Below are 224907 nucleotides of genomic sequence, written 5' to 3' on the forward strand. Positions count from 1 at the left end.
ATGCAGCGTCAAGGACTTTTCTGCTCCTCACACCACCCCGTCAGCGGGGGGGCCGGGGGGGCACAAGGAGCTGGGAGGGACACGACTGGGGCCCCGCTGCCTGCAGGATAACCCCCCCATAGGATGTCCTGCCAGCAATACAACCAGGGGACAAAGAAGGATAGGGGGGGGACACTCGGGGTGACGGCTTTGCCTTCCCGAGCCCCCGCTACACCCGGCTGTCCCGCGGGCGACGCGGAAGAAATGTTGGATTTGGCTCTGGTCCCGCACGCAGCTTTTGCTTTCCTTATCAAACCGTCTTTATCTCAACCTCCAGTTCTCCCCCTTTTACCCTCCCCATTCTCTCCCCATCCCACTGGGGTGAGGGGGGGGGGGGTGAGTGAGCAGCTGGGGGGGGGTGATGCTGACCTGCCTGCTGGGGTTAAACCACGGCAGCACCTCAAACGTGCCCCCGCCGCGGGCACCCAGCCATGCCAGCGCTGTCCCTGCGGCCCCGGGGGCACGGGGACACCCTTGTCCCCTCCGCAGCCCCACGGTTGGGGCAAGGACGGGGCCAGGAGCAGGGCAGGGTGTAGGGCTGCAGCCCCCCAGAGGGACAGGCAGAGGCAGGCAGGTAGGGCAGACAGGCCACCGGAGAAGGCAGCCGCAGGTTTTGCGGGGTTTTGCGGAGTTTTGCAGGGTTTTGCGGAGTTTTGCAGGGTTTCGCAGGGTTTTGCGGGGTTTTGTGGAGTTTTGCAGGGTTTTGCGGGGTTTTGCAGGGTTTTGCAGGGTTTTGTGGAGTTTTGCAGGGTTTTGCGGGGTTTTGCAGGGTTTTGCGGGGTTTTGCGGAGTTTTGCGGGGTTTTGCAGGGTTTTGCAGGGTTTTGCAGGGTTTTGCAGGGTTTTGCGGGGTTTTGCGGGGTTTTGCAGGGTTTTGCGGGGTTTTGCAGGGTTTTGCAGGGTTTTGCGGGGTTTTGCGGGGTTTTGCAGGGTTTTGCGGGGTTTTGCGGGGTTTTGCGGGGTTTTGCAGGGTTTTGCGGGGTTTTGCGGGTTTTTGCGGGGTTTTGCGGGGTTTTGCGGGGGTTTGCAGGGCTGCAGCCCGCTCTCCCAGCGACACCCGGTGGGTGCTGGGGGAAGAGCCGGTGTGAGGCATCCTGGGGCGGTGGGTGCTGCGATGGGGTGGGATGCAGGGGGGGGGTTGTTCTGCTGGGAGTGACCTGGCCTCTGTCTCCTCAGCCGTGTCACCTCCCGGATCACCAAGCTCACAGCTTGGCTCATCGCCTCGTCCCATCTCGCTGGACGTGGGGTCAGAGCTGCCCGGTCCCGCAGCGCACCCGAGGTGGGACAGCCACCACACCCGGGGTCCCTGAGGGTCCCATCCCTGCCCGTGACCCTGCAGAGATCCCCGGTGGGGACAGACACCATCACCGGGTGACATTTTTCACCTGCAGGAAGCAGCCTGAAATAGGTGGGGGACAGTACAGCCGGGGACAAGTGCAAAGTTCAGGACACCACCAAGAATAATCACCGGCATCCAGCCAAGCTGGGGTGCGTCGGCCCAGCGGCAGCGCTGCGGGAACACCGTGTGCCATGGCCGGGCGGGCGGCGGGCATGGGGCTGTCCCCGCAGGTACGTGGGGACAGAGAGCAGCAGCGGCCCCCCAGGCTGGCAGGGAGAGGGCAGGAGGGGACTGGGAGCTAGTGGTGGCACAGTTGGACTTTGGCCACCGGGTCGGAGCTTGGAGCTGAAAAGTCCCGGCTGGCCCCCGGGGTCGGGCTGAGCGGGATGGGGGGGGGTCAGTGGTGGGGAGAGGGGAGCGGGACCCCGGGGGTGGGGGCTGCGCTGGAGAAAACTGGGGACCCACCGCGAGGGGAAGGGGGAGTGGGGGGGGGGGGGGGTCCGAGCCCCTGCCCCCTCCAGCTACCCCCCTGTGCCCTGCCCTGGCCGACGGGCACTCGTCCCTGAGGCCACGAGGGTCCCCTCAGGAGCGGGGCCCCCCCTTATCCCTCCAGGCTCTACAGGGCTTTTCCTAACGCTTTCCTACCGCTTTTATCCCATCACCTGCTGTGCTGGCGCCCGACCAACCCCGCAGCGCCTCTGTCCCCCCAGGACCCGCTGGGACCCCCCCATCCAGGACAAGACCCCTGAAACGCTGCTTTGGACCCCACCGCCGAGCACGTGGCAGGAGGGCGCAGGGTCCCCCCCGGCCACCCCCCGACCCTGGGACTCTGCCAGCGGGGACCAGGACGAGGAACAGAGCGGGGCCAGGCCGTCACCCGTCTGCATCCGGAGGTGGTGACGCGTTTGCCTCACGTCACTGCCCTGGCAGCTCGGACTCGCTCCCGCCCGCGTGTTTGCTGCCCGTTCCCCAAAGCGCAGTGAGTTCCCCCTTGGGAGATTGCCGAGGGACCGGTCAAACCGGGAGCCCGTTTCCGTCCTGGCTCCTGCTCCGTCCCGGTGTCCCCCGCTGTCTCCCCGCGGGGCCGGAGCTGTGGGTGGGTTGTTACACCCCCGCCACGCTCAGCCCCGGCAGATGTGAGTTTCCTCCGGCGGGCTCAGCGTCGCGGCGGAGAGCTGGAGTCGGCTCGGCACGGGGACACGGGGGCCGTGGGCCGCGGGGGTCCCTCTTCCCGGGAGTGGGATGGGAAATGTGCCCAGCGCGGGCAGGGGATGCGGCCGGATCCTGCCTGACTCAGCTCGTTGTTACAAGCCGAGGCTGGTTTGCAGGTGCGGCTGCCAGGGCCCGTCTCCCGCGGCCGCCCCAGCCTGTCGGCCCCGCGGGGGACCTGGCCGGGGGGAGACGGGCGCTGCTTTGCCCAGCCCTGCAGACGCGGTGGGAGGTACGAGGCCTCCATTCCCAGCTGAGCCGCTGCCCAGGCCCCTCGGCACCCAGGTGAGAGCCGTCTTCACCCCGTGCCAGGCTGTGCCGTGCGGCACCCCGAGCAGGGGCAGGTTTGATGCCCCGTCGGGTGCCGTCTCGGCTCCGCGCCCGGTGCTGCCAAGCCCCAGACTTCCCGGATGGGGCCCGGGTGGAGCTGAGCAGGTCCCGCACCTGGTACAGGAGGGCGAAGTATCATCACCCTGCGGGGAGTGGGGGGGTCCCCAGGGCTGGCAGGAGGGCAAAGTGTCATCGCCCCGTGGGGAGCGGGGGATTTCCCAGGGCTGACAGGAGGCAAAGTGTCATCACCCCACGGGGAGCGGGGGGGTCCCCAGGTCTGGCAGGGGGCAAAGTGTCATCACCCCACGGGGAGCGGGAGGTCCCCAGGGCTGACAGGAGGGCAAAGTGTCATTGCCCTGTAGGAAGCGGGGGATTTCCCAGGGCTGGCAGGGGGCAAAGGGGACCCAGGTGGGGCGGTGGGGCAGCCGTGCTGCTCTGGGAGTCCCACACTCCTGGAGCTGTGGGAGAGGAGCTGCTCTGCCCGTCTGCCTGCCTGCAGGAGGGGGAACACAGGCAGCGGTTGTGAGAGAAGAGGGTCAGGGTCCAGGGGGGGTTCGGATCTCACCCCCGCCACTGACTAAAGCCTCTCCCCACAGCCCAGCAGCGTCGCCCCCGGGGTGGGCGCCCAGCCCTGAGCCATGGCACTGCTCACCCACCTCCTCGCCTGCGTCTTCGGCATGGGCTCCTGGGTGGCCGTCAACGGGCTGTGGGTCGAGCTGCCGCTGCTGGTGACAGTGCTGCCCGAGCAGTGGGACCTGCCCTCCTACATCACCATCGTCATCCAGATGGCCAACGTGGGGCCGCTCTTCGTCACCCTCATGCACCGCTTTCGGCCCGGCTTGCTGAAGGAGGTGACTGTTATCTACGTGGTGGTGTCCGTGGGTGTCGTGGCCTGCTTGCTCCTGGCCTTCCTCTGGAGCTACACGTCCCCCATCGCCGGGAGACCGCACAGCACCGCCTTCCTCCTCCTCACCTTCTTCCTGGCTCTGGTGGACTGCACCTCCTCCGTCACCTTCCTGCCCTTCATGATGCAGCTGCAGCCCCAGTACCTGACCAGCTTCTTCATTGGCGAAGGGCTCAGCGGGCTGATCCCCGCTCTCATCGCCCTGGGCCAGGGCGCTGGCATCTCCACCTGTGCCAACGTCACCCATGTGGTCAACGTCACCACCGGCAACGAGACCGTGGAGAGCACCATCTTCCAGCTGGAGACCCGCTACCTCCCGGCCAACTTCTCCACTTTCTTCTTCTTCCTCCTCATGACTGTAATGATGCTGGCCTGCTTGCTGGCCTTCTTCTTCCTCGCCAGGCAGCCCAAGGTGTGGGAGCTCTCCCAGCAGCAGCTGTTCCCCAGCAACATCATGCTGAGCTCATTTGACCAGATCTCCGATGAGGAAGCTGGCTCGCAGATGAGCGGAGGCTGCCCGTGCCCGAAGGATGCCAAGCAGGCCGGGGACAACCTGCCAGAGAAGGTCTCCTACCCCCTGGGCAAGCTCACCCTCATCTACCTCCTCATCGGTTGGGTGAGCGCTCTGACGAACGGGGTGCTGCCGTCCGTGCAGTCCTACTCCTGCCTGCCCTACGGCAACACCGCCTACCACCTCGCCACCACGCTCAGCTCCATGGCCAACCCCCTCGCCTGCGTCGTGGCCATGGTCCTGCTCGGAAGGTGGGTAGTGGGGTGTGCCCCGGGTCGGGGGGGGCTTCTGGCCCAAGAACGGCCCCTGCTTGGCAATGGGGAGGGGGGGAAAAGGCACCGGGTGGGAGAAACACCCCGGGAAATGAGGATGGAGCCGGCATGGAGCTGGTCAGCCTGTGCCGTGGGTCTGTGCCCCTCACCAGGGACAGGCTGGCAGTGTTCCCAGGGTCACCCACATGTCCCCTGCAGGTCCCTCACCCTGATGGGCACCCTCACCGTGGTGGGGACGGGCTTTGGCGCCTACAACATGGCCATCGCGGTGATGAGTCCCTGCCCACTCCTCCAGCAGTCCCAGTGGGGCGATGCCGCCATCGTAAGTCACAGGGTCCCTCTCACCTGGGGAGGTTTCTGGGGGCACCCCTGGCTCCGGCCTCGCTATGATGACCCCTGTCCCCACAGCGGGGACTGCATCCCCCCTCACCGGCCCTTCTGACTGCTCTCCCCCCGCCTCCCCTGCGCTGCCAGGTCCTCTCCTGGGTGCTCTTCACCGGGACGCTCTCCTACGTGAAGGTGATGGCCGGGGTGATCCTGCGGAGCCGCAGCCACAGCGCGCTGGTGTGGTACGGGGCGCTGGAGCAGCTGGGCTCCCTCCTCGGGGCCCTGCTCATGTTCCCCCTCGTCAACGTCTACGGCTTCTTCCAATCCGCCGACTACTGCAGCCTGCAGTGCCCAGCATGAGCGGGGCGGGCACCCCCGCACAGCCCCCCCTTGCCAGCGTGCACCCCCAAAACCAGCGAGGGCCGGGAAGCAGCGCTGGGACCTGGGGGGCTGCGGACACATCTCCCCAGCAGGAGCAGCTCCATGGTTTTGTCCCCAGCCCGGGGTTTTGTCCCCACCCCTGTCACGTTGGAAGCAATAGAAGGTGTTTGCTCAGCCCTCGGCCTCCCTGCTGCCTGCGCCCCCCCCACCATGCCGGCAGGCAGGGCTGCCTGTACCAGTGCCCCCCACACACCTCCTGGGTACCCCTCAGCTAGGGTCACAGCCCGTCCCTTCCCCTGGGGGGTCTGGAGCTCTTTGGCATCGTGCCCCAAAGCCCCCCCAGGGACCCCGCGGGTGGGCACGGCCCCAGCTGCGCCCGGCGGCGCTGCTGACGTTGTCGGCCCCGCGCGGTGGTGGCAGAGGCCCCCCCCGGGATGGGGGGTTTGCAGCCAGCTGCGGGGAGCAGGGACAAAGGAGCTCAGGCAGGGCTGTGCCGGAGAGACCATGGGGGGGGCACGGGGTTGGGAGGCTTTCACAATAGCAGCTGGGGAAACTGAGGCACGGTGGGACTGGGGGGACACGCCTGGCGTTTGCCATCCTCTGCTGTGGCTCTGTCCACGCTTTCTGCTCCCTCCCCGCAGCCCGCTGCCCCCCTGCACCCCAGCTCAGCCCCGCTGCCCCCCCGAGACGGGCAGCACTGGGGCTGCAGAGCTGGAGGGGGGGCCGCAGCACAGCCCCATACCCGTTTTGGGGGGGGTGGAGGGTGGCATGGGACCGGTGCCAGGGCTGTGCCACCTGGTACCCAGCCGCACCCCGGCCGTGCCAGCCAGGATGGGGGCCTGGCAGGGACCGGGGGGTTGGGGGGCAGCGGCAGCCCCCACACCCCGCACGCGCCTGCGCCCCTTCTGCGGGGCACGAGGCAGCCGGGCCTTTGTCCCCGGCCCTTTGTCTGGCAATCTGCTCCCCGAGCCGGCGGCAGCGCCAGACCCGCGCCTGTCGTGCCTCAAAGCCACGGATTGGAGCCACGGTGGGGCCCGGCTGCGGCCCGGCCGCCTCGGGGAGGGACGCGGCTGGAATAACTAATGGCCAGTAGCCCCCCGAGCTGGCCACACGGGTGGGGGTCCCGCGGCCCAGGCAGCAGAGAAGGCAGGAGCGAGGGCAGCGGGCTCTGCCCCCCCCCCCCAGCACCACCAGGCATCGCCCCACCCCCACCCCCAGCTGACCCCACACCAGCACATGGCCAGGATCGGGCCCTGTGGGGGACGAGGGGCAGGAGGGGGGCAGCCGGGGAGATGTGGGGGGGCGCCGTGGGGTGGTTTGTCTCATCCCAGGAGCAGGATGAGTCCCGTGGCCCTCAGCGGGGAGCTGAAGCGGGGACCCCGCGAGGATGCTCCTGCCCTTGGGAGCCTCCAAAGACCCTCGCCCACCGGACCCCCGCGGCCCCCTCCCTCTCGCCGGGGAAACAATCGCCTCCGATGGGAATTATTTCCATACAGCTGCTCAGGAAGGCACAAACCCGGGCGCAGCGGCGGAGGAGAAAGGCTGAGCCTTTCTTCTGGCGCTCCCCTCCCTCCCCAGCGCGGCGGGGGCAGGTTTGGGGGGGCCCAGCCGCTGCAGTCAGCAATATTAGCACAGCGCGGCAGGACTGATTGCAGGTTATTAACATACATTATCTCAGTCCCCTGCCTCTGAAAGGAGCCGGGTTCCTATCCCCCTCTCCCAGCCCTCCCTCCCCCTGTCTTTTACACTTAATTACCTCCCTTATTACACCACAGCCTGGAGAGAGACAAAATCCCAGGGCAGCGGGCAGGCGGGCAGGCAGGAGGGCAGGAGGGCAGGCAGGCAGGAGGACAGGCAGGCAGGCAGGAGGACAGGCAGGAGGGCAGGCAGGCAGGCAGGAGGGCAGGCAGGAGGACAGGCAGGCAGGCAGGAGGACAGGCAGGCAGGCAGGAGGGCAGGCAGGAGGACAGGCAGGCAGGCAGGAGGACAGGCAGGAGGACAGGCAGGCAGGCAGGAGGGCAGGCAGGAGGACAGGCAGGCAGGCAGGAGGGCAGGCAGGAGGACAGGCAGGCAGGCAGGAGGGCAGGCAGGAGGACAGGCAGGCAGGCAGGAGGGCAGGCAGGAGGACAGGCAGGCAGGCAGGCCCAACTAGGGCGTAAGTAATCGCCCGTTCTGCAAACGTGCCTTCAAGGAGAGAAATGGCACACGCGCGGATAAATAAATCAGGGAGCAGAGGCCGGGAGCCCGGGGCGCGGGGGGAGGATGCCAGGAGCAGCCCAGCAGATAACGTTCCCCCCAGGGCCGCAGCCCTGTGGGAGAGGTGACCTTGAACTTGGCAGAGCCCTGACGTCAGGGCGGCGCTGCGGGGCCAGATGGGCCTCGTGTCGCTGCCTGTGAGCCCCGGCCGAGCGCTGAGGGGGGGGGATGAGAGGGAAGACCCCCAACCCGTGTCAGGGAGCAGCCCCGGGGACCCCCACGACCCCAGGAGGAGGCCTGGGGGGGGAGATGTGGGGTGCCCTGGGCCGGGGGGTGCTGGGGGATGTGGGATACTATGGGATGGGGATGCTATGGGATGGGGATGCTGTGGGATGTGGGATGCTGTGGGTTCCTGTGGCATGCTGTGGGATGTGGGAACCTGTAGGATGCGGGATGCTGTGAGCTGCGGGGTACCCAGGGCTGTGGGATGCGGGATGCTGTGAGCTGCGGGGTACCCAGGGCTGTGGGCTGCTGTGGGCTGCCCTGGGCTATGTGGGGCCACACAAAGCAGTGAGCGGGGGGCACGCTGGCCCGATGCGCTGCCGGGTGGCCCCAGCCCTGGCTCCGGGCACAACTGAAGGAGCAGCCGCGGCTCTGAGCAGCCCAGACCTGGGGTGCTGGCCACAGTGGTGCCACTTTTGGCCCTCAAGCCTGATGCCGCGTGCCTGGCCAAAGGGGCTGGCGGCCAGGGGTGCCCAGGGCCACCCTGCACCAGCCATGCCAGCGCTCTGCCTGCCGTGACAGATGAGGGACTGTCCTTAGTTAAGTGCTGCGAGGCTGCCGGCACAGCACAGGGCTCGGGGAGAGCAGGGCCCGCTGCCAGCCGGGTCTCGGTGTCACCCGCCGGCCCCTGGCCAGCACGGCCGCAGGGAGAGGCAGCCCCGGGGCCACCGACTGCCCGCAGGACCGGGGCCTCATCCTGCTCCGGGGCGGGCGGCGGCGGAGCACGGGCGAGGGGAGGCGGGGGGTGGGGGCTCTGGCAGGGAACAATGCACCGCCACGAGCCCGGCTATTGTTGTGGGCTGGGAAGGTCACGGCGCTTCCCCGGGGACAGGGATGAGGATGGGGACACGGGAAAGGGAGAGAAGGTGGGAAAAGGGACAGGGAAGAGGAATGGGGTGGGGGAAAGGGCCAGCGGGCAGGGGTGGGGACAGAACAGAGGTGGGACAGGGATGAGGGCATGGAAAAGGGAGCAGGGATGGGGACAGAGAACAAGGGCCAGGGGAGGGGATGAGGGAAAGGGGTCGGTGGAAAGGGACAGGGGACAGGGATGGGGACGGGGATGGGGACAGGGAACAGGGAGCGAGGACAGGGACAGCAGAAAGGGGCAAGAAAAGGGGACAGGGCACAAGGATGGAGACAAGGGACGGGGACAGAAGCAGGGACAGGGATGGGGACCCCCGCCCTGCAGCCCCGTCCCTCGCAGGCCCTGGGGGCTGGCGGCTGGGAGACAAAGGCGGTGGGAGGCAGCGGTGTGTCCCACCCCCCACCCCCCCGTCCCCGCGTGTCCCCATTGTCCGTGGCCGGGGGGTGTGGTGGGGGGGGGGGGGGCAGAACCCGGGGGAGGGACGGGGGGACCCCACACAGCCGGGATGCCCGGGGGTGCCCCACGCTGCCGGCGCCTCGGGGGGGGGGGCTCCGGGGGTGGGGGGGCTCCGGGCGCGGCCGGGTGGAGCGGCCCCCTCCCCCCCGTTGGCCGCCTGCCTTCCTCCCCTCCTCCTCCTCCTCCTCCTCCTCCTCCTCCTCTTCCCCTCCTCCTCCACCTCCTCCTCCTCCTCCTCCTCCTCCTCGCCGCCCTGCTGCCTGCCCGCTGCCTGCCGCTGTCTCCCTGCCCGCCCGCTCCTCGCCGCCCGCACAGCCGGGGCCGGAGCGCCGGGCGCAGCCGGGGCCGGGCCGGGGGGGCCGGGCCGGGGGCGGGGGCCGGGGCCGGGGCCGGTACCGGAGCTGTCCAGCGCTGAGGGCGCCGGCCCGGCCCCGCCATGCCCCGCTCCTTCCTGGTGAAGAAGCTGAAGGCGGAGGTTTTCCCGGCCACCGGGGCCCCCGCGCCCCCCTACGCCCCCCTGGAGCCCCCCTACGCGCTGCCCGGCCCCGCCGCTGGCGATGGTGAGTGCGGGGATGGGGTCTCCGGGGGGTGTCCCCCCCCCCCGCTATTGTGTGTGAGGCCGCCGGGGCACCGGGGGAGCCCGGGCACGGGGCGGGGGGGGACGCGGGGAAGGACGGGGTGGGGGTCCCCGGCGTTGTGTCCCGCAGCCGGGCGTCGTGCGGGGGGGGTGCGGAGGGGCGGGGGGTGGATGGGGGTGGGTGTCATCCCTCCTCGCCTTGTCCCCCTCTGCGGGGCGACCGGCTCCTCCTGAAGTTGGTCCTTGGGGAAACATCCCCTGGGTGACAGCGGCAGCCCCCCCGCGGGCAGCCCCCGCTGTCCCGGCCGGCCCCGCTCCCCCCCACGCCCGTGGCCGGTTCCTTCCCAAGACAAGTTTTTTTTCTGGAGGGGACGGGGTCACAAAGCAGCCCGCTGCGGGCGGGGGGGGGCGGCGGGGGGGGGAGCGGGAGCCTCGCCGTGCCTGCGGGTTTCATTGTTCGCAGCGGTGCCCCCAGCCCCCCCCTCCACACCATTCCCGGGAGCGCGGGGGGGGTTTGTCGCCTCCCCGGGACACTGGGAGCAGGCGGGGGAGATGCGGGGGCAGCCCCCTCCCCACAGTGCTGGGGGGGGGTGCGAAGAGCTGGGCTGGGGGGCTGGGGGAGCCCCATCCTTCCAGGGGACACTGGGATGGACTCTGGGAGTCACCCCGGCTGGGCAGAGACCCCCGACGGGGCGGCCCAGGGACCTGCCCTGGAAAAGGGGGGTCGGGGGTTTGGGGGTTCCGTCCCGAGCCGTGGGCTACTCGGGGACCGGGAGGCTGAGCCGGGTGCGGGAATGGGACCGATCCAGCCACGCACAAACCAACGTTCCCTGACCGCTGCGTCGCTTGCTCCCCCCCCCCCCTCGCTGCTCCCCAGCCTTTGGTGGGTTTTCTCCGCTGCGGGCAGGGGTGCGAGGCCTGTCTGGCCCCGGGGGGGTTCTCTTCTCCCCCCCCCCTCCCCTCTCCATCATCGGGAGCCAAGAGCTGGTGGGGGAGGGATGTGCTGCAGCTGGGCAGAAGCTGCCGACGCTGCTCTCCTGGAAATAACCTTGCTGCATGCTCGGAGGCAGCGTGAGAAATTGCTGAGCAGAGCGCTTTCTGCACAGCCCGCGCGACCGCGCTGTCAGCACGGCGCGGGGGGACGGGGGGGCCCAGCTCTGTCCCCACCACGCAGCCCCCCTCCCCGCCTCACCGCAGGCACCCCCAGCCTCCGCAGGACACCGGCAGCAGCTGCTCGCCCTGGGCAGGGGGTCCCGTGGGTGGGGTGGGGTAGGGGGGGGCCTGGGTTTAGGGGATGCTCGGCCGCAGGTGGGGTGGGGTGTCCACGCACAGGTGAGCCTGGCCATGGCCCGGGCCCCCGGCAGCCCCCGCTGTCACTGACAGCAGCTGGCAAGGGCCAGCGTGCGCGGGGCAGGAGACCACTGGGACCAGTTTGGGGGCTCTGGGGTGGCGGCGTGTCCCCCGGGGTCGCTGGCCCATCAGGGAGGGCTGCGCTGTCCCTCCCGCGGTGACCTTGGTGTGCCACCACGGAGGGACGGGGGTGCCCACGCAGCACCCACACTGCCACGGGTCAGGAGTCCCCGACCCAGAGCCAGGCCGTGAGCCCCCCTGCACCAATGTCACACGGGGGTGACACTACTGGAGTGGGACCCGAACCCCTCTCCACGCATGGGGGGGCTCGGGGGTCCCTCTCCTCGGTGGGACCCCAGGGCCCTGGTGCTGCTGGGCCTCTGGGTGCTGCCCCATCCCCGGGGAATAGCCCCTGTGGGGGGCCGAGCGAGAGGGGGGGGCATTTCCCAGCTTCTTTGCTGGTGAAGGGAAATCTGGGGCAGCCTCTTCCTCCTCCCCCCGGCTGCCCCCCGGTTTCCAGAGGCGAGGAGGTGGACGGAGCAGAGCTCATTACCGGTGAACAATGAGGCTCTCGGCACCGACAGCTGCCTGGCGGCTAATGGCCCCCGGGGGGGCGGGGGGGGGCTGCAGCCGGGGCAGCGGGGCGGCACCCGGGCAGGCGCAGCTGGACGTCCCGCAGCCCCCAGCCCCGGCTCCCACCCAGGGCAGCCCCACGGGATGGGACCCGGCCTGGGCACACCCGGCCCCTGCGCCCGTGAGGCAGCCCCAGTGCTCACGGGGACAGGGACCCCAGTTCTGCCCCTCCGTGGGCATTTTTACCTCTCCCCCGTCCCCGGTGGGGCTGGCCCGGAGGTGACCGCGCTGTGTCGTCCCCGCAGGGTACCTCCAGCACTGCCTGGCACCCGCCGGCTACGACACCGACAAGAAGCAGGGTCTGCCGCCGCCGCCGCCGGACCCGGCCTATGCCCCCGGCCACGAGGAGTACAGCGACCCCGAGAGCCCCCAGTCCAGCTTCTCCGCCCGCTACTTCAACGGGGAGGCGGCGGTGACGGACAGCTACTCCATGGACGCCTTCTTCATCACGGACGGGCGGTCGCGCCGGCGCAGCGAGAGCCAGCGCCGCGGCAGCCACCGCCACTCCTGCCCCGAGTGTGGCAAGACCTACGCCACCTCCTCCAACCTCAGCCGGCACAAGCAGACCCACCGCAGCCTGGACAGCAAGATGGCGAGGAAATGCCCGACCTGCGGCAAGGCTTACGTCTCCATGCCCGCCCTGGCCATGCATGTCCTCACCCACAACCTCAAGCACAAGTGCGACGTGTGCGGCAAAGCCTTCAGCCGGCCGTGGCTGCTGCAGGGCCACATGCGCTCGCACACCGGGGAGAAGCCCTTCGGCTGCTCCCACTGCGGCAAAGCCTTCGCCGACCGCTCCAACCTGCGCGCCCACATGCAGACCCACTCCGCCTTCAAGCACTACAAGTGCAAGCAGTGCGAGAAGACCTTCGCCCTCAAGTCGTACCTCAACAAGCACTACGAGTCCGCCTGCTTCAAGGGCTCCGAACACAGCTGTGCAATAGGGAACTAGCCCCCCCCCAGCCCCCTGTGGCGCATCCTCAGCCCCACTCCCAGCCCCAGCCCCGTTCCCAGCCCCGCTCCCACCCCCAGCCCCGTCCCAGTCCCTCTCCCCGCGCCAGCGCTCCTGCAGCTGCAGCCGCCCGGTTTTGGGGCTGCGCCGTGGCTGGAGGACGATTCCCCGCACACTCGCTCCCCACCGGGGACGAGGGTCCCCAGAGCTCCCTGGGAAGGGCCAGATCTGGCCGGGCCCACCGCGGGACCCGGCTCCTCGCCCGTGGGTCCCCGAGCCCCCCCCGCAGCCAGGCAGGTCTCTCTGCGGGGGACTCGCCTGGGGACCTCTTCCAGACCCAGGAGAGACTTTCCTCCCCCAGCTTGTGACTTTCACCTCTATTTATTTATTTATTACTATTATTTATTTAGAGCTGCTGCTTCTCCTCCTGGGGGATCCCAGGGGAGAAAAGACACTTTTCTGCTCCCCCCAGGAGCAAAACCTCACCTTGACCCTCACACTGATGGGACCACGGGCTGGTGCTACTGACGGCTCGGCGGGACTGACGGACGGTGCGGCTGACGGGAGGGCAGGGGTGTCAGTCCCCCGTGGAGGCTGGGGTCCCTGCAGCCCATCGCCCGGGCCCTGGGGGCACCCTGATGCCCCCCCCGCCTGGCACAGTCCCATGGGACACGACCCCATGGCACGGTGCTCACCGCGGCTCCGCAGCCCCGGAGTCAGGGGAAGAGCGAGGGGCTCCCGGCAGAGACCCGCGGGACGTGGCCCCTGCCAGCTCCCCGCCTGACCAGGCACGACTGGCCCCCGCCACGGTGATGGGCTGGGGAACAGCCCCCCCCGGGCAGGTGCAGCCCCCCTCACCGTGCAAACGGCCAGGTTGGCAACTGGGCTGGAGCCCTGGGGCAGCACCTGAACCCCCAACCGCCCCCCACATACCCCTAGTCTCTGCCCGGAGCCCTCCCCGGCTGGCCGCCAGCCCCCTCACCATCGCCCCCCGCTCAGGAGGAGGGGATCAGTGTAGCCGTAAAGTTTGGGTGAGTCTATTTAAATGTTCTTATTTATATTATTTATAACTTATGCTTTTCACTATTTATTTGCCAAGACTGGCAGGGCCGTGCCAGCGCTGGCTTGCAGGAGGTGGCAGAGCCGCAGCAGAGCCGCCGTGCCCAGGACGCAGCCGCGGTGACACGGACGGGGACAGGACCCCGCGAGCGGACCGTGCGGCTGGCACAGGGGCAGGAGGGCACGAGCTGGCCCAGCAGCCCGGGCTCCGTGCCCTGCAAGCCTCCCCCAAAGGCAAAGCCCTTCTCCTTCGTCTTCCTCGCTGCCGCTGGCTCCTGCTCTGCTCCCTGCCCCGCGCCAGCTCGGCGGGGACAAACCAGCCATTCTATGCAACCTCCCGGCGGAGCATCCCCGAGCCAGCGCCGCGCCACGCGTGCAGCGTCCCGGAGCGGGGCCCGACCCGCGCCTCCGCTTCCTACCTCGGGCCGCGAGCTGCCACGGCCCCATCACCCCGTGCCGGCCCCCCGACACCTTCAGGGTTCAGCCCGGCACCCCGTGGGGCATCGCTCGCGTACCCCCACACCGTCTTCCTGTGCCGTCTTCCTCCCTGCACCGTCTTCCTCCCACCGCGTCGCCGCGGCTCGCGGGCTCGACGCCTCTCGGGGACGTCCCTGTCACGGTCCTCGCTGCCGTGGCGCGGTGGCACCCGCACCCCCACGCAGGGGAAGAGCATCGCCCCGGCCACGCGGGCGCCCCACCAGCCAGCACACGCGGCAGTTCAGGCTTCCCCGGCGATGCCGGCGCCTTTCCGCGGCACACCGCGTCCCTCGGCACGGAACGCCGCGCCCCTGCCCCTGTCTATACTGTAAATAGCAGATACTACAGCAATAATTTTCCGTGCATGATATAGATTTTTTTCTGCCAGGTTTTGTACTCGCCAGCCCCCAGTAAGACAAGTCTACTGAGAACCGGCCGCCCGCAGTATTACTTGTAACGCGATTCAGGGATATAAAAGGGATTTCTGCCACTAACCGTGTGTGTCTCGGGGGATTTGTACGGGGGGGGGCAGGTGAGCTGCCTGCCTGCCTGTCTCGTGGCCCCTCGAACCCACGGGCAGCGCCAGGGCAGGAGCATCACGGGGGGGGGGGAAACATCTGCCCTGAAGCCAAGGGGTGGAGATGCCCCGGCTGATGCACCCGGAGCCTCCGGCGCTGCCCAGCAGCACCCAGACACCCCCTGGCGCGGGTCTGTGGCCCCCTGCTTGCCAAAGCGCTGGGGGGGCTGAGAGCAGCGGCAGCGTTGACCTGGAAGGAATGCGGCGTGTGAAATCCCAGTGGCTGGGGGGGGGGGGGGGGAGAGGCTGGTCGGCAGCCCGGGGGGGGACCCAGAGATGCTCAGCACACCCAGGCTCGCCCCCCCAGGGCTCAGCCGCCCAGACGGGAAGGACCCGGTGAGCAGATTTTATTTTGTTCATCTTCCCGCGCAGGCAGAGGTCGGGGGCGGTGGGAACAAGCCGGCAGGGCCCCCGCTCCTGCACCCGCCCCTCGCTGCCCGCCGTCCCCACAGACGGGTCCCAAAGCAGGAGGGAAAATCATGGGCAGCCTCCAGCTCCTCAGCGAAGGCCCCGCTGAGCCCCGTGCTCCCGGTGACACCGGTGCTGCCCCGCGGGCAGTAATTCACCGGCAAAGCCAGCACCGGATTCATCCTGCAGAATCCCATCCTGCAGCCTCACGGACCTGTCCCCAAGCGTCACCCGGCGCGGGGCAGCGGGTCACCCGGCGTGCCGGCATCATTCCGAGTCAGCGCTGGGGCTGGGGACCCCCCCGTGCCCCCCGGGAGCCAGGGTGAGGGCCGGGGAGCAGCTGTTTGCCGGCACCACGGCCCCGTTACGGGGCCAGGCTGCCCCGGTTGCGCAGGCAGTGGAATGGGAGACCCAGTTCTTACTGGGAGCTGCTCCCCCATTTGGGACACTGGTCTGGAGAAATGACCTAGAAAAATTCGGGGTTGGAGTGACGCGGTGTCTGCCCGGCCACCGCCTCGCCGCTCAGCTCCGGGGTTGTTTCACGCCTCTTCATGCCCGCGGGTGTTGGCACAGCAGGGATGGGGGGTCTGGGGTGGGGACAGGGTCCTGGCAGGAGGGGACACATCCAGCTCCCCGCTCAGATGCCGCGGGACGATCCTTAGTGCCCCGGCACGGCCAGGCGGGAGCAGAGACCCCAGGGTGGGGGGCGGCACAGGGACCCCCAGCACACCGAGCAGCCCCCCGGGGGGGGGTCTCAGCTGCCACATGCCAAGGGGTGTCCCGCGCAGCTGGGGAGCAGGGGGGTGTCCCCAGCCACAGCCTCCCCGGGGCGGGGAGGAGCGGGCAGCGGGCCAGGCGGGCTGGCCCCCGTCCCGGCAGCCTGTCCTGCCCTTTCACTGTGACTCTGCAAAACAGCGGGGCGGTGGCGGTGGCGGCGGCGGCGGCGGGGGCCATGGCCGGGCCGGGAGGAAGCGGAGGGGCCCGGCTGGGTGCTGTGCTGCTCGGGGCGGAGCAGCGGGCCGGGAGGAAGGACGAGGCCCGGGGCCCAGCGGGTGCCATGGCCGAGGCCGGTGACCGGAGCATCCACACGCAGCACATCTCGGCCGTGCACAACGTGCCCATGCGCGTCCTCATCCGGCCCATCCCCGCCGAGCTGGAGCCCGAAAAGGTGCTGAGCCTGGTCCAGACCCTGCAGGTGGGTGCGGGGACTCCGGGGGGGTTGGGGACGGTCACCTCTGCACCCACCTGGGCCACCCTGGGGAAGGTGGCAGCACCCAGACCCCCGGCACAGGTGGGTCGGGGGGTGCTGGGGGGTGCGCTGCTGACGGCGGGGGGGTCTCTCCCTTCCCCAGGAGGATCCCGAGCGGGTCCCCCCCATCGACGTGCTCTGGATCAAGGGCACCCAGGGCGGGGATTATTTCTACTCCTTCGGGGGCTGCCACCGTTTCGCCGCCCACCGGGCCCTCAACCGGGAGACCATCCCCGCCAGGATCCTCCCGTCCACCCTCAGCGACCTCCGCACCTACCTGGGCTCCTCCACCCCCCACCTGCGCTAACGCGGCACCCCGGAGGCTGCCCGGGCCCCCCCCCGCAGCCCCCCTCCACCGCCGGTCCCCGTAGGGCCCGATCCGGGGCTCCCCGTGACCCTGCGGTGGGGCGGGGGGGGTCAGGGTCGCCCCGGCCCCGGGTTGGACGGGGGGGGGTGTCCCCCCGTGGTCCCTGCGGGTCGGGGTCTCCCCGCGCCCCTCCGGCCGCGATGGGGTCGGGGGGTCGGTGACACCGGGGGCGCGGCGGGGACAGCAGGGGGCGCTGTTGTGTCGCGCGGCACCGCCCCGAGCGGCCGCGGGAACCGGGACGGGATGAACCGGGATGAACTGGGATGAACTGGGATGGGATGGGATGGGATGGGATGGAGTAGGATGAGACAGACCAGGATAAACCGGAACGAACTGGGATGGCATGAGATAAACTGGGACAGCATGAACCAGAATGAACTGGGACGGGATGGGATGAACTGGGATGGGATGGGATGGGATGGGATAGGATGAACTGGGATAGGATGGGATAGGGTGGGATGGGATGGGATGGGATGGGATGAACTGGGATGGGATGGGATGGGATGAACTGGGACAAGACAAAGTGGGATGTTACAGGCTGAACCGGGACTGGATGAACTGAGATGGGAAGGGATGGGACAAGCTAAACCGGGGCACAGCTCAACTGGGAATGGCTGAACCGGGATGGGCTGAACCGGGGCACACTGGAACTGGGCCAGGTCACAGCCCACGCGGGGCACAGCCGAAGCGGGAAGGGACACAGACAAACCGGGACACGGGCGAATCGGGACACAGCTGTACTGAGAGGAGGCACGGCCGAACCGGGCACGGCCCGTCCCCAGGCCTCCCCCAGCAATTCTGGGCGCACCCTGTGCCCAGACCGGGGGGAACCCTGAGCTGTCCGTGCCCCAAAACCGCCAGCCCCCACCCCTGAACTCATCCCGTGGTCGCCTCCTCTGCGGGGGGTGTCTCTGGAATGGGGTGCTGGGGACACCCAGTGCTGCACCTGGAATAAAGGCGATGAAACCCCCACGGCTCTGGGGCCTGGTGCTGGGGGATGCTGGGGCCGGGACCGGGTCTGCGGTTACATGGCACGGCACGGCACGGCACGGCACGGCAGGGGATGGTGTGGAGGCCTGGTGCCTTGAGAGCGGTGGCTGCGGGCACACGGGACAGGGACAGATGCTGCGTCAGGGGACGGTGCTCTGCGCGGGGACAGCTGCTGTGTTCGGTTTGGACGCTGTGTGGGGACGGATGCTCTGCCAGCCCACACCGGCACGCAGCTGAAGCCCGAGTCCGCTCCTGCCCAGCCGCGGGAGCACATTTCTGCAAACGCCACGTCTTTCACCCCGGGTGCAAGGTAGAAAAAACGCTCCTGAGCATCCCCCAGGCATCTCGGCATCCCTCTGAGCCAGGAACCTCGGTCCAGGGAGGGGAAAGGCCACTGACTCACCCCGCCACGCTGTGACTCAGCAGCAGGACCCAGACAGGAACAGCGGCCGGACACTTCTGCCCTCGCTCTGCCCCCTCAGCCACGCTCCTCCCCGGATGGATCCTGCCCTCCCAGGGCAAAATCCGGCTAGGCAGAGGGTCTGGGGGGAGGGCACAGCCCCCCTGGGCAGCAGCTCTGCCGGGCAGCGCGCAGGGCGGGAGCTGGCAGTGCCAGCGCGGCGTTTCCGCAGGAGCAGGCGAGGAGGAAGGGCCGGGTGGGCTGGGGGCTGGGGGCGCCGTGCCCCTTCCCTCGCCTCCGGAGGCTCCGGCCCAGCGGAGCTGCATGTGCCGCATCAAAGCCGCTCTCCGCCAGGAGGAAACCCTGCAAGCGTTCACGGAGAGAGCAGCCCTGGCCCGCAGCTCCCTGATGGGCCATAAATTTCTCCGAAGAATTGTGGCGTGCTAAAAAGTTTCCTCTTGTTAAAGAGCGGGGAGGGGGCAGGGAGGGGGAGAAGGGAGGAGGTGGCAGCTCCTGTGGCAGTGTGGGATGTCACCAGGGTGCCCCTAAAAGTCACCGTTATAGGGACTGGGTTTTGGCCGGGCCCTGGGCTGTGCCCCCAGCGCTGGGCATCTCTCGTGGGGTCCGCTCGCCCCCCCTCTCCCTGGTGGCCCTTACAAAGGGAGCTGGGTGCGAGGCAGCTCCGCAGAGCTGGGACCAGTGAGGGTGAACTGAGGCTGCCCAGACCCTGCAGCCCCCCCCTGCCTGCACCCCACGGGGGCGTCTTCCAGCTGGGAGACCCGCTGCAGGATTCGCATTTCCAGCTTCCCGTCCCCCCCAGACAGTGCCGGGATGTCCCCGCCAGCCCCGTGAGGGGCCCGTGATGCCCCCCCAGGGCTTGGTGGCCACAACTGGGAGCCCGCACTGGGCACTGTGCCCGAGGGGCTGTGCGAGCGGGGCTGGCACGGTGCTGGCAGGTGCCCAGGCGGTGATGCCGGTGCCACGACCCCCCGGTTGGCTCAGGAGCGGCTCCCGCCAGAGCCGGCAACGGCTGCATCGGCTTCGTCCGTCCGTCCCTCCACCTGTCCGCCTTCCCTCTGCCTGACCCGCGGGGTCTCCGGTGTCGCCGGCTGACAGCCGATCCCGGCTGCCTCCAATCCATTCGTTCCACGGCAGGAACAAAGGCGCTTTGTGGGCTCCCCCCAGCCCGGGCTGGGTGGGGGGGTCCCGGCTCCGGAACTGGGACAGACTTCCCCGCGCGACAGGCGTGTAATGCCTTCCAGACCAGCGGCCCCGGCCCGCAGGTACAGCCCGGCGCGTGGAGGGGGCCTGGGGGTCCCCGCGCTGCCCCAGGGACCCACGGGGACACCCTGTCACAGCCCTGACCGCAGGGAGGAAGGGGTCAAGCAGGGGCCACTCCCAGCGCAGGGGCAGCTCTGACGGGAAATGCTCCTGACCCCCAAAGGGTTTCACAACCCCGTCCCTTTGGGCCCGTCACGCTGCTCCTCCCCGCCCAGGGGGTCCCAGGGCTCCCAGTGTTGGCCAGTGGCCCCTTGGATGAGAACCCGTCCTGGCGGACGCTGCACACACCCAGCCAGGACAGCTCCCCGAGCCCGCCTGCAACAGGGTGAAGCGCCCCCAAACCAGGGAGCCACGGGCAGAGGGGCCAGTGCAGGACATCCCCCAGTGCCGGGGGGGTGTGGGGGGGGCTGTGGGCGAGGGGGGCCAGGCAGTGCCCTCCGGGGTCTGGGTGGAACGGGATGGGATGGGATGGGGTGGGATGGGGTGGGATGGGATGGGATGGGGTGGGATGGGATGGGGTGGGATGGGATGGGATGGGATGGGGTGGGATGGGATGGGATGGGGTGGGATGGGATGGGGTGGGATGGGATGGGATGGGGTGGGATGGGGTGGGATGGGATGGGATGGGATGGGATGGGATGGGGCGGGATGGGATGGGATGGGGTGGGATGGGGTGGGATGGGATGGGATGGGATGGGATGGGGTGGGATGGGATGGGATGGGATGGGATGGGATGGGATGGGATGGGATGGGGTGGGATGGGACAGGTCGGGCCAGCCCGGCGCTGCTCCTTGGGGCTCGGCAGGGTCAGGCCTGGTGTCCCGGCAGCCACATGTGCCGGCGTTGCCGCAGGTCTGGAATCCATTTGCCTCGCCGGCAGCGGTGTTTTCCCAGCAGGGCCGAGCAGCCCCGTGGGGCTGGGGGCAGCCCTGGCCCCCTGGCCCATCTGCTGCCTGTTTATTTTCTTACACTTAAGTATCACCTCACAGATAAACACTCCCCAGAGGGGGGGGCAGGGGGCATTTCCCCACCAGCCGAGGCAGAGTCCAGCCCTCGGGGTGCCCAGCACCCCCACCCCAGGGGTGCTCCCCCTGGCCCAGCCTGCAGCTGGGGGTGCCCGGCGGGTTGGGCTGTGACCCCATGCTCAGGCCATGTCCCCTCCCTGCCACGAGTCCCACGCACGGGTCCCGTCCCCCGCAGGGACGGCAGCTGTCTGCCCGGCAGTTGGTTGGTTTGGGCGGCTCAGCCGGGAGGGCCACGATGCCAAACACCAACCCCGTCCCCCGTCCCCCCGTCCTGGCACCCGCTCAGGTCCGGCGGGAGCTCTGAGGTGCCGCTCCCCCGCCTGCGCCGCGTGTCGCCCAGCTGAGTCAGACCCCAGGTGCCCGGTGTCGGGGGGGGGGGACCAGAAGGAGAGTCCGGCCACGAGGACGCACGTCCTGTCCCACGCGCCTGCCGGGCAGCACAGGAAAACCCGGTTGGTGCCGCGCGTCCTCCCGGCGCGGCGGCAGCAGCATCCGCAGGCAGCTGGCGGCTGGACAGGCAGGAGCCGGCCGCGCTCGCCGCGTCCCGGCAGTCTCTGTCCGTCTGTCCTCCCGTGTGCAGGGCCAGGCAGCCGTCATGCACGCACACGCGTGTGCCAGCCCGGGGAGGGGTCTGCCCCAAGGAGGTGGTGGCAAGTTGGGGGGTGTAGGCGGCACCCGGCACACGCAGACCAGCACACACGTGTGTGCGTACTCACACACGGGTATGCGCGTGCACACGCGTGTGCTGCCCCCGGCCCCGCATCCAGCCGTCTCCAACACCTCCTGCCTTCTCCCTGCCTGTCCCCCCCGCACACGTCCCGTCCTCCACCGCAGCAGCACAAGCCACCAACACCCCACGCGTGCCCCCCAGAAACGCCCCAGCCCAGGCTCTCCCCCTCCTCTAGCCCATCCCCGTCAGCTGGTGGCCATGTGTGGGGCGGCCACAGCTGAGTACACAGCCCTTGCCATCCGTCTTGCCGCCTGTCAGGGCTGGGGGCTGCTGTGGCCCCCCAGCCAAGGCCCAGCGGGACGCCGGGGTGAGAGCAGGGGCTCCCCTCTCCACGCAGGCACCTGCCTGCTCCCTGCCTGCCCATCCCAGCTCTGCCCCGGCCACCTCTGCAGGGGTCGAAACAGCCCCTGGTCTCCCCCCCCCCGCCCTCGGGGCTTTTGCAGGGCCAGGAGGAGGTGGGGGCCCCTTGAAGGGATTGATGCACAGTGAGGGGTGGCAGGGGACAGAGCCAGCAAGGGACACAGCCGGCGCAGCCCTGCCTGCCCCCAGCCCCAGCGGGACCCCCGGCGTGGCCCATTCCCCACCGCTGCGTGATTTACAGGCTCTGCGCAGGCAACAAATGGCAAAGGAAAACAGGGCAGGGGGGGTCCCGGTGCGAGGGGCTGCCTGCGCCCCGCGGGGGGGAGTGGGGCCGTTTGCTCACAGCCAGAGGAACGGGTGGGCAGCGAAGCAGAGCCGGGGCCAGACACCCCCGCCACGGTCCCAGCAGTGACGAGCCCTGGCACGCACCGGGAAGGCCCCAGGTGTGGGGGGGGACCCACAGACCCAGAGGCCACACCCGGAGTTTCAGTCCCGCAGCCACGGGGGTATGGCTGTGTGGCGGAGTGGGACGTGATGCCACCTCGTCCTGTGGCCCCCAGGTCCCCTCCATGGATCACCGTGCTCTGGGGTTTGGCACGTGTCTGCTGCATCCCATGGCCACCATCCCAGCCCCCAGCAAGCCCCCGAGTTGGCGCTTTTATCCTCATTAATGGGAGGTTTCCCCCAGTATCCTCCCTCCAGTTGTGGGCTGCTGGCAGGATGGGGACCGCAGCTGGCACACGTTGGCACCTCGGCCACTGCCAGGGCCCGGCTCCTGCCCTCCATTTGCCGCTTGTCCCGCTGCGCCCGGAGCATCGCCGAGCTGCCAACCTCTGCCCGGCCGCAGGCCAGGGAGGAAGGCAGGCAGGAAGCCTCCTGCCTGCACCGCTCGGCGGGCTGCCCCCCTGCCTGCTCTCGGGGGTGCTGGGCTTGGGGCTCGGGGGGTGAAGGCAGAGCAAGACCTGTGCGACCTCCCCGGTGAGGAGGAGCAGGGGTGGCCATCGCCTGTGGTATCGGGGGCTCAGGGAGGACCAGGAGCAGACCACGGGCTGGGGGGGCACACGCAGCCCTCCCCGGGACGCCACCGGCTCCTGCTGCTGCCAGCTCAGCTCTCCCCTGGCAGGAAGAGACTCGGTGTTTCCACTGCCGGCGCGCACCTTCCTCCCCGGCAGGAGGAAACGCTCCTGGCTGCCTGGCAGTGCTGCCCGTGCCCCTGCCCATGTCCCCCTGTCCCCCTCCCGCGGTGGGCAGGCGGGTGCCAGGCCCTGGGGACAGAGGGGTGAGGGGCTGCCTGCCCTTGCCACTCCCTGCCCACCCTGGGCATCCTCCCGGGCACAGACCCAGTCCCAGTGGGGCGTCGGGAGCAGCGTGTCCCCCACTGCCATCCCCTCCTACAAACACCCCGGGGACCACACCGGTGCCACTCGCTCCCGGGGACCTGCCCGTGCCCTGCGTTCGCCCCACGCCGCCCTGCACAGAACCCGGGCCTGGCAGGGGACAAGGCGGGCAAGGGCTGGGCACACACTGCCCACGGGCGGCCACTGCGTGTGGCATCGCTGCGCAGGCGCTGGAGGCCGAGGGCTGCGGCACAGGGAGCACTTGCCACGCCAGGTCACCCTGGCACGGTGTGCAGCACCGCCGGACTCCGGTACCACCGCCTGGAGCCCGGCCCCGGGTGCAAGGTGCCCGTGGCCAGGCCGGCGTGCCGGAGCAGGGCCAGGCCCGTGGCCGGAGCCAGCGCTGGCTCCCGCGGGCTGGGGCGAGGACGCTGGCTGCTGGCCGGCGGCTCGGGGGGCCGGCTGGGGGTGGGCTCCGGCGCCAGCCCCTCCCCGGCCGTATAAATCCCGATTCCCCCGCAGACAGTCATCCCAGCCCCGCTCGGCCGCCGGAGCGGAGCAGCAGCGGGAAGGCGTCCGTCCGCAGCCGGCCACCGCAGCCGTGCCGGCGGGGGAAGGCTCCCCGCAGCCTGGGGGGTCCCCCCAGCAGGGCCGGGGGCGCGGGCGGGGACCCCGCCATGGCCTTCACCATGCTGCGCCCCGTGGCCGCCCGCGTGCTCTACCCTGACCTCAGCATCCTCTCGGAGGACGAGGAAAACCGGAGCGAGAGCGACACGTCGGACCAGTCGTTCGGCTGCTGCGAGGGCGCCGAGGCTCGCCGCAAGCTGCCGCGGAAACCGGGGCCCATGGTGATGGTGAAGCAGAGGCAAGCGGCCAACGCGCGGGAACGGGACCGGACCCAGAGCGTCAACACGGCCTTCACCGCCCTGCGGACCCTCATCCCCACCGAGCCGGTGGATCGGAAGCTGTCCAAGATCGAGACCCTCCGCCTGGCCTCCAGCTACATCTCACACCTGGCCAACGTGCTGCTGCTGGGCGAGGGCTGCGAGGACGGGCAGCCCTGCTTCAGTGCCATCTACGGCGCCAAGGGCGACCTGGACAGCAAGCAGCCCCGCAGCATCTGCACCTTCTGCCTCAGCAACCAGCGGAAAGGGGTGAGCGGGGCGCTGGGACGGGGCCGAGCGGGGCGGGAGGCTCGGTATGTCCCCACGGGATGGGGGACAGCGGTCCCTGCCCCGGCTGAGCGGGGCAGGAGGCTCAGCACGTCTTGGCGAGAACCACAAGCGCTTGGTTCCAGCCCCCGCCGGAGGTTTTGGCTGCTCCCGGCCAAATCCTGCTCGTAGCCGCACGCCCACAGCTCCCGCTCGCGTCAGAGGGCCGGGCTGCTCCCCCACGTCCGTCCGGGCCGGGAGGTCTCGGGGGGGTTAAACAGTCACCCCAGTGCTGGGGGCACTTGGCCGTTCCAGAGCTCACAACCTGACCCCGTCCCTGTCCCCAGGCTTGTCCCCGACCCCACCAGCCCCGCCAGGCGCTGCGGCAGCGCTGCCCCAGGCAGCACCGTGACGTGATGCAGGGCAGAGCAGACGCCCCATATGGGGGGGCCAGGCAGGGCTCCCCCTCCCGTGGCCTCACTCAGGGTCTGCTGGCGGTGCCGGCACAGCTCCCACCTAGGTTGGGGGGCCAAGCTGAGCACCCCTGCCCTGCCCTGCCTGCCCGGCTGACCCCCCCTGGCCTCCTGCAACTCGGGGGGGGGCACCTTTCCCGTGATGATCCCACCCTGCTGCCCACGCTGGGGTCCTGGGTACCTGTGCCCCAGGGATGGGCCATGCAGGGTGCAGGCTGAGGGGCTGGCGGGCACCCCCAGGCAGGGCCATGGGCAGGGGCTGCCAGACCCCCACCATCCCCACGGGACCCCCAAGCTGTCCCATGGGTGACCCCGAGCGGTGTGGCCACAGGGGACACTCCAGCCCTCGGGGCTCTTTCGGTTTCTGCTGCTCCAGTTTTTATCACTCCTCCTGCTCCCCCTGTCCCCCACCCCATCTCTGGCCGGACTCTGCAGCCTCCCCGGCCCCCCCCGGGAGACCCCCAGCCCCAGTCTTTGTCCCCTGGCTGGGACCCTCCAGCCAGGCCTCAGCCATGTCCCTGGGCTGCTCCCCGAGGCAGGAGCTGGGGGGCTGACATGGCACTGGACCCCCCTGGGGACCCCGCGGAGGGGCTGGGAGCTCCTGCGGCACCTAGGACTCTGCGAGGAACAGCAGGAGATGGGCTGGAGGTGGGATGTACTGGGCCATACTGGGCTGGGCTGAGCTGGAAATGGGCTGGGCTGGAAATGGCCTGTACTGGGCTGGGCTGGGCTGGAAATGGGCTGGGCTGGGCTGTACTGGGCTGGAAATGGGCTGTACTGGGCTGGGCTGGGCTGGAAATGGGCTGTACTGGGCCATGCTGGGCTGTGCTAGGCTGGAAATGGGTTGGGCTGGGCTGGAAATGGGCTGGAACTGGGCTGTGCTGGGACTGAGCTGGGTGGGAGCTGGGCTCTGCTGAGCCATGCTGGGTTATACTGAGCTGTTCTGGGCTAGACCTGAGCCATGCTGGGCTGTGCTGGTTTATACTGGGCAGTACTGGATTGAAGTTGTGCTGGGAGATGGGGCTGAGCCTCCTCATCCCCATGGAGGCCGTGGGTCTGTCCTGGCGCCGTGGGTCTGTCCTGGGGTGACACCAGCCCTGCCCGGGGTCTGAGCATGGTGGCACTGAGCAGCCATGGGGGCCGTGTCCCTGTGGGGTGACGGGGCTGCAGGTGGCCCCCCCCCCCCCAGCAGCCACCCAGCTGCTCGCCAGGCACAGCCCTGTCCGTCTGTCCGTCCGGGCAGCGCTGAGCCCTCGGGACTGCGGCACCGGCCGTTTCAGAGTGAGGCACGAGGTGATGGTGGGCAGGAGCGGGGACCCCCCCGAGCCTGGAAACCCCCCCAGCGCCTGCAGCTCTCCCCTTCTCTCTCTGCAGGGTGGCCGGAGGGACCTTGGGGGCAACTGCCTGAAGGTGCGGGGGGTGACGCCCCTGCGAGTGTCGCGGAGATGAGCCGGGGTCCGGCAGCACCCGCCTGAGACAGCGGCCGAGCCGGCCGGAGCCCGCGCACGCCAGCCCCAGAGACCCGAGCGGGGAGGGAGGGAGCTGCCCGCGGCGGCGGCGGCCGAGCCCGAGGCTGCGGGTTGGGACCGCACCGACACCGGCCCCGGAGCCGGCGGCGGGGCGGGAGGATGCTCCCGCGGCCGAGGCTGCCCGCGCGGGGCAGGGCCGGGGAGGGGGGTCCCCGCGCCCTGGGGCTGGACTGGAAAGGGCCCGTGTGCGGCCGGCGTCGAGGCGCTCCGGGGGGGGACGGTGTCGCAGCCCCGCGGGCGCTGGTTGTGCACGTGCAGCCGCTTGGAAAATAAACCTTATTTTTCTGACGGGCCGGTGCCTGCCTGCAGCCCCGGCGTGGGGGGCACATGGTGTCCCCCAAACAGCCCCGGCCCTGCGCCCGCTGCCGGAGCCAGTGCGACCCTTCCGGCTCTCCCCATGGGTGCACTCGTGGGCCCCAGTGGGATCCACGTGGGTGAGAGCCCCGGGCACACGTTGTCCCCACGTCCCCAGGCCCTGCCGACAGCTTTGGCGCCGCGGCCTGCACCGTGCCGTGCCGCGGGATGGGGACGGCACTGCCAGCCCCACGCCGCAGCCGCGAGCGCCCGGGCGGTAGGTCGGGGTTGGTGTCGCTGCTTTTGTGCCGTCCCCTCCGCCTGGTACGTCACGGCTGCCACAACTGCCACCGCGACTGCCGCCAGCACCGCGACCGCCACCACAACGGCCACCCAGGGCCGCGCACGGGGCTGCAGGCAGCAGCACTTGCGCAGGGTCAGGCGGGGACACGGGGGGTTCCCAGCCTGGGTCCTCCCCTCCCACCCAGGACCCTGCTGGGGTGGGGGGGCCGGGTGGGCTGGCTGTCGGGGAGCGCTGGGCCTGGGAACGGGGCCCTGCCGGGGCCGGTGGCTCCCAGGGGCCGGCGTGTCGCACCGAGCAGAGGCAGCTGCAGATGGGGGCGACCAGGGGTTCCTGGGGTGACCCCCCCTGAGTGCTGCAGGGCCTGCCCTGCCCTGTCTCCCCGGGATGCTGGAGCCAACAAGGAGCAGGGGGACCACCCTGGGGGTCCCACAGGAGCTTCTCTCAGGGACGGGGTGAAGGCGGGAGCCCCCCGGCACCTTTCAGCCCCCCGCTCGGCCGCGGCGAGCCTGCCCCGGGCTCCCTCCCCCCGGGTTTGATTTATGGAGCTGACAGCGCGGCGCAGCTGTGAGAGCTGGTCCCAGGCAGGGACCGGGGTGGGTGGGAGAGGTTTGTTCTCAGCGTGGCTAATGTGTCCCAGACCCCAATAAACAGCCGTGAGATTCTCCAAACAGCCCAGGACACAGAATCCCTGCCCCCGGGTTTATCGGGGGGCAGGGGTGGCGGGGAGGGGGGGGGCTCTGCTCTGCAAACAGCCCGATCTGCACATGAAAAGGGACCGAGCCCTTGAAACGGCGGCTCTGGAGCCCCCCGAGGGGGCAGCGAGGGCTGGTGGGCCCAGTGCTGGGGGCCCATCAGGTCCCAGCACTGAGCGTCTGGGTCCCAGTGTGTTCCAGCCGCCGGGTCGTGAGGGCCAGTGTGTCCCAGGGCTGAGCACACGTGTCCCAGCATGTCCCAGTGCCAGCGACTAGAGCCCCAGCAAGCTCCAGTATAAAGGCCATGAGTCCCAGTAAGTCCCAGTGCAGGAGTTGTGCCCCCAGTATGTCCCAGTGCCAGGGAGTAGGGCCCCATCAAGCCCCAAAGTAAAGGCCATGGATTCCAGTATGTCCCAGTGATGGGGCTGTGGAATCCAGCATGTCGCGGTGCTGGGGCCATGGGTTCCAGCATGTCCCAGTGCCAGGGACTAGGGCCCCAGCAAGCTCCAACGTAACAGCCATGGCTCCCAGTACATCCTAGCACGGGAGCTACACACCCAGTAAGTCCCAGTGCTGGGGCTGTGCACCCAGTATGCCCCAGTGCTGGGGTTATGGATTCCAGCACGTCCCAGTCCTGCGGCTGCAGAGCCCAGCATGTCCCAGCACTGGGACCATAGGTCCCAGCACGTCCCAGTGCCAAGCCCACGGGTCCCAGCATGTGCCGGTGCCAATCCCGCGGGTCCCAGTACATTCCAGCCCCTCCCAGCACCATGAGAGGAAAACGGTGACTCAGAGGCACCGGAGGCTGCCGGGCTGGTGGGAGCTGAGCGGCCCCTTGCCCCACGCGGGGCGAGCGCCGTGGCCACCGCAGCCAATGGCCCGTGGTTGCCGCCGGCTCCCCGGCCCCGCGCCGAGCCCGGCCACGCCGCCTCTCTCGCGCTCCCCTCCCATCCTCTCCCCTTCCTGCGCACGGACACCCTTGGAAAGGCTCTTGGCCGCTTTCTCTGAGACAGGAAGGTGTCCCCGAGTCTCAGGAAGGAAAAACACTCAGTGCTGAACCCACAAAGACCGTCTCCGAGGGGCCGGGGCTGGAGAGGCTCCAGGCCTGACATCACCTGGGAACTGGAACCAGAACCGCAGCTGCACTCCGCGCCTGGTATTTTTTTCTTTAACTTGTGTTTTTAAACTTTCTTTTTATAGATTTTTTTTTTCCCCTTTCCCTTCTCCATTCCCCTCCCAAATATTTCAGCCTCTCCGCAGTTTAACCTTGCTGGGCCAGCGAGGCTGGAATGCAGCAGGGCTGCACCCGCGGCCGGAGCCCGGCGGTGCCGGGAGCTGCTGGGCCGGGGCCGGGCGGGCAGGAGCTGCCGGAGCTGTGGGCAGGGTCCCCGGGCAGGGATCGCTCCCTGGTGACGGGGGCGCTGGGACCCCCCAGCCCCCAGCACTGCTCTGCACCAGGGCCGGTGGAAAGGGACTCGTGGCCTCGCGGGGACCCGGGAGGGTCCGGCCAGGCACGGGGCAGTGGGAGGATGGAGCCGCCACGGTGAAGGGTCTGGCAGAGCCTCCAGCACCGCTCCCCCGACCCACGGCCCCCGGCACGAGGCAGCGGGGTCAAGCTGTGTCTGAGCCTGAGCCTGAGCCTGGGCCTGGGCCTAAGCCTGAGCTTGAGCCTGAGCCAGTCGAGCAAGCAGAGCCAGCCGGGGATGTGGGACACGGAGGCAGGTTTCAGCCCCGGGACCCAGCCCTCCCCATGCCTTGTCCTTTGGCAACACCCCCGGGTGCTGCCTGGCCCTCCCCGGGCGCCTCCCGGGGTAGAAGCTTGGGACAAAGACCCCACCGTGTCCTGTACCAGCACCAGAGCAAAGCTCAGCCCCTCGCTGCCCCGGGAATCCTCCCTGCTGCAGCGACAGCAGTGACTGACCGAGCGTCACAGGTCACCCCCGGCCCTGTCGGACCTGGGAGCAAAGGGCTGTGAAGTGACCCCCAAGGTCTAGATGGCAGCAGGTGGGGCCGGGGGACGTGGGCCAAAGGGACAGGGCAGGGTGGGGGGAAGGCCCAGGGAGGGATGGGCAGCCAGGGGTGGCGATGGGAGGGACACACCATGAACCGTGTGATGGGCACACTGGGATGGGGTGGGATGGGATGGGATGGGATGGAGTGGGATGGGGTGGGATGGGATGGACAGAGCAGGGGTCAGTGAGATGGCCCCCACACTGGGGGATGCTGGGCAGTCCCTGCCTCCCTGTGCCGGCAGACACAGACCGCAGTGACCCCACCAGCACCCTGCTGGGTCTCTGGGGAAGGAAGGGGACAAAGGATCCACCTGAATCCCCCAGGACACCTGCCAGCTCCTCACCACCCCACCAGGGCCGGCACTGGCCCTGCAGCCACACACCATCCTTGAGGGACACTCAACCCAAGTGTCCTGAGGTCCCCCATGTCCCAGCGGCGCAGAGGGGACCAGTGCAGGGCTGCCAGCCCCCCCAGCACCCCCACTGCCACCATCTCAGGGTGGCCTCCTGTGAAGCGGACCCACCAGGACCCCGTGCCGGCCGCGGTCCCCAGGGACACAGGCCCCGCTGGCAGGGACAGGGTGTGAAGCGCAGCGCGGGGTGAACACCAGGTTAATCTCCCGCTGGAGCTTCCCTCTGCAAACAATAAGACAATGCCCGGCCGGGGGCCGCCTGCGTAACCAGCAGCATGGAGGGGAAGTTGTAATATTTGGATTTAGCACTCAGTAAATTAAGGCAGAAAAAGGAAAAAGCGCTGGGGGTAATCAGAGCAGGGCTGGCCCTGCGCCCTGCCCCATGGCCAGTGGCCCCGGGGGGCTCAGCCCGGCCTGGGGATGGCTGCTGAGGGGGGCCAGTGTCCCTGAGAGCCAGCGTGGCCGGGCACGGCTGGGAGAGGGAGATGTCCCCAGGGTAGGCAAGGGGACAGGCATGTCCCCGCCGCGGGGACGTGCAGCCGGGAGGGTCGAGGCTGGGGCGCTCAGCGGGGCTGTGGGCAGCGCTGGCGGCAAACGCGGCATCTCCTGCGACACCAGAAAAGGGATCTGGGCCAGGAGTTTATTTTAATCCAGACCTGCTCACGCTCATGGGAAATCAAATCCTGTTTCTGCAGCTGGGGTGGCTGAGCAGGAGCAGGCCCCGGGGGGACGGTCACCTCCAGCTGACAGCAGTCGGGGTGGCAGGGGGTGACAAGTGAGGGGGGGTCTCCCCCGGGTGTATCCCCTGCGTGGGGCTGTGCTGGGGCCCCTCTGAGCGGGTGTGGGGGGGCCCTGGGCACTGCAGTTTCCAGGAACCATTTGGGATCAGCACTGGGGAAGGGATGTCTTGGGGGGGGGGTGGCGCTGGGCCCTGTCCTGCCACAGCACAGCTTTGCAGCGCTGGGCTTAGGTCCCCCCAAAACACAGTGGGGGTCCACGCTGCCATCCCACCCACCGGCAACCCCACTGGCCCCACCAGAGAGAGCCAGCAGGGAGCACACTGGGTGCCATTTCAGGGGTGCAGGGTCTGAACTGGGGGTTTGGAAGGGTTCCATCCCCCCATGTGCCCTGGGCAGAGGCCTCCCCCCATTTGAGGACCTCAGGGTGTGGGTCCAGAGGGCTGGGACAGGTAGGGGAAAGGTGACCAACAGGCAGCGGCGGGCAGCGGCACGGGAAGGCCTTCGGCACGCAGCCGTGCGCCAGGAGCCCATTTCCCCAAAACAGGGGCCGTTATCAGCAGCAAATACTCGGAGCGGTCCCAGGGGGCACCTCCAGCCCTTCCCCTCCACCTACCCCACCGCTCTCCCGCTCCGGCCCACGTCAATGCCGCCACGAAGGTGTCGGAACAATCGCCTGACAAAGAGCTATTTTTAGGGGCCGGGGCTCGGAGCGAGGATACTGCCCGGCCGCTGACAATGGGGGGAAGGGGGCCGGGCTTCCCCCGTGACCACTCGGCAGCAGAAGGACCCGTAAGATTTCCTCGATGACCCAGGCCCGTACAATACAAGGAAAGCGCGAGAGGGAGATACCCCCGCCAAGACGAGCTGCTCCTTTACCTAATGGGAGTGACCCGGGGTGAGGGGGCTGTGAGATTCAGGCCAGCGGCCTCCCATGGGGGAGACTCCCACACCAGGAGGGAAGTGGAGTGAAGCCTGGCCGTGCTTGGCTTTCCATGAGGCTGTGGCTGGAGGGAGCCTTGGGGGGCTGGGGGGCGGGGCAGGCTGGCTCCTCTCTGCTTGTGCCACACACCCAGGTGCTAAAGGGCACAGGGGACTCCAGGGAGCATGGTGGGGGAAAAAACGGCTCAGCACAAACCCCTCTCCCCTGCGGCCTGGTTCACAGCTCCGGGTGAGCTGCAGCACTTGGCCAAAGCCAGGCTGATGCAGCAGGGCAGCAACTAGCCCATGGCTGTGTGGCCCCAGCCAGCCCTGCTTGGAGGGTGCCATGAAGCCGGGCACAATCCTGCCCTGCCCAGGGGTCGGCGTGGGTCCAGAGGAAGCAGCGGAGGGATCAGGCTGTGCCCTCACGTGTTTTCTCCTCCCTGGGGTCTTCCCCAGTTCAGCCTGGGAGAGAGGGGTTGGTGGATGATCTACTTTGGGGGGAAAAGCTCATCTCCCGGGCTGCACGACTGGAAATGGGGGCTACAAATGTGAAAAGCAGCGAGGGAAGGTCACCAGGCCCTGGAAGAGGTCAAGGCTCTGCCCAGCTTCGGGCCCAGCGCTGCCGCAGGCCCTGCTGGCTCCGCAGAGTGGGGGGGAAGCCCCTTCCACCACCCCGCCACAGCCCCTGCACCCGCACGGTTCAGGGATCGCCCGGTGCGGAGCATCCCGGGGCCCTACCGCTCTGCAGCGTCCGCAGGGCTTCGGCCGCGGGGCCTGGAGGGCTGCTGTGCCGGGGGAAGGGCCGCCCCCGCCGCAGGGCACGGCCGAGCCGGGGAGGGGGGGTGCGGGCCCGGCTCGGCTCCGCAGGCCGCAGTTGCCACCTGGCGGCGGGCTCCACGTACAGCCCCGCTGCGGGGCGACCGCCGGCGGCTCCTCGGCAGCCCCCGCGGAGGGGCCCGGCCTCGAGCGGCCGCCGCGCACGACCAGGCCTCCCTCCCGCCGGGGGCCGCGGGGGCTGCGGGAAGCCGACACGGGAGGGCCGCGCTGGGCTACGGGTCCCGCCGCCTCGTCTCACTTCGCCTCACCCCGCCTCACGGGGCGACCCGACCTGCCCGTACCGGGACGGGACCCGGGGGGGAGGGAGCGGGAACAAGGCCCGAGGCCCCCGCCGGGGCCTCCCCGCGTCGGTGAGACCGTCACGGCCGCGGACTACAGCTCCCAGAATCCCTTGCGGCGCGCGCCCCGCCCGCACCGCGCATGCGCGTCCCGCCCCTCGCGGTACGTCGCGGGCTGCGGGGTTTCCGCTTCCGGCGCGCCTCGCTCTGGTCCCTGCGGCTGGCGGCCGAGCCTTGTGCCTCCGCCATATTGTCTGTGTGCGGCCGGCGGGCGGGCGGCGAGCGGGCGGCCGCGGCAGGTACCGGCGAGCCCCGGCGGCTCTGACGGCCCTCCTGGGGCTGCGTGGTGGGGGTGGGCGGAGGGGGTGACGGGAGAGAGGCGCTACCGTGTCTCCTGCGCGCCGCTCACCCCCACCACCACCTCAGCTCCGCTGCGGGCACGGTGTGGGTTGGGGGGCCGGGGCCGCCCCTCAGGAGAGCTGGGCCGCGGCGGGGGGTCCGGCCTGGCGGCGCTGAGGGGGAACGGGAGGCGGCGGGGTGGGAACGGGCGGGCCCTGCGCGGTGGGGAGGGCAGGGCCCGCCGCCTCCTGTCCGCGGAGGGGGCCTCCGTGCCTCCGAGGGGGGAATGGGGCAGAGCGTTGCCGGGGGGCCGCCTCGGCTGCTCTCAGGCTGGCTTGGGATCAGCTGTGGGGCCGCCTGCTGCCCCCCCGGCCACGCAGGAAGGGCAGGGCCCCACGGAAGGGCAGCCTTTCCCTCCCCCCAGTTCTCCCGGTTCGCACGGTCGGGCAGTGTAGGTGTTATTTACTTAAAAGGCTCCGTCTTGTCTTTTCCTCGCCTTGCCCAAAAAAGCAGCGGGATGTAAGGTGTGTGGAGGGGCAAGGAGAGGCCTGTTTCTTCTTGCTGCCACCCCCAGCCGCACACGGGCTCTGTTCTGGGCTTTTCTGGGGGGAAGGGAAGGTGGTTTTCACAGATTTCCACACCAGACGTTCTCCTCTTCTGAGAGCAGTGGTGGTCAGTCTTGCCCCTGCTGTAATTTAGTTAATTGTGCCCTGGGGCAACAGGCTGTGTGGCTGTTGGTAAAACATGCTTTGTAAACGAAAGGGCAGATAAGATTATGAAACCCCATGCGTGTTGTTTGTCAGATTACTTTATTCTTTCTTACTAAAGGCTCTGGGTACAACCAATAAAGTTTGGATTCTGAACACAGTTATCGGTATATTTTCTGCTGACAGCAGTGGTTGATCTATGCAGAGACTCACGAGGGCATGTGCCTCACTTCTGCAAGCTAAATTTATGGATCCTGAGCCCGGGCTGAGCCCCGGTACCTGTGAGAGAGGTCTGCGATGGGGCAGGGGTTGTGCTGTTCAACCCTCCCACCGGACTGGGGGCTCGGAGAGCTGCTCTTGCACTGACTGTTGGTGCCAGGCTGTGAAACTGGGTGCTGTGCTGTGTGCTCACGAGGCTCGTGGAAGCTCTGTCCGCAGCGTGCTCCATACACGGCTCGGGAAGAGGAGCTTGCTCTGCGCCTGTGGGTGGGCACCCGCCCGAGGTGCCTGGGGGTAACATCGTCTTTTTAGAGGGAAGCCGTGGATTCAGCAACATTTCTGCTTGGGTACAGGTAGCAATTTAGTTTGCTCTTTGAACTCTCGTTTCAAAAACATAATAGTTGCTCAAAATATTCAGACTCAGAGTTGGTGTTCACGCCATATTGCCGGTCAGGCTGTGTGTTGGATGCAATGCCAGTGTGGATTCTGGGTATAGCACAGGTAGGTACAGATAAGCTGCTTGTTCTGTGCGTCGTTCATGTCGGCGTGATGTAGAAAAGGGCAAAACTTGTGCTAGGAGAGGGGAGACTGTGCTTGGAAAGACTTTAAGCAGGATTTGTGGAAAGTGTGAAGCTTGATCAGCTCATTAATTAGTCCTAAAACTCAGACTAGGGTAATGCTCCAGTTCTCACAGCGCAATGCCGTGCCTGGGTACGACATACCCGGGGTGGTACGGCCTCTGTGGAGACACGCGCTGTGGCTCTAACTGGAAATAGAAAACTGGGATGGGTTGGGGCTCCCACCAGCAGAACAGCGTCCGATCCTGTGTGCAGGGCAGTCTGCTCTCCGCCCTCAGGGGAGGATCCTCCCGTGTCTTGGGGCTAGAAATCCGGCTCTTGGGATACCTCCTAGCAGAGAAGGGTTTATTGTAAAGGTCCAGATCTTTGCCTGAGTATGAAGTATATAGATCTTTGGTGGTAGGCAGTGATCCTTCCCTTTCATCTTGGCAATGGAGAGAAATTTCCTTTTTTTTTTTTTGTTTTTCACTTTTCTCTGTACCTGGTAATGCGATTTCTATTATTTTTGCATTATTGGTGAAACCTCACTATCTTCTAGTTCCCAGTGTGGGCGGTAGCAGAGATTTCAGTGTACGCGTCCTGCAGCTCAGCCCAGTGAGCTTGCCCAGTCGGCTGCTGCCCACGAGGAGTTGACACGGGGTTGAGGAAGGTAACGTCAACCCTGCAGCGAGGAAGGCGACATCGTCTCGGCCTTGGATGCCACCAAGGAGGGGAAGCTTACGTAGCAGAGTAGCAGGGTAATGTGCTGTGGTGGGGATAAGGCACAGAGGATGGGAAAATGTGGTGAGAGTGAGGAGCTGGAGGAGAAAGCAGAGGCTTCCAAGTGGGAGACTTGGAACAGGTTCTTGGGGCGTGTGGGTTCGTGGATTGAGGAGATGGGGTTCTGTTGGGAATATGGCTTTTCGAAGGAGGGACAGTAAAATTGGCAGTAGGCTCTACGGAATGCAGAGGGAGTTGTATCATGGAACGTTTCATGACATTAAGCAGAGTTTAGTTTTGTGCAGGGGTAGTTAATGGTACCTATTTACTTGAAAAAAGCTGATTAAATGTGAGAATGAAGATGCAAACCTGTGGTGGGGATTACTGGGGAAAGACTTGGTAAAATACTGTTTCCTGAAGGTGAGACACAGAAAGACTTTGAGATTTGGGGCATTTTCAAGTAGTGCGGGTTAGGTACATGGATGTGAAAGGGGTTCCAAGTTAGAATCTTGGGAGTTTAGGGTGCGGAAAGGTGGTTATACATTTGTGGAGTTGTAGAGAAAGAAACTGTTGCTGCTGTGATGAAAGGGACAGAGATGTAACTTTTTGCATTTTTCTTAAATGGTGGGTGTCCTTATACCTTCCACTTGAATTCTTTTTCTGCGTTTTTCTCCTTAGAACTAATTTTCTCTTTTTGTCTTTCCTCTGGTCCTCTGAGGAATAAGGGAAAGGAAGACAGGAGAAGCAAATGGGTGACATTGTGGTGGTGTGATTAATTTCATGTCACATTTCTGAAGAGGCAAGGATTTATTTCTGGGTTACCAGACCTGTCACCTCCACTGTTCCTCCATTATTGAATTGCTTACATTAAGCTATCAGTTTTATAAATTATCTGGGTGAGGTTGATGCCATTTTGGATTTTATTTTGTTATAAGGGTCTTGAGAGAATAAACCCCACCGATTTTATGATCAGGAAGGATTGCTGCGACTCAGTCTCGCTACGAACATTATCTGGTTTTGATTGCAAGACAACTCTTGGATCATTTTTCTCGGCTTGGATATCTTCTTCCAGGGGTTTCCAAGAGCTGACTTTCCTGGTATTTACAGAACCTAATTGGAGAAAGGGAGTTCTCCTTTGGACCTAGAAAAACTGCTTTGAAGAGGAGACTGCAGCTTTCTGAACTGGCGTTAGCGCTGTTGCAGAAAGCGAGTGTTTTTACAAGCTGGTTTTTGGACTCCATTTGCCATCAAGGTGCCAAACCTATCTCGGTAGGAAAGGTTGATAAGAAGTGGGATTGTCAATGTCATAGGATCAGTGTTTCATGGATATCTTCTGTTGCTCGGGTGTCAGCAGTGGAGGAGCAGCGAAGTGAGCCTGACATGAGTCTTACCTGCTCCTTTGTTCAGGCTGCTCTGGACAGTTTTATTCAGACAAATGATTGTATTATCCATTTCATGCTGCTGCTTTGGAAGCTGAAGAGCAGAAGGGAGACCTTGGAGTTCTTTGTGGACTCAGGACAGTACCACCACAGACTCATATTTGGAAGGTTACAATATCAGTAATGTTAATTTTCCACAGTGTTTATTTCTGAGAGTTAGATGATGTCCTTCTCATGACTGATTTCTAATTTTTAAAGAATATTACATTTGCAGGGAGATGCTTTCCAAAGGAGGCCATCCAGCTGCTTAATCTAGTGGCTGGATTATATTATGGCAATTTACTTGAAGTGAATGGTGAATAAAATGTATATTAGATGGAAACGGAAAATATTTTGGGGCCAAGGTGGAATTTGGCTGCAGGTTGCCAGTTGGATAGATGTGTCTTCAAGTGTTAACAGCAGGTCTAGAAAAATGAAGTTAGTCTGTTTTTGCAGAGAAGTAGGCCTCTGCCCTTGTACCTTCTGGAACAACCAAAAGGTAAAGTAGCCTTTTTTAATCGAGCTAAGTGTAGAGAGAGTCCAGCATGTTCTGTGATGTTAACACCACAGAATTACGTGCCAGAACTTGCCTTCGCTGGGTGGGAGAGGTCTCGCCATGTTGTGTAGAAGTGCCCCTCAAGTCCTGCGTGTCCAGGGAGGTGAAATGGCGCCTCTCTGTGTTCTTGCCAAAGCCCTCAGCCAGGGCAGTTTCGCAGTGCGTCTTTTTAGTGTTCTGAAAACGGGTGAGCGTGGATGCGCACAACAAATTTCCAGTGTAGGAAAACAAGGGTTCCTGCAATGTTCCTTCTCTTAAAAGTTTTGTCACGGATTTCTCTGTTACCTGTGTGCAGTTAAATTCCAGCCTTGCCTTCTGCAGATTAAGCAGCGCTTTGTACTCCAGAAGGAAAAGGAGGGCTTTTTGCTCACTGAGCAAGTTGTGCAGCATCCAGATTCATTTCAACTGAGTTTACAAATTAAGAGCTACAGGTTTTGATATTTATAATGTATGGCATTCAGGCATACGTCCAACGTTATGAATCTTATCAAGCCTATAAATATATACTTGTCCTAAGCCATGACTTAATGCTGGGCAGTGGCTTTGCTGGGTGATTGCAAGCGTGAAGAAAGATGCTGTGGAGACAAACTTGTCCCTATATGTGGCTGACAGTGGTGTGGGTTGGTTTGGCATGGCAAGGGTGGGTTCAGCTTCCGTGTCCCTGCTGGGTTACCCTGAGTGATGGGTGCTGTGGTCACCAGGCTTCAGTTAATCTCCAAAGCACAGGTGTGAAATATTAAAATCCTAGTCAGAACATTGACATCACCTGCAGTGTCTGGGAGAGCTGGCTGTAGCTGTATAGACCCAGCACTCCCTGGGTGTCAGGGTACCCAGTGCAGAATAGATACGGATTTCTGAAGTTTAATAGCTGGGGATTTTCCACTTGAGTTTTGGAACCGTTGCAGTTAGGTTCATCTTGTGTTAATAATAATGAATTTTTAGAGAATTACGTTAGAACTTGTGATTTCTAGCAGGGGTTTGCAGCGGCAGGTCTCTTGCTGAGCCTTCTGGATGCCAGCTGAGCGGTGAAGATGGTTTGCAGTGCATGGCCTGCTCGATGGGAACAGCTGATCACAGGGATTTCCTGAAGAAATAGTTACGTGCAACGTATGCTGGTTTATCCTTTGGCTCTGATAACTGTTCCTGCCTCTAGGAATTGCATCAGATCAATTAAAACCAGATAACTTTTACAGATGGTGGGTACAGTTCAGCTGTCTGAGTTCTAGCTAAATCACTCGCCGTACGTGAACCGTAGGAGTCAAATCAGCAGAATGATTGGCTTGTCAGGACTCTGTGTGTACTAATTAATGAGGAAAACAACGATGTCACTAAGCAGTAATTAGGAAGGTAGAACTTTCCAGAGGATGCTGCCAGTTGACCTGATGTCAGCTGTGAAGAGCCTGTCATGGTGCTGAAACATTCCCCTTTGTGAGCCTTCAGGAAGAGTTACCTGGTGTTGCCAGGATCTCAGAAACGGTACTTTTGGTAATTAATTTCTTGGATAATACTGTCCAAAGCCCCAGTGGTAGGAGCTTTAGTTTTGTTAATGCTCTTAGAAGGAAAATAATGTCTTTCTGCTGAAGTCCTTTGCAAGTGCTCTTGCTTTGGCTTTGGGTCAGACCTAAAGAGGTGCACCTCCAAAAAAAACCCAGCGCCCTTTCTGCACTCCCCGCTTGGCCTGAATTGTCGGGGCCGGGGAGGAGATGCCAGCACAAGAGTGTTGTCACTGGTTTCTGTTTTGCTCTGTGTGTGTACTGAGAGGTTGGTTTGGCAGTGCCTGGTTCCGCTCGTAGCCATTTCTGTTTGATTGTGTCAGGAGTCTTCAGCGCGGCAGCGAGGATATCCGCGGTGATTTGTGGGAGGAAGGGAACGGTGGCAGGAGAAGCTGCAGGCGTGGGAAAGCAGCAGAGCCTGCACTTGGCTGCTGGGGCCTGGGGGTCTCCCCGGTGTCGCTGCCCAGCGCGGCTGCACGGCCTCATCCAAGCTGCGTCTTCAAGTTTTTGTGTTAGGAAAAGCTTTCCCTTTCCCTTTGTGTGCTGTGGGCTGGCTTAGCTCTGAAAATATGAGTGAGTCCGTGATTTTGGAGGGACAAAGGGGAAGAGTAGAAGTTGACTGTTCTGTATAAAATCTTAGGCGGGGTGAGGAGCGATCCTGTCACTGGCAGCTTCCTGCTGCTGGAGAAGATCCCGGCTCTTCTGCTCAGGTACACGTGCTGTTCCAACTCTGAAGTTTTGCAGAGCAGAGTTGTCCTACTAAGCTGAGCTGCTGGAGACCTGTAGTGGCTCTGTGTAAGCTCTGCTAAGATTTAGCTGTTATAGGTCTGAACAAAAACAAAGACTACGGGTGAGGGAACTTCTGCTAGGAGAGCCTGTGGGCACCAGTGGTGCTGCCAGGGCAGCCTGGGCTGCCTCAGACGTGGTGGACGCTGCTTTCTACATGGGTGAAGTGGGAAAGTTTTCCCCAGGACTGTGGAGGTTATCCTAAAATACGGAGTTACAGTAAAACTGTTTCGTGGTCGGTCCTGTGACTTCTGCATAGATGGTGATGCTCATTACCAGGGATGACATCTTCATTGGCAGGAACTGCCAGGAATTCAGGGCAGGAATCGGTGACGCCGATGAAGGAAGAACTGGTCTCGATTTTAGGACGTTGCTAGTGCAGAATTACTCCAAGATGTTTCTTGCAGTTTAAACCTGTCAATTGTTTTCCCTAGTGACTGGTTATGTCTTGTTTTGAATTAATCACAACTGTTCCTGTTTCTTCTTTAAGGGAATGTTGAGGTCGTTATGTATCGTGATTTGTTATTTCTCCAGAGCCAGACACAACCAGCTATTTGAAAGAAATCTGGATAATAATTTTGGTGGAAGAATGTAGTTAGAGCTGACTGTGCTGTGCCAAAAAATTACCAAGAGAAAAGTTTGATTTCAAACCAAGCTTTTTAAATTTTTTTTTCACTCAATTAGATTTTAAAATCAGCTTTTCTATTGATATTGTCCCTTTAGTAAGTAAATGATCTTTGGGAAAGGATGTAAGATGTCAATTTTGTTAATCCAGGCTTGTTTCTATTTCAGCTATAAAATCACAGAAAAATGTAGGTTGCAAGGGACTTCTGGAGGTCATCTGTTCCATATTCATATTGCTGTAGTTCCAGCATCATGAAAATACACAAATCACATTTATTTTGTGAGACAGAGCACATTTTTTATGAAGTTGGTTACTATTATTTCTTGTTTTAAAGGTAAGCTCTTGGTTTAAAGGTAAGGTTTATGATTCATGTTGACTGCCAGCAGGCTGTACCGTAGTATTTAAGCATGTCTTGATATTTTAATTTTAGTGGTATCTTTCCAAACCCTGAAGAGGCAAGTGCTCCTTCCCTGGGAGGCTTATGAGCGAGGGGTAAATGGGCTCTGTGAAGGGAATCATAATCAATTTTATCTGATAATTGTAATGCATTCTCTCACTAATAAAGCACATTATACACTCGTGATTTCAGAGGCTGGGTTTGAGCCATTCGCTGTGAAAGGTAATGTCTCACTTGCAGGTATGGATAAAAGAAAGGAATAACCTTTTGATTCCAGGCTACTTACTGTAATTCTGCTCTACTCAGCTGACAGAGAGCTTTGCTTTTTTCAGAATGAACTGGCTGCTGTGTGTCTTGACCTGTTCACAGTCTGTCACAGTCGCCGCTGGTAATGAGCTTACATGGGGAAAGTAGAAGTGAGAGGAAAGTCTCTAGACCTGTTTGGCCAATCTGTGCATCTCGCTTTCTCCTTGCAAGGAAGCTGAGGTTGTCTGGGACACTCTGTCTAGAGCTCATAAAGTGACAGCAATATTTTCTTGGCACTCTGCGTTTGGCTTGGTGCAGTTTGGGGCTTATCTTACCCCTTTGGGATTGCTCTCTGCTAACTGAGTTCAGGTGGGTCAGCGGTAATAACCGTGTTTATGTGGCGTTGAACATAGTTCACTGTTTGCTCTTGATGAACTTGGAACTACCCAGCAGTATACAGCTCACGTCGAGAGCGACTTGTGCTGTCAGCAGCAATCCACAGGCCGGCCGGTGTCCAGCCGTGCTCATATTTTTGGGTGCAGTATTTATACTCCAGACCTAACCCACAAAGGTCATCGCTCGGATAGCCCTTGCAGGTTCCTCGGGACACTCTTGGCTTCCAGCTCACTGGGAGTCTGTCTGTGTGCTGTGTCATACTGGTGCAACTTAGGTTTAAGGTTCTGAGTAACTGTGCTTGAGAGAAGTCCGAGCCAAAAACATTTCCATTTAAAAGGGAGGAAAAAAAAAAAAAAAAAGATTCCGATGTTGCAGTTATTCTTGACTGAAAGGTGAATTTTACTAGAGGCTGAGTAGGTGTGTTTCTCAAACTAATTTGCACAGGTTTCTTAGCTGTTTTGTTGCTACTTGTTGTACGTGGATACACCTGGAAGGACAGAGGGTGAAGGAAATTCCCGTTATTCGTTGGGTGTGTGCTGTGCGTACTGATAGTTCACAAGAAGTCAGGTCCTCCGTGGGGGCGGGGGTTGCCATTGGGATTAGAGTGTATTGTAAGGATGATAAAATCCCTTTTTAAAAAGGAGGGGGTTTGTAACAGTGGTTTAAATTAAAATGTTTTTAAAATCAAATTCCAAGTGAACACCAAAAAGCTCTCTACTGGTTTAGTGTACTTTAGGCACAGAAAGTCTGGCATGCCGTGCTGCTCAGACAATAATGTTAGGATAATTCAAACTTTTTTAAGAGCTGATCTCTTTTAATTAATAGACCTTGCTATTTAAAAATTCCTGTACGGTGGTAGCACAATTGTGTTTGACGGGGGCTCTGGGGCACTCCTGTGGTGTAGTGATCAGTAACACACGCAGTGCTGTGTTTGGCTGTGTTCTTGTGATTTTCTTTCCTACGCAGGATGAACAGGGTCCTGCAGGGTGCTCTCGCTAATTAGTTCATCTCGTACACAGCATCCTTACCAGTTTGCTAATTCGTAAATGGCGTTTTTATGGGCAGGCCTATGCAAGCACTGAAACTTTTGTGTGGTGCTGCCGTAGCTCCCACGTGAGCGCTGTTGGGTGATGTCTGCCTGAGGGCTGGCACCGCGAGTGCTGAAACAGAAGAGCTGTTTTCTGTCCTTGCCCAGGCAGGCGAGCCTTAGCACTGGACAGCGTGTGTCAGACGGTGACTGGAAGCTTTGTCTTCCTCTCTCTGTGACCTCCGATATGTTGCCCAAAAGCTCATGGTTACTAGTTACACACTTTTCTACCAGAGAAATCAAAATTTTCAGGGGTGCGTTGTGTTTGTGGAGATGCTCAGCACTATGCTGGATGCGGCAGCCTAATTAGATCTACTTTGACTCGATTACTTTTAGCAGTCTCTCCTGGTATAAATTATTCTATGATACCATCATTAATGCAGGAATTAATAAATGACATATTCTGTTTGGATTCTGCAGAAATAGAACTCATCCTTTATAACAGGCTCAGGACACTGCTCTTGTCTGAGCACAATCCCTGCTCATATCGTAGATTTTTCTGCCTTAAAACTGCCACTAAACTGACTTCTGCATGACCACACCTGTCCCCATTATTTGTCCCTATCTGTGTTGGTCCCTTCTGTCAACGAGCTTGGATCCACTGCAGAATTATCCCTCTCTAGGGGCAGTGAAAGCAAAATATATTCAAATTCCGTGGCAGTTTTGAGCAGAGAGATTGAGAAGCTTTCAGGCAAGGTAAGTTTGTGTAACTTTGCTTTAAAACCAAATTATCTGTGCAGACTCTCTCCTCTTCCTGTATAAAGAACAGTAGACAATAATATCTACCTTCGTAAATAGGAATTGTGTGCTGTTCTTAGATGCTGCAGTCGATGATTTCCTGAAAAAGCCCTTCTCTGAGCAGTCTGTTAGAGCATACAGCTCATGCTAGGCTAGAGCTATGTGACAAAAAATATCCACTGTGAAATCTGATCTATCTTTAGATAATGCAATTGATTTTTCTTTTTCATTATTTTTCTCTGTGCTGACACTGATGTTGCTAAGCTGGATGAGGTGGAAGCCGTCACGTGTTCTTTATTGATACTGAGTTGTGCTTAAAAATTAGATTTGCTAAGTCATCTTATATACAGGTTCAGCTAATTCCTACACAAGGAGTATTGGGCAGAGGAAATTAGCCAGTGCATCTGCCAGAACTACATGGAGTGAGGAGAAACGAAACCACAGTGATTAAGCTTTGAAACCGAATAAATTTCAGTGTCCTAAAAGTGTTCTAGTAAACTTGCATGCTCTGTTAATGCCTGGATACATTTTTGGAATATACATCTAATTTCTGAGTGTCTGAGTCATGCAACATAAATGGTCTGAGGTGTTAGATGATTGCTGCCTAATCTTCTGAAAGTGTATTTTGTTAGAGGAGTAATATTTTGTCCAGGAATAGATTTGTTTTATTTTTAGTAATATTTCATATTCTTCCCTTAGCTGAACACCTGGCTGAAGCTCCTTGTCCTTCCTTTACTGGGCCGAGGCCTCAGTCACACCTCTTGTGGACTTTGGAACGGTGCCGTGTCCCTTTTTTACTTTGGGGCTGGATTACTCCAACCTTTTCTACCTGGAGCTGCCTTCAGCACCCTCTGTGTGTCAGTAGGTCAAAAAACAACCCACACTGCCGTGGCCGGTACCACCTGAGGAGGCTTAGTCCTCCGAAAGAGACCTCGCATACGTTTCTGCCTCCCAGTGCCAAAGCAGCGGCTGGCTGAGCCGTGGGACGTGGTGGAGGGCATCAGACCTGTGTCCCCCAGGTCTCCTCCACCATCTCCATAGCCAGGGCCTCTTGCTGGGGTCCTTGCAGTAGGCTGCAGACCTCGAAGAAACGACAGGACGCTGCCCGTAGAGCAGGATTTCACTTCGAGAATTTTCTTCTGGTGTGACGTATCCTGATAGCCAAAGCTGACTGCTCTGAGCAGATTTCTAGGTCTTTTTGACTAATTTCTGATTAATGGGGCTATTACTTCCTCCTGCAGTTTGGCAGTTGCCCGTATTCTGTGAAGGGATAAGATCGGCATAGCAAATAAATCTTACTAATTTAGATTCCAGCACTGCCCACTGATTGAGCACCTTTTGGTAAACAGGGCTGTGGAGTCTCTGCCGTGTGCTACACACCAAACAATGCTCCCTCATGCTCCAATACAGCTTCCTTCCTTTCTCAAGTTATTTTGAAAGCTGGCAAAGAGATTTTTCTATTGAAATATTTAGAAGTGTGTCAGCTTTCACTCGTGGTGAAAGATTTAAGAGGTGCAAAGGCACTATTTTTACTTTAGGCAGGACAATACGTTGGTATGAAATTGTAGTAAGTTACTGTTGTCTTAAATATTCAGGAATTAGTCTTTGACCCATAGTAACTTTTGTTTGAGTTGCTTTGACTTCTCTCAATAGTGATAAAACTTAAAGATTTGTTAAAATCACTTCGCTTACCAAATCCTTCCAAGAATGCAAAGAAACATCTTTAGACATTGCAGCAGAATTTTTCTTTTGTGTTTGGGTAAAGCGTCGTAATCTACCACCACCGGAAAGATGTGACCAAACGGGTGCCCCATCCCAGCAGAACTCTTCTGGCTGCCTTGGTTTGTCGTGAAGTCTTTGAGCATCCTCAAGCCATTTAATCCCTGAGTGGTTCATAATGACTGGCCTCTCTGAGATCTTCCCAACATCCTTTCTAGTCTCGCTGCTAGTTGGGGATGTACTTTTCCTCATAGTAGTTTAATTAGCATGGTTGTAGCTTATCACTATAAATGTCCTACATCTTCTGGACAATACTATTGCCTGTGCTAGGAGGCAATAATTAATTAATTGCATCGTACAGGGTGGTGCTGCTTTTTTTCTGTAAGTGAGCCCAGAGGTGAGACGCAGTGGCTGCCCGCTCTCAGGCGGGCACTGGGTTGTATGTAGAAGGTGTCTGTTGTGAGGCGGTGGGGTGAGATGTCCGTGCAGGAGGGTGTGAACAGAGAGCAAAAGCCTTCTTCAGAATATGTGGAAATGGGAAAAATATTGTACTATGAAAATCCCCAGAGTGACATTGAGACTTCAGCAGTCTTACCTTTGGATAACATTTTGGTCCTGATGCTTTCGGGTGAATACATTCACATTTTTGTTTTATGAGGAAAGCAGCCTGGATGATTGTGTTGAAATGTCATTAAGCTGTTTTATACAAGCCTGTACAGTACTATATGGGTGGGAGGGTGCTTAAAACCAAGAAGATCCATGCTCTGACACAGCCTCTGGATTTCCCTGCTCTCCTCCAGCAACCCGCTGCTGAGGTGACCAGCCTTGCTGTGTACCTCGGTTAGCGCCTGCACGTTCCAGCGGACGGAAGGGCAGGGTGGTGGAGGGTCAGCTCATTGGCTTGCTTTCCACAGAATGAGTCAACGTAGCCACACAAACCCTTGTGCATGTCACGTGAAAGGCGCCAGTCCTTTTAAGAATTGCAAGTAAATCCTGAAGTTCTGATTTCCAATGACAATTGGCGTTTCTAGAAGTTGGGACTTGGGGAAGTGCTTGGTTCAGGTTGCACGGGTGACCTTGTTCATTAGTGCATCGTTTATTAGTGCGTTGCAAGTTGTGCAGCCTCGAGTGAACGAAGCATTTTGGTTACACGGGATGGCACAAGACTCCCTCTGGATGGCGGGAGAGTTTGCAGCCAGTGGCTGGTGCTTTCATTCTGGAGCTGAAAGGAGTCTGTCCGCAGATACAGAGCACTTTGCATTTCCTCCCTTTTGGAAAGTTATCTTTGCAACCGTAAGTTGGAAACTACATGCTGGAAGTGGCAAGGTGGTGGCGGGGGGGTGTGTGGTGTGTAACTTTTGCTAGCAGGGCCAAGTGATCCCATCCTGTCTGAGGGAGAGCAGACAAATTGTTTTCAAGCTCTGACAAATCATCCCAGGCCTGCAGCTGGACTCCAGCCTTTCCTCCTCAGCAGCTTTTGATGACTAACTTCAGTGTTTTTATAGTATCTTGAGATTTTAACTTCTGGTTTATTTTCTGTCTGCAGGTGGAAGAATCTGAGGCCTTTATCCTCTGTCCAGCTTTGCAGGTCGGGTAGCCTCTGATTTCAGACATCTCCTCATTTCCACCTGCCAACCTGTCTGATATGTCGGGACCCGTGCCGAGCAGGGCCAGAGTTTACACGGATGTGAACACACACAGACCCCGGGAGTACTGGGACTATGAGTCGCATGTTGTCGAGTGGGGGTAAGTCTGGGCAGGTTGTGGGTGTCCCAGGACCGGGGTCAGTCCCTGTAGGATCCTGCGTAGTGGTGCATGGGGCGTTCAGGCACCTGTGCTGCGTTAGGCTTTTTCATGCCTCTTGGCAGATGTCTGGTGTGCATGGCAAGTGTTAGGATCACAACTTTTCTTCAGAATAGCGTTTCTTGTCAAAATTCTAAATCCCTGGCAGCGCAGGCACATTTTTAGCAGTTTCCTTAAGAGTTTGGTTTGAAGATTTTTTTGCCAGGTAATCAGAAAACGTCCCCTTTCAGAGGGAAGAAAATCTTTTTCTGAAGCAATCTAAACGGTCCCGGGCGAGGGCTGAAAAGAAGCAAAAAGACATCTGAAGTTGCTTCTGACTTGCATGAGTGAAGAGACTCAGCAGACTTAAATAGGTACATGCTATTTTGTGATTTGTTGCTCAGCTCTCTGCGAGTGACTGGAAAAGACATGTCTGCTGCTTTTTGAAGAAAGGAGGTGTCTAAATTGAGCTCATGACTAAACTGTCCAAGAATCGGACAGCAGTGGTGCCAGCTTCATAGCTCCTGCGTTCCTGCTTTTGTATAGCAGGGCCAGGACTAAGTTCTGCCCTCAGCTTTGCGGCAGTTCCTGGTCTTTGAAATGTATACAGTCTTTGTGCATGAGTGGTGTTTCATGCCCAGTCTGCTTTTAAACAGGCTAGCACTTAAATTTTTGGTCTCACTGGCTTTGATTTTTAACAACATTATACAAGGAAAAAAAAAATGCAGCTTCCAAATATAGAGAAGGTGGAAGGGATAGCTTGAGTTTGCTGATGCTGAAATGCGTAGTTGGGTTTATGTTGCCTAGTGCACAAGAAATAGGTTTTGGATTGAATCTAACTTGAGTGAGCAGAAGCTCCCAGTTTCTCTCCTAATTCTTAATCATCACATCCAGGAGATGTAAGATGTTAATCCACCTTGTCTGGAAGGTGAGGCAGTGATTTAGTGTTAAGGAGTGATTTGTAAATTGTGATGGAAATGGCTGAGCTCTTTGGAACTCTAACTTTTTATCTCCACAGAAATCAAGATGACTACCAGCTAGTTCGAAAATTAGGCCGAGGCAAATACAGTGAAGTATTTGAAGCCATCAACATTACAAATAACGAAAAAGTAGTTGTTAAAATTCTCAAGGTGAGTTGGGGATTGGGCAAAAGATAAAAATCTGTCTTGAGGCGATCAGGAGGCCAGAAAGTGCTGCCTTTCATCTAAAACGTTTGATGTTTTAAAACTGCAATCCTTAAAGCCTGGCTTTGGAGTGTCATTCAGTGAAATGGGCCACCCTTCTGAGCCTCCTCATAGAAGCCCACTATTTGGTTATTAAGTCACATCTCTGCCTGTCAGGAATTAGAATCCATCTTAAAGAAATCCTGATGTGCAACACATTTTTACTTGGAGCCGAGCAACACTTCAGCAGCTGACTAGAAAATTCTCACCTTCTCTAACTACCAGTGTGCTGGCTGTCATGTGCATAGAGGCCTGTGAGCTAATGGGATCATTGTCCTTTAAAGCCACTGATTAGATTTAGGGACTGCTAACTTGAAAATTTTCATTTCTGCTCTGCATGTTCCATTACACATGTAATACCCTTCCGGCTTGAGAAAGGATCTCCTGGATGCTGGTTATTCCACAGCCTTGATCGATGAAATACCTTCAGTTAGTGGCCCTCAGATCGCTCGTGGGCGTCTTGCAGTTAGACATTTACCATGTGCCTGTTAAGACGTTTTGGTCTATCAGATCATATTCGGGCAGCTTTGGGGGGGAAAAATAAAAAAGCCACCTTCCTAACCCTTATTAACATGAAACTAGTATTTGTAGCTGTCGGGGTTGTATGGTTAGAAAGCAGACTGCAGACGTTTGAGCCATTACTGGAAGGATGCGTAGTCAGGTAACAAGATCTGGCTGTTTGAGCTTCACTTGCAAAGGCCTTGAGGTGTTTTGCTGACTTGCAGTCACCTGCCTGTGTCATCTGCATGTTGAGCCATTAGCCTCGATTTACTGCAGTGTTTTTTGTCTTACACTTTGGGTTTTTATTCTTCAGCCTGTTAAAAAGAAGAAAATCAAGCGTGAAATCAAGATCTTAGAGAACTTGCGAGGCGGTCCCAATATAATCACTCTTGCAGATATAGTAAAAGATCCTGTGGTGAGTATGGAAGGAACTTAAAGGCTCCACCGGGGTTACGGGTGAAGTTGCTGTGTTTGACTTGAGCTCTGATCTGGCTTTTTGTTTTCCCTCGCTCTTAAATCCTGCTTCTGAATTGCTTAATCAGATCAGCTCTTAATCTGATTAACTTCTCTTTGAGGGCCCTTCCCTCACAGGTCCCTTCAGCCCCTCACCCTGTAAGGACGAGCTACCACTGAGCTGAGACAAGTTAATTCATTCCACAAACAGCGCTGCCAGGCGCTGCAGGCTTGGGCTCTGCTTTCTCTGTCTGGGGGGAATCATAAGTCTTGTCTGAGGCAGAGGGGCTTCTAGCAGTTTGAGGAGTAAAAGCTGTTTAGCTCATTATCCTAAGAGAAAACATATTATCTCACCTTAACATGGCTGAACACTTTTCTCTCTGTTTTAGTCTCGGACACCCGCTTTGGTTTTTGAACATGTAAACAACACAGACTTTAAGGTATGGTGTGGGATGTGACCTTCTAATGTTTTCCATTTGAAAGCCATTTGTAATGTTTTTCTGGGGAAAGGCAAGTAGGTAGGGAGCAGGCAGGTCATATAGTCACTTCCTTCTGACATAGTAACTGTTTTTAAAGGTAAATATGCTTGGGACAGAAGTTTGGAATGAGTCCTTTAGTACCACTTTGCCACAGAAGTTGCAAGATGAGAGTCCAGATTCCAAGTGATGTTCTAACCTTGGGAGCAAATTAATCTGTTACCGTGTGGACCATCAGTACTTGTCTTTTTGAAACATTTTGCTTTTACGGGCAGTGCATAACTCTTTCTTGGAACCACTTTAAATGTGGACAGCTGTTTCTGTGGCTTTCCATACTTCTGAGAAAAGAGATGTAAATGTTTCTTTGTGCCCTTCCCGGCTGACCTGCCTCAGGAGAAGAGTGGCTGTGCAGTGCCATCTGGAACAGCTGCTTAATGTTGCAGAGCACCCTCGGTCTTTTTGAGACCCGGTCTGCAGGCTGGGTGCGAGCACGTCGTGCTGGTGGTGGGTGAGGGCAACACGAGGGGGTTAGTGACAGAACCACAACGTACAGTCTGAGCAGAGCTGGGAGTAAACTCTGTGCTTCCTGAGGGGAGAGGAATGTGCTGATGGGAGTGGGATCCGAGTACCTTGGGAAACTTCTGCTGTTCCTTCAGATGGGTTTGGAGACTCGTGGCAGCGGAGAACGGGCTGGGTTGTTCTGGATTGGCAGGGATGTGATATATTTCTTGAGTGTTGAACACTGATACGATGTGTTTCTGTCCCACAGCAATTATACCAGACATTAACAGATTATGATATTCGATTCTACATGTATGAGATTTTGAAGGTAAGTTGGTGGTTTGCTGTTTTGTTGGTTTATTTCTAGGATTTGTACTCAGCTAATCCTATAGAGATGGTTATCATGTCACTAATGGGGGGGAAGGGGAGAGGAAGCCTACGGAAGAATTGGGCAGAAAAATAGATGTCAAGTCAGTATCAATTGTTCAGCCTTGTTTCTGCAAAAAACTGCTAGTCTTTTTTTTTTTTTTTTTTTGAGACTAGCGGAGTCTTTGGACGGACTGAGATGAGTTAAGATCCTAAATCAGAAGTACATGTAGCCTCTGAAAACAGAAAATTCTAAGCTGTTGTTGGCTAGTTTTGTGCTGCAGTGTAATGTCAGTCAAATGTATTTGTGCATTCTTCTGAAACAAATATTTTCTCCTCGAGAGTCTGGAGAAGGGGAGCCTTGTTTGATCAATAGTGCCTAGTAACTGTGCTCTGAGGGACTCAGAAATTCCATTTTTGATGAGGAAGCACATGACGTCAAAATGCTTCTGTTGCTGGGACCTCCCTTTGAGAGGGCTCTCTAGAGGTGTTCTCTGGTCCACAAGTCTAGTCCAGGATATAACACCGGACAGTAAAGTTTTGCCACCTAGTTAGGCTTGGTTTATGTGGAGATACTTCTGAATACGATTGAACTTGAGAGGTTCTTGTGACTCAAGCATCTCTTTCTTTGTATCACCACAGGCTCTAGATTACTGCCATAGCATGGGAATCATGCACAGAGATGTCAAACCTCACAACGTCATGATTGACCACGAGCACAGAAAGGTAACGTGGGGTGGCTGGAGGGTGGGGAGAGGGTCCTGCTTTTCTCTTGGCAAGCTAGGATCCCTTCTGGGTGTTCCTGTGTAGTGGTACTAGCAGACATCTTCAGTGGGGACTGCGCTTGTCATGTGGAGAAATGTAAAATGAAATTCTATCCACTGCTTTTAAGGTTTTTACGGGTTACGTGTGACCCATAAACGAGCTTGGTAAGGAGAGGTATTTTATTTAGACTGGTTGGTGATACGGGTTTGGGGAGAATATCTAAACAGATACTCTGATCACCTTCAAATTAATTGAAAATAGAAGACTTCATTCCGAGCTTCAGACTAAGCTCACCTGTAGGGTGATTCAGCCACTGCAGAGCTGGAGCATCCGTTGAGCCTCTTCTTGTTTTGTTTTCTACCATTTCTAGCTTAGACTAATAGACTGGGGTTTGGCTGAATTCTATCACCCTGGCCAAGAGTACAATGTCAGAGTGGCTTCCAGATATTTCAAAGGACCCGAACTCCTTGTAGATTATCAGGTAAGAATTACCAGAATTTATCCTGACTTTTGTATGGAAAGTCTGTGCCACTTCAAGGTAGCAAATCAGAAATTCAGATATCTAGAGACCTGAAGCTAAAGACAGTCCATTCTAAAACGTATCATGGAAAGCAGTGACTATAAAGCCACTGATTTAAAGAAACTAATGAGTAGTCTCAGGACCTGAGGAAGAGCCACAGAACCATCATCGTGGATCTTGGAAGACAAATGTTGAGTATTTTTTTAGCAAGGCTGCGTTTGCAGTAAGGAACAGGAATGAAACAAAGCCCTTGTGGGAATAGCTAGTACTGCATGAACTTCTAAACTGAGCTATAAAAACATCCCCCGTATCTGATGGCAGTTTGCATTATGGAAATAGCAGCGTTACTGGTGACTTTCAGATCGTGCTGGTTCTGAATGAAAGTGCTTCCTCGCTGCCCGTGTACCCTGTGGAGGCCGCTCCTCGCGTTGCTCGTTGCGATGCTTCCCTTCTCAACACGCGTCTCAATGATTCCTAAAATTGAAGGCTGCGGTGAAAGCAGAAAAAAGGCAACTGGTCTTCAATGGCTTTATGGACAGGGATGGGAATAGGATACCTGCTAATTGCTGTATCCCAGTTTGAGTAACTGGAACACCGAGCTGAACGGGGATCTAGTGATGAAGATATTTCAGTCTGTTCCCAGCGTAACGTGGCCGCGTTTGTATCACTGGAGGGAGGGGGGACCCTGTTAGTATTGGGAGTCTGTTCTGCTTAATTCATTAGAAATTGAATTGTCCTTCTGGTTTTGTACAGATGTATGATTACAGTCTGGATATGTGGAGCTTGGGTTGCATGTTGGCTAGTATGATATTCCGAAAGGAGCCATTTTTCCATGGCCATGACAACTATGATCAGGTGAGAGCTGGTCATGTACAATCTCTGTTCTCTTAGCATCACAAAGGTTTCCTGCTTATACTTCTGTCGAGGGATCTGAAGAATTCAAGCATTCCTCTAACGGCTTCTTTGCTCAGTTTGAAGCCATGTTCTTTTCTCAAGTGTGCCAGATTATCTAACCAATTAAATAGAAATAGATTTATAGTGCTTTGTACTTACGAGTTCCTCAGTAGTTATCTGGAAAAAGTTCTAACAATAGTTATATTAAGGCTGGTGCATTCTGGTATGTAGATTGACTATTCCTGAGGTTACGTTATGTGGAAAGCCCCCACCACTCTCCACCCTCCCTCCCCTCTGCATAGAAACTGTGAATTTGGTACAGTTTTATATAGATTCTGAAATCTTTGATGTGTTGCCTTTAGGCCAACATTTTTATGCTTTTAATACATGCTCTGCGTCTGAACTAACGTGCAGACATTCAAGAACAGCGATTTTCTGTTCTCAGACCTTCATTCCAGAGCCCTCCGGGGTGATGCTTCACCCTTCACGTGCAAGTTACAGTTTCTGCTTTTTTAACCAGTTATTCTTGCCTTCCCCGCTTGCTGGTCTTGATTATTTCCTTGCCACAAAGGGGAGTTAGTGTTGTAAGGTCTCAAGTTCTAGTGCTGTTAAGGTATGCAGCTCCCTCCTGGCTGCCGTGGGTGACTCCGTTCCGCCTGCGAGCAGAGGCGTGTTCGTGCTGCCTGTGACTGTCTGTGGCCAGGGTAGGCAGAGCCGTGGGATCACCCTGTGGCTGCTGGTTCAGACCACTGAACCACGTTGAAGCTCCCGTGGGAATGTGCTGCTGTATCTTCATGCTGGCTTTGGCATTATCATACCCTCACAGCAGTGACTTATTTTTCTGTTTGTTCCCAGCTGGTGAGGATAGCCAAGGTGCTGGGAACAGAAGATCTCTATGACTACATTGACAAATACAACATTGAACTGGATCCACGTTTCAATGACATCTTGGGCAGGTGAGCCAAGGTCCAGAGGAGCTCATAAGCTCTTGGTTGACCCGGACAGCTACTGCTTTGTCAGCAGACCTTGAAGTAAACAAAAACTTCTGCTTATGAGAGAAGTCAGAGCCAAGATTCTTGAGAACTGTCACTTTTTGCCTTTGAGCCCTTTTACCAGGGCTTCCCGTGGTCCTGTATCTGCAAATGGACTTGGGGAAAGGTTTTGAATGTCATCTCGGCAATAAATGAACTTCTGGAGCATAAAGCATGAAGGGCAAATGCTCTTGCCAGTATTCTGAGGGGAAAAAAAAACAAAACAAAACGAACCAGAACGCTGTTTCTCAGAATTACAGTGCAGAAAATGCAGAAGATCGCATTTGTATATATTTTTCCCTCATAGAGTTATTTTGTGAGACGCATACCAAAGCTACAAGGAACTAATGTCGGGGACGTAAGAGCAGGAGCTGGGGTTTTAGGCCTGTAAATCCCTTCTGAACTTGCGTCCTCATGCTGGCGGGGCTGCGGTGGCTGTGCCGCCGCGTGGACACCCGGTGTACTGCGCTTCGTGCTCTGGTGCGGCCCAGCCCCGGGGGTGCCACACGGAGCAGCGGCCCCTCCCGGGGCCGGGCATCTGTCACAGTCCTTGCTCCTTTCAAAAAGTGAATTTGGGCCCTGACATCCTTTGCCTAGCCTGATTAGGGTATCTCTCTCTGCAGACACTCCCGTAAGCGATGGGAGCGCTTTGTTCACAGTGAGAACCAACATCTGGTGAGTCCAGAAGCTCTGGATTTCTTAGACAAGCTGTTGCGATATGATCACCAGTCACGACTCACAGCGAGAGAAGCCATGGAACACCCTTACTTCTGTAAGTATCAGCTGCTGTCCAAAGAGGAGTTACTGTGCCTCTGGGAAATCTCCGTTCCTGTAGGTTGTGCAGACGGGAGCTAAGAACGGCAACGTAATAAGCCTGGTCTTTGCAAATCACCACGCTGGAGCTGAGGCTGTGTGTCGCTGTGGTGGGTAAAGTAGGCCACTGCCACCTACACCAGCCGAGGAAACAAAATGCCCATGTCGGGCCCGTGAATCAGCAGCACTGTGTTAAAGAAGCGCTGGTGGTAAACCTGTGCTCGTTTCAGCAGGTGTCTGGGTACACAGATTCCTGTGGTTTTGATAAAACGAACTGCTTTGTGGAGAAACAAGCCCTTTTAACTCCTTTTGTTGCTAAATGTGTACCTTAGGTCTTGGTTTTGTAAGTAAAAATGTAACTTTCACGAGTAAATGTTTTCAAATGCTTGGATGTTTTTCCCAAGTCTTGATATTTAGGTTTTTGAAATAGCTGTAATAATGCAAAACATGAGTATTTGCTCAGTTCTTTTGTTCTCGCTGCTGAACGGCCCAGTGTAATTAACAAATTACAGATCTGTGTTATGCCTGTGGGAAATGTTCAAGTGAAACGTTCTGCGAGTATGAGCACTGGTAAAGCTGAAAGCTTGGAATCTGAGAGTTGGACAAAGAGCTAAATTAACCCCTGTCCATGTAGAGGTACAGGTTGTACTGAACTCAGCGTGAGGAAGGGCAAAATCTGAAATTCCCTTGTCTGGGGCGGCAGGAAGGGGCTGTCTCTGTTCAGTAGCGTTCTCTACAGCTGGAAACAAAGAGTTAGTGAGTTGTGGACACTGTAGAGAAGACAACAAGCTGCAGTGACACTCACTACAACTCTCAGGCAGCTGTGGGATGTGTGTAGACATGGCCTGTGATTGTAATTAGTGATAATCTTTGTGTTTGCTACACCCATTTTCTGGGTTTGGCTTTATGCAATTACGCAGTTGCTTAGCATAGAAAGGAGATCAACTTCACCTTCATTTCCTTCAGCTTTTCCTGCCAAGCAGTTGTGCTGAGCTCCAAAACGCATCATTTAGGCGACTTTTCGCTGATACACATTAACGTGGCGCCTCCTTGGGTGCTTCCCACTGGAATGGGTGAAAACTCCTGTGTTTCTTTAGATGATGGTTGATGTTCCTTGACGCAGGCGCCTTGTCGGGCCTGGCTGAGCGCAGAGGTCGCGGGCAGCCGCTGTGCTTCAGCTGCTGCGCAGCACCACGGCGCCTAAGGGTAGTGTGTGCTCTTCCTAGATCCCATCGTGAAAGATCAGGCTCGGATGGGCTCGTCCAACATGCCGGGTGGCAGCACTCCTGTCAGCAGTGCGAGTATGATGTCAGGTCAGTTCTGCTGTCGGTTATTCTCCGTGCGTGGCGTTGTAAAGCATTTATTTATACGTGATGTGAGGATCCAGGAGGGTGAGTTCTGCAGGTGGGGCATTAAGTCATCTCCTGGGATGAGGGCTGCGAAGAAGTGGGTGGGAGAGCACGATAAATAAGACCTCGCTGCAGCCTGACCTGCTTTTCTGGTCTCGTTTTAAAAAGTGCTTTTGTAGTTGGATTTTTTTGGCAGCGGTCTGAAGGACAGCGATCCTGCCGTACGTCTGCCTGTCAGCGACGCCTGGACGTGTACAAATCTGCTCTGTTTTCAGAGAACAGGGACAGAGCTTTCATCTCGGCTTGTTTTGGCAGCTCTGAAAACACAATAAAGCGGCAGCAAACTGACCTGCAAAGTTACCACTATATTTAAGCACCTGAAGCTGTCCCGGGTAGCGATGCGCTGGGTTTCGCTCTAACTCCTGCTTACCTCTTTTCCAGGGATTTCTTCAGTGCCAACACCTTCCCCCCTTGGACCTCTAGCCGGCTCACCCGTCATTTCTGCCACCACCACCCTGGGGATGCCCGTTCCAGCTGCTGCCGGCGCCCAGCAGTAGTGATGGGCTCTGTCTCCTGCTGCCTGAGCTGAGTCAGGTGGGGAAGAGGTTTCCCCCTCCACCTCTCCTCAGGACGCAGCTCGTGCCTGGCAGGGGAAGGGAGGGGATGAACGCTTTGGAGGCACCGTGTCTGAACTGTTGCTTGTGGATTTATAGTAGTTCAGTCATTATATACAAAAATTATTATAGGCTGATTTTTCTTTTTTTACTTGAACTTTTCGTAACTCAGGGGATTCCCTGAAAATACCTACAGATGGAATATTTCTCGGACAGTTTCCCCCCACCCCCCCTGCCCACCCCCCTTAAAAAAAGTACTCTTCATTTAAGAACAAAGATGAATCAACAGCATTTCCAAGCTATTGCATCCTGCTGGAAATCTCTTCTCTTCATGCTCCCACCATTACTCCTCTGCGAGCCTACACCTTGGGGGATTGTGCTGTTCTCCAGAGACTACCAAACCAAGTCTTCGTGAGGCAGGGGAGGGGGATTCCTAAAGTACCACTCACTTTAACCCCGTGTCCTGCGTATGACTCAGCCGGGGTACGCTGAGGAGACAATTCCAGTATGGAGAGATGGTATAAGCTTAAAAGGAGTAAGTGCAGATAAGGTCTGACACCCTAATTGGATTGAATCATGTCTCCTTAGGAGCCAACCAGAATGCCAACTCACCCCTTTGCATGTAATTTTAGTCTTAAAAGATGAAGTTACTGATCGGATTGGAGTCCTTGCCACCTCCTGAGAAAGGTGCTCTTGTAGAGTAAGCCCTACTCTAATGAGCCCCTTTCTCCTGGAGGCTTCTTCCTGCCATTGCTTGGCTTGGATCTCTGGAATTAGTTTGTTATTGGGTATATTGTTTTTTAAATTGTTTATATAGGTTTCAAGCTGGTGGCTACTTAAAGCTGGAAAAATCAGACTGCGCCAAGTCCGATAACACATCTTCACCCACCATCCCCTCCCTCACGTGCCATGTGGTGAGAATACCAGTTACCTCACAGTCTTGTAAATATGCACTGAGAGGAAGGAGCGAGCAGACGTTAACTTAAACTGAAATGGTAGATCAGTAATTGTGGACAAATATTATCATTGACAACAGAAAAGCACCCTTGTTACAGCCCTGCTACCCCTTGCTGTGTATATATACTTTGTCCTTCATATGTGAAAGATCCAGTGTTGGAATTCTTTGGTGTAAATAAACATTTGGTTTTATTTATCGAGGTTAGATTTAAGTTCCCTGTGTAGAGGCCTCCCTGGGGTGGTGGTATGCTTTGACACCAGGGGGGCCGACAGCCCTGCACGTCCCGGGGAGGCCCCGTGCCCCCGCACACACCCCTTGCACTCTGAGCAGTGCAGAGAACACAAACATACCTCCTGGGAGAAGGATTTTTTTTTTTTTGCCATAAAACCAAAAAACCTGCCTCTTCTCTCTCAGCCTGATGGACGAGGAGTAGAAATTCTTAGGTTCTTGTGTGTGTTGCTATTTCAGTGACTGGTTTAGAGTCTTGTGACGCTGTAAGCACAAGGGCACCCGTCCCTCTCGGTGAGCTCCCATCCTAAAGCCACGGCAGCTGTTGCTTCTCCTGGGCACCGACTGCTCTTCCCTTGGCTTTCAGTTCCTGCTCCTCTGAGCACCAGCCCTCATTTGTTCTTTTGGGGGGTGAGGGACACGTGCTGCTGTGCTACTTCAGTTGATTTTGCAGGGTCGGGTGGAGCATCTGGGTTAAACCAGCTGAGGAGAAACGGGAGAATGTGAAACACGGCCCCTTTTCTGTGAGGGTCTCTGCTGGGGGAGACGAGGTTTTTGATGACACGCACCGGGGTGGTTTTCTCCTCTGTGATTTCAGCAAGTGGAAAACCATTGCGCTTCATCTTTTGTATCCAAGAATGATGTGAAAGTTGGATCGTGTTGACTGTTAAGTTTGACGTGCTGTAACGTAAAAGCACCCAGTATAACAAAAGTACAGCTTGTGGTTGTTTGCACCGAGCTGGGAGCTACACAGGATGTTTTAACCCCGTTGTTATTTCGAGTGAGGGAGGTTTTGCAAACCCGAGGGCTTGCTGCTCCCTCCGAGCTTAAAGACGTGGATGAGCTGTACACGCGGGGACCACGGTCCCGAGGCCCGTGCGCGGGGCAGCACCAAGCCCTGCCCACGGAGGGACGTTTCTGGACGCGCCAAGCCTACGGGTGCCGGTTCTGGGCGCTGCCGTGGGCTCGCTGCTCCTGCGGAGGGACCGGGGGGGGGTTAAGGGCGGGTTTATGGGGGCGGCGGCGGCACCGGTGGATGTTCCCCGCCCCTGGCCGCGCTGGGAAGCGGCTGTGCCGTGGAAGTCCTGGGTTTGGGTTTTGGTTTTTTTTTTCCTTTTAAGAAAAACCTTGGTCCGAGCGCCCCGGCGCCGCTGGGAGACGGCGAGCACGTGCTGCGCGCTCCCCTCCGCGCATGCGCGGCCGCGCCTCGCCGGTCTGTCCACGTGACTCGCCCCCCCCCCCGTGGCGCTGCGCATGCGCGTGGAGGCCCTGTGACGTGTCGCCCGCGCGCCGGCCGCGGAGGGGCGGGGGGGGGTTCGGGGGCGGGACGGGACCGGACGGCGCGGGGAGCGCGGAGCCCCAGCCCGGCCCGGTCTCCGGCCCGGTATGCGCCGCAGCGCCCGGGAACATGGCCCGGCGGAGCCCGCCGCGCAGCGGGGTCGGCGGTCACGGTACGGGCCGGGCCGGGCCTGGCGGGTGGGGGGCGCCGGTTCCTCTCAGGCGGGCGGGGGCCGGAGCGCCCCCCTGCAGGCGCGGCGGCGCCCCCTGGCGGCGGGGCGGGCGCGGCTCGGCGCTGCCGCTGGAACCGCCCCGGCGGGCGGCGGGTGGGGGCCGGCCCGGGGGTCCCGGGGGCGTTCCGGGGGCTAAAACCCCTCGCTCGGGCCCGTTCCCCGCGGCTGTGGAACCGTCTGTCGGCGGGAGAGCGGGGTCCCTCGTCAGGCCGCGGCGGGGGGGCGGTTTGGCCGTTGCCTGACTCGAGGCCGGGCCCTGAGCTCTCCGGGTTCGCTTTTCCAGGCCGCCCATCACGGCAGGAACCGGGGGGGGGGGGCGGCTCTGCAGCAGCGCCGGGACTGGCCCGGCCTTGCGAAGGGTTGTGTAAGTGCCGTGGCCGGCGTGTTCTGCCAGCCCCTGGGACCGCAGGGCCGCTTCCCCCTCCGGAACCGCGCTCCGGTGCGGGCGGTCGCCGCTCCTGGGCCCGCGGAGATGGTCCCTGCCCTCCACACACAGGCGGGTGCCGTGCTGGGGGGCTCGTCAGCGGGAACTCTTCCAGGTGCTGGTTTTAGCCGCAAAAGTCAATAAAATCCACTTGTGGGTCAGGTGGACCTTACGTGACGGTCCGGTTTGAGTTACGGTGCGATAAGCCCCCGCGCGCTGAGCCTGTGTTTCTGTCTCCTTCAAAGTGTGACGCTGCGAGTTAAGGTTTTGTGGGTGCACAAAAAAGCTTCTGAAATACAATTTTTTAGTAACGCTTGCAGCTGTTGCCCGCTGTACATTTGAACAGTGTAATATCGAGGTATTTGCCAGTAGATCTCAGAAGAGGAGCCCATGATATGTGCTCCTTCCTTCCTACTTCTCCCTAAGTTCTTTGTGTGTTGAACAGGAGTTTCTTCTCCCACAGGCTTTGTCTCCTCCTTCCCGAGGCTTCGGTATGTGGCAGCCCCGTGTTTGCGTGTCGCACGGGGGTAGGGAACGGCCAGCTGATTTCTGCTCGTGTGCAAATAACTTTGCTTGCACAAGGGGCTGGAAGGGAAGTAAAAACAAATTATGGTCACTGGGTGAGCGTTAAAAGCTTTAATATTATCAGGAAATTGGTGTTTGGAGAAGACTTGGAGATCTCTTGTAGGCCGTTACAGCTTGTTTTCATCCAAAAAGTGTTAAAAAAGTGTAGCTTGAGACGGGAAGGCATTCCCTGCTTGACCTACTTAGCAGCCGGGTGTCTGAGCAGCCTGCCCTCCGCCGTCTCCCGTTCTGATGCCGCAGAAAGCGGCGCCTCCAGCCAGGCACCCGGGAGCGGGGAGAGGGCTGAGGCAGCACCGAGACACCGGAGGTGCCACGTGGGCTGAGGAACGAGCTCCCGCCGGGAGGCTGGGGCCTTGAGAAACAGCTGTTTCACCATCAGGATCCTTTTAGTTCCTCCCACCCCAAATCCTATCCGGACACGTCCCTTATCGAATGAATCCCAAGCTGGTTCTGTTGGAACAGCCTTTAGATAAAGGCAGCGTTTGTGGCCTCATCTTGTGCTCCAGCCCCACGTCTGCTCAGCAAAGTCTCCTGAGTGGAAGTTCCTCTGGGGTGTGGGAAATCTGATGGTCCCGGTCTCCTCTCTCCCTCCTCGGTGAGGCAGCGGTGACAAATACCACGATACGATGTGAAATAGTGTCCCTGCTCAGTCCCTGCTCAGCTCCTCCCGTGTCTTTTAAGTGTGTTTAACCCATCTGAAACCAGAGCACTGGGTGCTTTGTGTGTTCTCCCCCTCCCTCCCTGCCCCCATGTTGATGTGCCCCACAAAACAGTGGTATTTGTTCCATACGGGCTGAGCTGTGCGTTGCTAATAGCTGACAAGTTTGTGTTTCTCGAGGGAGAAGGCAGTATGCTGGTGATTTGTTAACTGGTGTCGTTATCTCCTTTCTTACAACTGTTGCTGTCAGTGGAAGTGCTCAGGCTCCTCCCGAGGACGGCTCCATCCCGGAGCCGCTGCCTGGCTGGGAGTCAGTCGGAACACGAAGGCCTGGCCTGAGGAAGCACTTGACACCCGCCACGGCGGCTGCGTCAGAGCGGGGGGATGGCTCTGCCTGGCTGTCACCGTCCCCGTCCTGCACGGAGCCGCGGTGTGCCGGGGAGCGCGGGATCTGCCCCGGCGGCGGTGGCAGCTCCGTGGCAGCAGCCGCAGTGGTCCCGCCCGGGGTGGGGTTGATCGGGGTGCAGTGGGGGTGCCCCCGATGCTGAGCTGGTGGCGATGGGGACAGTCAGCTGCCGGGTCCCCATCCTTAGCCTGGCTAAGCCTTGCTGACTGTCCCTCTTGTGTGTGTGACATTGTGTGAGTGGGTTTTGTGTGCCCCCCCAGCCCTGATCTGCGTCGCTGCTCCCCGCGTGCTGGCGTTGCCCATCAACGTGCCTCTTTGTGGTCTTCTTACAGATTTTGATTCAAAGAAGAAAAGAAAAGTGGCAGAAATTAATCAGGCTCTGAACAGCGACCCCATCGACGTGGCTACGCTCCGGCGGATGGCGATCAGCGAGGGGGGGCTCCTGACGGATGAGATTCGTTGCAAAGTGTGGCCGAAGCTGCTGAGTGTTAATACAGACGACCTGCCCCCTCTCCCAGGTACGGGACGGCCGGGGCTCGGGTGCTTTGCAGAGCAGCCCGGCGGGCTCTGCGTGCGCTGGAGGGGGACGGCGGAGGATGAGGCACGGGCTCTCCGACCCGCCTCTTCCCGCCCTACGCCGGGGGCTTCCCACCGAGCTCGTGTGCGAAGGGGCCTCGTCGCTTTGCGCTCTGCATTGTATGGAAGTGGCAGATTTGGAAACAAGGCGGCTTCCTGAAAACAACATTTCCATTGTGCTGTGAGGGTGTTGTTACCTTCGGTGTCAGCGATGGGAATCGCGTTGGGTGCAGTTGGTGTGGCCCCGAGCAGTTGTGTGTAAGTCCCTCTGCAGCAGAGAGCATCAGATTTAATTTTTGTTGCTGCCGTGGAGCGGTGGCTGTGCCGAGCCCTGGCCTGGCCGGAACACGTCTGAGGTGCCTCTTCCAGGCACAGGTGAAGCAGTTTGTTGCACGAGGGGTGTGTGGTGTTTGGTCAGAGCAGAAGCGGGGAAAACAACCTTCCTGATGAGGTACCTGCATGGTTTTTAAACCTTAGCCGTGCGAAGCTCCAAGTCCTGCAGCTGTTACAGTCCCTGTCCCCAGGACAGATTTTGTTGTCCCTGAATCTGTGGCTGTTCAAAGCGTGCCTCCCCCCACCTCGATCAAGAGCTGGATTGCTTCAGGTGACCAGAGCTGCTGGAAGACAACGTTTAACTTCATGTGGTCGCACAGATAGTTTAGCATGCCAGCAAATTCTTTTCTGTTTTAACTATCTTAGCTAAGCATGAGTGGGGTTTTCTTCTGAATTATTTCTATTTAATAAACTATTCTTTGTGGTCTCCACAGCGTATCACGCCTTGCTGCTGCTGAGTACGCTTTGAATTGCACAGCAAAATTGTGGAGCAAAGGTGTTTCCAGGAATGCTGGGAATGGTGTCAGTTCAAACATTTTAACGTATGTTGGTTAAAGAAATTCGAGTCTCGTGTCCTCCAGGGCCGTTAGTGTTGGAAGGAGCAGCAGTGCAAGAGAGGGGACAGGGCTGGTGTGCGACGTATGAAAAAGAGGACACATGGGGTGGGGTGTCTGTGTGCAGCCTCATCCTCCTGCCTCCAGCAGGGTTTCTCCCGGCTCCCTCGCCCAGCTCTTTTCCCGGTACCTTTGCACTCCTGTCCTGGTTTTGCCTGGGGCAGAGTTAATTTTCTCCCCAGTAGCCGGTCCAGTGCTGCGCTTTGGATTTAGCGGGACAATAACAGGAACACGCCGATGTTTTAGTTGTTGCTAAGCAGTGTCGTTCTAAGTGAAGGATTTTTCAGTTTCCCCTGCTCTGCCAGCGAGGAGACACACCAGAAGCTGGGAGGGAGCATGGCCAGGAGAGCTGACCCCAGCTAGCCAAAGGGCTATTCCACTCCGTAGGGCGTCATGCCCAGTATGGAAACTGGGGGGAGCTGGCTGGGGGCGATCGCTGCTCGGGCGGGTGGTGAGCAATGGCATTGTGCATCACTTGGCTTTGCTTGGGGTTTATTTCTCTCTCGTTTTTTTATTTTATGCCTCTTCATTACAATTATTATTTTTTATTCTTGTTATTATTATATTTTAGTTATTAAACCGTTCTTAACCCTCAAATTTTACCTTTTTTTGCTTCTCCTCCCCATCCCACTGGGCGAGGGGAGCAGTGAGCCAGCAGCTGCCAGGTGTTTAGTTGCTGGCCGGGGTTAAACCCCCACGACTGCTCAGCGTTAATCATATCCCTCTTCTTCTCAGCAGGAAAGGAGCTGCGAGAGGACAATAAAGATTACCAGCAAGTGCTACTGGACGTGCGGCGATCCCTGCGCCGTTTCCCACCAGGTGAGGGGGGATCCTCCTCTTCCCACCCCGCGGGAGGAAGGTCTGTGCCGTGAGGCTCCTCCTGGCTCACACCTGACTCGGGGCGGGGGGTTGCAGCGGGTGACGCTCCGTTTCTCCGAGCGCCTGACTTCTGGGAAGCCTTTTCCTTCTGAGCTTACAGCAGCTTCTTCACGCAGTGGAGCCGTTCTGCAGCTATCGGTTTCCTTCAGCTGCCTGTGCTGGTTTTTGAGGTGTTTTCCCCAAGGTTATGCTTCCCCCCGCCCCGCTGAGCTGCCAGCAGGCCGGCACCGGGGCAGGGCTGCGGCGCAGAGCGGCCCGGATCCCGCGGCCCTCCTCTGTTGAGAAGAGGCTGGGATCAGCGCAGACAGTGCTTCAGAAACGTGCCGTCGGCTTCCGTTTATTCCCGACGGTGGTCTAGCTCAGGGGCAGGGCAGGCAGGTTTGTCAGTGGTTAGAACAGTTTCTGCTGTAAATCAGGGTCATGCACCAAATTGAAGAGAACTCTGAACCTCTAGGAGCAGAATGGTTTTGCAGTAGTTGGGTGGGTGGTGCCTTGTGGTGCTATTTATAAAACATTTAATCCAGCAGCTATCTTAACTCTGCAGAGCAGTCGTTATTTCTGGCCAGAATCTCCTTCCCACTTCTGCTGCTTTTATTTTGCATAAGCAGTTGTTTTGCTCTGATTCGAGCGCAGATCCTGTGTGCAAGCCTGATTCCTGAAGGGTCTGCTAGTACAGATTTTTTTTTTTTTTTTTTTTTTGCCCTTGAATGGCAGCCTCCTGCCTATTTTTAGACGCATTAGTGAAGCAGGGGAAAAGGAGAACTTTGTCATTGCGGGATCTCCGCTGGGACTTTCTGCTTGGCCTTTGGGCGTTTTTATCTGTTGACAAGGACTGCCAGAAACTGGTTGCAGCTATGCAGGGCAGGGACAATGTTTTTCCTGCGACATCCTGTCCCTAAACACATGTTGTTAGCGGGGGACCGATAGAAAGTTGTGGCGGCAGAGGCCTCACAACGTGATGCGGTTGGCACAGTTTCTGTGAAAGTGGGTCCTGTTTAATTTTTTCCTGGAACCTCTGGGAAATTAAAAATGATTACAGTGGCCTCAGCAGTGCTGGCTGTGAGGTGCAGTTGGCTCTCTGCAGCGCTGTACACGTGTCAGCAAACCCTGCTGCCGTCCTCCACCGCGCCCCCCTCGCGGGCAGGGGCGCTGCAGCTCCGGAGACTGAACAACCTAACGACTGGGCGGCTTCTCCTGGGCCATCGGGGTTTGGGGAGCGGGGAGCAAGATTAGGACTTGAGATTTTTTTTTTTTTTTTCCTGCTCGTTTTACCTCCCCTCCCTTTGCACCACATCCCTTGGGAGCAGGCGGGTTGGTGGAGGCACAGGTCCTCTCCCTGTGTACTGCAGGCACCGGGAGGGGACACAGGGAGGTGACACAGCCCATCCCACCGCTGCCTGGTGCTGTCCCCACAGGGATGCCAGATGACCAGAGGGAAGGGTTGCAGGAGGAACTCATCGATATTATCCTCCACGTCCTCAAGCGCAACCCCCAGCTCCACTACTACCAGGGCTACCATGACATCGTGGTCACCTTCCTCCTCGTGGTGGGGGACAGACTGGCCACAGCTCTGGTGGAGAAGCTCTCGACCCATCATCTCAGGTACCCAGCGGCGGAGAGGAGCCACCTGCATGTCCTCGAGCCGTGGGGACACGTGTGCAGGCGGGGCTGGCTGGGAAGGCAGAGCCTGGGGTTAAGGCTGTACCCAGAGGGGTGCTGTGAGGGAGCAGCGTGACCACACGATAGCACATGGCTTGGAGTTGTGCTCTGGGGAGGGGTAACTGAAGGCTGTCAGTTAATCTCTAGCGTCTCTCAAAGTCCAACAAGCCAACACAAGTGCATTATTCATAGTTCTCGGGCCCGCCCTGCTGTTGGGGCCCCTCCTGGGGCTCAGCACCGTGCCTCCCGCTTGCCTTGGGCAGTGTGGTCTGCACCGCCGCTGTCCTGAGCCCCCACGGCAAGGGTTTGTGATTGGAATGAGAACAAGCCTTCAGCTGGGAGTGATTTGCAGAGATTCTCCCTCCCCTCCCAGGCAGGGAGATAGGCTTTGGGTGCTGGAAAGTCTTTACGGTTCACACATGTGCTTCAACCAAATGAGAAGTGTCAGCTGACACCAGCGTGATCGTCTGGGTCTGGATTTTCTGTGCAGATCAGCCCTGCGTGTCCCACATAGGTAGGAAGGAGGGGGGCGGCCCAAACAGACAGAATTCCTTGGGGCTGGGGGCCACCCTGCCAGCAAAGCTGCTTGTTGCCAGGACGTTTATATCCCTTCTGGCTGCCTCTCCGGAGGGAGAGCTCACTGACGCGGTTGCTTGACAGAGCTTCTTTTAAATCTTTCCTCAGGGATTTTATGGACCCAACGATGGATAATACCAAGCACATTTTAAATTACCTGATGCCCATCATAAACCAGATGAACCCTGACGTGCATGACTTCATGCAGAGGTACGCAGACGTTCCCTCAGGGCCTCGGAGCTCTCCCCCGCCAGTCTCTTGGCTCCAGCACCACAGTGGCTTCCACAGAGTTAACGGTGCCAGCCCAAAGCCCTGTGGCACTCTGCTGCCCAGCGGACCCAGACCTGTGCTGCCTGCCTTGGGGGGTTTGGCGGGGTGCAGAGGTCTGCAGTCCGTCTTGGAAAGGCTGGGGGGTTGCAGACGGCGTCGTACAAAGCTGCCACAACTGTTTCACCTGCCCGGTTTTGTGGCTGCTGTCGTTTTGCTCTAGTTTGTTGCTGGTTCTGGGGATAATTCCCAGCTTGTGCAACAGGGACACGCAGGTGTAGTCCGGGCAGGATGAAGCGGGAAGGAAAGTGGGAAGGTTCAGTGCAGAGTCCTTTTCTGGGCAAGTGTCTCTGTTACGTTTCATGGCCAGGAGGTCTTTGGGTACCAAGCTGGATTAGAAGCTCCCAGAAGTTAGTAAACCTTTAGGATGGAGAGGAATCTGAAGAGCTGACTGTGCTGCAGGACTTCAGGTGTCCTCAGCTCAGCGTGCCAGACAGTGGCGTGGCACCTCACACGTTCAGCTTCTCCTGGAAGCAGATCTCGGAGCTTCACTGCCGACCCCGCTGGATGGGAGACAAGTAGTGCTTTGCCTCAGGGTTGTATCAGAGGTGCAGAACGTGGATGTGGGCTGAGCTCTGGCCAACAGCCGGGACAATCTCCGCTTCCCAGCACGGAGGTGCAGCACAGGGCTCGCCCAGGAGCCTCTCAGTGCTGTTTCCGAGCTGCTGGGCTGATCTAACAGCACCTTCTCTCTCTGCAGCGCGGAGGTGGGGACCATCTTTGCTCTCAGCTGGCTGATCACCTGGTTCGGGCACGTTTTGTCCGACTTCAGACACGTCGTGCGATTATATGACTTCTTCCTGGCTTGCCATCCACTGATGCCCATTTATTTTGCTGCTGTGGTAGGTACTGGCTGGAGTGGGAGGGGCATTAACCAAACCATTGCAAAGTGCTGGTAGTTTGGGGCTGCAAACCCAGTGCTGTCCCCAGCTGCACCCTGCTCTGCAGGGCACCCCGCAACAGCCTTGGCGAAGGCACAGGGTGGGTGGGATCTGGGGGTGCTGTAGGCAGCCTGGGGGTGTCCAGATCTTCACGCCGCTGCAGTTCAGCACCGTGGAAGCAGCGTGACCTGGTGTTTCCCTCTGTTTTGCCGTGCTGGCCCCACTGCTGGGCACTTGCCTGGGAGCCTGCCTGGCTGGGGCAGCCCTGTGCTCTGTGTCCAGCTGCCGTTTCTCCTCTGGGAGGCCCAAACAAACCTCTGTTTGAGGGCAAGGCACAGAGTCAAGCCCGGCTGAGGTTCTGCCCGTGTCTCTGACCTGTCAGTAGCTCAGAAGACAGATGTAACTACCCAGGAAGGGGTTTTCCACAGCCTCGGAGTCTTGGGAAGGGTTTGGCGTTTCTTTTCCCAGATGGAGGGTGTTTCACTGTGGTGCATCCCCTCGAGGAAGGGCAGGGCTTTCAGCTGGAAGCAAAATGTTTGTCTCTTCTGGCTCTGAAGTGAGTGCCAGTGAGCAGCAAGGAGTCGTACCCGCTTTCCTGGCCGTCCTCAGTGCTCTCGCTCCTCTCCGCAGATTGTGCTGTACCGGGGGCAGGAAGTTCTGGATTGCGAGTGCGACATGGCCTCTGTCCACCACCTCCTGTCCCAGATCCCACAGGACCTTCCTTACGAAACTCTGATCAGCAAAGCTGGGGACCTTTTTGTCCAGTTTCCACCATCCGAACTCGCCAAGGAGGCGGCTCAGCAGCAGGCTGAACGGTGAGTCCCGGGCGGCCCGTGTGTTCTCCGCATCCCCTTGCCAGGTCTTCCTCCCTCGTGGAGGTCTTCCTCCCTCGTGGAGGTCTTCCTCCCTCGTGGAGGTCTTCCTCCCTCGTGGAGGTCCTCTCCCCTGGCAGGAGGCTGATCCCGAAGGTGATCTGAGGACAATCCTTGACCCGTTTCTTTTCTTGCAGAACTGCGGCTTCCACTTTTAAGGACTTTGAGTTGGCGTCAGTGCAGCAAAGACCAGACACTGTGTTGAGGCAGCGCTTCAGGGAGCGGCTCCGAGGGGAGGAGCGGACAAAATCCATCTTGACAAAGCCCAGGACCAACCGCTTTGTCAAGCTGGCGGTGATGGGGCTGACGGTCGCGCTGGGAGCAGCTGCCCTGGCCGTGGTGAAGAGCGCGCTGGAGTGGGCACCCAAGTTTGAACTGCAGATCTTCCCCTGAAGCCGGAGGGACCTTCCCTGCCACCGTTGCCGTTCCCTGGCAGGAAGGGGTGACATTTGATGAAAGGACGTGTCCGGAAACAACCTGTCTGAAGATTATTTTTTATTCTTGCTGCGTCCTGTGACGCTTTTGGCCTTTGCGACAGAGACCGATGGGGACCAGCCCAGCAGGATTGTTCCCCACACCAATGCTCCCCTTGTTCTCTCCTCCCCGGGCAGGGGTGAGCAGACGGGCACTGCCATCATCCCGTGAGGAACCAGAGGTTTGGACCGGGCAGGCTCTCCAGGCTGCACACAGGTGACTGTAAGAGCAGAAAACCCTGTGTGGGCTCTACCAGAACGAGCCCACGTTCTCTGGTGGGGGTAATTAGTGTGAGCAAGGGCAGATCCTCACCTGGAGGAGGGTGTCACGGCAGGGTTTGGCCTGGGGGTGTGCGAGTGTGGGGGCGAGGGGCCGTGACACTCCTGAGGAACGGGGCAGCCCTCTGGCTCTGCGTGGCTGCCAGCTCACCCCGCTGCCTGCGCCCAGCGTCGCCGGTGAGGCGACCCTTCCCTTTAGGCACCCTCTGAGGAGAGTCAAACTTTTCACAAAACCCGCCGTCGGCGCCCTGCTGCGAGCTTCTCTCCAGCATGTAACACTCCCTGGCTCTTTTTTTTTGCTTCCTCATTTTTGCAGCCTGATCTCTTTCCAGGGGAGAGGGGCAGGGGAGGGGAGCAGACCCGCAGCACTGCCCCGCGGGAGGTGAGCTCTCGCTCACGGGGGCTCCCTCGTTGCTCCTATCTCAGGTCAGCGAGGCGGGAGACGAGCATCGCTCTCCCTGCCCGAGGCATGTGCTGTCGTGTGCCACGAGATTGCATCGCCACGAGTCTTAGCGGCACCGTAAACACCCGTTGCAGATGGTTTTTACAGCCCTGGCAGCAGGCTCTAATGCAGAGAAAAGTCTTTTTCCACCTTGTGAAGCACTTTGCACGGGGCAGAAGTCATTGTGGTAGGAAGTCTGTCTTAAATCTCCCCCACGAGCTGGTCAGACTTCAGCCTCACCTCGCGGAATAACGCAAGGGAGGGAGTTTCCCAAAAGGCCACCCCGCACCCCTGCACCGCTCCTGCCTCCCCACCCGCCCCCCTTCGCAGTCCCAGCGCTCCCCGCCCTCCGAGCTAAGCAGCAAATCCCTCTGGACAGCTCGGTGTCCCACTGAGACAAAGCCAGTAGACACTATCTGCCTCTACCTCTCCCCTGAGCTGCTAAACCTCCCGCAAGTGCCCTTACCTGTCCCTCCCTGCTCCCGCCAGCTCCCCCGCCACCCCTGCGTCGTGCCAAAAGCCACCTGGGCCGTGCCCAGAGGCCGCGCACCTGAAAATCGGGCACCGGTTGAAGAGTTCTGGATTTTGGGATGGAGAAGAAAACCCGTGCCCTGCAAGACTCCGCACCCTCCTGGCCCGACCCCCTGCCTTGTCGCTTCCTCGCCGCCTCCGGGGGAGTTCTGGGTTGCCCCGTGAGCCCTCGTGCCCGGGGGGGCCGTGCCTTTCTGCCCGTCGGGCTGGCCGGAGGGCGAGCGGGCAGCGTCGCGCCTCAGCCAGGTTTCTGGAAAGCTCTGAGCAGTGGAGTTGCCTTTGCTGTCTGCAGGCGGAAAGCTGGAGCGTCTGAATCTGCTCTTGCACAGGCACGGGGGCAGAAACCTGGTCCCTTGGCCTCGGCTCGTGCCGGGGGTGGGAGCGGGGGGCTGCCCCGGTCTCCTCTCCCCGCGGGGCTGAAGCAGAGCCCGTTCCTGGCCCCGTGGCAGCAGCGGGGGGCAGAGGCCCGAGTGACTTTGCACTTTAGAAACTCGTGGTGCAGGAGAGGCTGGGGGGACCCGGGGTGCTGCTGGAGGTCCCAGCACCCCTCTGTACGCTCCCCCACTGCCCCGAAGGAGGGGATGGCTGGAGCCCCCCCCCCCCAGCTCTCTGGCCATGATGCACTTTAGTTCTTGCGTTGTCCCCAGGGGCAGGAAGGGCCTGGGAGGAGACGGTCACTTCGGGTGCTTGGGTTACTCTGTACAAAGACTTATACATACCCGTGTAAATGCAGATTTGTACAAACCCTTACAACTGTAAAATAAACAGTTACTAAACGCCTTTCCCTCCCCCTGTGCCGGCTGGGGGTGCCAGATCTGCCCTCGTAGCATCCCAAGGCCCAGAGCTGGCACCTCGCAGCCAGTGGCCCCGCGGGGAGGGAAGCGGGAGCCGAAGGGGCACACGTGTGCCCCCCTTCCCCTGCTCTCCTCCCCCCCGCCTCCCTTTGCTTAAGCACCAGCACCAGCCTGTGCCAGCAGCTCACAGGGGTGTCCCCCCACCCCGTCCCCAGCAGCGTGGCAAGCAGAGCAGGGCTGTAAATAGCCTGAGCTTCCTGGCCCCTTTGACACCCTTGGGCCAGGCTGCTGGAGGGGATCCTGGGTGCCCCGCGGCAGAGGCCCGGCCGTGGGTCACTGAGCTGGGGGGGACGCAGCCCCTGGGTGGGGATCGGGCTTTGCTGGGTCGGCCCCACTCACCACATCGCACCGGGGTTATTTTTAGTTTCCTTGTGGGATCCTCTCCGGGAGTGATTTTTTTTTTTTTGTCTCAGTAGCACTCGAAGCCCTTTTGAGAGGGACACACAGAGGCTGGTGGAGGGGCTGCCGGGGGCTCAGCGGGGTTTTTGGGGGGGCGGGCAGGGCTGAGGTTTGACAGCGAGGGGAAGCTCGGGGGGCTGGCAGGGCTGGCACAGCGCCGTCCCTTGCGCCACGTGCCTTCCTCGCTGCGGTAGGTGCTGCCCAGCTCTGGGGCGCTGCGGGGACGGGTGCCCGGCCTGGAGCCTGGGGGGAGCCCAGCACCTGCCGAGGGGGGGAAACCGCCCCCCCGGGTCCTTCACCTGCGGGCACGGTGCCGCTGCGGCGCTTCCCGGCACAGCCAGGCCCAGCCCCGGGCCCCCACGGCCTGTTTGGGGCGCAGCGGAGAGAACAGCCCGCAGGGAAGTGTTGAAGGACTTTTATTTACCCAAGGAAGAGCACAGAGGGGACGGCGGTGGCTGTGCGGTACCTGGGTGTAGGGACAGGACGAGGGGGAACAGTTTCAAACAAGAAGAGGGGAGATTCAGATCAGATCCAAGGCAGAAATTCTCCCTGTGAGGGGGGTGAGGCCCTGGCACAGGCTGCCCAGAGCAGCTGTGGCTGCCCCCTCCCTGGAAGGGCTCAAGGCCGGGTTGGACGGGGCTTTGGGCAACCTGGGCTGGGGGAAGGTGGCCCTGCCCGGGGCAGGGGGTGGGGGGGGTGGAACTGGATTTTTAAGGTTTTTGTGCCGCACTGAAGGGGCTCGTGGGGTTTCTGACACAGCAGCTGCCGCGCTGCCAGCGAAGGGGTTTCTCAGCACCGTCCCTGCGCAGCCCCGGGGGGGGACAGCGGGGTGGGATCCAACACCCCCAGCGCCTCCCGCCCCGTCCCCTCCAGCTCAGGGGCACCGGCGAGCCAGTGGCCAGTGGCCCCCACGAGAAGGAGCAGGGTCCCCGTGGAGGGGCTCACCCGGGGACGGGGCCACCCAAAGGCCGTGGTGGGATGCACCCCACAAGCGGGGGGGGGGTTTATCTCCGAGGGGAGGGGGGACAGAGGGATTTGGGGGTCTCTTACCTTCCAGATGAGGGGGGCTCCCCGGGGGGCTGGCCCGGGTGCAGTCCTCGTGGAAGAGGGGGAGGCCCCCGTGCCCCACTGGGCCCACAGCTGCCATCCAGCTCACAGCGGGGGGGTCATCGGGCCAGTGCGGGGAGGGCACAGCCTGTTTTGGGGAGCACCAAGAGGGACCCCAAGAGCTGCCCCCCCCCCCCCCCCCCCCCCAAGGCTCTGTCTTGGCCACCAGGACCCGCCCGGCGCAGCGAGGCCACGTCCCGAGGGCATCGCTGCCGTTATCCTGGCGGAGCTTCCGCACGGAGGGAGGGAGGGGACCCCCGCGGACCCCCCCCAGACCCCCCCAAAACCCCTCCCTGCCGGTCCCCGACCCGGCACAGCCCCGGTACAGCCCCTCCCGCCGCGTTGGCAGGATCAGGCCCCGCGTCGGGCCACCCGCAGCCACCCAATGGCCGGCGCTGGGGAGGGAGGGGCGGCGGCGCGGAGGGACAGCGGCCACCTTCGGGGTGACCCAAGTGGCCGCGGCCTTGCGGGGACACAAGCGTGAGGACATGGCCACCGTGTGTGTGTGTGTGTATGTGTTTGTGTGCCCGGTGCTGCCACATGCGTGTGAAAATGTCAGCGAGGAGGAGGAGGAGGAGGGCGGGGGCGAGGAGGGGGGCAACGGGGACCCTTTCGGTGCCGCCGCGGCGCGGAACAAAGCCCTGAGCCGCAGAGGCCTCGCGGGGGGGCGGGGGGGTCACGCTGCTCGCGGGGTTGGCTGCCCACCAGCACAGCCCCAGCCGGGGGGTCCCCAAAGCTGGGGACACGCTTGTCCCTCCATCCTTTCCCACCGCGTCGCGGGGTTGGGGGGGGGCAGCCTGGTGCTGCCAGGGTTGGGGGGGCAGGACCCGCCCTGGGGACCACCCCAGTGCACCCCTGGTGCCCATCACTTTGCCCCGCCCCCCCCGAGGGCTGCTTCATCCCCACGAGGCTCAGCCCTGCCCCCCCCGGGGACAGCCGGGTCCCCAGCATCACCCGGGGCGTGGCGGGAGGGGCCGGTGGTACCCAGGGATGCTCCAGGTTCCCCTTGTTGCCGTGGCAACAGCTGCAGGCAAGGGAGTTGGGGGGGGTGACGCAAGCGGCTCAGGGCCCCCCCGTGACGCCCCCCCGTGCCCTCCTGTGGGGCTGGATTAGCACCCCCGCCCCCAACGGTGCCGTGGGGCCGCGTGTGCGCGGAGGAGGTGCAGCACACGCGCACAGCACATACGTGTGCACACGGACAGCACATACGTGTGCACACACAGCACATGTGTACACGCTGTGTCCCCCCCACGCCACACACACAGGCTGCACACGCATGTACAGGCACCACGCACATGCCCTGCACACGCATGCAGGGGGACGCACTCACATGCACATACGTGTGCGCGCGCACACACACACACACCCCCAGCAGCTGCTGCTGCTCCCCCGGGGGCCTCCAGCCCACTCTGGGTGCCGAGCGTGGGCCCCCCCCCCGGGGGACAGTCAGTGTGGGAGCCCACAGACCACCCCGGGGACCCCACATCTCTCTGAGGAGCTGACATTCCTCCAGTGAACCCCACGTCCCCCCGAGGATCCTGCAACACCCCCGAGGAATCCTGCGTGCCTTTCTGAACCCCACATTCCCCTGGGACCCCACATCTCCTTGGGAACCCCGTGTCTCCCCTGGGGACCCCACATCCATCTAGGGACCCCACATCCCCCTGGGGACCCCGCATCTCCCCTGGGGACCCCACATCCCCCTGGGGACCCCACATCCATCTAGGGACCCCACATCTCCCTGGGGACCCCGCATCCCCCTGGGGACCCCACATCCATCTAGGGACCCCACATCCCCCCTGGGGACCCCGCATCCCCTGGGAGGAGCGAGGCGGCGCAGGAGCAGCCGGAGCCGGGGGCAGCAGACCAACACACTTTTTTATTCCATAGTCACGACAGTCGGGATAACCGTTAGCCGAGGTTCCGCGGAGCCGCGGCGCCCGCCCCCCCCCGTCACCCCGAGCTGGGCCGGGGGTGCCCCTCAGCCAAGGGCTTTATTTCTCCAAGACAACAGATACAGGGACCCTTCACTAACACGACACTACAAAGGTGACCCCGAGCGCTGGCACCGTCCGCAGGCTGCGCCGGGGCCCCACCGGCCCCGGGGGCCCCCGGCCCGCTTGGCCGCCGCCGGGGCGGCTTCTTCCTGAGAGAGGTTTGGTTTATTTTTATTATTCATTTATTATTATTATTATTATTAATTATTAGTCGCTTTGTCTCTAGTGATGACGGGATGTCGCACGCGCACGCACACACGCTCGCACACGCACGCCAGCCAGCCACCGGGCAGCGGGGAGGCGGGGGGGGCGCAGCGGGAGGGGGCCGCACGCTGCGGGGGGGGGGTGTGGGGTGTTGGGCGGGGAGGGGGGGGGGTGTCTAAGCACTACAACCACACGGCACAGAAAATCCACCACTGTCCACGACGGTTCTCCCCTGACAAACACACCCAGCGAGTCTCGAGGAGGGGGCAGGAGGGGGATGGAGACGGGGCGGGGGGGGACGACGGGGGCGAAGCGGATGGTGTTGTGCTTGTGGCCGGGGGCTGGAGGGGGGTCCCCGGCCCTGGCTCCGGTTCTGGCGCTGACCCAGAACCTGCTCCTGAGGAAACGTTTTGCCTGACAGTCCGCAGAGGGAGCGGCCCGGCCCACGGGTGACCCACGGCACGGAGGGGTCCGCCAGGCCCCCCCGTGTCCCCACCGGGACCGGGAGATGCAGCCCAAGCTGCAGGGCTGGCAGAGCACATGTAGGATGTGAGACCCTCACCGTGGCCTCAGGCCCTGACGGTATTTTGGGGGGACAGGGGGGTGGGGGGCGCTTTGGCTTCCCCCCTGGCTGGGGATGGAGGGTGGGCAGCCGGCAGCTTCAGCACCTTTCCCAAGCGCCCCCCCCACGAGAAGGCACCGAGGTGCTGGGCGAGATCTGTGCGCGTCGGAGAGCCCCGGGGCCGCAGGACCCCGCAGGGACCCCAAACCCAGCTCACACCTGGGAGGGGGGACTTGGGGTGCTCCTGGCGAGGGGGTGGGAAGGCAGAGCCCCCCTCCCCGAGCGGCGGTGAGGCGGGAGCAGGCGGCCGGTGTCACGTCTGGCCCGGCGCTTATTTGGCTTTTCCAGCTTGGGTGGGGCTGGGGAACGGCCTCGGGGAGGGGGGGGGGGAGGTCGGGAAGTGGGGGGTCGGGGATGGGGACGCGCTCTATACGGGGAACACGTGTCTGATGCGTGACACCCGCCTGGCTCTGCAGGCTGGTGCCCGCACCGGGGCTACCAAAACACCGTGGCTAACGCAACGCGACACACACACGCACAGCTACCGCTACACACCGACACATCTACACCGCGAGGGCTGACGCGCCTCGACGGGACCCCCGGGCCGGGGGCCACCCAGCATCCCTGCGAAGGGCCCAGGGACTGTCCTCACGGCGACTGTCCTCAGCCAGGGCCACCTGGCAGTGGGGCCAGGCAGGTCCCCCCCCCTGCTCTGAGCCACCCGGGGGGGACACCAGACCCCCAGAGGCAGGAGGAGGGGGGGCTGCCCTTCCCCTGGTCACAGCTCCATCCGGCCCCACACACGGGGCAGCCTGTGACCGGAGGAACCAGCAGCCCCAAAACGGGGAGGCAGAGCCCCAGGGAGCGGGTGCCCCGGAGCCCCCAGCACCCCACTGCCCACCGAGGGTCAGAGGGGCTCCCGCACACCCGGAGCCCCTGGGGAATCGGGGGCCAGGAGGGACCTCGGTGGGTGCTTTGAGCAGCGATCCCTGCCCGGCCCAGTTACAGCTTCTCCAGGCGCTGCCAGCCCCTGCCACGGCCGCGTCCCCAGGGCTGGCAGCTCGGGGGGAGCCGGGGTCCCCGCGGCCCCCCGCCCCGGCACAGCCGTACCCGAGCGCAGCCCCTGCCCCACAGCCGCAGCGGCCACCGAGCCACCGCTGCAGCCACGTGCTCCCCGGCAGCGGGAGGAGGCGGCTCCTCGCAGGAAGGAGCCATTAGGAAAAGCAAAGAAAAAACGCAGCTGGAGGAGCCGCTGCGGCACGACCTTCCCCGCCGGGAAGCTCCTTGGCAGCGCTCTGCCGGGATGCCCCCGCTCTTGGCGCAGCCACGGCACGGCCCGGAGGAGCGTCACGCCGGGGCATCGCCCGCACCCCATGCGCCCACCGGTACCGGCTGCCGCCGCTCCCGGGCCCGCTGGGGCGGCTGCTTAAGGCAGATTTCCCGCAGCGGCCCTGCCCTGCCCGCTCCCCGCCAGCCCCCACGGCCGGGCACGGCACGACCCGGCTCCGCCGGCCAAGGCGAGCCAGTCCGGAGCGGGTCCAGCACCAGGTTCAAGGCTAAAATGGGGGGCTGGCTGCTTTGGGAAGGGGTTTGGGGTGACCCCAGGCACGGGCTCCCCCCGCGGCACGGCCACCCCCGCACAAGCGCCTGGCGAGAGGAACAACACAGCTCCCCGCGTCCACGTGCGGATCACGTGCGCGCAACTTCGCTCTTCCCAAAGCGAGCGGCGGGGAGCGCAGGCCGCGGGGAAGGAGCCAGTCCTGGGGGACACCGAAGCCCCAAATCCAGGGACGGCCATGAAACGGGGTGTCAGGGACCCCCATGAAACCGGGCGTTGGGCAGGGAGGGCTCCGCATGGCTCCGCGACCCTCCCCAAGGGCTGCTACAGGGGGAAGGAGAAAATTGAAGCCGTGCTTTGAATGCAGTCAAAAAGCAAAAGGAATCGGCCGTTCCCCGAGGAAAGGGGAGGGCGGGACACGCACCGAGAGCCGAGGCCGGTGTGGGCGCTCCCGCTGCCCCGAGAGCAGGAGGGAACCCGGCGCGGCGGGTGGCGGGGACGGGAGCGGCCATGGCCGGCAGCACCGCGGCAGCCGCGGGGGGAAGCGGCCGAGCACCGACAATAAAAACCCCGATGAGATGTTCCCATTTCACGGGTCAATAACCGCGACGGTCAGCCAGGCGTCCCGCGGGCGCAAGGCGAGAGCCGGACAGACGGACGGACGAGGAGTGGGTGTGTGCCGGGGGGGTGGGGTGAGCGGGGAGCTCTGCCTTCCAGCGGCTTCAAGGCAAAATACCTGATTCCTGCATGTAAACAGCTGGTTTCGGTTCTTTTTTTTTTTTTTCCTGTTTTTTTGTTTTGTTTTGTTTTTTCTTTGATACGACCTGATTGTGGAAAAAGAGAAGAGCGTTACCTGCAGAGCGTGGGACTCAGTAGGTAAAGACCAAGTCCGAGATGCTGGACATGAGCCAGTCCCCCGCTATCATCTCCGTCACCTCGGGTGTGCAATAGTCCGGGAACTCGAAGTGCGAGGAGCCGCCTCCCCGCGGGAAGAGCTCGTGGTCCTTGTCGAAGACGGACCAGTCCAGGGCACCGCAGGCGGCACCGGCGGGGGCCCGCGCGGGCAGGACCCCCAGCAGCTCTTCCTCCAGCTCCTCGTCGGAGGAGCTGGAGGAGCTGGAGGAGGAGGAGGGAGGGGACCCAGCCGACATGGGAGAGGGGGACCCGCTCTCCGGTGACCTCCCCGCCTCGGGGCAGGCGGCGGCGGGGCTCGGGGGCGCGGGGGGCTCCTGGGTGGGCGCGGCGGGGGACTCCTCGACGGGCACCTCCGGCGCGGGGTCCTGCGGGGTGTCGGGGCCGGCGGGCGGCTTGGCGGGCTGCCTGCGGCCGGCGGAGACGCGGCCCAACACGGAGGGTTTGATCTTCACCGGGAGCCGCGGGCGGGACGCGCCGGCGCCCACTTTGCCCTTTTTCCGAGGCCGGTACTTGTAGTCGGGGTAGTCGGCCATGTGCTTGAGGCGCAGGCGCTCGGCCTCCTTGACAAAGGGGATCTTCTCGGAGTCGTGCAGGAGCTGCCAACGCCGGCCCAGGCGCTTGGAGATCTCGGCGTTGTGCATGTCGGGCCACTGGTCCATGATCTTGCGGCGCTCGTGCTGTGACCACACCATGAAGGCGTTCATGGGCCGCTTGATGTGGCCGCTCGGCGTCTTGCACCAGGCGGGCTCCGCGTCGCGGGCGGGCAGCGGGGCGCAGGGCTCCCGCCGAGCCTCCGCGCCCCGGCCCCGTGTGCCGCGCTGCACCATGCCGGGGCCCGGGATCCCCCCGCCGCCGCCGCCGCCTCCTCCTCCTCCTCTTCTTCCTCCTCCTCCCCGCCTGCCGCCGCCTCCCCGCCCGCCGCTACGCGCCGCGCCGCGCCGCCCCCATTGTGCGGAGCGGGCGGCGGCGGCGGGGCGGGGCGCAGGGGGCCGCGCCGGGGCCCGGGGGCGCACGGCGGGAGCGGCTCCGCCCGGGGCGGCGGCCGCTGTGATGCTCCGGAGGAGCCCCCGGGCCGGCCCGGTGGTCTCCGGCTCGGGGATGCTCCGCAGCGATCTGGTCCGGGGATGTTCGGTACCGGCCCCCGGGATGCTCCGGGATCGTCGGTACCGCCCCCCGGGGATGCTCCGCGCCGATCCGGGGATGTTCCGGGATCCTATGTGCCGGCCCCGGGATGCTCCGGGATCGTCGGTACCGCCCCCCGGGGATGCTCCGCGCCGGTCCGGGGATGCGCCGCGATCCTCTGTACCGGCCCCGAGTTGCTCGGTACTGGCCCCCGGGATTCTCCGCGCTGGTCCGGGGATGCTCCGCGACCCTCTTTTACCGTTCCCGGGATGCTCGGTACCGGCCCCGGGGATGCTCCACGCCGGCCCGGGGATGTTCCGCCCCGCCCCGCTCTGGGATGTTCCGCGCCGGCCCGGGGAAGCTCGGTACCGGCCCCAGGGATGCTTCCCCGGTTGAGTCGGCGGATGCTCCGGGTCGGGTGCGGTGCGAAGACGCTGCGACGGGTCCGGGTCGGGGGGTGCGCGGGGGCGGTGCAGGCAGCCCGGGAGCCGCACGCCCCCCGGTACCGCTCTTATAGCCGCCGCCGCGCCGCCCCCGCACCGCCCCCGGTAAACACCGCCGCGCCGGTTCTGTCAATGGGCGGCACCGCCCCCCCCGGCCCATTGGCCGCGGGGCGGGGGGGAATATCCGGCTCCGCCAATGGGCGCCCTCCGGTGAGGGGTTGCTGGAGAGAATGGCAGGGCGGCACGCCCCGGTACCCCCCCGGTACCGCCGCCACGGCACCCCGGTAGCTCCCGGTGCCTCCGGCTGAGCAGCGCAGCCCCCCCGGTACCTTCACCCGAGCGCCCCTGTACCCCGACCTGGGCACCCCGGTACCCCCCCCGTGCACTCCGGTACCCGCACGGGGATGCTCCAGCTGCTGCCAGTACCCGCTGCTCCCCCGGTCTGGGCACCCCAGTGTCCCCGGTGACCCCTACACCCTCAGGAGCCCCCACACCCCTCCCGGCCCCCCCCGGGAGCGGGACCCGTCCCGGGCACGGCTCTACCCGGTCGGGACGCTGAGCATCGCCCCGGGACACTGCTCAGGGACCCCGCCCCTGCCGGTCCACCGGGTCCCGGGGGCGCCCACTCTCTGCCCGCCCCCACCCCCGGGGCTCGGTTCCCTGCGGCTCAGAGCGGGGGCTGCCGGGCGGGGGAATTCGTTGCCCACGGGGCGACCGCGCGGTTCTCCCGGTGCCACGAGTGGGGCCTCGGCCCCCGCGGCGCGGCCCGGCCCCGCCAGGCCCCGCCCCTCCCGGCCCGGCCCCGCCCCCTCGGCGGGGCTGCGGCGGCACCAATGGGGCGGCGGCGGCGGCCCTGTTGCCCCGGAGACCGCGGGGCTGCCCCGCCAGGGGCCGCGCCCATTGGCTGCCGCCGCGCCGCGGGCGGGCCCGCCGCAGGGCGAGCTCCCATTGGCTGCCGCCGCCGCCGCCAGTTGCTGTGGTAACAGGGGCCCGAGCGGGGCCCGGGGCTGCGCCGCCGGTCAGGGCCTGTCCCGGGAACTGCGGCCTGACCCGGGAACTGCGGCCTGACCCGGGAACTGCGGCCTGTCCCGGGTCCTGGGGCCTGACCCGGGTCCTGGGGCCTGACCCGGGAACTGCGGCCTGTCCCGGGCCCTGCGGCCTGTCCCGGGAACTGCGGCCTGACCCGGGCCCTGCGGCCTGTCCCGGGAACTGCGGCCTGACCCGGGAACTGCGGCCTGTCCCGGGAACTGCGGCCTGACCCGGGAACTGCGGCCTGTCCCGGGTCCTGGGGCCTGACCCGGGTCCTGGGGCCTGACCCGGGAACTGCGGCCTGTCCCGGGTCCTGGGGCCTGACCCGGGAACTGCGGCCTGTCCCGGGAACTGCGGCCTGACCCGGGAACTGCAGCCTGACCCGGGTCCTGGGGCCTGACCCGGGCCCTGGGGCCTGACCCGGGGTCTGCCCTGGGACCTGCCCTCCCTTGGGCCCGGTCTGCGCCCCTGTGCCCTGCCCACGCCCTCCCGGAGCCCCGCTGGCTCGGGGAACATCACCCAACCCTCCACCGCAGCTTCCCCGTCGCGTTGGGCTCTTGCACGGGGCCTGGCAGTCCCGGGGCCTGCCGGCAGCGCCCGCCCGAGCCGTTCCCGCCCCGTGTGGCCAGAGGCCATGCGCAGCACCGGGCACTCTCTGTCAGCTCCCATAGGACCCGGCACCGGGCACCCGCCCGGCCGTTCCCCCACGAGGCTTCGCGCCGGGCCCCGCGGGTGGGACCGGGGTGAGTTGTGCATTAGCACGGCAACGCCCGGAGCACGGAACAGCAGTGCGGGGCCCTGCGGCGGCTGCTCCGGGGCCTCTGACGCCGTGCTCCGGGGCCACCTTCCTCCGGGCTCCCCGGGGCGGCCGGTCCTCGCCCCGCTCCCCCCAGCCCCGGTGGATCCCGGCCCGGTGGATCCCGGGCTCGTGCCGTGCGGCGCCGGGGCGGAGCCGGCAGGGGGCGCCCCTTCCCGTGAGCGCGGGCCCCGCCCGGTCTCCGTACCCGCCTGTTGTTGCCATGGAAACCGGCCCGGGGCCGGGAGATGGGGCTGCGGGGTACGAGGGGGGCCATAGGGTACGGGAGGGATCCCCGGGGGGGGCAGGAGGATGACAGAAGGCCATGGGACATGGGGGATCCCCGGGGGGCCACGGGGTACGGGGGGATCCCCAGTGGGGCAGGAGGATGGCGGCGGCCACGGCAAAGGGCAGGAACCCCGGGGTGCAGGGGGTGTCCCAGTGGGACAAAGGAGTGGGCCAGGGGGTCTCCCCATAGGAGACAGGCAAGAGGAGTCCCCGTGGGGCATGGGGTGGGCAGGGGGGGTCCCCATGGGGCAGAGAGGGTACATGAAGATGGGGTTCACTCAGGGTGCCACAGGGGCCTCTCTGCTCAGCCTTTGGACCCAGGGGGTTGCTGTGGGGACCAGCAGAGCTGGGGGGCTCGGCCTCCTTTGGGGGGTTACACTTTTTCCTTCCAGAGCCTGCGCGGAGATGGACGCACAGGGCCCGTGTCACCAAGAGACCAGTAAGTGTCCTGTTCCCGGGGGGGTTCTGACACTTACAGTGCTGTAAACGCAGCATCTGGACAACAGGCCTGGGGGGTTGCCACTCCAGGCTGGTAAAGGGACACCTGGAAGCCCCAGAGGAGTTGTGGAGGGGTCAGAACTGTGCCCCACGTCAGAGAGGTCTCTGCTTCCAAACCTCCTCTGACTCCCCATCTACCTCTTCTGACTCCCCATCTACCTCTGACTCCCCATCTTTTCTGTCATGCTGAGTTTAAGATTACAGCAAATGGCAGAAGACAAAAGCAGAGGAGGGGAAATCTCCAGCCTGCAGGTTGACTTTGCCACCGCTCACTGAGGAGGACAAGAAGAAGAAAAGGGAGAACAAGAAGCCGGGTTGGGAGAGATTCCTTTACCCACCACCCTGCTGCCCCTGCCCATTGGTGCTGCTTTTGCATTAACCCAGTGCTTCCTGCTGGGAGACCTTCAGCAAAAGCCACAGAAAGAAAAATACCCAAGGGAAAATGCTGAGAATAAAGGGAGAGAACTAGAAAAGACCAGGGAGTGCTTTGTAGGCTCGGCTCCTGGGCTGTAACTGCTGGTGGCTTTGGCTGGAGCTGCAGAAGATTTTAATTCAGTCTCTCAGTTCTTCTTTAGATTTTCCTCAGCCACATACACCAGGAGAGAGGGGAGATGTAAAGCGTTGAAACTGGACTGTGAAATAAGCACAAGCCTCTTTTTTGTTTCACCAGTGGCATTTATGCTGAGTAAAAAAAACACCCTTGCCTTCGGAGACATCATCATCCTCCCAGGAGACATACAGGAGTTTCACTCAGAGGAAATGAGCACTCAGGAAGGCTGAATTAGTTAAAACCTTGGGAGAGATCAAAGTTGCCACAGTACGTGCGACAAATACCCAGTGCTGGGCTGGAGGTAACGAATCCATACAGTTACCCTGGCTGCCTTTATGGGGGAAATTCTAGCAGCCTGACTCACTCTTGCAAAACGGCATGTGTTTATTTATTAATACACTGGAGGTAATTATGCTGCTCTGCTTAATGCTGGTGAAATCTAACCTTGATGCTGTCTATCAAGGAAAATTAAGAGCAACCAAGAGACTGTAGCAGTAAGAGGGGTGAGATTTAGGAAATGTGACCTGTTAGAAGCCTCTTGGAATCAGATTTTCTCAGCCTAGCAAAGAGGAGGTTGAGGTGGAGGGCATGAGCACAGCTTTTCAGTAGGTGCAGGATGGTTATGGAGGAGGCGGGGATCCTGCAGCTCATCGTGAGGAATGTGGGAGCAGGGCTGGGCTGCGTGGGGGGCGCCAGGGCCTCGGCTGCTGCCACCACGGCAGGGATGGTGAGAAAACTCGGGGCAGGTGGGACTGGTGGAATCCGCAACACTTTAATCCACAAATTCCCGTAGAATCTGACCCATCTGAAGAAAAATGCCATGGAGGAGCTGAAGCAGCGCAGCGCCCGCCTGGCAGAGCCCAGCTGCCGGCTGAGGAAGGACACCCAGCGCCGACGGCAGCGCTGCCAGGACCCTGCTGCAGCACTATGAAGTCCTTCAGGTGAGGCTTTAGGGTTGACCAACAGACCCAGCTCAGCAGAATGCAGAACTTCCCGTTGCTCATTAGTACTGGAAAAGGGTCAGGCCCCTTCCACGGCCCTGCTGTGGCTGGGGTGTCCCCCGGCCTGGGCAGAGCTCTCTGATGCCCAGAGACCCTGTGAGATGCTCTTGTTTTGTGCCCGTGTTTTAAAACGGTGAGAGCACCCTGACTGGAGCTGTCCCCAGCAACAGTAGTCACCCCTGTAAGAGCCCAAAGCCATCCTCCCCTGGCTCCAGCTGGCTCCCGAAGCTCCGCTCTGCTCCCCAGAGCCGGTCCCGTGCACGAGCTGGCACCAGGCACAGCGATGGATTCCTCTGTGCTGCTATTGCAAGCAACAGCACGTGAGAGGAAGGTCAGGGATGGTGCAGGGGGACAGTTCAGAGCTCTGTGGAACGAGCAGGGGCTGGATTTCTCCCTGGGCAGAGGGTGCAGGCCATGGTGCAGACCTGTCAGAACCAGCTGGATACAGCAAGGGCTGAAGAGCTCCAGGAAATGGAAAAACCAATGGAAAAGAGTCTGGGAAGTGAGACGCTCCCATTACTGTGAAACACTGTCTATACGATCGTGCTACCTTCACTTGCCGTCTTATGAGGTTAGAGACACTGTGTTGATCTTATAAATGTCAAACAATTCCGTTTCTGAAAGTGAATCCCGTTTGCTCTATGGGGCTGATCCTCCCACCGGCCCGTCGGGAGGGGGAGAGCCCTGTGACACCCTGTGCTCAGGGGAGGAGGAATCGCCCCCTTGGCAGCTGTCTGCACCGTCCTGCTGGGGCAGGATCTGGTCGTGGGGGTCTGACTCCCGTTCCCACTTCCCTCAGGGTGTGTCACCTCTGGAGAGAGAAGGGCTCAGGCAAATGCAGGACAGACGCCTGCGCTCAGTGAAGAAGCGAAGCCCTGGAACCCCTGGGTTGAGATTTTCTGGTTTGATTTTCAACCAGAGCTCCAGCAGCAGCTGGATGAAGTCACATCGAAGGTGGAGGTTCTCTGGGACAAGCTTGGTGTCCTGCAGACCTACATCGACGGGCAGCACCCAGAACCAACTGCCCAGATACCCCTCCTGCAGCGCAGCACCCAGAACCTGAAAGAGCAACAGCGGGTGCTGAGATCTCTCGTCTTCCCCACAGCATTGCCAGGGAGGAGGCAGAGGGCTGGGGAGGAAGGAACACGGCGGTTTATCTTGCCTGACGCTCTGGCTGTTTCTGTGCTGCTCTCAGGAGGAGATAGAGAAGACAGAAGAGGTGGGGAAGGCCGTCATGGAGGCACTGGAGAAGAAGGCACGGGCGGAACAAGAGGCACTATTACAGAAAGTCATGGAGGTTTGTGGAGTTCATGTGACATCCCAGCAAAAGGGGAGCAGTTTCTGGGAGCTGGGAGACAAGGCAGGTGCTGCCACACATTGCCCATTAGCAATTAGCACCCAAAGAGTGACAGGGCATCGCTGCTCCCCTCCCGTTCCAGAGCTGTTTGCCTGGGAGGGTGCAGGAGAAGCACTTCTGAGTTGCTGCTGGTGTCTGATGTGTTGAAATAGCCCCAGACTCACTCCTGGGAGTTTGCTGCGTGGAGGTGAGTGTGCGGTGACCCAACATTCACCCTGCTTTTATGGTCCCTGTTTTATTACATTATTTAGTTAGTTGCTTCGCTAATTGGCTGTGACACCGCTGTGGCAACGCACATATGTTTGTAATAAATTCATGAGGAAATTAAACTATATGCAGCACTACAGAGCAGGGACTGCTGTCGTTCTTCCCAAAATAGGAGGAACTCCTGTTGCAGTTCCTGCTCCCAGGGTGTGCTTAGCACTTCTCCTGGGTTAGCAGCTTGAAAGCACTAAGAAAATATTAATTACTGGCTCCATTTACAGCCTTCTCTGAGGCAGAACTGCTGTGCCCTTTTACAGGTGAATTTGTAAGCACAGGTGATACAAGTTACCCAGCAATATTAAAAAGCTTTCCCTGGGAAACTGAACCCAATCTTTTGAGTTTCTCAGTCTTGTTCTGTGATCAGGACGATGCGATCTCAATGCCTGTCTCTTGCTTGAGCTGGAACCATTTTTGTGAAGAGTGGCACATCTGGGCAGGGCCAGCGTTGGCACCCGGCAGTGACAGGGCTTCATGCTGGTGGAGTTTCTTCAGCTGGTTTTCTTCTCTTCACCCACACAGGAGATGTTGCTGCACCAGGATGGCTTGAAGCAGATGGTGATAAACAATCACGTTCTGTGATGTGAAATACTGAGGCAGAGGGAGGTGAGCGAGCTGGGGGAGAAGCAGCGCCTTAGAGCAGCCAGCCGCCCTCAGCCCTTGCCCTTTGTCAGGATTTTGTCTGCCTCGGTGGGTGCGTTGCTGCATCCAGTGGGCTGTAGGGCACCCTGAGGAGAGCCCAGCAGGTATTTCAGGAAGCCTGTTATGGGTTTACTTGCACAAGGGATTGTTTTCTAGCTCTTCTGTTCGCAAAATCTCTAAAACTTTAATTCCTGCTTCTCTTGCAATGTCAAGAACTCTTAGGAACGTCATTTGTTCAGATTATGAAGGACCTGGAGGGAGAGATTGGTGAGCTGAAGATAAGCATCCAGACTCTCTGCCAGAGTGCGAGAGACCTGGGAGAGCTGATCTTCTCCACAGACTGAAGGAAGGCTGGTGGGGGGCGCACACAGCCCCTTTTCTGTGGCTTTGGTGCCGAGTGCTGATAACCCTACCCCATCGCTGTTACATCTGCACCCGGCCCGGGGTATAAACCTGCAGTTACATTGGGTTCTGCTTGGGAAGATGGCTGTGGGGTCTCGTGGGCTTGCCTAAGAGCAGCTGGGGACTGGCCACGGCTCTAATGCTGGTCCTTGGTCACATCACAGCTCTCTTGCTGGCCCTGCAAGTGGAGATGAGCAGTGGCTGCTGCCGGAGCCAGCTGAGCTTCTCAAGGCCCTTGTGCCCACCCTGACTCTTCTTTTATTGGTTTCACTTTGCGGTTGGGAAACAAAACTGAGTGGAAGGGGCAGGCTCACGAGGAGCATCCCTCTGGAGGCAGGTCTGGCCCGTCTAGAGCCGCCTGGCTGGTGTGTGAATTACAACACGTGGGGTGAATGCTCACCTAGTGTTGATGGGGTGAAGGCCCTGCCAGCTCCATCCCAGGAACATCGGCCTCCCCTCTCTGGGGACAGACCCCAAAGGGCTGTCTGGGGGCTGAAGCATCCCAACCGCCAGCTGTGACAAACTGTCTTCCACCTCACCCACAGCGGGATCCTGCCTGGGACAGGACAAATTGCAAAAATATCAAATGATTTAGAGCCACCGAGGTGCCTTGGCTTTCTGTGCTGTCCAGGGGTACAAACCTGAGGAAAAAAAGGGTCCAGTGTGTTTAAATCTTGAGTATGCTGTAGCCCAAAACCTGTAGTTATGCACAGAACAGTGTGCATGTGCACTTTTATTTACAGCAACTGCCTATACGGATTGTTCTTGGCACAGAGACATCTGTTAATGGAGTCGTTCCCCCGCCCCGACACGTCCTGTTACCGCAGGTGCCGGCCGGGCCCTCGGCCCCCCCTGCGTGCTCACAAGGGTCATTTTGCATGAAAAGATCATCCCTTGGGCTGAGCAAACACTCACCCAGCAAACCAGTGGTGGAATGGGTGACAAAAGGGGCTGGGTGTCCCGCCCCGGGGCCCGGCTGGAAGGCAGGTACGGCCGCGGCGCTGCGGAGGCACGAGCCGGGGCAGGAGCAAGAGCCTGGAACGTGTCAGGAGACAGCGCGGGGGGCGGGAGGCGAGCGGCCGCATGATGGATTAGAGCAACTTAATTTTTTTTCCGATTAAAAAAATGATAAAAAAAGGGAATTAATTAGCCTCGACAGCTGGTGGGGCTGGGGTTACTGAGGGTGGCTGGGAGAAGAGTTAAAAATAGCAGGAAGGCCCAAGTGGAAAGTTTCTGTAACATCACAAGTCAGGCATTTGGTGCTTACCCGCCCTGACAAGGCGGGAGCCCGTGCCAGAGCCCTCTCCGCCATCCCTCAGCCCTTTCCCACTGACCTCCCTGCAACTTTTCACACGACTTCACCAGCCCTTCGTTTTTTCTCTTTAACCCTTCGGTTCCAGACCCTGATTTCGCTTCTGGAAAGAGCCAAATGGCCCACGAGCTGCGCTCAGCCTGGGAGCGCGAGGGTGCGGGGCAGCGCGGCTCCTGCTGCCCTCCTTGCGTCCCTGCCTGCTGCTGGCAGCGCTGGAGCCCGGAGGAGCTGTAACCCCCTTGCCTATCCATTCCCATCTTCATTTCAGTTTCCTCTCGTTAAAAATCCTCTTGCTCCAAGGGGCCCCGGGTGGATTTCAGCAGCAGCTTCTGGGGGCACTCTGGACACACGCTCTGGGCTGAGACGGAGACGGATGAGAACAGCTCTGAGCGAGCCCAGCTGACTGCGCTTGGCCCCTCTCTGCGAGAAAGCAGATGTACCTTGGCTGCTCTGACAGGCTTTCTCCGCTTCTGTTTGTCTTTCGGGATTAACAGCCAGGGGCAGCTAATTTCCATCCCTCCGAGCCCCAGGGGTGACGCCTGGCCCTGCCTCCGGGAAGGCCAGCGAGCACCCACCCCGCCTGGCAGAGGGCTCAGACAGGGCTGTGGAGCTTGGAACTGGTTTCTTTTGTAGGCAGAGGGGTTAGTGGCCGGGGTAGACCATGAAGGGAGAGCCAAAAAGTAAAATAGTGCTGGGGTGAGCTGGAGGTCGGGCTGGGCCCTGGCTCACGCTCAACAGGGGCTGCGCACAACCCCCGTCTGGTTTTAATGGGTTTTCCCCCTGCCCTCCCCATCTGCTTGCTTTGCGCTGGTCAAAAACCAGTCCCAGACCCTGGGGACACAGAGAAGGTGGCACGGCCAGCCTGAGGCAGTGCTCGGCCGTGCAGGGGGTGGGACATGCCGAACACAGATTGTCACCCCCACCTCCCGCCCTGGCTAAGCAGGAGCTTCTCCTCCTCCTCCTCACAGCGGAGCTCGCGGCAGATTTATTCCCACCCTTTGCTTTGCCCCTCCTGACTCTCTCTCTTTCCCAGGTGCTCGCCGGATGCCAGAGAGACCCTCAGCCTCCCCGCCGAGGGGACGCCGCTCGCACCCGGCGCTTCATCCCAGCCCCTCCGAGCCGCCCAGGGGACTCACGCCGTGGTTGTACGGAGCCGTAAAGGTCTCACGGTAACACCGGAGGGGTTGAAGCCCACAGGGACCTCCCTGTCACTGTCAGGGGTGGCCCTGGTGCCGCGAGGCCCCACCAGTGCATCCCAGTATGGGCCAGACTCATGTTCCAGCGCAGCAGCGGGCGGTTTGGTGCGGTGCCAGCGGTGCCGCAGCGCCCGCGCTGGTCTGGGTCAACTGATGGCTTCAAATAAAACCAGCTCGTTGTCCCGTCGGTGCCACACGAGCCTCTGGCCACGTTTTCCATCGCCGGCTCTTGGCGACGCTGCTGCGGCCTTGGTTGAGCAGGAGCTGAGGTCCTGGGAAAGCACAGCCCCACCGGCACCCGGCAGGATGGGGCTCAGCTCGCTCCTTCCGTGACGGAGCTGTTGCCTTCTCCGCGCCAACGCGAGACGGAGCCGGGCTGGGGCCGCGGGGACCGGGGGGACCCTGCCCCGCGCAGGACGGGAGCGTGGTGGAGCCCCCACTCGCGGCAGCGCATCCCGCAGCGGCGGGGCTGGGGCGTCTCGCTGTGTGTGTCCCCCCCCCCCCCCCGCACCCCGCGACTGCTCCCCGGGACTGAGGGGACGTGCCCCGGCACCGGGAGCCCCGCGGGGACCTCGGGGACCGGGCAGGGGGACCGGGACCGGGGCCGGTGCGGGCGGGGGTGTGTCCGGTGGGGGAGGGACCCGGGCGCGGCGAGGGGCTCCACCTCCCGGGGTTTAAAGCCGGGGCCGGGCGGTGGCGAGTCTGTCCCGGGAAAAGTTGTGCCTGAGCTACCGCCGGCTCGGACGGGCACCGGGAACGACACCGGCACCGGGAGAAGCGCGGCCGGGGGCTGCCGGGGCCCCTCGGGGCGGCCTCTCCCAGCCCCGGTGCCGCAGATGACCCTGAACACGCAGCGCGGGAGCAAGAGCCCGCTGCGGAGGAGGGCCAGCACCCCTCTCCCGCGGCCGGGGGTAACGGGTGCCACGTCGCGGGGTGAGCCCTGTCACCCCCAGCTCGGTCAATCCGCATCCGAGCCGGGCGGCAGGGCCGCGGCCCCCCGGGACAGCTGGTCCTCCGAGTCCTCGGGCTCCTCCGGCTCCGGGGACCCCCTGTACCGCGTGGTGCTGCTGGGTGACCCCGGCGTGGGCAAGACCAGCTTGGTCAACCTCTTCGCCGGCCTCCAGGAACGGGACCTGCTGGAGCAGCACGGAGGTGGGTGCTGGTTGGGGTCACCCCACCGCGGGGCCCGGAGGAGGTGGCGGGGGGGGGCAGCGCGTGTCCAGGCTGCGGAAAACCCGTGTGCGAGGCGCTGAGGAACCCGGTGCCGAGGCTCAGCTGCCGGGGCAGTGCCGCGCCAACCGGGATCGGTCTCTCGGGGTCTTGCAGAAGCCGCCTACAAGCGCACGCTCTCCGTGGATGGCGAGGAGACCACGCTGCTGGTGATGGACACCTGGGAGCCCGAGCAGCCGGTACGGCGGGGCCGCCGGGACGTGCCTGGGGGGGACATTGGATGGGCATAGCCACTGCTTTGGGGCCTCTGAGCTCTGTGGAGCTCCCCGGGGCTTTCCTGCCTGTGTCCGGGGCCAAGACAGGGGCTGGGGTCACGTCTCTGACCGGCTCTTTGCCCACCTTCCCTCACTGGGGGAGGCTGCCCGCCGTGTTCTTGCCCGTGGGGGCTCTCGTGGCCAGGCACTGCAAAGCGCTGGAGCACGAGGAGGGGTGGGAGGAGTGGGGTGCCAGCCCTCTTTGAAATGCGTGGGAATGGTTTGGGAACGGGGCTGAAGGAGCCAACTGGGCAAATCCGCAGGAAAACGGTGTTGCCAGACAGGACACTCGCTTTAGCAGGCAGAGTGGTGGCCCCGAGGGCCTGGTGTGGGGCGTTCTGGGCAGAAATGCCAGTGCTGCTGTCACTGTCTCCCTGGAAAACCCCCTTTGCCCCCCTCCACGCTGGGCCTGGTGTTCCTGCGGGTGCCACCAGGCAGCCACCGGTCCCCAAGAGCCGGGGACAGAGCCGGTGAAGGCGGGTGCAGCACCCACACAGGCTGGGGCCGCATTCTGTGTGTCCAGCGGCACCGTCCCAAGGTGCCCCAGCACCGTAACACCCCAACAACGGCCCTTTATTTCCGCTGTCGCTTCATCCCACCGGTGCCTGGTTCACGCAGGGCGCTGCAAGCACGAGGCCGGCGTTGCGCGACCAAGGGCAGCTCTGGGAGGTGCAGCTTGAGCCCCCACCGAGCCAAGCTGAGCCTGCAACCTCAATTTGTTGCGGGTAGAGGAGAAAACTCTCAAACACCCCCCAAAATTAGGAGCTTTTAATCTGCTTTTTATTAAGGGGCCATGTGTCTGCTCGCCATGATGCAGGGGCTGGCGGGGTGCACTGGCAGGTCCCATCGGTACCGGGGTGCTCTGCCACCCCCCGGCAGCGGTTGGAGGTGCCAGCAGCCCCTGCGGAGCAGTGACATCTCGTTCCCTGTGCGGTGACAGGGTGAGGAGAGCCGGCGCCGCAGCCAGTGCCTGCAGGTGGGGAACGCCTACGTCATCGTCTACTCCATCACCGACCGCGGGAGCTTTGAGAGCGCCTCGGAGCTGCGCATCCAGCTGCGCCGCGCGCGGCAGGCCGAGGACATCCCCATCATCCTGGTGGGGAACAAAACCGACCTGGTGCGGTGCCGCGAGGTCTCCGTCGAAGGTGAGAGGTGGTGGAGGGGGGGATCTGACTGGTGGGATCTTGCACCCGGGTTCCCGCCCAGCTGTTTCCCCCTTGTCCCTGGACCCGCCTGCGGCAGCGCCCGGGGTGCCAGCGGGGCCGTGTCCCCTCCCTGCCTTTCCTTTGCAGAGGGCCGTGCCTGCGCCGTGGTGTTCGACTGCAAATTCATCGAGACGTCGGCGGCTCTGCAGCACAACGTGGCCGAGCTCTTCGAGGGGGTGGTGCGGCAGCTCCGCCTGCGCTGCGGGGCCAAGGAGTCCCGCGCGCGCCCCGCGCCCGGGCAGAAGCGCAAGGAGAGCCTCACCAAGAGAGCCCGGCGCTTCCTCGACAGGCTGGTGGCCAGGAACAGCAGCAAAGTGGCTCTCAAAGTCCGCTCCAAGTCCTGCCACGACCTGTCCGTGCTCTGAGAGCCGCCGCCTTCCCGTCCCTCCGCACACGTGGCTGGGACTCTCCTCTCCGCCAGCAGCGCGGCCGGTGGCGCCGCCGGGAGCCCAGACAGGGCCCGGGCGATGCTGAGGACGTGGAGCTGTTCTAACCGGTGCTGAGGGATGCCCCGGGGTGCTCTGGATCCGGCCGCTTCCCCTCCAGGATGGGGGACAACGTGGCACCCCGGGGCTGCAGAAAGTGGGCACCTGTGCCTGGGGTGGTGGGGTGCTGGGTTACCGGGTGCTCCTGGGGAGCCGGAGGTGAGGGGCTGCCCGCGGGGCTGGAGGCTGCCGGCAGCGTGGCGGGTCCCACCGCGGTGCCCGTCCTCCGCAGGGCAGCAGGGACCGGCGAGGGCACCGTAGTGGTGTCCACCTCGAGGACATCCTGGAGCCTGGCCGGAGGTGCCGAGCGATGCTGTTGGTCCGCCCCAGGGCTTTGTGCCGCATCTCCCTGGCACCAGCGTTTCCCAGACTGAGGTTTTTCTGCTGCCTCTGTACCGATGCGATGGGAAAACCCTCCAGCTGCAGAATAAACTACATCAGGGAGGTGCTGGTCTCTGCTGAGTCCCTGCCGTGGGGAGCCACGTCCCGGAGCTGCGTGGACGGATCCAAGCCCGGTTCCTTGCCTGTGGCCAGGGCACAGGACCTGCCTCCTGCTCCAGCCAGGCCTCGGTGGGCTCCATCTTCACCAGCCAAAACATTTCAGGGCAGGGAGAGCCTCCACCTGGGGCTTTATTTGGCCTCGCTGGAAGTCCCAATTCCTCGCCCCCCTGCGATGACAGAAGCTCCCAGCCCCCCTGCGCCCCCTGGCCAGCTCTGGGAAGGGCTGAGGGGCAGGTTTCAAACCCCGGGTGCTCGGCAGCTCCTGGTGCCCCGGGGAAGGAGCAGGGAGGCAGGAACCGAGCAGCGTGGCACAGCCAAAAGGGACGTGCTTGGCTGCAGCGAGCAGCGAGTGACCCCGGGCGCCCGGGGAGGCGATGCTGGAGCCGCGTGGGCTCTGCCGGTTGTTTTTAGGCTGCGCAGCCGGCGAGCAGCCGGGACGCCACGGGGTAACCGGCTCAGCAGCCCCGGGCCCGGCGCCAGGGAGGATCAGCGGTGGACTCTCCCCCGGGTCAGGTCAGGAGTTTCCGCTCGCTCTGTGGCTCGAACAGGGGAGCCACTGGCTGTGGCCAGCACGGTGCAGCCAGAGAGGGGGTCACTTGCGCAAAAAGGGGACACTGGGATTGGGGCAACACCCCGTCCCCGTGCGAAAAGTGTCTCTTTGCAGGTGCCAACCCCGGCGAGGTTTTGGTTGCTGACCAATGCTCCCCGGTTCCTGGTGCTGCCGGACGCGATGCCACGGTTCCCACCGCATCAGGCATGCCCGGGCTGGGGGGCTGCGTGCCAGGGCCGGGGGCTCCTCGCTGCTGCCGGTCCCTCCCGCAGCTGCAGCCGCCGTTTCCCTGCAGCGGGAGGCGGCGGAGGGGGGCCACGGGATGGAAAGTTGGCAGCCGGCAGAGAGGGGAGTGGAAAGAATGAGCTCAAACCCAGAAAAATGCGGTCGCGCTGGAGGGTGGGAGGAGAGGCCAAGGGGGGCCACGGCGAGGCGCTGGGAAAGGAAGGGAGGAAGGAAGGGGGAGGTGCTGGCGGGGGGCCGGGGGCGGCCTGCGGCCCCCAGCTGGGCCCACACCTGGGGCAGGTAGTGCTGGTGCTGTCTCTGTGCCCTCCTCCATCCCAGTACCCTCCGTCCCTGGGTGGCCGTGGGCCCCAGTGCCATCTCCCGCAGTCCCACCTGCTCGCCGGTGCCATTTTCCCCTCTGCCACCCCCAACCCAGTGCCATCAGCCCCGGTGCCACCGGTCCCAGCTCTGCTCACCCTCTCCCTGGAACAAGGGACCCTGCAGGCTCCCGGCTGGCATGTGGCCATGCTGGGCCAACGGGCTGCCCCGGCCCTCCCCGCACACCCGCCCTGCTCAAACGGGCTGTGGAGACGTAACTATTTTTTTCTCCTCGATTCCCTCAGGTCCCCCCACCATCTGCCCCCGGCCCTGAGGGGACGGCGCTGAGCAGCGGGGACGAGTCAGGGAGGGGAAGTGTCACCCCTCAGCGGGGTTTAGGGGGTGGGTGGGCACCCCAAGGGGTCCGTAAGGTGAGGGGGCTGATGAGGGGGTCAGTAGCTGTGCCGTGCCGTGCCAGGCAGCAGGGTGGGAAGCAGCGGGGTGGGTACGCTGCCTGCGGGGCTGCCTGCGGGGCTGCCTGCTGCCGCCCGCGGTGCCCGTCCTTCTTTGTGGGAGAATCAGCGGCGGGGAGAGGACAGTGTCCGGGCAGGGGGCCAACCCCGCAGAGGGGCTCCCGGGAGGCCTTTCCATCTGCCCTCCGCCTGAAACATGAAACTATGAATCACCCCCAGTCCTGAAATAGATTCCTTTTTTTGTTCTGTTTTCAAAAAAAAAAAAAAACCAAACAAGAAAACATTTTAAAAAAAAATAATAAAAGCTTGCTTTTTAATCCCTGCTGTGCTCCCTTCCCCTGCCTGTGGCCCAGATCTAAACCCGGGGCAGCATCAGTTTAACTTTACCCAATCTTTATCTTCGCTGGTGTCTTTGCTTCTCTGCAGACTCGCCCCGGCCAGAGCGATGGGGACCTGGCACCGGCACCGGGGAGCTGGGGAGGAGGAGGAGGAGGCTCGGTGGCACAGCCGGGTTGCCAGCGGCTTGGGAGGGGAGGGAATATTTGTGAGGAAAACACACATTTCAGCCAATTTTCCAGCAGGGCTCTGGCCCCAGTTCAGCACCAGGGGGAATTTGCTGCCATTTATGAGGCTTTTTTACAGAGGGGCTGTTCGCTGAGTGTGGCCATGGGTGGGCTGGGAGCGGTCACGGGGGAGGCCCCGCGGCACAGGGGGGGTCCTCGGGAACCAGCAAAGGGCAGGAAAACCCAGGGCAGGATGGGGGAGAAGCCTGGGAGCCCCCGACCCGACAGTGGCTGAAGCCGCCACTTTCCTGCTCGTGGCCCTGATGGCCGAGGGCTGCGGGGAGCTGGGCCCCCCCCAACCCGCAGGGAGCCCCCCGGCACCCCCACTGTGGCAGGGAGGGCCTCCGAAACCCGGCAGCCCCCCCCCCCCCCCAGGCCTCTCGGAGACAGGATAAACCGGGAAAAACCCGGGCTGAGGCGGCGCAGCGGCTCCGTCCCGCTCCCCCCGGCTCCCCCAGGCACGGGAGGGGAGCGGGGGGGGCACGGCCGGCCCGCACCGGGGCCTTCTGCCCGCACCGGGAGCCCGGCCCCGAGCCGAGGGGGTGGCGGGGCTGTGAGGGGGGGCGGGCCCGGGCGGGCTCTGGGGGCTGCGGGACGCCCAGGGCCGAGATCGGCCCCCCCGCCCCAGCCAGGGTCAGGATCGGGCCCCGCCGCGCTCCGGGCCGCTGCCGGTTTCCTAGCAACGCGCTCCGGGGGTGATTGGTTACCGAGGGGCGAGGGGGCGTGGTTTAACGCCGCCGTGCGTCGACGCGTGACGCACTTCCGGCCGGTAAGGGGACGTGTCCCTGGCGCGCGCGGGCAGGAAGCGGACCGCGGTGGGAGCAGCCGCCATGGAGGAGGCCGCGGCGCACAACGGCAGCGCCGGCGCCGGGTCCCCCGCGGCCGCCCGCCCCCCCGCCACCCCCGAGGGCATGGCGCTGGCTTACGGCAGCCTCGTCCTCATGGCGCTGCTGCCCATCTTCTTCGGGGCGCTGCGCTCCGTCAGCTGCGCCAAGAGCAAGGTACCCCCCGCCGCTCCGCCGCCCCCCCGCCTCCGCCGCCGGGACGGCCGCCCCCTCCGCACCCCCGGGGGCGTCAGGGCTCCCCCGGCCTCCCAGGAGACCCCTCCGCGGCCTCTAGGCCTCACCCCGCCCCGGGGTGCCTCATCCCACAGCCGGCCCTGGGAAGGGGAAGAGACCCCGCGCGCCCCGGTGGAGGCAGCGGCCCCCGGGGGGGCTTTCTGCAGCCCCGTCCTCGCTGTCCCGATCAGTTCAAGTGCTGCGAAACTCGGGGCCGCCCCTCGTACCCCTACAGGAGATGCTGTGTTGAGGGGGGAGCTCGTCTGTGCCATTGCTCCCCCGCCCCGCGGCACTGCGGCTCGTCCCCGGGCTCCTGCCTGCACACCCTGTGCTGGCCCCGCAGCCCGTCGTGCAGCTCCGCATCTCCTGCGCGGCCTCGGGTAGCAGCTGGCACTTAAATCCCAGCGCTCGGGATCCCGAAGCTCAGCAGAAGGGGCTGTTTTCCACGCTCTGATTTATTACTGGGTTTTAAAGCCCCTTCCCCACCCTTCTGCCTTGCTTCAGCTGGTTCTGGTGGGGTTCCTGGCAGCCCAAGGCAGCCGACGCTCTGGGAGAGAGGGGGGTGGATTCTCTTCCCTCACGCCGCAGGGAGCTGGTGGCTCTTTGGGCACTTACTTCTGCGCTGCTGTGCCCGGGATAAGCTGCTGTCCCTTCACAGGGTTGCTTTGTATGAGGGGCTGCTGCCAGCGTGCGGTCTGTCTGTCTGCAGGTGTTTGTCTGTGCGAGGTTGGAGCTCGGGGGAGCAGGCAGCCCTCTGCCTCTCCTCTGAAAGCTGAAGGTCTCTCGGGGGAAATGGCTTGAAGGGGGGCTGGGTCAGCTGGTGCAAAGATGTCTCAGAAGGTGAAAGGGGTTTATAAATCTGCAACTTTTGAGCACGAGTGTCCCAAGAGCGAGGTGAGGGATAAAAACGTCATTCAGAGGGTGATCGCCATATGGTGTGTGCAGATGGGGACGGCTGGGGGTGAGCGGCGAGGGAGCCCAGCTCCCCTCTGCGCACGGGGAGGAAGGAAAAGCACCGGCGCAGGGGGGATTTTCCCTTCTCCAAGAGGAAAAAAGCAATAAATTGTGGCAGGCCTTGGAGGGATGAGTGTGAGGTTTGCTTTTTCCGTCTCAGGCTCTGCCTGTGATGCAGCGCCAACTCTGGGAATGACCGGGGGGGGGGGGGGCCCTGCTCGTTCTGTCTGTTTGCCTCCTGCTCAAGTAGGAAACCAGAGCAGGGACTGATCCACTCCTGTCCTCTCCTTCCCTCCCCAGAACTCCTCGGAGATGCCGGAGACCATCACCAGCCGAGATGCTGCTCGATTTCCCATTGTTGCCAGTTGCACCCTTCTGGGGCTCTACCTCTTCTTTAAAGTAAGTGAGCGGCGCTGGCGGGTGAGGAGCTGGTGTCTGCCCTCCTCCTGCCCGCTCAGGAGCCCCCAAAGTGGGGCTGACTCCATTTTTGGCTTACCCTAGTTGGGGGCCCTTAGTGTTGGGACCGTGTAAGGCTGCACGGCTCGAGCTCTTCTGCGTCACCACGCCAGGGGACATCAGTTCTCGCCTGAATTGTCACAGCTTGGGGGAAATCGGAGCCTGTTTGTGCACAAGTCGGTTCTGGAGAGCTGCCGAGGGGCGAGTTCACCCCTGAGCTCTGCCTGCGGCCGTGGGCTGATCTCGGGGCGCTCAGACTGGAAGCGGAGGGTGCTGGGACTGCTGAGACACAAACGCTGCCGTCGCTGCGTTGCGCTGCGCTTCCGCAGGCACCTCGGCTGCGGGCCTGGGCGATCCATAGCTCGTGGGTGAGCCCCTGTGTGTTCAGGTGACGTTTTCTAGGTGTGCAGAGCCAAGAAGCAGAGTTAAGTGACCATTGCTAAATAGGAGATTCCAGCAGCAGGTGCTTTCGGCTGCGTAGAGAAGGTTCTTGGCTTAAAGCACCTTTGGCGGCGTGCGGCAGAGCTCAGAGGGGCCTGAGGAGCCCTGGGGCTGCCCACACAGGGTGGTTCTCTCTGTACAGCAGCTTCCAGCCCCGCTGTCCTGGGCTGCTCACGGGGCAGAAAGCTGCAAAATTCAAGATATTGCAGCTTAGAGGTCCTGACCCCGGCGTGGGTGCGTGTGTTGCAGCCGCGGGGTCAGCTCTGCAGCAGCGGGCAGGAACGGGCCTCTCTAGCAAAGTGCCCGCTGTAGCCTGGGCGCTCACCGGGGCTGCAGCTCCTCTTGGAGGTCCCCAGCAGTAAAGCCGAGCGTCTGCGGAGCCTCTCGGGGTTGGGGGGTATGGAGCAGCCACCAGACCCTGCTGCCAGGCCCCTCCAGTTGCTGAAAGGATTCCCTGCAGCCCACCCCTTCCCTGGTGCCCAGGTCTCGGGGTGCTCCTCCACCTCCTCAGGTGCCTTTTCTACCTCTTGCTCCTGGCTGGGATGGAGACGCCAGGAAAAGAAGTACAGAACGTGCAGTGTGGCCCTGCTGAAGTCGCTGTGTGATCAGCAGCTCTTCCTTTTCATATCTGCAGCCTGCCCTGAGCTCTCATATTCCAGCATCCCCCTTCCAGGAGAGCATGGAGTCCCCGGGGTCCCCCCACGCTGGGCTGTGGGGGGTGATTCGGCAGTAAGGCAGTGTGTGTGTTAGAGGGCAGGATTTCTGGTAACACCCCATTTTATCAGGGCAGGACGCGCTGGGGCAGCGAGGTGAGGGGTGCTGCTGCTCCCCTCTGCTGGGGCAGCCCCCGGGAGCAGCGCGGTGCCTCGCTCCCTGCTCCGGCTCGCTCTGCGGGGGAAGCTCTGTCCTCCTTTCTGCAGCACAGGAGTTATTTTTTGACCCGAGCAGCTCATAAATGCACGACAACTCGCAGGCCCATTGTGCTGCTTCTGCGAGCACGCGGCTATTTCCAACAGATTTCCCATCAGTGGTGCGAGAATTTGGGTTATTCCAGATATTTTTCTCCTCTCCCTGGAGCACTGACACCGCAGCTGCTGACAGACACGTGAAGTGCTGTGGATGGGGAGGACGCTGCGGTAACTAACCCCTCTCCGGATTTGTCTTGCAGATATTCTCTCAAGAGTACATCAATCTTCTGCTTTCCATGTATTTCTTCGTGCTGGGGATCCTCGCCCTGTCCCACACCATCAGGTGCAGCGCAGGGAAGGGTGCGGCTGGGGCAGGGGTGTCCGAGGCTGCCCGCTCTGCGAGGCAGCGGGGCGTTGGGTTTACTGGGGGGGAAGTTGTTTCCAGAGCACCGTTGCCTTGCAGCAGAGCCAAGTCCAGCTCTTAGCGTGGCGTGAAAGGCCCAGAGCAGACTGTGAACCCTTTGTTGTGTCTCGGAGGTGGGGTCCCAGCGATCTGGTAGCCCGTACGGCATCGCTGGGAGAGCTCGCGGAGCTGTGGGTGGCCACACCATCGTGGGACTGGGTCACCTCGCCCTGAGTTGCTGCTGCAGGCTGGCACAGTCCTCGCTGCCCTGCGGAGGGGAGAGCTCCTCAGCACCCGTGTTCCCCTTACTGGGGCGGCTGAAACAGGCAGCTGGAGCTCACGATAACGTCCCCGGCCTCTTGTGCTAACGCTTGGTGCGAGGTGTTGAAAGCTCGGGCTGTTTCAGGAACTGAAAAAGTAAAACTGGTTTCCTGTTTCCTCAGCTCTGGGATGTTGGGGACCAGATGCTTTCCCTAGACTGATGCTGGGCAGGGGCTTTGTCCCTACTGCCATTTCTGCAGAGGAGCTGTCTAGTGGTGGTCCAGCCAGTTCTGGGGGCCCAGGGCACATGCTGGGGTCTGGGGTGTGTCCCCCTTTCTTGGGGGCGATGCTCTGTGCCCGTTGCCTTAGAGCATTTTGGGGGACTGTCACACACGGGCAGATCAGACCCCCGGGGAGGCCGAGGTCCCGTGTCTGGGGCTCGGGGACTGAAGTTGGGGCTCCTGCCAGTCCCTCAGGTGGCAAAAGCTGGCGTTTCCCCGTCTGAGGAGGGGCTGTGGGCTGCGACGCCGTCCCGCAGAGGTGCTGGGCGGGATGTCCTGCGGGGCGTCTGTCAAACTGCCTTTCACACCTCTCATTTCAGCCCCATGATGAACAGATTCTTCCCTGCAAATTTCCCCAACAAACAGTACCAGCTCCTCTTCACCCAGGGCTCCGGGGAGAGCAAGGAAGGTATGTTGGCTCGCCGGCCTCCCCGGGGGCCTGAGTGCTTTCTGCCTTTACCGTTCTGTTTTCTGCTCACTTGGTATTTCAACTTTCAGCCCGTTGAAACCACCTTCTCCAAGACTTGCCTCTTGCTCCCCGCTGCCCCACGTGTCCCTGCAGAGCTGGGGCTGCCGTGTGCCTCTTGCACCGGCTGGTTCTCTGCCTCTGGCTGGCAGCGAAACTGCAGAAACAGATCCCAGAGTATCCCAGGAGTGGAGCTGGGGGTGCTGTTGAGTGCGCTGCCTTTCTGGAAGCTCCTTGTGTGACACAGCACTGATCTTTGGTGCTGCCTTAACTGATCTGATTCGAATCTTGGTGCTGGTAGGAGATGCTTTGATAAGTATCCTGCCCAGTAGCATTACCGGTAAGGGAATAGTTCTAGTGATACCACCAGGAGTTAACTGGTGCAGGAAGAGGGAGATGATTTACCTCTCCCTGCCTTAGACAGAGCCTGAATCCAATTTCCTTATTGACAGAAGGATCGCAGATGCTGTCCATGTGGCAGAGTCTGGCTGGAGGAGAAGGTCTGGGCTTGCCAGGGCCAGCTGCTCGCTCGCATGCAGTTTGCACGTGTTTACCGTGGGCCCGGCCATTTCTGTGGGTACAGTCCCCTCGTTTGGGACGTCAGCTGTGGTCTGCCTTGCTCCCCAGCTGCAGAATCCCTCATCTCTGCCCTGCGCAGGAAGGGGAGCCGCCCGGGCTGCCCAAGAGTTCACTTCTCGGTTTTATTGCAGAAATAGTGAATTACGAGTTTGACACCAAGGACCTGGTATGCCTGGCCCTGAGCAGCGTTGTGGGGGTCTGGTACCTGCTGAGAAAGGTGAGCGAGCTGCAGCCCCGCTGTGGGGGGGCAGGGGCCGTGCTGGATCAGACCCAGGCCCCACACAAGGCCTCTGTGGGCTGAGGCCGTGGCTCGGCACGTGCAGCGGGACCCAAATCTCCTTTTCCTGTTGTTCCCAGCACTGGATCGCTAACAATCTCTTCGGGCTGGCGTTCTCCCTCAACGGGGTGGAGCTGCTGCACTTGAACAACGTCAGCACTGGCTGCATCTTGCTTGGGGGCCTCTTCATCTACGACGTCTTCTGGGTAAACGGGAGCGTTCCCCGGGGCGGCCGCGGGTTGCAGCCGCTGGCGGCCGGCGTGTGCGTGGCGTTACCGTCTCTTCAGAGGCAGCACTCTGGCTGGACACGCGTTTGCAGTCAGGATTTCCACTTGCTCAGCCCAGAGGGGTGTGGTGGGGGTGAGGACAGAATCAAACAGGGGGAGAACGTGCCTCAGCAAATGCATTTTCCTTTAATCTCTGGCTTTGAGAGCCCAGGGCGGGCAGGGATCTCACCAGGGCTGCTGTGGGCACCGGGCGGGTGGTGTATCCAGTTCCTGTGTTCCCCACTGAGCTCTTCCCTGTGCGTGACGGAGCTGCTGGGTGGGCCGGAGGACGAGGCTGCTCTGGGTTACGCCAATCCTGCCGAGCTGTGCCTCGGCTCTGTCATCTGCCCGCTTCGTGAGCGTCCTTCTGCTCCCTGGCGTGGAGCAGCAGGCACTGGACCGCCTCCGGTCTCTCCCGCAGGCAGCGCAGCGCCCGGACAGCTTCATGTTGGAGTTTTCCTTGTCTCCCTGCGGTGGGCCTGGGTGCATGCTTCTCCCTGTAGCATCCGTATTCCCCAGTCCTTCCTGCCGCCTCCGCCTTCTGAATTTCTGTTTTCCCAAATGTCTGAGAGCCTTGTATACCTTGAGGTCTGTCCAGCAGCTCTGCAGCTGCCTGAGTAATCCTTCCCTACTTAAGCCTGACTACTGTGTGTTATTCTGTACTTGGCCGGCACTGGCCCTGTTTCATAGGCTCGTTAACAGACTCAGCTCTGTGGTTCGTTAGCCTGTGTGCCACTTCCTCCGCTGCTCTCAGCTGGAGAGGATTCAGCCTTCTGGCTTAGCACACCCTGCGCCTCACGTCCTGCTCGGGGTGTGAGTGTCTTCCCAGGGCTTTGGAGACAGGCGTGAGCGTAACCCTCGCTCTCTCCGCTTGCGGGCTGTCTCCTGCCTCGGCTTCTCCGTGTATTGCCGGAGCCTCACGGAAGGGCTGTTGTGGAGACCATCTTACTGTGCCCCTCTGCTTGGATTTTAGCGTGGATTTAATCGCAGTGACATCCAAGGAGAAGTTCAAGGAGGAAGGAGAATGCTCGATGGATCGATGATGTTGTCCCCTGCGTAGTCGTGGGGTGAATTTACGTCTGATGCTTTTCCCTGGTCCCAGGGTGGAGTCCTGTCACTCCCTGGCAATGCTCAGGACTTGCTGCACCTTATGGGAGTTAATTATTTAATCTGATGCCCAGTGCTTGCTTTAAGGTTTCTCTTTAATCCCTGTCTTGAGGATCTTTCTCACCTGGTGCTGAGCAGCACCTGGTTTATGTGCCGGCTGCTGGTATGGCCAAGACGGGAGGCCTGGAGCTAAACAGAAATAAGGGTGGTTGACCTGTGTGTTTGCAGTCCGTCCCCAAAACCATGCCAGTGTTTAAAGCTGATAGTACAGTACAAATAAATGACCTCGGAGCAAAATGCAGCTGATCTGACAATCGCTCTGGTCCCCGTTGGAAGCTCACGGGCAGCAGCCTGGCGCTGGCTGGGACTCTGCTGGGAGATAACGTGCCCTCAGATAAGGTCCTGCGTGAGGTCAGGCCTTTTCCCCAAGTTGGCTAATTAGAGCTGAGCTGGGGTAGGTGCTGGGGAGGGCCGGGCGGTGGGCAGCACCGTGGCTCTGCGATGTGACCCGTCTGCCAGCGCTGCTCTGAAAGCAGGACGGCCGTGACGCGCTCGCTGCCTCGAGTGCTGGCTTGTGCGTTCTGCCCTGGGCTCGCTGCCGGACTGTCTGCCTGCAGCTCGGGGGCTCTTTGGTTATTTTCTGCCTGTGATGCTGCTCCGGGCCCTGTGGCGATGCTGTAGCTGAGCACATGCCTGTCCCTGCACAGCCCTGGTCACCCCGGACTCCTCTGTTTGCCTCTAGGTCTTTGGCACCAATGTGATGGTGACAGTTGCCAAATCGTTTGAGGCCCCAATAAAACGTGAGTAGATTTTCCCTGCGGGCTTTTCATTCTGCTGGGGCTGCTGCCCCCTGCACTCTCCTGTCTTCTGGAGATGGCTCAGAAGGTGGGGGGTGTGTGTGGGGGGGAGCTCCTGCTTGTGACCCCCGAGCCTGCAGCGTGGTGCCACCGACCTGCGGGGAGCTGAGCCGGGCCTCTGGGGAAGGATGGTCTGCAGGGTGCTGAGCTGGCTGGGTCAGCCTCTGCCCCCAGCATGGGCAATTTCACCTGCTCATAAAAACAAAACAAAACCCACAAACCAAAAAAAAACCCAAACCCACAGACTCCCCCCCCCCAGAACAGCAGGAGGGATGAATTCGTGCTGTTGTGGAACACGCAGTAGTTTGGGTCCTGGGAGCTGGGGTTGAAACCTGTGCGTGGGGCTGGCTGTGAACCCCTCGGTTATCTGGAGTTGTCCCAGGACGGAGAACAAGGGGAGCTGCCGGGGAGGAGGGGGCCGAGGGCAGGGACAGGGGTCTTGCCCTGCCCCAGTCCCTTTTTGCCAGGCACAGTGGTGCTGGGCTCTGCCCCGCACAGCCACTCTCCCCTCACTCTGCCTCTCTCTGCTGCTCGTAGTGGTTTTCCCTCAGGACCTGCTGGAGAAGGGGCTGGAAGCCGACAACTTTGCCATGCTGGGTCTGGGAGACATTGTCATTCCAGGTGAGGACAGAAGAGGGGGCGATGTGACCAGGATCACCCCTCCGAAGGGGCTGCGGGGAGCTGAGCGGGTGCCTCGCTCTGCCTTTGGCCGTGCTGGAGCCCTGTGGCCCCCCCCCCCCCCGGGTCTGGGGGCTGCGGGGACTCGGGAGGGGGGTGTCTGCCGCCAGGTCCGGGTGCTGTCCCGGTGCCTTGTGCCGCGAGAGGGCACTGTCAGCCCAGGCACGGCACCCCGAGAGCGGCTGCGGGTCCTGCCCTGCCTCCCTCAGCCGCGCCTGCAGCCCCGTCCCCTCACTGTCCCCTTCTCCCCGCAGGGATCTTCATTGCCTTGCTGCTGCGGTTTGACATCAGGTGAGTGGGCGGCAGGGAAGGGTCTCTGGCAGGTCGGATCTTGCAGCATATTTGAACTGCTTTTGTAGAGGGGGAAAAACAAAAGGGGGGGGGGGGGGGAGAGGAAAGCCAGGAGCGCAGTCGCGTGCTCCCCTCCGGGGCTTGGCGTGGGGACCCGGGAGAGCGGCTGGGACGGGGTGGGGTGCAAGGGGAAGCTCCTGGAAGAGTAAATGTGAGCAGGGCTGGCTTTGCGGGCCCGTCCTGAGCGCCGGGGTGAGTTGCTGGAGCTCCCGGGCGTCGCTGTGTGCGTGGCGAGGCAGGCGGCACGGCCCCGCGGAGCCTCCCCGGCTCCGGAGGAGAGGGCAGCGTGGGAAAGAGCCGGGGGTGCTGGCACCTGGGAGGTGCTCGCGTGGAGGCCAATGGGTGCCCGGCAGTGCTGGCTGCCTCTGGGTCACCGCTGACGTTGAGGGAAGCAGCTCCCACGCAGCGAAGCTGCACCCACCGCCGGGGTGTAGCTTTTGGCAGTTGCCCCACACCACAAGTCTCCGGCTGGGAACGGGCGGCTTCGTGCGACGGCCGTGGGGTGGCCCCGCTCCTGCTGCTGTTGCACAGACCCTCCGGTCTGTGCCAGCTCTTCCAGGTGTTTCCACCCACATCCTGCTTGCACCTGCTGGGAATCCCAGTTCCTGCTGCCTGCGATAAAGCAGCACGTGCTGAGAGTGGGGTGCCAGGGACCGGCTGTGCCTACCCTGAGAAGGTGGGACCCCCTCCCCGGGTCCCAGCACCGATTCCTCCCCCCCAGTAGCCATCTAGCAGCAGGATTGTGCTCGTCCTTCCCCTCCCCAGCCCCTCACCTCAGTGTCACCCTGTCCAGCACCGCACTGCTCCCACAGGACAGGGGCCTGCACCGGTGGCCACCTCGAGAGTCCCGGTAGAGATGGTGGGAGGTGGCTGTAAACACTCAATTTTGGCTACTGGCATCCCAGACCTGAGGTCACTGGGCTCTGCTCCCTTTCCCTACAGCTTGAAGAAGAACACGCACACGTACTTCTACACCAGCTTTGTGGCCTATATCTTCGGGCTGGGCCTGACCATATTCATCATGCACATCTTCAAGCACGCCCAGGTGAGCTCTGCCCTGCTGCTCCCGTGGATGCACGTCCCTGGCTGGCCACGCCAGCTTGGCCACGGGGCTCCTGCGTCGTGCCAGGAAATAGGAGATGAGTCCCTTCCCTTGGCTTTGCTTTTCCAGTGCCTGCCTGTACCTTTCGCTGCCCAAAGCTTGTGTGCCTGGCTGGAGCAGAGTCCTGGCTGGTTCAGGCAGCTGCATTTCCAACGGCAGCACCTCAGCCAGGCTGCCCTGTGGCTTTGTGGCTCTTTGTGACCAAGCTGCCCCTGAAGACCCCACCCTCTGTGTCACAGAGGGGCCCTGCGAGCCCATATGCCGCAGGTGCTGTCCCTCCGTGGGGGCTCTCGTGGCCCTCTGGGGCCTCATGATGCGGGTTTTGTTCTACTGCAGCTGTAACTCCGCTTCCAAAGCCGCTTTCTAAAGCGTTAACCCTCTGTGCGTGCTGTGACAGACACCCCGGGCGCAGAGGGGACAGGGCGCTCCTCCCGAGGGCTGTTTTGTGGTTTAACAGTTGTTCTCCTTCCCGGCAGCCTGCTCTTCTGTACCTGGTCCCCGCATGCATTGGATTCCCGCTTCTCGTGGCCTTGGCAAAGGGAGAAGTAACTGAAATGTTCAGGTGAGCGTCAGCTGGGGACGGAGCTGTTTCGCCCGCGGCGCTGGAGTGCATGAAGCGTGCAGATGTTCCCACGCCTGGGCACAGCTGGAGGGACGGGTTCATCTGGGCATGCTCTGGGTGTGCGTGCGCGCGTCTGCGGGTGGAGGCAGCGGGTCTGTGTTCGTACACGCCGGCCCTGGCTCCAGCCACCTCCTCGGAGCCGGGTGGGAGCTTTGGTGCCGTACCAACAGGCAGGCAGCATCTGGTATTGCTTTACGCCCCGGTGACAAACTCTTCCCGTGCGCTGGCGGGCAGGGGAGGGTGGGACCGCGCACCTGGTGCCGAGATACTTGGTCATTGTGTCCCAGGGCCCGTGGGTGGGGGAGAACTGAGCCGGATCTGGCTGCGAGAGCAGCTGGGGCTGGTTCGAGCACATCCCAGCCTCCCCGCTCGCCTGAGGTGTCCTGGTTTGCAGCAGTCTCCCTGCCCCGGGGACTGTAGGTGCAGAGAAAGGGGGTCTGTGCTGAGCTCTGGCCCCTCTCTCAGCCTGCCACACTCCAGACATTTGCCTGTTCGCTGTCAGCGGGGGTCTCCTGCCTGCTTGGAGCCGTGTGGAGCACGGCCTGGCCCACCCAGGACCTGTTTCCCCACTTGGCTTGGCTGGTTGTGCTCAAGGCTCGGTGCTGGCCCGGTGCGGGTGCTTGTTTGAGGATGGCAGGGAATTCCAGAATCCTCTGGGTTGGAAAAGCCCTTGCAGCTCCTCCAGCCCAACCATGACCCTCCCCCTGACCCTTCCCAACTCCCCCAGATCCCTCAGCGCTGGCTCAGCCCGACTCTTCAACCCCTCCAGGGATCCCGGGGACTCCCCCCTGCCCTGGGCAGCCCATTCCAACGCCCAACAGCCCCTTCTGCACAGAAATCCTTCCTCAGAGCCAGCCTGACCCTGCCCTGGGCAGCTTGAGGCCATTCCCTCGGGGCCTGGCGCTGGGGCCTTGGCTCCAGAGACTCATCCCCCCTCTCTGCCCCCTCCTGGCAGGGAGTTGCAGAGGGCCAGGAGGTCTCCCCTCAGCCTCCTCTTCCCCAGACTGAACCCCCCCAGTTCCCCCAGCCGCTCCCCAGCAGACCTGTGCTCCAGACCCTGCCCCAGCTCCGTTGCCCTTCTCTGGCCACGCTCGAGTCATTCAATGGCCTTTTTGGGGTGAGGGGCCCAGAACTGAACCCACTCACCGAGGGGCGGCCTCCCCAGTGCCGAGCCCAGGGCTCAGATCCCTTCCCTGTCCCTGCTGGCCACGCCAGTGCTGACACAAGCCAGGATGCCGTTGCCCTCCTTGGCCCCCTGGGCACACTGCTGGTTCCTGTTTGGCTAGCAGTCAACGCCCGCAGGTCCCTCTCTGACTGGAACACCCATCCCAAAGCTGGGCTGTGCCCCCTGCGACCTCCCCGCTCTGGAGGTGCCCCTGCCCAAGCCCCCAGCCCGCTCCGAGGGAAACCAGCACCTGAATGAGGAGCTGGCTGCCCTCGCCTGCTCCCCCTCCCCTGGGAGGCGCAGGTATGCGTGTTCCCAGGGGCTGTCAGCTGGGCCGGCTCCCCAGCCCTGCCGCACCTGCCCGCGCTTTGATGTTTGCTTCTGAGGATCGCTGCTGCAGGCGCTGAGTGTCCCGGGATCGTCCTTCCTGTGCACCTGGGATCCTGCAGCCGCTCTCCCGCTGCCTGACTCACCACCCCGCAGCCGCACCGCCGCCTCCCCGGCCTGGAAACTGGGGAAGGGGCGAGCGGCGAGGCCGGTGGGCCTGGCAGAAAGGCAGCCGGGCTGGGGGAGGGCTACTGCCTCCCCGCCCCCCCCCCCCGAACATCAGCACAGTCTGCTTGGGCAGCAAAGCGCTGCCTGTTGTGTGCTGCCTGCTGCCAGGGCAAGGGCAGGAGGCTGGAGGGTTGAAACCTTGTGAAACCTTGCAACCCTGGGGTTCAGCCCCCCTGAAGTCGCTCCAGTTGCAGGCAGGGGAAGCAGGATGCGACAAGACTCGTGCCTGGAGGGCAGCAACTCCCACATGCGCTGCCGCCAGCCCCGGCCTGGCACTTCCCCTGCGGTCTCTGCCAGCAGGCAGCTGCCTGCACAGTGCCTGGTGGCGCCGCTGGCTGCCCTGGGAGAGGGCAGTGAGGGTCCGAGGCAGGGCGAGTCCAGGCAGCGCTGCCGGGAGGGATCTGTGCTGCAGGACCAGGGAAGGGGGTGCTGATGGAGCAGAGGTGGGCGACATCGGGATCAGTTTTGCGGCGCTCAGCCTTGCCGAGCCTCCCCAGGCGGGCAGTGACCATCGCTCAGCCTCTGCCAACCCGCCTGCGCTGTCCTCAAGCGGCAGGAAAGGCTCTGCCTGCAGCGCTCTGCTGCCTGCACAGCCCCTGGGCCGCTCGGCCGCTGCCTTCCCAGTGCCCAGGCTTGCTCCCCCGTGGCTCTACCCCTACCAGTGGGAGCTGCCCTCTCCCCGGGTCTCAGCCCTCGCTCTGCCGGGGGGCAGGCAGGATCCTGCCAGCACACCCGGGTGCCAGCGGCCGGAGGGGACAGCAGGCTGCCCATGCAGGGTGGTGGGTTTGCAGCAGTCTCACTCCAAAACTCTTCTGCTTTTTCTCTCTTCTCTCTCTCCCCGCCTCTCCTTTCTGTCATCTTCCCCCTTTCCCATCCTGCTTCCTCTCTCTTTCCTGCAGCTACGAATCCTCTGCTGAAATCTTGCCACACACACCAAGACTTACCCACTTCCCCACCGTGTCGGGCTCGCCGGCCAGCCTTGCTGATTCCATGCAGCAGAAACTGTCCTGCCCCCGCCGACGCCGGCAGCAAAGCCCCAGTGCCATGTAGCGATGGCAGGCGGTGCCCGTTCTCCGTCTGTCGCTCGGGCCAGGTAGGGGCTGGGCCCAGCTCTCCCCTTCCCCGGGCAGAGGCAGTAGCTGTCGCCTCGCTGCCATGGGCTGGTGTCTCTCCCCGTCTCTGAGGGGATTTGCCATCTCTGCCCTCCTCGTGCTTCCCGCTGGAAGGCAGCGCTCCCCCCTTCCCTTCACCAGGGCCCCGGGGCCGGTGCTGGCGGGGGGGAGTTTGCAGCCAGACAAGCGAATCCCTGGGGGTGGGTGGCTGCTGGTGGTCTCGCTGCAGCCCCCACCCCGTTAACCGGCCCCACTCGGCGTGGGGGGAAGCTTGGCGCTCTGGGAGCGAGGACAGACCCCTGGGCACAGAGCTGGTGTGATGGCTCTGCCGGGGCGAGCTCCAGCCCCTGGCTGGGTGTCCCCCCCACCACTTCCCCGATCCGTGGAGGTGTCCAGGGGGTGTCACACCGCTGTCTCCCTGCCTGGCCTCTCCCCCATTGGGCTTCCCGCGCTGAGGGGGGGGCTGGTGGCTTGAGCCCACCCCCTCCTATGTGAACTCTGTCCCCGTGGACGGTCTGGCCCCACTCACTCCTCCCTCTTGTCCTTCTCGTCCTCAGCTACGAGGAGAGCTCTACCCCCAAGGAGGTGCCGGGGGCCTCCAAAGAAGAGACGACAGAAACCTCCAAGAAGGAGAAGTGACCTTGCCCACGGGCCGTGCCCGGTGCCGCTGGGCTGGGGCCCTTCCAGACCCTCTGCCAGTGACAGACGACGAAACAATTGTGCAAGAGCATCGTGTTGTGTGTGTCGGAGCAGCCACCCAGGTGGGGTATCGATGTACGCCGCATAGCCACCCCCCCGCCGGCCCCCCGGGGCCGCCCCGCCACCCCCCTGCCTGGTTAATCTCCTACGGGGGTTACAAGGCGGGTGGGGGGGCAAACCACAGGCCGGTTTTTAAATTTTGTATTGTGCATTTGCTTTCTCTCATATTAAACCATGTCGAAGGAAGGAGCGTGGGTCTGGCAGCACCGGGGTCGGCGTCCCGGCTCCGCAGCGGCCTTGTTCTCCCTGTGGGGCCCGTGGCCGTTGTCCGGCTGTTTCCAAGTGACCGTCCCCTTCCCCCTCCCGCTCCTCCTGCGCTTGGCCATCCCCCAGCCGGCCTCAGCCTGGCCCCCCCTCTCTGCAACACCCAGATTTAGGCCCGTGCTCGCTGACCCCCGGGTTGTTTGAGCCCTGGAGCGGGGTTCGGGGCGCAGGAAGGTGACAGGATGGGGACATGCTCTGCCTCGGCTGCTGGGGGGGGGCTCAGCGAGCCCCCACGGCCGGGGGGAGCCGTTGTGGGAGGGAGAGCGCAGGGTGACCCCAAACCCAGCCCCGGAGTGGGGCGAGGAGAGCACGGGGCTGTCCCTTGCCTCCTTTCAGGGAGCCTGGCGCCAGCCTGCAGCCCCCGGGGCTGGGACAGGCCGGGGGGGAGCACGGGCAGGGGGGGCTGCAGTGGCTGCAGGCAGGAGCAGCTCCAGCAGCAGCCTCAGCTCCCACCGGGGCCAGCGGCCGCATGTCCCGCAGCAGCGTGGTGTCCTCGGGGCGTGTGGAGGATCCGGCATCCCTCCGCCCCTGCCCGCTGCCAGAATAAATAGAAAGTGTTGCCGGGCCGGCAGCCCCTCCACAAAAGCCGCATTGAACCATTATTCCCCGCGCTGGCTGCGAGCACTAAAAGTGGCGCCTCGCGTTCTGCCATCTAATGACCCTGCGCAGCCTCCTGCAGATGTTTTCGATGACTTGCAGCTCCTTTTCCAACAGCCCCGTCCGCAAAAACAAGAGGGGCCACTTTAATTCCAATTAAATACCTCCAGCTAAGCAAACAGCGTGCAGCAGGGCTTGGGCACGGCGGCCGCCAGGCCCGGCCCATGGAGTCGCTGAGTCTAGACTCCAGATGTGATTTCACCGGCCCCCGATGTCCCCTGGACGCGGGGCGCAGGGTCGTGCCTCCGGCCGGGGTCCTGCTCGCCGCCACCGCCGTGCCCGTGCCCCTCGCTGTGGCTCCCCGCGCCCTCCCCGGCACCAGGTGGCATCCCCCGGTGTCCCCGTGGCCTCGCACCCGTCCTCGCGGAGCCCCCGAGCATGCGGGAGCGGGCTGGGAGAAGCGGGGAGCTGGCGTATGGTACCCCCCGGCCTCCCTCGAGCTCGGGGCGGCCCGTGCCCAGCTCTGCGTGCGGTGGGAGCGCGGCAGCGGGCCAGGAGCCTTCCTGGGGAGGGGGGGGTGTGGGGTCACCCCTCACCCTGCCCGCCCGGGAGGAAGGAAACGCTCCGGGGCCCTGCAAGGAGCCGGCGCCTCGGTGGCCCCGGTTTCACGCGCCCCTTGCACCTGGGCCCCGTGGCACCGGCACCGCGGCAGCCGCGCGGCTCCGCGGTGTCTGGGCAGCCGCTGGGCAGCCGCTGGGCCACCGCTGGGCCACCTTCCCCTCGCCGCGGGGTCCCTCCGGTTTCGGCTGCGGAAACGCGAACGCGGAGGCTCCGGCAGGAAACCTCCATCCGCGGAGCTGCGCCCAGCCCGGGCGGGGGGACGGAGCCAGCCTGCCCCCCTGCCGCCAGCCGGGGCCTTTGGGGGGATCCCCCCCTGCTCTCCCACCCCTCAGGGTGGGGGAGCCCCCGGGCACCCTCCTCTCGTGCCGAACTCCCGCCAGGGATTGCGGCTGGGTGCACAGGGGGCACCCCTGGGTGCAAACACCAGGCAGTGGGGTGCTGGTCCCTCGGGGGGGGGGGGTGTTGGACTCCACCATCGCTCGTCCCCAGAGCCCTGCAGACCCTCCCCACTGCGACGGGTGCTGGGTGCTGTGTTCCCCACAGGGATGCCTGGGGCGGGGCGGGGTGCCCGCAGTGGGAACTGGGGTCCCACTGGGTGCTGGCGCCCGGCCGGCGGCTGGGAGCGGGGAGAGGAAGCAGCCGAGAGCAGCCCCGGCCCCGGCCGGCGCAGGAGGGGCAGGAAGCTGGAATAAATCCCAGGAAGGGCCGCCTGGCTCCAGCTGGTCTGGGCTGCAGCGGATGGAGCCGGGAAGGGGAAGGGAGAAGGCGGGAGGGGAGCGGGCAGGGGCTCGCTCAGGCCTCGGCCCCGCTCCAGCTGCGCCGGCGGCCCCGGCTCAGCACCATCCTGCGGGCACCGCGGGGCCAGAGGCTCTGCCCAGCCCCAGGGCCCATCTGTGGGTGGGGTGGGGCGAGGGGACCCCCATGGAGCCCAATCTCAGCCAGGGCAGGAGCAGCCCCGGTTTGGGGGTCCCGTTCACTGCGGGGGGGTGTCTCGGTGCTGCCTTCCCTCCTCCTCCTCATTGCCTGGGTGCTGCCGGGGCCAGGGTGCTGGCCGACCCCCATCCCTCGGCCATGCCCTGTGTGGTCCCGGCGGGGCGGGGGGTGGCCAGGGGAGTTGGGGGGGGCTTTGATGTGTTCGGCTGCCCGGCAACCCCCGCTCGGCACAAAGCAGCCACCCCCCCGCCCCGAGCCGGGCTGAGCCCAGCCAGCACCATATGGCCGAGGCCGCTGTTCCCGCGCCGAGCGCCGCGTTCCCAGAATTGAGATGGAAATGAAGCGATCCGTCTTGCCGGACAACGCCAGGCCGTGGCCTCGTGCCCGGCTGTGCTCAGGGCAGCGTCCCGGGGCCACGCTGGTAGCCCTGACCCCAGCGCCCCGTCCCCAGCACCCCAACGTGTCCCGCAGCTGGTGGCATCACACAAACCGGGGCCACCGGGCACCGCAGTGGCCGTTGCCACGTGTGTCGTGGTGGCGAGGCCCGTCCCGGTCCCCTCACCACCCGGGGTGGCCGGTGCTGGGGGACAACGGGCCGGGTGCCCGGTGGGGCGCGGGGGGCCGGCTCGTCCCCGGCCACGGCGCATTGTTGGCGGCGCAGCTGGCGGCCCCGGCCGGCCGGCGGCACTGAAAGGCATTCCTGCGCACAATGTCCCCCGGCCTCCCCGCCGCGGCCCGGCCGCCGCCGCCAGATGGGGGCTAATTAGCAGCTTTGAGAGCCGCGGTGGGAACCGGGCAGCGCCGGGCCCTCCGCCGAGCCCTGAATGGAGGGGGTGACCCCAGCGCCGTGCCCACCCTGGGAACCGCTGCCGCACCGGGAGGAGGGATGGAGGGACAGTGGGACGCAGCTCCCCCCATCCAAGCTCTCCAAGGTTGCTGCCCCCCCGCCAGAAGGAAGAAGAGGAGGGGAGGCCTTCAGCTCCCGCCTGCCTGGGGAGGCTGCAACCTCTCGGGACCCCCAGCGCACCCCTCAAAGGGCAGGACACCCGCAGCACCCGCACCAGGGCCTGCCCACGCCACGCTCGGCAGCCAGGAAGGACACACGGTGTCCCCGTGGCCGCGCCACCATGAATGTGCCACCATGAATGTGCCACCACAGAGGTGCCGCAGCAGCGGGGGGGCGGGGTACGCTGGGGCCGCACTGTCGGGGTGCCCCAGCGCCCGGCGTGGCCTCGGGGGGGGCAGCGGGAGCGGCTGCAGCACCCGGGCACACACGTGGGTGTGGGAGATGGGGTGTACGTGTGTGTGACAGCACGTGGGTGTGCATGGCTGCGTGTTCATCCACGCGTGTGTGTGCACACGTGTGTGCGCGTGTGCTCACAGTCACGTCTGTGCGTGTGTGTGCGTCCACGGGTTTGTGGATGTCCGTGCATCCGTGTGTGCGTGGACGCGGACGCACGTGGCTCCGTGTGGGCACACGCACCCTCACACCCGTGTGTCCGCCCACGTCTGTGTGTCTGTACACGTGTGCGCGCGTCGTGTGTGTCCGTACGTGCGCACACATCTGTGTGGACTCACACACCCCCCGGTGGGTCTGTACACACGCACACGCGTGGGCTCTGCCCGCTCACCCCCCCCCACTCGCTGCAGGGCCGGGGGGGTCCCTGTCAGCGCTGCCCCGCGGCCGGGGTCCTGCTTTTGGGGTTCCCCCCGCCCCGGGGCCCCCGCAGGGCGCTGGCTGCGCCTCCCTGCAGGTGCGGGACTAATGAGCAATCACGCTAATTACCGCCCAGCTCCGAGCCCCCCCCCAGGGCAGGGACCGGTTTTCACTTCGGGGCGCTGCCGCCGCACCGGCGGGACCTTCCCCCCCTCCCCGTGCGTGTGTGTGTGTCCCCGCGGCGGGGCGAGGAGCGCGGGGGTACGGGCTGCCCGCGGCGGGATCCCCCCCCGGCGGGGGGCAGGTCCCGGTGCCCCCCGGCCGGGATGCAGGTGCCCCCCCCCCCCGTCGCCATGGGCACCGCCCGCGAGGCGCCGCGCCGGCAGCGCGCGGGGTTTTATGAATGGATGACGTCACGGCCCTGGCGTCTAACGGTCTGAGCCGCCGGGGGGCGGCGGGGGGCCCGGGGGGCGGCGGGGAAGCCGAGGCTGCAGGGAGCCCGGCACCGGGGCAGGTAGCGGCGGGGGAGGGGACGGGGCGGTCCCCGCCGCCGCTCCGCACCCCCCGGTACCCCCCGGTACCCCCTTCCCTCTCCCCGCCGTTGCCCCTTTAAGGCGCTGCCCTCCTGGGCGGGCTCACGATGGAGTGGGCGTGGCCATCCCCGCCCCCGCGGCGTCGCCATTGGCCGCGGTTCCCCCGTAGGCCCCGCCCCCCCCGCCGGCCGCGCTCTATAATTGGCGCGGCGGGGCCCGCGCTGGGCTGTCCGCCCGCAGGGTCCCGCCGCCGCCGGCCGCCTCCCGCTGCCCCCTCCCCGCTCCCCCCCTCGCCCATGAAGGTCGCCCCCGCCGCTTCCTCGCCGCTGCCCGCGGGCGCCGGCGGCGCGATGAGGGCGGTGAGGCCCGGGGAGGCCGCTCGCTGCGGGCCGGGCCCGGGGGTGTCCGCGGGGGTGTCCCCGGGGGCGGCGGAGCAGGCGGCCGCCGCGCTGCTGTACGACATGAAGGGCTGCTACTCGCGGCTGCGGGCGCTGGTCCCGACGCTGCCGCGGCACCGGCGGGTCTCCAAGGTGGAGCTGCTGCAGCACGTCATCGACTACATCTGGGACCTGCAGCTGGCGCTGCAGCGCGGCCCCCCCTGCCCCGCCGCCGCCGGGGACCCCCCCGAGGTGAGTGCGGAGCCCCCGGCACCGCCCCGGTCCCAGCCGGGCTTCCCGCACCCTCCCCTCCCCGGGGGTGTCCCACGCCCGGACCCCCCCATCCCGACCCGCACTGACCGGCCGCTTCGCGTCCCCCCCTCCCCGTCCCGTTTCCCGCAGGCTCCGTGCATGCCCGCTGCCGACCGCATCCTGTGCCGCTGAGACCGCACCGGACCCGCCGCCGACAGCCCCGGGATCCCGGCCCCGAGCGCCGCGGCTCGTCTGCACCCCGGGACACGGCCGGGGGCCGGGAACCGCCACCCCCGGCCCTGGGGGGGTGCGGGCTGCCCCGGGGCCCCCCCGCAGCCCGGGACGCGGGCCGTATCCTTCTCAGATTGCTGAGAGCATTCCCCGTATTGTATATTACAATGATGCTGAGAGTATTGTTCTACAATAGCCGGAGTTTTGTTATTAAACAAGCCCTGATGACCACGCACGCCTCTGCTTCCTGCCCCCCCCCTTCCCGGGGGGGCTTTTTGGGGGGGTCTGACCCCGAGGACACGGCCCCATGGAGCATGCAACTTGGGGGAGCCCTTCTGGACCAGTGTGTGCTGGGGGGGGGGGGGGGGGCGTGTCTCGCATGAGTTTGTCCCAGTTCCTCCCAGTCTGCTGCTGGGGGGGGCTGCAGGTGGCCTGTCCTTGTCCCAGCGCTGTGTCCCCACAGAACCTCTCCTGGGGCTCCCGTGGGGTTCACGTCCTACCCCGCCGGGCTCAGACATGGGGTGTCGGTGCACACGGAGGGGGGATCCCCCCCCCGGGTTCTGTGCCGGGAAGATGCAGCAGCGCTGGGACGGGGCTCCCGTGGGCAGGACGGTGTCACCGAGGGGACAGCGCTGGGCGCCAGCTGAGGGCCTCTGCACCCAGCCGGGGGTCCCGGGGCCCCCCCGGGGCAGTGGGGGTCTGCCCTTGCCCCCTTTCCCAGCGGGGCCGCCCGCACTGTTCCCGCGGCGGGTGCAAGGCTGCTGGAGGTGACACTGAGGGACAGTCCCGTCGCCCCGAGGGAGGGGGGGGTGCGAGCCCTGGGGTGCTGCTCGCTCCTGTCCATCCCCCCCCCCATCCTGCCCCTGCGGTTCCCGCTCCCCCTGATGCAACCCCCCGCCAGCGGGGCCGGGGCCCAACAAACTATTTTGGGAGAAGGAAGTTGCATCAGGGGTTGTGCAACCCCCCCGCCCCAGACTGGGGGTACCCCCGGCAGCGGCGCTGACCGGAGCTGTCCCGTGAGTGACGGACACCTCGGGGGACACGACACGCTCCCGTGTGCATGGACCTTCCGACGGGCCTGGCAGTGGTGAATTGGGGTGCCTGCGGGGGGGCTCCTGCAGCCCCAGCCCCCCCCGGCGCAGGAGGCCGGCTCGGGGCTGCCCTGGCAGGGCCCTTCCTGCCCCCCCAGGGTCCAACAGCCCGCGGGGGTTTTGGGGTGGGAGGGGTGTGACTGCACGTCCGTGTCCCCGTGTCAGCGTTTGTGCGGGCACGGTCAGAGCCCCCTGCGTGTGTCACAGCCCCCACGGGCCCGCTCGTGGCTCCCCAGGTGCCCTGGCAGGGGGGTGAGCAGGGGCACGTGACTTGGGGAACCAGGACACCTTGGCCTGGCTGTGACACAGCGGTGGGGACACGTGGCAGGGCTGTGGGCTCCAAGGCCCTGGGGATGAACCCGTCCATCAGCCCCGGGGTCCCCTCCGTCATGGGGTGAGTCACCTCTATCATCGGATGGGCCCCCTCTGACATCCCCACTGGTGTCCCCTCTGTCGCCCCTCAGGTCCCCTCTCTCCCCTCTGGTGTCCCCTCCGTCACCCCCAGGTCCCCTCTCTCGTCTCCACCGGTGTCCCCTCCATCGCGGCGCCGGTCCGGGAGCGCGGCGGGTCGGTGCCGGGGCGGTGGGTCCCTCTCCCGGTGTCCGCTGGCACTGCACGGCCCGGCCCCGGCCGCCCTCCCGGGGGAGCCCGGGACTGGGAGAACGGGGGCCCTGGGGGGGCTGCTCGGGCCGGGGGCGGTGCGGGGGGTGCTGAGGCTCTTCCCCACCCCACGGCGCAGCGGCTGCGTCCCTGCCGGCTCCCCGGTGCCGTCCTTGCCCCTTCGTTACCGGCGGGGATGGAAACTCCAGCTGGAGCTGTGGGCACGGGGACTCTGCGTGACCTGACGTGTCCCCACGGCTCTGCCCTGACCCCCTGGCCAAGCCCCGTGTGCCCGCGGCCATGCCCTCACCGTGCAGCCCTGGGGCGCGGGGACACGGTGTGGCACTGCCACACGGCTGGCGTGACCGGGGCCTGGCGCCACCGGGACCCCCCGAGAGCGGGGAAGGGGCTGCACGGAGCCGGCCGGGGCTCGGAGCGGGGCTGGCAGGGCTGAGCCACCGGCCACGTGCCGGGATGCCGGATGCGGCCGCACCAGGATGCGCTGGGGAACCCCAGGGAGGGCCCAGCCCCGCGGGCACCTGCGCCCCAACCCGTCCTTCATTGTTTTCATGGGACCTGATTCATCCCGGAAGGGATTAGGGACCAGGGAACCCGGTGACGTTCTGGTCCGACCAGCCCGGCCGCCCCGGGATGGACATCGGCCCCAGAGCCCGTCCCTGCCGCTCGCTGCCACGCACGGCCCGGGGGACATGGCGGAGCTGGGACCCACGGCGTGGGACACCGCGACCGCCAGCCATGGTGAGGCTCAGTGCAGGGCGGGGGCACCGGGGGATGGAGGGGCTGCGGTGGGCACGTGGCCGGGGGCAGCGGTGGCCTTTGGGATGCTCCTGGGGACCGTGGCCATCGCTGGGGCCGTGGTTGGTGGCACTGGGGGGGCCCAGGCAAGCGGGCAGCTGCTGTGAAGGTCCGTGAGGTGCGTTACACAGGGCGGTGGTCCCGCTGGTGAGGTCGGCCGTGGGGTCTACATCACCCCATGGTGCTGGGATGGGGCCCTGGCCCCCCCCGAGAGGGATCCCGGGGTCCCCGGTGCTGGCCCTCTGCCGAGTCCTGGCGGGAAACTGGACCCGTGGAGCCGTAGGCCGTGGCAGCGTCCAGCGCGAGGGGCTCACCCCGCCTCGGGGACAGTCCCGACGGCGACGGTTTGGGAACACGGGCGGCTCCTCCCCGGCAGCCGGGGTTTTTCGGAGGGGATTGCACAGTTCTGTTCTCGCTCTGACTGTCCTGCCCTTCCCGTCACGCCGCGGCCCCGGGGGCAGCCACCGCACCCCGGCCACGATGACCCTCCGCCAAGTTCGGGGGCTCCTACACAGAGTCCCCAGAGCCCTTCCCGAAGTGGGAACAGTCGCTGCTCCCCAGTGCAGGCGGGTCCAGGCCTGCCCCCCCCAGTACAACCCCCCTGCCCTGGGACCGACTCGCCGCGTTCCCCCACTCCTCCATCGCCCTGCGCTGGCCACAGGCAAAGTCCTGGCCGGGTCCCTGCACGTCCCCACACGCCGGCCACGTGTCCCTGCCACGGGGAGCCCTGACCGGTGGCCCCGGCTCCCGCGCACCCCCGGGACAGAGGGGGTCCAGCAGTGACGTGGCGTGGGACCCTGCTTTGCTCTGCTTCCACAACGGGCACGAGCGGGGAACAAGTGGGGAACCGGCTTCCCCTTTGAGTCACTCGTTGGGCAAGGCCGGGCTTTTGGCGGCCAGAGCGCTGCGGTGGCCCCCGCGTGTGCGCAGAGGCTGATGTCACAGTGGGCTCCCTGTCCCCGATATAATCCTGGTTGTCCTGGGGCGCGGGGACGGGGTCCCTGCAACAGTCAGGCGTCCCGCAGCCATGTCCTCTGCTCCAGCCACCAGGTCCCGGCACCGTCCCCAGGGCACAGGGGGCCCGGGGGGGCTCTGCCTCCTGCTCCTGCTGTTCGCCTGCGTGCCCGCCGCCGCCACCAACCCCGGCATCAAGGCCCGGCTGACCCGGAGGGCGCTGGAATTCGGTGGGTTTCACACTCCTGAGCACCCATGGGGGAACTGGGCAGGTGGTGGAGGGGGATGGTGCCTGGGCAGGGGGCTGCAGGGGTGCCCTGGTCCCGGCCGCTCGCCCCCTCGGCACCCAGCCCCTTCCCTGGCGCCTGCCCCCAAAGCCCCGCTCTGCCGCAGGCCGGCGCTTCGGGCTGGAGCTGCTCCAGCCGCTGCTGCAGAAGGAGCACGAGCTGAACCTGAAGGGCTCCTACGACAGCCCAGTCCTGGGGACACTCACCTACACCGTGCCCCGGTAAGAGCCACCCTGGGGTCCCCATCCCGGCCGTGCCCCGGGGCGCAGCCGCGAGCCCAGGCTGTCCGTGTCGCGCAGGATCCGCGTCCCCGAGCTGCAGATCAACAACTTCACTGTGGACTTTGCCGAGGACGTGGGGGTGAAGCTGACGGTGCAGCGCGCCCGCATCCGCCTCAGCGCCGACTGGGGAGCCCGGCTGGGCCCCATGTGAGTCCTCACCCCCAGGGGCACAGGGACGGGGACCTGGGTGGCTCTGAGGGCTTCAGGGCCACCACTGTCCTTGTTCTCACCCCCGCTCTGTCCCCAGCCAGGACAAGGGCTCCGTCGAGCTCCACATGCGTGACCTGGCCGTGGTGGCGGTGCTGGGGGTGAGCGTGGCCGGTGGTGGCCGCCCCACGGTGTGGAGCGCCGGCTGCGACGCCCGCAGCACTGACCTGCACGTGGAGTTCCACCGTGGACACAGGTGATGCCAGGACACCCCCCCCCCCCTTATTCCCCTCCTGTCCCCAGCATGCAAGGGGAGACTCCCCGGTGCCCCCAGCCAGGTTGGTGGGCTGGGGGAGGTTGGGGTGCTGTGGGGTGAGCTGAGGACCCCGCTTTGCCCTGCAGCTGGTTCTACAACCTGCTGGCCCCGCTGCTCCAGAGGGTCCTGCGGCAGCAGCTGAACAAGCAGGTGGGTGCTGGGCCCCTGTGCTGGGGGGTGTTGGTGTCCCCCCCCCTTGACGGGCTCAGCGAGTGGCTTGGGGACCCCCCCGGGCTTGGGAACTCCCATCTGTGTGCTCGCTGATGCCCTGCTCTGCTTCCAGCTCTGCCTCGAGATCCACAGAGGCGTTGGAAGGCTGGAGGCTGCTCTGGAGAAGGTGAAAGGTGGGTGAGGGGACCCCGGGAGCTGGGGATGGGGCAGGAGGGGTGGGCAGGGTGGTTCCAGGGCGCTGGGGCCTGGCGGGGTCTGCGGGACCCCTCGGTGGGGCCGGATCCCGTCAGCCCTCACGTCGGCAGAGCTGTGGCTGCACAAGGGGGCCGGGGGTCTGACTCCCCCCGGCCACCGCCGTGTCCCTGCAGTGTCCCCCCAGCTGGACGCCTTCGCCGCCATCGACCTCTCGCTGCTGGGGCCACCGGCCATCACGGCGCAGCACGGCGACGTCGCCCTCAAGGTAACGCCATCCCGGGCGTCCCCATCGCCGGGAACGGGGCTTGGGCAGAGCTGGGCTGAGCCTCACGTCTGTCTGTCTGTCCGTCTGCGCAGGGAGAGTTCTTCAGGGTGGGCAAGTGGCAGCAGAGACCCTCCTCGGTGCTGCCCATGGCGCTGCCCGTGGAGCTGCCCGCGGCACACGAGCCCATGCTGCTGCTGGCCGTCACCGAGTTCGTCGCCAACTCGGCCGCCTTCACCTACTTCACGGCCGGGGCCCTGCGCAGGAACCTCTCCAGTGACATGGTAGGGACAGGGCTGTCCCCGCCGGGGTCCCCTCGGGGTGTCCCGTGCCCGGCCCCAGCACCCCGACCCCTGCGCTGCCTTCCAGGTCCCGCGGCGGTTCCCGCTCCAGCTGAGGACCAAGAGCCTGGGGCTGTTCTCCCCGCAGGTGGGTGCGGGTGGGATGGGACGCGGGGAAACGGGACACGGGTGGGATGTGGGGTGGGACACGGCGCGGAAGGGGGCAGGTGGGACGTGCGGGGGAACGTGGGATGGGACAGAGGTGGAAGGGGATGCAGGAGGGACGGGGTGGGATGCGGGAGAGCTGGGACATGGGGTGCAGGAGGGATGGGATGGCGGGGGATGGAACATGGGATGGGGTGCAGGCAGGGTGGGATGTGGGCGAGATGGGACACTGGGTGGGAGGCAGGCAGGGTGGGCAGGATGAGATGCAGGATGGGATGCAGGGGAGATGGGACGCAGGGTCACACACGGGCAGGACGGGATGGAGGCGGGGGGATGGAGGCGGGGGGGATGGAGGCGGGGGGGATGGAGGCGGGGGGGATGCTGTCAGGACGGGACACAGGCAGGGCAGGACGTGGGCAGGTGGACCATGGGCAGGACAGGTTGCGTTGCCCACCCTGCCTGCACCCAGCCCAGGGCAGGGCAGCGATGGGCACACGAGCCCCGGGCGGTGGTGGGGACCATCTCGGAGCGTGGGCTGGTGGCCGCGGTGCTGGCGGTGCCAGCGTGGCTCCGTGCCAGCCCAGCCCTGGTGCCCCCCAGCTCCAGGAGCTCTTCCCGGACCAGCCCATGGAGCTGCACCTCGCGGCCCGCCGGCAGCCCCGGCTCTCCTGCCGCCCCAACGCTCTGCACGGGACCATTTTCGGCTCCGCTGAGGCCTTCGTGGTGCTGCCCAACGCCACCCGCGTCCCCGCGTTCCTGCTGAACATCGTGAGTGGCTGCTGCTGCCAGGCTCGGGCCCTGCTGGGCGATGCTGGGCGACACTGGGCAGCACTGGGTGATGCTGGGATGACACTGGGTGATTCTGGGTGACACGGGGGTGGCACTGGGCAATGCTGGGGTGACACAGGGCAATGCTGGGTAATGCTGGAACAAAGCTTGGCACTGGGCAATGCTGGGCTACACTGGGGTGACGCCGGGTGATGCTGGGTGACACTGGGCAATGCTGGGCGACACTGGGGTGATGCTGGGTGACACTGGGCAATGCAGGGTTGCAGCCACCGCCCTGCTCTTTCCAACACCTCTTCTTGCTGCAGGACGCCAATGTGACGGGGAAGCCGACCATCACCGGGAACAGGCTCAGGGGCACCGTGAGGCTGACGGGGTGAGTCCCCCGCCCCGGGCTGGCTCTGGCCTCCACTGGGGGGTACCCGGGGAGCTCCCCCCATTCTCCGCCTCTGGCCATTTGCCTCCCTGGGTCCCACATGGCCCGCTCAGACCCCATCCCAGCCCCAGCTCTCACCCAGACCTGCTGCCCTGGCACCCCGGGTCCTCCGCTGGAGCCGCTCTGCCGGGGTCCCAGCCCTGCCGGGGAGCTCAGCCTGTCCCTGCCCGGGGAGGGGACAGTCCCCGTCCCTGTGCCTGGCTCTCACCCCGCTCTTGTCCTCAGGCTCAGCGTGGAGCAGGTGACGTCGCACGTGGGCCCAGTGGAGGTGAGCAGCCGCGCTGGGGCAGCCGAGGGGAGCTTTGGGCTCTGGATGTCCCTGGGAGCAGGGTCGGGGGGTCTGGGGGTGCTGCGGGGACCCCGTGCACGGGCAGCGCTGCCGAGTGCCCGCACAGGGCTGGCAGGAGCTGAGCTGGGCGCGGGGGGGTTCCCTGTCCCGCAGGTGGAGAGGCTGGAGACCGCACTGAGGTTCGGGCTGTGGCTTTTCGGGGTGCCCTGGGCAAACAGTGAGTGCTGTCCCCATCCTGTCCCCGTCCCCTCCCGCCCCAGTTGCTCCCCACTCACAGCTCTGCTCTCCCCCCCCGCAGAGCGGCTCCAGGCCGGCGTCCCCCTGCCCGTCCCGCGCGGCCTCGTCCTGCTCAACCCCCGGCTCTCGCTGCAGGAGGTGGGTGTCACCACTGTCCCCTCACCCCGATGCCCTCGCCATGTCCCCCCCCGCCCCGGCTCACCCCGACTCCCCGCAGGGCTTCGTGCTCATCGCCACGGACCTGCACTACGAGCCAGGAGACCAGTCGCTGCGTGGGAACCTGCCGGCCCCCGGCGAGCCGTGGCCCACTGGCAACCAACTGGCAACCGCGATGCCATCGTGGCCTCGTGGCCGGCAAAGCCGCCCCCAGCCTGTTGGGGGGGTCCTGGGCCGGGATTAAAGCTGGGAGCGTGGCTCAGCCCGGTGTGGTGATTTGGGGACCCCCCGCAGCCGCCTCCCCCAGCCTGGGTCCCGTTTCCCGGCTCCGTGCCGGGGCATCGCCGTGTCCCCGGCTGCGTGGCAGGGTGAGGGGTCCCGTGGGGGGGTTCAGCGGGGCTGGGGGGCGAGTGTCGGGGACGGGGGGGGCACCCCCAACCCTTGGGCGGGTGCTCTCTGCCCCCTCCGCCCCAGCAGCCCGGTTGCCGAGCCGCTGCTTCCCCCGTCGCCCACGGGATGGAGCTCGTGTCCGCGGCCTCCCACCGCGTCCCGCCGGCCCACGGTCCGCCAGGCCCGGCTCTGCCCCCCCGCACACCCCGGAGGGGACGGGCGGTGCTGGGGACGGGAGGGGGGTGTCCCCTTTCCCCAGCGCAGCGGTGACAGACCTGGGGGTGCTGCAGGACCCAGTGAGGCACCCACGGGACGGGCGGGGGGGGCTGCCTCACCCCAACAGGACTGTGGATCTCCCCCCCCCCCCCGGCCCGGCTGCCCACTGGTGCTGAGCCCACAGCCCCAAAATCGGCACCCTCAGCCCAGCCGAGCCTGGCTTGGGGCTCCCCCCCACATCCAAGCCCCACAGGATGGAGATCTGGGCCTGGCCCAGGGCAGAAGGGATGAGTTGGGGGGGGGGGGGGGGGGGCAGTGACAGAGCCCACCCTGGGACAGCAGCAATTCCCCCCGCCCTTCACACCTTGGAGCACCCCAACCCTTCCCGGGCAGGGCGAGGCCCTGTCCTCCTCCACCCATCCTGCCCAAAGCCCCCCGAATCCCCCCCAAACCCCCCCGCAAAGACAACAGCACCAGCAGCAGCTCCAATGCCAAGAGTTTATTAGTGGACTCACCTCCACCTGCAAACCGAAGCGGCCACGGGGCTAATGCTGGTCCTCGCGCTGCCCGTGCGGGCTCCGCGTGGGCTCCTACGCGGGGAGCGCGAGTCCGTGCTCGGGGGCCAGGCGGGACCCCCCGGAGCCTCCCACCGCACCCCCCCTCGCCCCGTCCCCATCCCACCTTGGCCTCTGCAGGGAGCACGGCCCCACACATAAATACGGACAGACAAGATAACAAAAATAGCATTAAGAGTATTCACAAATGAATTAAAAACTACTCGGATATGTACAGCAGAGCGCGGGCGCGGGGGGGTGTGCAGGGCCGAGCCCTCCTGCGCAGCCGGGGCTGCCGGCGGGCGCGCAAGGACGAGGGGGGGTTATTTGTCAAAGCTCATTTCAGCTCCAAGCCCAGAGGTCCCCTGCCCCGGTGACAGCGGGGGGAGGGAGGGCGGCGGGGGGGGCGGGGGGGGAAGCCAGGCACCTCTGCCACTGCACGCACCCGTCACAGCCACGCCAGGGGACAGGATCTGCCTGCGCTACGGGACCGGCACCGAGCCGGGGGCCCCCGCTGTCCCCACCCAGGCTGCCTGGTGGCGGGGACGGCTTGTGGGCTCGCTCCCACCCCCCCCGGGCTTGCTCCTCTGCTGGCCCCAAGGCTCGGCCACCCCCGGGAAGGGCTGGGGCATCGCTCCCCCCCTGCCCCTGCCACCCCCCCGGCTCTATTCCTGCGCTCGCTGGACCCCAGAGCCCCTCGGGCTGGCACTGGCCCCCCTCCCTCCTTTGCCAGCCTGGAGGGGCAGGCGTGAGGGGAGGGGGGGACGTGCACTGCCCCACACACAGCAAGCTACATTCAGAGGGGGGGAGGAAGAGGAGGAAGAGGAGGAAGATCCTTTCAAAGCAGGCACAGCCCTGGGCCGGACACACCGAGCCCGGCCTCAGCTCCCAGCAGTGCCCGGGGGCTCGGGGCTGAGGGCAGAGCTGCCTCGTCCTCCCCGCTCCCCCCCTGCCACCACCCCCACGGGGACAAGCTCTGCCCGGAGGAAGCGGGGACGGGATCCGGGATGTGGCAGGGAAGTTCCATCCCCTTGGGCAGCCTGGCTCTTCCCAGGGCCTGAGCGAGCTGGGGACGGGGGCACGGAGCCTCGACCCTTGCTCTGGCTGGGGAACCTTATATTAGTGACACATCTACACACACGCACGCACTCACACATGCAAAAATAAGTCTGTTTATTCTCTTCAAAGTGATCTAGAGGACCCTGCAGTGCTGGGACACCTTCTAGCCATTACTCCCCCCCCCAGCTGCCTGGACCTCCCCAGCGCTGGGAGCTGTTGGCTGAAGTGCTGCATCGGTCTCAGCGCTTTTAAAACACAACGGAACGGTAAATAAGACGGGCTACGATAAAAGGAGCTGGCGGCACGAGGGAGAAAGCTCCGTGGAGCGGGACGCTCGGCCGGGAGGCAGAGGGGCTGCTGCCCCCCCCTTCCCTGCCCGGTGACGGTGCTCGGGAGCGGAGTGTAGTGGATGTGGTGGCGAAGGCGCAGCCGTCCCGGCGGCGGGGGGGGAGGCGGCGGCGGGTCACTTGCGGCTCAGCAGGGATCCCAGCAGAAGCACTCCTGCCACCGTCGCCCCGGTCAGGAGCCATTTGTTGAAGGTCTCCTGGCCCTTTCTCACCTCGGCAGCAGCATCGTTCCCGTAGAGGTCCACAAAGCGCTCCTGTGGGGAGAGAGGAGGGTGAGGAGGGTGGGGGGAGCGGAGCGCAGGGACCTCCTGGGCGGGGAGGGGTGGGAAGGCTGCCGGGCTCTCGCCGGGGACTGGGAGGGTGACAGATGCCTTGTGCCTCCTTGCTCTGAATCACGCACGGCGGGCGATGGGGGAAGCACAGGACCAGTCATGAGAGAAGTGGATGCCAGAAAGGATTTGCAAGGAGAACACCACGCGGGCAGGGCAGGAGATGCATCACGTGCGCCAGGCGCTCTAAAATTAGCATCGAAGTGTGATAAAAATCACTGCAGCAGGAAAACGCTGGGCTCGCCTCCATGGCCGAGGCCTGGGGGAGCAGCAGCAGTGGTGGTGGTGCCCACGACTGCGGCAGGAGCCCACACCAAGCAGCCCCCCGCCGCTCTGGGGTCCAAAGCAGAGCCCCCCGCCTCCCCCTGCCCACTGCCGTGCCCCGGCGAGCACCCCCCGGCCCAGTGCAGGTTTCTCCGCAGCATGAGCTGGATTTTGCGAATCCCCATGGCGAAGGCAGATGCTCTGGGTGGTGAAACTCCTGCCTTACCCCCGCCGGGCTTCGGGCAAGCGGGTCAAGCAGGAGGCCTGGCCAGGAATGCAGTCACTCCGGCCTGGCCCGTCCCAGCCGGCCACCTCCAGTCCTTCGTCTCCAGCGACACCAAGAGCTGGGCGGATTTCGCCACGAAGCGAAGGGCCACAGCCCCTCTCCCTCCGGGGCAGGCGTGGGACGGGGCTGGGGACAGACAGCTGTGGCCTGGACTGGGGTGGGGGGACGGAGGACAGAGAGAACGACCACCAGAGCTGAACTGCTCCCGAAAACAGGCTGTGAGAGAGCGCGCCTGGCCCCTGCACCCGAGCAGCACCCCCAGGGCACGATGCCACCCCTCCTGCTCCCCCGGGCACCCCGGACCAGCTCACGGAGAGCTGCTGGGGTCCCTGCGCAGGCTCCGTGAGCAGGGAACTTCACGCCCCAGCAGCTCCCAGGTTTATCAGGGCCGAACAGGAGCACCGGGGCGAGAGGGAGCTGGAGCTGCGAGCTCCAGGCTCAGGGATAGCAGCCGCTCGGCGTCAGCAGGGGCTTGATGCTGTCGCACCTCCAGCCCATCTTCCCAGCAAGGTCCCCTGTTCCCTGATAAGTAAATGCAGTTCCAGTAACCCGGCTGCTCTGGGAAAGCAGAGATAAGCCCGGCTGACGCTGTGCTTGTGTCACGCCTTAACACGGCCTCCCTGGAGGCAGGGGCAGCATCCCTGCCCGCACGCTGCCTCCCCACAGCCTGTGACGAGCTGAATCACTACTGCAGGATCTGGGGGGGAGTTCGGTGACTGGGATCGAGAGGCTCTTTGGGCAGGTGCCTCTCCATCACTCAGGGAAATCTGGTGCCAGTCCCCTGGCTCCCCCAAAACAGCCCCAGCATGGTCACAGCTTGCAGGGTGTCTCCTCACCATGCCACAGGCTCACGATCGAGCTCACACACAGCGTTTCACAGCGAGACGTGCAACACGCACGCTGGCTCCCAGGGAGCCGGGCTCCGTCCCTCTCCTCAGTCACAGGCCTTGGGTGAGCTGAGCCCCTCAGCACCCGCCTCTGCCCCACCAAAGCTCTTCCCTGCCTTCCACCAAACACCGTCTCCAGCATCCACAGGAACGGGCACGGCGGCGGCTCACGCCCAGGTGCCGTCCAGGGAGAAATGTGAGGGCTGCTGCCCGCTGCCAGCCCCTCCGCCCGGCTGCTCACCCGGGGCAACGGCTGCACAAACAGCCACTGATGTGCTGCGGGAGAGGGCAGGGAGGAAAACCCAAACCCAAGGAGGGGATATTTTTAATTACGGCACAGGAAATCCCTCTGCTGATAGGTGGTGATGAGCAACGGAGCAGTGACAGAGCACGGCAAGGGGCAGTGAACCGCGAGCAGGCTGGTGGGGATGGAGGGCACAGGGGAAGCGGAGCAGAAGACACAGGCTTGTCCAAAACTGCCAGCTGTGGAGAGCCTCCACCACCCCTAAAACGTCCCTCTGTACCCCTCGCCCCCCGGGAAGGTCCTTCCCTCGGACACACGGCCCAGCCACGCACTCACAGCACCCGGTGCTGCGGGAGCACTCGGCGGGAGGAAGGAGGCTGCGCCCTTGTGATGTATCCCCCAGAAAAAGCTGCTTTGCTGGGGGATTCAGGATGCCCTGCCCCTCCGCGAGCCCCACGCGTCTCTGCAGGCTCCTCCCGACCCACGGGAGGGGATGTCCCCACCGTCCCCGGGAAGGCTGCGGAGGTGGAAGGGGCCTGACGGTCACCCGAGCCTCCGCGCTGCTCCTCCATGGCATGTGCTGCCGAGCTTAGGGAAAGGCAGTTCCAAGAAGTATGTTCCGAAGCCCTTACTTCTAAGAAAAGGAAGTGTTTGTTGAACAAGAGATAAATGGCATACTGCGAAGAGAAAGCTATCGGGTGCTACAGGCGGAGAAGAGCATGACAAGAGCCCTGCAGAGGCAGGGAGGGGACGCAAGCCCCTTTCTTTCCCCCCGGGAACGGAGCAGCAGCTGCTGGAGACGCAGCCGGGGGCTGCAGGAGACTCGCGGGGGGGAGCGAGCGCCTCGGCCTTCCTCGGGGAAAGCGTCCCCAGGAGCGGCGATAGCGCAGCCCCTGCACAACTGCGAGCCCAGATGTGTCCCCTGGGAATGGCGATCCCAGAGCAGGGGGAGTGGGAAAACAGGCGGGAGTGTCCTCCCCGCCGGCGCTGGGGGCGAGTTGAAGGTTAGGGAAAGGCAGCTTGCTCCGTTCCCACACCGCCCCGCGCCTCGGCCGCTCTGCACCTGAAGCCCAGCACTCCCAGTACCGATTCTGACCTCTCTGGCCTGGTGGCTGGGATCTCAGGCTTGCCCAGACAAGTCCAGATATTTCTGGCCTCCCCCAGTCACCTTTATCTGAGAGGAAATATTTGGAATTCCTCAGTCACTCACAAGGACTGCGGTAGCAACAGCACGTCAGTGTCTCAACCACCCTCTCCACGTGCCCGCGGGCCTCTTCCACCCCAGAGAGGACAAGCTGTTCCACTGCCGAAAACCCGTCACATCCCCTTCCCCACCCCGGGTGACAGACACGTCCGACAGGAGGATGCTCTGGGGCGGGCGATGAGGAAGCAGCGCGAGGTTATGCCTCTGCAGAAGGCAATCCCTCCTCTTTGCCGCTCTTGCCCCAGTGCTGGCGAACGACCCGATGTTTTCTTGCTGGAGCTTAAAGCAGCACTTGCTGGGGTGGGGTGGGGGGTTCCCTCCAGCTGCATGTGCTGCTTGCAGGAGGCAGAGGAGCTGGAGATCCAGACTCCACCAGCCCACAGAGCTGGGACTGGGAGGTTCTGCAGTGCCAAAGGCTCTGGAGACACCTGCAGTGCCTCAGCCCGCACCAACCATTTCAACATCGCCCAGCGACAACACAGGACACTGCAGGAGAGAGAAGAGAGGAGGAGGTCTGACCCAGGGTGCTCTGGCTCGAGTGGGAGAGCAGATTAATCAAGCACGAGGTCTGGCTGAGAGACAGTTCACATCCTGGCCTGGAAGCGGGAAGGGGAAGAGCCAACGTTGCGGCCTGTCACTGGTCCCCACCGCAGAGCTTGGGCTGGTTTCATTCACCAGCGCCGCCCAAGCAGCTCCCCAGGCCGAGCGGGAGCAGAGCAGGGCCTGGATCCCATTCAGGGCCAGCGGGGCAGAGCAGGTTCCTCTTTCAAGCCTCAACACTTGGGGAAAGAGGATTCAGTAAGAGACACCGGACCGCGAGGGCAGGCGAAGGAAACATGTGGGCAACGAAGCCCCAGCTGGTCTCTTGCGAGCCAGAGGTTGAGTGGAAAGGGGAGGGGAGAGTTTGGGTGCTCACAGCTTCCCTTGCACGGGGAGGTGAAGGATAAGGAGGTCACCGAGACACCAGCATGAAGCTCTGAGGCCAGCAGAGAAGAGCTGGGCTCTGCCAGGGCTATTCACAGTGAACCAGCAGCGTTTTGCGAGACCCTGACCCCAGCAGGAGCTACAGAGCCTCCCCGCGCCGCCGACACCAGGCCAGCCTGTCTGAGACAGACACCCACCGCAACCAGCTCAGCACATGCAAAAGCCTTTCCCACCTAAGGATCTTCATGTGTTTGATAAAAAATTAGCTGGTTCTCCAAAACCTCCTGCGGGATAAGTCAGCATTGTTCCCAGACAGATCAACAAGAGGTGCGGAGAGGTTACGTGCTTTGCCTGGAGTTGTGTACGAGCCAGCGGCGTGAGCCACAGCATCTGACTCCCAATCCAGGCATTCTCGTCATGAGGCAGTGTTTCACTTGAAAACAAGGCTGTTTCTGTTATACCTTCGCCTTAACTACAGCTGTGTTACTGCTAAGAGGCCTAACACCAATCGCCGACCACGACCGGAGTCATCTGGACGGACAGACATTTGTTAATGAGATGCTGGGAAGAGTTTTGTGCCGAGCAGCAAGACGAGCCCCGAAAAAGAAAAGCAGCAGCTCAGCGCAGACCACAACAAAGCCCTGCATCGACAGCAACCTGCTCCCAGAGCCCCTTCGGGCTGCCAGCTCACCACGTGGGACTGGCATATGTGAACCTGGAGGTGAAGCACAGCAGGGAAAAGGCAGCTGAGATCTTTGCAAAAAAAAAAAACCAAACAAAAAACAAAACACAAATATTCCCAAAGGCTGCCACTAGGATCCTGTAAACACAGCTCGGTGGGTCTCTCTGTGCTGGGAAAGTGGAAGAGACATCGTGGAGGTCCTCCCTCCGTTCTGCTCCCCCAGACTTGTGTGGCCCCAGCCCTGGCTGAAGCCCAGACCCTGCAGGAGGGCGGCAGGGACACGGGGCGCGCCTGCCCACCCGGGCACAGCACCCCGAGGAAACCTGCCTGCCAAGGCAGAGGACTCCGAGCTCCTCCAGCTCGCCAGCTGCACCCCCCTGGTCCCCGTCAGCACCCTGGGCAGGCTGGGGATGGGGTGGGGAAGGGGCTCTGGGGACGTGGGGAGGGGAAGGGGCTCTGGGGACAGCACACTCGCAGGTGCAAAGGCTCCAGAGCCCCAGCTCTAACTGTTATGCAAATGGTGACCTCCAGGGAAGCAGCTGGTGATCTCCATGACAATGGCAGGGAATGCCACCCACCCCACTGCCCCTCCTGCCCCGGGAGTGGGTGCTGCCCCTGGCCGAGCTCCAGGGCTCTGCATCCAGAGAACCCCGAGACTCTGAGGTTTGGCGCAGTAAACTCAAAAGGGTTAATTAAATAAGCACATCCCAGCCTCGCTCCCCGTGGGGACGTTGTCCCTGGGGCCTCAGCCCCAAGCCCAGCAAACCTGCGGGGCTTCAGCCTAGTGAGGGCAGAGCCAGCTCTTTTCTAACCAGAAACAAACCCTCACTAGCACATTCCAGCCCTAATCCTCGCCGCAGCAGCCTCCTGTCAAACTGGTTTCATCACCAGCTCCAGGGAACCTGCAATAACCCCACACCATTCAGCACAATTTCAGCATTTTCCAAATACATGAAAGGGGCCACGGTGACAGCTTGTAACCCCCCGTCCCTGCCCCGGGAGACCGCTGTGCGCAGCATGAGATGGAGAGCAGGGAACCGCGCTCTGTTCCAGAAATCTGCCCAAACATTCGCGTGTATTAAAGCAGGAGACGGAGCAAATGACTAATCTACTCGCATCCATCTTTCATCAGTGTTTCTCCCAGAATTAAGCGGGCCGAGGGCTCCCGGAGGTGGCGAGGCCCCGGCGCGCTCGGCAGCGGGACGGCTGGCAGGCGACGAGCCCGCGGTACAAAGGCACAGCGAAAGAAGAACATGTTGGCTGAGCCGGATCCACTCAAGAGATTAGCACCTGCTGGGAATGGGATTGTTTTCCAAAGGGCATTAAGTGGAATAGTCCGAGGCAAGACGGTCTCTCTGATGCTTCTCCCCACCGGACAGATGGTGTCTGAGCCCCGGCAGGCAGAGCAGCCCTCCCGCCTTTGTGCGAGGGGCGCGCTCGGGGGGCAGGGGAACACTCCTGCTTTAATTTCACGGTTATCTGCCGCCGGCGGGGCCGGGCAGCCCGAGCGCCACGGCCAGCTCGCTGCATGGGACAGCACCTCGGCACAGTCCCCCACAACCGAGGGACAAAGCTCAATTTTCACCTTGTCATTGCTTTTCCCAGACGTCACAGCTCCTCTGCAATTGCGGCCCTTGTGTAACTGTGGGGAAACCTGCGCCGAGGAGCCGTGCCGTGCTCCCGTGTGCGCCGGCCCAGCCGCGTTACCCCTACCCGGGGGCTGAGGCGTGCGATGCCGACAGCTCCGCCGCGCCGCCGGCCTCACCCCAAACCCACCCTGCAGGGAGCAGCAGCACCACCAGAGCCCGGGGGGGGCCAGACTGGGTGCAGGGACGGTCCCCAGGGGAGTCACAGCCCGGGGAAGGGTCACCTGGTTGTGCCACCTCAAGCCACTTGCCCTCCAGCATCCCAGAGGAGCGGCCACGCCGCGCCGCTTCCCGCTTCAGCCCCTGCACCTCACCAGGCTGTAATTCTTACACGCCACTTGAATGAAAAAGGGGAAAGGGTGGGGGTGCAGGAAGAGGAGGAAGATGTGCTCATTCTGTTTTCACTTCCTGTTAGTCCACATGAAATCTCAAATGATTCAGGCCATGAAGTCCCTTTTAGCAAAATCCTTGCTGACTTGAGGGCAGGAAGCAGAGTCGGCAGCTGATGCAGCAAACGCGGGAGCGTGTGGTGCAGCACGAGAAGGAGATTTTGTGCTCTGCCCTGGGCTCCTCCATACGTGTTGTTGCATGAAATAATCACTGGCTGGTGCACTGGAAGCTTCTAAATGAGGTCAGTTGCTCTAATAAAAGATATTAGCTCTCCGGCAAGTCGAATACACTGGTGAGCCACACCATTACAGGATGGGAGCTTGCAACACTGCCGTGATGGCTCATGACAGGTAGCAACACCTCATTTTCTCCATACATAAGTCAAACGTCACCCAGACACTACCCCGGGCCACGTACACGCCCAGCTCCCGCATCCCAGCCCAAACCCTGAGCCAGCTCGCCACGAGTTACAGAGTAATGTCACATACTGCCGCCAGCCGTGCTGCCTGCGTGACACTCGCAGTGTCCCCAGCCTGCCTCAGCCTCAGCCACGGCAAAAAACAGTGTCTGCTTTGAGCCCAGAGGGCAACTGAGCGCCAGGCAGCTGCTCACTTGCCCCTTCTCCCTCTGGAATGGGAAGGAGAAAATAAAGTAGAAGGCTCAGGAATTGATAGAAGGATAGGGAGGGGTGGCTCACCCATTATGGTCACGGGCAAAAGACAGACTTGTCAGGGGAAGGAAAAAAGAACATCAATTTAATTTAAACGCTAACAATAAGAGTGGGACAGTGAGAAGCGTTATCACATCCTAAAAACGCCTCCCCTCACCCCTCCCTTCCTCCCAGGCTCAGTTTTGTTCCCAATCTCTCTACCTCCAGTGGCACAGGGGGCAAGGAAATGGGGGTGCAGCCAGTCCGCCGCTCCTTCCTCCTCAGGGGTGGGGGACACCCCTCGCACTCTTGCCCTGCTCCACGTGGCTCCCCTCCCACAGGAGACAGTCTTTCCACCAACTTTCTCCGGTGTGAGTCCTTCCCACAGGCCACAGCCATTCCCAGGCTGCTCCAGCATGGGTCACCCCCCCGTGCTGCAGCCCTCCCAGCACCAAACTACAACAGCGGGGGCTTCTCCTCCCCTCAGAGTCCGGCTCTGCGGGGTCCCGCCCAGGCCCAGGTCGGCCTCTGCTCCTCCAGTGACCCCCATGGGGGGTGGGTGGGGGGGGCCCTGCTGTCTCACCATGGAATACAGGGGGGCTCTGCACCAGTGCACGTCCCCCCTTTCCTCCTCCTTCCTTCCACTGCCCTCAGCATTCGCAGAGGCGTCCTTCTCCTAACTTGTCCTCACAACTCCCAGGTTCCCCTTCTCAAATGCATTATCGCAGAGGAGCGGCCACCGTCGCTAATTGGCTCGGCCTTGGCCAGAAACGGGTCCAACCTGGAGCTGGGGGAGCTTTGAGAAGCTTCTCACTGGAGGCCACTGCTGTAGCCCCCTCCCCTGCTACCAAAAACCCCTCCCCACACACCCAGAACCACCCAGGAGATGTGCAAATGGGACCAGTATGGTTTGGAGAACTAATGAAGCGATGCAAACAGCTGTCCCGCTCCACCTGAGCGTGGCCATCGCTGCACCCAAGCCCAACCAGCTCTGTGCCAGCTTAGGCCTCTTCTCTGAGCTTCCCAACGCCCTTCACCCTCCCGCAGAGGAGAAGACCCTTCGGTGCTCCTTCGGGAAGCAGCCGGCTCCAGCAGCTCCCTCCCCTTGGGCGCCCAGTCCTACCCCCACCCGACAGGTCCCTGCACGGCTCTGCCAGTCGGCCCCTCGCACACCTCCCAGCGCCAGCAGCTCCTGCTCCCGCCCGAAGCCCTGCCTGCTGCCAAGTTGTCACGTTTTGAAGTATTTGATTTCAGTCTTAAGAGCACCTGCCTGGCAGCGGTACAGGCAGGGAGAACCTGCCTGCTCTTTGTTCTTGGCCAGGCGGAGCACGGAGCTGAGAACACCTGCCTTGGTTTCCCCCTGAGCTCAGGACTAGGGCTCGAGAGGGGAGCTCTGGGCTCGTCCTAAATCAGGAGCAGGGGCAGAAAGGCTGAGCCCAGCCCTGCTCCCGCCGGAGGCTCCTCATCTCCAGGGCTCATCTCCCCGAGCAGGTTACTGATGCCAGAAGCTAGCTACTAATTGGATCTACTTAAATCAGAAGCTACGTCTGCAGACACAGCTGAAACACAGGCTTGAGCAGGAAGGAGGCTAATGCAATAAATTCAAACAGCTCTCCCCAGGGGAATCACACAGACCCCTGAAACTTCCCTCTTCGCAGATACAGCCTATCACCCTTCCTCGGGCACGCTTCATAAACACAGGGGCAAGAGGCGGTCGAGAGAACAACCAGCGCAAAGCCCCCCCGAAACGCTCACCCACATCCCTGCTCCCAGCAGCAGAGGGAAGGCAAACCAGTTACAGCAACAACGTTCAAACAGACCCCGTGGCCACGGGAGCCTCTCTGCTCAACGCTCCGAATCTTGTTCCTCCCTCCCTCGCTACCCCGGAGGCAGGCAGCAGCACCGAGCGCGCTGGGTTTCCCAGGAAAGAGATCCTGGGAGACAGCACCGGGCTGGTACACGTGAGCACGTGTCCGAGAGAAGACACGGGCGGCTGGAGAGACGCTGCCTGCACGGAGGAGCTGAGCGGGCGCTCCCGCCGGCAGGCAGCCCTTCGCAGCACTGCTCAGCGCTCAGATTTTTCTTCCTTTTTTTTTTTTTTTTCCCCCTAACTAAATTAAACATGAGGGTAAAATAAGCAAAATACCTAAAAATAAAAAAATAAACCGAGCATTTCTACAGCACAACTAGGTCACAGCTCCCCAGCACGCAAGTCGTGGCAGCTACGGCTCAGCCCCTTGAGCCTCTTGGGTTCAAAACTGACATCTCTGTTAAAAGGCTGCCTCCCGAAACCCACACCTGCGCCCCGGTAAGCCCAGCTGGAGCCATCTGCTAACGGCTCGGCCTCCCGGCAGCCCTCTGTCCCCTCGCTCCGCCGGGCTGTTCTGCTTCTGTGGCAAAGAGGAACCCTTCTCCCCATCTGAACACCCCCGAAGCTGCCCTGGTGCCCCCAGCAAAGGCCTCGTGTCCCCCGCCACGGGCATGCGGCAGGGAAAGCTCTGGAGAAAGCACATCCTCTAACTCAAGCCCTCGGCATCCCAAGGGTGATGAGGAGCGGGACTGCAGAGCTATCTTGCACCCAACACTCCTCTCACATCCTTCCAGGCGGGGAGCAGGGAGGAGGAACAGTTTCCCTGTCCAAGGCCAGGGCAGCAAACTAAGGAGTGCCTTGGCACGGAGGGACAGCGCTTCCCTTTCATGCCTTCGTTACGTGCGTTAATCTTTAGTTGCTCAGAACAATAGTGTTTAAGGGTAACATCCCTCTCGGGAGGGTGGAGGAGGAGAGCCTTGCTGCTCTCCTGCCACGCAACAGCGGAGCCACCCCGCAGAGCATACCTTGGCACTGAATCAGCCATCCCGACTGCCAGCGGGGTCACAGAGGGGAGAGAGCAGCCGCCCCCAGCCCCCTTCTGCTCCCCCAGCAGAAGCCACCATTAATCCCTCGCCTCTCGGTTCAGCAGGTCTGCAACACTTCCACAACTGATACCCATCCCTGCCCTTCCCCCAGCTCCTCCTGGGAATACTCCAGCTTTACAGCTGGTGGGGAAAGAGCTGCTGGAGAAATACTCCTTGTAACGTCAAGGTGGGACTGTGCTTACAGCCGTCAGCAGTTTGGTAAAAATCAAAGGAGAGAAGCTTAAGCAAAGGCCTCGAAGCATCGTGCCACCATTCAGCCTGTAGCTGGTGTGGGCCACAGGCGTATCGCCGCTCCCAGGGGGAAACCACCAACACCAACCGTACAGGAGCTCCGGGAAACCAGGTGCAGCCACGTACAGCAGGCTGCAGCTTCCACTGGGGAAAAGAGAGCACCCTGCTCCCCCTCACACCCCCTTCTGCTGCAGTGGGACACCCTGTTGCTGCTGAGATGGGGAGAGATCCCGGGCAGTGCTCAGGGGGAGCAGGATGATCAGGAAGACTGACATTACTGAGAGCGGCTGTGAACACAGAGCAGCAAGAAACAGTTTGTTCATTATTCCACCGGGTTGGTTTTTGGTGGTTTTTTTTTTTTTTTTAAAGGACGTTCTATTCTTCGGATTAAAGAACCTCAGAGTGCTTTACAAAGCTGAGTTCCCAGTGGCTCCCCAGGGAGGGAAGGAAACGCTATCCCTTTAGCTGAAAGACCACGGGGTTAAGTGGGCTGCTCTGAGCCACAGGCAGTGATGGGCAGGAGCTTTGCCTTCCAGGCGCCTGCTCTAATCACAGATCTAAGGAACGTAATCAAACGGCACCCAACACCGACAAGGAAAACAGGCAGGGCCCCAGAGAAGGAGAACCCAGTAAACGGGGCGAAAAGCAAAACTCTGAAAACTCGCCTCTGCATCGTTCTGGGTCTAGCGGCAGGAATGCTGCTGCGGGCCAGGCAGGAAGCTGCAGTGGAAGTCATTCCAATGGCATTTCCTGGAGAGCACTGCAGAAAAGCCTCCCAGGTCGCAGGCAGGGAGCTGCGAGAAGCTGCCAGAGATCTGCAGGCTGAGCCCAGCTCCCCAGCCGGGATACGGCTACCTGGGACGGCTGCGCCAGGCAGGACATCCCGGGCCAAGAGCCTGCGGCAGCGAGGGCCGGGCAGATCCCTCGGCCTGGGGGGAACACCCGGCACACGAGGGGACACGAGGGGACTCAGCTGTGATGGCAGCGAGGGCACCGCCTCAGCTGCAAGGAATCCAGAGTGTAAAATAATTAGAGGACGAAGTGGGAAGGGATAACCCAGCTAAGCTTCGCAGATCACCGCTTGGGATTCAGCTGTGAAATATCCATGGTCACCTCCTCCCGCCCGCTCTGCCGCGTGTTGGCCACCAAGTGAAACCGATGGCTGCGATCTCACACGGGATCAGCAGCGCCAGGGCACCCCCGAAACCCGACATACTGACCCCTAAACTGGCAGAGCTCTGGCAAACAACGCTCAGCCCAGAGGGGGCTGCCTTCCCCACCAGGCGCCACGCGCAGCCGTGCCTCCACACCAAGTGTCAGGGCACAGCAGCACAACTCAAACCTGCGCCTATGTCACACTGCCCCAAAAAACCGGGAAGGCGCGGGGACCCTGGGCAGGCAGGATCAGCCAGCTAACGTGGCGGTTGCAGGGAGGGCTTGTGTGGGATACCTGGGCAGTGCCACAAAGCCAAAAAGCACTTCTGAAGAGCTGAGAACCAAAGCCTAGCTCTCAACCTGAAAGCATTGAGAAGGTTGGAGCAAGAGCACAGGACGAAATCCCAGCTGCGTTCTGTCACATGACACGGGCTGAGTCATTTCCTATCATTCAAGCAAAAAAATTAAAAAGATAGAAAATGAGTTGGCTATATTGACATCTTCTAAGGGTTTTCCCCCGACAGAACCACAAGCTTCCAGTCCACCACAGAACGACACAACGTGTACATCCTGGCACACCGAGTCCTGTGCGGTCAGGGCCGGCCAAGAGCCCGGGGCGCGTGGAGCCATCGCGGGAAGCACTTTGTCCTCCATCAGCCTAGCCCAATTCGTTGGGATTCAGACGTCGCAGACTGGTGACAAAGATGCTTTCAGTCCTGGCCTGACAAAGCCCCTTCATGCTGGTCCCCACCATATACCCTGCAAACAGGAAACCTCTTGCTTGCATGTCCGTAGCCCCCAGAGAACACCCTCTTCAAATCCCACCCTGAACGTGGACTTAGCCTCGAAGGAAAAGCTGCCATCCACAGGAGGATCTACTGCTCCCTTTCCTTTCTCAAACAGATTACACACAGTCAGTAGATCTCTGCCTGCCAGGCTCTCTCCTGCTCACCCGGAGCTTCCCCCTCACCAGATTTCTCCCCCCCAGCCCCGATTCCCGATCCCCACTGGGATCACTGAACTTCACAGCTAGTGGGATCTGGTCCTGGCCAAAGCAACTGCCCCAGGAAAGCTTCCTCTGGTTCTGACGGCTCTCCAAGGCAGCAGATCTCTTCTAGCTGGTTATTAAATGCCCCCCTCGGGTTGTTCTTGTTTGTTTTCTCAGTGCCAGATTGCAGAGAGGAGGGCAAGCCAAGGCAGAGCCGGTAAATGTGACAAAATACACCCCTGTTAACGCTACGTAGCAGGATGTATCATTTCCCCCTTGCCTCAGAGAACGGTTTCTCAAGAAAACTGCTCCAGCTCAGCACACAGCAGCCCTAACAGGCCCCTCCAAAGGCAACCTGCACCCTGCAGCCATCCTACGCTTGCCTTTGTTCCACTGGTGGGAATGAAACAGAGCTTCCTACACAGCCAGGCTGCGCGACACTTGCGATGGAGCCGCGCTCCTTCCCTCTTCCGGAGGGGCTTTCCAGGAAGAGAAGTGCTGCAGCGCTCCAAAACGCAAACCACCTGGGCCCTGCCAAGCAGGCCTGCCAGAACTTGCATCCCTCTCCCCGAGACCTGCCTGCTGCACCTCTCGGGAGAGCTTTGTTTGCGTGGGACAGGCTCTAACAGCTCAGACGCACCAAAGAGGCTCCCGGAGCAAAGAGGGCGGCGGGAGAGGGGCCGCTCGGTGGCGGCGAGCGCAGGGTGGCACTCTCTGCTTCAGGGAGAGCTGGCGCCAGGCCAGCAGCGTTCTCCCCGCAGCTGGAGTCGCGCGAGAGCGAAGCGGAGCATCCCCACGCACGCCCCACGCGTGAGGGGCTCTTACGGCCCCCGTGCTGCCAGCTGCTCCCCTCCCCACCCCGAGAAGGGACACGGTGAAACCTGGGCATGGAGCAAAGCTGCAGCTGAGATGTCAAACAAGCACCGGGTTGGGGTTTGCAAGAGGCTGGCAGCAGCCACACTGCCCAGCCCTTTTTTTTTTTTTTTTTGGGGGGGGGGGCTGATGGGGTGGATCCCCTCGCCTCCACGGCCTTTACCACCCTGCCGGCTCCTCTCCAGCTGCCGGCACAGCCCGGGCAGCAGCACAGCCTGAGCAGTGAAGTTAGAAACCCCGTTCAAGGTTAGAAGAAGAGAGCAAGGCTGTTCCCCAGGGTGGGAAACATGGCTAACGGCGATCTTCAAAGCGAGAGCTGGTGGGCGGGTCAGATAGAGAGGAGTCCTGACCCTTCTGCAATCTGTTGAACAAATATTTGCTCCAAACAATGAATTTAGAGACAGACACAAAAAAATTGAAGAGTCTTAACCATGGTGGTTGGGGGTGGGGAAGAGAGGGAGGAGATATTTCATTCCCCGCAAGCAGGGACCAGTGATTTTCCACCAGTGATTTAATCTAAATCCCCCAGAGAGTTCATTTACAAAAAATCAGATTGCATTATCGCCTAGGTCTCCAGGATACAGCCCAATCCGTCACTAACAGCAACAGCCACACTAGCTTGGAAACCTCAATTTGATCACTCAATTCCAAGACTAATCTGTGGCTTTAAAAGCCAAAGCCAGAGGGAGGGGGAAGGAACTCAGCATTTGGCCAGGGTTATCTGCAGGATGAGAGAGCTAATGGGCCAGATACAGCCTGATGAAATGGCCAGCAGATCCCGGGTTATTAATCGAAACCAAGCTCCTCTGTCTGAGCAGCCCCACCCAGGCAGTGCCCCAGGGCGGCCACATTCCTGGGATTCCTGCACCCTGGGTGAACCCCTCCCTCTCCCTGGGTGCACTGGCTCCCCGTCTTTTCCGGGGTCCCCAGCATCGCTGGCCAGGCGCGAGGAGCTGGGGAGCTCTGCGGGGCTGCTGGGCCTCTCCTGTTGTGTCAGGAGGGTGCAGAGCACAGCGCTGGGCTCAAAGGTCCCTGCCCTCTCCTTGAGATCGACTAGGAGGTGAACGGGACTGAAAGGCCTTGTCTCACCAGTAAGGCAATTCCCCACCGTTTAGATGCTAACGACTGACAGCGTGAACTCTTCCCAGTGGGCACCAGTAAAGGTTACACCAGCAGGGAATCACTAAAGATGCAGAAGCAAAAAAGAAAACTCAAGACATCTGCAGGTCGTATACCTCCCGCTGGCAGTCCCAGGCAGCAGGGCCCAGCCGGACCCGGCATTTCAAGAATGCTTCCTGAAGAAATGCTTATTCATGTTAATACCTCACCACTGAAAGCTTACCGGGTTTGCTGCTGGGGCAGCTGGGAGCGTCGCTCCCTGCCAAGCAAGAAGCAGCTGCAGGTCGAGCAGAGGTTGCCCCCACCTCAGTCCTGGCTCCCACTGCACCACCTCAGGGCAGGCCCAGCACCCACCCACCCTCCCTGGATCTGCTGTGGGATTTGCTTCACCATCAGCACAGCAGAAGGCAAAGCCCTGTCTCCAGAATGAAGAAGTAGCTGTTACCCGGGCAGACCGCAGGCCGGCCTGCCGGAGCTCTGCGCGCTGGGAGAGGAGGAAGCTCCACTCCCTGCTGTTAAATGACACCAGGAACGTGCTTGGGAGCAAGGGCTCCCGCCCGAAGAACAAGCTTGGATGACATTAGATTTCCAAAGGCTCTTGGAAAACAGGTCTTTTACGTAACATCCAGGGAGAAGGACATGGCTGAGTATAGACTGTGTCACTGCGATGGACTGACCCTCTTGGGGCAGAACATTAAGAGCACAGAGGGAAAGGCCACACACCCCTTTATCTCCCTGCAAGGTCTAGGACAGGTACTAGAATAAACCCTGAGGGGAGCTGTGCTCCGGTTTGACCGGCACCACTGCCGGCCTGGAGCGAGGGAGGACCCCGGCAGCCATCCCCACCGGGGAGAGGAGCTCTTACCCATCCGCCATTCTCCTGGATCCAGGGATCTAGGTGGTCGGTCAAGTACATGGTCATCCAAGATACAATGCGTCCCACCAATACCCGCATCTCCTTGTCAACGCTCTCCACGCACAAGGCTCCTCCGAAGGAGAAGAAAGCCACGATGCGACCCCAGTTCACTCCATCGCGGAAGAGTTCGTTCACTACCTGCTCAAAGCTCTGATACGCCGTGCCGGGGGTGATGTGGAGCTGGGAAGTGAGGTCGCTGAAAGCCCGCCGGTACCTCAGCTCAAACTCATCCCCCGCCTCTCTCAGCGCCTGCCTCACATCGGCCGCTTGAACGATTTCATGGACTTCGAGGCTGCTCCGGTGCACGGCGGCTCCGTTCACTACGTGGCTGGCGGGCGGGTGCCAGGAGGGGCTCCCGTTGAGGACGCCATCCATCTCGGCGTCCTCTGCTGCAAAGTCAGTCCTGTTCTCATCCTCCTCCTCCAGCTGGCTCCAGCTGTATCCCTTCTGCGAGAGCTTGTAGGAAACAAAGTCAATCACTAACTCCCGGTTACTGCTGGACATTTTCACACCTGGGACACCCTCAATGAGTCCATGGTCCGGAGCACAAGCAGATCAGCACTTAGCAGGTCCCGACTCCACTCTTCTTTTCCACGACCGATGGAAACATCTGACCTTTGCACAGACAAACACCAGAGGAGGAGAGAGACAAAGAAACAGTTAACGCTACAGCTTCTAGAGGCACCCGAGCCATCACCGCCCATAGCTTATCGTTAAGACTGAGATCACCCGCAGCTTTACGCCGAGACTCAGGGCCACCGGATTGAAACGGCGCAGAGAACCGACTGCAACACCCCCCTCCCGGGAAACCAACCTCGAACCCCAGGGGACCCCCAGGCTGGCTCTGAGCAGCCCCCGGTCCCCAGCCCCGGGGTCTCACCGGGTGCAGGCACTGCCTGGCAGGCCGGCTGCGGGCCGGGCCGGGGCGGAGGCGGCTCTCGTTCTGCTGGAGCTGCGGGCCGGCCCGGCCGCGCTCCGCCAGTCCCGGAGCGCCGCGGAGGCGGAGGCAGCACCGCCCCCGCCCCGCCCGTTAAAGGGCCCAGCTCCCCCCGCCCCCTCCGCCGGCGTTGCCCAACGGCGACCGGCGGAAGCGGGCAGGCAGCGTTGCCCAAGGGTTAAGGAGCCCCGTACGGGGCTCGGTTTGACGGTAACCGCGGCGCAACCCTCCACCCGCCTTGTCGGGGGTTAAGCTCGGCCGGGCGCAGCCCCCGCCCTCCGGCTGAAAACCGGCGAGTCCTCGCCACCAGGGCCGGGCTCACAGGGCACAGCCTGCCCGGGGCTGCCGCCGCCCCGCTCCTTACGGGAGCGATTCCGGTCACTCGCTGCGCTTAGCCACGCGCTGCCACCGGGGCCGCACCGGTGACACACCGGGCCGCGGGAGGGCCGCAGGGGGCGGCCCGGCCTGCCCCCCCCGGCCACCGTACCGCCCCTCCCGGCCACCGTACCCGCGCGGGGCGGGGCGGCGAGCACGGGGCCCGCGCACGAGGGCCGAGACGGCGCCCACGCCGCCCCCCGCCCCTCCCCTCCCTCGCCAGCCAATCACCCACCGGGAGAGCCCCGCGGGGCGGGGCCCGGAAGCGGGCTCTCCCATTGGTTAAGCCGCGCGTCGCTCACGGCCTGCCCCACTCCGCCCCTCACCTCAGCGGCCGGCGGAGGGTCCGCGTCCTTCCCGCCCCTGCCCCGCGGGCCCGGCTGGCAGCGACGCCGGGGGTGGCCGGGAGCCCCGCCGGGCCTCGGCCCGCTCAGCAGTCCCCGAGCTCCTTCCGCATCATCCGCCCAGCGGCCGCCGCGCTCCTGGGCCGCGCCGGGGGGGTGCGGTAGGGTGGGAGGGGGCAGGAGGAGGCGGGGCGCATGCGCACGGCGGGGTGAAGCGGGGCGGAGAGCGCCGCGCATGCGCGGGGCCGGGAGCGTCGGTTAAACGGCGAGGGAGGGCGAGCGCGCCTGCGCGGGGCGGGTGGGGCCGGTGCGCAGGCGCGGGGGCGCCGGGCGGAGAGCGAGGCGCTGGCGCCCCCTGTGGGCAGCGCAGGCTGCGGCGGCCTCCGCCCCTCACGGGTACGGCGGAGCGCGCTGCCACGGCCGCCTCTCCCCGCACGGCAGCTCGGGCTTTAACGTGCGATTTAAAAAAAAAAAAAAATTTTGTTGGTGTTTCCACAGAGCACAGTGATGCCGCCGAGCTGCCAGGGGAAAGCTAACGTGGGCGGTGTCGGGGCGGCGGAAGGCGGCTGGGGCACCTCGGGCCGGCCCTCTCCTCGGCAGCGCCCTGCCCCGTTAGCAGAGCCTTCTGCCCGGCTGCCTCGCTGTCGCGGGGGGTTTTACGCCGTATCTGGGGTAGGTAGCGCGGCCTAAAGGGCTCTTTCCTCCAGCAGCAGGGAGCCTGGCCGTGCTCGCCGCAAGGCGGGGGGCGGGAAGGCGCCGCCCCTGGGTCTGACAGTCGGAGGAGCCGATCCGGTGAGAACAGCCGGCAGCGGGAGGAAGTCAGGCAGGGCTCCGGGAGCGCGGGCAGGCTGCCTGTGCTGCATCGAGGACACCCGTGGGGCGGGAGACAGACGGAAGCTGCTACTTTACTCGCAGCCGCCAGCTCGACGCTCCATCGACCCCCGGTACCGGGGCCGGTGCGCTCCTGTCCCGGCGGCGCGGCCTTCCCTGCCGCTGCCGAAACAGCCCGCACCCGGCCCCGGTCGGGGGACCCGCCTACCGGCAGCTGATAGGCCGTCACCGAATAACACTCAAAGCGGCGCCTCATCTGATTGGCCGGGCTCGCCCCGTGTGGTGCATTGTGGGAGTTGTGGTTTCCCTCTCCCTTCCGGGGGGCGGTGCCGTGCGCTCGGGCATCACGTTTCCCGTCAGCCTTTGCGGGCAGCGTTCGGCGGGGCGGGATTTCGCTCATCCGGGTCCTTTTGGCCGCTTGGCGGCGCTTCCAATCGGTACGCGCCGGGGGCGTGCCCGAGGCCTTGATTGGTCCGTTTAGATCGACTGGTCCTGTTTGAAATCCGTTAACGGCGGCGGGTGGAGGCGCCGCGTAGGGCGGCCGCGGCGTTGAGGTGAGTGGTACCGGGTGGCCGTTACCGGGCACCGCGCGATCCCCCAGCCGCGGGGGGGGAACGGGGGGGGCCTCTCGGCTTCCTCTCGCTCGCCCATTTTCCTTGGTAGACGCTGTCCGGTAATGGCGGCCTGGGCTTCCGTTCTCCGGGGTTCGGTCGGGTCTCTCTGGCTGTGGGGTACGTGACTGGGCCCACTCCAACCCCGGGTATCGGTAACGCGGCCCCTCGCAGCACCGTGAGGGCACGGCTGGGAAACGGAGGCAGAAAGTCAATCGTGGTGCTCGTCTCGCGTCCGGGGCCCTTCTGCCGTGTCCTGACGCGGTGACCGGAGGGCTGGATCCTAGCCGGAGCCCCGGGGTGTGGGCCTGGAGCCCCGCCGGCTGATTGCAAACCTCTTGTGTCCGTGGGGTTGAAGGAGCCGGAGCCTGGGGCCAGCCCGCGGTTCCCGGTACTGGAACAAGCCTACGGTACCTGTGTCGGAGTAAAATAAAGTTGTGTGTTGAGTTGCGAGTCTTCAAACAACCACGAAATTTGACGTGATGAAACGGTGTATTCACGATGAAATTCAACCCAGAGCCTGGAGCAGGCTGCCCGCTGCGCTGTGCCATTAACTGTTCGCTCACACCCACTGCTCAAAACCTGAAGTGTGCGTCTCAAGTGTAGAGCTATGTTACTTCTTAAACCAAATCCCCCTTTCTAGGAAAAGGAGGGAGGAAAACCAGGCAGAGCCTGGCTTAAGGATTAAGTTAGCTCCTTTTATACAGGAGCTTTTTTTAAGCTAGAGGAGCTTCAGTTGTACCTAACAATAAACTGAAGTTATACTGGCTAAAAATAATCTGCTTTTCCTTGAACAGCTCTTCTTAGAATGTCCCATCTTCGTGTCTTCTAAACCTCGTGGGATCTCTTAGGGAGTGTGGGATATCAGGGCTGTTTATTCTGGGCTGTTGGGAGTCGTGTCCGGGCCGTTAGCAGCGAAAAGCTGCTGCTCCAGCACCTCGCTCCCTTTTTTCTGTAGGCTGCAGTTGGGGGTGGTCTGCAAAGCTCTCGCCTGCGTGGAATTAAAGGGTTTTGTCTCCCAGTTTGAGTATTTTATGATGGAACAGCAGCGTTGCCTCCGTTCCATACCCGGAATGATGAATTTGGTGTTGATTCTGTGTTGTGGAAAAGCACGCCTGAGCATCAGGTGAGGAGCACCAGAGAGGAAGGCGAAGCTGTAAATCTGGAATTTGTAAAAGTGTTTGTTTAACCTTTGCTCAGGAAAAAGTGAGGATGACTTCTGTTAGCGGCTGCTGGCATCGTGCTGAAGGAGTTCAGGTGGAGGCTTTGTGGTGTGGTAGTTCCCTACGTGGCTGCAGTGACAGGACCATACCTAGAGCCAGGCAGTTTCCAGCCCTTTGTCATGGTCCAATTTACGGCATTTTTAAGTGAAATTTACATTTTGCTGAAAAGCATCTGGGAATTTTATTGGGATTATAACACCTATAAAAGGGATGGAAAGCTTTGGCTTGTAGAATGATAAAGAAGCTGCCAGGCTGAGTTAAACAAGTTGCCTGGTTAGTGCAGCGTCCTGTGTTTAAGCAGCAGTCGGTGGTGAATGCCCAGCAGAAGGCACTGGAATTACTGAGCGCTTTGTGCAGCTCCCTCGGCCTTGCAGGAGCTTCTCTGGCTTATTCCTGATTGCCCGTCTTGGGTTTTGAGGCATGTGGGTCGACTGCCTTCAGATTTATCTGCTGTTATAACCCAGAATAGCCTTTTTGTGTATCTGGTACTTCTTTTCCCCGCTTTCTGATCCTGTTAGCGTCTGGAGTAAGTAACATCTGTGGAGCTCTGGTGGTGTATTGTGTGATAAGGTGTCGTCTCAAGTTGACCAGGGGTTTATCTAATTACACTGCAAGCTGGCAAGAAAGAGCAGATCTTCTCTGCAGCCTCCTTCTGTCTGTTCCTTGCTGCTCTGCCAAACTCCTCCATTCTCTACCCTTCCGACCTCTAATTTCTCACCTTGGGATGCCGCCTCCTGTCTCCGACACAAAGGCTGGGAGGGTCCTCTGTGCCAGGCAGTGGATGCTGTTGTTGTGTGGCTCGATAACCATCAGTCCCTGCTGGGCTGCTGCTCTAAAAATAAGAGGCCCTTTTGATTAGATCATAATTGCAAAGTGCTCCCTTACAACACGCCCGGTGCTGAGTTTCACATACTGTAGCTAGGCCAGTACTGTGTAGGTCTTGTTGGGAGTTACTCCTCTCTGGCCTTCTCTGGGCTAAATGTTTTTGGCAAGAAATTAACAGCTACATTGAGAAAAAGACACTGAGCACATCTGTGATGGAATCGTGTCAGAATTTTAAAGCTAATTTGGATTAGAGTGAGGTGTGAAGTTATTCCGAAATACCTACTGCACTTGCTGTTGGATCAGTCTTATTCTGGGATAGGAATGCTTGTTCCAATTTAGCTTAATCCTTTTTCAAAGCTAACTAATCTAAACCAGGCCAAGGCACTCTTCTGGAACGTGCCAAAGTGTAGTTACTCAAAAGAAACCCGGTGTGCAGAGAAACCCGCCGTCCGTTCCTCTCTGGGTACGGCTGTGCCGGTCAGTACCGAAACCGTATGGGGCCGTGGCTGTGTGAGGCACGTCTGGTCAGCGAGGGGAGTGGACCTAGAAAGAGGATAAATATTTTAGCTAGGCAGTCATTTTTAGCAAAGGAATTTGGACTATTTTTGAAAGCGAGAGGACTGGATTCTCCTTTCTTGCACCAGCGGTGGTGTGAGCAGCTCCCTGCGAACCAGGTGAAAGCTGATCCTGCAGGACGGGGTGAGGGTTCCCCAGCTGGCTCGCGGCGAAGCTCTGTGAGCACCAGTGTCGACACGGAAGGTGATGGATGTGGGGGAGAGCAGGGTTACCCTTTAAACCCACACTGGAGTCACGTAGGATTACAGCGTGTCTGCAACCACGGTCTGGTAAATGCACATAGGGCCTGCTAATTAGGTAACATCCCTATTAATGAGAAGAAATTTTTGCGCCTTACTTCTGATGGAAGAGTGCCACAGTGGAAAGAATTTTGCCCCTCCCCGACTTTAAAGAAAAGATTGAGATAATAGTGGTTCTGCCATCAAAATCACGATTGGGCGTTTTGGAACGCCTCGCGGGAGCGGGCAGCAGGCTGGGGCTGGCCTTGGCTGAGCCTGGCTGGACTGCAGCAGCGTTGCAGGGGGCATATCGGAGCCGTAAATCACCCCAGTGTTCCGAGCCGAGGGGCGGAGGAGCGAGATGCCTTTCAGTGAACTGCCGCTTCCCAGTAAATCCTGCTCTGCGCGGGACTTGGAGGATATGGAGGGGTTTGAAAGGCGGATGCCGTGAGTTCATCTGACTGAAACAGACCCTCTGGAACTCAGTCACGATAACTTTTACCTCCCCGCTGGCTCTTTCAAGGAATTTGGAGTGTGAAATTGTAGCATTGATGTACTCCCTTTCTTTTCCTGAGTGTTTGCTGTTGTCTGGGGTGGAGAGAGAAGGGCTCGGCAGTGACGAGGGTGCTGACACCGTGAAAGAATATGGACTTTACACAGTAAAAAGCTGGAAACTGCAGCAGTACAGCAGTGGACACAAGTAGCTGTGAAACACGATGCCCAATGCTCCAACTCTCTGGACCGACTGGGGAGGGTGAGGGGAGAATGCAGATGACGCATTTGATTTTTAAAAAAGTGGGTAGTGTTGACAGAAACTCTATCTTGATTAAGGGCGGTAGGAAAGCATTCGATTCCCACTGTGTCTTGAGCTTGGTTACAGTTGGTTTTGGCTCTGATTCTTCTGTTTGCCTTCTTTGGGTCCTACCCTGACTTCTTCCCAGTCGTGTTGCCGATGCTTTTACTGACATTCTTCCCCTGAACTATTGCAATTCTGTGCCGGGGAGCTGAGAGCTTCTCGTTGCAGCCGTCTTCGGGAGGGCGGGAGGACTGCTGATTTGCTCTTGAACATTTTCTTATTTACGAAGTGTACTCCTGGGTTGAACGATGTGTGGTCTGCCCAGACAGATGGTTTAGATCTGAGACTTTGTAGATTAAGAATATGCTGCTTTAGAGTTGATTGGACTCATAAAAGCAAAGTTCAGGTGATTTCCTTCGGGAGTGTTTCGTAACACATCCTCGTGGGCTTTGCCTTGCAGCTGTGCAAGGCAGCATGAAAGCATGAAGACACCTTTGCAAAAAGGTTTTGTTATGATTTAAGGGTTTATAACTTTGTTGCTGGCTTTATTCCTTTTGGGTTGAGTTTAATATCACCTGTTGACACAGGGACTCCTCCTGCTGTCAGTGCTCCACTAATTAACTGCAGGGACTGTTCTTGACATGGTCACACTCCTTGGTTTGTTTATAGCCTGGCCAGCCTCGGGGTAGTGCCGTGGAATGCAGCAAGGGCCCTACGCTGCCCTTCTTGCTTTTGGCCAGTAACAACACTCTATGGAACTCTTCTCCTGCTTTGAAAATCAATTTACTCTATAGAAGAGCATGTTTGAGTCATTTGCTCTTGTTTGTAGCCCTTCAGAGGGAGGAAGAGTGCTCTGGAGTCAACCTCATCAGGCTCTTGCTTCATAAACCTGTGCCCTGGTGAGGGTAAGAACTCTGCCTTGCTGTGCGTGGTGAGGGAGGGAAGGGCAAATCCATTTTTCTCTGGAAAAGCTTTGTACTTCCTTTTAAAAAAATATAATACTAGCACCTACAAATATAAAACAAACCTTCAAAACTCAATCTTTTTGGTAGTTTTGAACCTGCAAATGTCAACAGGGGTAAAATCTCCTTAGTTTTATGACAGGAAAACATACCAAAGGCTGTCCCAGCGCCTGTCTCTAGAAACCGTGTGGGGAAAGAGAGGTGGAGAATGATTTAGCTGGGGTTTGGTACAAGAGGTGACCAACGCTTGTTGTCTAAAGGACTGTAGCGGCGCGAGCGGAGGGCTCGTGGGGACAGCGTGGCGGTGAAGATGTCTCACCCAGAATCTCGCTATTCCTTCGACGTCCCAAACCCTTGCATCGACTTTGCGACTCTGAGCGATGACGACGGGCACAGTGCAGACTCCTGGTTTGGTAAGCTGCGGCCGACTCCCTGGTTTGTTTTCTCTTTGGGTGAGGGCTTGGTGTCATGCTGGTTTTGGGCCTGGTCGTGTTGTGTCATTCATCGTGAGTGGGGGTTTTTTAGGTTTGTATTTAAACTTTGATTGTCATCTGTGAATTGACGGGTTAATTTGTTAGCATCGTAAAGGGATTCTGAGGGACTGTTAAAAAATTCCTAACGTGGTGTGTCTAGTGAAAGCCTTTCTTTCCTCACAGACCAAAAAGCCAATCTGGAGAATGTCCCTCCTGTAGAAAATCTGGCAAAGGTCTCGCAGAACAGCCCCGCTTTTTCAAAGCCTGATATTATTCTGTCTTCTGTCACATCAAAAGAAATAACAAGTAAGTTGCCATGGTATGTGGGGAGAGAATAAATTTTACCCGTTTTTCACTGGCAAAACGAAAAGGCCTCTGTCTGGCCTTTGCGGGGCCATCTTCACGTGTTGTTGTCCGGCGAGGTCTCGCGTGGTTTCACTTCAGCATTCTTCTGTGCCTGTGTATATTTGTATGTATGTGACTTGACCTTTGTCACTGTTCTCAGGTGAAAGCCATGGTGAAAAGGACGGTGGAGCAGAACTGCAAGCCGGTGCGGTTCCTCAGAATATTGTTGGGTCCCTGACGACCTGGAGAGCAGCTGCTCCTGCAGAGGCCTCTCAGAGGTGAAATACTTGTGTTCCTTTTGTATGGAGATTGAGGACGGTGTGACTAAGCAGGTCCTTGCTCTCAGGATCTGCAGTTCTGGCTGTTCTTGGGCCATCCTGTGGGTGTGAAGTTCTCCAGCAGGGTGTGTGGGGACAGCTGATCTGCTTGCGAAGCCGGAGGGATGACCTCTAGGGGTGGAAATGTAGTGCAGGGTCTCACATACTTGTCAAATGAGACTTCGGTAGCACTAGGAGCTTCTGGAATGTGAGGCTATCTGAAGCTGAAGTGCCTTATAAAGTTTCTTTGTTTATATCTGCCTGAGTTGGGCAGAACTCATTCCTGATGTGAATGCGAGGGGCACTGTATGCTCACACATACCAAAGAAGATTCAGTTTCCAGATGGTTAAACTTAAATAATTCATGCTGTATTTGGATCGTTGTGTTAAACACCCAATTCACATAGGGGGCATGCTGGAGTGAGGCGATGCCCTGACCTAAAAAGTGTTACCTGGATCGTGTGTCTTCTCAGCCACGGGAAAGCTAACCTGCCCTTTCTGTTCTGCTCTAGGATGGGTAGAAGACAGGCTACAATGCAGAGAAAAACCCAGCAACGCAAACAGCCAGCTAGAATCAAGGCAGAGAGAAATTCTAATGCCTTGGTTAACAAGGAAGAGGTTCCACCCCTGAAAAAAATGAGAATGTACGTCATCAAAATCCTTCTGTTTGGGGCTGGGAAGGGGGATGCAATTGTTTCTTTGGCAAGAATTTCCACCTGGCTGAGAGGGTTACCACAGGAAGGTTAGGGGGAGGTGACCTGATTCCTGATGCTGGTTTCACGAACGAGAAGTGGCTGTAGGTCCTGGAGGAAATGCTCTATTTGGAGGTGGGATGTGAGTGAAATCAGCTTGGGTTTCTTAAGCTTCTTACCCCGTACTCCGTGTCTGTCACCTAGCTTTAAATTTGGCTTAACTCCTCCACCAGGAAGTCATCAGGCAGTCACAAGCTATGAAAGAGTTGCAGCTAAAATATTTCTCAAATTAGCTTAACCACTAAGATATCATATGGTGATAAGTTTGAGGGCAGGAAATTGAACACTGCTGTACCTCGATGAACTACAGCACACCTACCTCCTCAGGAAAAGCCTGAGTTCCAAAAACTCAGTAATTCATCTTCCCTTCTGCAGCTGTAGGGTACCGGGGAAAGCTAGACGCTCTGTGCCTGGGCCCGTGGTGAGGTAAGGCTGGTCTGGCATAGCTTAAACTCACCGGGTGTTGGGGTTACGCACAGTGGTGAGAGCTGCAGGTGATCTGTCATTTAGAGCACGGTTCATTGGAGTGGTTTGCTGTAACAACTCCTTACCTTAGTTCTGGCAACAGAGAGAAGCCGACAGAAGTAGCCACGAAGAGTGAGCCCCTCCAGAATCCCAACTTCTCCCCAGCGAGAGGGAGAAGCAAGCTGACCACGCCCTCCACGCCAACAATGTTAAAGTAGGTAGCTTGCTTGTGACTTGTCTTTGCTAATCACAGTTGATTTAGGTGGCAGCCCTGGCTAGAGTGTTCTCAAATTCTACTTAACATGTGGTGGCATCATGTTTAGCAAACACCGGATCAGGACAACAATATTAGAACATTAGGAACTTGTGCTTTTAATTTGAGGAAAAAGGTGGTTTTTCTAATGGGTGAAGAATGTATGCAGCAAATGGGTATGCAGGATAGCAGTTACCTGCAAGCTTTCTTGAGCAAATAAAATCCCAACAGATCTTTTCTAAAGAGGACACTTTTGTAGTGAAAGATGCTTCTGCAGTGAAGTCGGAGATAAGCGAGTTCCTTTGCACTAACGTCACGCTGTGAGCCGCCGAAGCAGGAAGGCGTATCTCAGTCTTTAACATCCTTCTGCAGGAGGACCAATCTTTCTGGCAAGCTGAAGAGTACAGAGGAGCAAGAGCTGGAAAAGATGCAGCAGTTGCAGCGGGAGGTCATGGAGCTGCGGAGGAAGAACGAGGAGTCTCTGAAAGCAGCTATTGCTGGTGCAGGTGGGCTCAGCTGGAGAGTGCTGCACAGAGCTGTACAAGTACCTTTAAAACAAACATTCCAGATTTTGTGATAAGTATTAGGATTAGGTGGGTTTTAATGTTGATCAACCCCTAAACTGCCTGGAAATGGGTTTGTTTTTTGTCATGTGTTGAAAGGTTATAGATGAGTGCTCCAAAAACTGTTCAAGTTGTTAGAAAGTAAATGCCTCCTCTGCCATCTCCCCCACCCCAAAAGGCTTCTGGACCTTACATGCTCTTTTTCTGTAGGACAACCCACGAAGAGAACTGCTGGTCAAGTAACAAAGCCAGTTGACTTCCACTTCTGCACAGAGGATAGAATTAAACAGCATGCAGAAAGCCAGTCTGGGAATGAGTACAAGGAACTGGATTTTGCAGCAGTACTGAGGAAGCATCCTCCTTCTCCGGTGAGAACCTGAATATTGCCAGCACTCAGCTGACTGAGTTAGGACTTGGGTCTAATGTTCAGCGTTAGCATCTTTTCAGTAAGGGGAAGAGACAGACGCTGTGAATCAGTGGGGGAAGGAAATGTCATCGCAGCGTCCTGTGTTAAGTGGCCACACTAACGGGAGTGTTTTGTCTCCAGGTGCGCCTGCCGAAGGGACCCACTGTCCCCAAACCCTTCAATCTGTCCCAGGGAAACAAAAGAAAACTCGAAGAAACCACATCAGATTATGTATCCCTTGCTGAGCAGGTGGAAGCATTCCAAAAACGCACACCCTCTCGTTACCATTTGAGGAGCAGGAAATCTGATGAAGGTGAGCAGTGCTGGCTCTGTCCGGCCAGGAGACTGTCCAGGAGATGGTGGGAGAGCAAGAACGACGTTGTGACTGCTCTAGTGAGCAAAGAGTCTGTGTCTGCGGGCCTTGCCCTTAACTGCTGGTCTCTGTGACTTTTATAGGCCCAGTTCCAGGAAAGTTGGTGAAGGCTCGGCTTACAAACCCTAAAACACCAGTGCTGCTAACAAAGCAGCGCTTCAGACCTACCACCTGCAAAACTACAGCTGAGTTAGAAGCAGAGGAAATTGAGAAAATTCAACAGTAAGTAAAGGTTTACTCTAGTCCTCCCAGAGGGAGTTGTACCACACTGGAAATACCCGTCAGATACCAAACTATCACTTGTCAGGAATACCCTTTTTGTGTAAAAGCCTGAGTAGCATAAAAACATTGAGATTCTTTTAGCTTGTGCGTAATCTTCCGGCTCTGATCACAAGGATGTGCAGAGCAGTCAGTTAATTTTGAAGAAAGCGTGCTTAGGAGAGCTGATCTTGGGTTGAGTACAGCTTAGGATCAGTAAAGCAAACCCAGCAGAGCAGTACAGCCTGCCGACACTTCACAACTCGCCTGTAGACAAAGCTTTGGATTTCCAAGAAGCCATCCGTAAGGTTTTCTCTAACGTCTTGCTGTTTCAAAAGCAGAGGGGGAATTGCTAACTAGAGCTGCACACGATGTGACGTGTGCGTGTGCGGCACAACTGCCTCTGTACCTGACTTCTGCTGAGAGAGAAACCATTTGCCAGAAGCTGCATCTTGTCAGGTACGATATATCGGTGGCTGTTTCTGTCCTTCCTGTGTAGGTACAAGTTCAAAGCACGAGAACTTGATCGCAAAATCTTTGAGGGTGGACCCCTCCTGCCCAAGAAAATCCCTGTGAAGGAACTCACGCAACCCATTGGCTTTGAGTTGGAAGTAGAAAAAAGGATTCAGGAGCGCGAGAGTAAGAAGCAGCAGGAGGAAGAGCACTTTGAATTCCATTCCAGGCCGTGCCCGACGAAAATCCTGGAGGATGTTGTGGTAAGAAGTTTAGAAATACCCAGACCTGGGGATTAGGACTGAGGTGGCAGTTAGCTTCGAAATGTCTGTAGCTGTGTTGTATTGTGTATTTAATCATCAGTAAACACCGTCTGTCACCAGGGAAGCACTGCAGTGGGTACGCACCGTGCTAGGTCGGGCTGTTTCTCTGTAGCCCTCTCTTGGCATTAGCCTTGGGTAACTCCTTTCTGGCTCTTCTGAACAGGGCGTTCCGGAGAAGAAAGTGCTTCCTGTTACAGTCCCCAAATCTCCAGTCTTCACCTTAAAAAGCAGAACCCGAACGTCTGGCAGAGATGAGGAAAAGGTAACTGCTGCGAGGGGCTGTGTTCGAGCCGGCTGGGCCAGGCTGCTGCGCCTCTGCCACCAGGGTGTGACGGTCTGGTTCGGTCTGTCCCTTCCTCCAGTGCTCCTCTTCCTCTGTGCCGTCCCTTCTAGCGATCCATCCACTTGCTGCTGCTTATTTTACATAAATGAATTCTCGTACAAAATGAAATAACTGCGTTTGAACACGGGGGCACTGACTGAGGTTTCTGAGGTGTCTCTGCCATGAGCGAGGACAGTAAACTGTGAAGATTTCTACAGGACATTGCCCTTCCCCATTCTGTTCTTGGGAAGGGTAAATATTGCAACCGACCTTTCACCTCCCTGCAGTCGCTAGATCCCTGGAGGTGGGGAGCAGGATTTTAGAATTCATCATGTCCTTCCTCCTTTCCCTCTTGTGAAGGGGATTTAAAAAAATTACAGTCTCATTTGAATGAGTACAAGAACTGAGAGCGCTTTGGGAGGATGAAGGACTTCCCTGGGGTTCGGGATGCCTGTAAATTGGTTCTTTTTGGATTAACTAATTTCTGCAGTGTCCAGAGTGTTTGCTTGATGCTGTTGTGAGCCTTATTAAAGGAACTCTAGTATTTATTAAAGGAACTCTAGTGTTCATTGGCTTTGCTTGGCAGGAGTTGGAGTCTTTCTACAAAAATCTGGTGCTGTGTCATATCCTAACACTAATATCCCTTTAGGAAAAAGAGGTGGTTCCTGTGATCAAAGCGAACCCTATGCCACATTACGGAGTGCCCTTCAAACCTAAAATGCCAGAGCAGAGGCATGTGGAAGTTTGCCCTTTCTCTTTTGATGCCCGTGACAAAGAGCGGCAAATGCAAAAAGAGAAAAAAATAGAGGAATTGCAGAAGGAAGAGGTAAGAACAAAAGCCGCCTTGGATTCCACTCATTAAGCAAAAAAAGGGTGTGGCAGGACTTGCCTCTCGCTGTTGGCTATTAGTCCCAAAGCTTCATGCCTTTGAGGAAAGGGCAATAAATATTTCAAATTGTTTCCTTCAGGTGCCGAAGTTCAAAGCACTACCTCTGCCTTACTTTGACTGCGTTAAGCTGCCAGAAAAGAAGGTGAAAAACCCAACTCAGCCTGAGCCATTCAATCTGCAGGTTGATGAACGGGGAGCTGCCAAGCTCCAGAGCTGGAAACAGCAGGTAGGATGAGGAGGATAACGGCTGTGACCAGACTGAGAGCAGCTGGTGGCGTTGTGAGTGACTCTGTCAGAAAGTGTCCTGCTTGAGTTGAATCAGGATCTGAGTTTGAGCGATGAATTAGCCCATCCTTGGCATGAGAGCTGTGCCATGGGTTCAGGGTTGGTGGATTGGTTGGGGTTTTTTTCCCCCTTTTTGGTAAGTGATGGGATTTACCACAACTGCATGACCAGCTGTGGGGTATTTTCGAAGTAGCAGCTCTGTGCAGTTGGATCCCTTTGACCCTCTCTGCTTGGGGATTCATTGACATATCAATTCTAAACTGCTTTTCTCATGTGAAGTCTGCAGGGGACACCTGAAACTTTCTCAGGCTATTTTTGGCAAAAGTAACTGGCAGGCAACAAGTGACACAACTCTTTGGCCTTCATATGGTTGTCTGTGCAAATGGTTTGATCCAAGACAACCTGGCTCTTCCAGTGCTGGGAGTGCTGAGGTCTGGGGGGAAGGAGGTGGTCTTTGTTATGCCTGGCACTCGATGGGCTCCCTTCTCCTGCAGCTTCAAGAAGACTTGAAAAGACAGAAAGAGGCGGCGTGTTTTAAAGCTCGTCCCAACACAGTCGTGTACCAGGAGCCTTTTGTGCCTAAAAAGGAAAATAAGCTGTTATCAGGTAGAGTACAAGTACTTGCTAATAACTCTGAACCGATGCGATTAAATGATGTTTAGACTGGCTGTTGCCTCTCCTTTATCAGCACAGCCAATAGTGCCTTGCACTTAATCAACTAATTCCCTAACAGCTTGTGTCCCCGGGGAGCGGGGGAGTTTCCTCTCGGCTGCCCCCCAGCCCCGAGCTGCCAGGGCAGCTGTATTTAACAGCCGTGCCACAATTGGGGGATGATTGATGTGTGCCAGCGCGGGATAAGGTGAACAGCACACAGGGAGCTCCCTGGGGGGGCAGCTGGCATTTCTGCAGCAGCTGTCAGGCTCTTCCTCCCGTTTCTAATGAGTTGAAGGCATCTACAGCTTCGGGTGGACTAAGCTGCGGAGGGTACAGAACCAGCCAAAAACCTGCTTGTACTAACAATTGTGTGCTTGCTCCCTCCTGTGAGAACGCCAGTGTCGGGGTAACGTCTGTTAAACGCTTGTGTTTGGGCGTGAGGTTTTCTCTTTTCCTGAAGCCTGGAGGTATCTGCTCACCACCCTCGCAAGGTGAAGCGCTCCTGAGGGAGGCTTCCCTTTGACACTAGTACTGCTCTTTACCTGGCTGTCTTTGCACCAACGTTCTCTCCTCTATTTCTAAACTTAGAGAGCCTTTCTGGTTCTGTAGTTCCTGAAAGCTTTGAGCTGGCGACAGAAAAAAGAGCTAAAGAGCGGCAAGAGTTTGAAAGACGATTGGCAAATATGGAAGCTCTAAAGGAGAGGTGTCAGGAGCAGCTCAGACAGCGACAAGAGGAGTGTGAAAAGCAAAAAATTGCGAAGCTCAGACAAGAAATGGTAAGTGAGCTATTTCTGAACAGGGGCTGTAAGGTAACCCAAGGAGATGTGTGCATATCCTGAGTGAGCTAATGTCAATGTTGAGCTGCATTAAGACTGTCTTTCCAAGTTTCCCTGTTGCAAACTGTCTCTTCATTAACTGTACAACTGGTCTTAAAAAAAAACCACAAAACCAACCAAAAAAACCAAACCAAAACCCAAGAGTCAGCTGCTTCTGGGAGCTGCACAATGGTCTTTGGGACAGCCACAGCCCCAAGGTGTGCCATGCGTGTTCCTGGTGGCTTGCTCAGTGGTGTGTCACGGACACCTGCCTTCATCCCACCAACAGCTCGCCTGCAATTTTCAGCTTGATTATAACTGCGAATATTTTGCTTCATTTTGTCCTCGATTATTTTTTTTTTTAACAGGTTCACAAGGCAAACCCAATACGCAAATACCGCAACGTAGAAGTGAAGCCCAGCGATCAGCCGCTGACCATGCCCAAGTCTCCCAACTTCTCGGATAGATTCCGGTGCTGAAACGCATCCACGTGATAGTAGGAGGGAGATCCCATCCCTCTCTGCTCTCCTCGTAGGCAGAGAGGAAACAGGTTTGTGTTTTTAAGTGACTGCTCAGCCTCAACTCCTACACTTGGTCCCATTATTGTTACGTTGAGTAGTTTAACTCCACCAGAGGCGGGCGGCTGGGGCACCGTGTCCAGGCGGTGCTGTACAGCCTCCATGGTCTTGCTTCCCATCTAGATATCTTCTTCTCTAAAGACTTAAACCAGGCTGTGATATTGTTTACAAACATTGTATACCTGAACTCAATAAAAATTCCTAACCTGATTGCTGTCTCTTGCTGGTGGGCTGAGTTCTTTTGCAGAAGAGTTGTTGGTGAAGGGCCCTCTGTGAACATACAGGGGTGAGTGTTGGGAAGAGCTGCCTTTGTACTCTGAGAGCTGGTTTTCAGGGGCTGTTTTTTAGGCTTTTAGTCTAGATCAAGCTTGAGTTGTCTTAAGTAATGTGAGGCTTCTGCAAGCCAGCATATTGCAGGTCTGACATTTCTTGTTGATGTTTAGAGGAGCGCTAATACGAACCTTGCCTGCACTTTTTAAAGTGGCTCCCTGTGTATATTAGAGCGTTAAACCTTCTGCTGGTTTATAGCTGAAGTCATTCTATTTGAGGAACCACTTAACTGGCAAACGACTTGCTGCGAGCTGCCTCCCCAGCTCCTGCCAGCGCCGTTCTCTTGGCTGGAGACACCTCGTCTCCGAGCCAGCCTAGTGCCGCCAGCAGAACTAAATATAGAGCACGAGCTCGAATGTGCTGGAGGACAGAACTTCCAGCATTGTCAAGAGGTGATCGGATTTAGATTAAAATTTACTGAGTCATTTGATTTCTTACCGTAGCACTGTGATACAATTTCTTACTTTGTCAGACTGTGCTTTAGGTTTTTCCTTGGACTTGTCTTAACCAGAAAGAGAACTCCAAAAGGCCGTGTGAGGGCCGGAAGGGTTCAGGGATACAGCTACACCCAAATGATGGCTGAGGCACTGCTGCTGCCCGCTGCCCTGTCGCTGTCCCCTTCTGCTAACCCAGGTGATCCTGCGGTGCCGTTTCCCGAGCCACAAAGGGACTTGCACAAAGAGGCTGGTGTGAGGCCCTTGGCAGAAAGAATGAGAAACAAGTGCTCTAGTTCAAGCTTAGAAATGAAAAAAGCTCTTGGGGCTGGCTTGGCTTCTCCTGGCTACAATGACATGGAGGCTTCACCTCTCCTGTGTTTATGGGTTTCTTACCTTTATCGCTGGGGGAACTGGGCTCAACTGGGCTGCTCTCAGCTGCTGGGCTGCTCTCAACAGAGGAAAACGGAAAACTTGGAATTAATGCGTTCAGGTGGGACAAACTGTTGCTTGTTTTGGGGGTTATGGCAAGCGTTTGCTTTAATTTCCTCAATTTGGATACCATTGGAGAAGTATTCCTAGAGCGTTGGGGCTTTTTATTCAGATTTACGTTTGGGTGAAGAAGGGGAGTTGAACCTTGTGTTGAACTCCAGGCGAGGGGTATGGTGAGAGGGACTGTCTCACCCTGGCCAAAGTGTATCAAGCAATTGCTTGTGTTTTACTCCTAATCTGAGAAAGGTGATGGAGGCAGAAAGTCCTCAGAGAGCTAAGTTCAAAGACAAATGTTTATTGTACCTGAGGGTGGTGTTTCTGCAGGAATTCTCCTGAAATTGCAGTGCTCGAGGGCTACCGTAGCGGGACAGCAGCTGGAGGCAGCAGTGAGGAAGCGTTTTGTAAGGCTGTGCTGAACCACAGCGCCTGGAAGAACACCAGCATCAAACTGCTCCTCTGCTTGGACTGAGACAGGAAGAGTCACCCCCACTGAAACGTGAGGATTGTCTAGAAAAATAATTTTAAAAAAGGTATTGTGCAGTTCATAACTGAGGAACTGGAGAACAAGGGCTCCTTTTTGCTGAAGTTTTTCAGCTTTTCCTTCCTTTTGAGGACCTTTGCGTGGCCGTGGCAGAACTGGGCCCGAAAGGGTGACCCAGTCCTTGGGGCCAGCCCCAGCGTCTGCCACTGTGCCCGTAGCCCCGTGTCCCCCCCGAAGGACCCTCGGCAGCACCAGCCCGGCCAGAGGAACCCTTGTTGCAGGTTGGCAGCTCTGCTGAGGTGCAATTCCCAGGAATGCCTGGAGCAAGAGGAACTTGGAAGCGTCTGGAGCGCGGCCCCTCTAGGGCGGGCAGCAGGAGCAGCAGATATTCACGGTGAGTCAGGGGAAAGCCTGAGCGGTGCTGAGCTGCAGGGGAGTGGAGGCCAGAGAGAGCGCGAGGCTGCTGAGCTGCAGCAGATCCCGGTCCCTGAAGGATGGAGCAGCTGGATTCCCCTGACAGCCCTACATGGGCTCTGCTTCAGGCCCCAGGAAGGGTTTGTGTGCCTGACAGCTTGTCAGGTTTTTTTCCCAGCGGTATTATGGGCTCTAATAAAAGATATTACCTCTTCCCACAAACACGGCCCCTTCTCTTCCTCAGTGAAAGGGAGCCCAGGCTGCCATGCCCTGGGGGGGGGTTAGTGTTGGGCAGAGCTCTGGAGTTGTGCAGTGCATTCTCGGGTCGGGGGGTGGTTGGTGTAACCTGCCCTCTTTGTTAGGAAAGTGGTGACATGCTTTAGGGTAGAAAATGCGTGAGATGGGTGTCCCGGAGGAACTGAATGGGGCTTCACCAGTGAAATGGGCAGGTGATTTCCACCCCCCCCAGTCCCAGTAGAGTGGAAATGGAAGAATAAAGTTACAGGTCTGGAGCAAAAGGCAGGGATTTAACCAAGTCCTGTGTCAGCACGTGCCTTTACAGTCGGGGCAGGCTGACAAACTGATGTAAAAATCTGTTCTTGCCGTGTGGATTTTGCAGGAACATTCTTGTGTTCAAGATCTCAAAACTCATCACCTTTCTGAGCATGCCTTGAGAGCAGGCGGGGCTGGAGGGAGGGAGTGATCAGGGAGAGCTGGAGCTGGGTCCCAGAGCTTCCTCTGAGGCGTTTCTAGATGAGTTGTCACCAAAGTAATTTGCTGAACTCAGACTAGAGCTGGAACTAAAAGGCAGCCAATGTTTTCCTGGACTTTTGGAGGGTGGCTGAGAATTGCAAGATCTTACTAGTTGGTGAATGAGATTCTTATGAAAATGCTTGAAGATGCTCAAAGCCGGGGTTTTGGTTCTCCCTTCCTCTCTGCTGGGATACCTTGTTGCCTGGCACCAAGCTGGTGAAGGCAACCTGCACATGGGCAGTCCCGGCCCTCCCCATCCTGCTCCCTGGTGTCACCTCGCTGTCCTCCAGCTGCTGTGTAGCTCTGGAAGCTCTTTTGATGATGTTGAGCTTTTTTTTCCTTGTCTTTCCCCATCACCTCGCTGGGACCAGTCGCGGCACGATGGCAGCTCGTCCAGGGCAGTCCTGGGTGCTGATGGAAGCAGTTAAGCTGCCGCCGCGTGCCTGGGTTGGTCCTGGCTGGGCCGGGCAGGCTGGCTGGCTCGTGGTGCAGCGGCAGGGCCAGGATTCAGGCGGGGAGGTTGTTCTCGCCTGCCCTGCCACTCGATTTAGACGGGGTGTTGGGTTTCCTGGAGAGCGGGCAGGGCTGGGCCGCGCAGAGCCTGCCTTACCCGTGAAACGCGTAAAGGTTAAAGTGTGCTGCCGAAGTTGTGACAACCGCGTAGCTAGGGAACGGCCGTGCTTGAGCCTGTGCCAGATATCCCCAGGACAGGCTGTTTTCCAGCTGCAGCCAACGTGGACTCTGGCTTAAGTTCCTGAATGGGGAGGGAAAAAAAAACCAAACCAACCTCTCAGCCTGAGAAAGCTTGGTGGTGGCTGGTTTGCTTCCGTGCTCTGCAGAGACCTGGAGCACCCCACTGCTCCCTGGGGTGAGGGGTTTTGGATCAAGGCAGCCAAATCCTGGTGTGCAGCAGCTATTGCCCTTCAGTATTACAAATCTTTCTTGCAAGAGGCCTGTTTTCAGCGTATTTCCCTTTGCTCACAAATGAATTTTGTCTCGTAACGGTGTCAAACCTTGGATGCTGATTCTTCCCCCGTCCCTTTGGAGAGCCCTTTCGCTGGCTGCCCAGCCCCGCCGTGCCCGCTCTGAGCTTTGCTTCCTCCCCTTGTCCCAAGGTTTCGCGCCGAGGCTCCAGCCCTGGCTCCCAGGGAGCGTGTGAGGTTGCCAGTGCCCTGGGAAGGCTGGCTGCCTTCCAGCCAGGTCCTCCTGCTCTGCTTGGGGAATTTTATCCCAGCTTCTGCTGCCCCAACCCCTCCGAGGAGGCTGCGGGGCACCCCTGGGCTGTGTGGGCTCCTGCTCCCCTGCCTGGTGAGCTGATGGGCTCCTTCCAGCCAGGGCTGGCGGAGCGGTGGCAGCGTGTGCCTGAAGTGACATTTGGTGGCCTTCAGCTGCCTGGCAGCCCTTGGCCAGTGGAGGGGAGAGGCAATTCCAAACTGTACGTTGGTGATGACAGTCGGTGGGCAAAGTCCCTGCTGCCCGAGGCACGACATCTCGCCAGTTATTCCGGCCAGCATGCCCCGGGAAGGCCGAGTCGGGGGGACTCCTGCTTGCCACAGAGCGGTGGCCGTGCCAGGAGTGGGTGGCGCGGCTGCCCCCATCCCCGTGGGCTGGTGATGCCTCAACCTCTGCACGTGCGACTGCATCGGTGCTGCCCGGTGGAGCCGTGTGCCCCCTCCTGCCTGACCCCTCTTGGTTCTCAGCCCAGCCCAGGTCCGGCCTCGGGGGACGGAGACTCTCCAGGTCGGAGCTGGGCTGGCTCTGAGGGCTGGGGCGGGAGAGCCCCGTGTCTGCCCAGGAGCCCCTGGCCCAACAAAACCCCTTCCCTGAGGTGGGGCTGGGTGCCCAGAATGCTTCTGCCATTGCGCTGCTGCTGAGGAGCTGCCGGTTTTGCTGTCAGGACTAACCAGGCTCTGGAGGAGGCGGCCCCAGCTGTGTCGTTTCCTTTCTCCTTAGGTTAAACCCCGCGTGGGGGCTGCGAGCCGTGGCAGCCCCAGCCCCCTCCCCTGCTCCCAGCCGCCACCCGAGGCCGGAGCAGCATCTCTCCCAGGGGTGAGGCCTGTACTGGCCTCTCTCGGCTGCTGCCCACAGCAGGGGAAGGGCTCTGGGGGGATGTTTTGTTCTCCCCTTGCACCACTCGCTCGCAGTCTCTAGCTGCCCGCTCGCTCCTGCGTGATGCCCCGGGCCTTTGTGTTCTCCCAGGAGCTGCCCAACGCTGGAGCAGGCAGGACAGCAGCACCTCTGGGCTGGGGGGTGGCCATGTCCCCATCCTGGCTCGCTCTCGAGGCCTCCTGTGAGCCACACAGCTCCTCCGGCAGAGCCTGACCCCAGCCCACAGTGCACAGAGGCCGGTGGCTCGCTGGGAGCCGGGATTTGGCAACACGGCGCAGCACCATCCCCTCCCCTGCCTGGCCAGTGTTGCATCCTCTTGGGCCACTGGTGGCCTTGGCTCGGCCACGTGTTGAGCCCCAGGTGGGAGCAGCCAGGCTCAGGGTGTGCTGGCAGAGCCCTGGGGGGGGGGAGCAGAGTGTTCCTGCCCCCACCCTGCGGGGGTAGTGGGGAGCAAAGGGGAGCAGGGCCAGGAGGATGCCTGGGGCATAGGGCAACTCCCTGACCCCAGCAGCCTCTGCCATCTCTTTTTTTTTTCTTGCTGCTTTATCACCTGTCATGGAGCTGCACCCTCCGCTGTCCCCCCCACCCCGAGCAGCACCAGCTGCAGGCAAGGGGCCGAGCCCTTCCTCCACGCTGCGCTGGTGTTTCTGCTGCCCTGACATGATAAATGGATGTTCTGGGTTTTTAATAGTTGGTATTATTGGAGTGCCTTTGCCTGGCAGTGCTGGCGGGGAGGGCTGGGTCCAGTTACCGGGGGTTCCTCCTGCAACCCCCCCGCCCCCAGCAGCAACCCGAGCTGTCTGCACGCCCTTGGTGAGCAAGGCTTTCCTCACCTTAAGGTTCAAAGATTTAAAGTAAATGAGGCTCTGCTGGGTGGGGGCACCAGGCGGAAGCGTGGCGTAGCCCTGGGGCAGCCGCTGGGCCAGGCCCTCGCCCAGCTCCGCACGTGGCCTCTGCAGCCCCGGGCACGGGGCAGCCCGTGGTCCCCCTTTTCCCAGGGGGGTTTCCCTGCCCGGGTTCAGCCCCGTACTGTCCCTCAGGCCCTGCCTTGGGGCGCAGCACCCTAGTAGCACATTTGTGCAGCACCCACGCACAGCCTGGCCCTTCTGGGAGCCCCCCGGTGCCTTCGTTTTCCTTCCTGATCCCCAAAACACTTCATTTTGCAGGAAATGAACCTTTCAGCTGGTTTCTGGAGGAGGCTGCAGCTGCTGGCGGGTCCTGGGTCCCCAGCGGCCGGCAGTTCTGCTTTGGGGACCGGCGGCAGTGCCCTCAGGTGCCATGCTGTGCTCGTGGAGCACAGGGTCCTTAGGAGCTGCTGGCACCGAGCCGGCACTGTCACTGGCTGCTCCTGGCCACCATCCCCATGGGGTGGCTAGTGGCTGCCTTGGGTCACCTGTGGGTGCCTTGGAAGCCCTTGGCCATTTGGACTGTGCCTGGCTCGGCCAGGTCTCCGCTGTGGGATGTTTTTGGGGCGCTGCTGTGGCCGGTGCCATCCCTCCCTGCGGTGCTGTCCCCTTCCCCTGTGCCATGTCTGCGCGTCCCCGACCCGCGGGGGACAGGGAAGAGTGTTGTGTCCTTTGAAAGGGCTCCAGCAGCGACAGGTGCTGGGAAAGGCGAAGCGGGACGGCTCCCGCTGCTGTAAGGGATCCTCCTCTGCCCGCACTAATCCGGCTCCGTTACACCCGGGATAGAAGAGGCTGCTCCCTCCGGGCGCTGCCACAGTGCGGATGCTGCCCTCCTGACCGCCCTCTGCACCCCCACCCAGGTAAAGGGGCCGGGGGGTTCCCGTGGCCACCCGCTCGGCGATGTCCTGGGGAGCGCGGAGCCCCCAGCCCCGGGACAAATGTCCCTGTCCCCCACGGGCTCCCCGTGCTGGGCTGCGGGATGTGGGACTGCTTGGCTGGGAACTAACTGCTTATAGCTCCTGTCCAGTGGGACCAGCAAGTGACTCCCATGTTACTGGGATGGTCGCTGGTGGGTTTTTATTCCAGGACTGGGATGTCCCGGCCTCTGGATGGCTGCGCAGGCTGTGCCGGGGGGGTGCGTGTGTGTGTTTTGGGACAGGATGAGCGGAGGTGGTGGCACCAGAGTCCAGGGCACAGCAGAGATTTGGGGGACAGGCGCTGGACTGGAGGGGACAGGGTGGCAGCTCGTGCTGGCCACCCCCTAGGTACGCAGCCACCAACAGGTCCCCTCGGTGGGGACGGCTCGGCCTGGGGGGCCATGTGGTCCCCGAGCAGACGGGGCTCTGCCCGCGAGCAGCGGGGCCGTGCGGGGGATGCTCACCTCACCTGATCCCACCCCGCCGGCCCGGGGCCGGAGCTGCCGTCTCCTGCCCCGCCATGGGGGGACGTGGCCTTAAATTGGCACCTCGGCCGCGGCGGCTGTTTGCTGCTGGAGGCCCCGTGGCAGCGACAGGTGCCGGCGTCGGGCCATCGATCCGTCACCGCCGAGCAGATACCGGGGCACAATGGGATGGCGCAAGGGACCGGTGGCCACGTGGGGCCCCCGGCTGGGTGCCACCGGCTGGGTGGTGGGGACACGGCTCCTGGCTGGGTGGCCGCAGCTCGTCCCTCTTCTGCGGGAGCAGGAGCTGCCGCCCCCGTCCCGCCGTGCCCCTCCGCGGGGTGGCGGCTCTGGGGACCCCTCAGCTTCTGCCTTCTCTCCCGCAGGAGCCTCGCCGACCCCGGAGCGCCGCAGGCAGCTGCCTCCTGCCCGGAGAGTCCCCATGGAGCGGGGCGGCGGGGCGGGCAGCGTGCCGGGCGCTGGGGGGGCTGGAGGCACGGCCCCCCCGGATGCAGAGGGCAGCGCAGCCCCTGCGGCCCCCCAGCCCCGAGGCGGGACGGTGCCGGCTGCCGCCGGGGCGCAGGGCGGAGGGCAGGCAGGGCCTGGCGGGGAGAAGCCGACGGGAGAGCCCGGAGGAGGGAAGGCAGAGGCGGCCGGGGGGATGACCCCGACCGCTCCGGAGCCCCGGGATGGAGCGAAGGCGGCTTCGGCTGCGCGACACGACGGAGGACAGGCGGCGTCCACGGAGAAGGTGCCGGCTGCTGCCAAGCCCCAGGGTGGAGGGAAGGATGATCCTGGGAAGGAGAAAACTCCAGTTGCAGGAGAGCCCAAAGGAGGGAAAGCAGCACCCGTGGAGGGGAAGGCGCCTGCTGCTGCCAAGGCCCAGGGTGGAGGGAAGGATGAGCCTGGGAAGGAGCAAGCCCTGGGGTTAGAGGCTGAGCATGGTGGGAAAGCAAAGCCCACGGAGAAGGCAGCCTTGGCTGCAGCACGGGCTCAGGATGGAGGCAAAGCTCCTGCAAAGGAGAGAACCACGAGTGCTGCAAAGGCTCAGGATGGAGGGAAGAACGCTGCGACGGCAGAGAAAACCCCAACGGATAAAAAGCCTGCAAAGGAGAAGGAGGCTCTAGCAGCTGCAAATGCTCAAGATGGAGAGAATAAAGTGGCAAAGGCAGAAAAAGCCTCAGCTGCAAAAAAGGCTCAAGATGGAGGCAAAGAGGAGCCAGCAAAGGAGAAGGATGCAGCTCCTGTAAAGGAGAAGGCCCCAGATACTGCCAAGGCTCGGGATGGAGACAAAGCAAAAGCAGCAAAGGCAGAGAAACCCCCAGCTGATAAAAAGCCTGTGAAGGAGAAGGCTCCAGCTGCTGCAAAGGCTGAGGATGGAGAGAATAAAGTGGCAAAGGCAGAAAAAGCCCCAGCTGCAAAAAAGGCTCAAGATGGAAGCAAAGAGGAGCCTGTGAAGGAGAAATCTGCAGCTCCCGCAAAGGAAAAGGTCCCAGATGGTGCCAAGGCTGAGGATGGAGAGAAAGCAAAAGCAGCAAAGGCAGAGAAAACCCCGGCTGCAAAGAAGCCTCAAGATAGAAGTAAAGAGGAGCCTGTGAAGGAGAAAGCCCCAGCTGCTGCAAAGGTGCAGGATGGAGGGAAGAAAGCTGCAAAGGTGGAAAAAAACACAGTTACATCAAAGGCTGAGGGTGGAGGCAAAGAGGAGCCCACGAAGGAGAAGGTCCTGGGGGCTGTAAAGGCTCAGGATGGGGGGAAGAAAGCCGCAAATGTGGAAGCCCCCCCAGCTGCAGCAGAGGCTGGGGCTGGGGGCGAGGAGCCCACGGAGGCAGCGGCCACGGCGGCTGCGAGGCCTCGGGGTGAAGGGGAGACGGCGGCAGAGGCGGAGGAGAGGGACGAGCACCAGCAGCCGAGGGGCCCCGAGCCCCCGCGCCCGCCTCTGCTGCAGAGCCTGAGCTGCCCGGCCACCTGCCAGAGGTACCCGTGCCCCCCTGGGATGGGGTCCCCTCCCCTCGCCGCTCCCCGCAGAGCTCGGGGTCCCTCCGGGCAGAGGTGGGCGCGGGGGGCTGCTGCCGTGGCTTGGCTCACCTCCTGCTCCTGCTTCCAGGGGGGAGCAGCCCTGGGGGGAGGCGGCGATGGAGGCGATACCGGAGGAGCCCGCGGCGGCGGAGCCCAGAGAGGGGCTGACAGAGCCTGGCCCTGCCCCGCCAGCCCTGGGGGTCCCGCAGCCCCCAGAGCCCCCCAACCCCGCGGGGAGCCCTGGCACCCCGCAGGAGAGGACGTTGCCCAGCGCCGTGGGGCAGCCTGGCCCTGGGGGGCAACACCCCTCGATGGAGGCAGAGCCACCCCCCAGCCCCTACCTCACCCCTGATTTTGGGAAGGAAGACCCTTTCGAGATACTGGGTAAGGCTGGGAGGTGCCTGCCTTGTCCCCGCACCCCGGGACCCTCTGCGGGGCGGCAGCCCGGGGTCCCCCGCGGCCCTGCCTGCGGCTGGTTCGTCCTCTTGGCTCGTGGCCTGGCCGGTGGCCTTCGAGCTCCTGTTTCACTGTAAACAGGGCTAAATGTGTCGCGTCCCCTCCCCGGGCTGCTCCGGCCACAGCCTGGCATGATCCCTGCGGCCAGGGCGGCCCGGGAGGAAGAGGAGGCCGGGGAGTGACAGCCACCGCCTGGCTGGTGGCAGGGGACAGCGTGTCCCCGTGTCCTGCACTGCTGTCCTTGCAGGGGTGGCAGGGCTGGGGCTGCACCGAGCTGGGGGGGTGGCCCAGGACTGGGTGCGTTGGGGGTGCGTCAGGTATAGGGTCCGTCCTGGGAGGGTGAGTAGGACGTGGTGGTGGCCCAGAGAGGGGGACACGCGGCAGCGTGGCCTGGAGAGGGCAAGTGTGACACGCAGGATGGATGCCACACAGCAGGGCAATGCTGCGGGCAGTGGCGAGGGACCCAGCGGGGGACGTGGCATCCCCCAGTGCAGCAGGCAGCCAGGGAACCCTGATTTGCAGCCGGGCGCTCGGTACCTGGCCGCATCCTGCACTCACAGGCTGGGCTGGGCTGCGCCGCTGGGCACCTGCCTTCACCCTGCACTGGGGTGCGCTCCCAGCCGGGGTGCCCAGCGGTGGGGTGTCCCAGCCGGGCAGCTCCCTTTCTCACCCCAGCCCTCCTCTCCGGGCAGACGATGTCCCCCCACCGCCAGCACCCTTCGCTCATCGTGTCGTCACCCTGCGCTCTGACAGCGTCAGCTCCCAGTTCAACCTCAGCTCCAAGGAGATCCTGGGGGGGTAAGGAGGGGGCCCTGGGGTGCCTGGCTTCCCCCTGGCACTGCCCTGAGCTGCCACCCAGCCCTGGGACAATGGAGCTTCTCTGGCCATGGCGGGTTGGTGCCCCGGGCAGGATGGGTGCGGTAGGCAGCACCCCAGAGCAACGTGGGGGTCCCCAGCAGCCCGGACAGCCGATGGCATTGGCATCTCTCCCCCTCTCCCTCCCCAGGGGCAAGTTTGGCGAAGTCCACACATGCACGGAGAAGCAGACGGGGCTCAAGCTGGCGGCCAAAGTGATCCGGAAGCAGGGTGCCAAGGAGAAGGTCTGACCGGTGCCGGGGCTGGCGCGGGGGGGGGATCCTCCTGGCCATGGTGCCACCAACAAGGTGACAGTGTCATGGCCAGTGTGTCCCTGGTGCTGTGACACAGCCCGTCCCCGCGCCGGTGGCTCGGCCGGGGCTGACACCCTGCGCTGCCGTGGGGCTCGTTCCGCAGGAGATGGTGCTGCTGGAGATCGACGTGATGAACCAGCTGAACCACCGCAACCTCATCCAGCTCTACGACGCCATCGAGACGCCCCGGGAGATCATCCTCTTCATGGAGTTGTGAGTGCCGGGGTGAGGGGCGCCTCCAGCCCCTCACCAGGCAGAAGGGTTGGCCTCAGGGAACGTCCCCCACCTCGCCCGTCCCTCTTGGGCACCCCACGGTCTCACGCCAGGCACGGAGGCAGCTTCGGGCTCTGCCTGGCCGGGGCAGCGTCTCCTCCCGCCGCGGCTGCCTCGAGGGTGGAGATGACCCAGGTCCTTCCCACGCAGCAACTTTTCCCCCTTCCTGCTTGCTCCAGGGAGGCCGGGGCTGCTCGGGGGCTGTCAAAGGGGAGCTGGGGTGTCTTGGGGTAACCCCTCCCCGTGTGTCCCTTGGGGGGGATGTTGAACCCCAGGGTGTGCCCGGGGGGGTTCTGCCGGAGGGTGGCACGGGGCAGGGAGCCCTGGGTGACGCCACGGCCGGTTCTCACGCAGCGTGGAGGGGGGTGAGCTCTTCGAGAGGATCATCGACGATGACTATCACCTGACGGAGGTGGACTGCATGGTGTTCGTCCGGCAGATCTGCGAGGGCATCCGCTTCATGCACCACATGCACGTCCTCCACCTCGACCTCAAGGTGCAGGGCCGGGGGGCGATGGCAGGGGCCACCTGACACCGGTCAGTGCGGGAAGGGGGCGACTGGCAAGTCAGGATGGCTCCGGCATGGGTCAGCCACAGGACCCGCGGGGGGGTCCCTTCTGGGTGGTGGGCAACCGTGTCCCTGTCCCCACAGCCTGAGAACATCCTCTGCGTCGCTGCCACCGGGCATATGGTGAAGATCATTGACTTTGGGCTGGCTCGAAGGTGCTGTCATCACCCCTCAGCCCCATCCCTCCTCCCGGTCCCCCTCCCACCCTTCGGCCCCATGTGCCCTTGGGGTTCTGGGAGCCCCAGGACTCGCTCTGGGCTGTGGCTTTGGCCACGGCTGCTGGTCCCAGCTGGGGGGGCAAAGCGTCTGCTGGGAGGGGGGCAGTGGTGTGGGGGAGCGGCCTGTCCCCCTCTTGCTGGCTCACCCCCCACCTTGCCCGCAGGTACAACCCCCAGGAGAAGCTGAAGGTGAACTTCGGCACCCCTGAATTCCTCTCCCCCGAGGTGGTCAACTACGAGCAGGTCTCCTACTCCACGGACATGTGGAGTATGGGCGTCATCACTTACATGCTGTACGTCAGGGCTGCCGGGGCAGAGCTCCCCTGGGCACGGAGCCATCCCCAAGCTGTAAACGTGCCCCAGGCCCCCGGGAGCTTGGTGGGCTGGTGGAGGGTGCTGGGCAGCGGGGCTGGGGGGCAGTGAGTGGGGCTGGGGGGTGTCTGTGCCCACATCTGCGGGCAGGAGCATGGCACGGTGCCAGTGGCCACCCTGCCTCGCTCCCTGGAGCAGCCCTGGCCAGATCGGCTCTGTTCCGGGGGATCTGGGAGGTGCTGCAGCCCGAGGACACCCATCTCCTCACCCCCCTGCACCCCCAGGCTCAGCGGCCTCTCCCCCTTCTTGGGTGACAACGACACCGAGACCCTCAACAACGTCCTGGCTGCCAACTGGTACTTCGATGAGGAGACCTTCGAGAGCGTCTCCGACGAGGCCAAGGACTTTGTCTCAAACCTCATCATCAAGGAAAAGAGGTGTGAGGCCGGCAGTGGCCATGGGGGCCCTGGGGGGGCACCCCCAGAGCTGCGTGCCCTGAATTCCCGTACTGGAGGGGCCTGGCTGTCCCCAGCAGAGCCCCGTGTCCCTCCGGGGTCACCTGCCCCAAGCAGGACGTGCTGGATGACGCGGGGTCCTGCCCAGCCCGCCCAGTCCCTGGGCACATCCCCCCTGGCTGGTTCCTCCCCTGCAGCTTTCTGGGGTTTTGGGGCTCTGGGATGGCTGGAGAAGGGGGGTGGCTGGGGGAGAGGGGCTCGAGCAGGGGTGACGGGGACTCCTCTCGCCCCCAGCGCCCGGATGAGCGCCGGCCAGTGCCTGCAGCATCCCTGGCTCAACAATCTGGCAGAGAAGGCCAAGCGCTGCAACCGCCGGCTCAAGTCCCAGGTGCTGCTCAAGAAATACGTCATGCGGCGCCGCTGGAAGGTGCGGGCGGGGACAAGGCCGTCTGGGGGGGCGCAGCCTCTGCCTGTCCTGGGACACGGAGGGTGGTTCTGTCTCACTGTGCTGCTGCTGGCAGCCGGGACACAAGGACCCCTGAGCCTGGAGGAAGGGCTCCCCCACACCGGGGTCCTTGTGTGGGTGCCCCCATGGTGGTGGTGTCCCCTGAGCCGATCCCAGGAGCACTTTTGAGGGGCAGGAGTAGTGTCAGGACAGATGATCCCCAGCATCAGCCCTGCGCTGCCCTCCCGCAGCCTGGCTGAACGGGTGCCCCGGGGGGCTGCCCCCTCCCCAGCCTGGCTCCCCCCCAGCCCCAGGAGCAGGGTCTGGCTCAGCCTTCGGAGCCGCAGCCCTCACGGAGGGATGAGCATCTCTCCTCTTCGCCCCCTTTGCAGAAAAACTTCATCGGGGTGTGTGCTGCCAACCGCTTCAAGAAGATCACCAGCTCGGGGTCGCTGACGGCGCTGGGCGTCTGAGCGGCGGCTCCCGGGGGGAGCCTGAGCCACGTGTGAGTCGAGGCCCGAGAGGAACCGCTGGGGAGGGTCCCACCTCGCTCTTGCTTTGGGACGGCAGCAGGACCTCGCTGGGGTTCTCACTTCCCACCGCGGGGGCCAGGGGCTGGAGCCGTGCAGCCCCCTCCCTGCCCGTGCTGCTGCCCCCCTGCCCTGTGCCGCTGCGGGTCCTGCTCTGCTGCGTCCCCCGGGGCTGCCCCGGCACCCAGCGCCTGCTGAGCTGCTCTGCCCAGCGCGGCGGCATCCTCGGGGGCTTCGGCCCCCCCACACCCCCTTCCTGCTGAGCCAACGCTCCCGTCTGGATTTCCTCGGAGCACGAGGCCGCTCCTGAGTGCTGGTTTCCAATCACACCCCGGCCCGGCTGCGCGATGCCCGACCCGCAGCACCTCTGCTCCGCTCACGCTTCCTTCCCGTGGCCTCGGAGGAGAAAGGCCGGCCCGGTGTGAGCCCGGGGTGAGCCCGGGGTGAGCCAGGGGTGAGCCCGGCTGCCTGGGCCGCCCCGCGCGCTTGCTGCTACCTCGGCCCCACGACCCGCGCGCTCTGCCTGTAAATGCTGCAGCCCTGCCCTGCCTCGGCGGGCGCTGGCCCCCGAGCCCCCCACCCTCCCTTCCCCGCGCCGTGGCTTGGCGTGGGGCTGCCGGAGGGCAGGCACAGCCGCTCGCCCTGGTGCTTTGGCACCGGGGCCGAACGCCTCCTCCCTGGCCGCCCGGGCGGGAGCGGAGCTGGCCCCGAGCTGCCGCTCGCACAGGAAGGGAGGAAGCGGCCAACACGCTTCCAGCAGCGTCCTCAGCTGGGAGCCAGCGAGGGAAGAAGGAGGCTTTGTGTTCCTCCTGCCCTCCCTGCCCTTCGGCTCTGCCAGCGGGGGGAAAAAAACACAACCTCTGCTTCACCCGTCCCCGCCAGATCAAGATGAGCGAGGCGGCCTAATGCAGAGCAGCTGGGCCGCGCTCCCCCGCTCCCGCCAGCATCCTTCCCGCCCCGACCACCAACACACAGGAACTGCCGGGCGGCGGCTGCGGCCGCCAGCTGCCCCCTCCCCGTGTTGGGGGGGCTCCCCGGGACTGGCCGGGCTGGGGGAGGCGAGTGTTGCCCCCACTCCTCTGCCTCGCCCCGACCCCCCATCCCCTCTGCCTGCACCCCTTGGTGCTGCCCGTGGATGGGTGTCCCCCGGGATTTGCAGCTTCCAGCCTTGCCCTCTGCGGGAGGGGATGGGGGGGCTGGCGGGGGGCTCCCCCTGCCCTCCAGCTTTGGCTTTCACCGTGGCTGAGTGCCCCCCCCCCTCAAAAAAGCCAGGACTGTGTGTTTGCTCTAAGGCCACCTGTGCCCTCTGTGCCCGCAGGATAATCCCTGGGGACAGCCAGGGGGAGGCACCGGCCCCCCAACCCCCCGGCTGCAGCCGGTGAGGGGGTTTTGGGCTCATCCCCCCCACCCTGGGACACAGCTTGCGGGACCCTCCTCAGCGCCCGAGTCCCGCCCGGCTCTCGACGCCTTGTAAATAAATGTACAGGTCTGCCCGCAGCCCACGCCTGCCCTGCTTCCCCGGGGCGGGCTGGGGGGCTGCTCCCGGCCCCCTCCCCGGGCCGCTGCTCCCACCAGTGTGAGATGCGCGGCCGCAGATAAACGAGGGGGGGGGACGGGGACAGGAAATGGCGTCTCGTCCCCAGCGTGGAGGGGACAGAGAGGGAACCCGGCTGTGCTGGGGATGGGGACAGCGGGGGGTGTCCCAAGGGGGTCTGGTCTCTGCACCCCTGGGTCTGAGCACCCCAGGGTGCTGGGGGAAAGGGGGAAGGATGGATGGACGGATGGATGGATGGACGAACAGATGGATGACCGCTCAGAGCTGTCCTCACGGCCTCAGCATCTGCCCAAGCAGGGTGGGATGCCCAGACAAGGGCTGGGGGGGGGTCGTGCCCCTCCAGCCAGCCCCGAAGCGGTTAATGCTGCCCGGCCCAGCCGCCGGCTCCCGCCGCGGGCGTCCCCCCCCAGCCGCTTCCTGCCGGCAGCCTTTGACCGGTTCCTGTCGGTGACCACCCTGCGGGCCTGGAAGCCAGCGCAGCCCCATCTGGTTTGAGTTACGCTCCGCGGCGGTGACGTCTCCTTCCTGTCTGGCCCCAAGAGCCGCGCGTTGCCGCAGGGGCTGCAGGGCCCCGTCGCGGGGTGACCCACGGGGTACCTGGCCGGGATGTCACCCCTGGGCACTCCCGGCACCCCGAGGTGCTCCGGGGGATCGGGATCGGGTCCTGCGCGTGCGCCCGGCTGCGGCACGGGGATGCCCGGGCATCGGCACATCCCGGCACCCCGAGGCCAGGGTGGGGCACCCGCATCCCACGGCCCAGTTTGGCTTCTCCAGCCCCCTCCTCTCGCACCCTGTGACCCCCACAGGGGCACCTGTGGTGTCTCCATCGGCACCGCGGGGCTGGCACCGGTGAGAGCAGCCGTGGCCTCATCCCGCGCTCCTGGCCAAGGGTCAGGGTGGGGCTCAGGAGGCCCCAAAACCCCGGGGAGGGGACCGGACCTGCTGGGGGCGATGGGCACGGTGACGGGGCCGGTCCTGGTCCAGCACAGGCCGCAGCAGCAGGTGCCACCCGCACGCCCTCCCTTGGGGGGGGTCCTCGTCGCCCCCCTGGACACACGGCGCAGTCTGGGGTGTGTGCACGTGCCTCCGCAGCATCTGTCCCCACAGCCCTGAGCGCTCGCAGGGAGCCTTTCCCCGTCCCTGCCTGCACCCCGTCCCTGCCTGCGCAAACGAGGGGCCCCGCAGGCAGCACAGGGAGGGAAGGGGAGCGGGCAGACCTCCGGCACCGGCAGCCCCGCTGGCACCAGCACCGCCTGCGCCCCGTGACTGGGTGCAGCCCGGTCCCCCGGCTGCAGCACGGCCCGTACTGGGAGCGGGCGAGTGGGCTGGGGGCCAGGCCAGGCCACCCACCGCGGGCCAGGGAGGAGGCTGGGCAGGGAACGCGGCGAGCCCGTGGCCGGGGAGCCGGGGTGGCGCAAAGAAGGGGAGCACTGGGCGAGTGGGTGGCCCTGTCCTGCGTGCCCAGGGCGGTGAAGGTAGCCAGGCTCTGTGGGACGGGGGGGGTCCCCATCCCCAGGGGTGCTCAGGGTGGTGAAGGTAGCCAGGCTCTGCGGGATGGGGGTCCCTATCCCTGGAGGGTCCCCATCCTCGGGGGGGCTGCCCCTCGGGGCAACAATGGGCTGTGCCACGCGGTGCCACGCCGCTCCCAGCACAGGGACCCCAGCCCCGGGGCACCGCACGTTCCCAGGAGCCGGGGTGGGCGATGGGCCCGGGTGTGCTGCGTGGGAACCAGACGGCCCCTGGGCACGGCTGCGGCGTTCGCTTCCTCCCGCGCCCCCGGGGACCGTGCGAAGGAGGGGGCTGAGGTCACCCGCGCTCGCCGCCGGCCGCTCCGGAGACGCCAGCATGATGTAGACGCTCAAATATTGTTTTCCACTGGGGAGTGGGGGGAAAAAAAGGAAAAAAAAAAAGGGAGAAAAGAGAGGCTCGGGGCTGAGTGGCTGCCCCCGATGACGAAGAGTGGCCCCCCCCTGCCCTGCCGGGGCTGGGATGTGGCCATGGCCCGGCAGCGGCTGTCTCAGGGCTGATAACGGGGCGGCCGCGGCGCTCCCGGTCCCCGAGTGACGCCAGCGCTGTTCCTCGGTGCCAGTGCAGCCCCCGCAGAGACCCCTGCGACTGGCCAAGCTGGGGTCCCGCTGGCCTTGGGGGGGCCAGGGGGGGAGGTTCTGCCACAAACCCACTCCCCACAGCAGCGTGGAGAGCCCCCGCCGGCCCGGCGTCCTCCCCCCATGCCCACCCTGGGGCTGGCTCTGCCGTGGGGCCCGGGCACTGCTGCTCCTGGGGTGCCCCCGCTCCCAGCCTGGGGGGGCAGGATGGGGGTACAGGCACAGACCCCCGCTTTGCCAGCATCGCTCTGGCCCCACTGCGGTGACGCTGTCCTGGCTGTCCCGGCACTGTGTGGGAAGGGGCTGGGGACCAGGTGCCAGCCCGGGGCTGTGTGGGGTACCCCGGTGCCCCCCAGCCCGGCCGGCCAGGGCAGCCCCGGTGCCCCCACGTGCCCAGCCCGGTGCCGGCAGCGGTGACTCAGCCGGTGCCTCCTCACCGGCAGCCGCCCGACGTGATTCAGGTCCGAGGAATCCGCTTTCCCCGGCCGTTCCCATCGCAGCCGCAGCCCCGGGCACAGCCCGGCTCTGGGGGTGTCTGCAGGGACCTGGTGGGACCCCGGCCAGGCACCAGCACAGCCCCAAGCAGGGACAGAGAGGGGAGGGAGCCCTGTCCCCTCCCAGAGCAGACCCCCCCAGCCCCCCAGTCCTCCCCAGCATCTCTCTGGGGCTATGGGGGTGCATGAGTGGGGCCAGGCGCTGAGGCCGGTGCCAGTTGTGCCATGTGTGGCACCTGGGGCACAGCCGGGCACCCCGAGCGCTCCCGGGCGCAGGGAGGCGGCGGCAGGGCCCTGCGGGGGCTCGCTCCTGCCACAGCGCGTCCCCCCACCTGTCATGGATGAGGTTCCCTCCTGCTACCCCAGGACAGGGCTTCGGCGGGCTCCTGGCCCCGCGTCACAGCAGAACCTTGTCCCCAGCATCTCCCAGGGACACGGGACCCGGTCGCAGGTGCCCTGACCCCGGCCGTGCCCCGTCCCCCCGTGGCCTGACCGTCCAGCCGGCGATTGCCGATGGAGGGGCCAGCGGGGATGGGGGCTACGCCAGGTGGCCTTGGGGACATGGGTCCCCCAGCCAGCACCCAGGTTGGGACGGAGGGTCCCCGGGTCACTCCTGCCCGCTGCCCACCCCGAGCGGGGCGCAGAGACCACAGAGGCGGCGTTGGGGAATGCGCTTTATTCGGTGTGGGGGCCGGGGGCATCCCGGGGCGAGCCAGTCCCTCACTCGAAGAAGAACATGCCGGGTGTCCGGTAGAGGCAGGGGGGCAGCCCCAGGGGGTAGCTGTTGCCCCCCTGCAGCGGGATCGCACCCCCCGGCCCCCACGGCTCCTTCTGCTCGCCCACCCGTGGCCCCGCGGCCCCGAAGGGTGGCTGGCGGGGGGCGGTGGGGGCCGGGGGGGCTGTGGCCAGGAGATGCTCCAGCGCCGTGCCGCACGGCCGCTCCTTCACGCAGAAGCTCAGCGCCTGCACCCGGCACTGGTAGCTGCCACCCAGCGCCTCGGGCCCCGACCGGCCGAAGGAGCCGAAAATGGGCAGGGGGGGCTGCGTGTAGCCCTCCCCCTCCAGGAAGCAGGACGGGGGGGGCTTGCCCGTGCCCAGGAGGGTGCCAGGGAACGTGGGAGGCACCTGCCCAAAGGGCTGACCTGGCCCCAACCCCGGGGTGACCGGCTCCTCGCCCTCCAGCTGCCCTGGGGGGGTGCCAGGGGGGGCCGGGGAGTCCTGTGGGGGGTCCCTGGGCTGGGCGGGCAGCAGGGTGGGCAGCAGGGCTGGGTGCGGCACCGGGCGCTCGCCGGGCAGTGGGTACTGACCTGGCCGGGGCAGCTGCAGCGCCGCCGGGAGCCCCCCGAAGACAGTCTCCTTGGGCGGGCGGCTCTCGGGGGGGGCGAAGAACGGCCCCTTGGGCTGCGGCGCGTCCGGCAGGTACAGGCAGGGCTGCCTGCCCTTGGGTGGCGGCTGCCGGGCGCAGGGCTCGGCGCTCCCCGGCACCCCCTCGGGCAGCGTGGCGGGGCTCGGCAGGCACCCCGTGGCCACCGGCGAGGCGTAGCCCCCCTCCGCCTTCCCCTCCTCGGGCAGCGGGGCGGCGGGTGGCCCCCGTGCCCGGTGCCTGGGGGGCTTCCCGCGCCCCTCGTCCCCCTCGGCGCCCGGCGCATCCTGGAGGCCTCTTTTCCTGGTGAAGCGCCGGCGGCGCCGCAAGAAGCTGCCGTTCTCGAACATGTTGTAGCAGTCGGGGTCGAGCGTCCAGTAGTTGCCCTTGCCCGGCTTCTTGTCGTCGCGGGGCACCTTGACGAAGCACTCGTTGAGGGAGAGGTTGTGGCGGATGCTGTTCTGCCAGCCCTGCTTGTTCTCGCGGTAGAAGGTGAAGCGGCCCATGATGTACCGGTAAATGCCGCTGAGCGTGATGCGCTTCTCGGGCGCGCTCTGGATGGCCATGGTGATGAGGGCGATGTAGCTGTAGGGTGGTTTGGTGGCCTCGGGGCTAGGGAAGGGGCCACCGGCCGGCTCGGGGGCCGGCGGGCTGCGCAGCGCCGTGTCGCCGACGGGGAGGTCCGGCTGCATCCTCCCGCTCTGCCGCACGGCCCCGGCGCGGCCCGTTAAAACCCGCCGGCGGTCCAGCCCCCCCTGCCCGGCCGGCGAGGGGGCGGCGGGCCCCTCCTCTCTCCGGGGCCGCCCAGGGCGGAGCGGGGCTCCGCCGTCCAGCGCCGGTCCCTGCGGACAGACGGACGGACGCGCCGCCAAGGCCTGCGGCCCGCAGCCAGCGCCCGGGGCTGGCACGGCCAGGGCAGGGGCGGGCAGCGCTGGCCTCGACCGAGCCCCGGGCACGGCCCCCGGCTCCCCGCAGCCCCCCTTCCCACGGGAGGTTCCCACGACCCGGGTCTCATCCTGCCCGACCCCCACGGTGCGCAGCCGGGATGGCGGGAGGCTGCTGGCGGGGCTGGGGCTGCTGCCGGGCACCCTGCCCGCCCCCCCAGCGCCTCGGCCCCCACCCCAGCCCGGGGCTGTGCCAGATTCTGCGCCAGGCCTCCGCTGTGCTGGGTCCCCGCGCCGTGCCCAGCCGGGACTGGGTGCAGCAGGGCCCCCACCGCCCAGGAGCCCCCTCACTCCACTCACCAGGGGAAACTGAGGCACAGGCAGCCAGTGCCTTTGGCTCCCGTGTTGCCTGGGGGGGCAGAGCAGCTCTTCGGCACCTCACCGCTGCCTGAACCCGCGGCGGGGCAGGTCTGGAGCCAGCGCAGGGGCGGGGGGGGTCGGCTCACACTGTCCCCTGCAGCCAGGCTTTGCCCACGGCATGAGGCTCTGCCCGGGCTCGGCTCCCCCAGCGCCGCTCGGAGTGGCACCAGCCCCCCACGCCAGATCCAGCGGTACCAAAACACAACCTTTATTTCTAAGGTTCGTGAACAACCAGTCCCGGCGGTGCCGGGCACGAGGCCGGAGCTGGCTCTGCCCTGGCTGACCGGCCAAGCGCACAGCAAATCCCACCCGGGTGGGCTCCCGGGGAATAATACAACGATTTGTTGTGGGGGGCTGGCAGCTGTGCGCCGGCCAGCCCTGCAGTGCTGAGTGCCTCATCCACGGGGAACGTGTCCGGAGTGGGGCTGTGGGGTGATGGAGCATCCATCCATCCACCCATCCACCCACCCAACCACCCATCATCCATCCATCCGTCATCCTCCCATCCATCATCCATCCATATATCCTCCATCCTCCATCATCCACCCATCCACCCATCCATCATCCATCCATCATCCATCCACCCATCCATCCATCCATCCATCCATCCTCCATCCTCCATTCATCCATCCTCCATCCATCCATCATCCATCCATCCATCCATCCATCCGTCATCCATCCATCCATCATCCATCCATCATCCATCCATCATCCATCCATCCATCCTCCATCCATCCATCCATCCATCCTCCATCCTCCATTCATCCATCCTCCATCCATCCATCATCCATCCATCCATCCATCCATCCGTCATCCATCCATCCATCATCCATCCATCCATCCATCCATCCATCCATCATCCATCCATCCATCCTCCATCCATCATCCATCCATCCATCCATCCATCCATCCATCCATCCATCCACCCGTCCATCCACCCATCCCGTGGCAGGCTCTGCGGGCCCGGGCTCTGCTGCGGCTGTGCGCTCAGGGCTGGCAGAGCTGTTTGAGGACGCGGAGGATGTGGCTGGAGGCACCGGGGGCGCAGGGCTGGGGGGACTCGCGGAGCAGCGTCGGCCCCACATGCTGGGCGTGATGGAGGAGCTCCCGCGCAAACACCGGCTCCACCTGCGGGAGCACAGAGCCGAGGGAGGGTGGACGCGGGTCCGTGTGCCCCCCCCCAGCCCCAGCGCCCGGCTCGGGGGTGCCACGCACGCCCCAGGGCGTACTCACGTGGGCCATGATGAGCTTCTGGAAGTGGTGCCCGGCGTTGGTGGGGTACTCCTCCCCGAAGCACAGGTGGATCTGGTACTGCGGCACGGGCTTCCCGTGGCTCAGGTACCCCCGCAGCTCTGCAAGACACCGGCCCCCCCCTCAAGGCGGGGTCCCCACGGCCCCCCCGGCGCAGAGCAGCCACGCCACGGCAGGGCCTGCCCCCGTTCCCGAGGGCTGGGGGTCTTCCGGGGGCCCGTGTGCCCAGGTGGGCACTTACCCTGCAGGAACTGCTGCGTGTCCAGCAGCTTGTAGGTCTTCTCCCGCTCCAGCTTGTTGGGCCGGCCCCTCTGCGGGGCCAGGGGCCCGTTCCAGTACACCCTGCCCTGGCACTGGCGCTTCATGAAGACCCCCTCAGGCGCGACCCACAGCAGCACCCCGCGCTCCAGGTGGGGCAGGAGCCGCTCCAGCACGTCGGTCATGGCGGTCACTCGGCCGCCGCCGCCCAGCGCCCGCGGCGAGGGGAACTCGATCTGCTCCATGCAGGAGGGGCCGTAGAGGCGCTCGCTGTCGGCCGGCACGGCGCGGGAGGTGATGCGGCAGCCCTCGGCCGTGCGGGTGGTGACCTCCTTCACCAGCACGTCGCAGTAGTAGAGGCGGATGTGGAGCCAACAGTCTGGGGGGATGGGAGGGTCAGCTCATGGGCAGCCCCGTCTTGGGGGGCTGCCCGGTCCCCGGGCGGGTCACCTGGGGGCACTACCCAGCCAGCGCGGCTCCTACCTGAGTGGTTGACATCCTCCACGGGGAGGTAAGACGGGGGGCCAGGCAGGAGGTGGCCATGGGTCGGGTCCCAGCCGTAGAAGACTCCCCTCACATGGTACCCTGGGCCAAGGCAGGGACAAAGTGGGGAAGGGACATGAGCAGCCGTTCCCGAGGGCCCCGGGGTGCTGTCCTGACCCCAGCCCCTGGGCCAGGCGGGCAGCAGGGTCCATCCCCCCACTGCTGCTCGTTACCGAAGCCTCGTTAAAGCTCCTGCAGGATTAAGTGGCTTCGCTGGGACAGGGAGGAAGCCCCCAGCCCCCCCTCTCCATCCCCATGGTCATCCTCTGCGGAGAGCAGGGTCAGTCCTGCCAGGCAGAGCGTGGTCCCTGCCTGCAGCCCCCCCTCCCTCCCCTGCCAGGGACCCTCCTCACCTCGCTCGGCTGGGTGGGCAGAGAGCAGGGGCAGCCGAGACACGTGGCACGTCTCCATCCTGCCCTCCGGGGTCTCCTCCTCCGGGGTCCCCACGGCGCTGCCCTGGGGAGGAGCGCGGCCACGGTGAGGGCTGAGCCCCCTGTGCCGGCTCCTGCCTCGGCCACGGACCCCGTGTGCCAGGGCACAGGGGCCCCTCAGCTGCCCAGACACAGGCAGCGTGCAGGCAGGGGAACAGCCGGCAGACGGGGGGGGATTCGGGTCTCCCACTTTCTCCTGCCCGCAGGCAGCTCCTGCGGAGGACGGCGCGGGGCGGGGGCTGGCTCACCTGCGGATCCGCGCTGGCTGGGGACCGCGTGTCACCGTCCTTCTCTGCGGAGAGCAAGGAAAACCCGATGAGCCCCCGGCAAACGGCAGGAACAACCCCCCGGGAAGGCACCTGGCTGCCAGGGACACCCGCAGAGGAAGAGGAGTGGGGAGGAAGGGTGATGTCTGCGGGGCTCATCCAGGCATGGCGCAGGCAGCAGCCCCAAATCCGGCGCAGGCGGAGGGACGGCAGGGACGTACCTGCATCCCGGGCACCGTCGGACACGATCTGATACACCTTGTAGGGCTCGGAGATGTCCAGCTGGCTCCGCTCGGGCACCTCCTGGAAGTCCGTGCTCTTGTTGAGGGCGCAGCGGAGACGCGTCTTCCAGGTGGAGGGATCGGCCTTGTCCGTCCCCTCGTGGTACTTCCCCTTGTAGACGGCCCAGGCCTGCGGGGCAGAGGGTCAGCCGAGCTGGGGGGGCTGCCTGCACCCCGGCCCCTCCACTCTGCTGTGTAAGGGGGGCCCATCAGGGATGGCTGGGGGGCAATGGGGAGCCGGGACTGTGTGTCCTGGGGGGGCTGTGGGGAGCTGGAGGGGCAGTTCCCAAGGGAGCGCACAGAGCTGGGGGTGCGCAGGGAGCTGGGTGGGGGGGTCCCAGGGGTGCACATGGAGCTGGACAGCAGGGAGCCCTGGGGGTGCACAAGATGCTGGAGGGGGGGGTCCTGGGAGTGTGCACGGAGCCAAAGGGGGGGTCCTGGGGGTGGGAACAGAGCTGGGCAGCAGGGAGCCCTGGGGGTGTGCAGGGAGCTGGGTGGGGGTCCTGGGCGTGTGCATGGAACCAAGTGGAGGGTCCCAGGGGTGCACATGGAGGCAAGTGGGGGCTTCCAGGGGTGCACATGGAGCTGGGTAGTGGGGAACCCCGGGGGTGCGCCTGCAGCTGGGTGGGGGGTCCCAGGGGTCTGCATGGAGCCAACTGGGGGCCCTTAGGGGTGCACACGGAGCTGGGTGGGGGGTCCCAGGGGTGCACGTGGAGCTGGGCCGCGGGAAGCCCCGAGGGTGCGCCCGGAGCTGGGTGGGGGTGCGGACGGAACCAAGTGGGGGTCCTGGGGCTGCGCAAGAAGCCAAGTGAGGGCTCTCGGGGACGCTCCCAAATCCGAGGGGGGGGTCCCGGGGAGCCGGGGGTACCTTGAAGAGCGCCGCGTCCTGCTGCTGCCGGTAATCCTGCTTGGCCGCGTGCTTCCAGGGGATGCGGAAGAGCGTCCGGTGCCGGTTCTCCCAGCGCAGCCCCGGGTACCGGCCGCTGTCGATCTGCGCGATCAGCCACTCCTTCAGCCGCATGGGCACCCCCGGCTCCGCCATCGCGCCCCGCGCCCGCCCCGGCCCCGCCGCCCCAGGGAATGTGCCGCGGAGGCGAAAGCGAAAACGCGGCCCCGACTTTCACTTTCTCTTTCCTACCCGACGCCACCGACAGCTCAGTGGGGAAGGGAGGGGACAGGGCAGCCCACGGGAGAGGGGACAGAGCAGCGTATGAGAGAGGGGACAGGCCCGTTGCACCCACGGGAGAAGGGACAGGGCACCAGAAAGCAGAGGGGACCCCCTGCACCCCTCCCGGGCGCCTCCTCTCAGACTTTCAGGACTCCCACACGCTCCCTGCAGGGCACAAGGGACCCCACTCCCCTCTTCTCCTGCTTTGGGGACCAGGACACGGGGGCCGTGTCCTCCCGTGGGACCCACACCTCAGCCCCACGGGTGTGGGGAGCTGTGGGGACAGGCGCGGCGTTTCCAGGCTGGTGTGAGCAGTGACGTTGCCTCATCTCTCGACTCTCTCCTCTGCTCTACCGCTCGCATCTGCCTGGAGGGGCTGCGGGTGCTGAGTCGAACGGGAACCGGGCGGGCAGGGCCGAGATGAGCTGTGCCAAGGGCTGCCGGGGGCCGCGTCGGGGCCTGACTCATCCCGCGCCCGCGCCGGGTCCCAGCCAGCGCCGGGGTTCCCGGCAGGAGCCGGTGCCGGTGCTCACGGTGCTTCTGGGCACCGGCCTTCCCACGCCTCGGGAAACGGCTTCCCGGGCCTGCGCTGCTCCGCGGGGAGGGGGGAGACGAGAGTCAGTGCCAGGAGAGGGCTGGGCCCCAGCACCGGCTCCCAGCTGCCCCCTGAGCATCCTTCCGCGATGCCGTGGCTACCGGGAGGGTCTGTCCCACTGCCCTCCCAGCGAGGAGCCCGGCACAGCCGCCCTTGCGTGGGGAGGGGGGGTTTCACCCCGCGCAGGGCAGGGATGGAGCTGGCTGGTGCCGAGCACCACCCGGTTGCCCTTGCGAAGGGCTGTGCTGGAGCAAGGCCGGCGCTGTGACCCGCACCCGCCCCAGCACCAGGACACGGCCTGGGTGGGCTTTGCCCTCTGGGCCACCCTGGGGTGACACCGGTGTCAGCTCCACATGTCGCTGCGAGGGGAAACCCGCCTGCTCCACCCGGCCCGCAGCCCGCCGGGTCTCCTCTCGCAGCCCGCTGTGTTTCCTTTCCAGCTCTGAGTCACAGAAAGTCACCTCTGGCGGGGGGGGGACGAGGCTGCCCAGAGCCAGGGGGCTGCAAAGCCTCGAAATGAATCAGCCCCGGCGCAGCACCCAGCCCCGGGCTTTCCCGAAGGACGTGGGGACAGGGACACGGCCACGTGGCGCAGGGGACACACGGGGCCACGCAGCGGGGTACGAGCCAGCCACGCTGGCAGGGGTTCGCTCTCCTTAAGGAGCCTCTTGGTGGCCACTTTGGCTCTGAGCAAAGCCTGCTTGCCCTGCCTGTGCTGCTCAGGGCGAGGGGCCGCGGCTGACCTGCCCGCGAGGAGGAGGAGGAGGAGGAGGAGGAGGAAGTGATGCCAGCACTGCGGCTCCGAGCGCCGGGACCTGGGGGACTCCTGCTTCAGAGAAGCGAGAGGGGCAGCAGGTAGAACCCCCCAACCCAGCCAGGCCTGGGCCACGCTCACCCCCACCCTGGCAGCCTGTGGCCATCCCGCCCGGGGCTGCCGTGGCCGGGCTGGCCCCGTGTCACGCTCGGGCCGGCGCAGGAACCGCTCTGCTCTCTGCACCGCGCCAGCGAGGAGGGGATTTCCAACCGGCTGTGCCTCTGCTGGGGCAGCGCCCCCCTCGACTGGGCAAGCTGGGAGCTGTGTTCTGGGAAAAGGGCCCGGGACTGACCGACAGAGAATCTCCATCTGCCCGCTGTGCCCTGGGAAGCGGGGCGATGGCAAGGGGTCACTGCACAGCCTCTCTCCACGGCTTGCACAGATTACAGCCCAGGCTGGGAGGTAATGGTAGCCGCCAGCTCGTTAGCCAGCCCCAGCCCGACGGGATAAGCCTTTATGAGCCGAGGATTTCATCTGGTGTGACAGCGGCGCGGTGACGCGTGGGACCCGCGGGATCCAATTACCCCGACATCAGCGAAGATGCTCAGGGAGTGGTTCCCCGCTGTGCTGCTCCCTGCGCAGGGAAGGTGAAGCTGCTTAACCCTTAAACATTTCATGCCGAAATGAGCTTCAAAGGGAGTCAAACATTAACTCGCAGCTAACCCTGCCCTCGCCCGGGTTTTTCCAGTTATGCAAACCAGATCCGCCAAAATAAATACAGTTTGGTGCACGGTGGAGCTGGGCTGGGGGTGCCATTCTCTGGGTATGGTCTCACCGTGGGTTTACAGTGTGAACAGGGAAACTCTGGGTGTAAATGCCTTGGCACAGCCGTGCACGTCCAGGGTGCGTGGTCCTGGGACGTGGGGACAGCACCCTGCTGGGTGCTGGGGGGCCAAAGGGTGCTGGAGAGGCGAGGGAGCGGGGAGCAGCCTGGTAGGAGCTGGGAGGAGAGGGGGACCCCAGGGTGGAGGGTGCAGGAGTGACAGAGGATGATGCTCCCCTGGTTACACCGTGGGCTCAGCGTCTACCCAGCAAGGTGGGAGTCGGGGTCCCAGCCTGGGTCACCCCAAGGCAGCTCCAGCAGGCAGGAGCTGGCAGCAGGGAGGGACCACGGCCCTGAAGCTCTGCAGAGGTGAAACAGGGGTGGGTGTGCAGGTCCTGCCACGGGGCTGCTTACATAGGAACCCCCGGGCTCCCGGGAGCTGCAGCACCCACCTAAATTCAGGGATTCGAATTTAGGGTGCCAGAAGGTGGAGCATGGCAGGGCACACCAGCGCGGGGTGGTGGGTTTAAAGCTGTCCCAGCAACCAGCCCCTCTTGCAGGACCCACGGGACCCTGCGCAGGCACCAAGGGGCCCTCAGGACACCCAGCTGGCTGCTCACCTTCAGCCACAGCCGCCACGCAGGGGTGAATAATCATAATTATTAATTCCTGATGGACATGCCTTGTGCCGTACTGATGTCCCCTGGAAGCAGCCAGCGCAGAGGCAGTCCCTGCTTCCCGGGAAGTTCCTTCACCCTGAGACCCGATGCCTGGCCCCCCATCACACACAAAGCTGGAGACCCTGCAGCCACCTGGCCCTGCAGGCTCCTGGGGGACACCAGGGATGAGGGGGACCCCAGAAACACGCCCTGGCTCCCAGCAGGGGAGGTGCTGATGGCCCAGCTGAGCATTCCCAGCATCTTCCCCACCTGGGACTCTGCCCCAGGGAAAGGTGTAAATAGGGCAGGTCTGGGGGGTAGCTGGGGCTTGTGAGGCTCAGCTAGTGCCAGGCCCCCAGTAGGCCCCAGTGAGTGGAGAGGCTGCAGTGAAACAGGCTCCAGGTGAGTCTCTGACCTCTCCCGGGGCACAGCCTGGCCCCCCAGAGCCCCACCACGGCACGTGGGTTTCTGGCCTCTCTTGTGACCTTCCCACAGGGCTGTCCCCTGCCCAGGTGTGGCGGTGTCCCCACCCCCTCCTCTCTGGGCCACAGAGTGGCCAGCAGCAGCCTCCAGGCCTCCCCCCGCAGGGGCCCTCCTCTGCAGCACCCCCCTTCCCGTCCGGCCATCGCGGGGAGTCAGACCAAAGAGAGTCGGAGTTTATTATGGGGGGACGTAGAAAGTCTTTAAGCAAAATGGCTTAAGGCTCTGCTTTAGTGAGGTCAGGCCAGGTTAAACGCTTAGTTCCCACCTTTCAAAGATTGTGCCCTGGGATGGGTGGGAACGGGGTGCGATGGGCTCCTAAAGCTACGGTGCTGGCTCAGGGCTTGTGCTTGCGGGGCTGGAGCTGGGCCCTTGCCCGGGAGCTGGCGCGGTGCCGTTACCTGCCAACGCACCCCTGTGTCCCCGCTCCGCAGCTGCTGCGGCTCTGGGAGCTTGTGCTGCTGGTGGGAAAACTGCTCGGGGCCAACACAGTGGGTGCCCAAGTGCTAAAGCTGCTGCCGGCATCGCCTGGGTGCTGCCCCGCGGCAGGAGGGACCCCTCTGTCGCTCTGCCCCAAGCAGGAGCCCGCGGTGACCTGGGGCAGGGACCTGCGCCTTTCACCGGGCGTCCCCACTACGCTGATGGGACAAAGCTGAGCCCAGTGAGGGCTGCGGAGCCCGGCGGTGCCCACAGCTCCCTCCCCGACAGCCAGGACAGGGTGGCACGCTCATGCCCCAGAAGAGAAGAAGGAGCTGGGCTGGGCATGGCTCCCCCGAGCGGCACTGCCCCGGCCCGCTGCGCTGCGGCTCCTTCATCTCTCCCAGGCTGCTGGGTGATTCCCGCGGCTCTCCCTTGCCTGGGTCACTTCAGACAAGCCGGGATGCAGGAGAATGTCCTCTTCACCCGCAGCAGGAAGGGAGTCGTGCTCCTGATGTCTCTGGCTCTTGGGACCAGTCCTTGCAGCGTTCCCTCCGTCCTGGACGATCCTCCTCTCCCCGCTGGCAGCAGGGCCTTTATTTCTTCCTCATCGTTGAAGGGGGACGTCCCGTACCTCTGCTTCAGCTGCCTGCGGACCTGGGGAAGGAGGCAGCACCCAGCTAAGGGGCCCGTTTACAAGGGCAAGCCCAAGCCCACCAGCAAGGCGGATGGGGAAGCAACGTGGCCCTTGCTCCGAGAGCCGTGGGCAGGCTCGGCCGCGGAGCAGAGCCGGTGGCAGAGCTTGGTCCCACCTTGCGGGCTGCGCCGCCGCCGAACTCAGCCAGCTGCTGCTTGAAGCCGGGGTTGGGGTTGGCGACGGGCCGGACGGTTCGGACGGCCTCCAGCACCTCCTGGCAGCTCAGCTCCGTGACGGCCATCACGTAGGCAACGACCACGGTGGTGCTGCGGGAGATGCCGGCGAGGCTGGCAAGGGAAAAGGCCGAAGGGCTGGTGCCGGCCGTGCACCCTGACCCCACGCTCACCCCTTCCTCCACCCCTGTGCTTCAGCTATTTCGGTTCCTCTTCTCCGAGAACTTGCTCTCTGGGAGGCCTGAGCCCTTCCAAGGCCCCTCTCTCCATCAGGGCCTATAAATACCCGCTCCTCCCCGGGGAAGCGCGAGCCGCGGCCGCTGCCTGGCTGCCTGCCCCAAACCCCGCTCTTCCCGCTCGCTCGGCTGCAGCAAAAAGCTGCCCCATCTCCAGGGCTGCCTGGGTCCTGCTGGCTTTGAGTCACAAGCTGCAGCCGAGGATGGATCCGGGGTGGATCCACGTGTCCTCTGGCACAGGCTGGCTTTGATCAGGGGTCTGCAGCCAAACTGGGGGGCTGGATCTTTTCTCCTCTCCTGCGCTGGGGGGACGTGGCGTCAGGAACAGAGAAAGCAGAGTTACCAGTGGACGAGGCAGTTCCCTCCGTGCAGGCGACACTGGTGGATAAAACTGATGCATTCCTTGAAGTGCCTCTTGCTAGCAGGAAAAACAGACAGACAGAACAAGGAGTTCAGGGGCGGAGGAGGATTTTGAGGCTGCAGGCAGAGCAGCCCTGCGTGTCTGAGGATGAAGTACTAACAGAAACCGCCTGTTGCTTTACAGGCACTGCCCACAGTGGCTGAGACCTGAGCAGCTCAGTGCTCTTGTTTCTCAAGGGAAGGTGCATGGGCCAGCTCATGCCGTGCCAGGGACTTGGTGCCCTGGGGCCGCGGGAGCCCGGCTGCTGCCGGCTCCCCATCCTTTACCTGCTCTCCCGGCTCCAGGCGGCTCCTGGGGGGATGCTCACTGCCCCTCTCCATCCGTGCTGCAGAGGGGATCCCCCTCGCCTCGCCCCAGGACCAGGACCCGCTCCCCAGCGCTTACTGAGCTGGGGTGCTCGCAGGGTCCCCAGCACCGGGGCATCCAGCCTGTGGGTCACTGCGCTTGAGGAGCTGGAGGCAGCACCTCGAGGATTTGGGGTGCCCTGAGCCCTCACCCCCGAGTCCAGCCCTCCCGCGTGCCCTGAGCCGTCCCCGGCCTCCCCGGGATACTCACATGTTGGCCTCGGGGGTGTCAGGCAGGGGGATGCGGAGGTAGGTGATGTCCTGGAAGGCACAAAATGAAGAGGATTAACTCGGGCGCTGGGGGGGGGTCACGCGTGTGTGCGGCCGCTCTGGCAGCGCCTTTGCTCCTCGGCCCGGTGCTGCCTGCGGGGCTGCGCTCCCCGACACAGCATCCCCCTGCTTGGGGCCGGGACTGCCCTCTCCTGGGGGGGGGGACACAGGCTGCTCGCGGGAGGGGGTGGGAAACAAGATAAGGCTGGAGAGCTGGGAATTATTTTCCTGTTAGCATTCAAGGCCAGGTTATAGTCACAAGACAAGCAGTTTCCCATGCCGGGGGGGGGCTGCCCAGCTCCTCTGGGACCACTGACCGCGGAGAGGAGAGAGGTGCACGCGCCGTGGGATGCTCCGAGAGGGAAGGAAGATGCTGCAGCACAGAAGGAGCTGCAGAGACCTTCGCGGTGGCATCGGGCACGGGACACTACCTGCAGCAAGGGCTGGGGAGATTCATGGATGGAAATGATGTGGGTGATCTTGTTCCGGCTTAGCTGCTCCAGGTCTTTGGCATCTAAAGGATAAAACTAGATGTTAGTGTGTATTCATTTCTCCCCTTCTCTTCCCACAAGCGCCGTGCCCTGCAGACAAAGCCGTGCTCCGCAGCACCGGCTGCATCACACCCCGACGTGCAGCGGCGCAGACACGGGCAAGGACACAAACGCAGCCTGGAAATCTGGGACGCAAACCCCGTGATACCAAACCAGAGACCTCCTCCCTCCAAAGGCACTTGACCTTGCTTGTGCTGGGGTGAGCATTCACCTCTGCATGGAAAAACCTCCCTCCTCTCAAGCAGGCAGCTCCCCGCCTGCCTGTACTTGTCCCAGTTCAGGGAGGAGACGCCCGCTCTGCCCGCACCTCCCCTGTAGCTGCAGCCTGAGGGATCTGCTTCATCTTGTGAACTACAGATGTGGAGCTGCACCGATTCCGGTCAGCCCTGAGTTTGGCTCCCTCTGCCCGAGCTCCTCAGCACCTGAGGGATCTGCAGCAAACGCCTGAGCAGCGACTCGCCGCGCTCCGCGTGTCCTCTCTGCAGCCGCGTGCACAGAAATGGGGCATCCTCGGCTTTCTGGGCCAACGACCTGCTTCCCACCGGTGCCTCAGCATCCCTGGCTGTGGTGGCGGTGGCTGGTCCAGCACAGCGGTTCTTAGGCTGCAGCCTCGCCTCGCTGCCTGAGCGGCTTCGGAGCCGTCTCCCTTTCACGCCTCGACCAGCGGATGCTGCACGAGCTGCCAGAGAGGAGGAGTAACATTCTCCCATTGCGCCGCTTTAGGGTTTCTAAACTTTCACGTGGTGTAAAACCTTGGCTCGGGAATCCAGACCGCAGTGTGCTAACGGCATGATGTGAATGTTAATAGGAGTCTCGAGAGAGATGCTCCCCGGGGAGCCGGGCCGTGGGGGGAGGGAGGTGGGGACCCTCGTGGGGACTCGCACAGCACCCGCCACCTTCCCGCCCGCCTCGGGCAGGCAGAGCAATTAGTGACGCCGGCGTCAAGGCTGGAAAAGCTTTTGCTTGGAGAAAATGTCTCTGTGAGCTGTCAGAGCTTAGTGTAGCAGGCCTGAAATCTCTGCCATCACCCTGGACGCTGGGTAGAGCGATGCTCGGGGGGCATCGGGCCAAGCCCCCGCATCCGTGGTTACTTGCAGGAAGCCCCACGCTGAGCCTGGGAGCCGGGTGCCCTTGTCCCTCTGCTCCCCAGCCACAGCCCCCCCAAGTGCTCCTTGGGGTGCAGGAAGCACAGGGCTGCCCCAGCCAGGGCTGCTGCTCAGGCTCCAGTGACATTTTCTCAGCACCAGTGGTTTTAAACCTTCCCGGCACTTACAGCAGGAATCAAACTGCAAAAAGAGCCATGAGGGAGGCAGGAGCACTGTGAAATGCTGGTTTGTCAGGGCAGATGACAGTACTTGGTCACGAATTGTCCCCTGACAATGAAAACCCCTTAAAATAGTGAACTGGTGTGAGAAGGGGTGACTCTGCCTCTGGGAGAAACTCCCTCCTGAGGGTGGGCAGCCCCCTCCTGCGTCTCCTACAGCTGTGAAACTGGGGGGCATCATCCCGAGCGGCTCCAGTCCTGCTCCCTCGCACTGTTGAGGCACCACCAGCTCCTCTGCTCCCAGCACAGGATCTGTGCCAGCTCGAGCACATGGCACAGCCCAGTGCAGCGGGTGAACTCCCACAGGACTCGGGGCCGGGGTGGGGGAGTTTGAAAGCAAAGCCTGGCTTGTCCTGTGCCACCCCACGTGCTCCCATCCCCTCCCAGGGCGAGCGGGACAGCTGCGAGGGCTTTCCAGTCCCAGCCTGGGGGGTCATGCCAGTGCTGCATCTCACTGGGTGCTGCTGGGACCCTTCCTGGTGAGGCCACGGCCCCCCTCAACCCCTTCCCGCTGTGTGTCCCGAGAGCTCAGGGCGGCCGTTACACACGGAAGCCAACGCCAAGGCAGAGGGTTGCTGCTCTGTGTTTCCCCCTGGTGCCTCCACTCCTGCTGCTGCCCGTGTGGCAGAGAGGAGCTGGCAGGGCGTCGGGCAGCGTTTGCAGGCGGGGGGGCCCAGGCTCCAGCAAGCCCCAGCCCCCAACTGGCGGGCGTCTGCGGCGGGGCTCCGCTTACCGATGAAGTTCCCGAGGTAGAGGCCGGGGAGGATCTGCGGGACACAAGAAATGGGGGCGTGAGCAGTGAACTTGTGCCGTGGGACCCGCCGCGCCGGGAACCCCCGTGAAAAGCAGCGACCTGGGCTGGAAAGGCCGAAGTTCCCCCCCTGAACGTGGCCGTCGCCAGCCCCAGGGCGAGCCCCGCGCTCCCGGGGTGCCGCTGCCCTGGCATTCAGCGTGTGACGTAGCCCTGACACCCCAACCTGCGCAACCGCCCCGCGCTGGGAGCCGGCCACGGCTTTTTTATCGCTCCTCTTGCTTATTATCAATCACTTCTTTGTCAAGGCTTATTATCTGAGCTCAGCAAGCTGCGTCCGCCTCCGTCCAGCCTTGGACTACACCCGTGACCTGCCGAAGTCCTGGTGTCCCGGGGGACGGGGCAGCCACAGGCACAGAGAAGCCTGGGGGGGTGCAGTGTCCCCCTCCCAGCCCCACGCTCTGCACCGCAGGGAGCTGCTTGCTAACAGATCGCTCCGAACACCGTGTCTTCATCTTATTTTCCTTGTGAAATTCCACTTCTCGTGATGAAAAGATAATTACTTGGCAGTGCCTCTGTTAATTGCACCGTGGGTGTGGAAGCAGGATACCTTGCATCCCTTCTTACCCAGAGCTATTTTATGTTTTTCCTCTCTCCCAGCCGGGACAGCGAGGCTCCCAGGGCTGTTCACCCCCGTGTCCGACCCATTTCCCTTCAGCTTCTCCCTGCTGTGCTGTTTGATGCCCAGGACCTGGGCAGGAGGAGGCGACTTCCACCAGCACAGCTGGGCTCTCGCTTGTCTCACTGCCCACGTTTGGAAACATTTCCCTTGGTTGAACAGCCTAAAAAGGGATATTTTTTTTTTTTTATGATTCCTAAGATTTTAGATCCATTTTCTATCGACAGGGCACCTTTAACTTGCAGCTGCGGCACTGAGAGGAGCGGGCAGGAGAGCGCCAGTTAGCAAGGGCAGCTCCCAAGGGCAGGACGCCGAGCCAGGGATAACGGCACGTTCCCGTCCCCAGCACCCTTGTGACCCCGTTCTGACTGGAGAAAACGGGGCGCCGGGCACTTCCCCACATACTGGGCAGTTATGGGGGGTGTGGGGTGGTTAAGGCTTTAGGACCCGGACATTTTTGCAGGAAGAGGGATCCTTTCGGCTGTGACGGCTCAAACGACCATAAATCAGTGCCCGTCCCCTCCGCCCGGTGCTGCGGAGCCCCCCGCGCAGCCCGGCCCTGCCGAGCGGGGGGGGCTGGGGGGCTCCCGGCCTGCGCTCGGGAGCGGGTCCTTGAGCTTAAAGGCGTTGGGAGAGGTTCCCCCTCCCTCGGAGGGGCTCACCCCTGCCCTCCACACCCCCGGGCTGCTGTGGGGAGCGTCCCTGCCTGTTTCTCCTCCGACTTTGCCCCACGGGCCGGTGAAGAAGCTGCCCGACAGCCGAGCCCGGGGCCGGATCCGGGGCCGGCGGGTGAAAGGCCGCTTGGCACGGCAGAGCGAGCCGCCAGGCAAGTGTGTCCCACCGCCGGCGCCGGGGACAAGCCGCCCTGGCCCGGCCGGCCCTGCGGGGCGGCCGCCCCGGTGCCCCCCGTTACCTGGCTCATGCCGTTCCCCATGGCCGGCAGCGAGTGCCGCGGGGGGGACGGGGCGCGGGTGTCCTCGTCCCAGATGCCGCCGTCCGCCCCGTCCCCGGGCGCAGCCGCCGTCCCCGCTCCGGGCGCTCGCCGGTTGGGTTCCTGTCATCAAGAGCCGGGCTCCCCCCGCGATCGCTGCCCGCGGCGGGGCCGGGCCGGTGGCGGCTGTGCCGGGGCGGGGGAGACCTTGGCCACCGTCCTCCGCGGGTCCTGCCGGGGCCCTGCCCTGGCTGCTCGGGCGCTGCCGCGGCACCGGCTGCCGCCCTCGGCAGGAGCAGACAAAGGAGGAGAAACTCCCCCTGCGCCGCGGCGCGGGGGCGCGGGGGCCGCGCCGGCTGCTGCCTGTCGCCGCCGCACAAGGCTGCAGTGTTGGGAGAAGAACAAAACCTTTGTCCCGCTCCGCCAAGGAAGGGCTGGGCGGCCCCGCGGCCAAGCGCCCGGTGCCATGTCCAGCCCTGCCTGCACCCTGCCCACCGCTGCCTGCACCCTGCCCACCGCTGCCTGCACCCTGCCTACCCCTGCCTGCACCCTGCCTGCACCCTGCCCACTGCTGCCTGCACCCTGCTCATCCCTGCCTGCACCCTGCCTACCCCTGCCTGCACCCTGCCTGCACCCTGCTCATCCCTGCCTGCACCCTGCCTACCCCTGCCTGCACCCTGCCCACCGCTGCCTGCACCCTGCCCACTGCTGCCTGCACCCTGCTCATCCCTGCCTGCACCTTGCCTACCCCTGCCTGCACCCGGCCCACTGCTGCCTGCACCCTTGCCCACCCCTGCCTGCACATGCCGCAGGGCGTGTGAGCCCCCAGCCCCGCACACCCCCGGTCTGTGGGGGTCCCCCGGGGGCTGCGCAGGGCAGTGCCGGCGGGTCCCGTCACTGAGCAGGGGGGGCTGGGGGGTGAGGGCTCCCCCGCTGCCTGTCACCCACCCCCCCTGCTCCCCCCTCCAGAGCAACGTCCTGGGATGGATTTTAGAAGTTTTTAGACCAGTTCACTGTCCCCCATTGCCACCCTGCGCCCTGTACTGGGCCGCTGCTGGGCCCACTGGTCCCCGCTGGGCAGTGGGACGGTGGCGGAGACAGAGCCGGGGGTCAGGGGGGCAGCCCCCACCCTGCGCTCTGTGGGGTGACACGATGCAGCCCCGCATGGGGTGGGGGACCCGGGGGTGCAGCGTGGGGACACAGGGTGGGGAAGCCGGGGGTGCAGGGTGGGATGAGAGGGGATGGGGGGACATGGAGGGGGGGTTGGAGCCCACAGGGTGGGACCGAGGGGACTGGGGGAGCTGAGGGGACCCGGGCACGGTGCGGCCGCAGGCGGGGGGGGTGAGGTGAGCAGCCTGAGGCCGGGGGGGTCAGGCCGAGGGGGCTCAGCGGGGGTCACGGGCACACCGGGGGGCGGCAGTGTCGGGGTTCCGGTGCCGAGAGCGCCCCCTGCTGCGCGGCGGCGTGGTTGCCATGGCGACGGGCGCGCAGGCCCAGGCGCAGGCCCAGGCCCAGGCCCAGGCCCCCCCGGGCACCCTGCTAAACCCCAGGCGTGCCCCAGCGCAGCTGCAGCCTCTTGCACCCGGGCCGTGCGCTGTGTCCCCACCGGGGGGGGTGCGCGGCCGCAGGGCCTCCAGAGGCGGCTGCGTTTCGGGGTCTCCTTTGTATCCGTGGGCAGGTTTAGCTGCGACAGGTAAAACTCTTGCTGCCTTGTTCTCTCCGGGGTTTTGCTTCGGCTGCAGCGCGGCGGCTGAGCGGGCCGTGACCCCGCTCTGAGCCCTCGCGCTCGCCAGCCCAGGGTGGTTTGGGACGCGGGGCTGGTGTGGGCACCGCTGCCTGGCCTGGAGCGGGGGGCGCTGGCTACAGCAGGAATGGTGGAACATGGATTGGAACATGGGTTTGCTCTGTGCTAGCTTCCCGTGTTCGTGCAGAGATAGAAAAAAATCGAAATCAAGCCTGCTCCACAAAGAAAAAACAATTTTCAATGGTTTCTGTGTTTTGTTTTTTTTTGTTTTTTTTCTGGGAGTATGTGGTGCAGTTGATCCCCAGAAACTTCTCAAGAGCAATTAAAGTGAGTCAGGCTGTGGGAGCATTTGTTGTGCTGAGCCTTATATTTCTCTTTCTACCCAGCTGAGTCAGAAGGACTGCCTAGTGAGGAATCTGAAGAGTTTTCGGAAGCAGTTAGAAAGAGAAGCAGGAAGGTTTGAGGCCACAACATGTGCCTTTATTCCAGAGACCTTCAGAGTGCCATTTGTTTGTGGAAGAATTTTGCAAGAATTCTGGCACTGCTTGGATTATGAAACCGGTAAATTTGTGGTCTCCCCGGGAGAGTAAGACAGAGATGAATGGATGTCTTCGTTCTGCGGAGGGAGAGGAAAATATGCAGGAAATCCACAGGAAGCACTGGGCAGAGCAAGGTGGCTGGAGCAGGAGTGCTCCTGGCCAGTTTCCTGGTCAACACATACTACCAAAACACTTCTTGTGTAACAATTTATTTCATCAGTCGAGAGAAAGCTCGGTTTCTTTATAGAGCCAAAGTTAACTCAGTGGTGAAGGTATAAAGCGCAGAGCTCTTGTGTGGAGGAACAGACTGTGCTCCCAGGGGGCTCGCTATGGGGTTATGGCCGAGTTCATGCTCTGAAATCTTTCAGTTTGGCTGCAGGTGTGCCAGAAGGTGGGTGCAGGGCAGCTGTCTAATTGGGCTCCTGGTGAAGCAGCGTTCTAGGGCAGCCCCTGAAGAAGGAGCTGGGAAAACATCCGCTTGGTTTTAGGGAAATCCGACTATGTTAGATGTCAGCTGGTGTGAGCCCAGCCAACCAACAAGGAAAAATTGTGTTTCCTTTAGAAACTAAAACAATACAATGTGGCGCTGAGAAACACCTCGCTTCTGCCAGATGATTCAAGCCGTTTAACATCATGAGTATCGTGTTGTGGTGCATAATTAAAAATACACCCATCTGTGAGACCCGGGAGCGAGCAGTCGCAGGGAGACTGGGGCGGGAGGATTCGCCCCACCCTGCGAGCCCGGCCCACGGGTGAGGGCACACTTGTGAGAAGTGCATGGGAGGTAATTATGCAAACTAACGTGAATTACAGCCAGGAGGATAGCAGCTAGTGATTATCTAACTCCACAAATGGGAACGTGTTAATTGGCAACAAAAAGCCTTCTATTAAGCTGCTTTTATGCCCACAACCTCAATTAACATGGTAAATAACCAGAGCACAGTAAACAAGGGTATATGAAAAGCCTGTGATTACTGAAATTATACCAACAACTTAAATGAAATAGTTTGTGGCTGACCCCAGAACTCACAGACAAGTAAAAATAAACTCCATGTTACTCCTTCTGTCAGTCTGTGCTCCGTGTTGTGATGTCTCAGGTTGCTGACTCCCACACGAGGAGGTGGTCGGTCAGGAGGCGCCCGGTGCCCTGGGGCTGCAGGACCTCCCTGGGGAGCTCCTCGGGTGGCTCATCTGGGCCACGCGTCGCCCACTTTCAATATATCACGCAGCCTGGGCTGTCTTCAGGATTTTTCTGCTCTTGCTTGCCATAGTTCTCTGACATCTCTCATGACTTTCTGGTTTAATTAAGTTCTTCCGTAACATACACAAATTTAAAATGCGACAACAAAATTCCCGACAGCATATGTTGTGTTACTTATATTTCTGCAAGCATGCGACAGAGTTTGTTTATTCCTGTGGAACTTCCCTGTAGGCTGGCTGCCTGCTCTGCCCTTTCCTCCAGGAATCCTCCTAACACAAATCTGAGCGTTTTGCACTAGAGAGCTGTTGTTGGGTCCCCTTCCCCCCCCTTAACCTTAAATAACTGGTTGCGTACAAACAGATGAACTGGGTTATGCAGGGCTTCCGCACTGAAATTCTGGGCAACCACGGGAAGTGCAAATGTTAAAGCCTGTAACTCCGCTCTTCCATCTGTAGGTTGGCAGATCACGAGGTGAAGGAATTTTCCTCTTCTGAAAACTGAAGAATATCGTTGATTGAAGAAGGTGAGAACGACTCTGTCTCCTCAGGGAACACCCAACAAGCATTTTTGGTTTCTTGCTCTTATTTCATCCCCTCCTCCTGCCGGTGACTTGTTCTGTTCTCCTGTGCCTGTCTCGTGCAATACCCCCTCACCATTCCCCAGGGCAACAGCAAAACTTTCTCACCGTGGCTTTTCCCAAATGGTCGGATACTTTATCTGGGATCTGACTTCCCACGCTTTGTGTGCATATTTATGTGTAAACTTCTGACCTTAGGTACGTCCAACACTAGGCAGCAGTATCAGCACCTGGGGTATATGATACATTTTTCTGTGTTTTTTGGTTGAAAGCTGACTTGAGAGTATATGTAAGTGCAAGCCCCTGTTATTACACCCGAGGAGCATTTCCCTGCCTTAACGCCCGGTTGCTCCTTTCCTCTCCTCCCAGTACATCCCGCTGAAGGCCTGGTTATGCAGAGGTGGATTTGCTCACTTTCCTAATACGTGATTTACTCTGAATAGCAGAGATGATCACTGTTCCCTGCCTGCGTGTGCCGTAAGGAAGGGTAAGAAAAGGGCTCTGCCGTTCTGCTGCTTGGGGTCAGACGCATCAGACGAACCTTGTCACTTCTGACTCCCGCAAACACCCGAGGGTCCGGCTGGCCTGTCGCTGCCGCTCGCACCCGGCCTCTCCCCAGTCTTCTGTCACTGGAAAACGGGGGTCACCAGGTCACTGGAAATGTCAGTTTGACAAATCAGCTAGGACTGAAGCTGAAATGTCAGTCCTGGTTTTATTGTTCGTGGTTGAGCTTTGGCTGCCTGCCTTCCTCAGCTTCACAGAGCGTAAGGACAGGGTGGTTCATGGGAGAGAACGATCTGATTTCCTCCGTCACGCTTGCTACTGTATTGAGTTTGATACCTTTTGGGATGATGGGTTAATCAAATGAAAGCAATCCCAGCTCAGTTTGATGGCTGTGGAGATGGGAAAATCCATCACTTCTCTCCATCAAAGTTCAGCAGAGTTCGTGCTTGCTCTGCGTGATCAACAGCCCTCCCAGAGCGGGGTACAGCACGTGCCTCGGGTCGGGGCGTGCTGAGGTTTGCAGACGTGGTGACACGACGAGCTTCGTGCCAGCCGTGAGCTGCAGTTCTAGCTCGGGGCTGGCACTCTCAGTTTCTAGATAGCCCTCTCGATTACTTCTGATCTTTGTTTTTTCCTGCCGTGTTTAGTAAGATACCATCGTGTGGTGCTGGAGTTAAGCTCAGGTGGCTGAAGCCTCTGATTACAGACAGGGAAGATAATTAATGGGCACTGGGGCAGAAGAGGACTGTTCAGAGCGAGAGTTCTCGATTTGTCTGTCTGATCCTTACTCTACTTCATTCCAGATGTCCTGACAGTGCCGGGAAGTGGGAGGTATGTGCTGCCTGCAGGCAGTTCCCCTGCTGCCTGCCGTTGGGGCATCTGGCAGGTGCAGGCAGGCTGCCGCCCCCCCCGCCCGCAGCCACGCCACGTGCTGCTGTGTCCCCCGACACCCATAAACGTGATTTCATTGAGAACAGCTTTAGGAGAGAGCCTGGGCAGGTGTTCTGCTTTAATGCTGCTTTGCAGCTGTCTGCGCATCTATAAGGCTGATCTTTTTGACTTTAAACCTGACAACTTTCTGGTTAGCGCTCCTCTGAGACGGAGACATCTTAGAGCTTAGCCCTGCGCTTCTAAGACTTCAGTGGTACAGCAAGGTTGATGTTGCTGCACACAACTGTCACTGTTAAGCTTCCTCTCTCGAGAGGTGGCAGCTGAGAGAAAGAGAGGGAGGGGAAAAAAAATAAAAACAAATGGGATGTCAGATTCCTCATGAATCTGAGATGAGTGTCAATGTTTGAGAGTAATGGAGGATGGTGCTGAACTTCCCATTTTATGGGCTGCTCCCTTCTATAAATCTCCCTTGTCTGGAGGGAAAGGAGGGTCTTTGCAGTACCCTGATAGAAGGGAAGATGTTGATTGCTGTTGGGGAGCTTCCGATGGGGACCTGGGGACTGTTTTTTCCCCGTAGCCATACAGTTGTCGAGCCTGAGAGTTCAGCTGCGTTGTGGGGCAGGTGGCCGCTGCATTCTGGGCTCTGGCTTTTCACGAAGAATTCTTGCTGGGCTGTGGAGACTGTAGGGTGATGACTGAAAAAAATGACGTGGGTATCGGTGTGGTCATCTGTTGGGAACAGCTCCATGTAATTGTGTTTGGGCGCGGGGGGGTGACTGAGCCGCTGGGCAGGGTCGGTGGAAGTTCTCTTTGCGGATACAGACGCTTTCATCCGCAGCCTCCGGAGCGTTCAGGAGGTGATGAGCAGCAGCACACGCTGCTTTGGGCTCCACAGCTCTGACATCCTGGCGTGTTAACAAACATACAGGGGGTTATAGCATCAGGCCAGCTGCTCTCCCCGGGATTGGGGTCTCTCGTGATGCTTCTGCATCCTGTAGGTAGGTGCTTGCAGGCTGGCTGAGAGGGAGCCAGCCTGGAACTGCGAGGTGTAGAGAGGCTTGAAGGGTTTTACATGAAGGGAGCTGCCATCTGGAAGGCTACAGCTGCTTCTGCTCCGAGTCTCAGGGTTTATTAGCTGGGTGCAGCACTCTGCAACTTTGCCTGCAGGATCTCTAGCCCTGCGTTGTGAAACCCTGCCAATTTGGCTACTTCTGGAATATGTTCCCCTCAAGTATCAGCATGTCACAAGTATCACAGCACTTGCCAGAGATGGAGGGTTCCTATCATCTCTTCTGCCTGTATACCTTACAGCAGTGCCCCATCAGCACTGATAAACCTCCAGCCAGTGCCACTGGGCTGCCAGCACTAAGCACAACTCGTGGCTAAAAGGCAGACCCCAGCTGGAAGGGCTCTGCTAATTGTGGGGAAAAGGACTCCACAGGAGTCGAGGGTATTTAAAACAAAACAGCAACAAAAAACCCTTTTAAAATGTGATTTGACCCTAGAGGTGTTTTTTTTTTTTAAATACAGGTTTTCTCACTGGCTAAGTGAGAAATATGTACCATTAAAGTTCAGCTGAAATTCTCAGAATTTTATCTGCTCCATACGCAACCCAAGTATTGCAACAGCAGGAACCCGAGAGCGCAACTGGCTTGTCATTACAGGAGCTGAGAAAAACAGAAACGGCAAATAGTACTTCAGAAATGACAAGCAAATAGGATTATTATTCTTTCAGCCTTAATCATGTAAAGTGCCAGCGGTACCATAGGTAAGGAAATTTCCCTTAGGTATGATTTATGTTGACAGTCTCTCCTACGAAATGTCTTCCCTAATTTATTTCAACTCTTCCCTCTAACGAGACGTGGTGGCTGGCGTACCTGCCGCAGCCCCGTGTCCTGCCAGCTTCATCCCGTATTTCACGCGGTGCCACCGGGGACAGCTTTATTTCTAGTGAGCGAATAAACGCAGCTCAGCTGCGAGCCTGGGTAGCTCTAATTTGCACAATCTACTCTGTTCATTGCCTCAAACTAAAATCCTGCTTAGGCAGCCCGCACCTAAAGAGCTGGAGTTACTTCAGCTGCTCGGGAAATGGATGAGTCGGAGTGAAAGTCCTCGCGGTCGTCAGGGTGCTCGGGGGCTCTCGGAGCTCTTTGAACGCCGCTGTGCTCGGAAGCTGTTCCCGGGAGACACCCACATTCCGCCACTGAAAAGGGGTTAATGCTCGTTCTGTGAATTCTCCTCGGCATTTACGGCTTCGGCTAGACTTTGGTTTTCACTTGTATGTCTTTCTGGAAGCTAAAGGGATTTTTTTTTTTTTTTCGTTAGTACCATCGAGAACAGGAATAGAAACTTTGCAATAAGCTCAGAATGTTCTTTGGCTCGGCGCATGGGAAAGAGATTTAGGGTTGGATTTCCTATTGCTTCACACTTACTCCTGCCTGCTAGCAGGGTAATGATTTTGTGGAGAGGCCTTTCTCTTAGACGAACCGTTGGCAAAACTGCCTGTTTCTCCCTAATTTACTGTCATCGGATCTCCTCAGCTGGCTTCTGGAGGTATTATGGATGCTTCACCTTCCTGCACTGCCAGTAGCCAGGAAGAGCGTGAACTCAAGTGTCATCTTCTCAAAGACATATTTCACACTGTGGACAGGGAGAGCAGGCAGGGAAAAGATGTTTATTACCTTCTAGGGGGTTTTATTAAAATGTCTGGAATGGATGCTCTGGTTCCGTGTCTTTCCTGGCAACTGATCATGGTATTCTAACCCTTACAGCGGTTAAATGATGAATTTCCAGAAACAGAGCAAAGTAAGCAAGCACACTGCCACTCCAGAGCGGGAATGCCAAGCAGCACAGGGCTGCAAAGGGAACGGAGTCCGTGTCAGAGCTGGGACTTGCACCCGAGCTCTCCCTGAGAGGCCTTTCTGCATTGTGCCTGGGGCTCTGTCCCCAGCAGCTCATCCTGTGGCGTTTTGTGACCGACTTTACGCCTGTGCTAACCTCAGGTACTAATGGTAGGAAGATGTCCACTGCTTTCAGCTGTCCAGCTTTGCTTCTGATTGTCTGGGAGTTTATTCCTGTGCGCAGGCAGATAACTGTCATCGCTCGGGTACTCCAGGACGTGTGTTTGATGTTGTAGGCTGACGGGGAAGGAGGCACGTTGGAGGCTCTGAGCTGATACGGAGTGACGGGCCCGTCGGCGGAGGGGACACCCGGGCACTCTGGTGAGCGAGAACGTCGGGGAGAACACACTTGTGGGTGCGTCCTCATCCAGGCTGGCAGGGTGCCCTGCTCGCCTCCCCGAGCCACCTGCACGTCAGCAAGGGGAGAGCACACGCCTTTCACTCCAGAACAAGAGAGCAAGATCGGGCCTGTGAGCTCGTACGGGATGAAGAGAATAAAAGGAGCAAATGCTTTCCAGAAGCGGATGGAAGCCACCAGGCTTGGTCTGGTCAATGCAGTGGGAGCAGTTTTGTTCGTAGTCCCCCTTTCCAAGCGTTAAGTCACAGCAGAGTTCTTCATAGGCCAGTTTTGCTGCAAGACCAGCTCTGCAGTCGCTGTGGTGACCGTTTGCTGGGCACTTCCCTGAAGCTGGTTGTGTACGTTACTGTTGGGAAGTAGCTCTCGGATTCTGAAGTCGTAGTTCCCCGAGGCCGACGTGTATCGTAACTTTATTTTGCAGTTTGCAGCTCGGTGTGCCTGCAGCTGTCTCTGGCTGTAGTTTCTAACAAAATGCAAGTGCAGTTTCACCTGAAAGTGGGAATTACCTTCTCTCTACAGGAAGGAGGAGGAAGGGGATGTGTAACTCCTCTGTGAACATCTTCAGTGCAGGCTGCTACAACGAGAGGAATAAACTGAAGCAGCTTTTCGGGAACCTTTCTGCACAGCAGCAAGTGTAATGCTGATCCCAGGCTTGGGATGGGAGAGGTCACCATGGATGAAGTTCACTCTCTCTTCCTCATAGCGGGCAGCAGCTGTTCCCACTTCTCTCTGGACACTGGTGACCAGCACAAGACGCTGGCCTTCCTTCTTCAGAAGGTTGCCCAGCCTGGAAGCTGCAGTGATGAGATAATTGTGTGATGGTGACAGGGGGCACAGGGGGTGGTAGCTTCTGGGCTGTCCCTCTGCCCTGCCAGCGCTCCGTTCTGTACTATGTAAGAAAACAAAGGGGCAAAACAAAGCTTTTAGGGAAGGGCAGGCACCTGATCCTCCTCCTGCTACTACTATGGAAACGTGTCAGAGCAGAAAACCTGTTGCCATGATACTGTAAAAATAACCTCACCATCACGGTACGGAGCCGGCGAGTGGCTGTACTGCAGGGGTTGTGTAAGAGCTCTGGCGGGGGGGTTGGCACCGATGCTGCCGCTCGCTTCCAGGGGAGATGCAGTTTTCTGGAAAAACTGCAGGCAAGACAGTTCAGGTAGTAAGTCCATGTTATTTGTGTAGCTGAAACTTAAGCCTGAAGTGGACAGCCTCGCTTCTTGCAGTTGTACGTTTAGGGTACGTGGGGTTAGCTACAGAATTTTAAAACTTAGATCAAGCAATGGTGGTTGTGGTTTCTTTAAATCTAAAAAGCCATCTCAGTTTTAAGGAGTCTGAAACAGGGCGTTTTTGGAACTCTGCATAGTTTGAAGTGTGTGTGGAACCAGATGGGGCAGTGCTGGGCTGCTCGGAGGAGGCACCTTGGCCCTGTTAGGCCGGGAGGTGGTCAGGGGGCCAGGAAAACGCAGGTGCTGGGTTTAACGATCTGCTGGGCTGTGCAGAAGGGAAGAGAGCGAGGGATCGGGCCCAGCTCTGCGTCAGGCCTGCGAGGTTTGACAGGACGGGTGAGCTACCCCGAGAGCCACAGAAACGAGGACAACCACCACCTTTAAAATTTTAAAATTCAATCCAGAAATCTCTCTGCAGAAGTTCAAAAAAGAAAGGGCTTGGCAGGACCCGCTTTCCTGTACACAGGAAAAAAACATTATTAATTACAATTAATTTTAAAAAATTTTAAGGTCTTAACCAAGTTGTGCTGGGGTAACAAGTTCAGACTAAAGGAGGTGGTGTGAAAGACAGTACACTTTAAAACCTTTGAGGGAACTACTACTGGTTAAATCAATTGTCCTTTTACTACAAGAGAGGCTCGGTGACTATTCCTGCTCAGCCCTCTTCAGGCTGCTTTTTTAAATATACGTGTATTTCAGCCCTTCATCTTGTTTTGAAAGCCCCATTCCTGTGGTCTCTTGCCTTCCAACTTAACAGCAGAACATCTTTTCCCAGCGAGACTAAAAGGATGCTGCCTCCTCCTGTCCCTCCCTACACATCTCTAAAGAGATTCCTGACGTGCCTCAGATGTAGAGCTTGGCTTTGTTTTAATACCACGGGCGCTCACAACTGCTCTTCTGTGCTTCGGGCACGCCGTGGATTCCCAACGCCTCCTACTCCTGTTCTCGACGTGACAATGAACCAGCTCTGAAGCCAAACTCCAGAAGCACTCGTGTAAAAACCCAACAAGGAACGTCCACACGGAGTTAGGAATGCCTTGCTGCTTTGATTTTAATAATCCCACTTCCACCCCAGCCATGTCCCAGCCCTCTGGGCTGCAGCAAGGAGCAGGGAAGGGTTCGTGATCCAAGGAAATGGCAGCGGCGTAGCTGAGGAGCCAAATGCTTCCCAGGGACCTCGGCCAGGGCGGCTCCGGGCAGGCCAATGTCCTCCCACAACCCCCGAAGGCCGCAGTTATTGCAGCACGAGCTCCACGGGTGACAGCCCGAACGCGTGCCGTGACAATGGCACGGCCACCTCAGCCCTCCAGGATGCGGTTGATGAGCTTCATTTCCTCCGAGGTCATGGGGTTCAGGTTAAATCCTTTCAGCTCAGCTTTACCTGCGATAATATAAGTAAAAAAATCAGGATTTTGCTACAAAATAAGTGAAGCAGTCCACGTTAAACTCTAGAGGGGCTGTGGGGAGGGCAGGGAAGCTGACGTGGGGTCACCCCGGTGCGATGTGGGAGCCTGTTCAGCGTGTTGGTGGGTGACAGCTCCGCACCAGGAGCCGTGTGATTCCCTGGAGCAGGGAAGGAATTGCCAAGTCTGTGGGAAGGCGGCTGCAGGAACACGCAGAGCTCAGGAGTTTCTGGACCCTCCCGACACGCGACGTCTGCTCCCAGAGATCAGGACGGTTCCAGAACAGGAGACTTTACCTTGAGCTTCGAAGAGGCGGTTGACCTTCACGCGCAGCTCCTTCCGGAGGTTGTTTATCTCCTCATCCAGATGTTCCTGGTCTGAGACAAGCAGGACAGGAGTGAGGAGGACTGTGGGCCCTGGGGCACAGGCAGAACCCGCCGCAGGATGCTCAGGGATGGGGAAACCCAGCCCCAGGCTCTGCCCCGGGGTCCCACCCTGCCCACGGGGCTGAGCCCCGCACTGCTCCGTGCCTGAACGCGCCTCCCGGGGCCCTGCGACCGCTCTCGGGAGGTTTGGGGCGTTTGGAAGCCCAGGTGTTGTCCCTCGAGGGGGGTCGTTACCTGGTGTGTGACACACCAACACCCACCCCGAGGGATTTATTTATCCCACACCCGCACAGAGCGGGGTGCTGGTGGTAACCCCACCCAGCCAGCACCCCCAAAAAGAACTTCAGTGTATTTATACACCTCAGAGCACACAAACACGCATTTACTGCAGTGCCCGGGGGTTGGTTTCGCGCTTCATCCCTCGCTGGTTAACAAATCAGCTCGACTTAATTACAGCGTCTTTTAATTCTTCTGCGCAAACTCAAGGCCGGGGCGGGGAGGGCACGTTTTCTTGGCCTTAAAAACGGGTCGGTGGTCGCAGCCTCCCCTCCACACCGCCTCCAGCTTTTCCCCAGTTCCTGCCGGTTTTCTTCTGGGGCAGCCTCCATCTCGGCACCTCTCGGGGCAGGATGATCCCCTCGGATCCGTCGTTTTAGCAGATTTGTTTAGACAAAGTTGGAATAACTCCCTCCCTGGTTCCTTCCTTTGATCACACCGCTCTTAGATCAGCGACTGACCCTGTTCTTGTTCTATTTACAAGTTTAGAACAAGCGGAGCAGCAAACGCCCAGCGCAGGGCCCTGGGCTTACCCTGCCGCAGCATCTCCCTGGTCCGCGCGTGCGGGAGCTCGATGAACATGTCCCCGAAGCAGACCATGGCCTTGCCTGGCGGGGACGGGAGACAAAGGAAAAGGATTTTACCGAGAAGCTTCTCTCCCCGGACCCGCGCCGCGGGGCTCCGGGGCACCGGCCCGGGGCTGAGGCGGCCCCGCTGAGCTCAGGCCTCACCGTCAGGGTCCGGCTCCTTCTGCAGCGCCCGCAGGGCCTCGCGGTTCCGGTTCCGCTTCACGTCCAGGTCCACGATCTGCAGCGGAGGAGAGAGAGAGAGGCAGCGGGGGGCTACCGGGGAGAGGGCGGGGTGGCGCTACCGGAGGCGGAGGGGGGGCCGCGGGCCGGGCCGCACCTGCTGCCGCGCCGCCAGCACGTCCTCGGCCAGCTCCTCCACCTCGGCCAGGTAGCGCAGCACGAAGGCCGGGTCCCGCGCCATGGCGGCTCCGCTGCGGGCCGGGCCGGCGGGGATCCGCTCCGGCGGGGCTCCGCTCCGGGTCCCTCCGCCATCGGGGCCGGGTCGCCACCGCGCCCGCGCGGGCGGGTTCCGCGGCGGGGAGCGGCCGCGCCGCAGCGCCCCCTGGCGGCCGCCCCACGCGGGGGGGGTCGGGGGCCGCGCTCCCCCCCCCGCGCTGCGACGCGGCTTTAGCGGGGCTGGTCACCGCGGGCCGCCTGTCGGAATAAATAAATAAATAAATAAAAAACTACAACAAACCCCAAAACACCCCGCACGCGCGGGCGGTCCCGCAGGCGGCGGGGGAGGCGCCCGCCCGCAGCGGCGGCAGCGCGGGGAGCGGGGACCCCGGCACCGGCTCCGTGCCACCCCCAGCTCAGCCCTCGGGGCTGGCAGCCACCCCCCCACCCCTCCCCGCCGTCCCCACGCGTGTGAATTATTTATGCCTCGTCACGGCCCTCCCCGCAGCCCGCGCCCGGTGCCGGAGGCGGGCAGGGGGCTCTCCGGGGCGTCGTGTGGCCTTTCGCCCCCCGCGGGGGTGAGTCGCGGGAGGAATTGATGCCTCAGACACTCGTGGACACGGAAAGGCTCGGGGACGAGCCGTGGCCTGTGCGTCTGCTCTGGGGGGGACGCGGCCACCCCGGAGCCTCGAAGCGGGCTGAGCGAAACCCTCATGGAGCGCAGGGACCGCTGATTCCCGGCTCCGCGGTGGGAGGCCGAAGAGGTGCCGAGGCCTGCGCGGAGGGGACATCCTGCCCCCGAAACCGGCTCAAGAAGCAGGAAATCGGCAAAAACCTGCGGGCACCGGCGGGGAGCAAAGGCACCGGGGGGAGACGGCGACCACCGACACGACTGGCGGGGGCTGCTGCACCCCACTCCTCCTCACCGCCTGTGCAGAACCCCCCCAACACCTTCTCCTCGTCTCTCAGGGAAACGAGTCTGTGGAGCACCGGCCTCTCCCCGTCTGCCCTGCAAATCAGCCGGTAAAATGAATTTAAAAAGTGACAGAAAACTTTGCTGTTTCCACAGATCACCGGACCTGAGACAACGCTGGATCCTTGGGTGGTGACCGGATTTCATTGACTCTCTCTCCTTTCTTTCTTCCTTCCTTTCTTTCTTATAGATTTATAAGAAACCACATTGCTTATGATGACCCTTTTCCAACTTTAAGTTGTTTCTACCGCAAGTAAAACCATTTCAACCAGTCGTTTGGTGTCGTTTCACGTTAATTTAACCCGAGGGGATCACAGAACCTTCACGACTTCCCAGGCTCCTGGTCCGGGCTGTGACAGCAACAGGGAGCGTGGGGCCAGGAGTCCACCTTGGTGCAGCTGGGTGGCTCCTCCGGAGCCCGGCAGGACCTGCTGGCCCCGGGGACGGGAGCTGGCCACGGCCCCGGCAGCTCCGCTCGCCCCCAGCCAGCCCCGGTGCCCCCCGGGGTCACCCAGAGCAGCCACAAGGCTCTGCCAGGGCATCGCGTTGCTCTTCTGCTCCGCATGACTCTGCCTACGGGAAGGGGGAACTGCCACCCCTCAAAATGGCTTTTATCCCCTTTTTTTCCACCCTGTCCAGGCCGTGACCAAGAGGAGGTGGAGAAATGGGGACCCAGCGCTGATGGCACGGACTGGCAGAACCTCGCCGCGGGAGGAGGGGGCCCGGGGAGCCCGCCCGGTGCTGGCAGGTAACAGGGGACAATGTGGGGTGTTGTGTCCCGTGTCGGGGCTCAGGGCAGAGCCCCGCGGCAGCGCTGCTCCTCCCCGGTGAGACTTCCCGGGCTTCTGCGCCCTCGGAATGCCCGGGAAGCTCTGCCTGAGCCCCAGCCCTGCCGCACCTCGGCGCTGCCCGGGACGGGCGTGGAGGGAGCGAGGCGGCGGCTGGCCGGTGGTCACCACGCCTCCGTGGGCAAGTAATCCCTTAAAGGAGATTACCCAGCCTGGGAGATTACGGGCCCTAATCCCGTAAAGCCATTTGTTACACTTAACGGGGCAGATCCCCTCCGTCTGCGGCAGCGGGTGCTGAACGGAGGCGGCTTCCAGGGGAGTGGCGGAGGCGAGCACGCCTGGCCGGGCTGGGAGTGATTCACACTCAGGTTGGATTTTTTCCTGACATCAACCAAAAGAGGCAGCGGGATTGGGGCTGGGTGCCAACACTGGAAAATGCTCTTTTTTCAGTGGGGGCGGCTGGCTGGAGATCTACAGAGTGGATCAGGGACCAGCTGCTTCCCACCCAGCGTCTGCGGGTTGGCTCCCACGGAGTCCCGGCAGGACGCGGGCGCCGGGGGCGGCTGCAGGGCACAGGGTGGGTGTGGGATGCAGGGGGGGGACGTGGGGCTGCGTTTCTCCTGCAGCCTCACACGGCAGCAGCCACTCAGCAGAGGGACTGGCCTCAGGTTTCTGCCGGGCACAGAGGCAGCATCTGCTCCTTGTTGCTTTGATGGGATCAGAAGAGAAGAGCGCCCGGCTCTCGTGCTGTGCGCTGGAGCTACACTTACATCCCTGGGGGGAGACGTTTTTCAGAGCATTGGAAAAAAGCTCTGTGGGCAGTGAAAGCCCCGTCTGTCTGTCCTGCTGCACACGCTGGATACGGCCCCTCGAGGCTGAGGGTTGGCTGCAGAGCGCGGAGCTGAGGGCGGTGCTGGCCTGGCTGGGCAGCGACCGTCCCCTTCCGCAGGCTGGAAACCCTCTCCCACCACCTCCAGCCGCCCAGCGAGGCGAGGAGGGATGGGACAGGGATGGGGATGGGGACAGGCTGCCGGTGTCCTGGCAGGGAGGAGGGAATTGCAGAGCCACGGGCACCGGGAAACCACTCGCAGGGCAGCGAGCGGCCGGCTCTGCGCTCTGCGGGCCCCTCCCCAGCCAAGCTCCGAGCCAGACACGAATCATCCCAGATGTCTCCTCCTGGAGCTGGTGCCTTTTGCTGGCCCCAGCCCGGGGACCAGAGCTCCGTCTGGACCAGCTGGATGTTTATGTGCCCCCTGGGAACTGGGCAGAGGGACCGGGTGCCTGCCCGCTGCCGGGGGCTGTGTTGCTTTGCTGTGTATTTTACTGTGGAAAGAGCAGGGTTTGGTTTCAGCATATTCCTTTTTCTTCCCTGCAGCACTTTTATGTATGCAGCTAGAAACCCTCCCTGCCTGCTGACAGCTGCACGGGAAGACTTCGGGGATGTTTATGGTTTTTTTTTTCTCTCATTTTTTCCCGTGGCGACTGGGGCCTGTTGTTAAGATAAATCAGACTTTAAACAACCGTCCCTGCGTTCTCAGGCTGTGGATGTTTAACTCCACTTTCGGAGGGGGCGTTTCGTGATCTGTGAAGGAAGGTGGGTCCGTCTCTCCCTGGTCTCCGGGTCCCCTCTCCCTGCTGCTGTGCCCACCACTGGCTCTGCTCCATTGCCCAGGGACAGAGCCCAAACGGGGCTGGGGGTGGCCAGGCATTGGGGGGGGCTCAGGCCAGCGGAGCTCATCCTCCAAAGGGGCCCTGGCCCTGCCCAGAAGCTCCTTTCTTCAGGCTCTGGGATGCTGGGAGCATCCTCTCCCCCAGACAGGCGTTTGCTGAGGGGATCTGTCAGGAGCAGCTCAAGGTTTGGTCTTTAAGTTGCGTTACCCATGCTAATAGGTGCAGCGCCGGGAGAGCCCGGCCACGGGCCTGACTCTGCTCCCTCTGACGCCTCCCCCGCCGCCTGCTCCCCCGGTTTTGTGCACCAGGAGCCCAGACGCACCCCGGGTTTGTGCCGATCCCCCTTGCTGCTCCGCAAGCAGAGTGTGGGAGTTGGCCGCCTTTCCCGGGGTGAAGCCCACTCGCCCTCGCTGCCACCTGCTCGCCGTGGGCCAGGCCCCAGACACGCGGGGCTGAGCCTCGGCGGTGGGAACGCAGCGAGGCAGAGTCCGTCCCTCTGGGCTGGGGGCCCTCTCGAGGCCGGATCCCCCCCCCCGGAGACACGCTGCGAGGGAGCGAAGAGCCTTTCCCCCCCGCGGTGCTGGGGATGCCGGCGCTGGTGCTGCTCCTCCGCGTCGGGGGTCCCACGGGGGTCGCAGCCCACTGCGATGGGGAACGAACGGCGGAGAGATGGTGGGGCAGGGCCTGGGAACATCCGCTTCCCGCAGCCCGGTGCCCCAGGTCCGCCCGGAGACCCCGGCACTTCACCTGCTTGTGCGGCTCCTGCGGGACTGCTCAAGTCTGGGACTCCCCCTCCAAAGCAGGGCTTAGGTCCAGCCCAGCTTAGGTCCAACCCTCAGGTGACCCGGGCAGGAGCCTGGTGGCCGGTGGCCCTGCCCCAGCCCTGGGCAGGGGGAAGGCACCCACAGCACCTCCACCCGCCCGGCCCCGGGGGGGCTCGCACCGGCCCGGCCGCTCCGGGGCTGGACCCACGGGCAGGGTTGAGCCTCGGGCCGGGGGGGGCCCCGGCGCAGGGAGCTCCGGTCCTTGGCGAGCTGGGGGCGGGGGGGGCGGTCGGACAGCGCGGCCGCTGCCCTGGGGGGGACCCGCCGGGACCGGGCGGTGGCTCGGAGGGGACGGGGCCGGGACAGGGGGGCGGGTCGGGGCCAACCAGGGAGGGGCCGGTTGCTCTTCCCGGCGCGGGGCGGCGCCCCCCCGGCACCGGGGGACCCCGCGGCGGCGGCTGGGGGGCGGCTGCCGTTTCCCGGGGGGGGGACTGGGGCGGGGGGGGTGTCGTCTCGTCGGGGCCGGGCGGCCGCGGGGCGAGGCCGGCGGGGGCGGGCGCTGCCGGGGCGGGCTCCGCCGCCGCCGTCCTCCCTCCGGAAGTCTCTCCCGCTCCCTCCTTTCTCCTCCTCTCCCCCGACAACATGGCCGCGAAGTCGGACGGCGGCGGCGGCCCGGCCGTCCGGCTGGAAAGCCCGGAGGGCGGCGGCGGGAGGCGGGGGGGCGGCGCGGCCCCCCCGGCGCGGCGGTACCGGCTGCGGGACGGTTGCTGGGTGCTCTGCGCCCTCCTGGTCTGCTTCGCGGACGGCGCCTCGGACCTGTGGCTGGCGGCCCACTACTACGTGCGGGGGCAGCCGTGGTGGTTCGGGCTGACGCTGCTCTTCGTGCTCGGGCCCTCGCTCGTGGTGCAGCTGCTCAGCTTCAGGTGGTTCGTGTACGACTTCGCCGCCAGCACCAAGGACAGCGCCGGCAGCACCAAGGACAGAGCCCGCGGCCCCCGCGGCTGCTGCCGCCTCTGCGTCTGGCTGCTGCAGGGCCTGATCCACCTCCTGCAGCTGGGGCAGGTCTGGAGGTACGGGGGGACCGCGGGATGGGGGCACAGGGGGTCAGGATGGGGCTGCTGCAGGGCCTGATCCACCTCCTGCAGCTGGGGCAGGTCTGGAGGTACGGGGGGACCGCGGGATGGGGGCACAGGGGGTCAGGATGGGGCTGCTGCAGGGCCTGATCCACCTCCTGCAGCTGGGGCAGGTCTGGAGGTACGGGGGGACTGCGGGATGGGGGCACAGGGGGTCAGGATGGGGCTGCTGCAGGGCCTGATCCACCTCCTGCAGCTGGGGCAGGTCTGGAGGTACAGGGGGACCGCGGGATGGGGGCACAGGGGGTCAGGATGGGGCTGCTGCAGGGCCTGATCCACCTCCTGCAGCTGGGGCAGGTCTGGAGGTACAGGGGGTGTGGGGGTACAGGGGGTCCTGGAGCCATGGTGGGGCTGGGGGCAGCCCCTGGGTGCAGCAGGGACCTGGGTCGGGGTAACAGGGTGCAGCAGGGAGGACACAGCGTGTGGGGGTACAGGGGTGGGGTGACAGGGTGCAGCGGGGGCCCACGAGGCCAATGAAGGGGACATGGGGATGAACCCCTCTGCAGCCACAGCAGGGTGGGCAGGGCGGGGGCAGCCCCCAGCAGGGCCCAGCTGTGGGTGCGAGTGGGTGCAGGCAGGAGCTGTGGGTGCAGGCAGGAGCTGTGGGTGCGGGCAGGAGCACCCCACAGCCCAGCTGGGTGGCACAGCCCTGCTGTCCCCATGGCCGGCGGTGCTGGGCCTGCCTGGAGCCCTGCCCGGCCACGGCACCTTCATCCTGGGCGTGTGAAGTGCTTCTGCCAGGCCCAAAACCTGGGGCTCGGGTCCCCCTGCTCCTGCTCGGAGCTCTCTGTAGTCGAGGGGGTCCCGCTGCTCACCCCCAGCCTGCCCAGGCTCCGCTGCCTGCCCCGGGCGTGTGGCAGCTCCCAGCCCTCTGCCCGCAGTTCTGCAGACCCTCCAGGAGCCCAAGCTGGCGGTTTGTTGGTTTGTTGGTTTTTTGGTTTGTTGGTTTGTTGGCACCTTTTGCCCTGGAGCCGGCCCTGCTCCCTCCAGCTCCGCTGAGCTCCATCCTCGGGGCGCTGGGGAAGAGCCTGGCCCTGGCACCGAGCTGCTTCCCGGGAAGGCTGGTGCCGGGAGGGGAGTGAGACAATGGCAAATTCCGGGAACAATGCATGGAGCAGGCAGCGCTCCCGGCTCGGGTTTCTGCGCTGTTTCCCCTCCTCAGCTACTGTAGGCCAGAGGCTCCTCCACTCCCTCTTTGCCTTTCCTGGGATGCCCCTGGGATGTCTGACTTCCTTCCACAGCGCAGCGGCTCCCTCCCTCCCCACACAGCCACCGCCTGCCCCTCCCCATCCCACCCAGCCCCGTGGCAGCTCTCGGGGTGCTCTGGCAGCAGGATGGGTGCAAATCCGGAGGAGCTGGCGAGGGAGAGGATGGGAGCTCCCTGCTGAGCCTGCCTGCAGCCGGCCTTGGCCCTGGCACCCTGCGAGCAATTACCTGATCCCGGCCTGAGCTGGGCCGGGCTGCGGGCGGGGGCTTTGCCCCCGGCTGGTGTCAGCCACGCTCTCCTGATCTGCTGCACCACGGAGGCTCTGAAGCCAATTAAAGCGATAACTCTCAGCACTGACCCTCCAGGACATGTCGGTCTCAAGCTACAGCTGAGGCTCTTTCTAATCGCGGGATTTGGGATTAGCTCGGCTGACCAGTTAAATGCAGTTTGCTAAACCCATTAGTGAGGCTGGATCCGGTGCAGGTGGATGTGGCAGTTAAAGAAGGGTCGAGTAAACGCTGCATGGGAAGGGAAGGCTGTTCTCCAGCCAGGGCACTGTGGCCTTTGCCTTCCCCGATTTACCTGCCTCCTCCCTGCCCCGCGGGTCTCACCCCTACCCAACCCCTCGCTGCGCAGCCCCGAGCCCAGCTGGGACACCGACCCCCGGATCGCCAAAACGCAGCTGCCTCCCAGCTGCGAAGGCAGCTCAGAGCGTTAACTCTGAGATTCTCCCAAATTAAAGCCGCCACGAGAAGCTGCTGAAGTTCGTTGTCATCAGGGCACTCAGGACGCACGTGCAGATCCTCCGCCACGGATCCCTCTCGCTCCGGAGACGGTGCCGGTTGCGTGACCACGTGCTCGTGTGAGCAGCAGCGGCTCAGGCCCGTCCCCAGCCGTCCCCACGCCGCCGCTGCCGCGCTCAGGGCTGCTGCTTGGATGGTTTTGCAGCTCTGGGATTGTCACCTGCTCTGCTAGCTAAAAGTCACCAGCTTTCTCACGCCGGCAGCGTGCCGGGGGGGCCCTGCCACCTCTGCGGGCTGGCGGCAGGCCAGGGTGTCTCTGCGGGTCCCCTTGCACTGGGGACAGCCCTGCCTGTGCCCCTGTGTCTGCCCTAGGCCAAGGTCACGCCTGCTTTGGCTGCCTGGGGGTCACTGGGGTCCGACCCGGGGTGTCCCCTTCACCCACACCTCCTCCCCCCGTCAGCCCATGTCCCCTCATCCTCTGCTGGCTTGGGGACCCGGTGCCACCCCTCTGTCCTGATGCCAGTCTGGTGGCAGCCCCGTGGGGCAGGGACGCCCTTGGCAGCTCCCTGAATGGGGTCCCAATGGGGGGCAGAGCTGGGACGCCCAAGTTTCCCCCTTCCCCAGCCCCTCCACTCCCTGGGGCTTTGCTCTGCCCTGGGAGCACCCGGCTTTGGGGTCTCAGCTTGTCCCGCTGAGGACCCAGCGCTGGGGTCAGTCACTGGCTGATGGGCCCTGCCCCTGAGCAGGACAAGGGGCTTTTTAAGGCTGGATCGAGCCTTTCCCTGAGTACGAGTGGCCTCGGCGGCTCCCACCCACCCTGGGGACCCCGGGCAGGTTGGGCTGTGGGGAGGGTGGGACACGGGGGCTTTCGTCAGCACAGAGACGGGCCAGCCGGGCGCACGTGCAGCTCTCCCCGATGACCTGACTTGGTGGGATGTGTAAAGGTTTAAAATGGCTGCAACAGGGAAGCAATTTTCTCCTTTCTTAAAGAAAGGATTGGGGGACGGTATCCCAAATTACCTTCTAGGGAAAGCACACCCCGTGCCGCTCGCTCTTAGACCGGGGGGTCCCTTGTCCTTTTGCATCTGAGGATGACAGTTAATGAGTTTGGGTGCAACCAGGGCCAGGCTTTTCTCCTCACGCTTCTTTCTTTCCAACACTTGAAAACCAGGGTCGGTAGCTGAGAGTTGGGGGCAAACGGTGACGCTGGTGGCAAACCCGGCCGTGGCGGGGCTCTGGCACAGCCAGCGCCCGCCCGAGCCCACCCCTGCCCGCTGCGGGGGCTTCGCTGGGTTACTCCTTGTAATACAAAGGAGGGAGCAATTAGCCCTGAGAGCTCTCGCGGTCGGTTTCTGCCTCATCATCAGTTTTTTGAAAATTAAATGATTTTTTTTCAAGTGATTGATTCTGTATTTCCCATGCAGCTGCCGCGGCGCTGGGTTGGTAAACACCCGCCGTGCACCGTCAGCGCGGGGCTGGTTCTCTGGGCTGAAACACCACGGGATGATCAAATGCATAACAAATAAGAATCAACATTTCATTCTGGCAAGCTGATGGGAGATGAAATCTTGTTTTAATGAGATCTATGGAGCTGACATGAAGACAGAGCGTAATTGTGCCCCTGCCGAAAGCCGGGGAGGCCGCGGGTCACTCGTTGAGCAGCCGAGGAGCCGGGGACGGTGCGCGGCAGCTGCCGGTTGTGCCGCGGGGACGACGCGGCGCTGGGGTCTGCGCGTGGAGGGGCTGCGGGCGGGATCATGGCGCTGATGAGCCCAATTAGCGAGGCTGATTACAGGGAGATGATGAGGTGGCCAGTATCTGGGCCTGGCTCACTCAGGAATGCCCTGGGAACAGCCACGATGCCCCGTGGCATCCCAGGCTCTGCTTCTCGGGTCACTTTCCCCCCTGTGTGGGTGCCCACTGTCCCCCGTTTTGCACCCTGCCAGTGAGGGGGGACGTCCTTGAGCCCTTCTGCGGGGCCGGGGGGGGCGTCTGGAGAGGCGAGGGGCTGGGGGGTGGCGGCCACAGCAGGGCCACGCTGACCTGGCCGCCCGCGAGCGGGTGGCATCGGGCTGCAGCCTCTCCCCCCACGCTGCGAGGGACAGGCCTCAGCAAAGGCTAAAATTAGCTGCTCCCCCCGAGGTGGACCTTAAAATGTCATTTTGACACCGGCGTGAAGGAGCCGGTGAGGGCCAGGAGCTGGGTTGGCCCCACCAGCCATCGGCACCTGCCGAAACTGGGGCGGAACTACTAAAATCGTGTCATTTGCTGACAGCGATGTCTTGCCCGGTGGCCAGCTCCCGGGGGGGGGCTTTTTGGGGCTCCCAGCAGGGCAGGCAGGAGGGGATGGGGCAGGCGGTGACGGGCATCAGTGACCTCACTGGGGACAACCACAGAGTCCCGTGGGAGCAGCGTGGCTGAGGGAGCCAGTGGGGCTGCCCGGGGGGGGCAGGTGGCAGTAGGGTGGCACGGGGCCCTCGGTGGCCCACGGTGGTCTCGGGGCTGCACAGCCCAGGGATGGGGAGGACCCGACTGTCCCTGCAGCCAGAGCGGGGCTGGCTCCTGCCTCCTGCCACTGACAGATGAGCTGAAAGTGCTGGGGTCAGGGCTTCTGCCGCACTCCGGGCTAATGGAGTCGGCTGGAGCCGCTTTCTGGAGCTGACGGAGAGGCCGTCGCTCCGCGTGAGGGTTTCACTCGGCTGGGGGGAAGCTTTACGGGCCGACATCCTCCCGCTTCACCTTTCTCCTTCTCTCCTCGTCCGGCTCCCCCCAGGGCAGCGGAGCCACCGGGCCGTGGTGCGGGCAGTGCTGCCCGGGGATGCCCTCTGCCCCTCCGGCCCCGCGTCCCCTCCTGCGGTGCCGGGATCTGGCCCCGTGCCGCGGGGGGGGGTCCCTGGTGGTGTTGACTCAGCTGGTGCGTGCGGCGGTGCCATGCACACCTCCGCTGACCCCCGGCCCACGACCAGATGGCCGGGGCCGGCATGTGCCCATGCCCTGCAGCCTTGCCAAGAGCCGAGGCAGCGCCGGCACAAGCGCCCGGGAGCTTCCCGCGGGCAGCACGGCACGACCAGCTGGTGCCCAGGCCGGGGCAGGGGGGGCAGGGGGGGCTCTGTGCCAGCTGGGACAAAAATATCCCCTTTGAGAAGCAGCCGGGCATGCTGGGCTGGGGTCAGGGCACCCCAAAACCGTGGGTGGCCGGAGAGCGGGGCTGCGGGTGGGATCCTCAGCTCAGGGAGGGAGGGCGCAGGGGCAGCACTGGGTGGGCAGCGGGCTGGTGGCTGGGTGAGCTCCGGGGCCACAGGCTTTGCACAAAGTGTCCCTTCCCAGCGTCTCTGGGCCCCGGGGTGGGCCACGAGGTGCTCAGCACCGCCGCTGCCCTGCAGCCCCCCACCCCCCCGGCATTTGGGGGCTTTCTGTGGCTTCAAATCAGGGGGACACGTGCTCACTGGAGCGGGCTGGCAGTGCCAAGGGGGGCACGGCTGCCATGGGCAGGGGGCGGAGGGGAGCTCGGGTGCCAGGTGGCGGTGGGGGTCCCTCTCACCCTCCCGCCCCCCCCTCACACAGGTACCTCCGCACGCTGTACCTGGGGCTGCAGAGCCGCTGGCAGGCCGAGCACCGCCGCCGCCACTTCTACTGGCGGATGATGTTCGAGAGCGCGGACATCAGCATGCTGCGGCTGCTGGAGACCTTCCTGAAGAGCGCGCCCCAGCTCGTGCTGCAGCTCAGCATCATGGTGCAGCAGAACAGCGTCGAGCCGCTGCAGGGTAAGGGGCCGCAGGGGCCGGGGGTGGCTGCGGGGGGGTCCCCGGGCCGCCGCAGGCTCTCACCGCCCTTCCCTGCAGGGCTCTCGGCCTCGGCCTCGCTGGTCTCGCTGGCGTGGATGATCGCCTCCTACCAGAAGGTGCTGCGGGACTCGCGGGAGGACAAGATGCCCATGTCCTACAAAGGGGCCGTGGTGCAGATCCTGTGGCACCTCTTCACCATCGCCGCCCGCGCCATCGCCTTTGCCCTCTTCGCCTCCGTGTTCCAGCTCTACTTCGGCATCTTCATCGTCACCCACTGGTGCATCATGACCTTCTGGATCATCCAGGGCGAGACGGACTTCTGCATGTCCAAGTGGGAGGAGATCATCTATAACATGGTGGTGGGCATCATCTACATCTTCTGCTGGTTCAACGTCAAGGAGGGACGGAGCCGCTACCGCATGTGCATCTACTACATCATCACGCTGTCGGAGAACGCCGCCCTCACCATCCTCTGGTTCCTCTACTACGACCGCAAGACCACGTCCGACTTCGACGCCTTAATCCTCGTCTGCGTGGTCAGCTCCAGCTTCGCCCTCGGCATCTTCTTCATGTTCATCTACTACTGCCTCTTGCACCCCAACGGCCCCATGTTCACCCCCCGCGCCGGCGGATGCATTTTCCGGCAGCGACCGGCCCCGGTGCCGGGATCCCCCGCGGACGCCGTCACCAGCCCCCCCCGCTCGCTCCCGCGGACTACAGGGGGGGAGCGGGACGGGGCGCCGGGGGAGCGGGACAGCTGCGTGCCCGTCTTCCAGGTGAGACCCTGTGCCCCGCCGGCACCGGCCGCCCGCGCCCCGCGGACAGAGGGGCCCGTCATCCGCATTGACCTGCCCAGGAAGAAGTACCCGGCCTGGGACGCCCACTTCATCGACCGGCGCCTGCGGAAAACCATCCTGGCGCTGGAATACGCGTCGCCCACCACCCCGCGCCTGCAGTACCGCACCCCCGGTGCCCCCCAGGAGGTGCTGGAGTACGAGACCACCGTGTAGGGCGAGGTGGGGGGACACGCGGGACCCTCCCGGTGCCATCCCGGCTGCCCCGCGTCTTCGCAGCCATTTGCCTTTCCATTGGGTTTGCCGGCACTGCCGCCCCGCGGGCGGGGGGCCGGGGAGGTCTCTTGGTGCTATCCCCCCCCCGGGCCGCCCTCCCGCAGCCGAGACCCCTGTCCCACTCCACGGTGGCCACCCCGGCTCCCTCCCCGGGGCTTGTCCTTGCCAAAATACCTCACCGGTGCCTGAGCCCGAGGCGGTGGGTGCTGCGGCCCCACAGCCCTCGACCGTGTCAGTGGTGCGGGATGGGGACGGGGGGGGCACCCCCGGCTGGGGGGGTGGCAGCTGCGAGGATTTGGGGCACGGTGTGGGCAGCACCAGGAGACAAGGGTGCCTGTGACACAGCACGGCCGTGGGGCCGGAGCGCAGCTGCACCGGGGTGTCCGTGGGGCGTGTCACCCCCTGGAGCAGGGGACAGCCGGGGTCCAGCCACCCCCCACGTGTCCCGCTTCCCCCCACCCTCTGCAGCACCGGCCCCGGGGGAGCCCCTTCATCTCCATCCTCTGTCCCCCCCGGCTCAGGGCCGGGTCATGTCCCCAATCCCATGGGGTCCCACTGCCCTGTGGGGCACAGACCCTGGCCTGGGGGGGGTCCCTCGTGGGCGGGCTCTGCCCCCCCCAGCTCTGAGCTGAGCCCCCTGGCTGTGGCCAGGACAGCGGCACCTCATCACCCCCCCCGTCCCCACCGGAACCGCTTCATCTCATCGGGTTTGTTTTCACCTGAATGGTGACATTTTGTGTGACATTTTCTACCTCCACTGTGGCCGGGGGGGGGGAAGGGGGGGGTGGGGGGGTGGGCAGGGCCTGGCTGGCACCACTGAGAGGGTTGTGTGGGGCCACCGGCATTCCCAGGGCCCCCCAAAATGGGACTCACCCCCGGCCCTTCTCCCCTCCCGGGTCTGGCATCGCTTCCTGCCAAGGGGGGGCGTTTCCATTCCCCCCCCCCCCCCCCCCCCATTGACATCAGCCCCCCTCCAGCTCCCCGGTATAAACCTGAGCTGGATTCTTCCTCCCCCCTGCCTGCCCCCGCCTGCCCGAAGGAGCGGGGCTGCCCCCGGCTCCAGGTTTGAATGTGTCCCTGCTCCTGCCCGGATCTGTTGGGGTGCCCCCCCAAAAGGGCTGTGCTGAATGTACCCTGTGCCCCCCCCTCCCCGGGGCCCGGCGTGTCCCCGGGGTGTGTGTGTGTGTGTGTGTGCGTGTGCAGGGGGCTGGCAGGGGTTTGCAGGGCTGGGGACCCCATGGCCCCTCACCCCTCATCCCTCCCCCGGCTCCTGTGTCTTCCCTGTGCCCCCCCAAACCGCCCCGCGCGGTCCCGGCCCCCGGTGCCCAGGGCTGGGGGGCGTGGGCAGCCCCACCGGCCCCGCCGTGCCACCAGGCACCGTGTCACGGCACCGGGGGACCTGCCGTGGGAGCCTGCCCCGGCTGCCCCCCCCGCGGGGTCCCCGAGGGACCGGGGTGGGTGCTCGGCGCGGTGGCGCGGGCGGGGGCACGGTGTCGACGCCATCACGTTGCTTTTGGTTCCCATTTCGCTGTGGCTGGAAGGCCGGGCTGGCAGCGGGCTGGGCGCTGGGGTCACTGGTGCTAACTGGTGCTAACTGGAAGCCTCGGAAACCTTTTCGGAGGAGGGCGCAGAGCTGGGCAGCGGGCCGGGCCCCCGCCCCGCTCCTGCCCCGCCGGTAACGGGCAGAGGCCGGCGGTGGGTGCTCACGGTGCTGGGGCAGCGCGGGGCGCGGGGGGGGTCTCTTTTCCTCAGGGAAGGCCGGGGGGAGCGGCGGGAGTCAGCGGCGCCGGCCCCTCCCGGGTCCCGCTCACGGAGCCGGGAAGTCACCGGGGATGGGGGGGGGGACGGGGGTGCCAACACAGGGCGGCTCCTCCGGGCTCCCCCCTGCCCCGAACCCTGTCCCCGACCTCCCCCAAGAGCTGAGAGGAGCGGCTGGTCGGGGCGATCTGCGGCCCCCCCATGTCTGACTCCCCCCCCCGGCTTCGCGTGGGGCCCCGGGGCCCGCCGGCGGGGCAGAGGGACATTTTTCTATGCACTCAAGCCACGGTACCCTCAGCCCTGGGCAGCAGCGAGCCCCCGCCCCCGTGGCGTGGGGAGCCCGGCCACGCGTGGGGCTCGGGGGCACCCCCGGGTCCCGCTCCCGGGGCTCGGCCCCCCCCCGGCAGCACCGGGATGGCGGCGCCTCCCCACCGGCACCGCGGGGCGAGGGGGCACGACCCGGGGCCGAGCCGGGCGCTGCGGGACGGGGGCAGCTCCGGGGGTGCTCGAGCTCCCGCTGGGGACGGGGGTGCTGGACCCCGGGGGTGTCACCCCTGGGGGGGGCAGTGGGGCCGCCCCGACTTCAGGGAGCGGGAAGAGGTTTGGGCCGGGGCCGGGCCGGGGCCGTGTGTTCCCAGTGGGGGCTGCCGGGGGGGTCTCGGCCACGTCCCTGGGCCCCCCCCAGCCGCTGTCACGTACTGTAAATACTCTGTGTGCCACCTTCTTCTCTGGGACCCCCGGTACGGGCGGGGGGGGCGAGCGGGAGGCCGGGGTCCCTACCGAGACTTTTTTGTATACCACAAACTTTTTGTATATTTTTAATTTTGCTGCAACATGAGATATTAAACTCATTTCAATAAGCCCTGCCTGCGGGAACCCGTCCTTGCCGGCACCCCCGGCCCACGGCCCGGGCCACGCAGCGCGGCAGGACGCTGCCCCTCGGCCCCGGGGTGCTCGGGGACACGGGGGGGCGGTGTCGGGGGCCCTGGCCAGTGCTGGCCCCGAGGCGGTGGCCGGCAGGGAAGGGGTGTGCGGGCAGGATGCAGCGGGGAGGAAGCCGCCGGACATGGCCGGTGCCGGGCCAACCCCCTCCCTGCCAGAGGCCCCGATCCCCGCCGACCCCCGGCCCCCCCCGGGGGTCTCGGGCTCCGCGGGCGGCCACAGCAAAAGGGGTGCTGGGGTCCTGCGGGTGCCGTTCCCCCTGCCAGGGCCTGGCGTGGGCAGGGCGGGATGGGGGCAGCGAGGGACGGGAGCCCCCGGCGCTGCACGATGAAGGCTGACGGGGGGGTCACGGGGCGGCGGAGCCGGCCCCAGGCCCCGGGGGGAGCCCTGCGGCAGCGAGGGGCGGGGGCTGCTCTGCAGCCGGGTCCCACGGGCACCCCCAGCCCCAGCTCTGGTCCCTCTTCAGCCTCTGCCTCTGCCCAAATCCCAGCCCAGCCCCAGCCCAAGTGCTACCCCCAGTCCCAGTCCGAGTCCCTGTTCCAGTCCCAGTCCGAGCCCTTGGTCCAGTCACAGTCCGAGCCCTTGGTCCAGTCCCATCCCGGCCTACTCCAGCCCCTGCTTCTGCCCAGGTATCAGCCCAGTCCTAGTCCTAATCCCAGCCCCAGCCGTAATCCCAGTCCCAGCCCCAGCCCGGTCCCAGCCCAGGCCCAGCACCCCCCAGGAGTGGCAGGAACTCACATCCCAGCCGTGCTGGTGGAGTTTCCGACACAGGAAAACGCGGCGGCGCCGAGCGGGGCGGTGGGGGCGGCCGTGCCGGGAGGCAGCGCCGCGGCCCCGCCATGGACAGCGAGGCCAAGAAGGGGAAGAAGGTGCGTGGGCCTGGGGCTGGTGGTCCCGGGGGGGGTGGCAAGGAGGGTGGGAGCGGGTGAGACGCACGGGGACGTTGGGGCGAGGGGCCCTGCACCCCCTCCCACAGTGCTGCCGGGGAGAGGTGTGGTCCCCGCTCGCTGCCCCCTGAATCTCCCAAATGGTGCAAATTTGGGGTCGGTAAGCAGAGGGGTGCCCAGCCCCTCCCGGGGCGGTGGGTGCCCGACCCCTCCATGGGTGCTGGGGTGGGGTGCCGGGCGCTGACGCGGTCCCGTGCCCGTTCTCCCTGCCAGGGCTTCGTGTCGCCCATCAAGCGGCTGGTTTTCCCCAAGGCGGCTCGGAGGCCGGCGCTCCGCGGCAGCGTCTACCGGCGGCCGCTGCACTCCGTGCCCCTCTACCCCCCCGACTACCTGATCGACCCCCAGATCCTGCTGCACGACTACGTGGAGAAGGAGGTGAAGGTAAGGGGGTGGGGGCGTCCCCAGGGGTCCCTGCCTGCTCAGGGGGTGGGACACGAGGCCACCACCCCACCTGCAGTGGCCAGGGCGGGTCCTGGCCCCCTCCTTGCCCAGATAAACACGCAGGGAGGGGGAGGGTGGGCTGGGGGTGCAAGGAGGACCCCCCCATTGCAGTGTCTCCCTGCACCCTGGGGAGATACATCCTGTCCTCGGGGATGTGGGTGCTCCGGGGGAGGCTCTGGGCTGCGGGGTGGGGAGGACACACACCCCAACCCCCTGGCCCCAGCCCCCCCAAGCTGCCCTGGGTTTTGTGTGTGTGTGTGTGTGTGTGTGTGTCCCAGTTTTTAGGCCACCTGACGTGGGTGACATCCTCCCTGAACCCCTCCAGTCGCGATGAGGTGCTGCAGCTGCTGGACACAGCCAGGGTAAGAGGGGTCCCCACCTCCCCCGGGGTGACCCCCCCAGAGGGCAGCTGGGTGCCAGGTGCCCCACGCCACCGGGTGCCCCACACTCCGGGCCCCCCCTGTGCCCCCGCAGCAGCTGAAGGAGCTGCCGCTGCAGACGACGCCGGAGCAGGACAGCATCCTCAGCCTCTCGGCGCGCTGCCTCCTGCTCACCTGGCGCGACGACGAGGAGCTGATCCTGCGCATCCCCACCCACGAGATCGCCGCCGCGTCCTACCTGCGCGACGACGCCCTGCACCTCCTCATCCTCAAAACCGGTGCGGGCGGCTGGCCGGGGGCCACTGCCCACCACACAGCCGGCCCCGAGCGCCCCGTGTCCCCCAGGGCAGGCGGGGATGGAGCCTGGGGGGTGACGGGGAGATGCTGGGCCTGTGTTGCCTCCCCCCCGGGGCTGGAGGTGGGGGGCACTGCCTGGGGCTCCCCCCTGCCCCGGCAGCAGGTCCCAGCTGCGCTGCCAGCCCCAGCTGCCGTTAATGGCAGGGGGAGAGGAGGTTGGAAGTGACCCCTGTGTTGTCCCCCCCGGCCAGGGACTCCCCAGAGGGGCTCCAGCACTTTGATCAGCAAACCCAGGCTCAGCTGCCAGGGGCAGGCAGGGTCCCCACGGGGGGCGGGGGGGGGCTGCGTCAGGCTGAGCTCCATCCCGCACACGGAACCGTCCCCTCATCCCCTGCCCCGCTGCCCCCAGCCCCCTGTGGGTCCCCCATGGGATGGGGCAGCCCCCAGGGTCTGGGGGGAGCCGGGCAGGTCGGGCAGTGCAGCCCCCGCCCCCCCACCCCTGATGCCCAGTCTGTCCTCGCTGCCCCCCCAGGCCTGGGAGTGGACCCGGTCCCCGCCGGAGCACACCCTGAGGCGGCCCCGGTTGGGGTGCCCGAGGCCTTCCCCGCCGAGAAGCGGCCGGGGGGCTCGTGGCCGGAGGGGGGGCGGCTGGGGGGCCCCATGGAGCGGCGCCACACCATCTGCAGCCTGGACTGGCGGGCGGCTCGGGGCGGGCAGGAGGCCCGGCGGGGCGGCAGCCTGGAGCGGCGGCGGGGCGGCAGCTGGGAGCGGCGGCAGCGCGGGCGGCCCTCGGGCAGCTGGGAGCGGCGACGGGCCGGTACCGGTGGCGGCGGCGGCAGCTGGGAGCGCGGCACCGGCTTCGGCAGCTGGGAGCGGCGACACACCGGCAGCAACCCCCTGGACCCCCAGGAGCCCTGCCCCGACGCCTACTCCAACCTCGTCATCCTCGCCGTGCCCAACAGGGTGAGCGGCCCCGGCACGTGCCCACCTGCCGGCACCCTCCGGCACCCTCCGGTGCCCTCCGGCGCCCTCCGGCACCCACCTGCCCGCCCGCGCTCCCTCCCGCTGCAGGATGCCGCCGAGGAGTCCTGCGCGCTCATCTGCCAGGTCTTCCAGATCATCTACGGGGACCAGAGCATCGAGTGTGTGGACCGCGCCGGGTACCACTACACCTCCACACCCACGCGGCCCTGGCTCGCCAGCCGCAGTGAGTGGCCGGGGACAGGCGTGGGGGACACGGAGCGGGGTGGCACGGGGCTGGCGGGCACAGCGCGGGGGGCGGGTGCCAGGGCAGAGGCTTGGGCGCGCTGCGAGGCCTCGGCTCTCCATCCCCAGGCGAGAGCTGCCGCACCGATGGGACGTACGGCTACGATGCCGACTTCAGCTGCTGCAGCTCCTTGTGAGTCTGGGTCCCCCGGGGTGTCCCTCACACCGGGTGGGTGCCTGAGCCCCTGGGTGGGTGTCCCTGCCCCAGGTGGGTGCCCCTGCCCCGGGGTGGGCGCCTGTCCCAGCTGCAGAGAAGCCCCAGCGCTGCCCCATGGCAGGTGCTGTGCGGCATCGGGGGTGCAGTCTGGCACATGAGGGGTGCGGGGACCCTCTGAACCCCCACTCCCCTCCTCACCGCAGCAGCAACGGCTCCCACGAAACCTTCGAAGCGTACTACAGCGGCACCTCCTCGCCCTCCTGCCACCGGTCCCACCACAGCCTGGCCACCGCCTGCAGCGGCAGCGACCAGAGCGGCACGGGGCTGGAGCAGCTGCAGGACTACATGGTGACGGTGCGGGGACGGGCGAGGGGCCCTGGGGAGGCCTGAGCCCCTCTCCGAGACAGAGAGAAGCCAGCGGGGCGCAGGGTGAGAGGCCGGGGCTGTGCGCTGCCGGTGTCCCCAACCCCGACCCGTCCCCGTGTCCCCGCAGCTGCGCAACAAGCTGTCCCCGCCGGAGATCCAGCAGTTCGCCGTCCTGCTCCGCGAGTACCGCCTGGGCGCGCCGGTGCGGGAGTACTGCGCCGAGCTGCTGCGCCTCTACGGCGACCGCAGGAAGTTTCTCCTCCTGGGTGAGTAGCCGGGGCCACCCCGTGCCATCGTGGCACCCTGGCGATGTCCGTGCGGCCCTCGGGGATGGGGTGTGCGCTCAGGGGGGGTGTTGGGACGTCTCTGCTTGTGGGGGATGGGGGGCGATGACCCCCACAACAAGCCGCCGGCGGGGCTGGCCGGCGCCACACGCGGGCAGGGTCACCGCCAGGGTCACCCGCACCCGTGGCAGGAATGAGGCCCTTCATCCCCGACCAAGACATCGGGTACTTCGAGACGTTCCTGGAGAGCATCGGCATCCGGGAGGGCGGGATCCTCACCGACAGCTTCGGCCGCATCAAGCGCAGCATGAGCAACACCTCGGCCTCGGCCGTGCGCAGCTACGACAGCTGGTCCCTGCGCTCCGAGTCCGAGTCCTTCAACCGCATGATCACGGACATCACCCACGACATCGAGGCGCTGGCGCGGGACGAGGAGGAGGAGGAGGAGGAGGAAGAGGAAGAGGACAACTACCTCTGAGGGAATGCGGCTCCCTCCCTGCTCACCGCCGCGGCGCCGCGTCTCACAGATTGCCAGGTGCCCAGTTCTGCCCCAGCACCTAGGAGGGGGGACGTTGTCCCCCTCTTTGTCACCACGGGAGGGGATGGGGTCCCTCACAGGGCTGACGGCATCACGGGGCAGCTGTGGAGGCGGGGGGGGGGGTCCAGCTGGCAACGCCACGTGCTGTAATTCTGCAGATCGCAAATAAACGCCGGGGCTGGGAGCGGAGCAGGTTCTTCCCTGGGGAAAGGCTGTGGTGGGGGGGGGGTGCTGCCAGCCCCGGGGTGCTCTGAGGAGGGGCTGCCAGCGCAGTCTCGCGGGGCTGGGGGCTCGGGGGGGCCGCCGAGCAGCGGCAGCCGTCCCCTGCGAGCGAGGGCCCCGCGACACCCGCTGTGGGGCTGCGGGTGTTTCACAAAAGGAAGTCCCTGCCCCGGACACGGTTTCCTGCAGCGCTGGCCTGCGGCCCTCCCTCCACCGAGGGACAGGGCCACGCTCCCCGCCGGCCCGCTGGCCCCCGGCCGGTGGCCCCTGGCCACTGTCCCATGGCCGATGTTCCCTGGCCGGTGGCCCCTGGTCATTGTCCCTCGGTGGGGGCTGTGGGACGGTGCTGCAGCCCCTTGGCCGGTGCGTGGGCAAGCAGATGCTGGGGCTACTTCCAGTAATTAAATTTTTTTAATTAAAAAATTTACATATGCAAATCCTCCTGCAGGCAGGGCGCTTGCCATCCTGCCACTTCCTCTGCCACTGAGGAGCCAGAGAAGGGCCTGGGTCCTGCCCCCCCTTTGCCCAACTTCAGGGGTGCTCTGGGCAAGGCAGAGTGAATTCTGGAGCACCGGGGGAGTTGGGGGGGGGCCCGAGAGGACTTTTGTCAGGGGAACCCCAGGGCCAGGAGAGACACGGCAGAGTCCATGGCCTCCCCCCAGCCCCTCCAAGCTGGGCACACCCCATGCCCTGCACCCCCCCTTCCCTGCACCCCACTCAGGGGTTCCCTCTTTTCTCCTCCCTGGGGACAGACACGGGGCTCCCACCGTGGCCACTCTGCGCTTGCCCCGTGTCCCCCCACAGCCCCCCCCCCCCGCCCGGGCAAGGAAACAGCCCTGGGGTCCACTTTGGGGTGCTGGGCCCCAAATGCCCCCCTTGGGGTTCCAGGGGGCCGCGGGTGGAGCTCCGACGGTAGCGGAGTCCCGCGTGGGCCGGGGGGGGCCCGTTCGGTCCGTGATGGGGGTCCCCCCCGCTCCCTTCCCGGTTTGGGCCCCCCCGGAGCCAGTCCAGAGAGGTACCGGCCGCGCTCGCCCCGTCGGGCAGCACCGGAGGAGTCGGGGGGGTCCCGCGGCCCCGGGACGGCAACGGGGGGGAGGGCGGGGCCTTACCGGGGAGGGCGTGGCCTTACGGGGGGCGGGGCGGGGCGGGGGGCGCTCAGCCGGGCAGAAAACGGTGGCGGCGGCAGCCCCGGGACGGGACCGGGACGGGACCCGCGACTGGGACCGGGACGTGCCCCGGGACGGCGGTGAAGGTGAGAGCGGAGCGGAGCCCCGACGGCGGCGGGGCCGGCCGGCCGGGCGGGCGGAGCGCCGGTGCCGGTCCCGGGCAGCCCGGTCGGTCCATCCCTGCCCCGGGCCACCCCCCGCCGCTGCCTCGGCCCATCTCCCTGCCGGCCCCTGGGTGCCCGGGGGGAGGCGATGCCGGGGTGGCTCGGGGGGACACCGTGCGGTCCCGGGGAGGTGGCCGCTGCCCGTGGCCTTGGAGGGGCTGTCGGGGACCCGCCACCGCCTGCCCGGCCAGCGAGGACACGGGGCAGCGAGGACACGGGGCCAAGGGCAGCGCCGTTCTCAGAGCGATGGGCTCCCCCCACCCCGCCTGGTCCCCCCGGCTGGGGACAGCCACGGGGGGCCACAGGACCCGCTCCCACCCGTGGCCCCCGGGCCGGCAGGGCTCGGCGCTGTCCCGCGGGAGAGCCGCCACCTCCCGGTCCCTGCGTGTGCCGGGTGGCAGCGGGGGGCTCGGACCCCCCCGAGGGGTTTGGCCTCTGCAGGGCTGGATGCTCCGACACGGCGCGGGACGGGCAGAGCGAGTCCCTGCCCGGGTGCTGGCACGGCCCGCGGCTGCGGGGGTTTGCCGGGGGACCGGCCCCGGGACCGGCCCCGGGCTCTGCCTGAGCCCGGGACATCCCTGGCTGGGGACGTGCTGT

At 62.5% G+C, this 224907-nt stretch overlaps 21 protein-coding genes and 1 long non-coding RNA gene across 39 annotated transcripts; 16 read left to right on the forward strand and 6 right to left on the reverse strand.

Moving 5' to 3' along the window:
* Positions 1 to 1531: 1531 nt before the first annotated feature.
* On the forward strand, positions 1532 to 5500 carry SLC52A3 (solute carrier family 52 member 3). 5 transcript variants are annotated; one of them, XM_074920135.1, is made up of 6 exons: positions 1533 to 1607; positions 2088 to 2356; positions 2706 to 2871; positions 3513 to 4582; positions 4802 to 4925; positions 5078 to 5500. In XM_074920135.1, exons 4-6 carry the CDS (start codon positions 3555 to 3557, stop codon positions 5288 to 5290), a joined length of 1365 nt encoding a protein of 454 aa, XP_074776236.1. In that variant the 5' UTR covers positions 1533 to 1607; positions 2088 to 2356; positions 2706 to 2871; positions 3513 to 3554; the 3' UTR covers positions 5291 to 5500. The 5 variants fall into 5 exon arrangements, with proteins under 5 accessions (XP_074776237.1, XP_074776236.1, XP_074776235.1 ...); XM_074920136.1 differs by lacking the exon at positions 2706 to 2871 and having other exon boundaries at positions 1532 to 1607; positions 2071 to 2356; XM_074920134.1 differs by lacking the exon at positions 2706 to 2871.
* Positions 5501 to 9436: 3936 nt separating this feature from the next.
* On the forward strand, positions 9437 to 14639 carry SCRT2 (scratch family transcriptional repressor 2). The gene is made up of 2 exons (XM_074920049.1): positions 9437 to 9670; positions 11916 to 14639. The coding sequence occupies exons 1-2, from the start codon at positions 9547 to 9549 to the stop codon at positions 12620 to 12622; spliced, it is 831 nt and encodes a 276-aa protein (XP_074776150.1). The 5' UTR covers positions 9437 to 9546; the 3' UTR covers positions 12623 to 14639.
* A 1406-nt stretch (positions 14640 to 16045) lies between these two features.
* On the forward strand, positions 16046 to 17156 carry SRXN1 (sulfiredoxin 1). The gene is made up of 2 exons (XM_074920262.1): positions 16046 to 16338; positions 16496 to 17156. Exons 1-2 carry the CDS (start codon positions 16096 to 16098, stop codon positions 16697 to 16699), a joined length of 447 nt encoding a protein of 148 aa, XP_074776363.1. The 5' UTR covers positions 16046 to 16095; the 3' UTR covers positions 16700 to 17156.
* Positions 17157 to 23426: 6270 nt separating this feature from the next.
* TCF15 (transcription factor 15) lies at positions 23427 to 26323 on the forward strand. Its single transcript, XM_074920240.1, has 2 exons — positions 23427 to 24036; positions 25881 to 26323. Exons 1-2 carry the CDS (start codon positions 23560 to 23562, stop codon positions 25953 to 25955), a joined length of 552 nt encoding a protein of 183 aa, XP_074776341.1. The 5' UTR covers positions 23427 to 23559; the 3' UTR covers positions 25956 to 26323.
* A 6401-nt stretch (positions 26324 to 32724) lies between these two features.
* Positions 32725 to 56974, forward strand: CSNK2A1 (casein kinase 2 alpha 1). The gene is made up of 13 exons (XM_074920312.1): positions 32725 to 32825; positions 46076 to 46275; positions 47330 to 47441; positions 48349 to 48450; positions 48878 to 48928; positions 49734 to 49793; positions 50474 to 50557; positions 50967 to 51077; positions 51870 to 51971; positions 52866 to 52966; positions 53665 to 53813; positions 55081 to 55167; positions 55645 to 56974. Exons 2-13 carry the CDS (start codon positions 46175 to 46177, stop codon positions 55758 to 55760), a joined length of 1176 nt encoding a protein of 391 aa, XP_074776413.1. The 5' UTR covers positions 32725 to 32825; positions 46076 to 46174; the 3' UTR covers positions 55761 to 56974.
* Positions 56975 to 58396: 1422 nt separating this feature from the next.
* On the forward strand, positions 58397 to 69803 carry TBC1D20 (TBC1 domain family member 20). Its single transcript, XM_074920432.1, has 8 exons — positions 58397 to 58454; positions 60920 to 61105; positions 62849 to 62929; positions 64405 to 64591; positions 65333 to 65434; positions 66252 to 66393; positions 67063 to 67247; positions 67442 to 69803. Exons 1-8 carry the CDS (start codon positions 58412 to 58414, stop codon positions 67695 to 67697), a joined length of 1182 nt encoding a protein of 393 aa, XP_074776533.1. The 5' UTR covers positions 58397 to 58411; the 3' UTR covers positions 67698 to 69803.
* A 4742-nt stretch (positions 69804 to 74545) lies between these two features.
* Positions 74546 to 77466, reverse strand: SOX12 (SRY-box transcription factor 12). The gene has a single exon (XM_074920223.1). It carries the CDS (start codon positions 77450 to 77452, stop codon positions 76580 to 76582), a length of 873 nt encoding a protein of 290 aa, XP_074776324.1. The 5' UTR covers positions 77453 to 77466; the 3' UTR covers positions 74546 to 76579.
* A 2772-nt stretch (positions 77467 to 80238) lies between these two features.
* Positions 80239 to 84956, forward strand: C16H20orf96 (chromosome 16 C20orf96 homolog). Its single transcript, XM_074920613.1, is given in 12 exon segments — positions 80239 to 80276; positions 80696 to 80742; positions 80999 to 81115; positions 81472 to 81509; positions 81511 to 81618; positions 82145 to 82230; positions 82232 to 82292; positions 82755 to 82854; positions 83272 to 83429; positions 83548 to 83649; positions 84493 to 84681; positions 84852 to 84956. Coding segments are annotated over 12 exon segments (1149 nt in total).
* A 3281-nt stretch (positions 84957 to 88237) lies between these two features.
* On the forward strand, positions 88238 to 92651 carry REM1 (RRAD and GEM like GTPase 1). 2 transcript variants are annotated; one of them, XM_074920062.1, is made up of 4 exons: positions 88238 to 88674; positions 88849 to 88931; positions 89947 to 90151; positions 90299 to 92651. In XM_074920062.1, exons 1-4 carry the CDS (start codon positions 88359 to 88361, stop codon positions 90574 to 90576), a joined length of 882 nt encoding a protein of 293 aa, XP_074776163.1. In that variant the 5' UTR covers positions 88238 to 88358; the 3' UTR covers positions 90577 to 92651. The 2 variants fall into 2 exon arrangements, with proteins under 2 accessions (XP_074776163.1, XP_074776164.1); XM_074920063.1 differs by having other exon boundaries at positions 89956 to 90151; positions 90299 to 90599.
* Positions 92652 to 94100: 1449 nt separating this feature from the next.
* Positions 94101 to 108166, forward strand: HM13 (histocompatibility minor 13). 3 transcript variants are annotated; one of them, XM_074920375.1, is made up of 13 exons: positions 94101 to 94327; positions 95639 to 95737; positions 97404 to 97486; positions 98409 to 98497; positions 99265 to 99350; positions 99491 to 99616; positions 101526 to 101583; positions 102178 to 102261; positions 102573 to 102609; positions 103612 to 103714; positions 104248 to 104333; positions 107013 to 107206; positions 107783 to 108166. In XM_074920375.1, exons 1-12 carry the CDS (start codon positions 94157 to 94159, stop codon positions 107161 to 107163), a joined length of 1173 nt encoding a protein of 390 aa, XP_074776476.1. In that variant the 5' UTR covers positions 94101 to 94156; the 3' UTR covers positions 107164 to 107206; positions 107783 to 108166. The 3 variants fall into 3 exon arrangements, with proteins under 3 accessions (XP_074776476.1, XP_074776475.1, XP_074776477.1); XM_074920374.1 differs by having other exon boundaries at positions 107013 to 107159; XM_074920376.1 differs by lacking the exon at positions 107013 to 107206.
* A 4659-nt stretch (positions 108167 to 112825) lies between these two features.
* On the forward strand, positions 112826 to 113680 carry ID1 (inhibitor of DNA binding 1). Its single transcript, XM_074920299.1, has 2 exons — positions 112826 to 113218; positions 113369 to 113680. The coding sequence occupies exons 1-2, from the start codon at positions 112886 to 112888 to the stop codon at positions 113408 to 113410; spliced, it is 375 nt and encodes a 124-aa protein (XP_074776400.1). The 5' UTR covers positions 112826 to 112885; the 3' UTR covers positions 113411 to 113680.
* A 1957-nt stretch (positions 113681 to 115637) lies between these two features.
* LOC141967164 (bactericidal permeability-increasing protein-like) lies at positions 115638 to 121163 on the forward strand. Its single transcript, XM_074920614.1, has 16 exons — positions 115638 to 115899; positions 117000 to 117140; positions 117304 to 117418; positions 117497 to 117625; positions 117726 to 117881; positions 118028 to 118091; positions 118225 to 118285; positions 118481 to 118572; positions 118665 to 118853; positions 118939 to 118998; positions 119616 to 119783; positions 120110 to 120177; positions 120463 to 120505; positions 120680 to 120743; positions 120825 to 120901; positions 120981 to 121163. Exons 1-16 carry the CDS (start codon positions 115638 to 115640, stop codon positions 121161 to 121163), a joined length of 1872 nt encoding a protein of 623 aa, XP_074776715.1.
* A 2065-nt stretch (positions 121164 to 123228) lies between these two features.
* Positions 123229 to 141029, reverse strand: BCL2L1 (BCL2 like 1). Of its 5 annotated transcripts, none has more exons than XM_074920342.1 (3): positions 140827 to 141029; positions 139138 to 139798; positions 123229 to 123739 (listed from the first exon to the last, which is right to left on the reverse strand). In XM_074920342.1, the coding sequence occupies exons 2-3, from the start codon at positions 139690 to 139692 to the stop codon at positions 123602 to 123604; spliced, it is 693 nt and encodes a 230-aa protein (XP_074776443.1). In that variant the 5' UTR covers positions 139693 to 139798; positions 140827 to 141029; the 3' UTR covers positions 123229 to 123601. The 5 variants fall into 5 exon arrangements, with proteins under 5 accessions (XP_074776443.1, XP_074776441.1, XP_074776445.1 ...); XM_074920340.1 differs by having other exon boundaries at positions 139138 to 139803; XM_074920344.1 differs by lacking the exon at positions 140827 to 141029 and adding an exon at positions 140490 to 140507 and having other exon boundaries at positions 139138 to 139803.
* A 5439-nt stretch (positions 141030 to 146468) lies between these two features.
* On the forward strand, positions 146469 to 155602 carry TPX2 (TPX2 microtubule nucleation factor). Of its 2 annotated transcripts, none has more exons than XM_074920124.1 (17): positions 146469 to 146829; positions 147147 to 147299; positions 147543 to 147665; positions 147865 to 147982; positions 148534 to 148665; positions 149330 to 149452; positions 149864 to 149997; positions 150265 to 150422; positions 150602 to 150773; positions 150917 to 151055; positions 151591 to 151807; positions 152031 to 152129; positions 152839 to 153015; positions 153158 to 153304; positions 153858 to 153969; positions 154606 to 154793; positions 155201 to 155602. In XM_074920124.1, exons 2-17 carry the CDS (start codon positions 147197 to 147199, stop codon positions 155309 to 155311), a joined length of 2253 nt encoding a protein of 750 aa, XP_074776225.1. In that variant the 5' UTR covers positions 146469 to 146829; positions 147147 to 147196; the 3' UTR covers positions 155312 to 155602. The 2 variants fall into 2 exon arrangements, with proteins under 2 accessions (XP_074776225.1, XP_074776226.1); XM_074920125.1 differs by having other exon boundaries at positions 154627 to 154793.
* Positions 155603 to 163151: 7549 nt separating this feature from the next.
* MYLK2 (myosin light chain kinase 2) lies at positions 163152 to 170590 on the forward strand. Its single transcript, XM_074920615.1, has 13 exons — positions 163152 to 163743; positions 163888 to 164683; positions 164814 to 165109; positions 165874 to 165979; positions 166188 to 166281; positions 166454 to 166563; positions 166978 to 167119; positions 167276 to 167346; positions 167574 to 167702; positions 168006 to 168158; positions 168471 to 168603; positions 169014 to 169126; positions 170470 to 170590. Exons 1-12 carry the CDS (start codon positions 163152 to 163154, stop codon positions 169092 to 169094), a joined length of 2703 nt encoding a protein of 900 aa, XP_074776716.1. The 3' UTR covers positions 169095 to 169126; positions 170470 to 170590.
* A 3375-nt stretch (positions 170591 to 173965) lies between these two features.
* FOXS1 (forkhead box S1) lies at positions 173966 to 175510 on the reverse strand. Its single transcript, XM_074920218.1, has one exon. The coding sequence runs from the start codon at positions 175358 to 175360 to the stop codon at positions 174026 to 174028; it is 1335 nt and encodes a 444-aa protein (XP_074776319.1). The 5' UTR covers positions 175361 to 175510; the 3' UTR covers positions 173966 to 174025.
* A 1244-nt stretch (positions 175511 to 176754) lies between these two features.
* Positions 176755 to 180078, reverse strand: LOC141966960 (interferon regulatory factor 4-like). The gene is made up of 8 exons (XM_074920254.1): positions 179871 to 180078; positions 178943 to 179132; positions 178704 to 178747; positions 178378 to 178480; positions 177965 to 178066; positions 177465 to 177860; positions 177206 to 177324; positions 176755 to 177100 (listed from the first exon to the last, which is right to left on the reverse strand). Exons 1-8 carry the CDS (start codon positions 180042 to 180044, stop codon positions 176960 to 176962), a joined length of 1269 nt encoding a protein of 422 aa, XP_074776355.1. The 5' UTR covers positions 180045 to 180078; the 3' UTR covers positions 176755 to 176959.
* Positions 180079 to 183650: 3572 nt separating this feature from the next.
* DUSP15 (dual specificity phosphatase 15) lies at positions 183651 to 190635 on the reverse strand. Of its 3 annotated transcripts, none has more exons than XM_074920438.1 (7): positions 190258 to 190635; positions 188648 to 188681; positions 186471 to 186553; positions 185981 to 186030; positions 185348 to 185422; positions 184711 to 184906; positions 183651 to 184555 (listed from the first exon to the last, which is right to left on the reverse strand). In XM_074920438.1, the coding sequence occupies exons 1-7, from the start codon at positions 190276 to 190278 to the stop codon at positions 184343 to 184345; spliced, it is 672 nt and encodes a 223-aa protein (XP_074776539.1). In that variant the 5' UTR covers positions 190279 to 190635; the 3' UTR covers positions 183651 to 184342. The 3 variants fall into 3 exon arrangements, with proteins under 3 accessions (XP_074776539.1, XP_074776541.1, XP_074776540.1); XM_074920440.1 differs by having other exon boundaries at positions 184711 to 184861; positions 190258 to 190634; XM_074920439.1 differs by having other exon boundaries at positions 184711 to 184882; positions 190258 to 190630.
* A 1196-nt stretch (positions 190636 to 191831) lies between these two features.
* LOC141966968 (uncharacterized) lies at positions 191832 to 206501 on the forward strand. 2 transcript variants are annotated; one of them, XR_012634637.1, is made up of 5 exons: positions 191832 to 191968; positions 192406 to 192580; positions 194215 to 194282; positions 204861 to 204969; positions 206385 to 206501. It is a non-coding gene; the product is annotated as an uncharacterized LOC141966968 (long non-coding RNA). The 2 variants fall into 2 exon arrangements; XR_012634636.1 differs by lacking the exons at positions 204861 to 204969; positions 206385 to 206501 and adding exons at positions 197262 to 197499; positions 198057 to 198454.
* Positions 200744 to 203362, reverse strand: PDRG1 (p53 and DNA damage regulated 1). Its single transcript, XM_074920246.1, has 5 exons — positions 203190 to 203362; positions 203015 to 203090; positions 202817 to 202891; positions 201918 to 201998; positions 200744 to 201599 (listed from the first exon to the last, which is right to left on the reverse strand). Exons 1-5 carry the CDS (start codon positions 203271 to 203273, stop codon positions 201517 to 201519), a joined length of 399 nt encoding a protein of 132 aa, XP_074776347.1. The 5' UTR covers positions 203274 to 203362; the 3' UTR covers positions 200744 to 201516.
* Positions 206502 to 208086: 1585 nt separating the features above from the next.
* Positions 208087 to 215562, forward strand: XKR7 (XK related 7). Its single transcript, XM_074920245.1, has 3 exons — positions 208087 to 208514; positions 214092 to 214291; positions 214370 to 215562. The coding sequence occupies exons 1-3, from the start codon at positions 208087 to 208089 to the stop codon at positions 215320 to 215322; spliced, it is 1581 nt and encodes a 526-aa protein (XP_074776346.1). The 3' UTR covers positions 215323 to 215562.
* A 3310-nt stretch (positions 215563 to 218872) lies between these two features.
* On the forward strand, positions 218873 to 222851 carry CCM2L (CCM2 like scaffold protein). Of its 3 annotated transcripts, none has more exons than XM_074920149.1 (10): positions 218873 to 218951; positions 219243 to 219410; positions 219749 to 219832; positions 219945 to 220128; positions 220680 to 221110; positions 221219 to 221354; positions 221483 to 221546; positions 221774 to 221924; positions 222064 to 222202; positions 222412 to 222851. In XM_074920149.1, exons 1-10 carry the CDS (start codon positions 218922 to 218924, stop codon positions 222696 to 222698), a joined length of 1674 nt encoding a protein of 557 aa, XP_074776250.1. In that variant the 5' UTR covers positions 218873 to 218921; the 3' UTR covers positions 222699 to 222851. The 3 variants fall into 3 exon arrangements, with proteins under 3 accessions (XP_074776250.1, XP_074776252.1, XP_074776251.1); XM_074920151.1 differs by having other exon boundaries at positions 221774 to 221918; XM_074920150.1 differs by having other exon boundaries at positions 221777 to 221924.
* The last annotated feature ends 2056 nt before the right edge of the window (positions 222852 to 224907 follow it).

The sequence above is a fragment of the Athene noctua genome, chromosome 16, assembly GCF_965140245.1.
Source record: "Athene noctua chromosome 16, bAthNoc1.hap1.1, whole genome shotgun sequence".
NCBI lineage: Eukaryota > Metazoa > Chordata > Aves > Strigiformes > Strigidae > Athene > Athene noctua.

What these genes read in the sequence shown, in the direction of transcription:
- TBC1D20 (XM_074920432.1), top strand. Translation starts at nt 58,412, where the DNA reads ATGGCCCGGCGGAGCCCGCCGCGCAGCGGGGTCGGCGGTCACG. An exon ending in CGACCTGCCCCCTCTCCCAG is followed by an intron (nt 61,106 to 62,848) that starts GTACGGGACGGC and finishes TCTTCTCAGCAG; the next exon opens with GAAAGGAGCTGCGAGAGGAC. An exon ending in CCATTTATTTTGCTGCTGTG is followed by an intron (nt 66,394 to 67,062) that starts GTAGGTACTGGC and finishes TCCTCTCCGCAG; the next exon opens with ATTGTGCTGTACCGGGGGCA.
- BCL2L1 (XM_074920342.1), bottom strand. Translation starts at nt 139,692, where the DNA reads ATGTCCAGCAGTAACCGGGAGTTAGTGATTGACTTTGTTTCCTACAAG. An exon ending in TCCAGGAGAATGGCGGATGG is followed by an intron (nt 123,740 to 139,137) that starts GTAAGAGCTCCT and finishes CTCTCCCCACAG; the next exon opens with GAGCGCTTTGTGGACCTCTA.
- CSNK2A1 (XM_074920312.1), top strand. Translation starts at nt 46,175, where the DNA reads ATGTCGGGACCCGTGCCGAGCAGGGCCAGAGTTTACACGGATGTGAAC. An exon ending in TAGTTGTTAAAATTCTCAAG is followed by an intron (nt 47,442 to 48,348) that starts GTGAGTTGGGGA and finishes TTTATTCTTCAG; the next exon opens with CCTGTTAAAAAGAAGAAAAT. An exon ending in ATATAGTAAAAGATCCTGTG is followed by an intron (nt 48,451 to 48,877) that starts GTGAGTATGGAA and finishes TCTCTGTTTTAG; the next exon opens with TCTCGGACACCCGCTTTGGT.
- DUSP15 (XM_074920438.1), bottom strand. Translation starts at nt 190,278, where the DNA reads ATGGGGAACGGCATGAGCCAG. An exon ending in TGGGGAACGGCATGAGCCAG is followed by an intron (nt 188,682 to 190,257) that starts GTAACGGGGGGC and finishes TGTGTCCCGCAG; the next exon opens with ATCCTCCCCGGCCTCTACCT. An exon ending in GACACCCCCGAGGCCAACAT is followed by an intron (nt 185,423 to 185,980) that starts GTGAGTATCCCG and finishes TTTTCCTGCTAG; the next exon opens with CAAGAGGCACTTCAAGGAAT.
- HM13 (XM_074920374.1), top strand. Translation starts at nt 94,157, where the DNA reads ATGGAGGAGGCCGCGGCGCACAACGGCAGCGCCGGCGCCGGGTCCCCC. An exon ending in TCTGGTACCTGCTGAGAAAG is followed by an intron (nt 99,351 to 99,490) that starts GTGAGCGAGCTG and finishes TGTTGTTCCCAG; the next exon opens with CACTGGATCGCTAACAATCT. An exon ending in GAAGTAACTGAAATGTTCAG is followed by an intron (nt 104,334 to 107,012) that starts GTGAGCGTCAGC and finishes TCTTTCCTGCAG; the next exon opens with CTACGAATCCTCTGCTGAAA.
- SLC52A3 (XM_074920136.1), top strand. Translation starts at nt 3,555, where the DNA reads ATGGCACTGCTCACCCACCTCCTCGCCTGCGTCTTCGGCATGGGCTCC. An exon ending in GCCATGGTCCTGCTCGGAAG is followed by an intron (nt 4,583 to 4,801) that starts GTGGGTAGTGGG and finishes TGTCCCCTGCAG; the next exon opens with GTCCCTCACCCTGATGGGCA. An exon ending in AGTGGGGCGATGCCGCCATC is followed by an intron (nt 4,926 to 5,077) that starts GTAAGTCACAGG and finishes CTGCGCTGCCAG; the next exon opens with GTCCTCTCCTGGGTGCTCTT.
- REM1 (XM_074920062.1), top strand. Translation starts at nt 88,359, where the DNA reads ATGACCCTGAACACGCAGCGCGGGAGCAAGAGCCCGCTGCGGAGGAGG. An exon ending in CCTGGGAGCCCGAGCAGCCG is followed by an intron (nt 88,932 to 89,946) that starts GTACGGCGGGGC and finishes GTGCGGTGACAG; the next exon opens with GGTGAGGAGAGCCGGCGCCG. An exon ending in CCGCGAGGTCTCCGTCGAAG is followed by an intron (nt 90,152 to 90,298) that starts GTGAGAGGTGGT and finishes TTTCCTTTGCAG; the next exon opens with AGGGCCGTGCCTGCGCCGTG.
- MYLK2 (XM_074920615.1), top strand. Translation starts at nt 163,152, where the DNA reads ATGGAGCGGGGCGGCGGGGCGGGCAGCGTGCCGGGCGCTGGGGGGGCT. An exon ending in TGCAAAGGAGAGAACCACGA is followed by an intron (nt 163,744 to 163,887) that starts GTGCTGCAAAGG and finishes AGGCAGAAAAAG; the next exon opens with CCTCAGCTGCAAAAAAGGCT. An exon ending in TCATGCGGCGCCGCTGGAAG is followed by an intron (nt 168,604 to 169,013) that starts GTGCGGGCGGGG and finishes CCCCCTTTGCAG; the next exon opens with AAAAACTTCATCGGGGTGTG.
- CCM2L (XM_074920149.1), top strand. Translation starts at nt 218,922, where the DNA reads ATGGACAGCGAGGCCAAGAAGGGGAAGAAG. An exon ending in GCCCTGGCTCGCCAGCCGCA is followed by an intron (nt 221,355 to 221,482) that starts GTGAGTGGCCGG and finishes CTCCATCCCCAG; the next exon opens with GCGAGAGCTGCCGCACCGAT. An exon ending in CAGGAAGTTTCTCCTCCTGG is followed by an intron (nt 222,203 to 222,411) that starts GTGAGTAGCCGG and finishes CACCCGTGGCAG; the next exon opens with GAATGAGGCCCTTCATCCCC.
- TPX2 (XM_074920124.1), top strand. Translation starts at nt 147,197, where the DNA reads ATGTCTCACCCAGAATCTCGCTATTCCTTCGACGTCCCAAACCCTTGC. An exon ending in GAAATTGAGAAAATTCAACA is followed by an intron (nt 151,056 to 151,590) that starts GTAAGTAAAGGT and finishes CTTCCTGTGTAG; the next exon opens with GTACAAGTTCAAAGCACGAG. An exon ending in AAATCCTGGAGGATGTTGTG is followed by an intron (nt 151,808 to 152,030) that starts GTAAGAAGTTTA and finishes TCTTCTGAACAG; the next exon opens with GGCGTTCCGGAGAAGAAAGT.
- SCRT2 (XM_074920049.1), top strand. Translation starts at nt 9,547, where the DNA reads ATGCCCCGCTCCTTCCTGGTGAAGAAGCTGAAGGCGGAGGTTTTCCCG. An exon ending in CGGCCCCGCCGCTGGCGATG is followed by an intron (nt 9,671 to 11,915) that starts GTGAGTGCGGGG and finishes TCGTCCCCGCAG; the next exon opens with GGTACCTCCAGCACTGCCTG.
- TCF15 (XM_074920240.1), top strand. Translation starts at nt 23,560, where the DNA reads ATGGCCTTCACCATGCTGCGCCCCGTGGCCGCCCGCGTGCTCTACCCT. An exon ending in TCAGCAACCAGCGGAAAGGG is followed by an intron (nt 24,037 to 25,880) that starts GTGAGCGGGGCG and finishes CTCTCTCTGCAG; the next exon opens with GGTGGCCGGAGGGACCTTGG.
- SRXN1 (XM_074920262.1), top strand. Translation starts at nt 16,096, where the DNA reads ATGGCCGGGCCGGGAGGAAGCGGAGGGGCCCGGCTGGGTGCTGTGCTG. An exon ending in GCCTGGTCCAGACCCTGCAG is followed by an intron (nt 16,339 to 16,495) that starts GTGGGTGCGGGG and finishes TCCCTTCCCCAG; the next exon opens with GAGGATCCCGAGCGGGTCCC.
- PDRG1 (XM_074920246.1), bottom strand. Translation starts at nt 203,273, where the DNA reads ATGGCGCGGGACCCGGCCTTCGTGCTGCGCTACCTGGCCGAGGTGGAG. An exon ending in CAGGGAGATGCTGCGGCAGG is followed by an intron (nt 201,999 to 202,816) that starts GTAAGCCCAGGG and finishes TGCTTGTCTCAG; the next exon opens with ACCAGGAACATCTGGATGAG. An exon ending in CCGCCTCTTCGAAGCTCAAG is followed by an intron (nt 201,600 to 201,917) that starts GTAAAGTCTCCT and finishes ATATTATCGCAG; the next exon opens with GTAAAGCTGAGCTGAAAGGA.
- FOXS1 (XM_074920218.1), bottom strand. Translation starts at nt 175,360, where the DNA reads ATGCAGCCGGACCTCCCCGTCGGCGACACGGCGCTGCGCAGCCCGCCG.
- SOX12 (XM_074920223.1), bottom strand. Translation starts at nt 77,452, where the DNA reads ATGGTGCAGCGCGGCACACGGGGCCGGGGCGCGGAGGCTCGGCGGGAG.
- LOC141967164 (XM_074920614.1), top strand. Translation starts at nt 115,638, where the DNA reads ATGCGCTGGGGAACCCCAGGGAGGGCCCAGCCCCGCGGGCACCTGCGC. An exon ending in GGCAGCAGCTGAACAAGCAG is followed by an intron (nt 118,092 to 118,224) that starts GTGGGTGCTGGG and finishes CTCTGCTTCCAG; the next exon opens with CTCTGCCTCGAGATCCACAG. An exon ending in CGCACGTGGGCCCAGTGGAG is followed by an intron (nt 120,506 to 120,679) that starts GTGAGCAGCCGC and finishes CCTGTCCCGCAG; the next exon opens with GTGGAGAGGCTGGAGACCGC.
- LOC141966960 (XM_074920254.1), bottom strand. Translation starts at nt 180,044, where the DNA reads ATGGCGGAGCCGGGGGTGCCCATGCGGCTGAAGGAGTGGCTGATCGCG. An exon ending in GGAGGATGTCAACCACTCAG is followed by an intron (nt 177,861 to 177,964) that starts GTAGGAGCCGCG and finishes CCATCCCCCCAG; the next exon opens with ACTGTTGGCTCCACATCCGC. An exon ending in AGAAGCTCATCATGGCCCAC is followed by an intron (nt 177,101 to 177,205) that starts GTGAGTACGCCC and finishes GTGCTCCCGCAG; the next exon opens with GTGGAGCCGGTGTTTGCGCG.
- ID1 (XM_074920299.1), top strand. Translation starts at nt 112,886, where the DNA reads ATGAAGGTCGCCCCCGCCGCTTCCTCGCCGCTGCCCGCGGGCGCCGGC. An exon ending in CCGCCGGGGACCCCCCCGAG is followed by an intron (nt 113,219 to 113,368) that starts GTGAGTGCGGAG and finishes CGTTTCCCGCAG; the next exon opens with GCTCCGTGCATGCCCGCTGC.
- XKR7 (XM_074920245.1), top strand. Translation starts at nt 208,087, where the DNA reads ATGGCCGCGAAGTCGGACGGCGGCGGCGGCCCGGCCGTCCGGCTGGAA. An exon ending in CAGCTGGGGCAGGTCTGGAG is followed by an intron (nt 208,515 to 214,091) that starts GTACGGGGGGAC and finishes CCCCTCACACAG; the next exon opens with GTACCTCCGCACGCTGTACC. An exon ending in CAGCGTCGAGCCGCTGCAGG is followed by an intron (nt 214,292 to 214,369) that starts GTAAGGGGCCGC and finishes CCTTCCCTGCAG; the next exon opens with GGCTCTCGGCCTCGGCCTCG.